The sequence below is a fragment of the Silurus meridionalis genome, chromosome 25, assembly GCF_014805685.1.
Source record: "Silurus meridionalis isolate SWU-2019-XX chromosome 25, ASM1480568v1, whole genome shotgun sequence".
Classification (NCBI taxonomy): Eukaryota; Metazoa; Chordata; class Actinopteri; order Siluriformes; family Siluridae; genus Silurus; species Silurus meridionalis.
In genome coordinates this window covers 10,573,089-10,847,500 of record NC_060908.1, presented here as the reverse complement: position 1 = coordinate 10,847,500, position 274,412 = coordinate 10,573,089, and the positions used below count along the sequence as shown (strand labels likewise).

General features: G+C 37.6%; 7 protein-coding genes and 1 long non-coding RNA gene across 15 annotated transcripts; 3 read left to right on the top strand and 5 right to left on the bottom strand.

Moving 5' to 3' along the window:
• Positions 1–30,968: 30,968 nt before the first annotated feature.
• Positions 30,969–87,998, bottom strand: fcho2 (FCH and mu domain containing endocytic adaptor 2). The gene is made up of 28 exons (XM_046838684.1): positions 87,715–87,998; positions 70,704–70,795; positions 66,318–66,392; positions 64,901–65,042; positions 63,834–63,986; positions 61,997–62,101; positions 61,697–61,795; positions 59,260–59,356; positions 56,608–56,652; positions 55,811–55,880; positions 55,642–55,666; positions 55,366–55,422; positions 55,181–55,250; positions 54,832–54,995; positions 49,739–49,763; positions 48,520–48,564; positions 47,903–47,948; positions 47,685–47,770; positions 43,617–43,732; positions 43,062–43,191; positions 42,777–42,836; positions 42,377–42,488; positions 39,954–40,109; positions 36,405–36,537; positions 36,000–36,199; positions 35,584–35,648; positions 35,142–35,306; positions 30,969–33,308 (listed from the first exon to the last, which is right to left on the bottom strand). The coding sequence occupies exons 1-28, from the start codon at positions 87,745–87,747 to the stop codon at positions 33,286–33,288; spliced, it is 2,589 nt and encodes an 862-aa protein (XP_046694640.1). The 5' UTR covers positions 87,748–87,998; the 3' UTR covers positions 30,969–33,285.
• LOC124378876 lies at positions 87,276–96,492 on the top strand. Its single transcript, XR_006924319.1, has 4 exons — positions 87,276–87,562; positions 89,009–89,040; positions 89,753–89,778; positions 95,704–96,492. It is a non-coding gene; the product is annotated as an uncharacterized LOC124378876 (long non-coding RNA).
• On the bottom strand, positions 94,024–101,529 carry ptcd2 (pentatricopeptide repeat domain 2). Its single transcript, XM_046838683.1, has 10 exons — positions 101,176–101,529; positions 99,765–99,857; positions 98,806–98,935; positions 97,560–97,677; positions 97,293–97,371; positions 96,824–96,915; positions 96,500–96,613; positions 95,382–95,456; positions 95,180–95,293; positions 94,024–94,599 (listed from the first exon to the last, which is right to left on the bottom strand). The coding sequence occupies exons 1-10, from the start codon at positions 101,291–101,293 to the stop codon at positions 94,381–94,383; spliced, it is 1,152 nt and encodes a 383-aa protein (XP_046694639.1). The 5' UTR covers positions 101,294–101,529; the 3' UTR covers positions 94,024–94,380.
• A 7,810-nt stretch (positions 101,530–109,339) lies between these two features.
• On the top strand, positions 109,340–131,416 carry map1b (microtubule-associated protein 1B). Of its 2 annotated transcripts, none has more exons than XM_046838915.1 (7): positions 109,340–110,142; positions 117,922–118,023; positions 119,343–119,425; positions 119,685–119,825; positions 119,934–125,061; positions 129,196–129,300; positions 129,850–129,985. In XM_046838915.1, the coding sequence occupies exons 1-6, from the start codon at positions 109,944–109,946 to the stop codon at positions 129,255–129,257; spliced, it is 5,715 nt and encodes a 1,904-aa protein (XP_046694871.1). In that variant the 5' UTR covers positions 109,340–109,943; the 3' UTR covers positions 129,258–129,300; positions 129,850–129,985. The 2 variants fall into 2 exon arrangements, with proteins under 2 accessions (XP_046694871.1, XP_046694870.1); XM_046838914.1 differs by lacking the exon at positions 129,196–129,300 and adding an exon at positions 130,207–131,416 and having other exon boundaries at positions 109,346–110,142; positions 129,850–130,067.
• Positions 131,417–131,636: 220 nt separating this feature from the next.
• On the bottom strand, positions 131,637–140,940 carry ttc33 (tetratricopeptide repeat domain 33). Of its 3 annotated transcripts, XM_046838916.1 has the most exons (6): positions 139,993–140,084; positions 139,232–139,366; positions 138,417–138,638; positions 136,641–136,722; positions 136,166–136,297; positions 131,637–134,001 (listed from the first exon to the last, which is right to left on the bottom strand). In XM_046838916.1, exons 2-6 carry the CDS (start codon positions 139,258–139,260, stop codon positions 133,666–133,668), a joined length of 801 nt encoding a protein of 266 aa, XP_046694872.1. In that variant the 5' UTR covers positions 139,261–139,366; positions 139,993–140,084; the 3' UTR covers positions 131,637–133,665. The 3 variants fall into 3 exon arrangements, with proteins under 3 accessions (XP_046694872.1, XP_046694873.1, XP_046694874.1); XM_046838917.1 differs by lacking the exons at positions 139,232–139,366; positions 139,993–140,084 and adding an exon at positions 140,836–140,940; XM_046838918.1 differs by lacking the exon at positions 139,232–139,366 and having other exon boundaries at positions 139,993–140,116.
• A 2,361-nt stretch (positions 140,941–143,301) lies between these two features.
• Positions 143,302–170,640, top strand: mvb12ba (multivesicular body subunit 12Ba). 2 transcript variants are annotated; one of them, XM_046839545.1, is made up of 10 exons: positions 143,302–143,431; positions 153,552–153,671; positions 155,812–155,919; positions 160,633–160,729; positions 161,971–162,100; positions 163,922–164,071; positions 166,825–166,916; positions 167,161–167,216; positions 168,739–168,798; positions 169,894–170,640. In XM_046839545.1, the coding sequence occupies exons 2-10, from the start codon at positions 153,561–153,563 to the stop codon at positions 169,978–169,980; spliced, it is 891 nt and encodes a 296-aa protein (XP_046695501.1). In that variant the 5' UTR covers positions 143,302–143,431; positions 153,552–153,560; the 3' UTR covers positions 169,981–170,640. The 2 variants fall into 2 exon arrangements, with proteins under 2 accessions (XP_046695501.1, XP_046695502.1); XM_046839546.1 differs by lacking the exon at positions 143,302–143,431 and adding an exon at positions 143,743–143,768.
• Positions 170,641–180,979: 10,339 nt separating this feature from the next.
• On the bottom strand, positions 180,980–191,556 carry ajm1 (apical junction component 1 homolog). Of its 3 annotated transcripts, none has more exons than XM_046839938.1 (3): positions 191,363–191,556; positions 187,887–187,997; positions 180,980–186,212 (listed from the first exon to the last, which is right to left on the bottom strand). In XM_046839938.1, the coding sequence occupies exon 3, from the start codon at positions 186,162–186,164 to the stop codon at positions 182,934–182,936; it is 3,231 nt and encodes a 1,076-aa protein (XP_046695894.1). In that variant the 5' UTR covers positions 186,165–186,212; positions 187,887–187,997; positions 191,363–191,556; the 3' UTR covers positions 180,980–182,933. The 3 variants fall into 3 exon arrangements, with proteins under 3 accessions (XP_046695894.1, XP_046695892.1, XP_046695893.1); XM_046839936.1 differs by having other exon boundaries at positions 187,938–187,997; XM_046839937.1 differs by lacking the exon at positions 187,887–187,997.
• A 22,125-nt stretch (positions 191,557–213,681) lies between these two features.
• Positions 213,682–239,990, bottom strand: mapkap1 (MAPK associated protein 1). Of its 2 annotated transcripts, XM_046839214.1 has the most exons (13): positions 239,856–239,990; positions 236,832–237,260; positions 229,686–229,775; positions 229,439–229,587; positions 229,093–229,265; positions 226,484–226,660; positions 222,704–222,813; positions 221,240–221,347; positions 220,868–221,008; positions 217,774–217,911; positions 216,426–216,523; positions 215,962–216,080; positions 213,682–215,131 (listed from the first exon to the last, which is right to left on the bottom strand). In XM_046839214.1, exons 2-13 carry the CDS (start codon positions 237,100–237,102, stop codon positions 215,119–215,121), a joined length of 1,587 nt encoding a protein of 528 aa, XP_046695170.1. In that variant the 5' UTR covers positions 237,103–237,260; positions 239,856–239,990; the 3' UTR covers positions 213,682–215,118. The 2 variants fall into 2 exon arrangements, with proteins under 2 accessions (XP_046695170.1, XP_046695171.1); XM_046839215.1 differs by lacking the exons at positions 236,832–237,260; positions 239,856–239,990 and adding an exon at positions 230,117–231,386.
• Between the last annotated feature and the right edge of the window lie 34,422 nt (positions 239,991–274,412).

Sequence of the window (274,412 nt, the reverse complement as noted above, 5' to 3'; positions counted from 1 at the left end):
AAGAACCTTCAAACACTCATAAGTACCAAAGCCCTTTTTTATTAACCTTACAGATTTGCTTTTTATCTTAACCAAAGAGAATAAATAGTAACCAAATGCATGACTAAACAAATTCTAAACTGCAAAAGTAAAACCTTGTCTGAGTTGCAAAAACAAGGCTGCTACATAACTGTGGGGCTTTAGGAGAAAAAACCTGCTTGCAGTCCAAACCTTTCAGTAGTTAAAATCATTTGGTGCATCATGAAATAAAAAATACAACAAAGAACATCCATGACTGTTGAGCAGGTAGAATCCTGTATCAGACATGAATGGAAAAACATTCCCTTCCCAAAACTCTTAAAACTGGGATAGGGGATGCTACATAGTAGTAAACATGGAACCACTTTTTTTAGACATATTGCAGTCATCAAATTCAAAATTACCTTATTTCTCTTTGTTACAAACAATTTCTTTGTTATAAAGACCTTCCAGTGGACGTTGTTCTCCTGGCAGTAGTTATCAAAGCTTGTATGCTACTTTAGGGAGTTCTCTAATCATTTTTAGACATCAGACCCACTACAACAGTGTCTTAAACAAACTTGACAATGATGGTAGAGTTGGATGTGGCCACACATCCAAGGGAGGGAGGGTGAGACATGACTGCCCACCCATACTGATTGTAGTCTGCCGGTCAGGAAGTTGGAGATCCAATGACACTGGCCCAGAATAGGTCCCAAGTCTGCCATTGTGTTAGTGAGTTTGGAAAGAAATTATAGTGTTAAATGTAGAAAACAAAACATTTTTACAAAATTATTGATTGGTACAGCATGCAAACTGTACTAGGATCAGCATGTCAGGTAATAAAGAGGTGATGAAGTCTCTGATTAGTCTTTCAAAGCACTTCATTACCACAGATATCAGGACAACTGGGCAACAGTCATTAAAGCAAAGAGGTTTGGGTTTCTCTGGGATGGGAATTATAATAGATTGTCTGAAGCAGTAATGGATGGTTTGAAGCATTTTTGTGCAAATTCATGGAAGCAATCCTGAGTTACAGCTGTTTGAGTAAATTAGGCACCACCTCAGTAGAAATGATTGGCATGTGGAAGCCATATTGTTTCGAAATGTCGCCACGTATTTAATAATTATTATAATTGATGCATTTTTTTAGTAGTATGACACCAAATTTGAGAATTTAGGTAAATAAATCCTATAAATGCTTTGCAAATGTATTGTTGCATATTATGCAAATGATCAAAAACTAGCCTATAAAACAGGCAGATCTAAATGCTTTATGAGACTTTTTTGTTTGGGAGAAACAAAATTATTAGTGGAAAAAAAAAATTTGTTTGTAGGCCTTGCAGTTCATGAGACAAGGACTAAAAATGAAACACTTGTACTATAGCCCCACCATTTGGCCAACAGGCCCCATCTCACTTTAACATTACTACAGGTTAACTGAACATGCCATATTCCTTGTACATTAGTCAACCTGTGGTGACAGTAGACAATTAGTAGAGTGTCTAGGATGGGATGCCACTAACCAGCATGTGTTATGGGAGTAACAGATATTATAATTGTGTTTGAAGGGTAGTGAGTACTTGTTAAGTGCCTAAAGTGTAACTAACTGTTTACTCCAGCTTGTGCATATCTACCAATAACTTATACTGGACAAATCTTTTTTTTTAACAAAATATTTTTAAACCAACATCGTGGCAACAATTTGTATAACAAAAATACATTAATAAAGTTATTTTTGGCAGTAGTCCTAAAAAGTAGAAAAGATTTTCAGTCCTTTACACAGACAAAATCAAATTGAAAAAGACCTTAATGTAGCAGAAAATTGTCTGCAACAAGCTAAATAAATCTCTTGAGTATACCCAGGCAGGCAGAAGAGGGGGTTGTGAAATTTCAGGCTTGTGATTGCTGAGAGTGATTGGAGGGGTCAGAGGCAAACACAGATTATCCCTTGTAATTTAGGGGTGCTAATCTCTTCCAATTGTGTTGACAGAAATCATTTAATTATACAAAGACATGCATACAAACTTACGATCTGCTCATGACCATGTACAGTGCTAAATTCTAAGATTGTTTCTTAGATTTATTGTAGATTCCAAGATTTCCAAAAGTTTTGCGAATTCAGATTATCTTTGTATGATTGGTAGGTATTTAATGACAATCACCTGTAATTCATCATTTGTATTTGGTAATATCCACAAATCTCCATAAAGGCATACATAAAGGCATAAAGACTCAGAGATAAAAATTACTATGACAATCTATGCCATCAAATGCAATAAAAAAAAATAAACTGTGTTTGAACAGTATAATTCTTAAATAAAAGTTCAGTAACTGATAACAAATATGATAGAAAACCATTCGAGGTTTATAATAATTGTCTTCTTGTGCACACACCTAGGAGCAAATAAGTTAATCGTGAAATCTTTATTGGTGTCCTTCCTGAATCAATCCACCTTTTAATCCCATCATTATGACACCATGGCTATAGAAAGCATAAATATAATAGATATAAATAATATATATATACACTGCCGATCAAAATTAGAGAACAATTTATAAACAATTGAACAATTCTGAAATAATGTCATCTTCACTGCTCAACAGTTGAAGGAGTTTTTGTCCTGTCTATACCATGCTACCAGAACACCTTTTCCACAAAATAACTAAGGCATTAAAAAAAAGCATTATTTTGCAGAAAACACACTGATTAAAATTAGAGAACACTTTCAGATACCTCCCAGTTATTGGTGTTAATCTGGTACCTGGTGCTAATTTCCTTGATTATCTGTCAACCCCTATTTAACTGGCAGCCTAACTTCCAGTTTCACTGACTCTGCAAGATGGTGGGCCGTTCTTAAGTGACTGAAAGAATATTGAATCTTTACACGATCACAAACTCATTCAAGTCCGCCAAGAAGGCTGGTCGTCCTCGGAAGACAAATAAAAGAGAGGACAGGATACTGCGGAGAATCTCAATGAGCAATCGTTTCCACACTGCAGCTGGAATTGCTCACCAGTTCAGCACGGAACAGGGTAAAGAAACTGCAGAAAGACTGAACCCAAAGTGTTTAAAGAAGTCAGTGAAAAGTGGAGGAGGAAGTGTCATGGTTTGGGGCATGTTTTCTGCAGCAGGAGTTGGGCCTCTTCTACAGCTACATGGCAGAGTGAATGGAAATGTTAATCAGAACCTTCTTCAACAATATATGGTTCCTTCCCTGCGTGCATCACCCAATCAGCCCGAAGTGTTCATGCAGGACAACGCTCCATGTCACACAGCAAAACAGGTAAAGCAGTTCCTTGAAACTGAAAACATTGAAATAATGACATGGCCTGCTCAGAGTCCTGATCTCAACCCAATAGAGAACCTCTGGAAAATCCTTGCCAACAAAGTAATGGCCAAGAAACCCACTACGGTCACCAAACTGTGGAGGAGACTGGAAGAAGAGTGGACCAAAATCACACCAGAGCAGTGTGAGAGACTAGTGCTGTCCTGTGGCCGCAGATGTGCTGAAGTCATTCAGAGCAGAGGCCTGTACACTTCCTACTAATTGCTGACTGTTTTAACCTTCAGAAAATTCTGTTGTAATGTTTTTCCATGCTACCATCATTGTTGTTCTCTAATTTTAATCAGTGTGTTTTCTGCAAAATAATGAAAATGCCTTAGTTATTTTGTGGAAAAGGTGTTCTGGTAGCATGGTATAGACAGGACAAAAACTCCTTCAACTGTTGAGCACTGAAGATGACATTATTTCAGAATTGTTCAATTGTTTATAAATTGTTCTCTAATTTTGATTGCCAGTGTGTGTGTATATATATATATATATATATATATATATATATATATATATATATATATATATATATATATATATATATATATTATAGAGATAAATGAAGTATAACAGAGCATTGCATCACAGACAGGAATCTCATTCAACAAGAATTAATGCCATTACTAAAGCAAGAAACCCATATATAGCAAAAGCATATTAATATCATAAAATATTAATATCATAAAATGACCCAGAGTTTCTGTGCATTTTTACTGTGTATTATGGTTTCCATGGGGATTTAAAATTAAGGTAAAATGTGTATTTGTGTAAATTCTCCAGGAAAGAAAACTAAAAAGTATAAATGATTAATAAAAAAGCAGTTTTGAACTGTTTTGGCTGACATTTCCTCACAATGTCCAGCTTTTCTTTGAAAATCAATCTTGTAAATGTCCTTGTAAGTGCATCTGTGAAATTCTTTCCCTCTGTCAGCCATTGTGGAATAAAAAAAACTGTTAGTAAAACTTTTGGAGTTTGTGCAGTTTGCTACAGATGCGGTTTGCGAGCTCTGACTAGCACTCTCTTAGTATCCAAACAAAGGGCATGAAAAATGCCAAATTTCCTCCGACTCCAGCATTAGAGCTCTTGCAGCGGGGCAAGTTGGTGATGACTCAGCAGCATACTCGCAAAGCCAAAGCTAATGCCATTCCTCTCCACTATATGTGTCCAACAGGTTTGCTCTCTTCAATTAAACACCCGCTGAGAAACCTGAAAGAGCTCTGGTTAAAGGAGACTCTATTCTGAGGCATGTGAAATTAGCTAGGCCTTTAGAGGCATCAGCAGCACAGTCAGCTTCGGTTTTTAGAAAAGCATTGGTTCTCTAAGATAGTTTTTTTACACAGGAGCTAATTATATACGCCTATGACAGTCAGAGGTTAATAAGAGTAACATTTTTGAGGTGTGTAAATAAGCGAAGGCAATGTTCTATGCAGTAATATGCTCTGGCCCCACCCAATGCGGCATAGCTTACAGCAGGTTATGGCCGCTGAACTGCTGGATGTCTGAATGGCTTCATAGACAATTGGAGCAATTTTGAGGGCAAGGCTGGCTTGTTAGGGCAGGATGGAATCCATCCCACTCAGGAAGGTGTTGCTCTTATTTCTTGTAGTATAGGTCATAGTCTCAGAATAACACTAGTTAACTACTAGTTACCAACGACCGCCACAGGTATCGTTAGCCAACAGGGTACCAGTGGAAATTGGGCTACTGTTGGCCGAAGGAGAAGAAGGAGAGGAGGAAGATGCCTACAAAGACGGCAGGGAAAGGAGAAGTGGAGGAGAGTGGAGGTTAGGGTGGGCACTTTAAATGTTGGTACTATGACTGGTAAAGGGAGAGAGGTAGCTGATATGATGGAGAGGAGAAAGGTAGATATGTTGTGTATTCAGGAGACCAAGTGGAAAGAAAGTTAAGCCAGGAACATTAGAGGTGGGTTTAAACTGTTCTATTATAGTGTGGCTGGAAAGAGAAATGGTGTAGGTGTGATCCTGAAGGAAGAGTACAGTAAGAGTGTAGTGGAAGTGAAGAGAGTTTCTGATAGGGTGATCGTGAAGCTGGAAGTTGAAGTAGTAATGATAAATGTCACCAGTGCTTATGCTCCACAAGTGGGTTGTGAGATGGAGGAGAAGGAAAAATTCTGGAGTGAGTTGAATGAAGTGGTAGAAGGTGTACCTAGGAATGAAAGACTGGTGTTCAGGGCAGATTTCAATGGGCATGTAGGAAGAGGAATGTGGAAGGGCAGATGGTGGTAGATTTTGCTAAAAGGATGGAAATGGCAGTGGTAAACATTTATTTTAAGAAGAAGGAGGATCATAGGGTGGCGTATAAGAGTGGAGGAAGGTGCACACAGGTAGACAATGTTCTATATAGGAGATGCAACCTTAAGGAGATTGGAGACTGTAAGGTGTTGGCAGGGGACAGTGTAGCTTGACAGCATGACAGCAAGAAGAAGAGGAGGAGTGTAAGGACTGAAAGAAGAATAAGATGGTGGAAAGTGAAGGAGGAAGACTGTAGTGAGAGATTCAGGGAAGAGGTCGGACAGAGGCTCGATGGTGGTGAATAGGTGCTGGATGATTGGGCAACTACTGCAGAAGTGATAAGGGAGACAGCTAGAAAGGTACTTGGTGTGACATCTGGAAATAGAAAGGAAGACAAAGAGATGTGGTGGTGGATGAGGAAGTGCAGGAGAGCATAAGGAGAAAGAGGTTGGCAAAACAGAACTGGGATGGACAACGTGATGAGAAAAATAGACAGGAGTACAATGAGATGCGGCAGCAGGTGAAGAGGGATGTGGCGAAAGACAAGGAAGAGGCATATGAGGAGCTGTATGAGAAGTTGGACACTAAGGAAGGAGAAAAGGATTTGCACTGATTGGCCAGGCAGAGGGACTGAGCTGGGAAGGATGTGCTGCAAGTTAGAGCAATAAGGGGGCAGATGGAAACATGCTGACTAGTGAGAAGAGTGTGTTGAGAAGATGGAGGGAGTATTTTGAGCAGCTGATGAACGAGGAAAATAAAAGGAGAGAGAGAAGTTTAGGTGGTGTGGAGTTGGTGAAGCAGGAAGTGGATAGGCTTAGAAAGGAGGAAGTGAGAGCAGCAATTAAGAGAATGAAAAGTAGAACGTCGGTTGGACCAATTGACATACCGGTGGTATGTCAACCAAAGCATGGAGATGTTTAGGAGAGATGGCAGTGGAGTTTTTAACAAGATTGTTTAACAGGATTTTGGAAGGTGAGAGGATGCCTGAGGAATGGAGAAGGAGTGTGCTGGTACCGATCTTTAACAATAAGGGAGATGTGCAGACCTGCAGTAACTACAGTGGAATTAAGTTGGCCAGTCACACCATGAAGTTATGGGAAAGAGTAGTGGACGCCAGGCTGAGAGAAGAGGTGACCATCTGTGAGCAACAGTATGGTTTTATACTGAGGAAGAGCACCACAGACAATATTTGCTTTGAGAATGTTGATGGAAAAGTATGGAGAAGGTCACAAGAAGTTGCATTGTGAATTTGTGGATTTAGAATAAGCGTATGACAGGGTGCCAAGAGAGGAGTTGTGGTATTGTATGAGGAAGTCAGGTGTGTCAGAGAAGTATCTGAGGGTGGTGCAGGACATGTATGAGGACAGTGTGACAGCAGTGAAGTGTGCAGTAGGAACGACAGACTGGTTCAAGGTGGAGGTTGGACTGCATCAAGGATCGGCTCTGAGCCCTTTCCTGTTTGCAGTGGTGATGGACAGGTTGATGGACAAGGTCAGACAGGAGTCTCCATGGACTATGATGTTTGCGGATGATATTGTTATTTGTGGTGAGAGTAGGGAGTAGGGTGAGAAGAGCCTGGAGAGGTGGAGGTACACGCTGAAGAGAAGGGGAATGAAAGTCAGTAGGAGTAAGACAGAGTACATGTGTGTGAATGAGAGGGAGGGCAGTGGAGGGGTGTGGTTGCAGGGAGAAGAGGTGGAAGAGTTCAGCTACCAGGGGTCAACAGTGCAAAGTAGTGTCTTAGATAAGTGAAGAAAAGAGTGCAGGCAGGGTGGAGTGGGTGGAGATGAGTGGCAGGAGTGATTTGTGATAGAAGGATATCTGCAAGAGTGAAAGAGAAATTTAATAGGACTGTGGTGAGACCTGCTATGTTGTACGGTTTAGAGACAGTGGCATTGAGTAAAAGACATGAAGTGGAGCTGGAGGTAGCAGAGCTGAAGATGTTGAGGTTTTCGTTGGGAGTGATGAGGATGGACAGGATTAGAAACTATTTCATTAGAGGGACAGTGCATGTAGGACGTTTTGGAGACAAAGCAAGGAAAGCGATATTGAGATGGTTTGGACATGTTCAGAGGAGGGGATATGGGGTATATCGGTAGAAGAATGCTGAGGATGGAGCCACCAGGAAGTAGGAAAAGAGGAAGACCAAGGAGGCGGTTTACAGATGTGGTGAGGGAAGACATGCAGGTAGTTGGGTTGAAAGAGGCAGATGTAGAGGACTGTGGGGTATGGAGATGGATGAGCCGCTGTGGCGACCCTTAATGGGAGAAGCCAAAAGAGGAAGAAGAAGAAGAAGAAAAAGAAGAATGCACAGCCAGAACCTCTGATCTAAAGATAGGATTGTTGAATATTAGATCTCTCACATCAAAGCGCTGACTATAAATACAATTATTGCCGACCAGGAGTTTAATGTATTGTGCTTGACAAAAAAAAACGTGGATTAAACCGAACACATATCTAGCATTAAATGAAGCTAGTCTTCCTGGGTATAGTTATATACACCAGCCCCATCTAAATAGCAGAGGAGACTGAGTCTCAGCTATTTATAATAATAATCTGTAGCGTCACAACCCCCAACCCCCCCCACCCCCCCCAAATGTAACACATTTGAAGTTCTTTAGACCAACATAAAATATTTAGTGTCCAAAAGGTGTCCATTAATTATTATTCATAGACCCCCAGGGCCCTACTCAGATTTTCTTGTTGAATTTGAAGATTTCATTACAAATCTAGAACCCACTCCTAGTGGTGACACACTCTTGATGTAATATTAACATTTCAATTCAATATAAAAAATATAGTCATACCCTAACCCTAACCCTAACCCTAGATAATTGGCATATCTCTTAAAATTTTCTTCAGTCATTGCATTATTATTATCAGTCATGTTTTATCAATAATCTTCCGGACCCCGAAGAGCTCGACTGGGCTACTGAATGTCTAGAATCAACATTTCATTGCACTCTAGATGATGTAGCTCCCATTAAAACCAAAATGATCAGGGAGAAAAAAATTGCACCGTGGTATAATTATCATGCACGTACAGCTAGGTCAACGGATAGAGGTGACAGGAGTGGCACTAAGGTGAAGGCTATAAAACCTGATAAAGGTCAGCAAGGTAGACCAGCCCACAGCGTTGCAGTCTTAGAGGGAAAGACCAGAGGACAATGGCTTAGAGGCTGCCACACTCTGAGTCAAGTGAGCTCTGACCCTGAAAGGAGCGGGGACACCAAAAGACTCATAATAGCATCCACAATAGGTCTGCTCAGCGTCTGCTTGTTTGCAGGGAGACGTCCCTTTGAAGGGCCATAGCAGATGAACGAATATATTCAGTGCTCGCACTTACAGTCAGTTATGCTCCTCCTGATCTGGGGCCTGAAAAAAAGGAAGGAAGAATGCCTGGAGCATAACAGGTTGTGAGACGACCAAGGGTACCTTGGGAACTGATGTAGGCTAGAGGAAGGCACTGGTCATGCCTGGAGTAAATTCCAGGAAAGAAGGGGCCACAGAGACAGCATAAAGATCTTATACTCTCTAGAGAGAGGAGATGGCCAAGAGGAACACGGTCTTGACTGTGAGGAACCTCAAAGGCACCTTGGTCAACAGCTCAAATGGAGGCTCCGGCAGGGCCTTTAAGACAATTGCCAAGTCCCACGCAGGCACTTTAGATCATACCGGAGGCTGGGGCCACGGAGAAAACGTTGCGGACACGTAAACATTCAGGGTGGAAGGAGTCAAACCCTTTGGTGAACTGTTCTTGAAGGAATCCTGAGAGGAATCAAGGTGCCTCCCACGTCTAGCTCCTGTAGCAGGTCAGCTTGATAGGCCTGCAGCACAGCCCTGGACCTGCTAAGGCATAAGCCTTGCCTGCCAGCGCCAAGGTAGTTTGAAGGGGCTTGGTGTGAAGTGCCGGCATTTTTAGGGAAGACGCAGCACCCGGGGAGAGATAACTAGCCATCATCTCTTGAACCCGGGGCATCGTCCTGTAACCACAATCTTTAAGTCAAACTATATTAGAATATAGCGACATTTGGGACTGAAGAGGTGGGAAGAATATGGCTTAGCCCAAGACCTGGACACCTCTGTGTGCAGGTCTGGGAAAAAGGCAGACCCCGGCATGGAGGCAGTGACGCGGGTCAGCCAATCTATCTCAAGCTTGGCTATGGCATGGGCTTAGGGATTGTCTTTAAGGGCTCGCAGACCTCCATCCCCCTGGGATGGAAGAGAGGCGGAGGTGAGTGCACTCACTGCAAAGGGAGGAAAATACTGAAAGGCGTGCTTCCTAACCTTGCAATAGATTGCTGGACCTGGCAGGTGAGGAGGGAGAAAGGGACAAGCTCGTCTCCAGACCCTCTGCCAGGTCAATTTGCGAGCCCCAGGACCTCAAATGCCACTTTGCCTCAGTAAAAACGGGGCCAGAACCACGAAAAGCGGGAGCACCCTCCTCAAAGAGTGCTCTCCAAAAGCGGATCGTTTGCAATGACATGCGACATCTTACTCTCCCAGACAAGCGACACACACAGGTTGTGGAACACACAAACGCAGGAAAGAACGCATGGACGAAAGCAATGCCTGTCTAAATTGTAAGTGGTAAATTTACAAAAATGCAAGCGACTAAAAAACTTTCTTTCGGCTTCCCCCATTAGGGGTCGCCATAGCAAATCATATGTTTCATTTGGCACGTGATTTTATGCTGGATGCCCTTCCTAACGCAACCCTCCCCATTTATTCGGGCTTGGGACCAGCACTAAGAGTTGCTGGGGTTGGTTCCCTGACCGGGGATCGAACCTGGGCCGCAGCGGTGAGAGCGCCACATCCTAACCACTAAACCACCAGGGACCCTACAAAAACGAAAGCAACTAAGAAGATTTTATTAGTCGCTTTCATTTACGTAAATTTACCACTTACAATTATGCCAAACACACAGAGCACTTCCTGAACAAACAGAATTTGTGTGAAGTTGTGCTGTTGTGTGCTTTTATAGCTTTCTGGTCATGACGTCACCCCACCGGTGACGCCACGCTTTCCATTGGACTGATTACAATCAGAAAGTGGAAAACGCGAATGCGTTCTCAAAGCATTGTTGACGCAGTTTGAGTACCTGAAGAGTTCTAGATTTCTATTCAGGTAGTAGTGAACCTTTTTAATAATAAAGTTGAAAAAATCCAAACTATTTTATAAATAACCCTGTAGATAGCACTGTAATTATAACAGACAATTACAAAGTTTTACTTTTCATAATCAAAATCATTCAATTATATCTCGATCCCTTTCCTACAAGTTTCTTCAAACAGATAATTCCAGAGGTAATTATACCTGTTTAAAAAATAATAAACTCTTCCATTAGCACTGGTTTTGTACCTAAATCCTTCACACTTTCAGTTATCAACTAATTAAGAAACATGACACTTGACCCTTGTCAGCTGTCCAACATCCAACCTCCAATATCAAACCTCCCCTTTATCTGTGAAATTTTAAAAAAGGTTGTAGCACAGCAGTTACTACTAATAGTATCTACTTAGGAATAAAAACTTTTAAATGTATCAGTCAGGATTTTGGCCTCATCATAGCACAGAGACAGTGTTAGTCAAAGTGGTAAATGACCTGTTATTGGTCTCAGATCAGGGTTTTTTCTACTTGTTTTGATAGACAGTGCAGCTTTTGACACCATTGATCATAATCTCCTTGTTGCTAGACCATTACATGTTGTTTAAATGGAACAGCTCTCTCCTGGCTCAGGATTTATCTGACTGTTCACTATCAGTTTGTTAATGTAAATGGTGAGTTATCCATACTTTCTGAGGTAAGTTTGGTGTTCCAAATTGATCTGTCTTAGGCTCACTGCTTTTCTCTTTATATATGCTGCCTCTGGGTGTCAGCCCGCTTGAGCACTTCAGGTATTACCGCCTCAACCACAGAGGAAACGCCCACTCCCAACCAGCTGCACGGATTTGGTGTATGATTTTCTGGCACTTATAAGGACGCCTGAATCCTCCAGTCAGTGCCAGATTGTCTTAAGGCTTGCCCTGAGCACTCTCCAGCGTATTCTGTTTTGTTTGTTTGTTCTTTTGTTTGTTTCGTTGTCTCTGACCTGAACATTCTGTCCTTCGGTTTCCGGCTCGCGCTGAACGCGCCCGGTTTCCGGTTCGGCTCGGCTCTGCTCTGCTCTGCTCGCGCTGAACGCGCCCGGTTTCCGGTTCGGCTCGGCTCTGCTCTGCTCTGCTCTGCTCTGCTCGCGCTGGGCGTGTTCCGGTTTCCGGCTCGGCTCTGCTCTGCTCGCGCTGAACGCGCTCCGGTTTCGGTTCGGCTCGCGCTGAACGCGCTCTGGTTTCCGGCTCGGAATCCTCACCCTTCGCGCACATCGGCTCTCTGAATCGGCTCTCTGAATCGGCTCTGAATCGGCTCGAATCGGCTCCCGGAATCGACTCCTGAATCGACTCCTGAATCGGCTTCCCGATTCAGCTCTGCACAGCCTTTCTCCCTGCTCCTTTTGCATCTGCCTTGGATCCTATAACCCTAACTTTCTGACAGAACAATCTGGCCAACATGGATCCCGTGGATGTACCTGCCTCTAGCGCCGCTTTAACGGCCTTGGCTCGCCAACAAGCGGCGCAGGAGCAACAAATCCAGAACCTCTCTACTGGCGTGCAGGAAATCATGGGATTTTTGCGCTGCGTTTTGGCGACCGGCTCACCACAGGTGCTTTGCCGCCATCATCATCTGCTGCTCCGGCCCGGCAGGCCCCTGCTCCTCCTATCGCCCCTTCAGCCATGCGTGAGCCTCAGCTCGCGCAGCCAGCCCGGTTTTCGGGCGACCCTGACTCCTGCCGTTCATTTATTATGCAGTGCGACCTGATTTTTAGCATGCAACCCTCTCAATTCGGTACAGAGCGCTCCAAGGTGGCCTACGTCATTTCCCTCCTGTCAGGCCGAGCCCTAAGGTGGGCCACTGCGGAGTGGGAAAGCCGATCACCCAACTGCGGATCGTTCGCGGCTTTTCTGCGGAACTCCGGAAGGTCTTCGCACGCCCACGCCACGCCAAGATGCCGCCCGCTCCTGGTCTCGGCCGCACAGGGCAACGCTCTGTTGCGGAGTACGCGCTGAGTTCGGACCCAGGCCACTGACAGCGGATGGGATCGCATCGCGCTTATGACACTTTCCTCCAGGGCCTCTCCTCTGCTGTTGGGGCGAACTTGCCGCTCGTGATCCACCCGGGATCTGGATTCGCTGATCTCCTGGCTACACGCATCGATCGGCGCATAAGGGAACGCCGCCGGGGCGTGGTTACCCAACTCAGAGCCTAGGTCCTCACAGTCCTTTAACTGCGGCGGTTCCCTCCTCGTGTTTCGGGTTCTGGCACCCGTTCTTTCTCTCCGCCACAGGCCATGGAGATAGGACGCCACCACCTGACCCCGCTGAGAAGGAAAACGTCGGTCTCTAGGTCTTTGCCTCTACTGCGGAGGTAAAGGGCACATGGCGCATCCTGCCCAGTAAAGGCAAGGCTCGTCGGTAATGGAGGGAGCACCCACGAGCCGCGCTTCCCCGCTCCTCCAAACCCACTATCTTGGTCCACCTCCAGGTTGGCCCCGATGGCACGGAGTTGGCTGCCTTCGTCGACTCGGGGCTGATGCCGAGTTCATCAACCTCAAGCTTGCCCAGCAGCTGCTGGTTCCCATGGAGCCCCTGCCTGAAGCTCTGCTGATCAGAGCCCTGGACAGCAGCCTTTTGGGCCGGGCCACGCACCGCACTAGGCCTCTGCTCATGTCAGTGGGGGAACAACATCGGGAGTGGCTTTCCTTCCTGGTCATCTCCTCTCCCCAAGCCCCCATTATGCTCGGGTTCCCTTGGCTTGGAAACACAACCCACGTGTTGATTGGATGACAGGGCGTATTCTTGATTGGGGTGTGCATTGCTTCGGCCACTGTCTTGCTCTTCCTCCACCCAAGCCACTGGTCTATCATGGCCTTGCGCGCGTGTTCAGTAAGGCCTTGGCTACCTCCCTGCCTCCCCACCGGCACTTCGACTGTGCCATCGACCTGCATCCCGGAGCCAGTCCCCCTAGGGGGCGCCTGTATCAGTTATCGGCCCCGGAGAGGACTAGCATGAACCAGTATATCCAGGAGTCTCTGGCAGCAGGGATCATCCGACCATCCTCCTCCCCGGCTGGTGCGGGTTTCTTCTTTGTCGAAAAGAAGGATAAGTCCCTACGCCCATGTATTGACTACCGGGTCTTAATGCGATCACTATCCGGAACCGTTACCCCTTGCCGCTTATGGCCTCGGCGTTCGAACTCCTGCATGGTGCCACGATCTTCACTAAGCTGGATCTACGCAACGCATACCACCTGGTGCGTATCAGGGAGGGGGATGAATGGAAGACCGCCTTCAATACCCCAGCTGGTCATTACGAGTACCTCGTCATGCCGTTCGGCCTAACCAACGCTCCGGCCGTCTTTCAGGCTCTGGTCAACGAGGTCCTCCGTGACATGCTTAATACGTTTGTGTTTGTCTACCTGGATGATATCCTGATCTTCTCCCGTTCCATGGACGAACACATCCGGCAGGTGCGTCAGGTCTTGGAGAGACTTCTCAAGAACGGGCTTTATGTTAAACCTGAGAAATGTGAGTTCCACACCTCACAAACCTCGTTCCTGGGATACCTGCTTTCCGCGGTAATATCCGGATGGACCCTGCCAGGGTCCAGGCTATCCGGGACTGGCCGACCCCACCTCCGCCGCCATTTACAAAGGTTCTTGGGCTTCGCCAATTTTTAGCGCCGCCGTAAGGGCTATAGTTCGGTGGCGGCGCCCCTCCACCTCCTGACGTCTTCCCTCCGCTCGTTCTTCTGGGGCCCTGAGGCTGAGGAGGCTTTTCTGGAGCTTAAGCGGCGATTCACGGAGGCGCCCATCCTCATCTTTCCTGACCCGGCTCGGCAGTTCGTGGTTGAAGTTGACGCCTCCGGTGTGGGGTGGGGCAGTGCTCTCCCAGGTCTGCCCTGAGGATAACCGCCTGCATCCTTGCGCTTTTTTTCCAGGCGCCTTAGCTCCTCTGAACGTAACTACCGGTGGGTGAGAGGAGCTCCTGGCTGTCAAACTGGCCTTGGAGGAATGGCGCCATTGGTTGGAGGTGCGGAGGTCCCTTTCTGGTCTGGACGGATCATCGCAACCTTGAGTACCTCCAATCGGCTAAGCGACTCAACCCCCGACAGGCTAGATGGGGCCTTTTCTTTGGCCGCTTCCGGTTCTCTCTTTCGTACCGGCCTGGGAGCCGGAATGTCAAGCCTGATGCGCTCTCTAGGGTTCATGCCCTGGAGGAGGAGCCATGCCCAGAGACCATCCTTGCCAAGTCTGTGTCGGTCCACACCCTTAGTCTCGCTTTGGAGGAGCGGGTCAAGAATGCCCAAGACAGGGGCCCTGTCCCTGAGGGTTGCCCTACTGGTCTCCTGTTCGTCCCCGAGGGTCTCCGCCTGGAGTTCTTCAGTGGTGTCACAACTCCCTGTTCTTCTGTCACCCGGTCAGCCTCGCACCTTGTCTCTGGTCAAGGCACGCTTCTGGTGGCCTTCTGTAGTAAAGGACACCGGGACTTTGTCGCCTGCCCGACTGTGCCCAACACAAGAACCCTCGTGGCCGCCCCCATGGTCTTCTTCGGCCCCTTCCTATCCCGAAACGCCCGTGGTCGCACATCGCCATGGACTTCGTTACCGGGCTGCCCATTTCCAGTGGCAACACGGTTGTCATGACGGTCATTGATCGATTTTCTAAGATGGGCCACTTCATCGCTCTGCCCAAGCTGCCGTCTGCCAAGGAAACCGCCAAGCTGGCCCTCCAGCACATATTCCGCCTCCATGGTTTCCCCAGAGATATCGTCTCGGACCGCGGACCCCAATTCTCGGCGCAGTTTTGGAGGAGTTCTGCCGCCTCCTGGGCATCTCGACCAGCCTCTCATCTGGGTTTCACCCCAGGCGACGGACAGACCGAGAGGCTCAACCAGGATCTTGAGACCGGTCTCCGTCTCCTTTGCAGTCGGGAACCCTCCTCCTGGTCGGACAAACTTTTATGGATTGAGTATGCCCATAACACTCTTCCCACTGCTGCCACAGGACTTGCGCCCTTCCAGGTGGTCCACGGTTTTCTGCCGGTTTTCTCCAACCAGGAACCCCGGTCCGCCGTTCCTTCTGCCGCCCTTTTCTTTCGTCGCTGCCGTCGAGGCTGGAGGACGGCCCGAGCAGCCCTGCTCAAGAATGGCATAAGGCTTTGCCAGGGGCCAACCGTGGCGGTGCCTAGCCCCGCTACCGTGCCGGGCAACGTGTGTGGCTCTCTACTGGGACCTTCCCTTAAGGCCACCTGTCGGAAGCTCGCCCGCGCTTTATCGGCCCCTTCCCCATTTCCAAGGTTATTAATCCGTGGCCCTCCGGCTCAGGCTCCCCAGGCGCTCGGGTCCACCCTCGTTTCATGTGTCTAGGGTTCGACCCGTTCAGGCCTGCTCCTGGTGCCCTCCGCCAGGCCCCTCCGCCCGCCCGGGTCATTGCTGGGGTCCTGCCTACACCGTCGCCGCCTGCTCCGCTCCCGTCGTCGTGGCCGGGGCCTTCAGTACCTTGTGGATTGGGAGGCTATGGTCCTGAGGAGCGCTCCTGGGTCCCCTCCGCTTTATCCTGGACCCTGACCTGATTGCTGGCTTTCATCGGGCCCACCTGGGCAGCCTGTTGGGCGTCGGGGCCGCCCTGGGCGGGGGTACTGTCAGCCCGCTTGAGCACTTCAGGTATTACCGCCTCAACCACAGAGGAAACGCCCACTCCCAACCAGCTGCACGGATTTGGTGTATGATTTTCTGGCACTTATAAGGACGCCTGAATCCTCCAGTCAGTGCCAGATTGTCTTTAGGCTTGCCCTGAGCACTCTCCAGCGTATTCTGTTTTGTTTGTTTGTTCTTTTGTTTGTTTCGTTGTCTCTGACCTGAACATTCTGTCCTTCGGTTTCGGCTCGCGCTGAACGCGCTCCGGTTTCCGGTTCGGCTCGGCTCTGCTCTGCTCTGCTCGCGCTGAACGCGCTCCGGTTTCCGGTTCGGCTCGGCTCGGCTCGGCTCGGCTCTGCTCTGCTCTGCTCGCGCTGGGCGTGTTCCGGTTCGGCTCGGCTCTGCTCTGCTCGCGCTGAGCAGCGTTTGGTTTCGGCTCGCGCTGAACGCGATCTGGTTTCCGCTCGAATCCTCACCCCTTCGCGCACATCGGCTCTCTGAATCGGCTCTCTGAATCGGCTCCGAATCGGCTCCCGGAATCGACTCCCTGAATCGACTCCCTGAATCGGCTTCCCGATTCAGCTCTGCACAGCCTTTCTCCCCTGCTCCTTTTGCATCTGCCTTGGATCCTATAACCCTAACTTTCTGACACTGGGTGAAATCATACATAAACATGGAATTAGCTTCCATTGCTATGTTGATGATACAAAGCTGTATATTTCAGCAAAGCCAGATGAGAGAGATCAGGACTCAGACACAGAGTCAAGTGTGTTCAAATGGAGGCTGAAAACATATTTATTTAGTCAAGTCTTTTATCAGCAGATTTTACTTAGGTAAAGGAGCGGATCTGGAGGGATCATGGATATAGAGTGTTCTGTGAACTGGAATATTTGTATGCTGTCGTCCCCTCACTCTCACATGTTCATTTATGTTTGTTGACGGTGGTGAGGTGGGTTGTCACTTTTCCCAGAGAGCCTGTGTTACCTTTTGGCTCTCCCTTTTAGTTATGCTGCCATAGCGAGTCCCTAACTGCACAGTGTCCTTAACTTTTATACCACAATTAGGATACCAAAAAATCCATCTCTCTCTCTCTCTCTCTCTCTCTCTCTCTCTCTCTCTCTCTTGCTGATTTGGCCACTTCGTCCAGGCCTGCCTCTGGATCGTGTTTTCTTCAATTGGAGGCCAGTCTGTGCAGCTGGGGATGGTTTTTCATCAACAGCTTGGGATCCATGAAATTCCGGAGTAAGAACAGGGGCTTTGAGGATGGATTTGGACTGTACTTAATGTCAACAGTCTGCTACACTGAATCATGACTACAGGTTGCAATGATCTCCATCACTGTACCCCTCAACATTGTTTATCTGTAATAAATGGACATTCGGTGCAACCCAGATGAGGATGGGTTCCATCCTGAGTCTGGTTCCTTTCAAGATTTCTTCCTTGTGCCATCTTGGGGAGTTTTTCTTCATCAGGGACAAACTTACACTTATAAAGTACAATCTTATTGATTCATTCTTAATACATTATCTGTGTGAAGCTGCTTTGAGACAATGTTCATTGTTAAAAGCGCTATACAAATAAAAATAAATAGAATAGAATTTAATTGAATGGAACTGAATTCCATTCAATAGTGCCTCTTCACATATGGGTCTGCTGTTGAAATTAGAAGTGCTTACTACTATACTGTCAAATGTCTATTTTCTGTGGCTTATTATACCTTATTATATATAGTAAACATGATTCATTATTAGCATGATTTATTTGTTAGAAATTAATAAAGAAACAATCTTGTAGTCTGCCTAATCTTTTTGTCACTCTAATTTGCTGTTAAATATTTTTCATTTGTGATAGAATCAGTACTTTTACAATATAAATTGTATGCCAAAATCATATGGATCTGCAGCCAAGCAGAAACAAAAAGTTCCAGAACACACACCTGAAAACGTGATAAAAATAAAGTGATAGTTAAATGCTTGAACTCTTAACAACTTGAATATTGTATTGTTTGTTTTCTTAATGTTTTCTTTCTTTTTGTTATATTAGAACAATAAAAAAAGGGTAGTCATAAAATAGGCCTGGCCATAATATCTATGAAAAGTAAGGGGAAAAGAAACTAAACAATTTAGGCCACAAAATTCTAATTTTGTAATTAAATTGTTTGACAGGTGATGAAGAAAATCCTTACTATCACTGGGGTAATGAATGTGACTGTTGGGCGCATGATCATCCTTAAATGTTTGTTTTCCTACAATCAATTGCACACTGTAGTGTCTACTAGCTGTTACTGATAGAAATAACATTCTTTTTCAGATATTTTCAATTCATTTGATTCTTTTACACCAAGTAAATACAGAGTCAAAAGAAAGAGTAAACTAGAAAAGTAGTGAAGAGGCTTTCCCACTGCTGGTGACAGGAGAGGTTTCTTTTAAAAACTGAATGCCAATAAAAGCCCTGCCATAAACAGTATAATCTCTTAGCTGAGCCCATTGAAAGCTGGGGCTTTAGGGTTAATTTACCCATCGCTCTGTGTTTGAATCAACTCCAGATTCACATTAAGATGAAAGCCCATCAGTCCTAGGGACGAGCTGCAGCACAGGGCCCAGCGGGCCTCCTCGAAGAGCACAGATTATAGCCTGTTTGTATGGTTGGGACCTCCATCAGGACAGGGAAACTGAAAAGAAAAACAATAATTAGACATAATTGCTTGTGTCCAAACATGGCCATTAAAGTCCCCCCCCTTTTCTCTCCTTTGACCCTTCCCTCAATATCTCTCTCTCTCTCTCTCTCTCTCTCTCTCTCTCTCTCTCTCTCTCTCTCTCTCTCTCTCTCTCTCTCTCTCTCTCGGTAGCATACCAGGTCAAAAGAGAAAAACACAACAGTGTTTTGACAGCTGGGCAGGCAAACATAATTTGTGACAGCTGAAGTGAAACATCTTTAAACACCATGAAAAAGAAAAAGAGGGTGAAAAAGGGGGAGGGCTTAAGTAAGAAAGGGAATAGAAATAATGAACAGAAAAAAAACAAAAGTGAGAGAACTACATTTGGAAAGAGCTCAAATAATTATCCAAGAAAAACTTTATGCATTGTACAAATGAATGAAAGAAAGATACTAGAGAGAAAGAAGTAAAAAAAAAAACGAGGACAAAGAAGACCAAGTAAAGTACATCTTATACCTAAAGTGACTTACTTGAAGAATTTGTGAAATGTAAAGGATTTGCAACTGAACAGTCTGTCTGAATATGGTGTCATGCAATGTTTGACACATTGGGTTAATTTGCTGCGCAGTGGTTGTGCCCTTTGAGCTCTGGGGTCAAACTGAACTTGGAACAAGGAGGCAAAATCATGGAGGCCAATCTCAGCAAGCTGTGTCACAGGTCATCCATGAGATTTTAGGGTATACAGGCCAAAACAAGGACCATATGTGTATAAATACACATTCAAAACCAAAATAACTTCTGAATGTGTGCCTCTCTAACCTTTTTCTAGGCTCTTCGGTGTATGTGTGCATACTGTGTGTGTGTGTGTGTGTGTGTGTGTGTGTGTGTGTGTGTGTGTGTGTATATATATATATATATATATATATATATATATATATATATATATATATATATATATATATGCATTTTATAAAAAAAAAAAGACTTATAATTTTTATAAATATATAAAATCAGTTTTTCTAATAAAATGCACAAGATTAGTTAAACATCAAGATCAAGTGGGTCTACCTGGACTCACACATTATCCAAGGAATAGGGGGACAGAAATGACATCAGGGAAGAAATTGTTGCTGTTTCTCAATCGGATTATAATGGCATTTCCAAACTATTGGGTCAATTGCCATTGTCCATTAAATGCTGCCACAAAAAAATAAAAATAAATAAAACAGCTGCAACATCAACCCAGCATCTCCAGGCCTCTGTAAACACATGCAATGTTTATGCTCATCACAGCACAGGTCTCAGAAAAAGAATGAACAAGTACGGCTTTCATGGAAGTGTGACGAGGAAAAAGCCCCTTCTTTTTAAAAGGAATATTGCAGCAAGTAATAGCTTTGCAAAATTGCATAGTTATCAAAAGAATGCTGTGCTTAAAGAAATGCCTTTAAATATTAATGAACTAAAGCAATGTACTCTAAACTCAAAGACTGAAAAAGTTCAACACAAAAAGTATATATAGATACATATACATACATACATTTTATATATATATATATATATATATATATATATATATATATATATACAGGTATATATAAATGTGTGTGTGTGTGTGTGTGTGTGTGTGTGTGTGTGTGTGTGTATGTATGTATGTTATTAACATATACATATAGTATATGTTATTGTTGTTAAATGTTGTTGTACGTGATATTAAATTGTTGAGTGTGCTTTTTTTTCTCACCTGGTTTCTGAATGTTGATTGGTTTAATTTTTTAAACAAATGAGTACTTTTGCTCAAACTATTGAAATCAGTTGTGTTAATTTTGTTGTCACCTGAGAGAGAGAGAAGAAAGTGAGTGAAAGAAAGAGAGAGAGAGAGAGAGAGAGAGAGAGAGAGAGAGAGAGAGAGGGAGGAAGACTGAGCAGATCAGTGTACCCCCCCCACACATACCTACACTCTGGACCAACCGCAGGCAAAAATAAATAAATAAAAAAACAATTACACAGATGTTAACTAGGCATTGACTGAAGGCTGACTGCTCACACAAAAAAATTTGACAGTGACAGAATTTTTCCCTCATAGGCGATACTAATGCAAACAGCGGAATGATTTTGTCAAAATATCTCCACAGCACCTCATGCTTTTAAGTTTCTTTCCAAAATAAAAAATAAAAAAATAAATAAATTTTATATATATTAGATTTTTATCTTTTTTTTAGTTGTGCATATGGTGCACAAATGAAACAGAGAGATGACATCATATGACACTGTGTAAACAAGTTGGTTAGAGTGATGAGATTTCACTGATTTTAACTTTAATATAAAAGCAGACCCACAGTAAAACAACACATTTTATAATTAGGAACATTAATTAAGTTGCAAGAACACATGTAGGCAGTATACAGTCTTTCAGTATTAATCATACAGAGACAGAAACAGAGACAGAGCTTAATTTTATTTGAACATGTCATTTTTCCAGATATGAACTGAACATCTGCTAATGTCATCCAGCCAGTCATCTGATATTTATTATGACCTTCTCTACTTTATTAAATTCAGAGGCATGATCACTCCATCAGAAGTACAGAATAACCGCAAGATTATTGCCATAAATGTGAAATCACTACCCCACTCGTAAAAGATTTATGAGACAATCATTGTATTTCCTAAGACCTTTTAGATTTTTTGTAGCTTGTTCCATTTTGGTATTGAAATGTAGAAAGTTATTAATTTGAATAATAGAAATGCTTATAGGAATATAAACAAACAGCATATTTAATTTTTATATTAGGCTGTTGAGTTCCTATTTGCAACTCTTATATCTTATATCATATCTTAATCTACATATTGAATAGCTCTAGATGATATAATGATTAATGCATCAGAGCTTTTTATTTTATTTACAGTGCACATCTGGAAGTTCAACCACCTGCTGGAGCTGAGAAAGAACTAATCTTAAAAAAAAAAAAAAGAAAAGAAAAAAATAAAGGAAAGGGAAGCCAACTTCTGCAGTCTGATGTGAACAGATGCTCACCGCAGGGAATAACAGTTCAGTGTGAGTCCAGGGTCTTAAAATAGTCTTGCCATCAGACACACACACACACACACACACACACACACACACACACACACACAAACACCACCCACATGCTAGGTTCTGTCTCTCTATAGTATTAAGGTTACAAATAAATCTGCATATCTGTATGTAAATTCACTTTAATGGTCCACAGCATTTGAGAAATACTGCACTGATCTCACCACTCAAGGGTTTACTGTCAAACATATCACAGTCAAGCTGGCTTGTGTGTCTCACTTCATTCTCACTGCACTCGCATATGTAAGTGATTAGTCTTTCTGGTTATGTGTGTGTGGGTGGTGGTGGGGGGATGTGAGGGTTTAATATGAATGATAAAAAACCACCCATATAGATTAATAAAGTGTTATGTAAAAGTGAATATGACTGCCACTCACTCTCTGGGTGGCACTACCTGACTGGGGTGGGCAACTGTGAACGAAAATAGAATAGCTGGAGTATAATTAGGAATTGATTGATTTCACATGTTTTTCATCAGCAACAAAGCCATCTCCCTCCACTTTACTTGGCTGCAAACAAGGAAACCATTTGCCCCTTCTCTTTCATACCCCTATTTAGAGTTTTGAAGCACTTTGCTTACAAGACCACCAGCAAAGATATCCCGAACTGCTATTTTCCCCATTAATGTTCAGGATTCTGATACACAAATAGAATCCACAAAGATACTGCTTTACAAGCATAATAATATAAGTTTACAGTAAAGTATTACATTAGATAATACCTGTCCAATACAGCGGTGCGTGTAGGTCTTGTAAAACAGCAGTGGGGGTGAACTTTTCTTTTTTGTCTGTCTGTAGTTAGTAGGACATATAATAAGGAACAACCATAACATTGTGCAGATATAAATAACACCAGTTTGCAATGACTTGCTTTGACCTGTGTGAACAACATTTTCTAGGAGCTTTACTTTATAATTCATATTTAATTATTTTAATTAATATAATTAAATCTGCACAGAATTTTATATCTGGTTAAATTCCATTAAAAAATTTATAATTTCATATACTATTCAATTCAATTCAATTCAATTCATTTTTATTTGTATAGCGCTTTTAACAATGAACATTGTCTCAAAGCAGCTTTACACAGATAATGTGGTGATTAAACATAAATATGTTCTTTGTAAGTATGTTTGTCCCTGATGAGCAACTGTGGCAAGGAAAAACTCCCCGAGATGGCATAAGGAAGAAACCTTGAGAGGAACCAGACTCAAGAGGGAACCCATCCTCATCTGGGTTGCACCAAATGTCCATTTGAAGCAGATATACAATGTTGTGGGGTACAGTGATGATGATCAGAAGCAAACTGCACTCCCGAGTCAGTGCAGCAGACCGCCGACACCAACTACAGTCCAATCCGTCCTCAAAGCACCCGTTCTACTCCGGAATTAAGAGACCGTCCCGAGCTGCACAGAAGTGTGAAGATCCAAGGAGGGGAGAGGGGCAGGAACACTGGTCACTGGAGCCTCAGGAGCATGTTTAACTCGACCATATACTACTACTATTATTATTATTATTATTATTATATACTACTATATATTGTAATATAATATTAAGTGCCAAAATAGTGATCTAAGGGGTCCAGGCAGCTAGTTCCTGCAAAAATACATGGACAATAAAGCATCCATAGATGATGCTTGCCAAGTATTGTGACAATATCTTAAAACTTAAAGCCAAAGGTGACTTTGTTTTTAATATAATACATTGATGATCAAATATTCAATTAGAAAATAATAAAATAATACAGCAAAGCAAATTTTAGCTCAAAACACTTTTCGGTTTTGGAGAAAAGGGTGGTTGAACCAAGATATATTCTCTTTAAATGACCACACTAAACAATTTGTACACATTTTAAGAAACTAGGATTAAACATATATCATAAACCTGCTTTGCCTGGTGTATAGAGAGCCAAGGCTGTGTACAAATTAGAAAGTTTTTCATTTTCAGTTTGATACTCTCCTCAATAGTTTAATATTACTTCTTTAAAGATTTAACTAAAAAACTAGTTTGCTAATGTATTTTAAGTATTTTAACATTAAATCTATGACAAACTGACAAAAAATCCTAGCACGGTATATGTTTCAAACTAATCATCCAGAACCATGAATAATGCATGACCCCCAAAGTCCAATTTGAGCGTATTAGATAGTTATAGGTACATACTCAAAACTACAAAGTTTTGTGATGATACTTCAAAGTTAACTCTGTCAAATGCATGCTGAAATCTAAACAACTCGCGGCCATGGTTTTTACATAAACAGGCCATCATCCAGCATACACTTGCAGATTAGCATTGAGATGCTGTTTACCAAGTTCAGCTCAACAAACAGATGTTAGCATTTCCTCCTGCTCAAAACCACGCCACAAACGTTGCATGACTTTAGAATCTTGAACTATATGAATGGTTGAATTTTGTGTGTGTGCAAAAACTCATGAGCAGTTTATGTAGATTTTGCTTTGACTGTGGTGTCCATATTGTTAACAAATATCATTATGTTGTGTCACACATGACAAAATTGTGAAGAAGAAAAAATACTAGAATAACTTTTTCAAAGGTTTTGCACATTATGGATATGAACTAAACGGTTTTTGAGGCATTTCTTGTTCATGAGAACAAAACTGTAGGATTACAGTAATTTAAGTATGTAATATGTAAAAGATCTGAGAGATTTTACTATAGTGTCAACATTTAGCCATTTAGCCTAATTTCTCTTAACTAAGGAGTGGGTACAACATGGGTAAGATCTACCTTCACTGAGGCAATCTATAAGAAAGGGCAGAGCAGACTATTTCTGCTGAGGAGACTAAGGTCTTTTGGAGTGCAGGGAGAGCTACTGAAGACCTTTTTTGACTCTGTTGTGGCCATCTCTACTGCAGATAGGAAGAGACTAGACAAGCTGATCAGGAAGGCCAGCTCAGTCCTGGGGATTCCCCTGGACACTGTACAGGAGGTGGGAGAAAGGAGGATGGTAGCAAAACTATCATCATTACTGCAGAACGCCTCCCACCCCCTGTATGAAACTGTTACCTCGTTGAGCAGCTCCTTCAGTGACAGACTGTTGCATCCTAAGTGTCTGAAGGAGCGATATAGAAGGTCTTTTCTCCCTGCTGCTATTAGACTGTACAATAAAAGCTGCTCCCAGTGAACCATTAACCAAAATACACACTGCTATTACTGTTCAATGGTGTAATAGTTACTGTTTTTACTGTTTTACTATTTAATAATACTACCTGTGTGCAATATCACCTGAAATATGTGCAATATTACCTACAGTACGTGCAATACAACCTGTGTGTAATACAACCTGCAATACGTACTTTCCCTCATCTGTATTTATATATTGTGTTGTGTATATACTTGTAACATTATAGTATGTCTTATTCGTCTATTCTTTTATATATTTGCATTTATTTTTAATTTTTTTCATGCTGCTGTAACAAAGAAATTTCCCTACTGTGGGACGAATAAAGGTTTATCTTATCTTATCTTATCTTATCTTATCTTATCTTATCTTATCTTATCTTATCTTATCTTATCTTTTTTTAGTAGAAGATGAAGAAAAATGTGCTTCTTCTTCTTCTTCTTCTTTCAGCTTCTCCCATTAGGGGTCACCACTGCGGATTATTCGTCTCCATACTACTCTGTCCACTACATCTGCCTCTTTTAACCCAACCACCTGCATGTCTTCCTTCACCACATCCATAAACCTCCTCCTTGGTCTTCCTCTTTTCCTCCCTCCTCCATCCTCAGCATTCTCCTACCGATGTACCCCCCTCCTCTGCACATGTCCAAACCATCTCTCACTTTGTCCCCAAAACGTCCTACATGGGCTGTCCTTCTAATAAACTTGTTTCTAATCCTGTCCATCCTTATCACTCTCAACAAAAACCTCCTGTCTTTCACTCAGTGCCACTGTCTCTAATCCATACAACATCTCAGGTCTTATCACAGTCCTATAAACCTTCCCTTTTACTCTCGCAGATACTCTTCTATCACAAATCACTCCTGCCACTCTTCTCCACCCACTCCACCCTGCCTGCACTCTTTTTTCACTTCTCTAACACACTCTTTATTACTTTGCACTGTTGATCCCTGGTACCTGACCTCCTCCACTTTCTCCACCTCTTCTCCCTGTAACTGCACCACTCCACTGCACTCCCTCTCATTCACACACATGTACTCTGTCTTAATCCTACTGACTTTAATTCCCCTTTTCTGCAGCACGTACCTCCACATCTCCAGGCTTTTCTCCACCTGCTCCCTACTCCCACACCATAAAGAAAAACATGCTTGGCCTTCTAATAATAAATAAGTGAAGAATAAGAACATGAGGATGCACTTTCACCACAGAATGTACAATTAATTATGTAGAATTGAACTCTCCTAAATAGTCTAACAACAAAATTGTGAATAATTTATTATTTATTATTATATTAAGTGGACAGAACTAAATGCTTGAAAAGGTAAATTTTGACAGTTTGAGCAAAGTGATTAATTTAAACGCTTATTTCACTCAACCTACTACTATATTAACACAAGTTTTGTGATAATAGCTTAGTGGGAAATCTGTCAAATTCCTCCTGGCAGCTGCTAGGCTACACACACACACTTTACACTTTATGTGGCGGCCATATTGTTTACAAATAATAAGAATGCCCTGATATATTTTGAGGTTCACACTTAGTCATGAATATTTTTACACCAGAATTATAAAAATAATACAAATTAGGGCCAAATCTTAAGACTAGTTTGCAAAAGTACCAAATAATTTTATGAGGTAAACGATTCTTCAAGCTTAATCTTTTGATGAAAACCCAAATTCCGAATTCAAAATGATTGATTGTGGAACTTGCACTATAGCACCACCATTAGGTACAATTTGGTCATTTCCTTTTTTAAGTAGAAGTTGCAAAACCTGTCAAATGTTATGGCTTAGTCTGAGAGATTAATTTTAGCAAAGGGAAAAAAGAAGAAAAGCTTGTACTCCTTAAAAGAAAAAATCCTAGCAAACATGTCTACACATAAACATACATATATTCAGTGATGCAATATGCTTGTTGAAAGCTAATTGCCTAAAAGTAATCAGACCTTTCATATAATTCAGTGATGATTCAAAATCCAGTTGCACAAAAACAAAGTTCACTAAAGCACAAATGGACTTTGGGGTCCTGATAAAAAGCTACTTACATTTAACTGTGAATCCCATGAACCTGAATAACAAATCACAATGAGCAATTTGAATGAGATTGCTCATTTATGGCTTAATAGGAAATCTATCCAGTCTTCTAACATGCTACAATCCATCATGCTCTTTGAGAACTCTCAAAACAAAGACTTCTAGTAGAAAGGCATACACATAACATATCACATATCATAACCTTACACCTGATCAAACACACATTATTAATTTGTGCTTGATCATATATTATGGACAGCAGCTACGCTAATTCCTCTCTACCCATCTCTGAGCATCCTGAGGTTGCACCAGCTCCACTTGTGTCCCACCTCATCAAGGTTAAAGATTCACAATGTCAACTGACTGTATAAGACTGTAGAAAGGACATTAATCATAATCATCAAAATAATAATCACACATATAGTAGTTTTTATTCTCCAGGGTTTTGTATTGTTTTTAAGATTCATAATCACACTCTTGATATCACCCAAATGAGGAAGGTTTCCCCTTTTGAGTCTGATTTCTCCCAACATTTCTTCCTCATACCATCTAAGTGAGTTATTCCCTGCCATAGTCCCTGCTCATCAGGGATAAATACACATAATTCACTTATATAACACTTTTTGTGTTCTATAATTCTTATGCTTGGTAAAGCTGCTTTGGGACAATGACACTGTGTATTTATGTCCAAAGAGCTATAGAAATTAACTTGAAACTTGTGAAATGGCTGCTAAAATCTGCTATCTGGAGGATAGCAACCATGCATTATTCACTAATTATACCATCATGAACAGTCCACTTACAGATTAGCATATACACTGGTGTAAAAAAGTGTTTGCCCCCTTCCTGATTTCTTTTTTTATTTTTGCATGTTTGTCACACTTTAATGTTGTTTCAGATCATCAAACTAATTAAAATATTAGTAAAAGATAACACAAGTAAACACAACATGCAGTTTTTAATTTAAGGTTTTTATTATTGATGGTGAACTTAATCCAAAGCTACATGGCCCTCTGTGGAAAAATGTTTGCCCCCTAAACCTAATAACTGGTTGGGCCACGCTTAGCAGCAACAACTGCAATCAAGCGTTTGCGATAACTTGCAATGAGTCTGTTACAGTGCTGTGGAGGAATTTTGGTCCACTCATCTATGCAGAATTGTTGTAATTCAGCCACTTTGGAGGGTTTTCGAGCATGAACCGCCTTTTTAAGGTCATGCCACAGCATCTCAATAGAATTCAGGTCAGAACTTTGACTAGGCCACTCCAAAGTCTTCATTTTGTTTTTTTTCAGACATTTAGAGGTGGACTTGCTGGTGTGTAATAGGGATACCGATTGCAGTATTTGTTAAGGTCAAAAAGCTTTATTGTAAAACAAAATGCTATTATGGATAAACATTATTGATTGACAATAGCATATGTCATTATTAGGGATGCACCGAAATGAAAATTCTTGGCCGAAACCCGAAAACCGAAAAAGGAGGAAAGCAAGGCCGAAAACCGAAAACCTAAACACCGAAAGAAATTATGCCAATTATTATTACCATTGCATTTATGTCTATGACTGTGTACTAAACTTACCAAAAATCAAGGCATTTCAATTGCATAAATTAATATTAAAGTTTAAAAGAATAAATCAATTACAAATTATGAAAATATTTATTTATAGCACATTGCAACAATGCACAGGATAAAATTAATTAAAATTTAGTCTTAAATGTTTAACTTAAATGCACTCATGTGTACATTAAATAATAATGTACAGGCCCTCTGGCCTGCTGAAAGGTTGTAAAATTAAATATGTTCTTTAATTAAAACAAAGTGCATTCAGAACAAATGCAACTGCTTAAAGATACAATACAACACTATCACTGGGAAACTTCCTGCCTTTTCAAAAACGTCCACCACAGACGGAGTGCGCATGCTCGGAGGAGTTTTGATTTTCTGTGCCGCGTTCCTCTCATATTCAGCATAGCGATCGGTATGTTTGGATTTCAGGTGATAAATTAAACCCGACGTGGAGAAAGTCTTTGCAGACGCACCCCCTCTTGAAATTTCGGCATTACATGTTTTGCAAATCGCTATCCGTGGGTCTTTCTCAGATATACTGAAATACGTCGACACTGCAGACATGTTGTTTTAGACAAGCACGTGCGGGCCGCGGTTTCTGTTTGCGTCATCACAACAAACTGTTTCGGCCGTGTTTTATCGTGGTCAAAGTCTTTCGGCCGAAAACCGAAAATGCACCTTTGGGCCATTTTTGTCCGAAAATTTTCGGTGGCCGAATATTCGGTGCATCCCTAGTCATTATCTCCAACATGAAAAACTACCTCTGAAACATATGCTTGCCCAAAACTGCCTGTTACATTCTGGCTCCTTCTATACACCTACTGTACCTCGGTACTGTACATGTTTCTTGCTTGTCAAATATCTCATGAATTAAAGATAATCAAGCTGTCCTATACAACTGTAGATCATTGTAAGGTGGTTGATTTAGTGTTCTGATCATTTTTGACATATAGCTTTATGTTGTTCACGTACAGGGGGTGACTGATTTGTAATTGATATATATTTTTATTTTTGTATCTCTATCTGCTCTCAGTGAGGGGGTTTATGAGGCCAATGATGAACAGCATCAGGGATATTGCATCAATGCATGGAGTTTTTCAGTCATTTTTAAAGTGCAAAGTGAAATTTTTAGTCTTAGCTACTAATAAATCGATTTTTGCAAATTAAAAAAGGCAGAGCAAAATTGAAAGGCTTCTTGTGTCACCTCTGACAGTGCAAATGAGCTGGCTGAATCAGCAGGGGCTCATGGCCAGATATTTCAGTGGGGTAGGTGGGATAACAGAGGTTATTACAATCGTATTATGCTTTGAGAAAAAAAATAACAGGGTTCAGGGTTGACAGCTGAGAACATAGATGTCCTGGATACCTCTAGCAGCCTACAGCAAACAGTTTGGAACGACTTCAGATGTGCCTTTGGTTCAAGCAAATACGTTTCTCATTGCAGTGTGAAAGGAACACACAGCTATCATCATTAATCAGCATTGTCAAGTTTCAGCAAAATTTCCAGCCTGTCGTCTATTAAAATGCTTTAAGCAGATTGATATTTGTTAAATGATTGATATACACTCATGAAGGATTTTATTTGGTATATTATAGTAGTTCTGGGTAGAGTCTCTCTGTGTTTTAGCTTTGTTTTTCAGATCAAATGATCTATTCATGTATTTAAACACTTGCTACGAAAAACAAAAAATAATCAGATATGATATTCACCAACTAAATTGTGCACATGAACTATTGTTAGAGGATTACTGCTCTGTCATGGCTCTATATAAGGTCCCTTGTTTCCAATGTCTTATGAATCTTGACCTTCTTGATCTTGGTCCTTCTTTACATCTCACCAAGAAAGTAAAGCAACTTGTTTAAAAAGTAAATTACAATAATCCATGTTCGAATTCTCATTTATGATTTAAAATACGTAAAAAAAAGAGAAAGAAAATAAATCCAACAAAGGACGACAATTCTGTAATAGTTCTTATATTTGTATAGATTTATATATATTACACATTTATTACAGACATTGAAATCATGAGAAAACAAAGTGGTCAATTTGTAAAAATGTTGTGGGGAAAAAAAATAAAATAAATCATTTACACAGATGATTTGATATAACCATGAACATGAGACCAGAAAGAGAAAGTGAAAAGATTTGAGAAGCTCCAAAATGCATTCACACACATTTATCTGACGGCTGTAGAGGCAGCAAGAACCAGCTTGCTAAAACACACAATCCGACATTTTAAGTCATGTAGTTTTACAGGACAGAAAACGTGTCTTACAGTTCAGTTTTGACCCTAAAGTCCACCGGTTAATATCTGCCTCCACACTGAATGCCCAATACCACTTTAATGATTTTCGAATACAATTACATACACCTTAAACATTTTCAATAAAACAGTAAAGATTAGGAATAATAATAAAAAAAACTGTGCCTTGTTACTTCATAAAAAATTATCCCGTGGAAAAAAAAAAAAAAACTAAAACTTTCCTAGAATGTTACACATTTACACATTTACACATTATGATTTTTTTAGTACATATCAAGCAATCCTTTGTATTATTTAAGGCCTTAATCACTCTGATTTATTTTAAGTAGCCCTTAAGACAGTTGACCCTCAGAACAGGCTATAAGGCACAGAGCCATTTAAAAGAAAAAAAAAAGAAAGAAAAAATGTAAGAAAGAAAAACACTGTTTAGCCCCTTTAAAGCACTTTGTATTTGTTAAGCAGTTTTGAATGGTTAGTTACTTAGACATGCAACTGCTTCAATGCTTGTGTCTAAAGTCTGAAGTGATATTAAATTGCTATGTTTTGGTACAAAATAATAAAATTGCTGAAATTTTGGTACTATATTAATAATTAATTATACATTATTTAATGCTACTGTAAAATATTTCTGTATTATTAAAGTAATAGATTCAAAAAAGGATCAACAATGGGAACCGATTCCCATTTTCACTGCAACGTCTCAGTGCCTTTGGGTATATAGGAATATATCGGTCATCTATAAACCGGTCATTTAATAATTCAGAGCAATATGGATCACGCCAAATTACAGCAAATATCCAAAAGATAAAGATGAACATGTTCGGCTGTTTAAAAAGGCATCAGATCGTCAATTCTATATTTTGAGGGCAAGACAACATATACTGTATAGTATATATATATATATATATATATATATATATATATATATATATATATATATATATATATACACAAACACACATATATACACACATATACATATACATATATATACACACACACACACACATACACACTGTATTGTATCTGCTCTGGATGTGTCACATTTAAATCTGGAAGTCTTTACATGCGTCACATTTAAATCTTGATTTTTTTTTTTTTTTTTTAGGATTTGCTACATTTTTTTTTAGAAAGGCAGTAATTTCAAGTTGTCATTTATAAGCATTTTCCCTTCAGGATTCCAGTAAAAAAGTATAAAATAAAACTGGCTCACTTAGAGTAACAAAGATGAGGTTGTTGAGAAAGAAATTGAACAAATCATCGAGTTCGCTTAGAAAATAGGCACTAAGGTCAGGTTTCCAAATTTTTGGTTTCTTTTCTTTTTGTTTTGTTTTTGAAAATGATCACATAACTGACCTGAATTTCTGACATTGAAAAAAAAAAAACTAAATGTAAATTACAAATTTAATAGCTTATACCTTCATTGCACTTTTACTGTGATACAAAAAAAAAAAAACCTGGGGTAAATATGACTTTTTTTGCCACTATGTGTTTAATACATAAAGGCTTTTTGCTGTAAAGTCAAGATAAGGGTTGATCCAGAAAACAATTAGTAATGCTACAAAGATTTTGTCTAAAGCAAGAACTCAGGCCTGTCTTGAACTGGCAGATTTCCGGACAAACTGTAAATGTTCGCATTGTAGGAGGCATTTTTTTGTATCCCTCCTCGCCCCTTATTTTATGTTGTATTTTTTTATAATTTCTTTTTATTAATTTATAATCAAGACATAAAGAAGAATATAAAAATTAAAGGTCATTGTGTACACACATGGCCTTGAAGCTTGTTAGTGCAGATATGCTATTTCCTTTTGCTTTACACTGAATATTTTCTCTATCATATTGCCATGTTAAAAGTTGCCTATACGTGAAAACACAATGTAAAAGTCAAAAATAAATTCTAAATATCAGGTTATTACTTTTTACTTTCTCATTCTTCAGTATTCCGACATTCCTTATTGGTTTTCTTTATTAGTTTTTTTTTAGACAGTGTATGATTCTCAGTGCTACATGAGTAATAAAACGTGTAGTAAAAAGTTTGTTCTTCCCCATTTGGTTGGATGGCAGGATATTCAAAAGCATTGAAGCAACCAGCGTGACACTTCTTTTCTTTTCCATTAAACTCCATATTGATGAGAGAGGATAAAGTAAAATGATAATGAAAAGTAATCCTTTAATTTTTCGATAATTTGATCAGATGTTCCTCTGATATGACGTCTCAGCAATCCGCCATATATCTCCCTGTAACAATCACACACAAACATTTTATTATTCATTGACTTGCCACAACTTTAAAAGTTTATATAAAAAAATGAAATTAAACAGAATATATTTGGATAAACATTACATACACTCGACTCATAGTAACATCTACAGAACTGATATACAGGGAGTGCAGAATTATTAGGCAAATGAGTATTTTGACCACATCATCCTCGTTATGCATGTTGTCTTACTCCAAGCTGTATAGGCTGGAAAGCCTACTACCAATTAAGCATATTAGGTGATGTGCATCTCTGTAATGAGAAGGGGTGTGGTCTAATGACATCAACACCCTATATCAGGTGTGCATAATTATTAGGCAACTTCCTTTCCTTTGGCAAAATGGGTCAAAAGAAGGACTTGACAGGCTCAGAAAAGCCAAAAATAGTGAGATATATTGCAGAGGGATGCAGCAGTCTTAAAATAGCCAAGCTTCTGAAGCGTGATCATCGAACAATCAAGCGTTTCATTCAAAATAGTCAACAGGGTCGCAAGAAGCGTGTGGAAAAACCAAGGCGCAAAATAACTGCCCGTGAACTGAGAAAAGTCAAGCGTGCAGCTGCCAAGATGCCACTTGCCACCAGTTTGGCCATATTTCAGAGCTGCAACATCACTGGGTGCCCAAAAGCACAAGGTGTGCAATACTCAGAGACATGGCCAAGGTAAGAAAGGCAGAAAGTCGACCACCACTGAACAAGACACACAAGCTGAAAGCGTCAAGACTGGGCCAAGAAATATCTCAAGACTGATTTTTCTAAGGTTTTATGGACTGATGAAATGAGAGTGAGTCTTGATGGGCCAGATGGATGGGCCCGTGGCTGGATTGGTAAAGGGCAGAGAGCTCCAGTCCGACTCAGGCGCCAGCAAGGTGGAGGTGGAGTACTGGTTTGGGCTGGTATCATCAAAGATGAGCTTGTGGGGCCTTTTCGGGTTGAGGATGGAGTCAAGCTGAACTCCCAGTCCTACTGCCAGTTTCTGGAAGACACCTTCTTCAAGCAGTGGTACAGGAAGAAGTCTGCATCCTTCAAGAAAAACATGATTTTCATGCAGGACAATGCTCCATCACACACGTCCAAGTACTCCACAGCGTGGCTGGCAAGAAAGGGTATAAAAGAAGAAAATCTAATGATATGGCCTCCTTGTTCACCTGATCTGAACCCCATTGAGAACCTGTGGTCCATCATCAAATGTCGATTTACAAGGAGGAAAACAGTACACCTCTCTGAACAGTGTCTGGGAGGCTGTGGTTGCTGCTGCACGCAATGTTGATGGTGAACAGATCAAAACACTGACAGAATCCATGGATGGCAGGCTTTTGAGTGTCCTTGCAAAGAAAGGTGGCTATATTGGTCACTGATTTGTTTTGTTTGGTTTTGAATGTCAGAAATGTATATTTGTGAATGTTGAGATGTTATATTGGTTTCACTGGTAAAAATAAATAATTGAAATGGGTATGAATTTGTTTTTTGTTAAGTTGCCTAATAATTATGCACAGTAATAGTCACCTGCACACACAGATATCCCCCTAAAATAGCTAAAACTAAAAACTACTTCCAAAAATATTCAGCTTTGATATTAATGAGTTTTTTGTGTTCATTGAGAACATGGTTGTTGTTCAAATTAAATCCTCAAATAAAATTAATCCTCAAAAATACAACTTGCCTAATAATTCTGCACTCCCTGTATTACTGTGTGCATGTACTTACACAGTGATGTGTAATAATATAAAGGGTTAAATAACTGGCAGAGCAATAAGTAAAACTACCTTAAATAATTTTAAATAAAAATTTGGTCTTATAAATGTAGCCTTACCAGAGACTAATCGCTTCTTATTGAGCGAGAGTCGATAACCAGATCCGACCAGTTCCAATTCTACTCCAGAAATTGTGCTACCCTCATTAAAGAACTGAACAGCCAGAGTCGCTGGGATTGAGGGACCATCCGAGAGCTCAAACTTTGCCCTCAGCGAGCCAGAACCTGCCCCACACACAGACGCACACACACGCGCACACAGACATGCACACACACACAAAGATACACACACCACATTATTAGCTAAAAACAATCAAAATTGTCCCCAAAAATCATTATAATTAGAATGAGCTTTTAAAATAAAACAATTTTAAACATTTTATTTCTTAAATGTTTATGGTGCATATATAAAGCAAGCACATTATTCCAAAGCTTCATAAAACACTTTCAAAAATGTTCTTTCAAACTTAAGAAGTTCTTGGTGATTTTTACATGTTCATACCTTCATTTTCAGACTTCTCAGAGATGTCATTCAGCTTCCATAAGGACTTACTTTGGTCTGGATTCCTGGTACCAAAGAAATAAAATATTTTATCTTTAGCTAGTTTAAAATAATAGTTTTGACACTGACATAAACAAATCAAAATGGAATCAAACAGCTCAAAGAAGAGGTGAGAAAATTGTAAATCCCTTCGACATAGTAAGAGAGGTGTAAAATATTCCCCACAAACGATCAGTGTGGATGCAGGTTTTAATTCCAATGAAGCAGAAGCCACACCTGAGTCAAGGTCAACTGACTTAAACAGATGGAATAAGGTGTAACTTCTGTTTAATTAAAACAAAAACCTGCACCCACAGTGGCCTTTTTACAGGTAGGGTTGTAGGATTTGAGAGATTTGGTGCATTCCTGTGCCTTACCAGGTGGCAGTGGGGAGCGAGTGCACGTTGGTGACACCCCCGCTGACAGGAACGAGGACCTGCACGTTACTGAGTGGTCCAGGCGGTTGCATGGCCTCAGGGTTGTAGTGGTAATCCACCCGCAGGTCTGTAGTGCTCTGTGCACACTTCCAGTACACTGCCAGGTTTAGCGGCGTTGACTGAATCCCATTAGAACACACCTAAAAAGGAGATGAATGAACAAGAGATTCTTACAAGTGATAACAAACAGATACCTTTTGTAGCAAATGCTTTCTAAATCATCTTCAGTTAGGAATGATCCTACAATTGAGTGCACTTTGTAGATCATTTCAGAACGGACAACACTTTTTTTCACTTGGATTACACATTACTCATCTAATGCACAACACATGACCCGGTACATACCTGGTACTTGAGGATGTCCACGTTGTAGTAAGAGGATGCCGGATTCTGTTCAAAGGCCTTTCTGAGATATGCAGTCAGTGCAGGCATGTTCATCCAGAAATCTTTAAAGTTTGTGTCATTCTGCGAGGAGTCACTACATAAAACACGCACAACACACATTGACTTATTAGCATTTTAAGGACCTCTAATTAACCTCATTTTTATCCTATACCTAAATATACACTTTAAGAATTTAAACTTTAATATACGCTTTTATATAATCCTGTAAAAGATCCTTTTCAGGTGTGTGCGGCGTTTAACAATGCAACCTACTCACAGCACTTGCTTAGTTAAAATTCCAGCCTGGTCTACATAACGACCAAAGCTCATTAAAAGAGCGTGTGTTGGAGAGAGAATACGGTAAGGTACACTTTATATATACAAAATTGTGCAAGTTTTAGACAGGTGTGAAAAATGCTGTGAAGTAATAATTCTTTCAAATGTAGAAGTGTTAATAAACACTTTGCCTGCAAAACAGCATCCATTCTTCTAGGTACACTTGCACAGTTTTTGAAGGCACTCGGCAGGTACGTTTGTTATAAACATCTTGGAGATCCGACCACAGATCTTCTGTGGATGTAAATTGCCTCAACTCCTTCGGTGTCTTCATGTAACCCCAGACAGACTCGATAATATTGAGACCAGGGCTCTGTGGTGGCCAAAACTATTACTTCCAGGACTCTATATTCTTCTTTACGCTGAATGATATTGGCTGCATGTTTGGAGTCATTGTCCTGCAGAATAAATTTAGGGCCAATTAGATGCTTCCCTGATGTATTCCCTGACCCCTGACTAAATCTTTAACTTTATTTGAAGAAATGCCAAACTTGCAGGAAACCTCCACCATGCTTCACTTTTTTTCTTGCAGACACTCTTTATTGTAACACTTTCCAGCTCTTCAAATTTTGACTTCTCAGTCAAGAGCACCTGCTGTCATTTTTCTGTACCCCAGTTCATACATTTCGGTGAATAGTTGAGTCGATTAGCCTTGTTTCCATGTGGGATGTATAGCTTTTTGGCTGCAAGTCTTTCATGAGGACCACTTCTGGCCAGATCTCTCCAGACAGTAAATGGGTGGACCTTTGTCCACTGGTTTCTGGAAGTTCTTTGCTAATTTCTCTGCAGGACATTTTCCGATGTTGAAGGGAAATAAACATGACTGGTCTTTCATCCGTTGCACATCCTTGGCTGGCTACGGTCCTTAACATGGCAACATTTATTTGTGCTTTTTCAAAACTAACGAACACTTGAAATCTGGAACCCAGTGACATTATGAGACACAGAGTTTTTTTTCCCCCCGTGGTGATTTGTTTGCATGCTTTTAATGCAGCTGTTGTCACTTCCTGCTTGTTTTGGAGGTGATTTGCCTTGAAATGTGTGAATTGCATGCGCAAATGCATTCAAATCAGGTGACTACATTTCATTGCTTTGCTATAAAAAAAGTATTGGGTTTGAATCAAAATATGCATTGGTTTATTGTCCATCAGCAGTGTGAAGTACTGTCCAATACGTTTAGAAGTATTTGGCTAAATCAGAATGATAATAGCCCACAAACAATTCAGAATTCCTGCTGTTGCTTTTGTCAGCACTCGTAAAGTTGATAAACACAAGAGAATCAGTTCGCCCTCACATTCTTTTCTTTTAATCATTCTGGTACAAGTTGATCTCATCTGTCTATAGGGTGTAGAACTGCAGACTGTTTTAGATGTTCTTGACAATCTCCAATGTGGTCTCTTCCTGTTTTTGAGGCTTACCAGTGGTTTACAATGTGTGGTAAACTTTGTATTTACTCTAAGTCTTCTCTTGATTGTATCTTGTTTAACACATATACAACTACCTCTGGAGGGTGTTCTTGATCCAGCCAGATATTGAAAAGGCTTTTTTTTTTTTCTTCAGGAAGGAAAGAATTCTTCTTTGATTCACCACAGTTGTTTTCCATAGTCTTCTGAACTGTTTGATGCTTAAGAAATACCCATTGCTTTTTTACTGTTTAAGAATCAGAAATAGGTTTATTGGCCAAGTGTGTTGGCACACACAAGGAATTTGGTTCCAGCGGTTAGTGACAGCTGAATAAAGTATAAAATTAATCAAATATTTGAATTGGCCATGTCTAATGTTTATTTGTTATTTCTATATGGGCTGGTTTTGATTTTTCAACCTTATAATGGTTTACTTGATGTTCTACATCAGGGGTCTCCAATCTTTTCAGCCCGAGGGCTGCATTAACTAGCAAAGAGCAGTTCGGGGGCCGACTACACACTCGAGGTCCAAATAAAAAAGAATCAAAACATGAATGTTGTTTTTAATTATTTATGTAATATTATTTTATTCAGTTATTATTTAATAACACATTGATACACTACACATGAACACCTGTATTAGTGGGAATGGTGAGATTGTTTCCTGGATACCAGAATAGCAGACTATTCTGTCTTTAGATTTGATGTCCCTGACATCAACAGTGACCTGAGATTATCATCGGAAAAGTTTGTTCTCAAATTGTCCTTCACGTATTTCATTCTTGTGAAATGATGATTAGACCAATGAAATTGCAGAACAGGTTCAGGTGAACCAATGAAGCTCTTTATATTAAATCGCGCTCCCACTGAATCGGGCCGCACCACATCATATATACGGTTGAGGTTCCTCTGACGTTTGACCTGCCGCTCACTCGGACTGTCAACAGGAAATGCGAATCATTCGACACGCTGAAAATAACCGGGCATGAAAAAACACTTCACCTGTGTTCTGAGCTGCACGGCTTTGGGAGAAAACCTTCACCGATGGTGATTTTTAAACGCACGACGATGCCAAAAGATAAACTCTTGAGAGAAATAGTTGTGAAAGGAAGGAGGAAGACAGTGAACAATGACTTTCTTGGTAGGCTACTGTTTAGATACAAGCCGTGTAACAGACACTGTCTTTCGTTAAAGCCTGTGTAGAGTTCATTAGTTTCAATGTAGGAACCTGCGGCTTATAGACAGGTGCGGCGTTTTTATGTTCAAAATAAATATCTTTGTCAAATTCAGTGGGTGCGACTTATATTTGGGTGAGCTTAATAGTCCAGAAATTACGGTAACGCACTACTGCGTGCTGTAAAAACATAACGTCCACATAAGCGGCGGCTGATCTTGGCAGAATTTCCGTAATTTTTTTCTGTAGACAAAAAGGTCTCCATGGACCCCTGTTTGGAGTTTGGAGACCCCTGTTCTACGATGTTAATTGCTAAAAAGTGACTTCTATAATGTTCATCTGATTTGAATGTAAATACCCACAAACAAAATTTGAGACTAGTCAAAAACAGGTCAGTATTTTCCAAATGTTGCTCATATTCATACTGTACATGTTCATATTTCTCCTTCCCCCATCATATATTCATTCTGGTTCCACAGTGGTGCAATGACCATGCGTTCGCCCGATCATCGCTGGATCAAATGTGCTGGGATGAATGTCTGTGACCTCTTATGAATCTATATAAATGAAATAAATAGCACATGCACACAAACACACCTGTGTAGAAGATGCTGGTTTGGTAGTATCTGCTCCAGTTTGCTAGTGTTTCTGAGTTTGAAGCTGAGTACAGCTGGTGAGGGACTGGATGTGAAGATCTTAATGATGCCACAGGGAAAGGAAAGGGTCATGTCTCCTGTGATCTTCACTATGCACCTAAAAAACAAGACAAAACTCAATCCAGGACTGAACTCAAACTGTACTGAATGCTGTTCAATTTAATCTGTTTGGACTCATACCTTTGTGTACAGTATTATAATGGTACATTAGTAAAAGTTTATTGTTTTAGGTAAAAAATTGGTCAAATGATTTCGTTTTAGGTGAACAGGTGCTGACTGATATGCATTTTGCAACACCTTAACAAATAGTAATTACTATTAATGGGATAATTACTATTATCTGCAATAAACACTTAATACAGCTAACAATTTCATAAGTCACTGTGGCAGCAACTCCCATCTGTTAGTGAAAGCATGACAATAGAAAAAGTAGTTATTATAATCACAGCGCTGCCAATGATTGTACTAATAAAATGTCTATTATGTCATTTTTGTTGATATAAGCAAGATTCTGGTAAAAGATTTCTTTCTTTACCCCGCATGTTTAAAAGGACCATGTATGAAGACAGTGATGTTTTTGTATTGTAGATTAACAGTAGTGATTTTCAAACTGCCACTTGTCAGAACAATGCGTAAGCAAGAAAAGAAAAAATAATAAAAAAAAATACAGAATGAACTTAAACTTTAAAATGATGCTGGGGCCAATTTGACAATGCAATAGTCTATATTGTAGGCATAAATTCATACATACATAGAAAATGACATATATAAGCATAGAAAAGGGTCCAGTGGCGGGCGGTCAGGGCCAGCAAGGCCTTCTCTACACTATCAGAAGCACTCACCTACCTTTTCAACCTAAATTCTAATATTTGCTCCATTAAATTGTATTAATTAATTCCCAACAGTTTATTCTTTTAATTTCGTAGCATTTCTCTTGGCTGCACTGTTTCCAGTATGTGTATGTGGATGTTAGATTTTTTGGTCCAATCAGGTTTCAGCCTCTATGTGCTGCCATGTCAATCAATTGCCCCTGAAATTTCCCCACTGTGGGACGAATAAAGGTATATCTTAATCTGCCGAGGGCCTTCAAAGTTTGTTCTGCAGGCCTTTTTACCACTAAGAATATCACCAACGGGTCTGTTTCTTTAACCAATCAGATTTCATATTCGCCTCACAGGGGCAACTGGCTGGTTCAGAATAGCATCAACATTTTTCCGTCCTCTGATTGGTTGGTCAGAGGCAAACCGTTACAGCCTAGTATGACTGGCAAAAAACTTGTCTAGCTCTGCACACATTAATACATCTGAGTTAGACCTTGCTATGACTATGGAGGAAGAGAAATTGATTTGGTCTCAGAATTACTTAAAAATATTTTTTTTCAGAAAAGCTAGACATTGTGAGGAGGTCGGCCAACCCTGAAGCTAGCTAGCTTGTCTCAGCCCGGGAAATGGTTTGTTTGCTACTTCCAGACAAGTGAATACGAGCGATACCCCTGGCTTACAGCCTCTGAGGAGCAGTGCAAATTATGAGTCTGCATCTCTGGTTGTATAATATTTAAATTTTTAATGTTTTTGTCATGTTATTAGACAAATATTGATTCTGAACTGCCCCAGACAATGTAGGTGGCACAGTTGCGGTTGTAGTGTAGAGGTTTGAAGAGTGGTCTTAACTGGGTTTCTTACTTTAGTAAAATCTTATTCACCATCCATATGTGAAATGCTCTCTCTCTCTCTCTCTCTCTCTCTCTCTGTAATGCCACGTGTTGTTATATTGCGTTTTTGAATTGTATTATTGTTTTCTATAATTGACGTGATAGTGGTGGTATTAAGAGGTGGATTAAGTAAACTATTGTGAAGTTTTGGTCATATTGCCAAGTTCTAGTAAAGTATTATGCTACATTTAATAGTTAAAAATGCATAATTATTCAATTGGATGAAAAATAAGTTTAAGACAAGATTATTCTCCAAATACGACTCTTTTTGTAGTTCAGAGAATACTTTCTATATCTATACTGCCTGTAGTTGGTAGACGCTTAATCTTCAGGTCATGGGGATACAGCAACCAAACTGGGCAGCAACATTTACTGCATTGTAAGAAAGGTCTGTAAATCTGCTTTGGTCTTTATTCATGAAAACTCTAAAGATAATAAAGTCCTACTATTTATTAAATCTGAATTGTCTTACAGACACAGGACCTGGACATACTGCATTCAAGGTCTGACTTTATTAAGTAGTACAGGGGAATGAATAAGTATTATTTGAGCTGCAGATACAAGCTATCACAGCCAACCTGTCACACATGTGCTCTTATGCAACACCAGCCTTTTGGTTTTATATGACTTATACCTTTAAAACTAACACTTACTTGCTAGGATCAGCTCCTTTGAAGTAGGCATTGACTGACTCTGTGAAAGCAACAGCTATGGGAAGTGAATCCTGGGATGCTAATGTGACAGGGCTGGGGCCGCGAGATGTTCCTAGGAGCAAGAAAAGATAAATGAATATAAACTTCATAAAATACACATAGAGGAAAAATAACATCACTATAATTCAATATAATGCTCAAACACAAGAAGCATTTAAAACAGCACAAAACAACAACGAAAATACATGAAATTTAGTAGTTAAGACAAAGACCAATTAATTAATACAGGTCACATGGAAGTCGTGATCAATGAGAAGTCAGTAGAATTAGTCTGTAAGTGTATCTGAGGGGAAAAAAAAACAAAACAAAAAAACCACTTTTCCAATTTGCAGCATGTTACCTGCTGGAGTTTCACACCTCTTCTCAAATGTAGGCAGTTTCGCCACAAACACATCATCCTCTTACAGCATCAATGAAAGAGATGAAATTCAAACCAGAAATCAAAAGAAAATTAATGACGAAACCCACAGATGAGTGCAAATGTCGTGATAGGATGTCTACCCAGAGTACTGGGTAAAATTGATGATGAACATTACGTGAGATTGCAGTCTTGAGAATCTCTTCGCCAGTGAGACTTGATGATGAATGTATATTACCCTAGAATGAGTGGGTATGGTTTCCTTACCGATAGTGGGTGTGTTACTTGCACTCAGCGAGGCGTTGGAGCTTAGAGAGGAGGAGCTTTCCGCCCGGGCTAGAGGTGCAGTAGGCTGAGGACTGGAGTTGGTTGCCATAGAAGGGCTGAATGGCCGTGCCTTTAGTGTAAAATAAACAAGTAAACCAATTAATGATCTAAACAAGATACACGGTATAAAGAACACTCATACAGACCAGCTTTCCAAAAACCATAAATGATACAATTATCCACCAACATACTTTATTTATTTACTCAAATATCAAATAAAGATTATGTTTAAAGTTTAGCTTTTTTTTTCTTTTCATAGCTGATATTTAAAGATGATGAAATAACAGCAAATAATCAGATTAAACTAAAAAACAAAGTCAAGTCAAGCGAAGTCAAGAAGCTTTCATTGTCATTTTATCCATATAGATTACGCAGTACACAGTGAAATGAAACAAAGTTCCTCCAGAACCCTGGTGCTACATAAACAACAAAGCTACATAACAGAAAACACAGAACTGAGGACTGGTAAGTGTCCTCGCCACATAAAGTACTCACAATCTCAGTGATGCCAGTCAGTTTGCCAGTAGGCAGTTTGGGACGTGAAGAGGGTCGAGGAGGAGGAATGATTGCTGCTGTGCCCAGAGGGGTTGTGGGTCTGTTGGAGGGAGGAACTGTGTGAAACAAGAGACAAAATAGAGGTTAAAAATCACTGATTTCACAGATGGAGTGGGCTAAAGAACAGGCAATAGGTAGTTCCCAACTTATGGTGGAAATGCGTTACAATGACTTGAAAATATCGTAGGCCGAAAGCCTAGCCTACCCAGGAGTATTAAAGAATGGCGTAGTATACTTTAATATGTTAAAGATGTAACACATTACAGTACATCATATAGCCACACAGAGCAATTTACACTATTATAATGTAAACACTTTACAGTATATATGTTTGTGGCAGCAGTGCGCTGTGCGCTCTGTTTCAGTGTCCAAAGATAGCGATAAAAAGGAGAGAGACAAGAGTTAAACTTGGGCTTTAAAACACTGAAAAAAAATACATGCTCTAATCCAAGACAACTGAACTCTGTTAACCGCTGGCAAAAGTAAGACATCGCTCAAGGCATGGGATTATGGGGACATCCTGGCAGCGTATTATATGTATTATACGCTGTTATCGTAAGATCAAAAAATCGTAAGGTGAACCATCATAACTCGGGAACTACCTGTATTTCTAAACACATTTAAAAACTTAAACATTACAAGAGCATGCAGTCACAACCAATGGCTGTATATAGTTTGGGAAAGGCTGATTTTCTTTGTATTCATGAGCACTGCTTTTCCGCATTGCATTTAGTCCATAAAACTCCATTAAAAGTTAAAGCTGGAAGAGCAAATATTGACTATTATTTGCAGAAAAAGTGACATTTATTCAGCAGCAGATGTCGAAGAACGTTCAACTTTTTTTTCCATACAAGAATATTAAAATCATTTAGTAAAACATCCTGCCAAATCATGGCACTTGAAAAGACTTTCACGTTTTAAACAGTCATGTACTGTATTAACCATGCCCTTTTAATTCTTATCAAATAATTCCTATAAATAGCTGATGGCTATTATTCCAAATAATTCCCTAAATATGTTCCATTCAGTCATTAAGAATTAGCCAGGCTTAAACCTGTACTACAGTCAGCCACTAGAGGATCACTTTTATGAGTTCCTGTTTATATACAGTCACAGGTCACAACTAGCCAGAGAAGCTCGACAAACTAAACTAACCACAACATGCAAACAACCAAAAAAAAAAAAAAGAAAGAAAACCACACAAAAAAACCCAACAGAATACAAAAAATAATATAAGAAATTAAACACTACAATTGTATAAAAATATCATACAATATATTAACAAACTTTGACATAACTGATCATATTTGAAGTATAGATTCATTTAAAGAAATGTATTTTATACAAGAAAATAAATTCACTAATTCTAGCACTAATTTCAGCATTAAAGCCAGACCTAAAACTGACAACAGCAACAAACCCTTATCTCTTCATAATTATAGCAACAAAATCTCTATTCTGAGAATAATTCTGATATAATTTTTAAATCATAATAATATAATTCATTAGATTAATTATAGAATCTATAATTTTATTCAATCCACACTGATAAAACAGGGTCTCAAGAACAGTATTACCACATTTAGTTAAATGCCCCTCAAAAAAGCTGCTTGCTGCTTTAATAATAATAATAATAATAATAATAATAATAATAATAATAATAATAATACAAAAAATTAGGTTCAGGCAATACAACCAATGATGAAAAATATAAAGATAGTAAACATATGCAACATACGCAAACAATTTTAATGCATTAAACATTACAAAAACAAGTTATGCTCTAAAATATACACCTTTTTAAAATCCATGTTAATTGCATCACCCATTCATACAAGGCATTACTTTATGAGTTGAACTGATGGCATGCTTGGGATATTTAGTCTTCTGCATTACCGGCCTGCGTATGGACAGCTGTGGGTGTCATAGCAGGGTCCTCCGTCCAAGAAAGAGCGATCTCCTTCTTCTGACCCTTCTTGCCATTATGCTCTTCTATGCTAATAAAGGGATCTGTAGCTTTACTAGGTTGGGGTTTGGTATGCTGGGAAATGAGCAATGACTCAGATCTTTCCTGGTTAGGCCAGGGCTGCCCACCAGAAGGCACAAACGCTGCCAACTGGTTCTGCATCCAGGAAGAAAGTAGATCGATACCGGTGTGAGCACTGAGTGGAGTATTTTGGGTAGCAGCATCCCCTGGGTTTTTGAGAAGGGTTGGAGGAGTGCTCATGGCTCTGGGTTGAGATGGGGGGATGGGAAGGAAAAGCTCATCTGTGTTTATAGAAGACGAAGGAACAAGCAATGGAGAAAGCAGATTGCAAAGCAAAGACTGCAAGGAAGGTGAGGACATGTATTTAAAGCACATGTATTACACATAATAGACAGTTAACTCTGGGCTATGATTATCAAACCAATTAACAAACTTCAATACTAAGTTGCTCAGCTTAAGCTTTGAAACTGGTCTGGATGATCGGTGTCCTCTCTCTAACTAGCACTTCTGATTTGTCTAAAACAAACCAAGAGCAAATGTATGTGTGGTAATTGTAAGCAAAATATTTACCAATTAATAAATGTTTACAGGATACACACAAAGCAATTTATTGTCAAGGTCAACAGGGTTTGAACTGTTCTACACTTTGAATAGATGCAGAGATGAATAGGTTGAGATAGTTAGTGGTACATGGGAAGAGAGAAAACTATTACAATAAGAAAAACAAGAAGCAGATAAACATGCTGTGCTTCAATCACCTGTCTTTTCTCTGAAATGTTGTTCAATTTTAACATAAGAACTATAAACAGGTGAATCCTTATTTTCCTCTAAAAAACCCTGGCAGTGATATGAGTGGGTAGCCAGCTTCAGATTCAATTCGGCTTTAAACCATTTTTATAGCTTTTTATATTGGACCTTGTCACAAAGGAGCTTAAAAAAACATTCAGGATATTTTTCTTAGATATTACAAGCAAGGGATACACTAATAACTAATTATTCAGCGTTTTCTGTTCCTGTTACTTTTGCTTACCATAATTTTGGGTAGTGTGCCACCAATGATTCCATGTGCTCTATTTTTTATATAACGCATATACTGTAGATGTAAATTTCTGGAAATGAAAGCTAATTTAAAAATAGACCCAGGTGATACAAAATAAAACACAAGAAGAAAAAAAAATCCACAAATACAATCAGAAAATGATTGTAAAATCATTGTAAACAGGGTCTAAGAGATAGTAAAAGCATTTAAACATAATGCAGTGTATAATGGCAGTGCGCCGCTGGGCAGTGTTTTAGTGACTATAGTAACCTGTGCGAATTCTCTAGAGGTAACGGCTGAGAATGGGAAAAAGCCAAAACATTTTCACCAGCAAGGAGACAATATCAATAATGCATGAGGTCAGCATCCAGACCAACATCATGGAGTCGGCAGGAGGGAGGAGGAGAGTAAATAGGGCTATAGGCCAGTGTGCGTGTGCACTGAGGGCAAAAAACAGGCTATTCCTGATACTGTAAAAACATGTGACAACTCTTTTGTGAGGCTCAAGGTATAAATGAATTCATTGCAATGTTTCAGTAGAAATGGAATATTTTAGTAAGACTAGCATATGTTGTTATGAATATCCAATTTCTACATAAATACATGAACAAAGCAAAATGAAAAACACCCCAAGCTTCACCTTTCAGCTTAACATTTACGAGATCATCTTACATGTTGACCTTGAACTGCAAATCCACAGTTTGTTTGACACTCTTACTTAATATTGCACACGCTCGTTCCAAAATCAGATTGTCTAGATGTACTTTTGTGGAATTACGTTATTCGTCTAGAAAACAAATTCTAGATTTTTCTAGGTTCTAGAATTCTTTATAAGGAAAATAACTGCTATGAGGACACAATCATATCACATATAACAAAATCGTTGCATTATATTCACTTCTATCAACATCTTCATTTTTAAACTTGCTGCATAAGTAAATATTTATTATTATTATAGCCAGAAAAACCAGCATGGTGTTACCTGCAGAGGAGGACACAGATGAAGCAGCACCAGAGAAATTGGGGCCAAACGGGTCCAGAGACAACAGATCATTGCTGGTCAGTCTACTAATAAATAGAAAAGGTTGGAGAATAAAATAATAAGAATAATAATAAGAAGAAAATAGCAAACTGCATTAAAAATACACAAAAAAAACCAAAGCAGTTTTTCTGTCCATTGTGAAAGTGATATATTCTTACTCTGTATATGGGGCTTGCTGTGTTCTTGATCTTCCTAATTCATCACCTGAGGGACAGAAGGCACTCTAGTTAATAGTAGCACCAAAAATTGTTGTTTTTTTTCTCCACTTATTACAAGTCTCTTTTAAACCCCTTTCCTGTTTAATCAAACTGTTAGAAGAAACAAATGTTTCATTGAGTAAACTCTTTTGTATTTTGAAGTGTACAATAGGTTTGAGGACCTACTGCAACAAAGTGTGGAATTAAGAAGAAGAACCTCTATTACTTCATTCACTCCATGAAACATTTCTTTCCCAAAGAACCTACCACCTTAAACCCCACAACCACCTTTTTAGTTTTTTTTAATCACCTATTCATGAAATGGATAAAAAAAAAATACAGAACATGAATTAATGATATTATCAAGAAATATTAAGGAAGTTCCCATGTACCAATCAGGATTAGTTACACACGGAGGTTGTCAGTTGTGATCAAGTTTAACCGAAATGGTTAAAAAGAAATAAGTTAAAAAGCTTTGAGCGAAAGGCATTTTCACAAAACATTATTTTTAGTTTTGCTTTTCCATATGCAAGTATGGACTAAATCTTTTTTTTTTATATATATATATATATACTTACATGCATTTGAGTCTAAAGAAGATTGTGTGCTTAGTCTTGTGCTTCCTGATTAGAATAAAAGATTAACAATTTACTTTTAGTGCTAATAAACAAATCTATCTGTCTGTCTGTACCATATGGACAAAAGGTTCTGGACATCTGACCATAAGATTGGTATGTGCTTTCTAAACATCCCATTCCACATCGCATTCCAATTTACTGTAATAATAACCTCCATTCTTCTGGGAGAATGTTCCACTAGATTTTTGAGTGTGCTTGTGGCAGTGGCGGAGGAAGTACACAAACCCTGTACTTGAGTTAAAGTAGAGATACAGTAGGTAAAATATTACTCCAGTAAAAGTGCTCCCTTTCACTCGAGTAAAAGTAGATCTGCCTTAAAATCTATTTAAATATTTACAGTGCTATGATTTATTATGGCTTTAAATGTTCCTATTATCATTTTCTTGCATTCTTTCTTATTCAACTCAGTTGATTATATGAAAAGACTCTAATGTTGCTCTTAGCACACCAATCTATTAATAGAATCATATTAATGAGTCAAACACTGATTGATATCTATTATAATTATCATGAGCCCAAAACCTTCTATTTAACTACTTCAAAAAAGCCACGCAAATAAGGCCATGGGTGCTGTGGCAAGTTCATGTCAGGAGTTTTTTTCTATCCTCCATCATTTATTACTCTGAAAATGTCATGCTTGATGTTGCACTGACGCTGAACTGAATGTTTGTGCACAGGAGCATTGTTATGAACAAAATCTTTATTAACAATATTTTTTGGTTCGTCCCACCAGAACGCATGAATTCAAATGTACCAATAAAGTTAATTAATTTAAAGAACTGCATATCTGTAGTACACTCTTTGTCAGGACTACTTTAGTTCAAACCTAATAAACAGCTAATTGTTACAGTAATGCCACTACAGAAACCTTCACTGGTAAAGAAGTTGTATGACACAGCATACATGCCTATCCACATTCTCAGCATCTTAACAACAACGTAAAACACATAATTCCACAATTAATCTTATTCTTGAGATCAGTGGCTAGACCTTATTTTCTCATTGTATAAGCTGCATTGTCGCTCTGGAAGGCTTGCAAAAGAAATGAAGGTGGTGCCAAGAATACTGAAGGTGAACTCAGAAGGCATATACTTTCTAAAGTCAAGCCTTTAGATGAATCATTGCGGAATGATGAGAAGAAGAATAAAAGAACACTTACTAGACTGGTTTCTTCTCATATAGACCTGGAAATGAAAAGACATTAATTAATATGAGAAAAAAAAACAACAACATGAAAACAACAGAGGATATGACATTGTGTCTCCACATTCTTCTCTTCATAGAAACCGATTTGATCTCAGAAGCTAAGAGCTAAATGGGTTCAATACACAACAATGGAGATACTGACAGAAAAGAGAGAGAGAGAGAGAGAGAGAGAGAGAGAGAGAGAGAGAGAGAGAGAGAGAGAATGAAATGAAGGATGGAAAGGAAAGATTTCCCAAAAAATTCACGTCGGTCTAAAAGGTTGAATGATTCATTGAGAGAGTGAAAGCAATGTTTCTGAGAATAAGGAAAGATGTGAGGCAAGCAGAAGACTTTATTTACAGAATAATTAAATCCTATTATATACTTCATGGAATTTGTTGATTTCCCACCACTATAAATTTCTCTAATGCTTATTATCTCTTATTATCTTCATTCCGAATATATATATTTTTCAAGTATTATACTCTTATCTATTAGATGGTCTATGCGAGTCAGAAAATCCATTCAAGGTAACAAGGAGTTACTCAAACATAGAACAAGCACACTGAACTTTCACATCTATCTGGCTTTTGAGTCATGCTAGTATCCACCACTATCAAGGATGAAGGAAAACAGCAATGGAACAAAGGATATCCAGAACCTGCCAGTCAGACTTGAGCACTGGACCAGAGCATGATAAATAAATAAATAAATAAATAAACAAACAAACAAACAAACAAATAAATAAATAAATAAATGCGGATAAAACTTGGGCTGTAGCCACTGAGCCCCCTTATGACAACATGGTGGAGGAGTTTCAATCTCATAGTGAAGGCACTCAGTGCCACCTACTGGGTTCTGGCCGGACTTCTGTACAAAGTTTTAGTAAACCTTTCTCTGCGTCAATATATAATCATTCAGGAGAGTGCTGCATGCTCATTCCTCTGGACTAAATCCACGAAGCATACAGAGACTCAAAATCAGTGCATCTTCATTTTCAAGAGAGCACTCCATCAGCTCAGAAGCCTCTGTTATTTAGTTTAGCTGTTGGTCTGTTCACAACACATCCTCATCTGATGAACAGAAAGACTTTTGTCTAAGGGTGGATAATCAAGAATCACAATAGATGAAAAAGTTTACATTAAAATGTCCACAAGCAACCCAAACAGATTTATGCTTTGGGCAGAGTTATGCTGTGATGGGAGCAACATACACTAAATGGTCAGTATTATTTTTTCACCTTGCCACTAGACTTTATTATGACTTGCTTTACTGCTCCGAATTACAGTAGTGCTTTAGAGGACAAAGATGAGTGAGCACAATCTTCTTCTTTCAACTACTTGCATGTCTTCCCTCACCACATCCATAAACCTCCTCCTTGGCCTTCCTCTTTTCCTCCTTCCTGGCAGCTCCATCCTCAGCATTCTCCTCCCCTTCTAAACAGCACATACCTCCACCTCTCCAGGCTCTGCTCCACCTGCTCTCTACTCTCACCACAAATCACAATATCATCCACAAACATCGTATTTCATGGAGACTTTCAACCTGTCTATCACCACTGCAAACAGGAAAGGGCTCAGAGCCATACTGTTGCTCACAGATGGTCACCTCTTCTCTCAGCCTGGCTTCCACTACTCTTTCCCATAACTTCATGGTGTGACTGATCAACTTTATTCCCCTGTAGTTACTGCAGGTCTGTACATCACCCTTATTCTTAAAGATCGGTACCAGCACACTCCTTCTCCATTCCTCAGGCATCCTCTCGCCTTCCAAAATTCCAATCTCCTTTAGGTTGTATCTCCTCCACATAATATATAATCCATCTGTGTGCACCTTTCTCCACTCTTATGTCACTCTATGCTCCTCCTTCTTCTTAAAATAAGTGTTCAATGGAGTGAGAACAATCCCAGTACAAAATACTGATTTAGATCTGTTGACAGACTGATCATACTGTAAGTGATCAATAGAAAAGAAATGGCTGGATGGTCACAGAAGCTGATTATATTGTCCCCTTTGGAAAGTAAATTTATCAAACATTTTATATCATTTATATACCTTTACAATATTAATGTCATCGTTTGATTTTCTTATATATATATATATATATATATATATATATATATATATATATATATATATACAGGGAGTGCAGAATTATTAGGCAAGTTGTATTTTTGAGGATTAATTTTATTTGAGGATTTAATTTGAACAACAACCATGTTCTCAATGAACACAAAAAACTCATTAATATCAAAGCTGAATATTTTTGGAAGTAGTTTTAGTTTTAGCTATTTTAGGGGATATCTGTGTGTGCAGGTGACTATTACTGTGCATAATTATTAGGCAACAACAAAAACAAATTCATACCCATTTCAATTATTTATTTTTACCAGTGAAACCAATATAACATCTCAACATTCACAAATATACATTTCTGACATTCAAAAACCAAACAAAAACAAATCAGTGACCAATATAGCCACCTTTCTTTGCAAGGACACTCAAAAGCCTGCCATCCATGGATTCTGTCAGTGTTTTGATCTGTTCACCATCAACATTGCCTGCAGCAGCAACCACAGCCTCCCAGACACTGTTCAGAGGTGTACTGTTTTCCCTCCTTGTAAATCGCACATTTGATGATGGACCACAGGTTCTCAATGGGGTTCAGATCAGGTGAACAAGGAGGCCATATCATTAGATTTTCTTCTTTTATACCCTTTCTTGCCAGCCACGCTGTGGAGTACTTGGGCGTGTGTGATGGAGCATTGTCCTGCATGAAAATCATGTTTTCTTGAAGGATGCAGACTTCTTCCTGTACCACTGCTTGAAGAAGGTGTCTTCCAGAAACTGGCAGTAGGACTGGGAGTTCAGCTTGACTCCATCCTCAACCCGAAAAGGCCCCACAAGCTCATCTTTGATGATACCAGCCCAAACCAGTACTCCACCTCCACCTTGCTGGCGTCTGAGTCGGACTGGAGCTCTCTGCCCTTTACCAATCCAGCCACGGGCCCATCCATCTGGCCCATCAAGACTCACTCTCATTTCATCAGTCCATAAAACCTTAGAAAAATCAGTCTTGAGATATTTCTTGGCCCAGTCTTGACGTTTCAGCTTGTGTGTCTTGTTCAGTGGTGGTCGACTTTCTGCCTTTCTTACCTTGGCCATGTCTCTGAGTATTGCACACCTTGTGCTTTTGGGCACTCAGTGATGTTGCAGCTCTGAAATATGGCCAAACTGGTGGCAAGTGGCATCTTGGCAGCTGCACGCTTGACTTTTCTCAGTTCACGGGCAGTTATTTTGCGCCTTGGTTTTCCACACGCTTCTTGCGACCCTGTTGACTATTTTGAATGAAACGCTTGATTGTTCGATGATCACGCTTCAGAAGCTTGGCTATTTTAAGACTGCTGCATCCCTCTGCAATATATCTCACTATTTTTGACTTTTCTGAGCCTGTCAAGTCCTTCTTTTGACCCATTTTGCCAAAGGAAAGGAAGTTGCCTAATAATTATGCACACCTGATATAGGGTGTTGATGTCATTAGACCACACCCCTTCTCATTACAGAGATGCACATCACCTAATATGCTTAATTGGTAGTAGGCTTTCCAGCCTATACAGCTTGGAGTAAGACAACATGCATAACGAGGATGATGTGGTCAAAATACTCATTTGCCTAATAATTCTGCACTCCCTGTATATATATATATATATATATATATATATATATATATATATATATATATATATATATATATATATATCTCTTAATGAGGTTTTAGCCTTTTAATGCAATATTCACAGGCAAAACCTAAAGCTCAAACCAAGAGCAGACATTTAAGGCTATTCAAGTATTTAATAATTCAATCAAACAGGGCATATTTGGGCAATAAAAAAAAAAAAACATGCCAGTTATGTTTTACTATTTTTGTCTCTTGAAAAACAAAAGGTGCCATGGTGCAAGTTAACACATTTACACGCAAATATAAGGAAATTATAAAATATTTGTATCATATTTGCGTTATGTTCTCGAATGCATATGCCTTATGTATAGCAAAAGCAATAGAACTGGCCTTGCTGTTCCAATACTTGTAGAAGGTTCTGTATTTTGGATGAGTTTTTAACATATTGAGTTAAACAGAAAGTTGTATGACAAGGTGTGACCAGACTCTGAATAAACTATACTAATTCTCCATCTGAAAACTGTTTTGCAAATAAAATTCATCTAGTGTAAAGAATAAGGTTCATCCTTTTACTCTCTGCAAATGACAGAAGTAACTTAATGGTGTAAAAGACAATATCACATTTAGGACGTGAATAAAACCTATAATTTAGGTCAAAAACTAGCAGTTTAGTTCTTCCTGAATACAAAAAGCATGAAGCAGGAGAGGTGACAAAATGTAGCTGTGTTTGTACACCCAGATACATGTGCAGAGGAAACACGCATTACTGCATATGCTATTATAAGGGAGTACTACATAAAAACATAAAAAAATATGAGGAAATTGTGTTTAAATCGTAATAGTCAGATACTGTGTCTTATTTAAATACATTCATATAAAAAAGCTCATGATTTGTGTTGATTGCAATGACAGTGTAACGCTGTCGTCAATGATCTCAAACTAAAACAATTAACACTTGTATTGTTTCATAATCAAGAAAAGCTCTTACAAATGTATACATACTGTATACAGCGTGTGTAAAGGGGGAAACCTCTATTACTCTATTACTTAATAAATGATTTGAAACCACGTCTATAACATCAGGAATTCAATATTTTAGAAGTTTAATTGTAAATGGTGTTTATCAGCTGGTAATATGTGCAGAGAAAATAATGATGTACTGCACTCTATTAGCACAAATGTCAACAGAGAATGGAAAGAGATAAACGAGGGAGAGTGTGAGAGAGAGTGGAACTGAGCACGTTGAATGAAAGCCACTCGTGACATGCTTTTTTGTTGTGGTTAGTCCCTGTAAGTATCTGTTATAATGTTTTTACATGTTCCTGCATTCCTGTATATTAGTGTGCGTGTATGTACAGTATCTATGTATGTATGTACGTGTACATTACCGTAGACGAGGGGGAAAGGGTGATGTTTCCGATAGAAGCCTTCAGCTCATCAATGGTGGCCGAGTGCTGCTGTGTGCCACTGTTTGGGAGCACAGGTTTGATTTCCACATGAAATTTCCTGCGCTCATCTTCTTCGTCTGAATCACTGGATGAAGAATTGTTGTCTTTGGTATGTGAAAGGGAAAATTAAGGAATTGTGTGGGACAAAAATCGGTGCGTTCGTGTATGTCGCCCGCTAATTATGTACAAATATCTTGAAGCATATAAAACATATACCTTTAAATAATCATTATAGCCAAATCAAAATGACTTTGAAACTATGCAACAGATTAATCTGGGAGATGGACACTGATTAAGGATATCATTTTCGTTGAATTCGGTCTGATACAGAAACCCTCTTCATCCACCTGAGGCACATTCTGGGATAAAACAGGGCTGATTAAGTACCACATTAATTATTTTTCTCTACAACACTCATTTAATTTAGTATTATATGTAGTATAGAATGTTTTGTGACATTTGGACACAACTTACAGCATTTTGAAAATCTATGGGTCCATACATATCTGAGGGAGCTCCGTTAGCAGTGTTCTGTGCAAAAGATAAAATGTGAAAATAAATAATTAAATCAATTTAAAAAAAGAAAAAAGTTAAGTACAAAAAAATAATAAATAAATGCGTTAATTAAAAATGTGATTCAACTTATAAACTCCTACATAACAAACAGTGTTCAGCTTAATATAAAAAAATCTACTGTTTACATTTCTAAACAAAGTCCCAAATAAAATAAAAATACAAAGGAATACTCACAGTACTTTCGACTTCTGTAGATTCACTGAGGAAAAAGAAATGATATGGTGAAGGTTTGCATTAATGAAAGCATGTCTAGTGACTCTGTACAGCAAATATTACTCAACACAATACATTATTTAGGGAAGTAAGTGATCACAAAACACAGCACAAAAAAATTAATACTTACGTGGAATCTGTATCCTTGTCTTTTCTTCTCCCAGGAATGGCAAAGGCCTTCCTCCTTTTGGGTTTAGCAGCTAGATACACAAATGTTTGTGATGTCATTTAGTGCAAATTCAAAACATTCTCTGACAAGCAGCAATATACACAAACAGATTGGAGACTAATGAAAGAAAGAAAAAGTGGTTCTGTCATGTATAAGGTGTTTTGTTTGTGTCTCCAAAAGTCCACTAACGTAAGGATCAATGCAAAAGAAAAGTGCAAGACACATGAAAGCTTTCTTGGAGTTTGCAAAAAATAAATAAATCACAATTGTTTATCGTGCATCTGGCACTTGGTTTCCACTGTGCAATTGTACAAATTTCTCCTATTTCCATACATGATTATCGGACTTTAGGACTCCAGCTGCAGTTTGGCCTGGCTGGTAAAACTGCCTCCTCATCCAACATGATCCTTGCAGTCAGATAACTAAGATTCCATTGATTACATGTGATAATCTGGACTGTTTCTACCATAGTTTGGTTAAGTATATTTATATATTGGAAGAATCAATTCTAGCATAAATATCTTTGCTCACAAAAACATTAGTCTAGGTCAAATGTCATCATCCTAAGAATAGAAAGCAAATTATATTTGTCTTTGCATCTGGCTGGTGCTTCAGCTGATTCAACAGAAACAAGCTCAGATTTCTTCATAAAGAATAAGACTAATTCATACATTTCAGTTTTTTTTTCTTCAGTGTGAGATTATGCTAATTACCCACAAAGAGACATTCTCCCAATAACGATTTAAAACGTTGCATACCTTCTGTAGTAACGGATATATTGCATTCCTCAAACTCAATGGGTCCTGCAAACATACACACAAAAAGAAAATATTTAACTGGTTTTGGACTGTAGTTGCCTTTGGCCATGCAGTTCATGCATCTGAATTGTAGAAAATAAAACTCACACAGTTCAGAAATACCCAAAATCATTTAACACTCGATTTAAACCATCACAAATGTATATATAGCTAATAAATATATTCTAACATGCAGAAAAAGTCACATTTAAAATGTATTACTCAAGAAAATATTTTTTTATGCATTATTTAGAAGACTTTTGTCCATAATTTACATTTTATAACAATGCAATTCAATGCATTTCAATTAAGAAACTATGAAATATACTGTAATTTCCGGACTATAAAGCGCACCCATATATAAGCCGCACCCACTGAATTTTACAAATATTTTTATTTAACATAAATATGCCGCACCTGTCTATAAGCCACAGGTGTCTACACTAATCTACTTTACACAGGCTTTAATGAAAGACACGTTACACACGGTGTAACAGGTGAAATATGTTGCGCTTCCTTTAGGAGCAGAGCGGTATTTTGGGAATAGAATGCCAGAAGCGAGCTCTCCCTTCACCCAGACTCAACGCGTTACAACGGCTTGTATCTAAACAGTAGACGTCCAAAAAGTCATTGTTCACTGTCTTCCTCCTTCCTTTCACAACTATTTCTCTCGGGAGTTTATCTTTTGGCATCGTCGTGCGTTTAAAAATCACCCGATGGAAGTTTTTTCTCCCGAAGCCGTGCAGCTCAGAACACAGGTGAGGTGCGTTTTTTTGTTTCCGTTCGGAAATTTCACTGGTCTAATGTTATAGGGTTCAGTTTTTTGGCTTGAAGTTTGTGAAACCGGGAAAAACCCAGAAAAAATTCATAAATTAGCCACTTCGTTGTTTAAGCCGCGGGGTTTAAAATGTGGGAAAAAAGTAGCGGCTTATAGTCCGAAAAATACGGCAAGCACACACACACACACACACACACACACACATATGTGTGTGTGTGTGTGTGTATATACAGTGGAACCTCGGAGCTCGCGAGGGTTAGGGACCAAGACCGGTCGCGAATTCCGAATTTTTGCGACCTTTTGATACGCCCCTTCCAACCCAGTAAAAACCCAGAGAACACTATACGAAATCGATTTAAATGAGTAAATAACACTATTATCACTCCATAACACTTAATTTTTAGACTATTTTAACAATACTTTATGTAAATTAACAGCAATTACAATGCTTAATTAAAAAAAATAAAGTACAGGTACAGTAAAGTATAATAAAAATAGTTTTAAATATATTTACACACACACACACACGTGTGTGTGTGTGTGTGTGTGTGTGTGTGTGTGTGTGTGTATATATATATATATATAAAATATAATACTTTAAGAGTCTAATACATCATTTTACCATGAAATGGTTTTGTTCTGAATAATAAAGAAAAATAAATTAATTAAAATTTAAGTCCAATAAAAAAGCTTTAAATGAGAAAAATGAAAAATATAATAGGCTGGCTTCTGTGACAATGAGTAAATAAGAGGCAGACTGCTATAACATTAAATTTTTTGTGTGTCTGTGTTAAATGTATAAAAAGCTCAATTTTTCAAAATACAAATGGACCTGAAAAATAAATGCCTTTTCTTTGAACCCTGTAAGGCAAAACACAGACTGCAGCTAATATCACACGGACACAGCGTGAACAGTTCAGTAGTTAACGGTTTTCCTTAAATGAGTCCCAAATTTCCAAACTATCAGCAGCAAGACAAACAAAATCATAATTTAAAAAAACATACTACCAATCGAACCAGTGTTTTAACCCCTTGTCCCACCTTTTTTAATCTTCCAATTGTAGAACGAGTTTGTCAATTTTTATTAAACAATACTACAAGTATTTTTATTCTGTATTATTGTTTGACCTCAGACAATGTCTTCAGCCAAGTAACGAGATTTTGGTCAAAGTTTTAATATAAAGTTGAATGACTGCTGCTCAGTGTTCTGTGCACTATGATGTCACAGAGGTAACTTATCATAAATAGTAATCTATTTAAAAAAGTGACTCTCCCTCTAGTGGTAAAGCATGGAAATACAACCAAAGAGGAACGCTTTCCCACAAGGACACATTGAGAATTTTCATCAGGGGATCAGATCAGACATCACTGTGACACATTATACGATGGTTACTTTCAAGTATAGTTTCAATGTGGAGGATAAAATGCACTGTAGTTCTATCTAGAACTATCCTTGGTATTAAATATAATGTAACATCGGAGCTCCAAGACAGACTCAACTTTACATTTTCTTGCTCTCAGTTCATTTAAGTACATACTGTAATATTTTAACTATAGCAGGGCTCATGATAGATTCCCTCAGCTACACTCTATTACCAAAAGTATTGGGTCACCTGGTCATAATCGAGTCAAAAATCAGCATCAAATAAATTGGCAATCAGCTGCCCTAATTTCTAAATATCGGCATCAGCCAGAGAAAAACCCATATCATATTGACCTCCAGATATGATTTGCACAAATTTAAAAATATACAAAATAAAAAAGGTGAACCCTAAAATGTAGATGAAATGCAGACAAATCTGTATCAATATCTGTATATGAGTGAGTATTGTTACCTGGTCTTTCTTTGCCGGTCCCTTTGCTCTCGGCCAGTTTCTGTAATAGACTGTCCACAGACGTGTTCTCCATGTTATTCACAAACTCTTTCTGCACCTTCACAACAGAATAGAGCATAAAAATAAACACAAAATTGGAGCATAGTAAATATTCATGAATTCATCCCAAATTATATTTTTGCCAATGCCACTGATAGGTAAAGGGCACAAATCAGGCGATCAGGTGTCTACATACTTTTGATCATGTAGTTACAGCAAACTGTTAACATCAAACGAACTGCGACGTATACCCTGAATACCATATAGGCATCTGATTCGTATGAAATTGATCAGAACTGATCTTTCCTGTCACCTTAGATTTCTGATATTCACCTTTTTGAGATGTATAAGCAAACTCTGGAACCTTTTAGGACAGATTATTCAATATCTGGGAGAGCCAGGTTATTGGAACGGATAAACTTAAAGTAAAGTACAGAACATTTAACATTAACAACACACACCAAACTGCAGCAAGAACTGGGAACTGATTTGGCCAATCTAAAGCCCCCTGCTTTTTTCAAGAACCACCTCTTGTGTTGTTTTGGTAGTGTGGTTTAGGCCATCGCCTTGCTGCATGATGAAGTTCCAGGACAAGACAGGATGTCTGTGGACTTCTGAATTTATTATTTCTACTGTATGAATTCCTAAAGGAAAATGCACAGTGATTGTGCCAATGCAACAGCCCCAATATTGCTAAGGAGTTGGTTAAAAAGTCAAGATAAGAACAGTTTGCTGATTGGGTAAATACATACAAAAACAGTTGTTTTAGCAGCCAATGGTTGATTTGTCTGTTTAGAGACACAATCATGTAGTAAAAACCTACTCTGAAGTAAATGTATATAAACATATTTTAAATCAATTTGATATTTGGGGCTTTTCAAGGGGGAAATATCTTAAATGGGGTTTCTAGGTTATAACTTATGCTAATACACAACAAAAGTTTAAAACAAGGTCATCTTACATTAGTTTGTTAAATAAGAGATGCAGATAAAACTGTTCTGTCTTTCAGCTTCAGTCAAAATATCTTACTGGGAAAGAAAAAAAAAATCAGTCTAACAAGACAGACAGACAGACAGACAGACAGACAGACAGAAAGTGCGTCTACAATCATGGCACAGAAAGGGCGTAAAAAAAGATGGGCATAAACAATTTGTAAAAAAGGTGCAGAGAAACTTTACAGTTAAATTGTAAAAATGTAAATGTTTATTAATTTGGAAGAAAAGATTAAAGAAAGATTACCATTAGACTTAAAGTACATTTATATATATATATATATATATATATATATATATATATATATATATATAAATAATATAAATATAAAAACTGTGATAAACTTTAACAATACTATATAAATATAAACTATTTTTTAAGTTTTATTATTATTATTATTATTATTATTATTATTATTATTATTACTATTACTACCGTATTTTCCGGACTATTAAGCGCACCCAAATATAAGCCGCACCCACTACATTTGACAAAGATATTTATTTTGAACATAAATACGCCGCACCTGTCTATAAGCCACAGGTGCCTACAATGAAACTAATGAACTTTACACAGGCTTTAACGAAAGACGAAAGTGTCTGTTACATGGCTTGTATCTAAACAGTGGCCTACCAAGTAAGTCATTGTTCACCGGGAAAAACCTCGGAAAAATCCATAAATTAGCCGCTACATTGTTCAAGCCGCGAGGTTTAAAACGCGGGGAAAAAAGTAGCGGCTTATAGTCTGGGAAATACGGTAATATGAATATTGCTGTTATTATTATTATATACCCGGTGTAAATGCACAGTGCAGGTTCCCAAAATAAATAATACTGAATCTGTTTGTGTGTGTGTGTGTGTGTGTGTGTGTGTGTGTGTGTCTCAAGTCAAGTCAAGTTTATTTCTATAGCTCTTTTTACAACAGACATTGTCTCAAAGCAGCTTTACAGAAATCGACAGTCAAGGTGAATGGTGTGCATTTATTCCTGATGAGCAGCCGTGGCAACTGTGGCAAGGAAAAACTCCCTTAGATGTTATGAGGAAGAAACCTTGAGAGGAACCAGACTCAAAAGGGAACCCGATCCTTATTTGGGTGACATCAAGAGTGTGATCATAAATCTTTCAACAATACAGAACACTGGAGAGTGAGAACTAACATGAGCACTGGAGTATACGATTATAAGTGAATGTTCTTTCTACAGTCTTTGGTATAAAAGTAGGAGCTACTGAGCTCAACATTTGTGATCATCACAGATCCAGCAACAGCTTCTCCATGCCAGAGCCTTTAAACACTCCAGGAGGTCCAATGTCAAAACTCCACACATGCAGTGGGATCCAATTGGCACTGGTACGTCTCTTTGTGTGTGTGTGTGTGTGTGTGTGTGTGTGTGTGTGTGTGTACTTACCTCTCCAATCTGTTTGTGTGTGTCCTCAATCAAGTGAGAATATGTCTGGATGATATCCTTCATTTGAAGAATATGGCCTTCTTCAATGTCCTGAAACTTCTGCTTTCACACACACACACACACACACACACACACACACACACACACACACACACACAAAAAACAGGTTGTGAGAGAAGAGAAGAGAAGAGAAGAGAAGAAGAGAAGAGAAGAGAAGAGAAGAGAAGAGAAGAGAAGAGAAGAGAAGAGAAACGAATTCTATTACTGGAGAATAAAACCACATTAAACAATCTTTCATACCTGTGCTGTGTCTGCCATTTTTTGCTCAAATTCAGTCTTTGTACTGGCGTATTTCTCCACGTAGGACTTGTACAGTTCTCTGGCTTTCTTAACCTTCAGTCCAGCCTGACACAACACAAAATATTTTTAATTTCCTGCTAAATACGTGTATGGGTAAAGAAGTGTGGCCATGCACCTTTACATGCAATTGTTTATCATTTATGAAAGTTTATAACCTGTCATATGTTAGCTGCTATGCTAAAGCACCAGAGTGTACAGGTGCATCTCAATAAATTAGAATATCATTAAAAAGTATTTTAGAAATTCAATACAAAAAGTGAAACTTATTATATAGATTCTTCACACACAGACTGATATATTTCAGATGTTTATTTCTTTACATTTTGAGAATTTTTAAAATTATAACTTACATATAATGAAAACCGAAAATTCATTATCTCAGAAAATTAGAATATTGTGAAAAAGTTAAATATTGGAGACTCGTGGTGTCTCACTTTAATCAGCTAAATCCAAACACATGCAAAGGTTTCCTGAGCCTTTAAATTGTGTCTCAGTCTGGTTCAGGCTTCCCCCATGTTCACAATCATGGGGGAAGACTGCTGACTTGACAGTTATCCAGAAGACGATCATTGACACCCTGCACATGGAGGGTAAGACACAAAAGGTCATCGCTAAAGAAGTTGCTGTTCACAGAGTGCTGTATCCAAGCACATTAATGAAAAGTTGAATGGAAGGAAAAAATGTGGTAGAAAAAGGTGAAACGGAGATTCACAAAGAGTGGACTGCAGCTGGAGTCAGTGCTTCAAGAGCCACCATGCACAGACGTATCCATTGGCTACAACTGAAGCATTCATGGTGTCAAGCCACTCCTGAACCAAAGACAACGTCAGAGGTGTCTTGACTGGGCAAAGGACAAAAAGGACTGGACTGTTGCTCAGTGGGCCAAAGTCGTCTTTTCAGATGAAAGGAAAGAAAATTTTGCATTTCATTTGAAATCAAGGTCCCAGAGTCCGGAAGAAGAGAAGAGAGGAGAAGCACAGAATCAAGCACAGAAAGGTGCTTGAGGTCCAGTGTAAAGTTTGCACAGTCAGTGGTGGTTTGGAGATCGTCATGTCATCTGATGGTGTTGGTCCACTGTGTTTTATCAAGTCCAAGGTCAGCAAAGTCGTCTACCAGGAAGTTTAGAGCAATTCATGCTTCTCTCTGCTGACCAGCTTTATGGAAATGCTGATTTTATTTTCCAGCAGGATTTGGCACCTGGCCACACTGCCAAAAGCACCAAAAGTTGGTTAAATGACCATGGTGTTTGTGTGCTTTGCTGGCCAAACTCACCAGACCTGAACTCTGTAGATCTTATTGTCAAGAGGAAAATAAAAAACAAGAGACCAAAAAATGCAAATGAGCCAAAGGTCACAGTCAAAGAAACCTGGGCTTCCATACCACCTCAGCAGTGCCACAGACTGATCACCACCATGCCACGCCGAATTGAGGCAGTAATTAAAGCAAAAGGAGCCCCTACCAAGTATTGAGTACATATACAGTAAATGAAGTTACTTTCCAGAAGGCCAACAATTCACTTTTTTTTTTATTGGTCTTATGAAGTATTCCGATTTTTTTAGATGTGAATTGGTGGGTTTTTGTTAAATGCGAGTCAAATTTATCACAATTATAAAAAGGAATAAAAAGAAAGAGTTGAATGAAATAAACACTTAAAATATCAGTCTGTGTGTGATAAATCTATATAATATACAAGTTTCAGTTTTTGTATTTACTAAAATAAATCAACTTTTTAATGACATTTGAATGTATTGAGATGCACCTGTAAATGTGTGCATACCTTATCAAGATCTCTCTGAGTGGAACCTTCTTTGCGCATACGTTCCTGCTCCAGAGTCTTGCTGTGGTAGTTTTCTTTACTTTTCTGCAATGCCTGAGACACAGTCTGGATGTTCTGCACAGCCTCCAGCGTGGGCGCCACTTCCTCCTTAGTCTGATTTAGAGATTATAAGAACATGGTTTTTAGAGAAAACACCAGTTCAATAAAGATTATTGAATTGCTACAGTAAACATTATTTGCTAAAACAAGCCCAAAACATTATTATAATAGTTAATAATGGTCAAATTATAATAATAGTCTTGGTTTGTATGCATGCACTGATTTACATACAGGGATCATCGAACAGTTTTTTTTTTTTTGTTTTTTTTTTACATTATTAAAAAAATATATATAATTATTATTATAATAATAGATTAAGAGTGTACCTTTGACCTTAAGGGTTAAATGCTTAAAATTAATTTTGACAACAGCACTATGAATATGATCATCCAATTGGAGTAGTGGAATAGACGGTACAATTGTATTGTATTCTATTGTCACAGTATTGCAGCTGTGTGACTACATGAGCTCCATGTCATCTGTATGACACCTGACGTTGACACTAAAACCCAAGCTTTATGGTGCGACACATCCAGGCTTTGCGATTACAGCTTTTAATTACAGGAAATCATTACCCACATCCTTGAATAGCACATGACCGACTTTATTACTGTGACCTTTTCAAAATGCCCAACTGTCACAAGCAAGTAGTACAAAGTAGCTAAAAATGCTACAGTATGTTATACATGGCCACTTTTTTAAAACCTTCCTCCCATTCATCTCTTAAGGAAGGATGACGTTATGCTGATGTTGTCCTTTATAAGTTCTGTCAGCATGTGATCCCACATCTTGCTATAAATGTATGAATGGATGAAAGAATGAATGAGTAGCGACACTGCAGTGAACGATTGTTGACGCCAGATTAAAATACAGAATTTTAAGGGAAGGTATGTGATTAACAAATCGGACTGTTGGTACAATGACAAAATGAATGCAACAGCTGGGGATCGAAGGAGAAAGAACAGTACCTTCTTATGGGCTTTGGTTTGTTCCTCTGCATATTTCTGCACATCCTTGATGAGATCTTGCAATTTGCGCACCAGGTCCATGTGACACAAAGCCAGCTTTTCTGTTGACACTTTAAACACATCCCATACTGGAGCAAATGTCCTGTAGGATAGGTCAGATATTTAAAGTCATCATCATGCAAATCATGACCATGTGAAGAAAGAAGAAAGAAGGAGTCTTTTATTTGTCACATATACACTATATTTCCAAAAGTATTGGGTCACCTGGTCATAAGTGCAGTATGTGATTTTTGCAGCGCATTTCACTTTTAGTCCCAATTTGCTCTTATGATTCCCTCCACTCTTCTGGGAAGATGTTCCACTAGATTTTAAAGTGTGGTTATGGATATTTGTGCTCATCAGCCACAACTGTGTTCAAGTAAATGCAAAATTCTATTATAGCGCCATCTAAAGACGTCCTGTACAATTGAGTGCCTCCAGTTTTCGTGGTAAACGTTTGGAAAAGAACCACATAGAGCAGGAAAAGTCAGGTGACCCAATACTTTTGGAAATATAGCATACAAATTCTTTCTTCACATATTCCAGCATGGTAGAAAACTGGGGTAAGAGCAGGGCTGGGCATGATACAGCAACCCTGGAGCACAGAGGGTTAAGGGCTTTGCTCAAGGGCTCAGCAGTGGCAGCTTGGAGGTGTTGGGACTTGAATTCATGACCTTCCTGAATCCCTGTCCTTAAGCCCAGAGCCTTAGCCATTGAGCTAGCACTTACCTAGGCATTATACATTTATAACAGGTATTACTCATTTATAATGATAAGCTCTTAATGCTCATGTTTAATTTGCTGTGGGGGTGAATCAATTGTTTTTCATGTCCTAATACTAAATTAATAAAATATGTTTTGCCTCTATAATTAACATACCACCACCCCATATCCTATACATGTCCTCACTTTGCTAAATTTTCAAATGTTTTCAGTGTTTCTAAAAGGCACGACACGTTTTGAAGGACCTAGAAAGCTCATATTTATTAAATAGAGAAACAGAGCAACATAAACAGAGACTAGACTTTTTTTATTATTATTACTAGACCCTGTTTTCCCCCTTGTAAATGGCAGACAAATGGACTTAAAAAAAGACTATAGACACAACCACATAGACACAGTTAATATATTTGTCAGAAAAGTTATAAACTGTAAATAAAAATTCTTACTTTGGTCACAGTGTGTCTGCCAATAAAAGCACATTAAACAGATACTAATATTTCAAAGACTAAACAGATACAGATAATGCCACTGTATCACTCTCCCTTTCTCACACACACATATACACACACATATATACACACACACACACACACACACACACACACACACACACACACACACACACACACACACACACACACACCACCATACATACCCCAACTGAGAGAAGTTGCTGGCAGACTTGGCAAGTTTGGTTATTGCTCTGGAGTATGTTTCCTCAATTGTAGCCCTGCAGAGACATCATATTCAGTCAATCCTGGCACATTTATACAATGCTGATTTAAAAATCAACACAAATAGCTGTGGGGAACTGTAAAAGTTTCTCAATACATCTCAAATTGAGCTCTTGCCTGGTGGTAACATCAACACCATTGTTTACACGTGGAAAAGTTAAATAGGATGCAAATGTTAGATAAGTAGTTTAGAGAATTAATTACCGTTTCAGCTCATTTTCCCTGCAATTGTCTGAACACCTACTGCACAATATAAAGCAACACACAGGGGGATGCATTGCAAGGGAAGCCCTGTTCAACATCTAATTTAAAGGTCTTATTTATAAGCTTGTATAATCGCATAAAAGTGATTAAAAACCATCCGTGTCAACCAATCATGTAAAATAAAAACTTTTATAGAACATGTGTTGTGTCAGACTGTCCACTAGGTGGAGCCACAAATCTTAAATGTTTTACAAGGTACAGCAATAAATAAATAAATAAATAAATAAATGCAATATCTAAATATATTCATTAGGAAGAGCTTGCCATTGTTCTCCTGGACAAGAGCTGTCACAATTAGTTAACTGAGAAAAAAATTATACTCAAATTATACTAATTATTATTATTATTATTATTATTATTATTATTATTATTATTATTATTAATCTACACACAAAAATCAATACTGATAAACATTTTTGATTACTTTATTGAAAAAACATAAATCCAAAAGCCTGAATTTATTGAATTTGTAAAAGAACCCTCGCTATTTTACACTAAAGAGATTACAGCATCAAAACGTTTGAGCATTTGGACAGTTTCTCTTCCTGACAAATCCTCTCAGGTGTAAACAGAGAATCTGCAAACATCTGAGAAAAAAAAAACATCCACAAATATATTTTCAAGTTTCTCTACATAAAAAAAATGTACTGTCCTGTCAGTATCTGTACTACTGCAATGTTATGAAGGTCATACTCATTAAAATTTTTTGTTTATGACTGCATACAGACTTCGCTACATTCTAAGAAGGGTTATGGTTAGTCTCCGCATAACTCTGCGTAACTGCTCCTGAGAAGTCTCGAACATCATGATGCTGCCATCGTGATGCTTGCTGTAGGAAATAATCTTAGCTAGCAAACTTTGGTGGGGTCCCCCCCGATGCAGAATTTTTTATGAGAGAGCTTTTTGTCTAAAGGTTAGTAGACAGTCCAGTGTGTGTGTGTGGGATATGCCTCTCACTCAGGCTTGTATCTGTCTAGTTACATTTGATTTTTTGACCACTGTGCCATTTGAGATCGTCAGGTGTGCAGTGGGAAATGATACAAATTCTAATTCTAATAAGAATTTTAGTTACTGGAAATAATTGCCCATTGTTATCGATGCCTATGATGTAATGACTGGCAGATGAATGGAAAAACTTCCTCCACCTCAACGGGTGGCATTTAGTAGCACAATAATGACCTTGTTAATTCATGACAATAGAATTAATTTAGTGCGTGACGGGTAGCGCTGTGGATAAATGTTTGGATAATGGATAAATATTTTAAAAGGAAAAGTGCAAACTCTGACCCCTGCATACAAATTCTGATCCGGGTGAAGGCCCTTGTGTGAGTAATAGTCAAAAGAAAACAAAAACGATGAGCTCGAGGCAATACAGGGACATTTATCTTTCGTTTGGATTTATTTTTAAACAGGATCTGATTCAGTTATGCCTGGTGTGTGTGTGTGTGTGTGTGTGTGTGTGTGTGTGTGTGTGTGTGTTGGTTATCCAACAGTGTCATGGTGCCAAGCAAGCTTAAATGCCATCTCCAAATAAAACACCACTTCAAAACAAGACTATTTTGTGCCTTTGTGAGTGAACACACTAAGAAACAGGCAACTCTAATAAAGAAAAACACAAAGGTGAGAGAGCTCTCCAAGTGATGCTACCTAGTAGCTGAACTCCAAATCATTATAGAGTATTTCACAAAAGTGAGTGCACCCCTTACATTTCAGCAACTATTTTAGTATTAAAAAAAATAAAACTTATATATTTTAGAGTAGTCAATATGCAGCTTGTATAGCTGTACAGATTTACTGTCCTTTAAAAATAACTCAACATACTGCCATTATTCTCTAAATAACTGGCACAAGCTGCACATTGACTCAAATATATCCAAGTTTCATTTCTATAGTATCGTCCCCTTAATAAGATACACTAAAATGGTTGCTGGATTGTGAGGGGTGCACTCACTGTTGTGAGATACTGTATAAACCGTGTTAGGCTACAGTTTTTCTGTAATCATTTTGGTGTGTTGTGAGACTTTTTTTAAATGTAGAAACTTGTGCCATGCCTCAAAAAAGGTTGAAACACAAGACTCTACCATGATGGATTGATTGAGGGGAGTATTTCTCAGATAGCAGGTTCTCCCACTTAACTTGGAAAGCTCTGGTACAGAGGATATCAATGTATTGGTCACTGGACCCTGACAAAGTAGAGGTGGGCAGTATGGCTTTGCTAATCCCTGCAGCCACTTACCCTTCCCAAAGAACAGGAGGATATAAAATCCCAGTACAGACAAGGAGAGTTTAGCTGCTTGGACTATACTAATGCTGGCTTGCATATTTTCTCATCGAATTAGAAGACAGTGACACTCTACCTTCTCCTCTATTCACTGCTATTTCTAAGAAAAAACCCACAGCCCAGTGCTTACCAAACAAGGCCACCTTTTGTTCCTAGTAAATAAGGAGCTATGTTAAGTGGTTGCCTACTGTCAACTATGTGTTTGTGTTTTTCCTGCCTCTACTACAAGGTGCTACACTGGTCATAAACACAGACCCTGACAACATTTTTCATCATGGGTGCAATGCTCCAACACCTGCTTAAATTCAGCAAAAAGTCAAACAGGGGTTGGAATGAGGAATTAAAATCCTCTATCCTTCCCTCCTGCCAGGGTGATAAACTCTTTTAGGCGGTCAGGTGTTATCTGGCTTGAAGGGTGTGTAATTCGCATCCTCTTTCTTCCACCAAAAGCACCATTATTCTTAATCTGGAAGGAACACCTGCTGTCCTACCCCAAAGTATTCTGACATGCTGAAGCTTCACAGTCTCATGTTTGAACAGGGATACTGATAGTGAAGTCCAGATAAGTTTAAGGTCTGAGTGGTCATTGCTGGTTTATTGCTGATTGGTTTATCTGTATTCCTCACAGACTTGCCCATGGTTCCTAACAAGGAAGGGGGGGAGACCACAAAACATTAGCCAATTAATTGGCACCGGTAGTTGATTGCTGGAACTATCGGCTATTGGCCAAAAATCCATATCAATAGTTTCTCTGGCTTGCCTCTAAAAGCCAAATCACTGACACGACGAGTTGCTTGTTTTTACACGTGAGACTGCGCGGTGCCGGGAGAGTGCACGGCGCGCAGAGAGCACTATATTATATGTATTATTTATCATTTATAAACTATACAATTTATGGCAAATTATGTATTAATGACAAATTATGTATTAATTAATATATTCAAAATTGTTTCATTTTGCACATTTTTGAGATTCAGTATTGTTTTTTGTGGGATTTTTATTTTTGTAATAAAGTTCAGTATTATTTTACATGGAATGTTATGTTTCTTTTTCTATTCGGTATCAATTTTAAAAACTATCGCTCGATTAATGTGTTATCGGCAAGTACGTTCCAAACTAGCTCTCGGGATCATGAAAATCCGCTATTGTTCAACCTGATGTGAGTAAAATGATTATCACTGCCTTGAACACTGTTGGTGGCAACTGCATCAAATAGAGGGAGAAAACCAGCAACCAAACCTCATCCTCACCTAATTCCTGATTGAAAACAAGCTTTTCTACTACACACCAAGCATCATGAGCAAGCCTAAGTTCTCCTGGTCTCCACGTCTTGAGTTGAGTCTGGTCTGGTGCCCAGATCTATTTTTATTTTTTTTAACATTGTTCAGACTGCAAAGTTCTAGGGTGAGTTTCTTTTTACTTCATGGCTGATTTTTGATCTGTCATTTATTGTAGTTTGTATACATAATTGCGTGAATTTTAGTTGTCTACTCGATTGAATTTGGCACAAATGGTCTACAGTAATGTTCTAAAGACATCTCAAATATAGCGAGCAAGACGAATCCTAATTTGGAGTCTGAGGGTCTGAATACTCTCCTATATTCTTTTTGAAATAGTTTTTCGAACATTTATTTTAATACAATTGTTTGAGGCATAAATTAAAACAGCTAATTGTTACTGTAATATGCATAAATGTAAGCGCATAACCCATATTTAACTAAACCCTGAAATGGATGGATAAATGGGAGAATGGATGGATTACCTTTCTCTAATGAAGTCTGCAAGTTCCTTGCTGGATATCTGCCCATGTTTCATGTTATGGTATAGGACATCAAACCCATTATTTTTCTCACCCTACAAAATACATAAGAAAACAGGTTTTGTTAATTTAGCCGTAATATAAAAATCTGGTTTCTAAACAAAACAATCCACAAGATTCTCATTTATCAAACCAATGATCATCAAAACTGTTCAAACTGTTAATTTTGTTGCATTTTCAACTAAAAAAAAAAATGTAAAAATGTAAAATCCAGGAAGATATAAATATGTGTACAACAAATAGATATAAAGTCTCTGCCAGATGTGCAGAAGCTGGTGATTATGTACACCAAATAAATATAAAGCTCTGGGCAGTGTAAAAATGTGCAGAAGTGGATGAGCGAATACATTAAAAATTAAATATACATATATATGAAATTAAAGGATGTGTGTAAGTCACAATATGTGTAGAGAATGTGGGATTTATAAATGTACAATATGAAATATGTGCATTGCATGTACAACTGTACAAAAAGGTATAAACAGTGTATAGACAGATAAAAAAATATATAGATAATCCAGAACAGGGGTGGCCAACCCACAGCTCTCGAGCCGCATGTGGCTCTTTGCCTCGTTTCATGCGGCTCTTACGCTCATTTCGAAGTTTGTGTTTGTGGTTTTTTTTATTAATGTGCGTGTTCGTTTCACTTGAGTTCAATACGGTACTTTTAAGACTTAAATGATCTCGCCCCTAATGGGAAACTTTGCGGTATTTTCATCTCATGCACATGCGCATTTGACGAAAATTCCGTACTGAACTCAAGCGAAGCGAACACGCACATAAAAAACACAAACACAAACTTCCATATGCAAATTGTTTACTTAAATTTAAAGTAAACAGTTTGTGTCAAGTTCGATCTTAAAATGGCAGGAAAATATGAAGATGAACACAGGACGTTTTTAACAGAGTGGGAGAGTTTATATAAGTTTCAAATCGCCACACTGTTGAACACAGAATATCAGACATTAACACGGCTATTGAATCACAGTTGCACTCTGACCTGCAATGGCAGAAGTCCCACTAAGCAACATGCATAGTAAAAGAAAAACGCTATTGTAAATTATTATATTTTTGTTTGTGGACTTGGTTGAATTGAGAGTTTGTGTGTGTGCGACAGTGTGTGTGTGTGTGTGTGAGAGAGACAGTGTGTGTGTGTGTGAGAGAGACAGTGTGTGTGTAAGAGAAAGGGATGGGTGATGTTCATGTGTGCCCATGTGTATGATGTGGCTCTTTGCGGTAACACAGTAAAAAATGTGGCTCTTGGTCTCTGACTGGTTGGCCACCCCTGATCTAGAATATACAATGAATTTACAATTATATACAGACATAATTATACAGAGATAAAAAAAACTGATAAAATAGCAGCAAATAAAATAACAGCAAATATCTTTCAGACGGTGACCAACTAAATAAAAATGAACAATCAAAACATTAACATTTATATACTGTAACAACTCGTAAATCATTTGTAGTGCAGTATTTAGAATTCGTTTCAGTAACGTAACTATAGAACACTTTCTATTGCTATATACTTTCTGCAGCTTTTGCATGAAACACTGATTTGTTAGGTTGTTCTAACACAGAGAAAAATAAAAGAACACAAAGAAATTAAATTGCATTAGCTGCACTTTATGAATTATTTTTCCCATTATCTCAAACTTATATTCTACTGGTTTACACTTTTTTTGTTGTTTTCCTTCTGTGCGATTTGTTTGGGACAGCGACGTTTCGGTATCTCTTAAAACAGAAGACTCTGCACAAGGTATATTTGCAGTAATGGTTGGCAGCAGTATACACAACTTCCTTGAAATGGGTGAGATTCACTGCTAATCCAGAAGTGTGTAACTGGATAAGTGAAAGTACATTATCCAGGTATCCACTTAGGCCATGGGCAGGTGTGCACCTAATAGTTAATTCACACCCAAAAATCTAGTTCCTCGTCTCGTTCCTCTCACGGTTTCTTCCTCATGCCATCTCAGGGAGTTTTTCCTTCATCACATTCGCCACCAGCTCGCTCATCAGGGACAAACTTACACTTATAAAGATGTCCATTGTTCAACATGCTATACAAATAAAAATTGAACTGAAAGACATAAAGAGGGTGAGGCAGGTCCCGGGATTGGCTGATGTTGTAGACCATCTTTTTACAACTGGGCTCATTAAGTAGCAAACACAGTGAACAGTGATGTGCTTTTTTCTGACTTTTCTTTCTATTCTGTCCTATAGACTATAGCTATATATGGTTAAACTGACAAAAAAAGCTTCTTGACTTAACCTGACTCGAAAGTGTAAGTTTAGGTTTGAGCTTTCAGCGTAAACTTTAAACTTCTGCCTTAATTTCAAATCCCCCAAAAAATGTAATACATGGGGAATAAAATGCACGAGAATGCATGAAAAACCTGGGGTCATTTTATAAGGTTAATATTGATGCTTCTTCTAGAGATGACGTATGCGGGTGGTGCAGCTGTGGCTACAGTGAAAGGAGACTTGAATTGAATTGTGTTGAATTGTATTAATTGGGTTTCTCGCTTTAATAATGTTGTTTATTCTTACAGTAAGAGATACCTGTCTGTGATGTGGTGTTTTGTTATACTGCGTTTTTGCTATTATAGACCATATGGACAAAAGTATTGGGTCACCTGACCTTTCCTGCCACATGTGGCTCTTCTCCAAACTGTTACCAAAAGGCTGGAGGCACACAATTGTACAGGTTGTACAATAATAAAATGTTGGGCACTGTGAAAAAAGCAAGCTCCATGAAGATACGCTTTACATGGTTTAGAGAGAAAAATCTTGAGTGGCCTGCTTTAGAGCTCTGATCTCATCCCTACTCAACACCTTTGGGATAAATTGGAACACTGACTGCACTACAGGTCTCCTCACCTCACCTACATCAGTACCTGACTTTACTAACACCCTTGTGGCAGATGAATAAAACTGTCCACAAGCACACTCCATAACCTAGTGGAACATCTTCCCAGAAGATTGGAGACAATTATAAGAGCAAATTGGGACTAAATGTGGAATGCGACACCATACATATAGAGTATTGATGATTTCTATAGCCGTGGCCTCATAATGATTTTAGAGGTGGCTTGACTCAGGTAGGACCCCACTGAAGGCCTAGGTGTAAAATGCTCTGCCCGCCACTCAAATAACTGCAGTCCATGGTCAATGGTAGTGAAGATGAACAAGTCATGCAGTACATCAGCCAGATCATTTCAGTGAAGAAGTGTAAATACTGCAAGATAAAAAAAGGTGTGTTTGACCAGGAAGTGCATTCTTTTCACCCTCTGTATCATTTACTGGGACACTCCTTTACTTTCTGCTCCACTGGCTGCAGGAAGTATGCCAATGTGCAGATCACTTGCTGGTATGTCACTTCAGTCATTCTGCTGCTGCTGTCTACTGAAATGTGTTGCTTGGTACTTTCTGTAACTGCAACAACCTGAGAGAGAGAAGGTGGCATAGCAGATGGGAGCTTGCAAAAGACCTTAATGCAGCCCTTGAAGCTGATTTGGGCAAAAGCCACAAGAAAGTGACAGCCACATTTCTGCTGCTTTGCTCTTTTTGTTTGAGTTTCTAAAAAAGGGCGGTTAAAAACAATCAGGTGCACCGAAGCGCTGCTGAGTTTTTCTCCACACTCACAAACACTTGGTTCAGTATTTAGTTTACTTCCTGATTCACACAACTTCTTGACTCAACATTGGCATGGATTTTAGCAGTTTTATAATAGTTTCCTCCGGCATATAAAAATAAAACACTCAAGCTAACAATTTCCAAAATGGATCATTATTCAGCTAAAACATATTTTCCTGTACATAGTTTTTGCAGGAATGCCATCAAAAATGCTATTGTACAATGCAAGATGTCCTCAATGAACACATGCTGTTGTATTTTAGCTACCCTAAAATATATTGGTGCAACTCTACACTGCCACTATATAAAGCTTACCAAAAAAAAACCCTTGTACACAGCTGTAACTATAGTAACATACAGCCACAGTCTCAGACAGATATTGTGAGCATTTCCTCATACTTACGTAGCCAAATGAGTGATTTAAGTGTAAAACTTTGATTAATTTGTTGTCTAATGATGTATTTGAGAATCAGCAGAATAATAAAATTAGAAACAAAAAAAAAAATGTCACAATGTATTTACTCCAACAGCCTCATTATTAATATAGATGTGACACGGATGCATTCGGTTCTTGCATAAAACACTCTATGTCTTTCTGTCAACAAGTATTTTTATTACAACTCATCAAATACATGCAATCTTATAGCACTAGAGATCCATGGTGTACAGTGGACAGAATTCTAGTATTTTAAATCTGTATATAAAATAACTAACAAAGCCATTATTTTAGATCCATTCAGTTTTGCACTGCAAACTATAATTAAATCTTTAACTTGTCAAGGCATGTCACAGTTAATGATTTTATACACCTGTATCCAGCTGCTATTTTTATTTTTGAGGCTGATTAATGGTTTTGCTGTGTTGTTCTCCATCTGTAACATGCTCACTGATCCTGTTTCGAATAGCATTGTATCTGGTTTTATCACATAATTCTCAGTAATGTCTAGAGTTGTTTTTGCTGTTCTTTCTGACCTGTTTTTCTTGATTCCTTTAGCTCTTTTCACTCTGTAGACACAATGATGCCTTTACATTGTCTGTTTACATTCCAAGTCCTCCATAGAGGAGAGAAAGTTTGATCATATTACCCAATTTGCTCTTATAATTGTCCTCTTATAAATATCTATATATATATATATTACACACACACACACACACACACACACACACACACACACACACACACACACACACACACACACACACACACATCCCTGATTTACTGTTTAAACGCTTTACCATTAATTAGTTTGGCTGATTTTCCCGGTCTCTCGCGTATAGCACGATAAACCAAAAAAGTTATAAGGAAATTGTTTTCATGGAGTTTTATGTTGGAATAATGAAATTTATTAATACAAATATAATTTTTCATTATAAAATGAAGTAAATGTTAATACAGTACAATATTGTTTACATAAAATTGCATTTTTGGGGTGGCGTCTGTTTATCGGGGTTTTTCAGAGTTGAGAAGTAATAAAGAACAAATACTTCATTACTGTACTTAAATAGATTTTTCTGGTATCAGTATTTTACTTTTACTAATTTTTACACAAATATCTGTGCTTTCTACTCCTTACATTTTCAAAAATTACTTCAGTTTTAATCTAGTTGGTGACATGATCAATATTTATCTTCTCATTGTGTGCTGTTTTCAGACAATCAACCTGTTTCCTGTCATTGTGTGGCTTTTTCAATCTACCACTGGTTGATCGTTTCCTCCTCATGCACCACAGACATGGTTTTTGAAGTTCACAATGAGCACAGCAGAAGTCAACAAAAATGATGGCTAACATGGATGAGTCAGAGGGAGTTAGTGATGTAAACATGACTGAGATCAGAGACTTTCCTGATCACTTGATCATCATCATCTTTTCTCTGCTTGTGTTCTATATGGTGGATGTTCAGCCTGGATACATTCATTACGTAACAACATTTCAAATTTCAAATATATAAATATATATAAATAAATATTAAAAAAAGGCAAAATCAAAACCTTCAGCGAAATATATGTTAATTCGCGATGTCCTTTCTTTACTCAGAAAAAAAATAAACTTTAACGAAGAATTTTTTTTAATCTCTAAATATCTTTTGCTGATGTGCCAAGTCTCAAATTAGCTTGGCCAGGTGAAAAGCAGAAACAGTGTCCTTTGAGCAAGCTGGACGAGTGCTTTCTGCCATCTGTATCACTGCCTCAATAACCCTTTGGGGTCGACAAACACGCATGTGCCTTCCGTGGCATTTTTCCTGTCTATAAAACAGATAAACAATATGCGATTATGTGGCGATTAATCATTAACTCACTACAATTATGCAATTAATCGCGCTGAAATATTTTAATCGATTGACAGCCCTAATATTAATATGACGTGAGGTCCAGTTACCAGCGTGACACTAAAACAGGTAGTAGTAATGGCTACTTTTTACAAGTACATGTCAGAGCCCAAACTTCTATACTTTAACTAATATAACTAAAATAAAACGTTGTGTGTATATACACACTATAAGTGCAACTTCAGCACTGGATATGGACACTTAATATAATGTGGATAAATGTCTTATTCCCAGAAAACTGAAGTTGTTTGCTTTAGTTACTGTGCTACATTGTGTTGTGGTGGAACCCTTCAAAATGTCATTAACAGGTAACAGTTACTTGTTCAGACGATAGATTTAAAGTACATGGTGTAAATGTATAAAAAGTCGGCAATGGGTGTACAACTAGACACTGAAGAGAAACAGCAGCAGTCCATACAGTCTACACTATAAAAGGAGGGTGAACCTCTGTGCTCTTGGTCAGTATATTGGTGTTGATGAATCTGAGATGTCCCGTGAGATGAGAAGAGCCAGAAACTTGAAGCACTGCACTCTGTTACCACAGAGAAAGACTGAAATATACTCATCATTCCTTTACGTTCCAAAGTATATAATTAGCCTTTAGGGCTTTACAATGTTGAAGAACAAGTCTTCTGTGCACCAGCTCACCACATTCTCACACTCTGCAGTGTAAGCTGATTCATCGCTCTTAGAGATACAATCACCAGTGTGTTATCTGCAATCTTTATGTTGGTGTTAGAGGCAAATGCAAGAACATGGCCATGTGTGAAAAGGGAATAGTAGATAGGGCTCAATATGTGGAAGGCAGATGGGAGCTCAGTCTCACTGCCTGAGGATGATCAAGCAGAAGATCAAGATCCAGTTGCATAGTGATGAAGTGATGTCTAGCAGACCTATTCAAGGTAAAGTATATGCATGTATGTTCACTGCCTCTCCATAGTGAGTCAGAACAGTGTAAAGAGCCAGAGATGGTGTTCTCGGTGAACTTGTTAGTTTTGTAGGCTTTGTCTGGAGAAGTGGGTGTGAGGGTGACGAAAGTAATGTGGGAGAGGACCAATATTACAAAGCACCTTCTAATTGTTGGGCAACCAGAGAATATTAATTTAGGTTGTTCATGTAAGGTTTCTTTGGCACTATGATAGCTGACTGATAAATATTCCTGTAAAGGAGACAGGATGAATATTCCTGTAAATACCTCTCCAAGCAGTCTGGAGTAGTCCTTAAGTGCCTATCCCGAAACACTCTCAAGCCCACAGGTCTGCATTGTGTGTCCCTCTGTAGCACAAGTTGCACCTCATATGCTCGGTGTAAAAACCTGTTTAATTTCTGTGGTTGGATTTCTTGCATTGGTCCCATTGTTGCTGTTTTCTTAACAAGTGAGATGTTGAGCTTACTGAATGATGTGACATCATTCTGGTGGCAGGCAAAGTTTGCTCTGCTAGTCAGTGATAGATCTGACGCCTTGCCACGTGCTCCATGTGTCAGTAGCCAGATTAAAGGAATAAATGTGAGATTTTGTACTTTTTTGTTCATCCAGTTTTCTGGTTTGAAAACATTTTAACTACTGTGGCATGGTCTAAAGATCTAAGGATGTAGAAAAGCACAGTAGCTGTTTACTTTAAACCTGTAGTGAATACAGGTCCCAGTGAGTACATTCCAAACATTAATAGAACTGTGATTTTGGCCATATTTGGATATTCCTTCCTTACTGCAGGTTTTCTTTATTAACCATGTTAAATCTCCTGCTACAATGCAAGTACCATCAGAGTAGGCATTGCGGGCATCAAGAAATTCCTGGTATAAAGAAAAATATCACTTTACTGCAGTCATGCTGGTGAGTCATATTTTATACTACACTAGCAAGTAGCAGTCATTTAGAAATCTCTTTATATTGAGCTTTGTGCATCTCATTAGTGAGTTTTAAGCCACTACGCTTTCTTCAGTGCATGCGATCAGCAACAATACTCAAATAGGAAGCAAACAGTGACTGACTGGAATTAATAGGAACAAATTGTGAAAAGATATATATTTATATTCCCCACAGCATTGCACCACCTCCACCAGCCTGGACTCGAAAGCAGGTTGGGTTAATGGATTCATGCTATTGCCAACAAATTCTAATCCTTCCATCTACACTATATTGGCAAAAGTTTGCAGACACTTTTTGAGCATCGTATTCCATATTTAATCCCAATTTCCTATTATAATTTCCTTCACTCTTCTGGGAAATTGCTCCACTAGATTTTGGAGTGTGCTTGTCGACATTTAAACTATACCAGTCTAGTGCTGCATGATTAACTTTATCGCAGTCGCAGTCAGATTGTGCGATTATATGATGGCAAACGTTGCAATATAGTGAAATAAATAAATGCAGGTGTGGACACACTTTCTGAAACCAGTTAACGCTAACAAAACGAAAGTCTCAGTTTACGCAGTGCACATGTGGCATGTGTGGTCACGTGACTTTCCGGTGTGCAGCGGGGAGACCAGGTGAAGATGGATGGAGCAGACAGACTGGTAGCCAAAAAAACGAAAAAGAACTGTGCAAGATTTGCTGAATTAAAGCTGCTACGTTGCATTATGACAAATCTGTAAAAGATCTCACTGGTTCAGGGTTGGAAGAAAGAGATGACAGGCGATGGTCCAACATACAGAGCTTTCTTTTATTTTTCATTTACTTTTGCCCTGCCGCTTTCCTTCCCTCGTGCCCACACACGTCTCTCCTCGCCGCAAACACGTTACCTGTGCGCACACATCCTATACACGGCATCAGCTCTGCCCAGGATATATATATATATATATATATATATATATATATATATATATATATATATATATATATATATATATATATATATATATGCAGGTATCTATCTATCTATCTAATCTCTCTCTCTCTCTCTCTCTCTCATTCCTACTGTCACCTCCCAGTGCTCTGAACTCCCACCATCCAAATCATTAGCAATCACACATAAAAAAGGTTAAACACATTTAATAATAATGATTGCAAAATTTCCTGAACCCAGCCATTAGGGAGGCACAAGCCAGTGCACTCTTAGTGCCGGTCCCAAGCCCGGATAAATTGGGAGGGCTGCGTTAGGAAGGGCATCCAGCATAAAATGTGCTAAATCAAATATGCGGATCACAAATCTATTTTCATAATGGATCGCTCGAGGCCTGAGTTACCAACAACCGCCACAGGTATCGTTAGCCAAAAGGGTATCGGTGGAAATTGGGCTACTGTTGACCGAAGGGGGAAAATAGAAAGAAGGAAGACGACTACAGAGGCAGCAGGAAATAGAGAAGTGTAGAGGTTCAGGTTGGTACTTTAAATGTTAGTACTATGACTGGTAAAGGGAGAGAGGTAGCTGATATGATGGAGAGAAGAAAGATAGATATGTTGTGTGTTCAGGAGACCAAGTGGAAAGGGAGTAAGGCCAGGAACATTGGAGGTGGGTATAAACTGTTCTTTTTAATGGTGTGGATGGAAAGAGAAATGGTGTAGGGGTGATCCTGAAAGAAGAGTACAGTAAAAGTGTAGTGGAGGTGAAGAGAGTTTCTGATAGGGTGATGAACATGAAGCTGTGCTTATGCTCCACAAGTGTGTTGTGAGATGGAGGAGAAGAAAAAATTCTGGAGTGAGTTAGATGAAGTGGTAGATGGTGTACCTAGGACAAAAAGATTAGTGATTTGGGCAGATTTTAAGGGCATTTAGGTGAAGGGAACAGAGATGTGATGGGTAGATATGGCCTTAAGGAGAGGAATGTTGAAGGGCAGATGGTGTAGATTTAGCTAAAAGGATGGAAATAGCAGTGATAAATACTTATTTTAAGAAGGTGGACTATGCTCTATGTAGGAGATGCAACCTGAAGGAGATAGGAGACTGTAAGATGTTGGCAGGGGACAGTGTAGCTAGACAGCAACGGATGGTGGTCTGTAGGATGGTTTTGGAGGTGAAGGAAAAGAGGAGGAGTGTGAGGACTGAAAGAAGAATAAGATGGTGGAAACTGGAGGAAGACTGTAGTGTGAGATTCAGGGAAGAGGTCAGACAGGGGCTCGGTGGTGGTAAAGAGGTGTTGGATGATTGGGCAACTACTGCAAAAGTGATAAGGGAGACAGTTAGAAAAGTACTTGGTGTGACATCTGGAAATATATAGGAAGACAAAGAGACGTGGTGGTGGATGAGGAAGTGCAGGAGAGCATAAGGAGAAAGAGGTTGGTGAAACAGAATTGGGATCGATAGAGTGATGAGAAAAGAAGGCAAGGAGACAAGGAGATGCAGCAGCAGGTAAAGAGGGATAAGGCAAAAGCGAAGGAAAAGGCAAATATGGAGCTGTAGGAGAAGTTGGAAAAGAAACTACATTGTGTGTTTGTGGATTTAGAGAAAGTGTACAACAGGGTGGAGAGAGGAGTTGTGATATTGTATGAGGAAGTCAGGTGTGTCAGAGAAGTATGTGATGGAGGTGCAGGACATGTATGAGGACAGTGTGACAGCAGTGAAGTGTGCAGTAGGAACGACTGCATCAAGGATCGGCTCTGAGCCCTTTTCTGTTTGCAGTGGTGATGGACAGGTTGATGGATGAGGTCAGACAGGAGTCTCCTTTGACTATGATGTTTGTGGATGATATTGTGATTTGTGGTGAGAGTAGGGAGCAGGTGGAGAAAAGCCTGGAGAGGTGGCGGTACACGCTGGAGAGAAGAGGAATGAAAGTCAGTAGGAGTAAGACAGAGTACATGTGTGTGAATGAGAGGGAGTGCAGTGGAGTGGTGCAGTTACAGGGAGAAGAGGTGGTGAAGGTGGAGGAGTTCAGGTACCAGGGGTCAACAGTGCAAAGTAATGGAGCGTGTGTTAAAAAAAAAATGAAGAAAAGAGTGCAGGCAGGGTGGAGTGGCAGGAGTGAAATCAGGATAGAAGAGTATCTGTAAGAATGAAAGGGAAAGTTTATAGTTATATAAATAAAAATTAAAAAAGAAGCGAAAAAGCAAATGTTTGCACATCTATGACATTTTAGTTTAATATTCAACTCCCTGCCTTTTAGTATAGAAGAGTATCTGCAAGAATGAAAGGGAAGGTTTATAGGACTGTGGTGAGACCTGTGATGTTGTATGGTTTAGAGACAGTGGCATTGAGTAAAAGACAGAAGGTGGAGCTGGAGGTAGCAGAGATGAAGATGCTGAGATTTCTATTGGTAGTGGGACAGCTTATGTAGGAGACAATGAGATGGTTTGGACATGTGCAGAGGTGGGACATGGGGTATATCGGTAGGAGAATGCTGAGGATAGAGCTGTCGGGAAGGATGAAAAGAGGACTAAAAATGTATTTATTTTAAAAACCTTTATAGTTTTACAAATACACATTTCAGCATCATCACTAATCTGTGTGCAATTTTCTTGATAACCAATCAAGTGGAGTCATGATACCATTTATTATATAGCAATCGCATATCGCAATAAAACTTTCTTTCGGCTTCTCTCTTTAGGGGTCGCCACAGCGGATCATCCGTATTCAGGATCCGCATGTTTGATTTGGCACGTTTTTACGCTGGATGCCCTTCCTAACGCAACCCCTTCCCATTTATCCGGGCTTGGGACCAGCACTAAGAGCGCACTGGCTTGTGCAACCCTAATGGCTGGGGTTGGTTTCCTGACCGGGGATCGAACCCGAGCCGCATCGGTGAGATCGCCGCATCCTAACCACTAGACCACCAGGGAATCGCATATCGCAATAATGACCATGATAATCACAACGTGACATTTTTTCCACGAAATCATGCAGCCCTAATCCAGTCTTTAATTGTGACTTGGCTGACAAAAGTAACCCAACGCGGTCACAAATTAAACTCTACAAATGTGTGTAAAAATCCTAGAATAATTACAGAAATACTCAAACCAGAAATAAAGCTACAGTCACAATCCCATTGTATTTTCTTTAACCCATTCTGATGCTCGCTGTGAAAAATGCCACTAGCTGCTGTCTGTATCTGCATGACTTTATGTACTGCAATGCTGCCACACTATTGACTGATTAAACAATTAAATGTTAAGGTATACAAATATTCTGTAAGTGCAAAATAACAAACACTATGGAACAAATTTCCAACTAATGTTTGGTAGTGTAGTATATACAATCTTTTAAGGGAAATTCTGCCTTGAACAACAGAATTTACTATGGTGTTTGTCATAATATGTAGTATTCTGCTGTGTGACACTGAACAACCTGCTGTTTTAATCGAACCAATGATTTTATGTTGTTTCTTTTTATGTAAACATATAATATGCAACATGCAATACAGCAATATGCAGTTCAACCGCTGACTGAGTTACAGAGGACGTCTTCCTATGATGCATTTACGCATAATATTGCTTTAACAAACAAATGTGGCATCACTACTAAGGAGTTGCTTTTAATGGACACTGTAGCAGCGCGGTCATGGTCAAGTGCCAGTGTGTGAATTGAAAGCAGGGGGAATTTGAGGTTTGAAGAAACAGCCACCTGCAGATAGTTGGACTAACAAGTGTTCTGTGTTGTAAAAGGCAGCGGAGGAGATAATGGACGCCATGACAGAGGCAAGGGCCGTGAGATTGAAGCTGAACTGAACAGTTTGTGTGTGTGCGCGCATGTGAGCGTTTATGTGATTAAGATTCAAAACGTGCTAGATAGCGCTCCCAGGAAAAAGAAATAAAGAGCCCATTTAGGTTGTTTCAAGCCTGCCTCGTGTCTCCTGTTCACACACACAGATATCTAACCATCAATGTTCTGAATTGCAATCTCAAAACAAAGGGTCTTCTTCTTCGTCTTTCAGCTTCTCCCATTTGGGGTCGCCACAGGGAATCATCCGTCTCCACACCACCCTGTTTCAAAACAAATACCTGCATGTCTTCCTTCACCACATCCTTAAACCTCCTCCTTGGCCTTCCTCTTTTCCTCCTTCTTGGTGGCTCCATCCTCAGCATTCTCCTACCGATATACCCCATGTCCCTCCTCTGACCAATTGGGTTCTAACAAAATGTACCATGTCCAAGTCGTTTAACACAATTAGATGGAAATGTTCTGATCCATCATGTTATTATTTAATGGCTCAACAGATGAGATTAAAAAATTTTAATTTTATGTTTGGAAAACATTGATAAAAAAATAGAATTTACCTTGCCGTTCCAATACTTTTGGCTAGTGGCCTGTTCTCAAGCCCAATATATTTGTAAAACATATTTGAATATATGAAAATAATTTTAGTCTGCACGCTGTAGAGGTGAAAGCCTACTTCAATTTCTCCTTTTTTAAGTTTTATTTATTGTTCAACAGCTAAGTTTGATCGTACCTGAAGAGATGACCTCTTTAATTATAAATTAGGCCTTCCTAAAAACGACAATGCTATGGACGGCTAAAAATGACTCAGAAGTGAAAAGGCCTTGCAGGTGAAAAAAACAGCAGCCACCCAAACACAAAGAACAAGCATAAATAAATAAATATAAAATGTAAATAAAATCCACGGGCAGCCAATACAACCAACTCAACGAGAGTAAGCAGAGCTGACATATGGGAAAGTATTGAATAGATCAAAATTACATACACTTTATACACCACACAAATTCAAACCCCAAACAGGAAGAATTTATGTTTCCTAAAAAAAGCTGTAAAGTTATAGAATAGATCGCCATTATTAAGTTGATAATAACACAATATAAATTGATAAGTTACATTAAATATTATGGAGCGTCCATGAACCAATTTGGATCCTGTTATCACCTACATTATAGCAGCTATACATAGTCATTCCCTCACCAGTCTGAAACCACAGAGGTCTTTGTCTACTTTTTATTAAAGTATGTACTGTTATGTATAAACAGTTCATAGGCGAGAATATCTGAGAAAGTCACCAGGATTGTTTATAGTCCCTTAATATGACACATATTGTTTTACTCACACAAAGGAATTTATGGGAGTAATTCATGGAAGACTACAACCAAACACCAAGCACCAGAACCATCTACATGTCCCCAACCACCAAGACCAGACCCAGGCAATGGAAGAGTTACTACCGGGTCTCAAAAAAGCCCCCTTTAAGAGCTACAATCCGAACTATCTTGATATCTTGAGTCTTGATGCACAAAAGAATGGAGACCCCTGCCTCAGATATATACTATTTCTGAGACTGGACAACAATAAAAGGCTGGGAGTTGAACCTTCTTTTTATTCTTCTTTCAGCTTCTCCCATTAGGGGTCGCCACAGCAGAATCATCCGTATCTATACCCCCCCGTCCTCTAAATCTGCCTCTTTCAACCCAACTACCTGCATGTCTTCCCTCACCACAGCCATAAAACTCCTCTTTGGTCAACTTATTTTCCTTCTTCCTGGTAGCTCCATCCTCAGCATTCTCCTACCAATATACCCCATGTCCCTCCTCTGCACACCTCCAAACCATCTCAATCTCGTCTCCCTCACCTTGTCTCCAAAACGTCCTACATGTGCTGTCCCACTAATAAACTAATTTCTAATCCTGTCCATCATCATCACTCCCAACGAAAATCTCAACATCTTCAGCTCTGCTACCTCCAGCTCCACCTCCTGTCTTACTCAATGCCACTGTCTCTAAACCAAACATCATTGCAGGTCTCACCACAGTCCTATAAACTTTCCCTTTCACTCTTGCAGATACTCTTCTATACTAAAAGGCAGGGAGTTGAATATTAAACTAAAATGTCATAGATGTGCAAACATTTGCTTTTTCGCCTTAACACACATCTCAAGCCTCTAAAAAAAAAATCTGAAAGTCTCTGGTCACACATGGCACACATGATATAACATTAGCTAGCTTAATCCTGTTATTCACATAAATATGTTGGTTATCTACTGCACAATTAATTTAAAATCTAATATCACGCAATTGATCAATGGTTTAATTTTAAATCACCAACAACTGATTAAAAATATGAACAATTGGGGCAAAACAATCTTTTTTTTTTTTCGCAAAGTAGCAGGCACCACATCCACGAAGCACGACACTGAATATGACTTACACGGAGGTCAAAAAGTCAAAAGGAAATGTCTTACAGCATGATGCATGTGTCTGTGGGGAACAGGGAAATGTGGTTTCTCGAACACACTCGTTTGTTGTGGTATGTATGTTGGCTTGTCTCAAATCAAAAGTACTTGCCTGCTTACAATCCTTCAGATTGCCATCAATGTCTCGGGAAATATTGCTGTTCCATAGTGGATTCAACTGTTCAGCACAATTCATTATACATATCATTTATTGTTTATTATGTTATTGCACTACACAAATAGCCCTATACTACATCATTAGCCCTAAATGGATTATTATTTAAATTGGAATAAAGAAAAGTAGAGGAAAATGGAAAAGAAGAAATAATAGAGAGAAAAAAAAGATTGATTTAAAAAAAAAAAAGAGTCTCTAATAATCAAGAGTTATACATGCAAAGAGTAGACAAAATCAAAAAAGCTAATAAATATACAGTATATATAAACACTTTTCTAGCCATACATATTTCTTCCATGAACTTTTACCAGGATAGATCTGGAAGCAGTGGTATGAAATTGTCCATTTACTTAAAATGGGAGGCCTAAACCTCTTCCAGCATGATAAGATAACGCTGACCGAACCCCAGGCCTTCTCACCTCACCTACATCGGTATCTGACTTTACGAACACCCTTGTGGATGAATGAGCGCAAATCTCCACAAGCACACACCAAAATCTAGCAGAACATCATCTCATAGATGTACAAAAGATCCACTGCTTGCTTAACAGTTACATTTATATCAAGTAGATGTGTATGAGAGGGAGAGAGGAGAGATGTACAGAACTGCGAGCTGTGGGAACTTGTACGAGTGTGTGTCCTGCATTGCAAACACACAGCCGATCACCGCATCATAACCTCCACTGTCCCACTGATTCCTTTTGAGACAAAGAGCGTATTGACTCCGTTACATCTCGCGAATGCTCGTCAGTCTCCCACCTCACTGTCTCTCCACTGTTTCTCATCATTTTATACATTAACAACAGAATTAACTCATACTCCAGCAATTAAGGAATCAAAACAGTGGAAACATTATCTACAAAAAAGGGGAGTGCGCGCACACACACACACACACACACAGCTACTTGATAGTGCACAAATGTATTCTTTTTGCCGGTTTTGAAACTTTTGCATCACAGTTCCTAGAAAGCATACATGTTTCTGAGCACAAACAACACAAAAGCGAGGAAGAGAAGAAATGGGAGATCAACACTACACTTTTCCTCGAGAACCAGACTCTGGTGAAATATATCCCGAGATCACAAATAGTGATTATTCTGACGCTGCACCTTTGCACTATCGAGGTGAAGGCGATGCGCCTCCATGATCAGATTCTATAGTTATATGTACAGTAGCGTCTTCTGTGAATCAACTCACAGCCTTATAGACACATTAGACCACATTATGTTTATGTTTCGAAACTGGAAAGTAAATAAACTCATATCATTAGGAAAAGTAAGTCATTCAATATTTCCATATGAATCTTCTATACAATGCCTGTTCCTTCATTTTAACTTCATTACCGAAAGACTGACTAAAGGGAGGGCGGGAAAAAGAGAACACCGGTGTGACGAACAGCGACGACACCCAATGAGCTTCCAGATCTAACCATTAACGTGCTACGTCATTCATAGGTAGCCAATGATTTTGCAGGAAGGTGGATTCCGTTTGGTTGGTCAGGTTTGTCCGAGTTCACCGAGGCCCAATCCCTGGTGTCGCGAAACGACATTTGCTGACTAAAGTAACACGGGGACCGGGGCATCGGCGCTCACGTTTCCCTCGCCCATGTTTTACCGGTAAGCTTTATTACACCGAGGTAAAAAACTGAACAAAAAACAAAAAATCAGCGTAAGCAATCAGGCTTTAGGGGCGATTTATAAAAAGGACTTGAACCGAACAACTGACATTCAGCACGACTAATGGAAACATATAACACAAACATACATACCCAGAAATTTTCCAGGAAATACGGCGTTATCATCTTGGCTGTGTTTCTCCTCCGAGGCGGTTCTTTTTCTTTTTTGTAATTTCTCTGTCAATTAGAGCACTCGATCCACCGCCCTCCCCTGATTTTGGATGTTTTGGAGCGCTTTTTCGTTCCCCCTTCCTCTGTTTCTTTCCTTCCTTCGGTCTGAAAACTCCACTTCCCCCTCCCGGGTTCACTTGGCTCCTCTATAGTCTCTAGGTTGGTGTAGTCCATTATTAAAAGGAGGATAGCGCCCCCAGTGGCCGCATGTAGAATCGCCACACTCTCCAACGTAACATTAACAATGTCTTCCAGTTACACTGGTGTTCCTCAGGTAAAAAAAATATTATAAAATAGTTAAATATTATACTACAGAATATTGCTAAATACCTTAAATGTTCTTCAGTAATAAGACAAACAGGATGCATTGTTTCAGTCTGAAGTTAATTTTGGATCTTTAACTCTGGTAAAGGTGACGTTCCTGATGATTTCTAATACATGACATGTCCTAAAGCACTCAGAAGATCCACCAGTGTCAGGCTAAAAAAAACGAAATGCATATCCCTAACTACATTATTATTACAACGGAAATCTACAAAACTTCTATTTCCTGCTTGATCCCCACTGTGCGGGTGTGTCCAGTCATTTTATGATTGACGACTGTGTAATAAAGAGTGTAGGATTGACAGACTGGCACTTCTGCAGAGAATTTGTTGGTTTTTATTGTGCAGATATTCTAGCGGTGACGTAGCTGCATTTTTTGCACCGTCCAAGTTTTATCATCTTAAATTGTGTCTACTCTCAGTTAGGATAGCTTTTATGTAAATTAGTTTTAAGATTATCTGAGCCAAATTTGGTAAAGATTGAAAAAATAAAATCATGGTTGGTGAAAAAAACATTGGTATGGTGAAAAGTTACCTGACAAATAAATATGATCAAGCAAATAGTTTCAGTCACAAGCCTGGGTAGTCGTTCTTACACTACACTGTATGTTAATACAGATTAATTCTAGAATAATTCAAGAATGTGACCATAGACTGTAGTGACTATAGTCTATGGTCACATTCTTGAATTATTCTAGAATTATAAAATTACATTTTATTACCAGATTACACTGGATTTTAAAGTGTAAACCTTTGGCTTTAACAAAAATATCACATTTAGGAAATACAGCCATTATTATACACAGTCCCTCCAGTTCACAGGCTCCAAAGAAATTGGACAAACTAAAAATTATGAATCTAATCTGCTCGTTTGTGTGTTTTTCCGCTTTCAGTTCTGCCTTTCCGTAAGAGAATTGCTGCCCAGGTGGGTTTCCGTCAGGTGATTTGAATCAGAAACTCAAGTAACTCTTTTGTTATAAGACCATCCCGACACTTTTTCATCACTTTTGAATCTTAGTAGAAAGTCACTAGTACTCAGTTCTATCACCAACTGTACATGCTCATGTCATGGCACTGCCTCCATGTGTGTCAAATGATGACATATGCTTTCGATCTTTTCCTTCTCCATTTTTATTTTTTCCACTAATTTACACAAATTCCAGTCTTACCTGTCCAATAAATTCTGTCTCAAAATTGGGCAGACATTTTTTAAATAGATGCTTTACATCATAATTGTTTAATGTGGTCTTCCAGGCATGTTGGTGTCGCTGAGCTCAACACTGCAATCCTTTATTTTAAGAATGTACCCATTACCTCTCCTACATTTAAAAAAAAAATTATTGAAGCTGAAAGTCTACAAATCAAACACATCTGGACTGATTTATTTCAAATACATTTTTTGGTGGAATAGAGACACAAAATGTAGAAAAGTGTGTCACAGCCCAAATGATTGCTTGTAACATATGTCTCATCATCTTAGTTTTTCTGACTGCTTTCTGACTGAAATGGAGAAAGGAACTACATGCATGAACAGCAGATAGGAAAATTATCTTTATCCTTCTCTAGTGCACTATATGTTCATTTGCTTTTTTTAATTGCATGTCCCCATTCTGAATTCTACATTTTCCTGTTTCCAGACAGAAAAACTCTCACAGACCAACTGGTGAGAAAGTTATTTTCATACCTTCTTTTTGTGGATGGCAGTGCATTTATTGGGTATACAGGGAAAGCCCCATGGATTTACAAAGTAATTACACTAAAACAGGACAATGTGTCACTATAATCTGAAGATACTTAGAAAGTGTGTCTATACAACTTGTATAAACATGTGTAAATGTAGCACGAGAATGAGAATTGTAGACAGGAAAGTATCCCACTTATCTTTTTAAACATCTTTACAATCCTTTGGAGATTCGTAATTACCAGGAAAATATCAGGATTTCCTAAATCACAGTCATAACAAAGACCAGGAAAATCATTGCATTGCATTTTATGCAGACTATTTACAAAATTGGTTAATAGCCAAGATGATAATTATATATAGAATTGAAAAAAAAAATTATATTATTTATTGAAAGGGAAAAAAAAGGTGGTATTTAGTACTCTACTGCTGTTACTATGTTTAGAGCAAATGTGAATCCAAATAGATAAGAAAATGCTCTGTAGTGGCAAAGTGTCGGTCATTTTGTGCTGGCCGCGCATGCGCAATTTGCCTAATTCGTCACGTGAAAACCGTAGTAGCGCTCATGTTAGCGTGTGTGTGTGTGTGTGTGTGTGTGAGATTCCGATTCATCTCAGTGACTCTTAATTTCATTCACTAGAAAGATCCGTTTCAGATTTGTTCACTGATTAAGTGACCCTGTCCGTGAACGAACAGTAGGTGGCGCCAGTGTTTGTCTTCTCTAGACATTACTGGCTCCCCTCAATATAATAATTTAAAAGCAACGTTTTAAGACGTGGATTATGATTATTATTATTATTATTATTATTATCTAATTAAATTGATAAATTATTATGAAATTATTTATTTTATCATATCCAAATAGAGAAAGGCAGACGAAATTATTTTCAAGAAAGACATTTTGGTAATTACAGGCTAGAGGATACCCATGAATGTAGTTTTCAATGCTACAATGATTTTAAAATAGCAATCTGTATTTATTATTTATTTTTTAATATATATTTGTGTGTAACGATGAACAACAATAGGCCCATCTTATTGCGACACACTTTACAAATGCACAGTTCCACCCTGTTTTGCTTCTTGTTGGCCTCGCCAAGCCACTATCAGTGTGTCAACAGATCCTTGATCTTTCACCTAGTTTATCCTTTTTTTTTTCCAATACAACTATTACCAGTTTTTCCATTCACAAATATCAAGTAGCTGTTTGTGGTAGATCTACTGATTTTGAGCAGCTGCAACTCCACACTCTAATGCAGTCTGCAAAAAAGCAGGGAAAAGCCACATGTTTTACACAGGAAGTCAGTACATGGAAGTGAATAAGAGCAACACAACCATGAGAGTGTTGATCCTGGTGATATGGCTTGGTGGTACCTGGTTTAGTCAGACCCTCATCAGATGTCTTGAGCGTTTCTAGTTTCGTGTCATCAGTGCTGCACATTGATTATACCAGAATTTCATGGGCAAGTTTCTTGTAATCTACTCAGATGCCTCCTTTATGCTTGTAAGCTTTTGTGTGCTGAATGTGCTGAAGGAGGTACTGATGATATTTCAATTGATTTTTATTTGTATTGTGCTTTAAACAATAGCTAATGTCTCAATGCAGATTTACAGAGATAATGATCCCTAAAGAGCAAGCCAGTGGAAACAACAGCAATGACAGACTCCCTAAAATGATACAAGGAAGAAACCTTGAGAGGAACCAGACTCAAAAGGAAACTCATCCTCATCTGGGTGACATCGAATGTCCATTTATTTTAGTCTAATCATTGTTGAGGTTTTCGTTGGGAGTGACGATGATGGACAGGATTAGAAACTAGTTTATAAGAGGGACAGCGCATGTAGGACGTTTTGGAGACAAGGTGAGGGAGGCGAGATTGAGATGGTTTGGACATGTGCAGAGGAGGGACATGGGGTATATCGGTAGAAGAATGAAGAGGATGGAGACACCAGGAAGAAGGAAAAGAGAAAGACCAAAGAGGAGGTTTATGGATGTGGTGAGGGAAGAAATGCAGGTATTCGGGTTAAAAGAGGCAGATGTAGCGGACGGGGGGGTATGGATACGGATGATCTGCTGTGGCGACCCCTAATGGGAGAAGCCGAAAGAAGAAGAAGAAGAAGATTGTTAAGGTGTGCTGTTCAGTCACGGGCACTTAAATGCAAAACTGTTCATGCAAACTGCAGTCCTAACCATTGTTGCAGACTTTATAATAATTACAGTCCACATATTACTGGATTCTACTTTGGTGTTTCTGAAATTATATATTTTATTTATTTAAATATAAATATTAGAAAACATTAGATGTTTGCAGTTTATATTTTTGGGTTTTCTTTTTTAACCAAATGATAGCAAAAATCAACTACTCCAGACCGCTTGAGGATGTGTAATCAGTAGGAGTCGAAACATGATAGTGACTGGATGTTTTGGTCTTTGGCAGACATGTTTACAGCTCACACTGAATATGACGGCATGGCTGCTGTCAGAAGAGCAACAACTTTGCCCACTGACACAAAACTCTAGGCCATACCCTCAGTCTAAGCAGCAAGTGTTGTAACTCTACCACCTACTGGTCAAAAGTCACAATAGCACACTAAACATACTTACATCTAACGATTTTATCATCAAATTTGGTTCACATAATCTTGAGGTCATCTGAATTCGGACAAATTACAAAGTAAACCTAAAAATAGTTTTGGATGCCTCTTAAAAGGTTAGTTTGGCTTTTTGGAGTTAAAACTATACTATAGCCAGCCACTAGAGGGCCTCAGAGACATTTTAGGTTCACTAATAACCACTGATACAAGTCCACTCATATGTACAGTGAATGGACACATCCGACCAGAAATGCTTAGCAAAGCAGAATATGCAAATTAACAAAATCTAAATAAAAGGATAATACGAAATAAATGTTGAAAGAAATCAAAGCAATTGTATTATGAACAAATGCAACATAACATGATTATAAAAGCATCCATGATTTAAAAATACAATTTGATTCATTTAACTAATCAGTTACTGAGTTTTTGCTCTCGTACATTCATCAGCCAATTACAGGTAAACACTCCGTCCCTAATCCAAGCTTAACAGTAGAAACATTAGAAATGGTCTGTTGCTACTTATTCCATACTTGGTGGTATTATTATTCTGCAGCATCATCCTGCGTATGGCCGGTGTGAGGGTCATGGTACTGTCCTCCATCCTAGAAAAGGGTGCTTTCCTTCTTCTGTCTAATGCTAATAAAGGGATCTGTAGCTTTGATGGGTGGGGGTTTGAGTCAGATATTTCCTAAATAGGCTGGCTTAACCCACCAAAAGGAACAAAAGCCAGTAACAGGTTTGGGAAGGAAGTGGATTGATACCAGTTTGAACACTGAGTGAAGTATTTAGTGCAGCAGCATCCTCCGAGTTTCCTCAGTCCACCAGAGGAGACAATTCACTTTCTAAAAATATAAAACCGAATATATTAAGATTGCTCAGTTCTAGTTTAGAAGTTTCCCTGGATGTGGGTTTGTTTACTCTTATTGCCTGAAATGATGGAGAAATAAAGAGATAAAAAGGTTGATAGAAAAATTGAAACATGGACAGACTATGAGAATAAAACATAAGGCAATAAACATGCTGCACTGAAATCTTAATTTTCTCAATGTAACCAAATATAAAACAAAATGACCGAAAAATATGCAGTCCCATTTAAAAGTAAAATAATAAATTGTGCTGAAATATGGAAATGTGGCTGCAGTCTTTCCTGTTTCAAAACAACCGCAAAACATTAAGCGTCCACCTCCATGTTTGACTGTGGGTGTGAGACAGTCTGCTTACATCTGCTCTTCTGTTTTCAGTCTCACATCATTTCGGTTAGAGACAAAAATAAATCAAAACTTGGACTTTACGTGTCCACATCATTTTCTCTCTCATTCACAGTCCAATTCTTGTGTTTTTGCCTTTTAATTACTGTGCTATAAATATCAGGAAATGAAAGCAGAAATTATAATTTATTTGTCTATTTGTTTATTTGTATTCTGAACTCAAACCCGTCTTTAAAAAACTGTCCCAATTCCAATCAAACCAGATTGCGATTTCTAGATCCATGGTTTTGCTATTATAGATCATTGTCAGTTGATGCTAAATTTTAATAATAAAAAATTCATGGTGCAAAAAAGTGAAAGTGAAACCAACTAAATATGATGAATAATTCTTTAAAACAAACATGTCACAATTCAGATGATCTTTAATTTTATTGCATTTATTGTTTTTAAATGTAAGGAAAACAATTTCAATACATCAATGCACTTTAACAAATGCAGCCTATGAATAAGGGAAAAATATCTTGACAGAAACCATACTCTCAATTTGAGAATTAATTTTCTCCTCACAATTCTCACAGTATACAAACTGCAAGAAACCGTTAATTCGAACACCAACAACTTGATGTTTTTAGGACACTGAATAGATCACATACATCACATGTACAGATGCACCAGTATGCACTACTCCTTGTTTATTAACGTCAGCAGTGGCCATTGTGTGTGTGTGTGTGTGTGTGTGTGTGTGTGTGTGTGTGTGTGTGTGTGTGTGTGTGTGTCTTCACTCTGACAGCAGTGGTCTCAGAGTCCTTCGGCTGCTGGTCCTTCTGTTCCCCTCCTTCAGAAAAGACAAAAGCTTCCTTTTCCCTGTAGGAGTTCGGTACAGCAAGTGCTCCAGTTTTTGTGGGTTCACTTGACCTGCATCCTTAAGCTTCTTAAACAGACGCTCGACTTGCACACTCCATGGCCCATTTTTACTTCTCTCTCTCAGCACATCAACCTGAAATAAAGTGACAGTTATGATTGGTTTTCATTATAGTTATGAGCCACTGATTCTTAGGAAAGTTAGAAGGGTAATGGATAACCACAAACTCTAACAATTACAGTCGACCCCCGATAATTGGCGGTCCGGAAAATTTGCGCGTTCTCATTTGGAACCTAACTAACAGCAAGGTGCGGATTATCTTAAAATTCGCGGGAATCTGCAGTGGGACCGAATGTTGAGGAAAGTTGGGAAAAACATTTTAAACTGTGTTTTCACAAACATTTTTTAAAAACACATTATTGCATTAAAGTGACCATGTCTAGATGAATTCACTAAGGTACCATAGGGCTGCATCCAAAATTCACGGATTTTCAGAACTCGCAGGAGTCCAGGGGACCGCTGTACAATAGATTCAACTCATGTCTACATTGCTGAAGCTCCATTTTAATAGAAATGCTAAACAGGCACAGAAAGTACCAGAGAGATCACTGGTAATGTATTTGTTCCTGCTTATACATTGCAAATATTCCTGGTGCCAATACTTTATTCTTTTGGTTTTATTTTGTTAACAATTAATTCATTAATTTAGTCTCACCACTTCCTGGCAGAAGTCTGGCTTCTTTACTAACTGTAAACTGTCAGAGAGCAGAGCCGCTGTGAGGATGGAGACTGCGTCATTCATTGATCCTGCCTTGGCCAACAGAAGAACCTGGAAAACAGTTGACATCAGAATGTATAAGAACAGTTTGCATTGGTTTCTCTTATTCCTTACATAGAGCACATGCAAACAGACTTACTCTCAGGTTTTGGCACAGTCTGCTTTCTGTATTCATGATCTGAGAGTAGATACTCTGCGCTCGCTTAACGTCATCCTGAAAGATGAACAATCAATAAGATTTTACCCTCCATGGAAAGGCAGGAACAAAACATTAAATTAATGGTGGTGGCAATAATTTATTGTGTGTAACATCATTCACTACCTGAACATATTAATATTCTCTTATTCAAAGATTGAATGTGTGCCTTTACATAGAACTAAGACTGTAACCATTCCTCAAGTAACTCGAGTAATTTAATTACAAAAATTCATTGTTTAGTCCATGTAACTGTTTCCCGCAGACCATTATTACTGACGCACCACCAGATAAACTCTGAAGCGCTCTGGACAGCTAACACAGAAGAATGAAAAAAAAAAGGAGGAAGAGGGAGAAAACGGCGAGGAAAAGAATCGGACCAAAGAAAACGCCCGAAAGTTTTCAAAGTTTGGGATCATTTTTAACTAAAAGAAAACACCGTACAATGCGGATACCGTTCAGTCATTTGAAGTTGATGTTTATATGTTTATTCATATACAGTGCTTTTAAAAAGTCCCTCCTCAGCGGCTGTGTAGAGCAGGTAGTGGAGCACGTTTTTAAAGCCGGCGATAAAAACACTGATTTAATTTTCCGGAGACGAGAAACCACATTACGATACTGTGCGAGATTTAATAAATAAATATCAGTAAGAATAATGATGAGTTTCATTAAACAAATATTTTCCCATAACTTACCACAGTGGAGGGACTTTTTAAACGGAACTGCATTTGTATTTTGATGTAATTGGCAATTAAATGCACTAAATGGGTTTAGTTTTCAGATTCTTGTGTGCAATTTAGCAATAAAAATTTACATTTTTCGAAAAAGAAAAACATTGCTTATTCGTTTTAAAAGACACGTCTGTTATCTCCTCTCTCTTATTTAGTATTGCTCTTTAATAAAGAAAAAAGTACTTTTACGATTACTCGATTAATCGTTGGATACTCCATTACTATTATTAAAATAATTGATAGCAGCAGCTCTAAATAGAATATGAGCTCTACAAACAGGACGTGTGGTTAAAAAAGGTACCACAGTTGATTAAACTGCAAAAGACGTACCTGCGTGAGGGCAAAGGCAACTGCAATGCAATAAGCATGTCTAGGAATAAAGCTGGCTTTGGCCTGACCTTCTTCCAGCAGGGCCAAGCAGATCTGGTATGACCTGGGGGTGTTCTATATGTTAAAGCATACAGGACATTAGAGATTAATCTACATGTTTACTATGATGATGATGCACTATGCATGGCACAATGTGTTGCTTTTTTTTTTTTTTACATTAACTTCAATTAAAATCTAAATATATACATTAAAAACCATGTAAACATTTCCTCCTCCATCACAATATATTTTCAGCCTAAATGCATGACAAAACAGTTTTCGTACTAGCTTGTAGCAGGTAGCAAATGCCAATGTAAAGGTATCCTTGTTGAAAGCAACACCTTGGGCCTTCATCTCCCCAAACAGCTCCAACGCACCTGCACGGACACATTTACATTACTACTGGGAGAGTGATTACAGCATGCTTTTGGGGTTAAAGAAAAAAAAAAAAAAAAAGCTGCTGTGATACTGATTCAGTACCTCACAGGACATGAAGCATTTGTGGAATGGGATTGATTCCCAGCATGATACTATTAGTATCAAGCTAATAACAGTGCTGTATCTTGTGGATAAGAAAAAGAAAGGTATATGTGCTGGTCTGATAGTTTTGGTATCCATGAGTAAATTTAGGATAGCTGAGGGAACAGATTTCTTAAATACAATATAAAACAAATATATGGTTTTGCCCCAAATTGACTATTCTTATGAATTTTATGATGTATTTGAAGTACACTGGTTTCATTGCAACTCTTACCTTCAAAGTGTCCTTTACTGAAGAGCAGGTCTAGGGCCAGATTAAAGGATGTACAGTCTGGAAAGAATCCTTTCAGCCTCTTAAAGAAAAGAACACCAAAAGAAAATTGACCTACAAATAAGCCTTAATAACAAAGCAACAGCATAAGAATTGCACCTGATATAATTTACCATGTCAGTATTTAGATAGAAAACTCTGCAAATATAAAAAAACAGATGATGTGTCTATGGAAACCACATAGCAGTATATCATCGGTTTGTATATTACCTTATCAGTTAGTGTATTGAGTGCTAAATCTGCCAGGCCGAGTTCGTAACACAGCCTCATAAACACAGGTCCAAATCTGAACTCTCCAAATGCCATATTAACATTTTCCGCATGGTACCTGCACAGAGAAATTACAACAAAACTGACATTTATATGTTCAGATATAAAATACTATTAAAGAACAATATTTTTCAATATTTATTTGTCATGTAAAATTTTAAAAGAACAAATCTTAGGACATGATAAAAATGCTTAGGATCATAAGCATAAATTGGTATAAGAAATTTAAGTTGAGGGCACGGCACTGCCAGGACTGTACAATTAAACTGTCAAATAATAATGAGTATTGAGCAGAAGAAGAGCTGCAAGCAGCATTTTACACGACCGAGCCACCAGACTCGGTGAGCTGCACATTCGTAGTCACTGTACAGCTGTTACCTAAGCAATCACAGGAAAGTTGAGCCATAACTTGAGATGCAAACGGATTCAAGAGGGAATTTTCTCCAGGGGGTTCACATGTGATGTGTTCGTTATAACCAATAACAATAGTGAAGTTGTAGAAGGAACAGTCTAGATTAACAATTTTGCAGCAGGGTGTAATGATGCGAGTTAAAATCTGGTGAAGATTGGACCAAATTGTAAAAAAATAAAATAAATAGCAACAATGTGGTTAGATGTAAAGCATTTTTAGCATGTTATTGTTACTTTTGACCAATAGGGGCACTAGACAGACATTTGTTGCAAAGCCTCAGGGCCCGGTTCCTAAGATTCCTACCAAGTGTTATGTCAGTGTAAAGTTGTTGCTGAGATGCAGCTCCACTTTCCATTGGGTGGCTTCTCTGTAAGATTTCTTGTGCCATTATGTCAACCAGATTGAATATTATATTATGCAAATTAGAAAAAGTAACATCATTGTGGAAAATAATTGCCAATGGCCATGTTGAATTTTGCTTCACTGATTTTTTTACATATGCCTTACCTTTTTATTTTTTAATCCATATAAATGGATGCAGTAATGAACCATTATTTAACCCATTAAGTTTATCATAGAGTAATAGCTACTGACCAAAGTTCATGCATCTAAGCAGCCAATCATTAAATAATTATAATAAGCAGAAAAGAAGAATTTTGATCTCTACCAACTCAAGCTCATAAAAGTATTGGAATGGTAATGGCAAATATTTTCTTTCATCATTAATGAGAAAACTTGAAAGATCCAAAATGAAAGGTTCCTGTAACTACCTACCTGTAGATCGCATTTCTAGCCAAAACCATATCCTCAGGTGTTTGACAGAGAAGGAGAAGCAGCTTCAGTTCATCCTTCAGGATCAATTGATTAGTTTCTATTTTCTGATTCAATGTATTAAAGAAATGCCCTGAAAGATTAGAGAGAGAAAATAAGAATGATTTAGACCATTTTCTATGTTATATTTAATAAACTAAACACCACCACCTCCCAATAGATTTGTTATGAAGGACAAATGGATTTACATGCAGGTTCTCAAGTGTTTCTATTTACTGTCTAATAGGCTTATGCTAAAGAACAATATTTTCACCATAAATAAAAACTTTCTTTCGGCTTCTCCCATTAGGGGTCGCCACAGCGGATCATCCGTATTCGTGATCCGCATGTTCGATTTAGCATGTTTTACGCTGGATGCACTTCCTAACGCAACCCTCCCCATTTATCCGGGCTTGGGACCAGGCACTAAGAGTGCACTGGCTTGTGCAACCCTAATGACTGGGGTTGGTTCCCTGACCGGGAATCATGCATAGCAGTGCTACAATAATACTGTGCAAGTTGGCATTTAAAAACATAAAAGTTTTTTGTTAAAACCAAATATTTGTTATGACCATCTTCACAAATTTATCAAGGTAAAATAATATATAATATATAAGTTCATGTAAAAATTGGCAAGTAAATAATAAAGAAAATACTGACCTATTTTATATATACCAATTTTTATCAAGTCAAACAGTTTCTTCCACTTTACAACACATTACTGCAAAATCACTTATTGTACAAATTAACCATCCAGTTCAGTTCATGCAGTTCCCAAATACACTGTAATATTCTTCATATTATTTGGTGTTACTTACAATCAAAACTATTGGCATTATTTTAAAATCGATAAATCTCAATCAGGAGAAAAACACTAATCAATAACACACAAGCCAACTGGCTACGGTACGTAAATGACCAACCTTTTGATCCAGATAATTGTCGGGCCACAGCAAGTTTCGTCTTCTGAAAATCTTCCAGCCTCACCACATCCTCTGACAATAGATAACGCCTGGCTGTAACCACAAATATTGAGCCATGTGTAAACAATGTTTGACCAACCTCAAACCTCTGGCTTTCCAAATAATAAAAGTCCACGAGTTGAAACGATTAACGGTGTTCTTAAATCCTGATGTTACAGTGTGCTGAATGGTCACAGCTATAGCAAGCTTCCTAAACGTTCCTAAATGTTTTTAGTAAGCTTGATAAATGTACAAACCATAATTAGTTCCACATAAATCCAACTTTGCTCAATGGTCAACGTTTTTGGAGTAATATACAACTTAAAGCAATAAGGTCACGTGACACAGACCTGAGAAATTATAATGGTATCCTTAACAATGAAATTGGATCAACTGGCCAAAAGAAATCTAAGCTACTCGTCAATAACATTCACTCGGGTTACATCACACAGCATCATTTAGAACATTCAGAACAAGTGATTGTTGTGCGAGTTAAAAAATAAGATTTTGTTAAACAAAAATGGTGTATCATACTTGTCACATGTATATGACAGCACAGTGAAATTGTATATTCTTTGGATATCCCAGCGATATTAGGAAGCTGAGGTCAGTGTCAGACATGATAGTGTCCCGGGAGCACAGAGGGTTAAGGGCCTTGCTCAAGGGCCCAAGAGTGGCAGCTTGGCAATGCAATGGCTTGAACCCCTGACCAGTAACTTAACCACTGAATCACCACTGCCCTAAGTAAGTTTTAAGTCTTGCCAACACGGGCTTAAATGTAATGATAAATTAGGACACCTAAGCAATTTATAGAAGTATGATTTCATTGCACTCGTGAAAAATAAACAGTATTTTACCATTGGTTTTAAAAATGGGCTCAAAACACATGTTCTAGATGGCAAACTCCAGACCCAAGTCTCCTGTCAATTCTGTGCTTATTTGTCCATAACAATTTTAATCGCCTATGTACGATATTATTATGATTATTATTATTAGCATTATTAAAATTATACCTTACCAGGAAAGGTCGCGTTTACCAAAGCCACCCCTGTATAAACACCACAGGGAGCAGCATGTGTGTAGGGATGGCTCAGAGATTTCCTATGGCTTTCCTATGAAACCAGGCTTGTGCAAGGTTTCTGAAAGATTTCAATTCCTTTATATTATTAGAGGGAATTGCTCCAAAATACAATGTGGAGAGAAACACAAAGCAAACCAGAAAACGTTGCCTTTTTCCCCACTTACTGTTGGATGCTTCTCCAACGCTACTTTTCTTCACTTTTTTTTTTTTCAAACCGACTGATTATTTTTGACACGAGGGACCAAAAACCAAATGTGTTCAGACTAAAGTTGACAAATAATCAGAACGCACCTTCAACTCTGCATGTAAACCAGTTAAATTTCACTGGCGCATGTAATACTGTTAACCTTGTTGAATTACATTGACGGAGTACAAACGGAACACAGCAACTCAATCCGCGCAGCGCCATCTTTGGTCCTGGGTTATACCAAAACGAGTCGTAGAGCAGCAGTCTATTCACGGCAAGTGCCTGCTTATATATTGAAATTTGTCGTGTCTTTAATGTGTGTACGTTTTAAAATGTGTAATTACAAATCGTTCCTATCATTCGACAAATAAATTATGTTAACTATACTGAGAGATTCTTTTTACATTTTACTAAAGCAAAACTCCCCCCGTTTTTGGCGCCATATAAGATCTCCCAAATAAATGTTTCGCTCTAAGGCACGTGCAGCAGAAGTCCGCCCCTTTAAGGTGACCGTGTAGCTGCACAGAGAACACTCGCTTGCTCACCTGCTTTGGTTCCGGAATTTCTCATTCATTTACTCTATTGCTTTGAGAAATACAGTATTATTAAATATAACATTTGAAGCTTTAACCAAACCAACCAGCTACCATCATGTCCTTACTACTTACCTAGGAGTTTTGACTGGTTCAAGAGAAGGATTGAAAAAAAACACTTAAAGCCTATGAGAGAATGCCAAACAAAATGTTAATCAATTGTATTTGATGTAATTTATTTCTTACGAATACACTTTTCTAATTTATACAGTTATACTACATAACTGAGCAGGTGATGATAAAGGGCCTTGCTCTGGGGCCCAACAGTGGCAGCTTAATGGTGCTGGGATTTGAACTCACAACCTTCTGATCAGAGGGCCACAAACTTAACCACTAGATTGGTTACCACTAATTTACTTAAAATTAATGAAATTGTTCTTTTGCATTGCATACCTAATTTCTATAAATGCAAACTTCTATTTTGTGAGATAACAAGAAATTTGTTATTTAACAAGATTCTGGTAGGTGAGAGAAAATGTGACATTATGGTTCCATGATGAGGAAGCACACTATAAACGTAATATTTGCTTTGAGAATATTGATGGAGAAGTATAGAGAAGGTCAGAAGGAGTTGCATTGTGTGTTTGTTGATCTAGAGAAAGCGCACAAGAGAATAGTTGTGATATTGTATGAGGAAGTAAGAGGTGGCAGAAATGTATGTGAGGGTGGTGCAGGACATGAGGAAAGCAGTGAAGTGTGCAGTAGGAACTAAAGAATGGTTCGAGGTGGAGGTTGGACTGCATCAAGGATCGGTTCTGAGCCTTTTTCTGTTTGCAGTGGTGATGGACAGGTTGATGGATGAGGTCAGGCAGGAGTCTCCATGGATTATGGTGTTTGCGTATGATATTGTTATTTGTGGTGAAAGTAGGGAGCAGGTGGATAAGAGCCTTCAGGTGTGAAGGTACACGCTGGAGAGAAAGGTAATAAAAGTCAGTAGGAGTAAAACAGAGTACATGTGTGTGAATGAGAGGGAGGGCAGTGGAGTGGTGTGGCAGTGGAGAATGTGTTAGAGAAGTGAAGTAAAGAGTGCAGGCAAGGTGGAGTGGGTGAAGAAGAGTGGCATGAGTGGTTTTTGATAGAAAGATTTGCAAGAGTGAAAGGGAAAGTTTATAGGACTGTGGTGAAACCTGTGATGGTGTAGGACATTTTGCAGACAAAGTAAGAGAGATGTGATTGAGATGGTTTGCACATGTGCAGAGGAGGGACATGGGGTGCTGACATGCTGATGGTGGAGCTACCAGCCGGGAGGAAAGGAGAAAGGCCAAGGAGGAGGGTTTTTGGATGTGGTGAGGGAAAACCTGCAAGTAGTTAATTTTAAATAGGCAGATGTAGAGGACAGCGTGGTATGGAGACAGATGATACTACTCCTAACTGGAGCAGCCGAAAGAAGAAGAAGAACTAGAAATAGATGATTCAGTGATTTCCTGAACATGTCTGAATTCAGTACACTTGAATGAAGCATGTTTGTTTTTAAAAGAGCTCCATTTCTGGATCTGTAAAATGCTTTTTAATCTGCTGTATTTTTTCTAAAATTATTATAATAGGATTTCTTTAAAACTGACATTGAAATGCCTGCGAGCTGTGAGATCTGGGTGAAAAATTGTTAATGCCTTCCTAAAAATCAACAGATTTGAAAGGAATGCAGGAATGAAAATTATAAAAGAAAAATTAAAAATAAACATAGCACTAAAATGTTGAATAAACGTGGGTGGAATAATATGTGGTTTAACTCAAACATAATGGTACCAGGTCATTAAACTGGACCTTATAAGTTTAAACAGGATGATTTGGGCTGTGGTCAGACTCTAATGAAAAACCTTTGCTTGAACTCCGAATGACAGTGTTGATGAGAGAATCTGAAGAGGTCATGGGCAGGTCAGTCTGAGTGAAGGCATCCACCATAGTCACATCAGAGAGGATGTGGTAGAGCAAAGAGAGAGTCCTCCTAGTTCTGTGTCCTGAAAGGAAGGCTGGAAACAACTCAGGGTTTGGGGAAGGTATGCTAGGAGACCTTTTATATGCTAAACGAGTGCTGACAACAGAATTACATTTTTGATAATTTGCGAATAGGATTTGTTAGCACAAAGTATGGCATAGTCATTGATGAGTTGCAAACACAATTTGTTAGCTGAGAAACAGGATACAGGTGTATTTTTATAGACAAAAGAAAAGAAAATACAGGGGAAGCATTGGAGACATCAAGTATATATATATATATATATATATATATATATATATATATATATATATATATATATATAGAGCATGGATCATTCTGGGATGTCTCGAAGAACTGATCTCCGACTGATTGCCATTTTGTGCAATAAACTCTATTTTTGCTTTTCACATTTACTGAGTGTGTGAGTTTTGAAACATTTTGCCTTTGTGTTTTATCACTTGCCTGTTATGATTTGTTATTGTTTTTACCTGCCACTAATCTTGTCTGCCCTTTAAGTTGAATTTTTATTTTCTTTTCCCCATCACTGTATATATTCCTGCTGTCAGGAACCCTATGGTAAAGTTATCCACTGACAAAAATGACCTTGCAACCACCTAACACCACCCCACAGCCCCTGTAGTGACATCAATATACACATAAATCTCTCCTGAGACACACACACACACACACACACACACACACACACACACACACACACAAATGTAGACAGCCCCATGTAAAGATGCACACTGCAACATACTATATTCTTATGCTGTTCAGTTAATCATATGTAATGTTTTAAAATCTTTTCTTTACTTGCTTGTTGGTTACATGTGGTAATTTTTAATACAATTAATACAAACATTGTTAGTTTTATGTCCCATACCTGATTCCAACCTGAAATTATACAAATCTGAATTCTTATCTCTACAAATTCAGTTTCAATTTCTACTTATCGCTACAATTTTAGTGATGTCCTTTGGGGAAAATGAGCATACAGGTGAGAGAATATAATCTTAGTACAGAGGCTCTAATGCATGGTTGTCTCTTGAGGGTGGAAAAAAGCTTTCCTTTACTCTTAACCTCTTTGGAGGAACTCAAACTCCCAGGAAATTAGATTAACTGTAAAACCATGTTAAATAAACTATGTACAGCTTTTATCACACAACTGTTCTTTAGATTTACACAGATTTATAAATACAAAAACTGGGTCAATATAATTGGTAGCACCATACTAGTTATTTTAGATGCCTGCTGAAGCTAATTGGTGGAAGGTGGCCATGGGTTTTTATGTTGTTCAGCAGTGATTGAAAAACCTAGATAATTAGCACATTGTTATATATATATATAACAATATATATATATATATATATATATATATATATATATATATATATATATATATATATATATATATATATATATATATATATACAGGAGTGCAGAATTATTAGGCAAATGAGTATTTTGACCACATCATCCTCGTTATGCATGTTGTCTTACTCCAAGCTGTATAGGCTGGAAAGCCTACTACCAATTAAGCATATTAGGTGATGTGCATCTCTGTAATGAGAAGGGTGTGGTCTAATGACATCAACACCCTATATCAGGTGTGCATAATTATTAGGCAACTTCCTTTCCTTTGGCAAAATGGGTCAAAAGAAGGACTTGACAGGCTCAGAAAAGTCAAAAATAGTGAGATATATTGCAGAGGATGCAGCAGTCTTAAAATAGCCAAGCTTCTGAGCGTGATCATCGAACAATCAAGCGTTTCATTCAAAATAGTCGACAGGGTCGCAAGAAGCGTGTGGAAAAACCAAGGCGCAAAATAACTGCCCGTGAACTGAGAAAAGTCAAGCGTGCAGCTGCCAAGATGCCACTTGCCACCAGTTTGGCCATATTTCAGAGCTGCAACATCACTGGGTGCCCAAAAGCACAAGGTGTGCAATACTCAGAGACATGGCCAAGGTAAGAAAGGCAGAAAGTCGACCACCACTGAACAAGACACACAAGCTGAAACGTCAAGACTGGGCCAAGAAATATCTCAAGACTGATTTTCTAAGGTTTTATGGACTGATGAAATGAGAGTGAGTCTTGATGGGCCAGATGGATGGGCCCGTGGCTGGATTGGTAAAGGGCAGAGAGCTCCAGTCCGACTCAGGCGCCAGCAAGGTGGAGGTGGAGTACTGGTTTGGGCTGGTATCATCAAAGATGAGCTTGTGGGGCCTTTTCGGGTTGAGGATGGAGTCAAGCTGAACTCCCAGTCCTACTGCCAGTTTCTGGAAGACACCTTCTTCAAGCAGTGGTACAGGAAGAAGTCTGCATCCTTCAAGAAAAACATGATTTTCATGCAGGACAATGCTCCATCACACACGTCCAAGTACTCCACAGCGTGGCTGGCAAGAAAGGGTATAAAGAAGAAAATCTAATGATATGGCCTCCTTGTTCACCTGATCTGAACCCCATTGAGAACCTGTGGTCCATCATCAAATGTGCGATTTACAAGGAGGAAAACAGTACACCTCTCTGATAATTTGCGAATAGGATTTGTTAGCACAAAGTATGGCATAGTCATTGATGAGTTGCAAACACAATTTGTTAGCTGAGAAACAGGATACAGGTGTATTTTTATAGACAAAAGAAAAGAAAATACAGGGAAGCATTGGAGACATCAAGTATATATATATATATATATATATATATATATATATATATATATATATATATATATATATATATATATATAGAGCATGGATCATTCTGGGATGTCTCAAGAACTGATCTCCGACTGATTGCCATTTTGTGCAATAAACTCTATTTTTGCTTTTCACATTTACTGAGTGTGTGAGTTTTGAAACATTTTGCCTTTGTGTTTTATCACTTGCCTGTTATGATTTGTTATTGTTTTTACCTGCCACTAATCTTGTCTGCCCTTTAAGTTGAATTTTTATTTTCTTTTCCCCATCACTGTATATATTCCTGCTGTCAGGAACCCTATGGTAAAGTTATCCACTGACAATAAATGACCTTGCAACCACCTAACACCACCCCACAGCCCCTGTAGTGACATCAATATACACATAAATCTCTCCTGAGACACACACACACACACACACACACACACACACACACACACACACACACACACAAATGTAGACAGCCCCATGTAAAGATGCACACTGCAACATACTATATTCTTATGCTGTTCAGTTAATCATATGTAATGTTTTAAAATCTTTTCTTTACTTGCTTGTTGGTTACATGTGGTAATTTTTAATACAATTAATACAAACATTGTTAGTTTTATGTCCCATACCTGATTCCAACCTGAAATTATACAAATCTGAATTCTTATCTCTACAAATTCAGTTTCAATTTCTACTTATCGCTACAATTTTAGTGATGTCCTTTGGGGAAAATGAGCATACAGGTGAGAGAATATAATCTTAGTACAGAGGCTCTAATGCATGGTTGTCTCTTGAGGGTGGAAAAAAGCTTTCCTTTACTCTTAACCTCTTTGGAGGAACTCAAACTCCCAGGAAATTAGATTAACTGTAAAACCATGTTAAATAAACTATGTACAGCTTTTATCACACAACTGTTCTTTAGATTTACACAGATTTATAAATACAAAAACTGGGTCAATATAATTGGTAGCACCATACTAGTTATTTTAGATGCCTGCTGAAGCTAATTGGTGGAAGGTGGCCATGGGTTTTATGTTGTTCAGCAGTGATTGAAAAACCTAGATAATTAGCACATTGTTATATATATATATATATATATATATATATATATATATATATATATATATATATATATATATATATATATATATATATATATATATATATATATATATATATATATATAATATATATATATATATATATATATATATATATATATATATATATATATATATATATATATATATATATATATATATATATATATAACAATGTGCTAATTATCTAGGTTTTACATATACTTTTACATATACTTACATACCAAATACATACCAAATTATTTTGACTATAAAGCGCAATTATTTCAAATATCCTAAAATCAATAGATCGATAGAACAATATAATTCATATTCAAATAGAAAATAGAAAAATCTATTTGACCTAAGAATCAATACTCCTGAGAGTAAATTAGGCTCTGTATCATTTGAATTGGTTGAAATGTGGCAACAAATTATTAATTCACATTTATTTGTATAGCACTTTTTTACAACGGCCTTAATTTAATATATATATGTTAGATCCTATATGTGTATTCTTTATGAGTGAGCCAGTGGCTGTGGCAAGGAAAAATTTCCTGGGATAGTATGAGGAAGCTTGAGTGGGACCAGACACAAAACAGAACCCACCCTCATCTAAGTGACACCTAAAATCAATTCATTATAGTTTTTTCATTTTTGAAGTGTGCTGCTCAGTGACAGGACGCTTAAATGCAGGAATGTTCATGCAAATTGTAGTCCTAACCATTGACTGCTTATAATTAATTACAATCTGAATCCATCTTCATAGTTCTCAAGTTGCTCAGTAACGTTGTTGGTCCATGACTGTTCATGTGGAACCATCCTAAGCTGCAAAGAGTGGTCTTTAACTGAAGAGAACTCCATCCAGAGGTAGGAAATTGAGATGAATCAGGCAGATCTGAAGAGAAAAACGAGACAGGATCACTGCCCACTTTTAACAAGACAAATGATTGAGATGTAGTTTGGCACCAAAACTGTAAGAATAGGACAAAAATCCTGGATAAGTTTTCAAAAGTAATATTTTTATATTATGCTACTAAATAAATGTTTAGTGATATTAACTGTAACAGTAGTAGATTTAGTATTAGGTACTACTACTACTACTACTACTACTACTAGTAGTAATAATAATAATAATAATAATAATAATAATAATAATAATAACTATTTTAGTATTGATAGTATTAGTATTACTAGTATTAGTATTATTATTAGTACTATTATTTTATTAGAACATTTTCATTTTGTAAAGTTTGTATTATTTAAAATAGAGTCATGAATTTTTGCAGAATCATTCCTCTGATACAGGAAGAGTAGGGCATGCATTTGGAAGAGATTCGCAATTAATAGCCCCCCGAATAGCAGTACAGAGGTACTGCCAGTTTTTCTCTAAAGGAATACACTTACATTTTTTATTGATTTTTATCTTTATTCAGATACATAATACAATAAACATTGTATTGCTCCACTAATGGAAACCCTGTTACTCAGCTGGCCTACTAGCAACAAAGCCACCATTGCAACCAGTGCAACCAGCCAATTTTCCTCAGCAACCGACCAGTTACAAATTAACAACCATCATACTGACATCATAGGGAGTAAAAACAGAAGATTTAGGGATGGATTTGGACTGTGGTTAATGTCAACAGTCTGCTACACTGAATCAGGACTACAGTTTGCTTCTGATCATCATCACTGCACACCTCAACATTGTTTATCTGTAATAAAAAGACATTCGGTGCAACCCAGATGAGAATGGGTTCCCTCCTGAGTCTGGTTCCTCTCAAGGGTTCTTCCTTATGCCATCTCGGGGAGTTTTTCTTTGCCACAGTCGCCACCGACTCAATCATCAGGGACAAACTTACACTTATAAAGAACATATTAATTTTTATCACCACATTATCTGTGTAAAGCTGCTTTGAGATAATGTTCATTGTTAAAAGTGCTATACAAATAAAAATTAATTTAATTGAATCAAATCGAATACTGAATCCTTCTAACAACATTAGAAAAACCATCATATTGAATCCTTCTAACAACATAACAATCATCTAGGATACAGATGCTTATCCTCCATTACAGCCTCCATCACAGCCAACTAGCAACCAGCTGGTTTAGAAGACCATCGTTTTAAACTTTAAACATGTCTTAATGGTTTTAATATTTTAACTTTTACATATTTCAAAAACATGTAGCCTGTTTACATTGACATCTTTAAATCTCGAAACATTTTTAAATCCTCTATTTTAACATTTTAAAACGATTTTTGGTTCTTCATCATTTTTAATGTGCCATCACAGTTCACATGTACTTTTGCTTTTTTGAGTTGAGAAAAACAGAAAATTTCGGTATCCTGTTAGATTTGCTGATTCAGTTTCTGTTTTGGACACACACACACGCACACGCACACACACACGCACACACACGCAGCCTGGTAGTATAAAGGGGTGGTGCTCTTGTCGTCCCGTCGCTGCTGTTCCCCTGCTCTCTCCGAGCAGAGAGTGTGTGTGTGTTGTGGTGTGGGGTGTGTTGTGTTGTGGGGTGTGTGAGAGAGTGTGTGAGTGTGGATAGAGAATGGCGACGCTCGTGGAAGCGACAGAAAGCGCCGAATCATTCCTCAGCGCCAGCAGCCTCCGAGACGCAGGCGGCATCATGGCATCGCCCACGGACTTCGCGCATTACTTCGACGACGGCAGATATTATCTTCTAGTGGTCCTCGGAGAACTGATCACCACCGAGCATCTGAAATGTGCTGTTTCAGACATTGAAAAAGGTAAGCACAATCATCACTGCACACAAAAACACACTACAGGAGTTTACTGTGCGCCACCAAATCATATCTCCATGTCTTCATGTCTCCACCTGCTTTGACCTTTCAGGTGTTTATTATATTACTGCTTATTAAGCGTTTTATTAATGATGTGCTTCTTTAATACATGACTTCACATGAGCAGGTATCACTGATGTCTAGTTGGAAAGTGTAAGATGATGCCTGCTCGCACCTGCCCCACCCTGTTCTCAGCACCATTTTACTGCACTGAAACCCTGTGATATATTTATTTATTTATTATTAAATGGTTTCGTGATTTTTATATATATATATATATATATATATATATATATATATATATATATATATATATATATATATATATATTTATATAGATGATCGTAAATACACTGCCAAATAAAGAGCGGTCTTTTGTTCTATTTTGCTCAAAAGACACAGGGCGTTTTTCTTCTTCTTTTTTTTTGCGCAATGGTCCATAATTTAATTATTATCCCTTTATTCTTTTATTCATGTCACTTTTTTTTTTGGAGTAAATGAAGGTGATGCTTTTTTTCTTATATACTGTAGAAGCAACCATCACCGCGCACAATATAACAAAAAATAAGCTATTCCTTTATAATACTGATAATATATAATATAGCGTAACCTAAAACAGACCTATAAGTGCTGGTTGTGTTTCCAGCGAAACAGTGTCTCGTTGTGAAAGTCGCTCTGAACATTACATCTCTCTAAGTTGGAGGTTGAAGGCGTCTTCTGCCTGCACGCGCCGCGCATCTCTGGCTATTCTCCAGCATCAGCGTGTAGGCGCGGCTTGAGCCGCACTGCGGTCCCTACGGAAGCCCATTGAGCTCCTTCTCGTTCCGAAAAATAAATAGAGGCGTTTCGCTCCCTGAAAACTGACCTCCAGAAACATTCATGTGATCATAGTTACGCTGGCAGGGCAATAACAAAACGCATTATGCATCCAAATGAAAGCTCTTTGCACCTAATATAGCATACAGAAGGAGAATTAACGTTAGTAAAAATAAATCCTATTATTATTATTATTATTATTATTATTATTATTATTATTATTATTATAGTGCATTTGCTTACCCAAGTTCTAATGATCAAGATGCGTTTATCCATTTCCTTTGTTTCCATTCACTGACACAACAGTTACTATCCCACAGTACAATACAAATGGCCTTCATGGCACAATTATACATTGAATCTTATTGAGAATGTACAGTTTCTTTATTTTTTTCCTCCTAAATTCACAAATGGCTATATCACTGCTATACAACTACAGTGTAGTAAAGTTTGTAGTAAAACTACTGGTTTTAGTCGTTTGTAGTTATTTAAATAGAAGAACTCTTAGAAAATATTATATATTATATGCTTATGACAGTAAACAGTAAAACAGTAAAAATGTAAGGTGGTTGATGTGATTGTTAATGTTACAGTTAATGGTATTGTTCTATTCTAGTGACTTAGTTTAGAGCAAGACTGCTAAAGAGACTATTTTTGTGGTTATTGCTCAAATGGCCATTTGTTTCAAAATTATACTGTATCAATCACTTATTCATGTACCTGCTGAATAAGTAAAAACAAAATTGAGTTTTATGTATTTTGCATTATATATTATATGCATATGTATATTATTTGCCATTGGGTGTGGCTCCACAAAACATACTACTATTACTTTAAAACTAAAAATAACCCCTACCCTAAAATGAAATAATACTTTTAAATAAGAACTACAGTATTACATTCCCTTAAAAGTAATCTATTTAATCAGCTTCAATTACACTGAAACAATGTTCTTTATTGCAAACCAATATGCTTTTAAAATCAAATAGTCACTGTGAGAATTAAATTTAATACATTTTTATTTCTATAGCACTTTTTACAAGTGGCCTTTTACATTGTTTTAAAGCAGCCTTACACACACAAAGCAGTAATAAATGTATTGCCTATAAGTTTGTTCTCTATAATTGTTTATCCTTGATGAGCGAGCCTGTGGCAACTGCGCAAGGAAAATCCATCCTCATTTGGGTGGCACCGAATGTCTATTCATTGTAGTTACATTGTTGAGGTGTGTAGTAATAGGTGCGTACACGCAGATTTATTCATGCAAACTGTCCTGAGCCACTGGAGTACAGTGCATCCGGAAAGTATTCACAGTGCTTCACTTGTTACACATTTTATATTACAACCTTATTAAAAAATAGAATAAATTAATTATTTTCCTCAAAATACTGCAAACAATAATCGATAATGACAAAGTGAAAAAAGTGTGTTTTTTTTATTTATCTTTGCAAATTTATACAAAGTAAAAATGGAAAAAATCACATGTACTCACAGCCTTTGCCATGACACTCAAAATTGGTGCCTCCTTGAGATGTTTCTACAACCTGTCCACCTGTAGTAAATCCAGTTGATTGGACATTATTTGGAAAGGCACACGCATGTCTATATAAGATCCCACAGTCAACAGTTCATTTCAGAGCACAAACCAAGCCATGAAGTCCAATGAATTGTCTGTAGACCTCTGAGACAGGATTGTATCGAGGCACAAAGCTGGGGAAGTTTACAGAATAATTTACGCAGCATTGGAGGTTTTGATGAGCAAAGTGGCCTCCATCATCCGTAAATAGAAGAAGCTGGAACCACCAGGACTCTTCCTAGAGCGGGCCACCAAGCCAAACTGAGTGATCGGGGGAGAAGCGCCTTAGCCAGGGAGGTGGACAAGAACCCTATGGTCATTTTGAAAAAGTTTGAGCATTACTCAGTGGAGAGAGGAGAACCTTCCAGAAGAACAACCATCTCTGCAGCACTCCACCAATCAGGCCTGTATGATAAAGTGGCCAGACGGAAGTCACTCCTCAGTTAAAGGCACATGATAGCCTGCTTTCAATTGGCCAAAAAGCACCTGAAGGACTCTTAGACAATGAGAAACAAAGATTGAACTCTTTGGCCACCGCTCATCACCTGCCTAGTACCATCTTTACAGTGAAGCATGGTGGTGGCAGCATCATACTGTAGGGATGAATTTTAGCAGCAGGAACTGGGAGACTAGTCAGGATCGAGGGAAATATGGATGCAGCAATGCACAGACACACCCTTGATGAAAACCTGTTCCAGAGCGCTCTGGACCTCAGACTGGGGCGACGGTCCATCTTCCAACAGGACAACGACCCTAAGCACACAGCCAAGATAACAAAGGAATGGCTACAGGATGACTCTGAATGTCCTTGAGTGGCCCAGCCAGAGCCCAGACTTGGAGCCAATTGAACATCTCTGGAGAGACCTGAAAATGGTTGTGCACCGACGCTCCCCATCCAACCTGATGGAGCTTGAGAGGTTCTGCAAAGAAGAATGGGAGAAACTGCCCAAAAATAGTGTGCCAAGCTTGTAACATTATACTCAATAAGACTTGAGGCTGTAATTGATGCCAAAGTTGTTTCAAATTGGTGTCAAAGTATTGAGCAAAGGCTGTGAACATTAATGTACATGTGATTTTTATTTATTTATACGTTTTTATTACATTTGCAAAGATTTCCAAAAGTTTTTGGGTTGCTCAGCAGCTTCATGGATCTTTAAGCTGTAGATGTGGAATGATCCCCAGCTACACAAATTGGTCTCAATTGAGGAGGACTCCATCCAAAGGTCCTGCTAAAAGGTTTATCTACCATGTGAACGATGTGAAGACTTGAGTACTTGAGTGGAGACATTCATTGCAATTGCAGCCATAAGACTATTGAGGGAAGAACATTCACAGTCATTTTTACTGTTTCTATGTGGTGCCATCATTTGTAGCAGAGAATGATTTTCAGGTGACAGAACTCCAAGCAGAAGTAGGGCACAAGGATGGATCAGGATGGTTTGGAAAGCAGAATGACTGGTGTCTCAGGTGTAGCACTTGTATTAGAGTACTAGAGAAAACTGGAGGGAGGGATACATATTAGGAACCTATGCTTTCCTAAGAACGGAAGATGCCCTACTATGTCCATCACCCTGGTTAAGGTTATACAAAAAAATTAGTACTGCTTGAGCTCCTAAAGACCTACAGTATCTAATTTCAAGTGCCTTAAGATGTATCCTATAATAGAGCTCTTTCAGGCTTCTAAAGAGAGCAATCCTGTTTTATATGTGAAGTAGAGAGTGGTGCCCCCATGGCTGAGCCATAGTGTTAGCTTTGCCTTTTGTGATTATGCCAAGCTATCATCAATTTACTCTGTAAGGGATTTAATACAAAATTTGAATGATTAATATCTCTGTCTGAGTCATCCAGACTATGCCTCTCTTACTCTTGCTAACAATATCACATGTCTGGATCTGGGTTTCCAACAAAAACGTTGTAAAACTTTTCCCAAACAAATATCGAGCTCTTGGTCTCATCACAAAAAAAAACCCCAACCAGATCTTTACTCTTGAGCTAAGATGACTTTTACTTCCAAGTTTATTTAAATTTCAGTCACAGTACTCTGTAACTCTGAGTGTCTGTTGGCCTCACTGTGATTTCCTCAGTAGACATTATCCTGTTTTTGTACATAGTTTTGAGAGACAGCTTTAGGTAGTGGTTTGTCTGATGTGATGCAGCTTCCAGTTTCTCAGTTTTGATCTAACAGTGTTTAATGGGATGTCCATCGATCCATAGGATGCAATCTTAAATGTAATTTTTTTAACACGCTATTCCTAAGTTATGAAATTCCATTAGCTTTTCTTTCACTTTTAATGCATAGCATTCATTTACATTCTGCTGTTTTTCTCCAGAAAACTGATGTATTTTTTTTATAGTGAAAGCTAATTTTAAGTCAGTTTTCCCCTTCATCTGAAGCTTGCAGAACCTGAGGGCATGAACACTTTTGCAATCAGCATTGTTGATTTTTTTATAATTTGCTGGTTTTCATTTATTTTTCATTTGATATTCAGACAAATCTGATTTCAAATGCCAGGGGGTTTAATGTTTTTGCTAGCTATTGTATGTTATACCTCCTTATTTTATTAAAGTTTGAAACTATTTCAGAATTTTCCCTACGGTAGTTTTTTTTCCATATAATTTAAGTTACAGCATGTGCACTGAGCAACCAACTCAAGATTCCCATTGGGGTATTTGTACAATCAGGGGCGGGCCATGCAATTGGTACCTGGGTCTTCAGTGGGGACTTACCCAACTTAATAAACCTATTAATATCACCACTATCAAGTCACAATTATAGAAAACATTAATACTATAGAAAAATGCAATATAACAACGTGTGGCATTACAGAAAGAGAGAGGCATTTCACATATGGAAGATGAATACCATTTTACTAAAGCAAGAAACCCAGTTCCAACTCCAAACCTCTGTACTACAACCGCAACTCTGCCACCCACATCATCTGGAGCAATTCAGAATCAATATTTGTCTAATAACCTGACAAAAACATTAAAAATGTAAATAAAACACAACCTATTTACCAGAGATGCATACTCATAATTTGCACCGTTCCTCAGAGGCTGTAAGCCAGGGGTACCGCTCGTATTCATTGGTCTGGAAGTGGAGAGCAAACCATGCTTCTAGATGTTCAACTGTCTGGATCAAGCTGATTCAAGCTGGATCGTTCTTCTACGCAGCCATGATGTTGTAATTGATGCAGTATGTGGTCTGGCATTGTCATGTTGGAAAATGCAAGGTCTTCCCTAAAAGAGACAACGTCTTTATGGAAGCATATGTTGTTTTGGAACTTGGATATACCTTTCAGCATTGATGGTGCCTTTCCAGATGTGTAAGCTGCCAATGCCACATGCAGTCATGCAACCCCATACCATCAGAGATGCAGGCTTCTGAACTGAGCGCTGATAACAACTTGGGTTGTCCTTATCCTCTTTAGCCCGGATGCCATGGCGTCCAGTTTTCTAAAAAGAAATTTAAAATTTGATTTGTCTGACCACAGAACAGTTTTCCACTTTGCCACAGTACATTTTAAATGAGCTTTGGCCCAGAGAAAACGCCTGCGCTTCTGGATTATGTTTAGATATGGCTTCTTTTTTGACCTATAGTTTTAGCTGGTACGGGCGAATGGCACGGTGGATTGTGTTCACCGACAATGTTTTCTGGAAGTATTCCTGAGCCCATGTTGTGATTTCCATTACAGTAGCATTCCTGTATGTGATGCAGTGCTGTCTAAGGGCCCAAAGATCACGGGCATCCAGTATGGTTTTCCGGCCTTGACCCTTACGCACAGAGATTGTTCCAGATTCTCTGAATCTTTGGATGATATTATGCACTGTAGATGATGATAACTTCAAACTCTTTGCAATTTTTCTCTGAGAAACTCCTTTCTGATATTGCTCCACTATTTTTTGCCGCAGCATTGGGGGAATTGGTGATCCTCTGCCCATCTTGACTTCTGTCACTGCCACTCTAAGAGGCTCTAACCAATCACAGGACGAAAAAATGTTGACGCTATTCTGGGCCAACTAGCTGGCCCTGTGAGGCGAATATGAAATCTGATTGGTTAAAGAAACAAAGCTATTTCTTAAGAAGACTAAGGTAAAAAGGCCAGCAGTACTTGACTTTGAAGGCCCTGGGCAGATTAGATTGACATGACAGCACATAGCGACTGATTGGACAAAAAAATCTAACATACACATACATGTACTGGAAGCAGTGGAGCCACGAAATCAAAAGAATAAACTGTTGGGAATAAATTAATACAATGTCTTGGAACATATTTTAGAATTTAGGTTGTAAATGTAGGTCAGTGCTTCTGATAGTGTTTAGGCCAGTAGAAAAGGCTTTGCTGGCCCTGACCGCCTGCCACTGTGTACAATTTGAACATTTTCAGGGAGGTTTTAGCTATTTTACAGAGAACAGCCCTGCAGCATCTCCTTTTCGCTGCATTCATAGCATTACCATTACCATAGTATTAGCATTGTTCATTCTACACACATTTACGTGGCTAAACTTTCGCTTAGACATGGTGGCACCAAAAATGGTAAATAGGAAGCCAGAGGCAGAAGATTTCCAATGTGTTAGTGTTTGTAATGAATCATTAGCTGTATTTAAGGAGCTGAGGATAATATTGACACATGAAACCAAACACTCTTTTAAGTGGCATACTGCTTCTGTGCTACAACAGAAAGTGAAATGCCTGTCAGCCAGCTTGCAAGATCAACAAGACCATTTTTTCTGCCAGCCAGTGGCTAGCCATTACACGGCTCAATTTATACCCTATCATGAAAAATACTTTATAGTCTCTCATGAAAGTCTCTAAATGTGCCACAATAGATGCAAATGTAATATTGCACACTCGCAAAAAATTTAGTCGTTGAGTTAATCAAAATAATTTTTCAAGCAAACTACAGTAGCAAGTGTTTGTTTTAAATCTCAACGACACATGCATCTGATTTGACTGTAATTTCGGGCCAAGGTTCAAGATTAATTCTCCCATTGTAATTATTACCTGAGGAGAAAAATCTGCAGAATTCTCATCTTTATGAGTAACTGTAAACAAAATTTACCAGTCAGGTTACCAACCATTTTTCTCTGATTTGTATTACTATAGTCTGCAGCCCAATTCTTTTCTATTTTCATCCATTTGTTTTCGAACAGAAAATGCTTGAACATGCCAAACAACGTTAAGATAATAGATTATCATCATGACCATTACTGTTTAACTACAATTGCATGATATACACTTATATAATGTTTAATGGAGAGTCTAAAACTAATATCTGATTAGACATGTTTAACGTGTCAAGTATCTTTCTGTTTTATTCTTCTTTCACAGGAATTCGTTCATGGGACACAAATCTCATCAACTGCAACTTGGACCAGGAGCTAAAGCTTTTTGTGTCACGACACTCAGCAAGGTTTTCTTCTGATGTGCAAGGTATGTTGTGTTGATTGTTTTGTGCCTTTTTATAAAGCAACTAGTGAATTGTAGTAGTTGATTGCATTCCTTTAAAAAACAACAGTCAAGCAAACATGCAAACTAAAATTCCCAAACTAAAATTTCTGCAATTCTGCAATAAATTGTGGAATTAATTTTGCCCATGTTAACTCAAGAGACTTATTTAGACTTTATGTTTATCCTAACTCAATTCTGACTACTAATGGAGCTGTATAATGTGGAACAGTTTCTTTCTTTATGCAACACATATCTTTTGAGTATTGGAGGCTTTTAAATATGATGCTCATATTTAAAATGCATCAGATTATGACTTGTCTTTCTGCTCGTGTTCAGTGAGCATTTTTTATTGTTCTAAAGTGCATCCTCTCACAGCTCACCGGAAAACCATCTAAATACTGAAAACCTTTATATACAGTCCAATATGATTGATCTGAATCTTCAGAGTAGTGTGGATCATGAAACTGTTACTGTATAGTATTTTTGTGTCCTAATCTAAGCAAACCAAATAAAACCAAGGAGTCTGTATGACTAAAATGGTGGAGATAAGTTGCCATTAATAGACACTGATGATGTAGGCTGAGCATTTAAAATTGGTATCCATTTTATACATATAAACATTTTTCCCCTCTATTGTAAAAATGCAACCTACATGTTAATGTAAAATAAATATGAAAAAAGAAGAATAATCTTAAGGAAAATTATTAAAGATTTAAAAATGTACAATAAACTGGTTGAATATTTCGTTTGTGGCATTTAGAAGACAAATGTAAATGTTCAACCAGTTTACTGTACATTTTGAATTTTGAATTATTTTCTAATTCTTAGTTTAAGCACCTTTTAGATTTTATCACAGCATTCAGTCTTTGTGGGTAAGAGTCAATCAATCTGACAGATCTTGACCTAATAATATTTTGCCATTCTTCTTTGCAAAAGCATTCAAACACTCTGGCAGGGCATCTTCTGTGAAGAGCGCTCGTTATGTATGTATGTATGTATGTATGTATGTTTATATAGTAAGTTTATATGATCAACATATTTGTGCACAAAGACTGACATAAAGCTTTCAGTAAACAGGGTGCTATAATCCTGAGAGAAATTATTGAGCCAAATTATTTTGATATAAAATTAATACAAGAATTTGTTAGATAAAACCAAAATGCATTTTTGACCTTCTGTTTAAAAAGAAGAAATTTTAAAAGCTGCATATTCTACCAATTTTAGCAAAATCTGTTACCTGAATGTGACTTATTTAAACAACCTTAACTAAAGATTCACTTTCACCTCTGTCTTCTATACAGGACAGAAAGTTTTGCATCACAAAAGCAGCATACTGGAGACAGTTGTTCTGATCAACCCCTCAGATGAAGCTCTTAGCACTGAGGTAATTCTTAATCTCTCTCTCTCTCTCTCTCACTCTTTCTCTCTCTCTCTCTCTCTCTCTCTCTCTCTCTCTCTCTCTCTCTCTCTCAGAACTATAATAATATTAAGTATCATGTAAAATGATATAATTAAAGACGTTAACAAGTTAGGATGAATGTGTTATTAATGTTATTAACTTTTACTTATGACATATTAGATTTGACTTCTAAATATAATCTCTAGAGAACTAATGCTGCAGATAAAACTGTGTCTGTTTCCAGGTTCGTTTGATGATATCAGATGTAGCCCGGCACAAGCTACTTGTTCTGGCTGGACAATCTTTGGAAAACACTGGCGAGCTAATTCTTCAGTCGGGTTCCTTCTCTTTTTTCAACTTTATTGACATTTTCACAGACCAAGAGGTGAGAACAATTAATGGAAGCATACATTTGGCCAGGCAAACAACTTAGTAAGTGAAATCAAGAAAAATTTAAAGCTCTGCCTTAAAGCGATCTTTTTTTTTTCTTCAGATTGGCGAGCTTTTAAGCACCATACATCCAGCTAACAAAGCAAAACTAACGGTTTATTGCCCTAAACATGGGGACTGGAAAAATTCCAACCTTGATAAACACAGCCTACAGGACTTCATTAATATTCATCTAAACTCTGTGTTCATACTTCCAGAAATGGAGGGTCTCTCAGAGTTCACTGAATACCTCTCAGAATCAGTGGAAATTCTATCTCCTTTTGATATGCTTGAACCCCCCAGTTCTGGAGGGTTCCTAAAGTTATCTAAGCCCTGTTGTTACATTTTTCCTGGAGGCAAAGGTGATTCAGCACTTTTTGCAGTTAACGGTTTCAACATGCTTGTAAATGGTGGATCTGACAGGAAATCATGTTTTTGGAAGTTGGTCCGCCATTTAGACAGAATAGATTCCATCCTTTTGACACACATTGGCGATGATAGTCTTCCAGGTATCAATAGCATGCTGCAGCGAAAGACTGCTGAACTGGAGGAGGAACAGTCCAAGGAATCGACAGCCAACAGTGAATGGATGAAGAACATGATCTCGCCTGACATTGGTGTTGTGTTCTTAAACCTGCCTCCAACTCTTGAGAGTTTTGAACAAAATCACAGGGTACGAAGAAATATTGAAGAAGCAACACTCACTCTGCAATATCTCAGTAAGCTCTCTTTGAAGCCAACACCCCTGCAAAGGAATATAGGAAATACAATTGAGCCTATTATTCTATTCCAAAAAATGGGTGTTGGAAAGTTGGAAATGTATGTTCTTAATCCGGCAAAAAACAGCAAGGAGCTGCAGTATTTTATGAAGCAGTGGACCGGCACTGAGAAAGACAAGTCTTCAGTTCTATTACAAAATGGAAATAAATCAGAGCTTCCAATCTCATATTTGTCCTCAATCTCCTCACTGATTGTGTGGCATCCTTCAAACCAATCAGAGAAAATAGTGCGTGTTCTATTTCCAGGTAATGCCACACAAAATAGCATATTTGAAGGGCTCGAGAAACTTAAACACTTGGATTTTTTAAAGCATCCTGTTGTCACTGAAAAGGAGCTGTCTTCAAACATGGAGCCAACAATCAAGCAAGCAAAGGTGAAGCAAGAGAGCAAGGACAGTCCAAAATCACTGTCAAAAGCATCACCAATCAAAGGCATCCAAAAATTGTCCAAAGAAGATGTTTCTGAAAAGGCAGAAAATAATTCAGGAACTCTGGATTCATCACTCAAGACAAAGAAGAAAGAAAAACCTCTTCCCAAACCTGCCAAAATTATGGGAAAAGAGGTAAAAATGGAACAAAAATCATTAACTGACTCCCCAGAAAAACAAAAAGCCAATATAAAAACAACAATTACCCCCAAAACAAGCAAGGAGACAAAGAAAGTAGTGAAAAAGACTGAGACTGTTAAAAAAGAAGAAAGCACTGAGAAAAGAAAAGGTCGGACTTTCACACCCCAAAATGATGAAAAGGCCACAATTGAGAAATTGAAGAAAGAGGAGATTAGGAAACAAGGCAAAAAGAAGGATATTAGGAAAGGCTCTCCCATGAAGGAGAGCAGAAAAGAAGAAAAGAAGGAAATTAGAAAGGATGAAAAAGATGTCAAAGCAGACTCTAAGAAACCTGCAAACTTAAAGAATAATTCTCACAAAAGTGATGTGAAAAAGCCTATCCCAAAACTAAAGGCACCAATACAAGCAAAAACACCAGGCAGCCCTGCAAAACCTAAAGAAAAAACCCTTAGCAAATCTTCTAAAAAAGATGCAGAAAAACCAAAGGCAGTTGCTGCAGCTGCTGTTTCAGAGAAGACTCTGTCTATCGACACCACCATAGATAAACACGATATAGAGGATGAAATATCCATAATGTCCTCTCCAGAAGACCTGACTAAAGATTTTGAAGCTCTTAAAGCAGAAGACATATGTGAATATGATGAAAGTCTTTCTCAGAACAAAATACAGACTTCTGAACAAGGTGTAACAATTCAGCATGAAGAAGTCAAGGCCTTAGCAGAATATATTGAAGATAATCTAACTATAGAAACCAATCTAACTGTAGAACCTGATGTGGAATGTGTGGAGATGCAACCAATGGAAAAAACAAATGTTCAACAAATCCAAATTGAAAAGTTTGAAGATGATGACCCTGGTTTTAAAGAATCATCTGATGTAGGACATGAAGAAAAGGGACTTGCAGAAAATGAAGATGATCAAGAACAGCATATGAATACTCAGCTTGAAGATGATGAAATACAGGTGAAGGATTATAAGAGGGAAAGTTGTGAAACAGAGTACAGAGTACCTGAAAAGCAGAATATAGAAGTGCATAGTCCTATACAACTTCCTGCTTCTGTTTCACCAGCAGTTTCTATTCATGATGAAACTCTACCAGGAGGGTCAGAATGTGAGATTGTCTCAGATGATGATAATCAGGATGAGCCACCAGAAGAATACACTACATCTGTCCATACACAGTCTACAATTGAGATTTCTAGTATACCAACTCCTATAGATGAAATGTTAACACCGAGAGATGTTATGAGTGATGAGACAGCAAATGATGAACCTGAGTATCCTCCTGGTATTTCAGGGGTCTGTGATAGAAATATATATTTTAAAGACACTTCTGAGTTAAATCATTCAAAGAGTGATGACACAGAGGGTTATCATTATCATGCATCTGCCTCCACAATTTCACCACCATCTTCATTGGAAGAAGATAAATCTTGTAAGGCATTCTACGGTAAACATAGTGATGAATTTTTCCTTGACACAGGGAGTCTGAATTCTACAACGCACACTTTGCCACTTGTACAGTCACCTTCTGAAGTCGCTGATGCCAGCATTGATCACATTAATAACGATATATCACCACTAGTCAAGCCTGGCACTATACTTACACTGTCATCAGGACATGTGGATTCTACTCATAGTCCAGAAGATAAAACTCTAAAAGGAACTTCATCTCCACAGTCCCCAGGGCATACACCTTACTATGAATCTCCAGTTGAAGAGACAGCAGAAGCTGCATCACATGAAGTCATTAACAAGCATAGCCCTATTATTGTTGAAGTAACAAGTGACACAGAGAATACTACCAGAGAGGCTAGTCCTATAGATCAAGCTAGAGATTTCCCCATATCACTAACTGGAATAGTTTTAACCTCAGAATGTAGTGCATCTGTTAGTGAAAGTACATCAACGAACGTAGGAAAGTCACAGTTTGATGATCGGCTTAATGATCAGATTAAATTTTATGACAAAAATGCATGTGTTGATACATGTGTTAGTTCATCTTCATTACCTCACACAAAAACAGAGTCTTTCTCGGATTCAATTCATTTTTCTCCATTCAAGGAGAGTAAAATGTCCATATCCGAAGGAACCACATCAGAGAAGTCAGATACTCCTGATGATGAGGTTGTTCATGAAGATACTTTCTCTCATATTGCATCGGCATCAACGGCATCACTCGCAACAAGCTCTTTACCAGAGCCCACAACAGATGATGTCTCCCCATCATTACATGCTGAGGTGGGTTCCCCTCATTCCACAGAAGTAGATGACTCTCTGTCTGTTTCTGTTGTGCAGACTCCAACAACTATGCATGAAACTGATGTTTCTCCAACTAAAGAAGAAAGCCCTCGACCAATGTCCATTTCTCCCGATTTTTCACCCAAAATGGCTACAGCTAAACCAAGGATCCTTCAGCAGGACACAAGCTCTCCTGGACATCCAGCAAAGTCATTAGAGATTAGCCAGGAATATCATTCTTTTGCCCTCGATTTCAGTAAGCAATCCCCAGAGCATTCAGTAGCAGGAGGAGCACAGCATGCAGTCACTGAAAATGGCCCAACAGAGGTTGACTACAGCCCGTCAGAGGGTTCTGAATTCAGACCTGGAGGAGCAGGTAATAAAGCAGCATTGCTTTTTGAAGAGCTTGAAACCTCTCAAGCTGCCTCTGCTTCACCATCTACACCATCTGTTGCAACACCTTCTCACATTGGTCCTAGGGAAATTTCTCCTAATGAAGATATTCAATCAGAAGTAGTGACACCAAAAATATCTCCACAAAACCAATCACCCGTGTCCTCTGACTCTTCTATAGTTCTGGTTGGTACCAGCAACTCATATGGACTGGATAAATGTAAAATAAGTCCCACCTTATTTTGCAATGAGGATAGTTTTTTTAAGGCAGAGAATACCAGCCAGAATAATACTGGTTTTCTACCAGAGACTGTTTCACCTTCACCCTCTACAGTATTATCTGACTATTTTGATCAAGAGAAGCCTGATTTAAATACATTTAGAGAAGGATGTAGTCCTGTTTCTGAGTCTAATCCATTCCATTCTCCTGAGTCTGTTAATCTAGTTGAGTCAAACTCCTCCTCACACATTAAAGAAGCAGGACTGCAGTCTGCTGACTGTAGCACCAGCGGCTCTAAAGATCAAGACAGTTTAAAAAAAAGTCTCTCTCCACAATCAAGGTCAAACGTAGACTTATGTTTGGTGGCCTCATGTGAATACAGACATCCAAAGACAGAGCTTTCCCCATCTTTTGTAAATCCCAACCCTCTGGAGTACTTGAATGAGGACAATCCGTTGCAAGAGAAAAAGCCACTCCAATATAGTGGAGAACCACCACCAAGTGGAGGAAAGCAACAGAGCAAGCAGTGTGAAGAAACCCCTCCAACATCTATTAGTGAATCTGTTCCCTCTCAAACAGATTCTGATGTTCCTCCTGGAACTGAAGAGTGTCCATCTATAACTGCAGAGGCAAATATTGATTCAGAAGATGACTCAGAAACTCTACCAACAGACAGGACACTAACTTCTCATTATCCAGAAAGTACTACTGTCTCATCAAGAGACTTTGCTCCACCACCACCCTTTCCAGATGTCTGCATGGTGGATCCAGAAGCTTCAAAAGACAATCAACTCAGCGAGTCTGGAAAAGATAAGGGAGAGAAGCAAAAAAAGAAAAAGTCTGTTAACAAAATGAAGCCATCTTCACCAGGTAAAAAACATGAACTGTCAAAAACAAATGTGGTCAAAGAGTCCAGAAATGCTTCAATAGAGGAAAAGGATGCAAAAAATGCAACTAATACATCTGCATCAAGGGGTGTGAAAACAACAGGTAAGCCTCATTTTATAGTTTATTTAGGAAAGTTTTGTAAATCCATTGAGATTTTCAATATGTTTACATTGGTCTAGCATGTTTTAAGTAAAAATATATATTAAAATATTGTTATAGACTGACATAAAAAAGTTAAGCTGCTACTAGTCCTTATTCAGACTGCCCATTGGTCCTATTAATTAACTATCTTTTGTGTCATTTATGTTTAAAAAGCAAACACATTATACTCTTTTAGTTGCTTACATGTTGCAGAGAACTGCAAGGAGAAATTCAGCTCACTGCATGCTGTGCCATAAAACTTTTAAATTCGATAAAATTAAAGCAAATTAATTGTATATGCAGAGCAAGATGCACACGTGCACATGTTAAATCTAGCCAGTTTGCGCTTGCCCTTTTGCTAACCCAGCAAATAAACTTAATAAACATTGTGCGAATGTGTGGGTTTACTGTGGGGCAATTTAGGCAGGACAAACCAACATTAATTCAACATGTGCTCTCTGTGGCTAAGCCCACGTGAGGCCCACAGCAGTTTTTTAAGCCCTTGGAGTGTTTTTATTGGGTAACCTAACTTTGGGTTTGCCAACAGAATATCCATATTGGGCCCTCAAAGGCCTGCTGTTGGCTGTGTTTGGGCAAACACACGTTAGAGCCCTTATGGAATTATGTGGATTTCCATTGCCCTCACTGCCCCACAGTAAACCCACACATTCCTACAGTGGGCCAGCACAGACATGTTTGGTGAAACGCCACCTATCTCGTCTATATTCCCTCTGATCATCAACCACTGCTTAAATATTAGTACCAGAAAACTGTTTTCTGTTCTGGCACCTAGGTGGTTGAACTTCCACTTGACGTCCAAAGCCACTAGCAGTCTTCAAATGATGTCTTACTTTTTCCAGCAGTACCTAAATTAACACTTAAAAGTAAATGAATTGAAAAATACAACTAATAAATCTAAGTACAAGTTATAAGTACTAGTTATAAAAATACAACTAATAGAATTGTTTCCCAACAGATTTTTAGACAAATGGCCGTCCGTGTTCTAAAAGCCTGTAGCATATTTATTTATTGACTTCAAATCACTTTTTTTACTCTGGATAAAGGTGTCTGCCAAATGTCAAAGATGTAAAAGTAATCATTGTGTGAAAAGGAAGCGATAGCTCAGTGGTTGGGGTTGTTTCTGATAAAAAGGCCCACACTCAGCCCACACTTTGGGCTGACCACACCTTGTGTGTTTGTTTTTTTGTTTGTTTGTCATCGTCGTCGTTACAGTTTGGTTTGGGCTTTACCAGCATGAAATGCGGGGAATGGAGTGGACCACACAAAGCTAAGAGTGGTCTGTGGGCATGTTGTGTGCCCATAGTGGGTCCTACTGGGGGCTACTTCTACTTTTACTTAATGTGGGCAGCTCATACTCAGCTCATACTACCTGGGCCAAATATTGGGGGCTGAGATGTGCCCCGCACTTGACAACAGTAAAGGGGTTCACAATCGTGTGCCTGCATGGGCCAAAAAGGGGCATGTTTGCTCGCCATTACCAGAAAGTACATTCCTAGGTTCCATCAGCAGCAGCAGCAGCAGCCTTAGCAGCATCTGACATCTGATTCATTTGTGGTTTAATGAAACTCTATGAGAAAAGGTAATTTACTGTTTAAGAGCAGTGACAAACTACCGCTTGTACAGATCTAAGAAAGGAATTAATGATGTTTTTAAAGCAATGTTGCCATTAAAGGGGAGCTTAATGTTAACAATATCTTTAACATTTGTAGTCATGTTTGATGACAACCTCAATCAAATTTCAAAACTCCAAAAAAATGATGCTCATTGTTACTGCAAGAATAATCACATTCAAACACAGCATTATGGTTTGCAGTTTATGGGCCATATAACTGCTCAGAACTTATTTCAGCACTTCAAAGTAAGTTGATTGTTTATTTCCACTCCAATTAATATTTCCTAGACAAAATACATTTTAATTAATTGCTAATTTTTTAAGTTTATGTAAAATGTAGTTGTTTAAGTGGACTTTTGATTAACCTTAAACCTAGGCTTTATTTTCCGTTGTGCATTCTGAAAACTTGAGCATGAATAGACTCAGGGTGAACTGGATAATCCTCTTCAACAGGAAAAGCAAGAACAATTTGGTATAATTTAAGAGCAGGGTTTCTTATACAAACGAGTCATATGTATACAGTAGGTAGGCAACATCTTGTGAGCAAGATTGCTGTTTTAACCAAATGGCTACAGGTAGGAGGTGGTCACACAGATAATCACAGCTTTGCTTATATTCAGTACGAAAACATGATTTCTAAACAAGAAAATTATTATTAAGTGACATTTTAGACAAAACATGACTAATATTTTTAGCCTGACTGACAGTCAGGGCTTCATAATTGCTAGAGCATGCTTTTCCTACCTAATGAGTAGACTGAAACTATTGTATAATGCAATAAGTAGTTGCATAGTTGTAGTTGTTGGATTTTTCTTAGATTAATATAAAATAATAAAAAACTTTTTTTAACTGTTAATGTCTGATTTAGTTTGCAGAGTGTTTTATTTGTCTATTTTGGTATATTAAAGCTGCAATTTTCATGTGCCAAACAAAAACTTGGTTGCCACTACCAGACACTTGATTGCACCACATTAAAGACATTGAAAGCTGATTTATTAACAGGGTCTGTGCTAGCAAGATTTTGCATGTATTATTTCTTATATGGTGTTTGGTGCAAACTAGATGTCCATGTCTGTGCAAATAGATTGCCATTAATTTACTAGACAAGTCACTTTTGGAATAGAAAATTGGAATCTGCTTGTATCCCTTAAACAATCCTTTAAATAATAACCTTATTGGATGGTTGGAGAGTGCCTGGTCAGTACGCAAATAGTGGAGATTACGATGAAGAGATTTGCATACGTCGTCTTTCCAAGTACCAGTGGCCTAGATGGTCAAGGGTAGCTCTCTCTTGCAAAATTCTTAAATATTAGACCCATTATTTAAATAACAATAATATTATTGCAATAGCGCTGTTACTCCTGAAGTTTCCATTCTCAAGTGCAAGTAATGCTGTTAAAAAGGCCATACTGGTTATAATTCACTTATCCTTCTTTAAGATTCACTGAGGTAATGCATCACCTGGTGTTTCAGACTTAATATAAATAAAGATATTAATTAATCAGCTTGATAAACATATGACTTTAAAATGGGGTGATTAAAGAGCAGTACAAAGTTCATATCACTGCCTATACAAAATCATCCTTGATTTATTCTAATCACAGTTCTTTTAAGACTGAAATCTGTGACACTATTGAAAATTAAATATTTACTCCGAATGTGATCAACATGAATTGGTAATGCTATTATGCTTAAGTTCCAACTGCAATGTAATATATTAAGTACATTTTTACACCTTATGTCTTTATTTTGTGTACCATTCACATATTCATTTATACTGAAGTGTGCCTTTACTAAAATCAAATTATGTATTTGCAAAGACTTCATTAAACGTTTTTTCCTCCCATAAACCCTCCTATAAACTATTTTAACTTTTATTGAGAAAGTCCAACTTTTATTCCAAAGCTTAAATCTCTCTATAATAATATATAGATTTACATTTTAATATACATTTAATTATACTATTGATGAAACATCAATAGTAGGCTAACATACGGCTACAGTATATATTAAATGTTCTCACACCTGTATCTGCTTCTGAACATACTATTATAGGTCCTGTTGCTGTTTAAATAAAGCCCATCTTTCTGAGAAGGCTCTCCACTATAATTTAAAGTATGCCTGTGGAGATTTGCCCCTTCAAATTACAAAATACCACCCATATATCTACTTATTCCAAGTTGGCTGGAAAGGTTTTTACGGGTTTGTATGCACAGCTTCCAGCCAATCAGAATCAAGTATTGAAACGAGTTAGCTTTTTTTTTTTTTTAAGTTGGTTTCTTTTTGTTTTTTTCTTTAACTTTTAGTGTTGACTCCTTATATTAAAGTTGTTTATTTTTAAGTTGCTTTTTTATTTGTTTAAATAAAACTTTATTTAAAGGTTTTATTTAAAGTTGAGTATTATCATTTATTATTTCTTTTTTTAAGTTGACTGTTTTTATTTAAGTTGTCCTTTTTTTTAGGTTCTTTGTCATTCTGGGTCACCGTACACAACCCCATCGATGTCACTCCTCTTGGATTGTAGCCATCAGTGAAAGGCACCTGAAAGCTGCAGGGCAACAAGAAGGGTGACATTGCTGTTTCTACATTCAGCTGACCCACTGGATGATTACTTTCTTTAAATTCCAGAACTCCAGCTAATTTTTACTAGAATTTGTTGAACATCCGCTGGGCATCTCTCAATAGCAAAGGAAGTTGTTGAAACAATTTAGGCCACATTTACACAACCATGGAATACTGGAAGTGCTCACAGAGTGTGTGAGGGGATGTGGGTGGGGCATGAGTACTGTTTGGTTTCATGCTTTTCCATCTTTGGTCCGTGCAGGGCTTCTTCACAGCCACAGTAACCTTTCTTGGAACTTTAGATATGGTGTGCATGCATTTCTGCTCAGCAAGGTTGTAAAGAAGGGGTATTTGAGTTATAATAGCTTTCCAGCCAGCTTGAACCAGTCTGGTCATTCTTCTCTGATTTCTCATAACTCCAATGCAGTGTACTTATTCTTCCAAATCATTATAACGTTAACTGCTATCTCAATAATGTTTTGAAGAATGTGTGTACTGTGTTTATGACTATATGTGCTATATGTGTGCAATGTTTTCTATTATTTATTTTTCAGGAAACAGTGGATTGTCAATGAAATGTCCTCCAATGTATATGGACCTAGTTTATATCCCTAATCACTGCAGTGCCAAAAACGTTGATTCAGAGTTCTTTAAGCGAGTCCGGTCCTCATATTATGTGGTCAGTGGCAATAATCAGGCAGAGCAGGAGCCTAGCAGAGCAGTGTTAGATGCTCTGTTAGAGGGAAAGGCTCAATGGGAAAATAACATGCAGGTTTGACATTGCATTCTGTTCATTAAATTCATAAAACATTTAACTGAACTGTAAATTGTAAAGTAATGCATGCAGTATGCACATATTGGTGGTAAAGAAAATATCAATCTAAAATAATACATATATTTCTGTGCTCTAGGCCACACTTATTCCCACCCATGACACTGATGTTATGAGGGAGTGGTATCAGGAAACCCATGAGAAGCAGCAAGACTTGAATATCATGGTTCTGGCCAGCAGCAGCACTGTCGTTATGCAAGACGAATCCTTCTCTGCATGCAAGATAGAGCTGTGATTATGAATATTCTTTTCACCCCATATGGAACAGAATGCCACAAAGAGCTGAACAACACATCTAAACAGATAAATAATTCGGTTTTCACTAAAATTATGTGCACTTAATAAACTGAATAGAAAGCTTATTAAAGTGAAATGTATTCAAGTTTCTTTTGTGGGAAATGCGTAGGTCTTAGAAGTCATTATCAATATCTAAATGTCAATATCTAATAGTGTAATTTTAGTATATATACACGCACATGCAGAATTTATTTCAATTGCCTTAATAGCTGAATGTACCACACATGATGCACTTGTTTGAGATAGTTAGCAATGTAAAAGTGAATATGTTGAATTTAGCTGTGAAGTTGAGCCTTAATTGACTGGAAAACCGACAGAGAAAAAACAGGTCACTGAAGAACTTAACAGTGCTTAAATATCGAGGGCATACTGAAACATGAGGCCTATGACATTTTATTTTAAATTGCTTTTTTGTTGTTGTTGTTGTTGTTGTTGTTGTTCAAAGGTACTTAAAATGTTTAGAAATCATGAGTGAGTATGAATTATTATTTTACATACCCTGTGTGCAAAGTATGTATTCAAAATTTCTGTCTGCACTGATATCCACCATAAAGAAAAAAAATAACTAGATACAGTAACTCATGTATAATTGCTTAGCAACAGTTAACTGACATCAACCTAGTGATTGCACTGTTAGAGAGAGAGAGCGAGAGAGAAGCTTGAGAATGGTGTGTTCTAGCCCCCATTTAAATGAGATTACAGAAATTACAGATTTGCTTTTTTGTGACAATTGTTCAATATTAACTCTGTGAAATGCCTGATAAAATTAGCCGATTCATCATCAAAATTGAATTCAGTTAGCACAGAGAAATCTTACCCTGCTTAGACTTACAGTTTTGAAGCAACAGTTATCTGATCTTATCTTCGCCCTCTATACCTGAGCAAACTTTGAGAAATTGTCTTAATCTTCTTTTGTATATGCCTTTCAAGCTTTTTTTTGCAAATCTGTACAAAAAAACCCCATTGTTTGATTAAATTATGCTCTGCTTCTCTTTTGGCATGTGATTGGCCATATTGTTTACAAATCTCATTATTATTGAGGATTACATTCTGAATAGTTTAAGTTTGTGAAAATAGCACAAAATTCATGAAAGTTAGTAGAAACCTCACTAGCTAAAATGTTACATAAATAGTTACAGTGGACAGATACTAAGCATTAAGAGCCTATCATCACTGTAGAAAACTAAAGTAGAACAAAAACGCATTAAATGATTTCGTTTAAATGCATTTTTAGTTTATTGATTGATTGGTTGTTCTCTTCCATTCACTTCACATCAGTTCATAGTCATGGCACAAGCTTTGGAGAAAAATGGGATTATGATTATATCCATTATATAAGATATCCATTCAATACAAGCACAGATGTAGAAATGCACATTAGCTTGTATTGCTTATTTTGTTTATTTTGATCATGTCACATTCACACTTTCCTGCACATTAATGCATTTATTTTATCAGGCAATAACATGGCAGCAACACAAAGTAAAAGCAAGTCAGGAGTTATTATCAAAATGATAGACATTTTTTTCTCTTTCAAATTCCCTGAAATCTCCATGTGCTTATAAGTTTGCATTATAAACAGATCATTTCTTTCTCCACACTTTTGCTAAAACTTTTGTTGTATGTATCTATGTATTACTTTGTGTTCCAAACTAGGATGCATATTGTGGCATGGCCTATTCATATTACTCACAATACTTGAAATATTCTTGTGGATTGTAATATTTTTACCTGTTTTTGGGTTATTTTCTAACATTTTCACAATGTTTTTGTTATCAACTGCAGTGATTTTTTTGCCCAACTTGTTCAATGTTTGGTTGTAAGTAGACCGAATTTTTTTTTTTTATTCCAAGACATTTTAAATTGTTGGCTATACCCAAAGCTTGTGCCATGATTTTAAAAGAATTGGCATTTTTTTTCTCCCAGGGACAACAATCTGGTTTACATTTCAGTTTAACAACAAATAAGGTCTTCACATGTGAAACCAAGATCTTGAACCAAACATTTACATTCTGAGCTATTAATTGTTTGAAAAATCAATTCAACATGGTATGCAACACCAAATGTATGTCAGTCATGTGAACATATAACTGCCACACATAGCCTGTTACCATATTTTCTTATCCAGTATACATATAGCCGGTTCATCACTGTTCCTTCCTTGAACTACTTTTGATACATTACATACTGACCACTGCAGAGCGGGAACATCCCACAAGAGCCGCAGTTTTGGAGATGCCCTGTCCCAGTCGTCCAGCCATCACAATTTGTCCCTTGTCAAATTCGCTCAAATCCTTATGACTGCCCATTTTTCCTGCTTCTAACACATCAACTTTGAGGACAAAATGTTCACTTGCCGCCTAATATTTCCCACTTACTAACTAGGTGCCATGATGGAGATAATCAGTGTTATTCACAGACAGGTCATAATGTTATAATGTCATAATGTTATGCCTGATCAATGTAAAATACGTCTAGTTTCAAACACAGCATTAGTTATGACCTAATTAAAACTAAGGTTTATAATCAAGTTGTGTAAAACACCTGCCAAGACAAGTGTCAGCCAGCTGATAGATTTAGTTAATGCTAGCAGTGCAGGTACAGTAGCTACCTAATCTACACAGTTCAATGACTAATTTAGCTAGCATGTTTCATCATTACAATATTTAGTTTTTATTAGGGATTTTGAGATAAAATTATTCTGATCAGTGAAACAGTGAAATTCTAAAAGTAATTTTGTCTATCCATTTTTTGTTTTATTTTTTGGTTTTATGATACAAATGATCCTCTGTGAGATAAAGACTAAATGTGTGTGTGTGTGTGTGTGTGTGTGTGTGTGTGTGTGTGTGTGTGTGTGTGTGTGTGTGTGCGTGTATAATAAACATGCCTAATAAAGGTAAGAAGAGCTGATGTTAGCAATGCAGTATTTAGTTTGTTTAAATTGAACCCTGCTGCATTTTTCCACATGATATAGTTCATTTGAGCAGGTGAGAGCGTAGCAATTGCACCGAGGTGCGAGCTAAAATAGTCCAAGACGCAGTAGCAAAGTTATTAGCAAATAGCAAAATTACAGGAAGTGAACCAAACATGACATGTTTTTAGGGACAGCTTTGTGAATATGAGCTGTTTAACTGAGCTCCAAGTCACAGACCTTTCAGACTATTGATCCAGTCTGTACACTCATTTACTCCCAAGATAAAGTGCATCATTCTCAAAATATTAAACATAATTTAATGTGACCTCATATGATTTTTGCTTTAACCAAAGCATTTGAGTCAGATTTCCTGACCTCACTTTCATTGGCAACACTTTTTACATCCACAATAACATTCTTCTTGAACTCTTCACCTCTTTTCTGCCGCTCTGCTATGGCTGTGCATGCAGCTATGACCTCATCACTCTCAAAGTCTTCATAATCTTGTTGCAGCTCTGGGATTTCCTCACTAAGATGTTGTGCGGTTTCCTGCTGCACAGCACGTTTCTCTTCCCGCAGATGCAGAGCCCATCTTAAATCTTCCTCCCACAGCATGCGCTCTATTGGGTGCAGGTGCAGTGCCACCTGGAAAGAGCGTATAGCCTGAAAGAAAAACAAACGTATAGCTGACACTCCTTCGTATGAAAAGACGTACGTTCAGTTGAAGGTAACTTTGTGCAAACAAAGTTGTGATCACATTGGTGTTTTAACATTGTAGGCACATGATAGAAGTAAGACTCCCTCATAACCTTTATCTTAATTAAGATGTGAGCATAATGAAGTATAAATTGTTTAAAGATGTGTATGAAATGATCAAAACATTTGTTAAAGACTGAGCCGATTCATAATTGGTCAACAATGGCAAAGACCAGGAGTTCATACAGTTCCCTGGCAAATGTTTGGAAACACCTAGGCAATAACCATTTTTGAGAGACAAAAAAATGTACCATGACCAAAAAATTATAAATGGTCAGATGTTAAACTTTATTTTCATTGGAAAATGTCCCCTAGCATGAATAACAGCTTTACACACTCTTGGCATCCGGTTAGTTAATTTCTCCAAACATTGAGTTAAAATACTTTGCTATGCTTCTGAATATATGATTTGTCACTGTCTTGTTGTGGGATGAAGTTGGTTGTAATTAGCCGCAGTCCATATGGAACTGCATGGTGTTGACGTATGTAATGGTAGCCATGTTGGTTCATTATTCCTTTCACCTGGAATAAGTCACCAAACTTTCCTGCTCCAAAACAACCCCAAAGATTAAGCTTCCACCTCCATGTTTGACTGTGGGTGTGAAGCAGTAAGGTAACATCATCTCTCCTGTCCTGTCTTTTGATTAAGTTCTTCTGTTTGAGCCACAAATGTCAAATTTGGACTCATCTGTCCACAGAAATTTTACCCACTCATTTCTTGTCTAACTCTATGTTTTTGCCCTTTTTTCTAGTTTGTTACATATAAAAAAAGGTCTCAAAAACAATTTGACAGGCACTCTATATAAAGAAATGATGCATAATGTTAGTCAGGAGAGCTATTTATACCATTTCACTGACAACACTCTACACTCACAGTGACATTCTTCTTTATCTCTTGTATCTCTTCAGCAGTTTAATAGAGTAAAGAATATTGAAAACTTTTGTTTTCAAACGTCAAAAGCTCAGCACAGTGTTAACTGAGTGCAAAGATGAATAAAAATACATTAAAAATTTAATGAATAAAATAATAAAGTTAAATGAAAATTTACTGGTACACACAACTCTAATTATATGTGTTTGGGATTTAAGGGTGTTTGCTTTTAAAAATGTAGTACATCTAGCTTACGTAATAGAAATACACAAACCTCTATTCAAATAGATTGTGGCATTGTGTCTATATTTCTTTCTCAAAGTCTTCTTCAAATGGTGAATGGTGAAACATTCACACCTGCCTCATAGAGGTTGTTGGTGATGTCACTGATATGTTTTGGGGTATTTTCCTTACAGCTTTCACAATGTTTTTGTTATCAACTGTTTATCAAAAAAAAAAAAAAAAAAAAAAAGAGGACTGGAATTGAGATCCAGAATTGAGATGGAATTGAGAGTTTATAAGTCTTCACAGTTGTTATAGCAAAGTTGAAAAATGTTTCTGTGCAATTTCAATACTAGTCTAGTACATGTCTAGTTCCTAAGAATCAGAATTTAATTTTTTTATGACCACGCCCACAACTCAGCATATCTCTGGGGCCTGTAAAGTTTCACTCGAGTACATGTAAATGAGGTGTAACTGATTAAATTATTTATTCATGAATTAATTAAAATACTTTTTACATTGTTTGCCAGTTGATGGCTATAGTGTTTATAAATATTTAACTTCCATTTACAGTTATTGTGGGGAAAAGCCTACCTGAGCTATTTGACACCAAATTTTGACAACAGAAGAAAAGCCTAAGATTAATTTTCAACAGAATTTTGCTCATAATGTTCAAAGCACAAATTCTGAGTGAACAGATGCAGTTCTAAACAAGTCGTTGGGTTCAGGGGAAAACAGTAAGTCTCAATGCTTCACAGTGCTTGAGATATTAGGCTAAATTGTAAAGGCTGGAGAATACAACAGAATGGCAGAAAAGTTTCATGTAGCACATGCACGACCTTCCAAAAGCTTCTCGTTCATTTTTTTTAAGAGAGTGCTTCCATCCTTTATGACATTGTGTTTCAAATAATACTTGCATGGATCACAATAGATTCACTGTAATAGAAAACAGATTGTCGTGTTTTTTTCTTTACTTACCAGCTCTATCTCACCCAGGTTTAATTGGGCACGGCCTAAAGTCTGCCATGCCTCCCACCACGTAGGGCGAAGTTTGACTGCCATCTCTGCTGACTGCACTGCAGGAAAGACCTCCTGAAGAATGGTCAGCACCTTGAGTACCACAGGTCAAATGATAAAAAGATCATGTCTCGCAAATCTGTAGCTGCAAATTTCATATTTTATTTATATAATCATATAATTATAGTGCTTGCAAAGTGATTCGATTTTATGCATCTTACAACTTTAGTTTGTTTGAATTCTTGCTCACGCATTTTAATGACACACGGCAATAAAAAAGAAAGACAGAATGAAGGAGTAGCTGTTTGTACTATTATGCAGCTGTTTGAAAGATTTCCACTGACACCCCAAAACAAACTGCAAGCTCTTTATCTTAATCCTGACCTCAGCTAAACAAACTAAATATTGAAAGAATGTGTTTGAAACTGAATCCTACCTGTGATTTCATCTCATATAGGACAGCTTCTTCTGGAGTCAGCTGAATGGCCTCATCCCATTTCCTCACTGCTTCCCAATGTCTAGAGGAAACCATATTTTCATCAGTTTATTTCTGAACTTCATCACCACATGGCGTGTTGGGTGGGGAAATGATAATCAACTCTAAACTACAACATGTGTATAGGGCCAAGACATTGTATGCAAATACAACTCACAAAACCAAAAATAATATACTGGTGTGTCTCGTTTGTATAAATCCTGTTCTCTCTAGGAGTTTTGGATGGAGACCTAGTCTGGCCTGAACCTACCTGTTAGGACATGGCTGTTTACATGCCACTCTGAAACATGCCGTTTTCATTTCCTGCAGTATCCCTTATAGTCTCAGAACAAACTTATGTAATTGTGACAATCCAGGACAGGGGCCTGGGACCAACAAGCTAAAACTACTGTAATGTGGCAGACTGTGACTGTGCCTCAAGTCAAGTCAAGAAGCTTTTATCGCCATTTTAAATATATAGCTGACGCAGTACACAGTAAAATGAGACAATGTTCCTCCAGAACAACATAAAGCTACATAACACAACAGAGCTGCATAACAGAACACAGAGTTAAGGACTAAAGTAATTTGTCCTCGCTGATTTACACATGTAAAATATACATTTGTGATCTATAAAGCTGCTTTGGGACAATGTCCATTGTTAAAAATGCTATACAAATAAAACAGAATTGTAGTGTTTAAAAATGTAGAAATACTCAGAAGGTTTGTTTCAGTAACCTAATCAACATAAAATTACATCATACTCTCTGTACAAACAGTACCTTCGATCTGACTAGAACTGCAAAATATTAAATCTCCTACATCTCTAAAGTGCGTGTTGTTTATAGAACTAATAGAATGTATTAATTATAGTAGACTCTAATATTATAATAATTATTCTGTATAATCTGCAGGACCTGCCTAAAACAGCGACGTGTCCATTCAGTGGTCATACGCTTAATTTAATGCTAATATTCAGATTAAGTATAGTCACACTTCTACAAACTGAAGATATCCTTATTACCTCATTAAATGTGTCTTAGACATAATATGCACTTTGCCACACTAGATTTGAAATTAAACATTCAGCATCAGCTACTGCATAGTTTGATCAATAATCTCTCAGGAAAGACAAAAGATTGTTCCTTGCAGTTACAATAGTTTATTTTGTATAAATATGTATGTACATAAGGGATTTTTTGTGTGATTTTGCATTTACATTTTTTATCTTTATTTCTATAGCGCTTTTCACAACAGACATTGTCTCAAAGTAGACAAGCATTGTCTGTGTTATCTTTAGATAGCAGAGTACTGAAACTGAAATTTCTGTTGCACTAATAGGAGTCTAATGGATACACTTGCATTGACAAAGAAGAGATAGGACAATCACCAAAAATAAAAAAGGTGGACTTTACTTCTAACTTTAGAAACAAGGTACTGTATGTATACAAACATGGTGGCTAAAAAAAAAAATCACTGGTAAATTTGAAGTGTTTAAAAAAACCAACAACACTGAGACACAGGTAGAATGTCTCTACCAGGTTAAAACATGATCAATTATCCAAATAATATCTGGTCATCTGCATGAAAGAAAAGAGCATACCTCTACAAAAATATTTATTAAGTATTTGTGCAAATCTGAATTTAATTTACATTCATATATCCAAAAAAAACTATTATTTTATTTTATATTTGGGTAATTAACTCAGTTAAAGCAGTTGCATTAGAATAACATACCTGCTTTGCTCAGCCAGCTGTTCTCCCTCATCCTTTAGTCTCTTACTCTTGGTAGTACAGTCATCCAGCAGTATCTCTCGCCTGCGTTTGATTGCATGCAGCCAATCAACTTCTTCCAGCTCCACGTGATCCTCCACCTTTACCGACTGTGACTCGAACTGCTGCACTGCTGCCTTAGAAACCTTCTCCCCGATCTTCCTATTCCAGCTAAATGAAGTCATCCTGCCAAAAATAACAAGCCTTGCTTTTAGTCTTAGAAGAACAAAACCCAAAGTGAAAAATGTGTATAATGAACTTGAACTGTTTAAGCTCTGGACAGAGAGGCTGGATAAGCATTCTAACATCATACGCTTATTTTTATAAGCAATATATTCAATTCAATATGAAACAAAGTGCAAATACTGAAATTCTACATAAATATCCATGAACATTTTAAATAAACACAGACAGGTGGAGAAAATAATAATAATTGTCTTGTTATAATGGCACCCATCAAGGGGTGGGATATTTTAAGCATTGTGTGAACGGTTCATTCAGATGTTGATGTGTTGCTGGCAAGAAAAATAGGCAAGCATAAGGATCTGAGTGACACTGACAAGGCTAAATTGTAGTCAGAGCTTCTCCAAAACCGCAGATCTTCTTACCAGTATGAAGTGGTTACTGTTTTGTAGTCCAAGGAAGGACAACTGATGACCCAAAGCTCACTGATGTGTTAGCATAAATCGCAAAATATTTTTTTGTGCTGGTTACAACAAAAAATGGTATCAAAACACACTGCATCACAGTTTGCTGTTAATGAATCATGTTTTCCTTACAGCAGGTGGATGGCTGAGTGCACGTGCATCGCTTTCCTGGGTACGAGATGGCACCAGGGTGCACTATGATAAGAAGGCAACCTTGCAGATGCAGTGTGATCCTCTGGGCAAAGCTCTGCTAAGAAACCTTTGGTCCTGGCATTCATGTGAATCAGGGGCGTAGCCATCATTTCAAAAGTGGGGGGGACGAAATGTCTAGTGTTACCTGTTTGTTTTTTTCATTTTACCCTTGTGTAATTGACAGGTTTTTTTTTTAATCAGCTTTATATGCTTTATGATTAAAATGATTATAAAACAGAAAGAAAGAAAGAAAGAAAGAAAGAAAGAAAGAAAGAAAGAAAGAAAGAAAGAAAGAAAGAAAGACAACAGCTTGCCACTGGGACAGGACCCTTAAAAGGACATCTTTGTGCCTTATTTATCCCAAAAATATATAGTTGTACATTAAGGTACACATTGGTACTTTAAGGTAGTAATGTGTACCTTTTTGAGTATAAAGTACAAACATGTTCTTATAATGGTATTAAGAGTATATTGTTTACGTATTTCAAATTGTATTTTGTTATTGCACAGTACGTGGCACACAGTAATGGATACTTGCACATTTAAATAATACTTCATTTTGTTCTATTCTACAGTCTATGTTTCAGGAATAAAACAAGTAAATCAAAACAAACTATTGAAAGAAAATATGTATTGAACTCAACTGACAAACATGTCAAGACCCGATATCAATTATACAATAAGATGCATATGCAACTTACACTGCTTGACTTTTTTGTAAAAAAGGAGTGAAGCGGTTTTTGCTGCTTTGAGCTCATCGCAACCGAATGTTGGATCGCGGATGCGACTCGAGCTACAGTACTAGGGCGCGTGATGATGACGTGACAAGTGAGTGACTGATTGCCATGGATACGTGAACGTCATGTATAGACTATCTTGTCTCTTTAAACTTTAAATCAATCTGCATTTATATACATTGCTCCATTAAAACCTCAACATGTCGTGAACACACACACACACACACACTCTCCACTAAAAAAGTGAGGGGGACGAATTTGTCCCCAGTGTAATCTACGCCCCTGATGTGGATCTTACTTTCAAACATACAACCTACTTCACAATCAGTGCACGTTGGAGGTCCTTTAGCTCCATGTTGTGCATTAAAAATGTATAATGCCTACATTCCACATTTCTACATTCTACATTTATTAATGAATTTTATTATAGAAGTGATCTAAGCTCTTAAGGTCATGCAGGTGGATTTTATGTAAAACGTAAAGAACTAAATACCTATTACATAATAAAGGCACAATTCTTAAATAAATAATAAAAGTCAAATAAAGTGCAATAAAAATGTGGGTTCTCATTAAGATCTTCTCTTTACAGGTGAGGTACATTCACTGCTTTTAGATTATTTAAGAGGATTATTGTCAGCTCCCAGTGAGTAACGTGTCCTTTTAAAAACTACAACCATTGTTACGGTCACATGATCTTACGTCAATTTAATCGCTAGTTAAAATATTACAACTACGCATAATAAATCTAACATCTTACCATGTAGAATGTACAATCTAACAATTTACAATGCACTCCTGCATACTCACGTTACTGCTGGAGTTCCTACTGTAGCTCATTCCGCATGAGACCTGAACCCGGAAGTATATTTGCAGGAGCAGGAAAGACAGGATGTTCGGGGGGTGTTGTTGTTGTTTTGTTTTTTCCTTTCAGTTTAAAAACCTTTAAACAACAAACAGGCATTGATATTCCACTCTTAAAAACATTGAACAATAAGTCAGAACAGCAAATATATATATATATATATATATATATATATATATATATATATATATATATATATATATATATATATATATATATATATATTTATTTATTTATTATTCTAGTTTCTCGTGTAGAATCTCATGTGGTAGTTTATAGAGTAGTTAATATACTTTTACATGCAGTGTGTGTTTTATTTTAGTCTTAATAATATAATATATTAAATCTTACTGATTTTTTTGCTTTTCAAAGATAACAGCATTACATTAAAAATGCACATAGCAAACAAGGGAAACATCAATCAGAAAGAAAAAACATGAGACCATTAAGACATGTGTTATAGTTATTTTTTTTATTAGAAATAATAATAATAATAATAATAATAATAATAATAATAATAATACATGTAAAGAGACTTGTGTTAACACCAAGCAGGAAGGACATCAGCAATGACGATAGAAAAGCAACTGTTGCTGCCCCTCAATCTAGGAAGGGTTATAAGACCATTTCCACACAACTCAAGTCATCATTCTAGAGTGAGGAATGTAATTCATGGTTCATGGTGGAAGTCTAAGCAAATTAAGCCTAAGGTCAGACCATTCTCAGCAAAATTGCAAAAAAAAAAACCCCAAAAAACAAAACAACAACAATTAAAAATAAAGTACAATTAAAAAAAGACTGAACAGGTTTGACTGAAAAGGTGGCCAGGAGAATGCCTCTTTTCCCTAAAAAGCACATGGCAGCACAACTTCGGTTTGCAAAGTGAGACTAAAGTGAAATGTTAGTTTATTTGTCTGACAGCTAAAGCTTGGCTGATATTTTTTTATGAAACAGGACAATGTTTTTAAGTACACCAGCAAATCTACAATAGAATGACTGAAAAAGAGCAGAATCAAACTTTTAAATTTGCCCAGTCAAAGTCTAGACCTCAACTCGACTGAAATGCTGTGACAGGACCTTGAGAGAGCGGTGCATAAACAAATGGCCTTTATGTGGTGCATAAACAAAATTCTCTATGAACTAGATAGAGCCAAAATTCCTTTGCAATGATGTGAAAGATGGAAGAAGTCATACAGAACACAATCACTTCAAGTTATTGCTAATAAAAGTGGCTCTTCAAGCTAATTAATTATAGTGTGCATAATGTTTCACACATGGCTTATTCATTTTGGCTTTATTTTGGTAAAATAATGAATGACATTAATGACAATTAATAACTGCCTGAGATGCATCCCGTCAAATGCTGGCATCTGGGGATGTCTGGATTGGTCCTAAAGCACTGATACTTTAAGACTGGTGTTGTATGAAGAGAACTGATTCTCAAGTCAAGTCAAGTCAAGTCAAGTCAAGTCAAGAGGCTTTTATTGTCATTTCTACTATACACAGTTGTACACAGTACACAGTAAAAACGAGACAACGTTCCTCCGGAACCCTGGTGCTACACTAAACAATACCATAAAGCTACAACACAACACATGCTACATAAAGTGCATCAAGTGCAACCTAGTGCAAACACCGCAGACAAAAAACAGTACAGTACAGACAGACAGACAACACAAGACAAGGCAAGACACAAAACCAAGATAGTGTCGGCCAGTAAACCTACTGTATACTTGGTTATACAGTGCTGTGAACTGTAAAAACTATACCCGGGAGTGAATATAAGAACACAATGTAGTGCAAAAATACAGCAGCAGTCAAGATGTGCAGAAGACAGCATGTAAACAGTGTAGTATAATATAACAAAGTCGAAGGTGCAAAAAAGCATGTAAACATGTAAACAATATTTTAGTAAAAAAATAGCATTTTTCTTTAACAATTGAATTTAATATGACTTAACTTGAATCAGAACTATCTCTTCTGCTGCTGTGTCTCTGTTTATCATACAACATTGTACAAACAGAAGTCATCGCTCTGTCTCTTGGTCATACATCATGTGATTGCTGAACTTTTGTGAGTCAATCTGTCAAAGACAAAACAAACTGCAAGAGAAGAAACGTCAGCATTCTTTTATTCATTTATATGCATTGCATTTGGGGGATGTCCTTACAGTTCTACAGCTGTGAATAATGCAATTTGTCTGAATAATATTTTTAAAAAATACACAAAAATAGAAATCCAGTCCGTTGTAGTCTATTTACTATCAATAATCATGGTTTTCAAAAAACAGTATCGTTATTGCTATCGGTATCGGCGCAAAAAAAGAAAAAAACCGGTATCGCCCACCCCTACTGGCACCACGCGATTTTTGTTTTGTAACCGGTAGATGGCGATATGCACAACCATTATACAAAACTCCCAAGGAAGAAGAAGAACAAGATAACGGCATGAAATAAGGAAGAAGGGAGCAAGAAGAAGAAGACGAAGCGGATTTAGCAGTGTAAACCGAACTGTTCGAAACGGATTGTTGACCTTAACTGGGTAAGATGAGGATGTTATCAGTTAGTTAATCAGCTGCTGCATTATCTAAAGCTCATGTGTTCTCAAGCGCTTCTCTCCGCTTAGGCCTCAAACTCAGCCGAAGCTCTCGAGCAGCTCCAGCTGCTGTACCCTGGATACAAGAGAGGCATCTTAGAGGAGACACAGGCGCATGTTCCCGAGAGTAACAGTAGATAATCCAGAGGGCAGTTAGGCATAAATAAGCTCATAACAATAGTTTTGAAAGATCTGTGCACTTGTGACTGTAATGATCATTTATTAGTCAATCATAAAGCCAAAATACACATACAGCAAGTCAGTTACTCGCAATCAGTATAAAGTAAGTGCTCACATCTTGGAGAAAAGTGAAGGTTCAGCATCACTCTGGTCTCCTGTAAAACCTTCCAGCAAACTGGTTAAAACAATATTTACGACATATAGACTAATCAAATAAAAACTCATTCTATTGTTAAAAGCCAATTGAACTAGAAATAAAATAGGTTGATTACATTCTATAATTGTTTTTTTTTTGTTGCAGATAAAACTTTTATTAAACCGTAACCCGTAATCGCCTTCAGGAGAATAGTGGTGTTTTGCTCACCAGCTACCCTTCAGAAATCCTAATGCACTTGAGAGATGCTGAACATTTAAATCTCTGTGTAAGACTTTGTCTATACGTGTCTACATGTGAGTTGAAATCGAGTCTGGATGAATTTCCGCTGTGTTGCAGACCCTCATCGCTTCACATTGCATAGTTTGTGGACTTTAGTTGAAGACAAGTGTCCCTGTTGTAGTTTCAGCATTTTTCTTTCGTTGGATATGAAAGAAAAATTGTGTATTGATTATTATGTGATCTATGTAAAATCTGCCTCGCAAACACGTTGCTATAGAGTTCTCTAAGAAAAATGCTGAAACTACAACAGGGACACTTGTCTTCAACTAAAGTCCACAAACTATGCAATGTGAAGTGATGAGGGTCTGCAACAGAGCGGAAATTCATCCAGACTCGATTTCAACTCGCATGTAGACACGTATAGACAAAGTGGCATCGTAACCGTTTAATACTTTCTTGTTTCCTCAATCAATTCAGGATTTTTTTCTGTGGCGTTTTTTTCTTTTGAAAACAGTCCTAATAAGTTTATCCCTAATGAGTGAGCTGGTGGTGACAGTGGCAAGAAAAAAGTGCCTGAGATGGTATCAACCTTGAGAGGAACCATAATCAAATCTGGGTTATACAGAATGTTGATTTATTATAGTTTTAACATTGTTGAGTTTATCAACTGTTCACTAATGGAGACTTGAGTGTAAAACTGCACACGTTGATTCTAGTCATTCTAGCAGATTGTTCCTCATGGATCTTGAGTTTAACTCTCCACTTAGATCTTTAGACTGGGTTTTGGAACCATCCTCAGGTGCAGCGAGTGGTCTCGCTCCATTCGGCAGGTCTGGAAAGAGGAAAAGGACATGATCACTCGATAGAGAGAGATAGAATAAAGGGTGTGAGAGGGAAAGAGAGAAACGTTTTATTAGGAATCGTTAGTGTATAATAATCGTTAAGGGCAATGTGCAGTATGATTAGAGTGCAGGTAGGGACTTTGGCACGGATTAGACTCTGAATGACTCATGAGACAATGCAGCGACTAAAGAACGCCAAAAAGGGTCACACATTTTAATTGCGAATTTGATTTTGATTGTACATTTTTATGTACTTGATGAATTTGATTTAAAAACATTCATTACTTGTCTTTAGTGCATTTTCTTGTTTTCATTTACTAAATATTATATTACATTAATATGAATATAGGCTCTCAAAGTAACAACAGGTTCTGATTGTGTCTGGGTTGTAAATGTTTTTTGACACATTGCGTATTATAATAGAAATCAGTTATTGATATCCGGGTGTGTCGAATTATAAATGACATCATAAATGCAATCAACCTAATACATTAGTCATCATAACACTAGTACAGCTAACAGGGGATCGATAAACCTGCTATAAAAAGCTTAATAGTAGGGTTTGGTAATATATTGAAAATTATCAATGTTATTACAGTAATGTTTTTGCAGATGTAAAATTGGAGAATATTAAATAATGATATTGTTATTTGTGGCGAGAGTAGAGAGCAGGTTGAGAAGAGCCTGGAGAGGTGGAGATATGCACTGGAGAGAAGGGGAATAAAAGTCAGTAGGAGTAAGACAGAGTACACGTGTGTGAACGAGAGGGAGGACAGTGGAGTGGTGTGGTTACAGGGAGAAGAGGTGGAGAAGGTGGAGGAGGTCAGGTACCTGGGGTCAACAGTGCAAAGTAATGGAGTGTGTGTTAGAGAAGTGAAGAAAAGAGTGCAGGCAGGGTGGAGTGGGTGGAGAAGAGTGATAGCAGGAGTGATTTGTGATAGAAGAGTATCTGCAAGAGTGAAGAGGAAAGTTTATAGGACTGTGGTGAGACCTGAGATGTTGTATGGTTTAGAGACAGTGGCATTGAGTAAAAGACAGGAGGTGGAGCTGGAGGTAGCAGAGCTGAAGATGTTGAGGTTTTCGTTGGGAGTGATGACGATGGACAGAATTAGAAATTTGTTTATTAGAGGGACAGCGCATGTAGGACGTTACGGAGACAAGGTGAGGGAGGCGAGATTGAGATGGTTTGGACATGTGCAGAGGAGGGACATGGGGTATACCGGTAGGAGAATGCTGAGGATGGAGCCACCTGGAAGGAGGAAAAGAGGAAGACCAAGGAGGAGGTTTATAGATGTGGAGAGGGAAGACATTCTGGTAGTTGGGTTGAAAGATGCAGATGTAGCGGACAGGGGGTTTGGAGACGGATGATCCGCTGTGGCGTCCCAAACCCCAAAGAAGAAGAATTAGATTAAATCTATATCTGTACTACATAATTGGTCAAAATAATTTTCACCTTAAATGCTACAGATCCTGTCAAAAGTTTGGAAACACTTTTATTGTTTTTCTTCATTTTTTATTATGTTTATATGCAATAAACTTGGTAATTTACCAGTATGACGATTTACTTTGAGCAAACAAATAGATAAATGTACAGATGTTAAACTTTATTTTTATAGAAAAATTCTCAGCATGTATAATAGCTTCACACACTCATGGTGTCCAGAAAGTTCTTGTAAAACTTGCCAAAGGTGTTCGTTTCTAGTTGGATATTTTTTTCTGACCTTGCGATCCAGTTCACTCAGAACAGTTCAGTGCGGTGACTGGGCAGGCCATTCCTTGATTGAAAACACCCCAGCTGACAGTTTGCTCTCTAAATCAAGCTTAAACAGAGTTTGGACGAATGCTTCGGGTCATTGTCTTGTATGGTGAAGTTGCTTTCGATTGGTGTTGAAGTATGGAATGGTAGCCATGTTGGTTCACTTTTTCTTTCACCGAAAATAAGTCTCCAATCTTCCCTCTTCCAAAACCCTCCATGTTTGACTGTGGGTCTGAGATTATCAGATAACATAATCTCTCCTGTTCTCTGTGTTACATCAGTTATTCTTTTAGAGCCAAAAATGTTACATCTGGACTTATCTGGCCACAGATCATTTTTCCAGTCATTCACTGTTCAATTCTTCTGTGCTTTTCGCTTGTAAACTAACTTGTTCCATATAAACAAAAAGAAAAATTTAAGGTGCCTGGCAAAGTGCAAGGCAAGAAATATAAACAATCGGGTGTTTCCCAACTTTTGTAAACAAGGTTTTTTCTAAAGGCACTGAATATCCTACAGCAGCTGCATTACCCCGAAAACTGTACTTTTATTAATAAATAACACCTACAATATGTACGAATGCACATATTGATCAGTATTGCAATTAAATTAATAATCAGTGTATGTACAAGCACACAGAACTTTTAAATTTTGTTTAAAAAAACAAAAAAACAAAACATGTTTTGAATGTGTATGACCCTTTTGGGTTTCCATAGCAGCTGCTATGACCCGTATATTTGAGTGTTTGATAATAAGACTAAGGAACGCCGGGGGTCTGGCAAGACTGCAGTTAAAGTCTCTAGCGTCTTTCTAATGCATAAAAAATAACAGCTACAAATATACACGTATCAACTTTCACGCTTGATAAATTCCAAAATGGAATTGAAAGTAAAAATGATGGACATGCGGTCATTACCGGTGTCAGTTATTAATGAGCATATACCGTCATTTCCGGACTATAAAGCGCACCCATATATAAGCCGCACCCACTGAATTTTACAAATATTTTTATTTTGAACATAAATAAGCCGCACCTGTCTATAAGCCACAGGTGTCTACACTGAAACTAATTTACTTTACACAGGCTTTAACGAAAGACACGTTACACACGGTGTAACGGGTGAAATATGTTGCGCTTCCTTTAGGAGCATAGCGGTATTTTGGGAATAGCCTGCCACTGCATTTTTTCCGGTATTGTGTGTAAGACTGAAGATTATGTGCTTATTATTTTCTGATGCTGATTTCTAAGTTTCTTTGACTAACCCTTAATGCTGTTGCCAAGAAAAATAAAAAAGCACGAGTTTTGGAAACCTGTCTGTGCTTATATGATTTCTGTTGCAACTGGAGTTAGTGAGCTCTCCCTTTACCCAGACTCAACGCGTTACAACGGCTTGTATCTAAACAGTAGACGACCAAAAAGTCATTGTTCACTGTCTTCCTCCTTCCTTTCACAACTATTTCTCTCGGGAGTTTATCTTTTGTCATCGGCGTGCGTTTAAAAATCACCCGATGGAAGTTTTTTCTCCCGAAGCCGTGCAGCTCAGAACACAGGTGAGGTGCGTTTTTTCGTTTCCGTTCGGAAATTGAATTGGTCTAATGTTATGGGGTTCAGTTTTTTGGTTTGAAATTTGTGCATTTTCGGTTTTCGGCTGAAAGACTTTGATCACCGAAAAAACACGGCCGAAACAGTTTGTTGTGATGACGCAAACAGAATCCGTGGCCCGCACGTGCTTGTCAGTGTGGACGTATTTCAGTATATCTGAGAAAGACCCACGGATAGCGATTTGCAAAACATGTAATCGCGAAATTTCAAGATGGGGTGCGTCTGCAAAGACTTTCTCCACGTCGGGTTTAATTTATCACCTGAAATCCAAACATCCCGATCGCTATGCTGAATATGAGAGAAACGCGGCACAGAAAAGCAAAACCTCTCCGAGCATGCGCACTCCGTCTGTGGTGAACGTTTTTGAAAAGGCAGGAAGTTTCCCAGTGATAGTGTTGTATTGTATCTTTAAGCAGTTGCACTTGTTCTGAATGCACTTTGTTTTTATGAAAGAACATATTTAATTTTACAACCTTTCAGCAGGCCAGAGGGCCTGTACATTATTATTTAATGTACACATGAGTGCATTTAAGTTAAACATTTAAGACTAAATTTTAATTAATTTTATCCTGTGCATTGTTGCAATGTGCTATAAATAAATATTTTCATAATTTGTAATTTGAAATGCCTTGATTTTAGTAAGGTTAGTACACAGTCATAGCCATAAATGCAATGGTAATAATAATTGGCATAATTTCTTTCGGTGTTTCGGTTTTCGGCCTTGCTTTCCTCTTTTTCGGTTTTCGGTTTCGGCCAAGAATTTTCATTTCGGTGCATCCCTAATAATATTATGTCTTCTGTACATTGTATGTTGTATTTGACTTTAATTTCCTATCACGAGTTATACAGTGTTGATGTACAGAATCAGAATGAATTCATTCATGCACCATTAGGTTTTCAGTTGCTAGAACATTGCATCAGTGTTAGTTTGCATGAAACTGCAATATTATCAAAAGGTTACCTACATTTTATAGTTATATTTAAGTTGATTTGATGTCATAGTGTTGCATTTTCCACATTGAAAAAGCATTTAATAAGTTGTATGTTTAATAATCCCACTCACATGTTACTGAAACCTATTTTTCACATTTTCAGATATTCAGTTTTAAAGCATTAAAATGTTCTGTATTTTAACATGCTTTTTGAGTTCATATCAAAACAGTCACTTTCTTACCTGGCCTGAAACATATGTAATATGTAATAACACAGTAATTATTAGTGATATCATAATGTAAGCAAGCACTCATCATGTAATACACAATGAAGCACACTTTGCAATAGGCTGTGTATTGGTGAATGACAAGTTCAAATATAAAAAAAATGTAACAGCTCAGGGGTCGAACTCATCAGATTTTGATTTTATTGATTTCTTGCCAGTGACCTCGAACTGAAAAGTTAACACTGAATGCTTGTAGGAAAATGGCCAGGAGAAACTTGTATGTGAAAGTTTTACACAGTATGCATTAGTGTTGTCATGATGCCGTGAATATATTTACGATTCTACTACAGCAACTGCAGCAAAGTTCACGGTCCCATGAAATATTGTGTTCATTCCTCATTCAAATCTACAAATGAATCAAATGTAATCAAATATCCATGTGTATAAATAAAATCAGGCAATTTTTATCTTTAAATGAGAATGAATAACAGGTTATTGGAAAAACAGTTCAGTTACAAGCAAGAAACATTTTTGTTTAATATTCAACAGCAATGAAATGTTTTTACTACTATAAAGGTTATTATTTTGCCTATTCAGCAGAACTGATTATAAAATAATTTCATAATTAGCATTTACTATAAAACAGTATTGACTGGTCTTTTAGTAGTGTTTCATTGCTAAATGTGACCTTGCACCTCGCAGGTACACTGGAGAAAGGTTTGGGTATTAAACTATATAATCTGATTTACAATCGTATGTTAAATCTTATCATTTTAACCTTAAAAAAATCCTGTTTCATAAGTTTGCTGGTGTTGGTGTAAGAGTGAGATTAATGTTCTGCTACTGAAGTCATGAATAGGGTCAGGAGAGGTTTGGGTTTGTAAGTAAATAAAAAATAGACATGTATTATACATACAGAAATGTAAAGCAGCCTGTTCTGTGCATGCACTCTTACTCTTATTTGTCTCTTTCAGAACATGGCATACAGCACACACGCCCCATGCATTGAGTTGTAAAAACATGCAATAGTGTTTCAGCAAGTGTGCATGACTGAAACTATCAGCTCTTGATGTCTCGTACTTGTACTGATTAGAATATGTCTAAATAGTTGCAGAAAACCTTTTGTGAAGTCTGTTTTGAATAAGTTTGGGTTCCGAGTGGGTTTCATGTGATGTTACACCTGTTATTTACCCAGGAAAGTTTCATAACTGGTAATTGCATGTTTTTATTCTTTTGCCCTTGTGTGCTGAGGTGGCCGCTGTGCTTTGATCAAACTGTGCTTGTTTACTGAATATTGCATGTAAATCCCACGCAGACCTCTACTTGAAATCTCTGTAGGCATTCACGCCAGATGGGTTTTCCACCACCGATTGGCTTCTCGGTGTCTTCAGACAAAACCACAAAAGCTTTTCACACTCATATTTATATTTAAATTGTATCCAATGGAAGAGACCTTTCCATATATATATATATATATATATATAGCACACACACACACACACACACACACACACACACACACACACATACCCACAGTGGTGCGAAAAAGTTTCCTTCCTGATTTTTTTTTTTTTTGCATTTTTTTCACACAAATGTGCTATCACAATGTTTTAGATCATCAAACTCATTTAAATATTAGTAAAAGATAACACAAGTAAACAAAACAGGCAGTTTTTAAATTAAGGTTTTTATTATTCAGGGAAAACTAAATTCTAAACTACATGACCCTGTGTAAAAAAGTGTTAAAACTGTGGTTTATTACACCTGAGTTCAATTTCTCCTGCCACACCCAGGCCTGATTACTGCCACACCTGTTTGCAATCAAGAAATCTCTTAAATAGGACCTGCCTGACAAAGTGAAGTGGACCAAAAGATCCTCAAAAGCTAGACATCATGCTGAGATCCAAAGAAATTAAGAAACAAATGAGAAAGAAAGTACTTGAGATCCATCAGTCTGGAAAAGGTTATAAAGCCATTTCTAAAGCTTTGGGACTCCAGCAAACCACAGTGAGAGTCATTATTCACAAATGGCTAAAACATGGAACAGTGGAGAACCTTCCCAGGAGTGGCCGGCCATCCAAAATTACAGCGACAACTCATCCAAGAGGTCACAAAAGACCCCACAACAACATCCAAAGAACTGCAGGCCTCACTTGCCTTAGTTAACGTCAGTGTTCATGACTCCACCTTTAGAAAGAGACTGGGCAAAAATGGGCTACGAAAACGAAAACCGCTGCTGAGCAAAAAGAACATAAAGGCTCATCTCAGTTTTGGCAAAAAAAACATCTTGATGATCCCCAAGACTTTTCCCCAAGGAAAATACTCTGTGGACTGATGAGACAAAAGTTTAATTTTTTGGAAGGTGTGTGTCCCATTATGTCTGGTGTGAAAGTAACACCGCATTTCAGAAAAAGAACATCATACCAGCAGTTTTGCTGCTTCAGGACCTGGAAGACTTGCTGTGATAAATGGAACCATGAATTCTGCTGTTTACCCAAAAAGCGAACTTGGGTTCTGCAGCAGGACAATGATCCAAAACACACCAGCAAGTCAAATCAGTTATTAGGTTTAGGGGCAAACACTTTTTTACACAGGGCTATTTTCTATCAATAATAAAAACCTTAATTTAAAAACTGCATGTTGTGTTTACTTGCGTTATCTTTTATTTATATTTCAATTAGTTTGATGATCTGAAACTTTAAAGTGTGGCAAACATGCAAAAAAATAAAAAATCAGGAGACTTTTTTGTGTGACATTTAGATTATTATTATTATAAATAGCTGCGACTTCGCCTCCTCTTCTATTTAGACGGGGCTGGTGTATGTAAGTCTACCCAGGAGGACTCGCTTTATTTAATGCCAGATATTTGTTCGGTTTTTATTCCACGTTTCTGTCAAACACATTACATTAAACTCCTGGTTGGTAATAATTTTGTTTATATTCAGCGCTTTTGACGTGAGAGATTTAATGTTCCACAATCCTATCTATAGATCAGAGCTGCTGGCTGTGCATTCAGTCTTTTATATTTAATGTTAATCAACTTACTTAAACAGACTTTCTGAAAATTTCTACATTTTGGTTTCTCTCAGGAGACAGACACAGTCTCAAATCGATGGACCCTGATTGATGACTCAGTGCAGCTAGCAGACGGTCAGTTTAGCCTGTTTGTTCTCTGGCCTTGGCCCTGGATAGTCACTGGTTAACTAGCACTGTTCTGAGACTATGACCTATACTACAAGAAATTAGAGCATATTACATCATCGCACATTGCCTTCGCTAATTTACACACCTCTATATTGTTACTGTTATATTTTCATATACATTTGCAGCATTTGGCAGACGCCCTTTTCCAGAGCGACTTAGAACTGAGCAGGGGAGGGTTTTAGGACTTTGCTCAAGGGCCCAGCGATGGCAGCTTGGTGGTGGTGGGATTTGAACCTGTGACCTCCTGATCCAAAGTCCAATGCCTTAACAACTAAACTCCCACCTTCTTCCTGTTAGTAAACTCTGACTGTCAAAGGTGTATATAATTATTCATATGAAATTGTTACAGTAACTAACATATAAAATGATTCAGTTGTTGGCATTGAGCCAAACAGGGTATTGGTCAAATCATGGTTAAATGTATTAAATAGTTTTTTATTAAGTTTTCCTCCCTTTTTAGTTTAGGCATACAAGAATAAGAAACAGAATTGTTTTGTAGCAAAGTCATACCTGTGTCAAAGCTGTTTGCATCAAATTCTATTTACAGAAAAGTGTATGTATGTATGCGTAATAAAACTGGAAACAGGTGCTCTCAGGGTACAAGATAGTTCTGTATGTGGATAAGAATCAATACCATGGTACTGCACTGTTCAGTGGAAACAAGCTGTATTTCGCATGGATCAAGGCGAAACTAATTTAAGTACAGTGGACAAATAAAATCTATTTTATATCTGTTTTAGACTTAAACAACGTAAGATTTTTTCTAGACTTTAGAACATTCAGGATGCTCTAGGATTTTATCTGCACTTTGTATGAGTTCTCAGACAAGTCTCTGAAATGCCAACTGTAATATAACTACAATTAAAAAAGAAACCTCTGATAATTTATAAGCACATTTTAAGTGTGAGATCATGTATTGAATGCTTTTTCTTCATCTCTGTGTGCTTAGAATCTACTGATGCCTGAGGTACGGGATTTGTCAGATGCCCTACCTGAGATGCTTATGGACCCCATCACTGGTGTAGGTGTTGTTGCCTCGAAAAACAGAGCACCCACTGGCTATGATGTGGTAAGTGTTTAAGCATAAAATATTTTCCATGCAATTCATCATTTGATGTTTAGTGTTCCACAAGAAAACCTTAGAAGAAAAACTGATAACAGTCAGTCAAATAAAATCTGATCCAGATCTATTGCTGTGATCTCACTTACTGTTTTTGGTAGATTGCCAGATTTGCAAATGTCAAAACTTTTTTTTTTCCTATATAGTCCCCTCCAAAAGTATTAAAAGATCAAGGTCAAATCTTTTGTTTTTGTTATAAACTCAAGATTATTTGATTGTGTGATGATGGATGAGACTTTCAGATTTCATTTCCTAATATTTACATCTAGGGTTAGACCTTTAAATATTCGCTGACATATCCCTTGCTTGCAGTAACTTTATGCTGGCAACCCACTGGCATCAACAAACTTGCCTTCTTTTCTTTCCAGGCTCGTACTAAAGCATCTGTCAGCTATCATTTGTTTTTGTTGTTTCATTTTTGTGTCATTTGTTCAGTCTCCTCTTTCAGAGGTGAAATATATGCTGGAGTCTGGTGACTGACTAAAAATCAGTCAAAGTAGATCTGACCCCAGATTCTATTGTAAATATGATGATCTGTAGTATCAAAAGCCTGGCTCATATCATCGTTCCCGTTCACAGGCATGCATAGCCTCTCTAAGGGAACTGTTGTTGGAGCTTTGTACAAACCATGACACAAATCTACAACTGCTTCAACCAGACAAAGCAAGACTGCGGTAACACAAAGCAGTAGCTTCTATAACATTAATCACCATGTAGTCAGTCAGCAGGGCTTCCTATTACTTTTCTGTTTTTTTTTTTTTTCCCCAGTGTGTGCCTTCTACCTTCTAAATAAACACAAACAACCTAATCTCTAATCTGCTAATGGCTTGCTATGTTCAAGTTTAAATTCAAGTCTAAGGGAATGACAAACAAAGCACACAATCATGGCATACATGCTGTTTCAGCTCGTGTCCTCTACCTTCAGCTTGAACCTGATGCTCTCCCAAAGGCAAAGACCAACAAAACAAAGCACATATTTCAACATTGTAACTTTGCACTTAAACATATGCTGGATTTAAAACCTAAACATTTAAAATTGTTAGCTCAGGCTGCTTTTCATAAGTCAAGACTAGTATAGTCTTTGGCACACACTCTGATTCGTCTCCTAACTAACTGATCTAATTTTTTTTTACTAGACATCAGGTCCAAGACTTTGACAGCATCTGGAAAGACAACTCCACCATTTTTATCACTTTTTTAACAACGGAAAATATGCCACTGCACTAATTAGTTTGCATCTGCAAGTTTACATTTCTAAATTCACATGACAGTAGTGTGATTTGAGTGAGATCAGATTTGGTCAACAAGTCACATCTTGCTTTTTCTGTTCCTCTGTAACATGACTAGCGTGAATGAAAAGAGGCAGGTGAGAGAAGAAAACTATGAGATTATAAAGAGATGCTGAACTGTAAGAAATGACCGGAATGAATGATTGATTTTGTGAATATTTTATTCAGATTTAAACACAGACCTACAGAACAGAGAATCAAAGAAATTAATATGCACACAATGACATTAGATACAATAAAAAAACATTCACTTGAGGTGAATCTCTGCTTTGAGATTTTAAATCCAACATGTGCACTAAAGTCTTCACTACTTCACAATAAATTTTTTTATGTTTATATGAGGTGAAGTGTCACAACAGCAGTGTCAAATACACAATTACACTTTTAATTCTATTTCAGATATTTTATTTCAATATTACTGGCTGGGGTGTAGCACTGCTGTATATTGCTCAGGAACCCATTTATCAGTCTGTAGGTATGAAACAATATGAATTGATTTATATCAATCTCGCTCATTCTCTCTGTGAGACAGACAAACTTGTGAAGACATAAAAACTAAGTGAGAAGTGTTAGTAATCTGCATTATCAATAGCATTTCTGGGTTCCCAGCTCTACATACTGTATATAATAAATGTACTTGGTGGTTAAGATGTTGGACTTCTGCTTGTAAGGTTCTCACCACCACTAAGATGCCAGTGCAAATTAGATAGTTCTCGCTTGATAAAATGGTGTCTGCCGAAAAACCTTAAATGTAAACAGTCCGTCTCTCATTCATTCTCTTTTCTTTTTCTTTCACAAAGGTTGCATATACCACAGATGGAATGGATGCTGACTTATGGAAAGATGGGCTGTTCAAATCCAAAGTGACACGCTACCTTTGCTTCACTAGGGTCTTCTCCAAGGAAAATGTAAGTCATGCACATTTTCTCCTGATTTTAGTTTATGCATATACAGAATTTCGAGGGTTCCACACAAGCCTCTGACATGATGGTTCACATTGTACATAGTTTGTGTCTTTATTTTAATTTCGAATGCTAATTAGAAAAATGGCAATACAAATGTGTACCATCTGTGTCCCTTCGGTAGCGTGTGATAGGCAGATGAAAAATTAATTGGCAAAAAAAACTGACAGATTGCAATTGCCATTTGTTGATTTTGAACCATATTTAGAATAAAATATACAAAAAATAAATAAAACATGAGGCAAAATATCAGTTGCGTTTAGATTTTATCACCTATTATACATTGTTAATAAAAAAAATCCAATTGGAAATATGTTCGTTTTTCAATGCAATTTGTATGTTAAAGATTTGTTTAAAATGTTGCAGTAAACAGTAATAAATGGGACCAAATACCACCCATAATGATGGACAAAGACCAGAAACCACTGGGACATTCTGTTCTTGCTCTAACGGCAGTGTGCTATATTTTTGAAGGCAAAATGTGCTGTTACCTTACTTCCTGTTTTTGGTAGCTTGCCAAAGTTGCAAATTATGCCAAAGCCCAATTCTTTTGTTTCTTTTTATATACTCAAGAAATTGTGCTTGCAAGATGATAGAGGTTTGAAGTTTTTATTTCCTAATATTTACATCTAGGGTTAGGACAACTTAGACCATAGCAATTTGCTGGAAGACCACACAGTGTTTAGGTGAGCAAAACTGTTGGATAGCTATAATGTATTTAATATTTGGTTACATATCCCTTGCTTGCATTAACTGCATTATACTGGCAACTCACTGGCATCATCAAACTGTTGCATTCTTTTTTTTTCCCAGGCTTGTAGCAATGCATCTGTCAGTTATCATTTGTTATCTTATTTCTCCCTTCTGTATCCTCTTACAGAGGTAAAATAGATACCGTATTTTTCGGACTATAAGCCGCTACGTTTTTCCTACACTTTGAACCCCGCGGCTTAAACAACGAAGCGGCTAATTTATGAATTTTTCCTGGGTTTTTTCCGGTTTCATAAACTTCAAGCCAAAAAACTGAGCCCCATAACATTAGACCAACGAAATTTCCGAACGGAAACGAAAAAACGCACCTCACCTGTGTTCTGAGCTGCACGGCTTCGGGAGAAAAAAAGGTTTTTTTTAAACGCACGCCGATGCCAAAAGATAAACTCCCGAGAGAAATAGTTGTGAAAGGAAGGAGGAAGACAGTGAACAATGACTTTCTTGGTCGGCTACTGTTTAGATACAAGCCGTTGTAACGCGTTGAGTCTGGGTGAAGGGAGAGCTCGCTAACTCCAGTTGCAACGGAAATCATATAAGCACAGACGGGTTTCCAAAACTTGTGCTTTTTTATTTTTCTTGGCAACAGCGTTAAGGGTTAGTCAAAGAAACTTAGAAATCAGCATCAAATAATAAGGACATAATCCTCGGTCTCCACACATGCAGTAATACCGACAAAATGCAGTGGCAGGCTATTCCCAAAATACCGCTATGCTCCTAAAGGAAGCGCAACATATTTCACCCGTTACACCGTGTGTAACGTGTCTTTCATTAAAGCCTGTGTAAAGTTAATTAGTTTCAGTGTAGACACCTGTGGCTTATAGACAGGTGCGGCTTATTTATGTTCAAAATATAAATATTTGTAAAATTACAGTGCGGCTTATATATAGGTGCGCTTTATAGTCCGGAAATTACGGTACTCAGCTGGGTTTAGCCTTTCAAAGCATTCCACTACATGTCATGCTCTGTATAAATGTCCAGAGAATCTTGTTTCACAGTCTTAAGGTCTTTCAAATGGGCTTCCATCAGGTTCTTGGTCACCTCTCTTACTAAGGCCCTTCTCCCCCTGGCTCAGTGACCAGCTTTTGGATGAGTACAGTTTGTGCCACATCTCTTCAGTTTGAGAATTATGGAGGCCGCTGTGCTCTTGGGGAATCTTCAGTTCAGCAGCCTTCCCCAGATCTGTGCTTAGCAAAAATCCTGTCTGAGCACTGTACGCTGTTTCTTTAACCTCATGGCTTATTCTTTGCTTTGATATGCATTGACAGCTTTACAGCCCTTTATAGAGAGGTGTGTGCCTTTTCAAATCATTTCCAATCAATAAACTTTTCCATAGTTAGATTTCTGTCAAGGTGTAGAAACATCTCAGCAATGATAAAGAGAAAAACTACTAAGGTTATTTAATTTAATTCAGTTTGTTTGTTCAGTTTAATAGAGGCTGTGTTTATTTATCATGATCACAAGCTTTATCAGGCCTTGCTGCCTGAATAAAAAAAATAAAATAAAAAAAAAGGATTAATTGACTGCTGACTGCACACATATTGTCAAATTCTTATTACTACAATAGAAAAAAAAGGTTTGTAATGATGCTGAAAAGGTAAAAGTAACTCTTTTCTATTGTATGCATGTTAAAACATTCTGTATCCACTAGTTTGTGTTTTTCCAATGATATGCAATGTACACTTTCTTCAACCTTAAATAGCATTTGCTGCTTATGGTTGAATTGTACATATACACCACTAATTTGATAATTGTGATATATGTTGTCAGCTATTAAAGTTTCATTAACTGCCCTGGAAACACTACAGTAACCTACAGTATCGTTTGTGACATTTGGATTTGAATATTGTCAGCAGATCTCTGCCCAAGGTTTACAGGACATCAGGCAGATACTAAAACTGTGACTAATCATCTTAGTTCCTACTTTAGTTGCCAGTGGCTGACTGCATGGTTTGACTATTGAAAGTCCTGGTGCACCAACGTTATGAATTGAGTGTGAAATTAATTTAAAGGAAAATCAGAATTAATTATCATTGATAATATTTTAATCTAGAGCTGTCCCAGAGAATTTGAGAACCTGTTGCTACCTGAATTTTCAGCTTGTCCTCATCTTGCCAGCAGTTCCTCTTCCAGACTTTAGTCCATGTAGAGAGAACTGAAATGCCTGAAGCTGAAACTGTGGCAGATCTTTCAGCATATGTAGTGTGGTTCATCAGTATTATTTATTAGTGGTTCATCAGTCTTTTATCAGCCGGTGCTGATAAAAGTTTTTGTCCAAACCTTGTGTTGTTTCTCGTCATCATTGACCAAACCAGTTTTATTTTTCCTAACAGCCTCAGAAACTCACTCAGTGAATTCCTCTACTGTTTCGCTGTTTCATCATCTCTGGAAAACTGGAAAATACCATTTTCATTTAATTATTGAAGTTTGTTGGAAAATTATTCAGGTTCCTGTTGTCCCACAAATGTTGAGGATCTCTTCTAATTAGCTCCCATTTGAGACTGAAGATCCTTGTCAGTGACTTTAGTCTATTACTGGTTAGTCAGTTTGAGCATTTTATATTTATTCCAGTTCCTTAAGGTGGTAGAATCAGAATTACATGAGAGGTCTACAGAATAATTCTTGCTGCCAGTTTACAGATGCATTAAATTTAATTTAATTATGTATCATTTGATTAAAATATAACAAATAACTTTGTTTGAGGAAGTGGTAGGTTTTAGATCAGCAGACCCTAACCAGATTAAGCATTCTGCTAAATAGGAGACTAAAGAGAGAAACCTGAAACTGAAAGAGGCCTCATTAGAAGCCTGGAAAAGAACCACAAAAAAAGAATTCAACCTATTGGTGATATCATTGGGTTGCCAGCTTAATGCAGGCATTGGAAGCAAATAAAATGCAACCAAATATTAACAAAAATGAATTTGAAGGAAATAAAATCTGACATTTTGGTTCAATCATCTCAAATACATCTATTGATGTGGTTCAGTGTATAGCAAAAAAAAAAAGCCCTTTCTTTGAGTCAAGTTTATTTCTATAGCGCTTTTCACAACAGACATTGTCTGAAAGCAGCTTTACAGAAATCAACAGTCAAGGTGAATGGTGTGCATTTATTCCTGATGAGCAGCCGTGGCAAGGAAAAACTCCCTTAGATGTTATGAGGAAGAAACCTTGAGAGGAACCAGACTCAAAAGGGGAACCCATCCTCATCTGGGTGACATCAAGAGTGTGATCATAAATGTTTCAACAATACAGAACACTGGAGAGTGAGAACTAACATGAGCACTGGAGTATAAGATTATAAGTGATGTTCTTTCTACAGTTTTATACAGTCTTTATGGTTATAAAACCAGTCTGTGAGGACTGTGTTCAATGTTTAATCTAATAAACATTCCAATAATAAAACCCTGTTAAAGTGGCCTCCCTCAGCAACAGGAACTCAGGCTTATCAAATGCTTTTTTAAGATTCACTTTAAAAATCGATAATCAAATTTATACAGAGAAATTGGTACACACAAATTGAATATTCTACATTTTTAAAGGAATTCTGGTAACTTGAATTGTGTTGCGGTGGCAATCAATGTGTCAAAGTGTGGAAAATTTCCACTGTATAGCGTGTGATGTTTAAAAGTTCATATATTTCAAGAAACACAGTGGCATTGTATTGTAAATATGAATATTAGATGCTAACTGCATTTCATTGGCTCTGTACATGTACCTTTCACCATGACAATACAATCTTATTTCATTTAATCTAAATATAGCAGAGATTTTCATCTATTTTAAAACAATGGATTTTTTTAATTTTTTCTTAAATGAAAAGGAACGTGTCCACGGAAATCTAATATTGTAACCACTGTAACTACAGTATGCATTGTGTGCATCTTTCCACAGAGTCATTTAGGAAATGTGCTGGTGGATATGAAGCTGATTGACATTAAAGACACGCTGCCTGTCGGCTTTATCCCAATTCAGGAGACAGTGGACACACGTATGCATCTCTCTTTTTTGTGCTTGTATTCTTTTAGGCAATATAATATTTTTTTCACAAAGCTTGATTTTTTTTTCTTCATACTGTAATGTCTTTTAACATTCTTTAGCAGTTTTATTGTCTATATGCAGTTATTTCTTTGTGTTTATACTTTGACAAAGTAATTGTTCCTCTGTCTACCACATAATATTGGATTTGATATTAAATTAATAAATATAAACTTAATTTCAGACTTCCAGCTTAAAATGTATTGTCTTCCTATTTTAAGGGACAAAAACAGTTATTGATAAGTGTGGGGAAATGAAATGGTAGGAGTGAGGGAAAGTGTAAGAAAGGAAGAGGCCATGTGTGTAAAAAGAGGCGGTTTTGCACAAGAGGAACCAACAAGTGATGAAATGTTTCCCTGTTCAAAATTGTATTAAGGCAATTTGTGACCAGTGTGAAATGTCTTCCATTGAGATAATAAACAAATCTGTTGCCCCTTCAATATTGATAGATTCCTGTTACACTGTGGTATATCATCACACAGTGGAGGTCAGATTGGATGGTGTTGTACATTTCTTGCTCCACATGGCACCCAGGCCTGTTTAAGAGTCATTTATGTTACCAGTGATAGGGAGTATGAAGTTGGGATTCCTTATCAGAGCTTATCAGAGTTTCCTTAAGAGCCGGAAACACCTGCTCAGCTTCACCTGTCCAGCATACTTAGTCAGTAAGGAAATGGGCCGTGTTTAAGCGCCAGAATGTAAATGGAGGGTTAGAGGTAAGGATGAGGCTGTTGTTGAATTTTTTGTTTTGTGTTTTATTAAGTGTTGGTGAGATTAAAAGGGGTCAAAAGAGCTACAGGAGAGAGGGAAGGAGAGAGAGAGAAGTGGAGAGAGAGAGGAGGGGGGGGTTTGTTGCTCTTGTAGTTAGCTCTATTTGCTAGATCATGTATCCTCCTATTAATCATATCTTTTTTTAGACAAAGCTATGCCACAGCAAATCAGTAGGGGGAAAAGCTAGTGGAGAGAGAAGGCAAACAGATTTAGTCCAAAACTTCAGTAAACGTATTTGTTATACTTGTATGTCTTTTTCACTTAATAGTGGTTGCAGGTGATCATGTTTCTTTTTTTAAATGTACTTAAATGTGCAATATAATAAAGCATTAATGAATAATTGAATTAGTTATAACCTGTGCCTTTAACCCTATTGCTACTTTTGTTCCATTATTCTTTCTACTTCAATCTTTGTTTCTTCAGAGGAGCCAGCATTCAGGAAACGGAGGCTGTGTATTAAGTTTATTCCAAGGGACTCCACGGAAGCAGCAATTTGCGACATCCGCATCCTGGGACGCTCTAAACAAGCCCCACCACAGTATACATTCATAGGGTCAGTTGGAATAAAGTGATTATATATATATATATATATATATATATATATATATATATATATATATATATATATATATATATATATATATATATACACACATATATATATATATATATATATATATATATATATATATATATATATATATATATATATATATATATACATATACATACAAGGTTTATTGTTTGATGAGATTAAAACGTATCAGGGAGGCTGCTATGAGACCTATAGAAATGTTAAAGAAGCTACAGGGACATTTGTTTTCTAATTTTGCTGAAATGACATGACATTCTATGGATAAACATATTGGAATAGCTGCCCATTATACCTACATAGATGATAATGAAATCACATTCTGAATGCATATTCATTCATATGGAGTCTGTCCCCCTTTTACAGCTATAACAGCTACCTTGCTTTTGTGAAGGCTTTAAGGAAATTATTACCTGTTCATTTAGTAGAGCAATTGTAACGTCATGAGATGAGAAGGCCTGGCATTCTGTTTCAGTTCACCCCAAAGGTGTTTGATGAGGGTCAGGGATCTGTGCAGGCTTGTCAAGTTCTTCCACATCAAACTCATTCCACCATGTCTTTATGGACCATGGTTCATGCACTATGTCACAGCCATGCTGGAATAGGAAAAGGCCTCCGTGCAAAATGTCTTGGTGTGCTGAAGCATTAAGATTTCTATTCACTGGAAGGATCCCAACCTAGCTCCACACCATTATCTCTCCTCCACCAAATTTTACAGTTGGCAAAATGCTGTCAGTAATTAAACGCCATCAGACTGCCAAACAGAGAAGCTTGATTCGTCTCTCCAGAGTCCAGAGCTTTTCACCACTCTGTCCGATGCACCAGTCAACCATGGATACCCATTTCATTAAGCTCAGGCTGCACAGGTTTTGTACCGATATTAATGCCAGTGGAAATTTGGCACTCTTGAGCTATGGATAAGCAGAGCATTGGTGACGCATTGTGTGCTTCAGCACTCAGTGACCTCACTTTGTGACTGGTGTTTTGCTTTTAACTGAGTTGCTGCTGTTATTAAATGCTTTCATTTTCTGATAATACTACTTCCAATTAATGAGGAGCCTTACATTTTACCCGATAGTCTGCATTTGAGCTTATATTTATTATTTACTGAATATCTAACAGCGATGAAATACTACATAGTAGTAGTAAGTCACACTCTAACTAATTGCACAGCTGCCAATAAGGGACCAAAGTAAAAGCAGATATTGATCCACCTCCCATCCAACTTCTCTGTGTTCATCCTAAATTGTCATTTAATTAAACAGTATTATATGCACAACAGGGGCTGAAGAGCATGGTTTATTACCAACAATAATTTCCCCACCAGGAGGTTCAATAATTAACCCCTGAAGTGCCCACAAACTTCCCCCTAGATAGCAAAGAATTGCAATGTATCAACCATCAGCAAGAAAGCTCAGCAAATCCAATCCACCCCAGGGTACAATTCTACACTGCTGCTACAGAGAGCATCATAACATCTTTATTCACTAACATATGCTATAACATATTGTCTGTTTTTAGGCTCTGTAAATATTAAAACATGCAGATAAATATTTTTAAATGCCAGCAATGTGAAATGCTTCCCTCATGTTTAACGCTATGTAAACATAACTATAGTCAGAGACACCACACACACACATCTGTTAAGTGATATTCATTACATATATCCTAGCTAGGAGAAGAGGGTTGGATGCATAACTGTTCAAATGGGAATGTAAAACATTGCTGTTCATTGTTGGCTGTTATTTTGAGTTCCTAAACTAAGTGAGCATTTTTCCACAGTGAGCTGAACAACATGGGGATCTGGTACCGAATGGGGAAGGTGCCTAGAACTCAAGACTGCTCTCCCACACAAAACAACGCTTCCGGCACTGCTACCACCACCAGTGTACAAACAGTCACCAACTCTACTTCAGTTCCTGTCCTGCCCAAGTATGTGTGCCTGAGCAAATTTTGTTTAGAAATAGAAAAATAGAATAATCATGTTTTAAATCAATGTTTTTGGTGTGAGAAGTCAAGTGCAAAATCATATGTTTTGGAGAAAAGGGGAGGGAGAGGGAGGCAGGCTTGATTAAGATGGTTTGGACATGTGCAGAGGATGGACATAGGGTATATTGGTAGGAGAATGCTGAGGATGGAGCATGCAAGACATGCAGGTGGTTGGGGTGAAAGAGGCAAATGTAGGGGATAATAAAGGGTTATTAAGAAGGATGATCCATTGTAGTGACCCCTAATGGGAGAAGCCAAATGAAGAAAAGTGCAAAATCATGTTTAGATTTAGCATTGGGTAGAGCAGATTCCTGGGTATTTTCTACAGTTGATTTAAAAAAAAAATCAACTGCTTCATAGTAAAGCTTTTTATATTTCTTTAGGTAGGCCATAAAAGAATAGTATTTTAGACAGACACCTTTATGAATATTTGTGATATTGCTTTGTGCCCTTTCTTATAACGTGCATGACGTATTTGTATATTTATATTTTATGTAATACTTTAACACTTGTTGCTTGAGTATTCCACACACACACACACACAACACATACTCACACACTGCTAACAGCATGAAGTCACTGCAGGCTCAGCCAGCTGTGGATAATGGTCATGATTGACATATTTCTAAGCTTGCTCAAAGCTTTGCTGTAAATAAAGTGTAAAGTCCGCTGAGGGAAATGTATCTGGATAATTCTCAAGAGCCAGAGAAAGAGGCAGCAGAAAACCTGTATCCCTTGGTGGCTGTGAAGGAAAGAAAAACTAAAGTGTGCCATGGTATACACAATGTCTAGAAGGATAGTTCAATGTCCAAGAAGAATTGGGGGACATCCATTAATGCCTTGAGGTTGCAGGTTGTGGCATTCATCAAAATGCCCTTCATTGGGAAAAAAAAAATTAAAGAGCAAATGTAATGTTTTTAAAACTTTGCCAGTTCTACTGGTGATTGCCATTGTAGTTTAAAGAACTGGAGCATGTACTAGACACTAGTTACACAAAATAGCTCTCCATGAAACATGACCAAAAATACACAACACCCAGTATGCATCAAAACCTACATATAGCTTTTTAGCATTTATAGCTTATTAGATTGGAAATTCTGTGGCAGCTAACTAATGTGCAACTCTTATTATGGCAAATACATAAGCTCATAAGGAAAAACCTCACCATCCTTTGTTCCGACCAAAATTCATTAGCCTGGTCTTCACTGGTTGTGCTGGTCCCTGAGACAGATGTCTGCTAAAGGTTCTGTGTAAATTACATGAACCAATATAATCTAAAATAAATATAAATGTTTTTTTAGTAGTAGTTTTATGTGATTGTTAGGCTGTTGATAGAGTGTCCTGTGTCACTAAGCATTTTAATCATAGAGAGTTGCTTCGGAACCCAGTCATTAGGGTTGCACAAGCCAGTGTACTTTTTGTGCAGGTCACAGGCCCGGATAAATGGGGAGGGTTGCGTTACGACAAGGTGCCGAGAGAGGAGTTGTGATATTGTATGAGGAGGTCTGGTGTGTCAGAGAAGTATGTGAGGGGTGGTGCAGGACATATATGAGGACAGTGTGACAGCAGTGAAGTGTACAGTAGGAACGACAGACTGGTTCAAGGTGGAGGTTGGACTGCATCAAGGATCGGATCTGAGCCCTTTTTCTGTTTGCGGTGGTGATTGACAGGTTGACGGAGGAGGTCAGACAGGAGTCTCCATGGACTATGATGTTTGCGTATGATATTGTTATTTGTGGTGAAAGTAGGAGCAGGTTGAGTAGAGCCTGGAGGGGTGGAGGTACGCACTGGATAGAAGGGGAATGAAAGTCAGTAGAAGTATGACAGAGTACATGTGTGTGAATGAAAGGGAGCGCAGTGAAGTGGTGCGGTTGCAGGGAAAAGAGAGAAGGAGAAGGTGGAGGAGTTCAGGTACCTGGGGTCAACAGTGCAAAGTAATAAAGAGTGTGTTAGAGAAGTGAAGAAAAGAGTGCAGGCAGGGTGGAGTGGGTGGAGAAGAGTGATAGCAGGAGTGATTTGTGATAGAAGAGTATCTGCAGAGCTGAAGATGTTCAGGTTTTCTTTAGGAGTGATGAGGATGAACAGGATTAGAAATGAGTTTATTAGAGGGACAGCGCATGTAGGACGTTTTGGGGACAAAGTAAGAGAGGTGCGATTGAGATGGGTTGGACATGTGCAGTAGAGGGACATGGGGTATATCGGTAGGAGAATGCTGAGGATGGAGCCACCAGAAAGGAGAAAAAGTGGAAGACCAAGGAGGAGGTTTATGGATGTGGTGAGGGAGGACATGCAGGTAGTTGGTTTGAAAGAGGCAGATGTAGAGGACAGGAGGGTATGGAGACGGATGATCCGCTGTGGCGACCCCTAATGGGAGAAGCCGAAAGAAGAAGAAGAGAGTTGCTAAGAAACAAAGAAAGACAAACAGAAAATGAAAGAAAGAAAGAAAGAAAGAAAGAAAGAAAGAAAGAAAGAAAGAAAGAAAGAAAGAAAACAGAAAATGAAAGAAAGAAAAACAGAAAATGAAAGAAAGAAAAACAGAAAATGAATGAAAGAAAAACAGAAAATGAAAGAGAAGAAATTAATTGATAGGTTTAATTGGGGCAGTAGTGAGTAAAATTAAGAATGAATAAAATGAATAAATTTGTAATAAATTGTGGGCTAGTGTTTAATTATAAGGAAATGATGTGTTATTTCAGACACATATCCATGACCCTACCTGCCAGTTTTAGGAGGAGTACCACTCGACCTGACTACGAACACCAAAGCTCCAACCTATATGCCATCTCGGGTAAAAACTTTCATCATTGTGTACAAAGCACAGGATAGGTACCAATATGAATTAATTGCTTCCTTTAACAATACCTTTACATGTGTTACTAATATGATGCCGCTACTCGGTTGGCGATTAATCTTTTCCCTTTCGATTCTATTTCAAGGTTCTTATACCTCAATAATTCTACTTCAGGATTATATTTTGTTATTTCTTTCATATTTGGATTTGTTTTTTTTTTTCCCACTGTTTTTAATTTTAGCTATGGATGGAGTACCCTTTGTGATCTCTGAGAAGTTTGCATGTGCATCCAGTGATGTAAGTCTGCCTTTTGTCATTATGATTTCTTTGTAATCCTGAAGTAATCTAAAATCTCTGACAATCTCATTTACAGCATTTCGGTTTCGAGATTTAAAAGTGTTTCCGGTTGCCTTCGATTAAATCTTTAAAAAATGATTGTGCAAGATGTCTCAGATTGCAATAGTAGATTGGACGAATAAAGGTCAAACCAAGAGATATTTGTTATTTCTATTTACCTAGACCTGAGACAGATAGGAAAGTTTTGGCTCAGGAGTAGACCTAAATAAAAAAACATCAAATAACTTGGCAAAACTAATATTCTGTTGAATACCTTTCAGTTCGCTCATTCAAAAACATTGACCATCTTTTATTCAAACCATTCTTTTTTTTATTTGGGTGTATTTTCTTTCATGCTGAAAGGTAGTTATATTTCCCTTCAGCTTACCAGCAGGGACCTGAAGATTTTGCATTTGTAGCTTTTTTATGATTATATCCATTTTTATAAAAGCCCAAGTTCTGACTAAAGAAAAGCAGTCCTAAAGCCTCATGCTGCCCACTGGTGTTCTTCTCATGATGTGATTTTGTTTCTGCACCAGACCTTTTGCACTTGTTCTCATTAGTTTAGGTTTGGGATGTTTAGTTGAGATTGGATGTTTCTCAGGAGAAACCACCAGCCTACTCCAAAACCCAGACATGTAAAAAATATATCCGGTTGTCATATACCAAGTGCAATCAGAAATACTGATATTCCTGCGGTTTCTTACTTTTTGCCATTGATTTCTCGGCTTATTTCTCGCCAGGCTCCTTGGTAAGTTTTGGTCTGGTCCTTTTATAAGTTTTGGAGAGTAGTTCTGTTCTTGGTGCTTAATGTAATCCATTCTTTCTTGGTAAAATCGGTGCCACCCTGATGAGGACGGGTTTCCTTTTGACTCTGGATCCTCTCAAGGTTTCCTCCTCTTAACATCTCAGGGAGATTTTTCTTGCCATTGTTGCCACTGTATAGGCACTATTCTATACATTTATATTAATTAATTAATATTAATAATTCATATATTGCCTGGTGGTCTAGTGGCTAGGATTCGGCGCTTATTATTATTTATTTATATTTGTAAAGCTGCTTTGGGACAGTGTCCATTGCTAAAAGCACTATGCAAAAAGCTGAATTGAATTAAACTAAATAATATCCTATAATCTATATAATAATATCCTATATAGTCTATAATGCTCTACAGGCTTAATGCCACTTCCTAGAATGTCTCCTCCAAATACCAAACATAGTAAACGTTAAACTAATAATATTATTATTACACCTTACCTAAAGAGCACCAGCTGTACATTTCTTCCCAGAATATAACTGAAATATTAAAGAACCTGGCTTCAGGATACCCTTTTTAGGCACGTCAATGAGATCAGCATCTCTTTCCATCCAGCCATCCAAAAATTCAATTTATTTACCGCTGCTTCAAGCCTTAACCTTGACAGTATTTATGTTCATTGGTATCTGTTTTATCTTTATCTAATTTCTTGCTCACTTTTACAGCTACAACAGGTTGACTTGATGGGCATAAGGATAAAATCCCTTGCAGAGATTGAAAAAGAGGTGAGTACTGTGGCATATCTATTTCTTGAGCATGACCTAATGATAGCATTGTGGGTGAAAAAAAAATCTAAAAAAAAAAATAATAATAATTTTGATGATACAAGAGTGCTGAATTGAATCAAATTTTTGTGACTGTGTGGGGTACAAGACCGGCTGTTTTGGAGACACTCTGTCCCAGTCATTTAGTCATCGTAATTTGGCCTGATCTACTATAGCACAAATAGGAAAATGTGCTATCAATGATAGGAAGGTGTCAGAATACACTGTGAATTAGAGGTTGACTGGATGGATCGTATAACCGATAACCAATTAAGTTTTTTAAATGAATACTGGATAACCCAATTATAACTATTTATGTAATTTAGTACTGAACTTTATTACAAAAATAAAAATAATAATAAAACACTACTGAATCATGGAAATGTGCTAAATGAAATAAAAATGAATATATTCTTTATTTTAATGAATATTGAGGAAAATAAAAGACATGCCTTCAAACTGAAACTCCAAATAAGTAAAAGGTTAAATTCAAAGTGAATAGAATAAAATAAATAAATAAATAAATAAATAAATAAATAAATAAATAAATAAATAAATAAAAGGCACACCAACAAACAGCATGTAGTGTCAGTGATTCGCCTCTAGAGGCTGCTCTCGTTCTATATAATGGCAGCAGACCTTCTCAGCTGCTCCAGCCACAGAAAAAACCCGGAAAAACCATCGGTATGGATTTTTTCCGTTCCAGCAATCAATTGTCTGTGCCGATTAATCGGCAAAACATGAATCGGTCGACCTTTACTGTGCATTGCATCTTGCTTGCACAGACCAGTCAGGCACCCATGTTGTCCCTTGTGTTTATTTATTCATTGTGTATAAAAATAAAACCTGCTGTTTTGAAAATCAAACACAGGTTTTGTATTTTGCTTGATAACTGATGACTTGATTTGCTTGATAAGCAAGAGTTGTATGGCATGAATCCTACAATAAATGTAATTGCTGATGGCAATTCAGTGTGTTACCTATTAACATATTTATGTTGATAATTTCATTCTCTTCTTCTTTGTGTGTATGTGTGTGTTTTTTCTTCTGTCCCAGTATGAGTATAGCTTTCGTACCGAGCACAGTGCAGCTGCCCGCCTGCCCCCCAGTCCTACCAGGACTTCACTAGGTTCTGAGGCTTAAACACATGGACAAAAGGAATGCCATGAGCTCAAAAGAGTGGCAGGCCCGGAGTGGAAATGAAGTGATGGATTTTGACCTCTTTTGACCTTGAGACTTCCTCAGCATTATCCCTACAGTATTTACTTTAATTTCTTTGTTAGTGGAAATTGTGACTACATTTGTCCAGCATTTCTTGGTGACAGAGGAATAACAAGTGCATAATCTTTCAAATACCATGAACTAACCAAAACCACTACTGAAATACAAAGGGATAACTAAAGAAGGAACTTTTCTGTACTAGCTACAAATCACTACTATACATAATGCATCGTTATCTGTACAGTTAAATGTCTTATCCTCATGCAGAGTTAACTTTTGTGTTAAAAGGTTTAGCATGGAAACTATCAAATAAGATCTTTTGAGTTAAGGTTCAAAAATGCTGAAAAAACGAACTAAATAAAATAGGAGGAGTTATTGTTTTGTTTTGTTTTGTTTTGTTTTGTTTTGTTTTGTTTTGTTTTGTTTTGTTTTGTTATGTTTTGTTTGTTTTTGTTTTGTGGTTGCGAGACCGACTGCCTGATTAGAACAGTTCATCTTTTCTCAGTTCATGTATAATCAGAGCTCTGTGTTTGCCATTGGAAACATAGCCCAATATACTGTACAATAAATGCACTTCTGTGATGTTCGTCTCCGTGTGTGGTTTGGGGGATTGGGGCATGTCGCTCGTGTTTCTGTGCCTTGATTATGGCAGAGGGCAATAGCAAACATTTTTATGTAGAAGCTTTGCTTTTTTTTATGTTAAAGTACACATAATTACATGCATGAGCACTGGTCTACATGCTTCCATGTTTTTCTGCTTGCAGGATTTTTTTTGCTGCATTCTCTCTCTTCCCCTGTCTCTCTCTGTCTCTCTCTGCAGCTCTTTACATAATTCATGGACCAGAAGTCAGTCTTCATTATTGCTAGATCAGGCGATCATGGAGATGCCTTTGAAATTCAACTTTAAATCGAGCATGGCAGAAAAGGCTATCCAACGCTTCAGCCCACGTGAACACAAGCTTTTTTTGGCCGTTATTGAATTACTTTTAGTTTTCTAGCAAAAAAATTTGTTTGTATTTGTCTGTTAGATGCTTTTCAATATTTGTTCGAATCTTGTTTTATCAGTTATGTTTGTGTTTAATGTTGTATGCAAGCAAGATGCAGATTGAGCCAGGATTGACAGGTTAGCAAGTCCATGCACATATCCATCACATTGGAATCTCTATCTGAGAATAGAGTAGATTGTGTTATTTCTTTTTGTGTGTGTTTTTTTTTAGTCGTATCTCACATGAAAATACAGAACAGGATTTAGAAGCCTTTCTTCTGCTTTTTTTGCTTTTATTACCACCTAAATTTTCTCCAATATGCTACATTGATCTGTATTCAAGGTCAAATGTGTATTATAGGTTGGTTAGGTTGGTTGGCTTGTGTGTGTTTTGTAAATAAATTTTGTGTACTCAGTTCCTGTGCCTCTTGATTCACTACATTACATCAATCTACAGTGTTTTTCTAATATGTTGGTCAGCTTGAAAATGAAAAGGCAAAGTGACATTTCCGTTATATTCTAGTAGACTAACGTGAACTGCTTCACCACTCCCTTTCTTCTCTAACCACTCGAGTTTGCACAGACATGTTACACTCTTTAGTCTTGGAATTTTTGGGACAAAATGGAATTGGTTTGAGTCCTACCTGGAGGCTCGAAATGGGACTACATGAATCCACATCTGCTCTATGTAGACTCTCCACTGGTGTCTTCAAAAGCTCTGTACATGATTCTCTTCTGTTCTCCAATAAGTGATCTCTTGGTAAGGTCATATATTAATATGGGTTTAACCACTGCTATGTGCTGTCAAATTTCGAATAGAGTACAAGATTCTGCTTCTCACTTTCAAAGCACTTCATAATCTTGGTGATCTTCATCTGTTTTTCTCACTGTATCTTCTGTTTAGTGAATATGAGTTTTAGGGCATTTAACTGAGCTGCTCCTCATCTTTGAAATTCCCTTCCACAATCAATACAAGTTTGTAAATGTCTGACCACTTTTAAATCATCAAATCTCATCTGTTCAGATTAGCTTTTTCTGATGAATTTTAAAAGTTAAATAGCTGTCTGTTGTTTGATTTTATGATTTCACTCTGCTGTACTGTGTCCATGAGTGTTTTGAAAGGCGCCTTCAAATAAAATGTATTATTAATATTATTGTGTGAATAACACAAGTTTTCTAATGAATAAATCAACTAAAAATCAATCCAGATCAACCTGAAAAAAGTTTTTAAAAAGTTTGAAATCTTTGCAAAAAAATAAAATAAAAATAGATTTGTACATTCAGTGCCACACAGATGAGGACGGGTTTCCTTTTGAGTCTGGTTCCTCTCAAGGTTTCCTCTTGCCAAGTTTTTTCTTGCCAATGTCGCCACTGGCTCGCTCGTTAGGTATGAACTTATAAGCAATAAACGAATAGGCATTGACATAGAAATGAATATTTTATGACCTAATTATATCTGTAAATCAGATTTTTTAACAATGTCCATTGTTGAAAGTTCTATACAAATAGCTAAATTGAATTACTGTGTATCTGGAAAGTTTTCACAGCGTCTCAGTTTTTCCACATTTCGTTATGTTATAGCCTTATTCCAAAAAGAAATATATCAGGTGTGTACGTTTTCCCAGCATCTGCTTAATACTTTGTTAAAGCACCTTTGGCACCAATTACAGCCTCGAGTGTTTTCGAGTATGATGCTACAAGCTTGGCACTCCTATTTTTGGGCAGTTTGTCCCATTCTTCTTTGCAGAACCTTTGAAGTTCTATCAGATTGGATTAGCAACGTTGGTGCACAGCCATTTTCAGATCTCTCCAGAGATGTTCAATCAGGTTCAAGTCTGTGCTCTGGCTCAGTCACTTAAGGACATTCACAGATTCGTCCTTTAGCCATTCCTTTGTTATCTTTGCTGTGTTTTACCATTGTTGTGCTGTTGAAGGATTAACTGTTTCCCCAGTCTGAGGTCCAGAGCGCTCTGTCATCAAGGTTTTCATCAAGGATGTATCTGTACATTGCTGCATTCATCTTTCCCTCGAGCTTGACTAATTTCCATTTTCTTGCCACTGCATACCATCCCCATAGCATGATTCTGCAACCACCACCATGCTTCACTGAAGAGATGGTATTGGCCAGATGATGAGCGGTGCCCTTTGTAATGCTTGCAATATTAATGCAAATAAGGACTCTTGCTGATTTTTTACAATTAGTAGATCACATGTTGTTACTGGTCACCAATAGGGCTCATTAAAACACCATTAAACATTAAGATTCAAATTAGTTTATACAATAATTTCTCTGTTTTGATATTAATGAATAAATGATGGACACAAACTTACTACATAATAACCGCATAGATACTATTCACACTAGCACCTTAGACACCGTCGCCCCCATCCGATTAAAAAAGGTTAGAGACAAAACTAAATTAGACGTTTTTAAGATTGCATACAAAGACAGTATGTCTGGCTACAGACAGGCGCTAAAAGCTGCTAGGGCCGAAAACCTGAGCAAACTCATAGAAAACAAATAAAACAATCATAGGTTCTATTTATTACAGTAGCTAAATTAACAAAAATAAATCTGAAAAGATTTTTCCATCACAGTTTAGTAGTGAGGATTACATTTTTTTTTTTAATTCAATATCAGGAACAAAAGCTCAACAATTACAACTACAATGCTTAGGAGACACAACCCTGATCCAAGGCCATTAGTAGGATGAGGCCTTAATCCTCAAAAATGTCATTAAAATAACAGAGAAATTACACATGAGATTTGAGGATGGATTTGGACTGTACTTAATGTAAACATCTGATGCCACCCAGATGAGGATAGAACAAATTTCATGAAATCATAACTAGCTATTGGTGTGCATGCTACTCAGGTGCTCCTATTCCGAGTTCATTCTGCTACAATACTGAATAAATATCTGTAATGTTTTTCTGTTTCAGCATGGGAGAGGTCTGAGGTGATTTTGCAAGCTATCCTCAGGCACTACTATACTGTATGTCTGGAAGGTGTCCTTTGCAGCTGGGGGTCTGTTGCCTGTGGTTAGTTCTCACACTTCTTTTTCCATACAGTAGGTGTGAGAGCATCGTAAGAACAACAGCACTGAAACAAATCTTACTAAGAGCACTTATATTTACATAAGGGAGAATTGGCATTTAAAATGAACAAATGATGATAAACAAATGTCTTTTCATCTGTAGTACATATATTTGCTATGCAGAGACACTGGTTATAGAAAGTCTTCTTGACCATGTTTAACCTCTAAGCCCACAGTTTTATGGTTACCAAAAAGAAATTAAACTGTGTATATACAATAATGTGAGCAGTGAAAAAAAAGTTTATTTTTCCTTGCTTGTTTTATATTTCCATATTTATTCATTCTCATTTTACACAAAGGTCTCTTCTAAATACTCTTCCATTTAAAGCAGTTAGTACACTTCTCTCTTTTTTTTAATAATTAAGAATAAACAATGTTGGCATTACTGTTGCTATACTTTTCCATGGTGGTTTTACTATGTATCAAAATAAAAATATACTGTAAAATTATAATATATATTTTGTTTTAAATATGTGTCCAAAATAGAAAATAATTACATTTTTAATAGCCAAAGACTTTGACACTTTATATTATAAATGATATATTTAAACAAATGTTCCACCATGCATGCTGTAAGCACACCGCTGTTTTCATGCAATTTCCATCATGCTGTTTATAAAATCAGAGAAGTCACATTTGAATGTAGGCTGGACTGGCGATCACCTCTCAAACAATTTACATCATGCATTACATTAAATGTCTGTCTGGGAAAAATTTATATATATATATATATATATATATATATATATATATATATATATATATATATATATATATATATATGAGGGGTGGGTTTATATGGCTCTAAATAAAATGATCTTTGTTGTTTAGTTGCAGATACTGCTCTAGAAATAAAAAAAAAAAAAACAACACATATTATGTAGTCCAAAACATGACATCACATTTAAACTATTGTAATTTATGTTTATCTTTAAAAACTATAAAGGATGAAATGTTCTAGCATTGTACATTGCTTTGTTTAAAGTTTGAAAATCATAAGATTTGGTCACATGGTAGCAAATTATAGCAGTTGGACTGGTTTTGTCACCCCATGTGAAAAAAAAAAAAAAAAATATATATATATATATATATATATATATATATATATATATATATATATATATATATATATATATAAAAACAAGCACAAAAATGAAGCCTAACATACATGTTTCCACTTGAATGTGTTGTCCCGCATTCTTTGAGGCCTGTCTGCTGAAAGGGCCAGAGCAGATGGTGTTCTCTCTTCACAGTTCTTCTGTGAGGGTCAACCAGAAAAAGTGATTTGAGGTTTCTTCTTTCTTCTATTCATGCTATTCAGACCAGATGTCCTTTATTGCTGAAAATATTTTGTGCATCTGAAATTTTCGATTCACCATGGTAGACAGTAAGTACTTGAAATTCACGTACAGAAGTACAGTGGTCAAGTACAGAAATTCACAGGAATTCATAAGCATTTACATGAAAATAAACAATTAACAAATTGGCCTTGTTGGTCTTAATTAATATGCAAAATATAGAATGGATGGTATTAAAGTTTACTTTAACCAAATTGATCAAAACACTACATATTCAGGTTGAAATGTGCCTACTTGCAAGAACAATAAATTTACTTTTACAAAAAAACAAAAAACAAACAAAAAAAAGGGTTAAAATATCAGCAGAAATTCCAGATCAACAAATTTAATGTGCAGTTCGGGTCAGAAATCTCAGAAGAATCTTTAGCAAACATCCTGTTCTGGGGCATTACAAAACTAGCAACACATTTGGACTATACAAAAGTTATGCACCAAAACACATGGGCTCACCAAAACTCTTAAAAATCACCAGGTCTTTTCCGGTTCAACTGACCATTGTGTGCTTATGATAGGTTTGATTTCTATTTTTGGCTGACAGGATTAGAAACTGATGTGGTTCCATGTGTTGTGCATTCTGAGATGCATATCTGCTTTCCACAATAGAATAGAAAGAAGGTGTAGAGAATAGCAGAAGATAAATAATAATAATAATAATAAAAAATAATCATTCTCCACTAATCAATTCTATCAATAAAGTGTTTCAGCCTGTGGAAGCTCTTCACACATGATCCTTATTTTGTTTTCCACACCATTCTGAGTAAACTCTAGAGACTGGTGTGTGAAAATCCAAGCAGCTCATCAATGTATGAAATACTTAAAACAACCTATTCCACATTTACAGTTACAGAGATCACAATTTTGAAAACTATATTTTTTAATTGTGCTTCTGCCACATGACTAACATGCGGCCATATGTTTCAAGGACCCCTAGTGATAGAAAGTTGTTATATCAGGTAAACTGGCTATGCAGAACTTTTATGACAATGCATATAATTTCAGCATAATTCAAAATAACTGCTCAATCTTCTGCTTGTAAGTTTCAGAGATATGAAATTGTTTTTAGTTTTAGACAAGCTACTCAAAAAAGTACAAATGTACCAATTTGTTTTGTTCTTTTTCATGCAACAGTATCTTTATTTCATCTTATAGCTTTTGCAACGTTTTATGTACTTTTCGAAAAGGATTTTCTAATATTCTTTTTTTTCTCTATATATAGCAATTATGCAAATGAGTGTGGCTTTGCATCAATTTAGAATGTGTGGGGTTTATTAATGTTCATATATGGTAAAATCCTCACAGTTTTATACCAGTTCAGACTTCCACACAATGGTAACATTTTAATCTCACAGATGTCAATGACACAGTGTTTAAATAGCTTGGAGCAGCAAAATGTCATAATAAAGTCCAGCTCTCAATAAATATTCCCTGGCAACCGAAAACTTTCACACACATATGATATTTAAAACACACATATTTCAATGTATCAGGATAAAAATAAATGTAAAACACACAAATGTACTAATTTAATTTTAGTTGGACCACTTAACTCAGCATGCCAATGATAATCATTATTGTTTCAAGATATTTTAAAGTCTAGTTATTGATTACAAGGGCATCATGTTCACAACATGCAATAAAGTCATTTCGCAGTGTCTGAAACAGAAGCATAGGAACACACTATTTAAAGCACAATTATTGGTTTAACCAATGTGATTTTTTTTTTTTTTCACTTTAATTGTTTTCAAGTCTAAAATGGCTCAATATTTTTTATAAAACAATTTTTTAAAAAGAACCATTGTCACCATTGGTAGAGAACATTTTTAGCTTCTAAAAACTGTCTCTACGCATTTTTTTTATTTTCTTTTTTGTTGCATTTTTTAAGTTCCAAGTACATCGCTATCCAATGTCAAGTGCAAAGGTTCAGTAGGACTGGAAAACACCAAATCTATTTATTTACACTATATGGCCAAAAGTACATCACTTACATAACACCCCTTATAATAATGAAGTTCAGGTGATTTAACCACACCTGGTTGCTAACAGGTGCATAAAATGAAATCTCCATAGACAAACACTGGCAGTAGAATGGCAGTTTTCAACTAAAGATCTCAGTAACTTCAAATGTGGCCATGTCATGGGGATCCCTATTATCCAAGAAGAGGTTTGAAGTAGGCCTCCTAGTTCCACTAAAGGGTAATGTACATTTACACCACTTGGCAGATGCCCTTATCCAGCACAACTTACATATATTTTTATTCATACGTCTTGAACAAGTTGAAGGATAAGGCCTTTGCTTAAGGCTCGAGCAATGACAGCTAAGTAGTGCTATATCTCCGAAGGCAATCAGAAGCCTAACATCAAAACTACTTGTTAATGTGGGTAAGTAGCAGTAATTAGCATGTTTTCAACATTGTGGCAGGAGTTTGGGGAATGCCCTTTTCAGTTCAGCATGATAATGATCATGTGAACAAAGTAAAGTAAAAAAAAATCTGATTTCGAACTGAAATGTTGATTTCCAGTCTTGTCCACAATCAGTATCTGACCACATGAATGCATTTTTGACTGAATGGGCACAATGTCCCATAGAACCACTACCAAGAAAATCTTCTAGGAAATCTCCCAGAAAGGTATAGCCTGTTATACTCCCAAGACGAGACCAGCTGCATTTCATGTTCATAGATTCAGAAAAGGATTTTCTAAGAGGCATATAAAGGTATGATATCTGGGTGTCTAACCCAGCCATTAGGGAGGCACAAGCCAGTGCATTCTTAGTGCCGGTCCCAAGCCCGGGTAAATGGGGAGGGTTGCGTTAGGAAGGGCATCCAGCGTAAAACACGTGCCAAATCAAATATGCGGATCACAAATGAGAATTTCATACCGGATCGGTCGAGGCCCGGGTTAACAACGACCGCCACAGGTATCGTTAGCCGACAGGGTACCGGTGGAAATTGGGCTACTGTTGGCCGAAGGAGGAGAAGGAGAGGAGGAAGACGTCTACAGAGACGGCAGGGAAAGGAGCAGTGTAGGAGAGTGGAGGTTCGGGTTGGTACTTTAAATGTTGGTACTATGACGGGTAAAGGGAGAGGTAGCTGATATGATGGAGAGGAGAAAGGTAGATATGTTGTGTGTTCAGGAGACCAAGTGGAAAGGGAGTAAGGCCAGGAACATTGGAGGTGGGTTTAAACTGTTTTATCATGGTGTGGATGGAAGAGAAATGGTGTAGGGGTGATTCTGAAGGAAGAGTACAGTAAGAGTGTAGTGGAGGTGAAGAGAGTTTCTGATAGGGTGATGATCGTGAAGGTGGAAGTTGAAGGGATGATGATAAATGTCATCAGTGCCTATGCTCCACAAGTTGGCTGTGAGATGGAGGAGAAGGAAAGATTCTGGAGTGAATTAGATGAAGTGGTAGATGGTGTACCTAGGAAAGAACGGTTAGTGATTGGGGCGGACTTTAATGGGCATGTGGGTGAAGGGAACAGAGGTGATGAGGAGGTGATGGGTAGGTATGGTTTTAAGGAGAGGAATGTGGAAGGGCAGATGGTGGTAGATTTTGCTAAAAGGATGGAAATGGCAGTGGTGAACACTTATTTTAAAAGAAGGAGGATCATAGGGTGGCGTATAAGAGTGGAGGAAGGTGCACACAGGTGGACTATGTGCTATGCAGGAGATGCAACCTGAAGGAGATTGGCGACTGTAAGGTGTTGGCAGGGGACAGTGTAGCTAGACAGCATAGGATGGTGGTCTGTGGGATGGTTTTGGAGGCGAGGATGAAGAGGAGGAGAGTGAGGACTGAAAGAAGAATAAGATGGTGGAAACTGAAGGAGGAAGAGTGTAGTGTGAGGTTCAGGGAAGAGGTCAGAGAGAGGCTCAGTGGTGTTAAGGAGGTGTTGGATGATTGGGCAACTACTGCAGGAGTGATGAGGAGGCAGCTAGAAAAGTACTTGGTGTGACATCTGGAAATAGAAAGGAAGACAAGGAGACGTGGTGGTGGAATGAGGAAGTGCAGGAGGCATAAGGAGAAAGAGGTTGGCAAAACAGAAGTGGGATAGACAGAGTGATGAGAAAAGTAGGCAGGAGTACAAGGAGATGCGGCAGCAGGTTAAGAGGATGTGGCGAAAGCCAAGGAAAAGGCATATGAGGAGCTGTATGAGAGGTTGGACACTAAGGAAGGAGAAAAGGATTTGTACCGATTGGCCAGGCAGAGGGACCGAGCTGGAAAGGATGTACTGCAAGTTAGAGCAGTAAAGGATGGAGAGGAAATGTGTTGACTAGTGAGGAGAGTGTGTTGAGAAGGTGGAGGAGTATTTTGAGCAGCTGATGAATGAGGAAAATCAGAGAGAGAAGGTTGGATGATGTGGAGATGGTGAAGCAGGATGTAGATAAGATTAGTAAGGAGGAAGTGAGAGCAGCGATTAAGAGGATGAAGAGTGGAAAGTCGGTTGGACCAGATGACATACCGGTGGAAGCGTGGAGATGTTTAGGAGAGATGGCAGTGGGGTTTTGACCAGATTGTTTAACAGGATTTTGGAAGGTGAGAAGATGCCTGAGGAATGGAGAAAGAGTGTGCTGGTACCGATCTTTAAGCATAAAGGAGATGTGCAGACCTGCAGTAACTACAGGGGTATTAAGTTGATCAGTCACACCATGAAGTTATGGGAAAGAGTAGTGGAAGCCAGGCTGAGAGAAGAGGTGACCATCTGTGAGCAACAGTATGGTTTCATGCCGAGGAAGAGCACCACAGATGCCATATTTGCTTTGAGAATGTTGATGGAGAAGTATAGAGAAGGACAGAAGGAATTGCATTGTGTATTTGTGGATTTAGAGAAGGCGTCGACAGGGTGCCAAGAGAGGAGTTGTGGTACTGTATGAGGAAGTCAGGTGTGTCGGAGAAGTATGTAAGGGTGGTGCAGGACATGTATGAGGACAGTGTGACGGCAGTGAAGTGTGCAGTAGGTACGACAGACTGGTTTAGAGTGAAGGTTGGACTGCATCAAGGATCGGCCCTGAGCCCTTTCCTGTTTGCAGTGGTGATGGACAGGTTGACGGACGAGGTCAGACAGGAGTCTCCCTGGACTATGATGTTTGCGGATGATATTGTGATTTGTTGTGAGAGTAGGGAGCAGGTTGAGAAGAGCCTGGAGAGGTGGAGATATGCACTGGAGAAGGGAATGAAACTCAGTAGGAGTAAGACAGAGTACATGTGTGTGAATGAGAGGGAGGGCAGTGGAGTGGTGCGGTTGCAGGAGAAGAGCTTCAGAAGGTGGAGGAATTCAGGTACCTGGGTTCAACAGTATCTTTATTTCATCTTATAGCTTTTGCAACGTTTTATGTACTTTTCGAAAAGGATTTTCTAATATTCTTTTTTTTCTCTATATATAGCAATTATGCAAATGAGTGTGGCTTTGCATCAATTTAGAATGTGTGGGGTTTATTAATGTTCATATATGGTAAAATCCTCACAGTTTTATACCAGTTCAGACTTCCACACAATGGTAACATTTTAATCTCACAGATGTCAATGACACAGTGTTTAAATAGCTTGGAGCAGCAAAATGTCATAATAAAGTCCAGCTCTCAATAAATATTCCCTGGCAACCGAAAACTTTCACACACATATGATATTTAAAACACACATATTTCAATGTATCAGGATAAAAATAAATGTAAAACACACAAATGTACTAATTTAATTTTAGTTGGACCACTTAACTCAGCATGCCAATGATAATCATTATTGTTTCAAGATATTTTAAAGTCTAGTTATTGATTACAAGGGCATCATGTTCACAACATGCAATAAAGTCATTTCGCAGTGTCTGAAACAGAAGCATAGGAACACACTATTTAAAGCACAATTATTGGTTTAACCAATGTGATTTTTTTTTTTTTTCACTTTAATTGTTTTCAAGTCTAAAATGGCTCAATATTTTTTATAAAACAATTTTTTAAAAAGAACCATTGTCACCATTGGTAGAGAACATTTTTAGCTTCTAAAAACTGTCTCTACGCATTTTTTTTATTTTCTTTTTTGTTGCATTTTTTAAGTTCCAAGTACATCGCTATCCAATGTCAAGTGCAAAGGTTCAGTAGGACTGGAAAACACCAAATCTATTTATTTACACTATATGGCCAAAAGTACATCACTTACATAACACCCCTTATAATAATGAAGTTCAGGTGATTTAACCACACCTGGTTGCTAACAGGTGCATAAAATGAAATCTCCATAGACAAACACTGGCAGTAGAATGGCAGTTTTCAACTAAAGATCTCAGTAACTTCAAATGTGGCCATGTCATGGGGATCCCTATTATCCAAGAAGAGGTTTGAAGTAGGCCTCCTAGTTCCACTAAAGGGTAATGTACATTTACACCACTTGGCAGATGCCCTTATCCAGCACAACTTACATATATTTTTATTCATACGCCTTGAACAAGTTGAAGGATAAGGCCTTTGCTTAAGGCTCGAGCAATGACAGCTAAGTAGTGCTATATCTCCGAAGGCAATCAGAAGCCTAACATCAAAACTACTGCTACCACTTGTTAATGTGGGTAAGTAGCAGTAATTAGCATGTTTTCAACATTGTGGCAGGAGTTTGGGGAATGCCCTTTTCAGTTCAGCATGATAATGATCATGTGAACAAAGTAAAGTAAAAAAAAATCTGATTTCGAACTGAAATGTTGATTTCCAGTCTTGTCCACAATCAGTATCTGACCACATGAATGCATTTTTGACTGAATGGGCACAATGTCCCATAGAACCACTACCAAGAAAATCTTCTAGGAAATCTCCCAGAAAGGTATAGCCTGTTATACTCCCAAGACGAGACCAGCTGCATTTCATGTTCATAGATTCAGAAAAGGATTTTCTAAGAGGCATATAAAGGTATGATATCTGGGTGTCTCCATACTTTTGGCCATATAGTTTGTCTGCCTTTTTGTCTCTCTGTTAATTTATTTATCTATCTATAAAGTTATCTATCTAAAGAAGTATTTGATTTTACCACATTGTATTATTTTAATTTGTTTTGGTGGGACTGATTAAACATTGTTAACATTATTTTTCTTTAATTGTACCCAATGACTCAAATAATCATTATATACTAACTGTCCTATGATCAACGCAAGAATCTGAATGAGAATGAATGATTTAGTGACTCTCTGCTGGTACCACGGATTGGTAAGCTGTCATTAACCATTCCGAAAATACTTTTCTAAACCATTATAGCAAAATTTCTATAAATAATTTCTGTTTTCCTCTTTTAACAATATAATACTATGTAATAGATCCATTAATGCATGTTTTTAAATAACAAAATACATATAAACAGTTATAATATACTTGATATATGTATTTTCATCTGTAGTACATAACTATAACAATAAGTAAATAAATAAATATATGTCATTTTATATACCTAAAAGCTGTATATGTTTAAATAATATCATCTAAAAGATGAGGGGTGGCAACCCAATCCAAAGTCCGTGGCTCAGAGGCTGCCATTATCATGCACATGAACTGTTTTCCAGTTCTTTTGTCAATAGGATAAATACTGGTAGGAGTAAACCTTCTGTTGTTCTCCACAAACTCACAGAGTTTCTGATACACATGGGGGTACTCATGGCGGAGGAACACCCCCCGAATTCTTAGCTCCCGTTGAATGTTGATGAAACAAATCTCTCTTGCTTTTCTCCCCTCTTCACCTTCCTTGTCAATGTCAGCTGTACCTGGTGGTGGAGTGAGAATCAAAGTCTCCATTTCACGTTCTTTCCCTTGGACATTTCTTTCTGGGCTGTAAGAAGCTAAAGCAACCTTGGCATACTTCCTAACTGTTGGGGCTTTAACCCTTGGTGGTGATCTCTCAGGCACTTGTTCGCCAACAGCAATGGATACGTTCAAGAGAAAACATTCATTGGGGTCGTATTCCTTACCTGCTTCCTGCAGCTCCTTGCAATAATCTCCAAGGTTATCCATGTAACTATCTAGTTCACGTATAGACAGATATGTTGGTGACATCAGGAGGCTTTCTAGGCCATACTGAAGAAAGTTTGTTGACGATCCTGGGTTTGGAAAGCTCAAAAACAGTACACCTCTTCCTCGGGACAGGTATCCCACTTTGGCTATACGTGAGAAAGCTTTGTGGACCTCTGCAGTTTCTCTGCAATATTTAATTATGTGGCGACATACACTGTTAATCCTGCCATACAAACAGCTCTCCTTGTGAATAACCCAGTCCTCCCTGCGGCAGTTGCGAGAGCAATAGTATGTGTAACAGCTGTGACACGATTTAAAGTAAAGGCAAGCATTAAACAATGTCTCTGTCCGACGGCACTTATTGTTAGAACACATCATTGTTTCATCCTCATCTGGACTCTGGTCAGGGGAGCACTCCTCATTAGTTTGCAGACCATCGCATCTCCCCTCAGTGTCTCTAATGGTGTGAGGATCTATTGTTATGGAGGTTGATGGTTTGTCAAGGGATATGCTACTCTCATATGCTGCCTTTGAATTCCTTCTTCCTGATGTTACTGCCTCTTTATCAATAAGACTTTTGAGTTGATCCATCAAGTCTTCATTGGCCTGTATACTAGTGGGTGGTTTATAATCAATAACCAGGTCAGCTAAAAGCTTGTCAAGTTGTTCTAAACTTTGTTGGAGCGAGGTACTATGATATGGTTTTTCTTTAGTTGGAACGGACCTTGTCTCATGGTAAGAGGCGTCTTCAGCTGGAGCTCTTTTTGAATCAAGCACATCCCAACTGGCTGAGCGTGCCTCTGCCTTATAGCCTTTGCCAGGTTTGATATCATTATCTGTGATAGTGATTTCAGGAGTGACATACCACTGTTTGCTTGAGGTTCCTTTAGTATCAACCGGACTTTTGTCAATCAAAGAATTATCAGATAAAGATAAAGCCGCATAACGTCTAGGTGAACTTGAAAGATTAACAACCACAGGTTTTGGTCTGTCATTTACTGACAAAGTTTGTTTCCTTTGACATAAAAGATTCTCATCACTTTTCCCATGAGACACTGGTTGTTCCCGTGCTACATGAGTTTCAAGGATATTGTCCCAAGATCTTGAGTGAGACCGTGGGTCACTGACTGTTCTTGTTGGCTCCATACACAAGTTACTGTACCAAGGGGTAAGTATGGGCTCTTGTCTAACTTTTGCTAATGTAGCTTGAGGTGTGTATGAAGGATAGGGAGTGGAATAGCCAGACACATCTGAGCCATACAAATCATGTGATTTTGGCTGAACCATGTGTGCATGACGCCTGTCTTCTGTGTAGTATACTTGAGCAGGAATGTAAGTTTCTATTGGAGGTACATAGGGATCACCTACATAGAAAATCCTGGGAGGAACTGTTTGAACTTGATGTGTCCTAGGGTCATCCCCAATTAAGGTTCTTGCAGGGGGTGTCTGTATTATGTACTGTGCTGGCTCAGTATGATAAAGATCTCCTTCTGTGAAATATGGCCTGTCAGGTATGGTATGAACCACATGAGTTTTTTTATCCTGGAAATAATGAACTTTAGGAGAGTAGGCTTGGCTTGGAATGGTAAAATATTCATCCTGATAGTAAGTTCTTTTGGGGGGTGAAGATTCATACTTCCCCAAGTTGTCTGCGTTGGAAAATCTTGTTGGCACATTGGGGGTAGACTTAGCTCTTCTCTCCCTTCCATAGTGTCTTATCTCCCATTGAGAAGGTATCCTTTGTGATGGGGTATTTAATGGCAGCATGTAACTGGTTGGCATACTTTGAGAATACTGGTAGGCAGGTGTATAGTCACCTTTGAAATATTCAGTGGGAGTGGGCGTTCTTGAGGTGGAGACATGGGGGGGTACTGAAAGACTCTGACTGGCACTACTGGTATACCTCTGCGATTGCATGTCTACCCTTGAAATGGATGACTTTTGACTATGCTGCTGCAAAGCTGCTTCATCAGGCTTAATGTCAACTCTACATCTTACATGAGGACTAGTGGCAAGTTTAACAGGCCTTCCCTCATCCAAACTTTCATGCATATAAATAGGGGATTGGCTGATGGCATCAGTCCTCTGGGGTTGCAATTTGATGGGATGCACCTCATTAACGAGAGTACAAGCTGGCCCATAAAATGAATCTTTGCCTGATACTTCTGGTCTCCACTGAGAATGTTTTGGAGACCTTTGAAAATCCTGATTTCTTCTGACCACAGGAGGGGAGCCATCTGTTATTAATGGAACGAAGTTGGTCTGGACTCTTGAAGCACTTCTTGATCTTGTTCTTCTCCTAAGTGCAACTTCACCAGCAATTTCAGCAGTCACAATTTGAGGGGTTACTTGCATGTTATAAAGATCTGGTGATGAAAAACGGTGCATTCTGTGCCTTTTCTGTTGTGCTAAAACATTCCAAGCAACATCTGGGTTGGCTACATATCTGTCAGCCCTTGTAAATGGGTACTCCATTTCGATTGTGTTATATCTGGGCTTGTGTATAGATGCAGTATCAAACATATGAGTGGATTCTATTTGATTGTTCCAGGGCTCTTGAGGTGCACTGATGTATGTGGAATTACATTGTTTACAGGAAGAGTTGAGCTTGATTTGAACAGAGATATAATTCAGTTTAGCATTTTGATACACAGCAGATTCCAGTATGTTGGGTAGATCTGTGAGTGTCATCTTAGTCAATTAGTTTTCCACATCAAATCATTTTCAGGTGAATATACCCTGCAAAATGAGAAAGAAAACAAGACCTATTTTATGCTTTAATAAAAAAGGGCATATAATAATAATACTACAACTACAAATTCACCTTAAACATTGTTATGATTTGATTATGTTATTATTTTCTTAAGGGGTCAAAGCTGAAATCTGGTTTGTGTATTAAACAAACGTTGACTTGATTATACTTATACCTTCTGAAAAAGAGATGGCTGACTACTCCCCAAAGTTAGTACATAGATTTTTTTTTTTTTACCAAGCCTTCACATAACATATTACATAACATATCACATAACATTAACATGTAACTGTTTGAGTAAATGTATCCTTGATTACCGGAGTATTTTGTCACTAATATTATGCTAGGATATATGAAAAGTTCTGGCATGAACCTTTTCCTGGAAATCTGTGGAATATTTAGTACAGACACTAGGAAACATTCTCCTGGTTTGATAGGCAAATGGTACTGCCCTAGACCGCCATTAATTCATTCATTGAACCCCAACCTTGTATAGTGGCAAAATCTCTGGTCAAATCTTATCCAGCCGTCAATCATAACTGCTTTGCCGCTATGTCGTTTTCTAACCTCAGCCACAGAGATGGTCTGCCACATTTTGACCACATGGGATACCATAGCACCAGGCTGGAAACACACCAGCAACCATAACAACCTGGTATACCATAGCAACCGCCTGGGATAACATAGCAACTGCCAGCTAACTACTCTCACAGTTTGAATATACTGAAATGAAACCAATGGCACATTGTTTTGTCTGGTAGTAAATTATATGCTGGTATATAGTTTTTGACGTATAGCTCCATTTTAAATACCAAAATACCCCTCAACGAAAATAAATATTTAAAAAAGTATTTTATGAAGGTTGTGCAAACCATACCAAAGGTGATATAAACATCAAAACTCGAACATTAGGTTCTACTTCGTCTCTCTGCTTACACAAGTGGAATGAGTCTGGGACTTAACTGCTACATTGGAAAATGATGCCGACAGTCTGAGCGTAGGCTATGAAAAAGACAAACCAAGATTGAAATATTCGTCTATTTAATGTGGGGTTTTTTTTTGCAGTCATAAAGCACATGACTATATAACTATCACCAAAAGAAATTAACAGTCCACTGAAATGCATTAAAAATTTAATACTTTTTTAATGAACAATTATGTTCATTAAAATTATGTTCATATTATATAAAACACAATGGTGGCTGATTATTTTTCCTTGATAGTTAAAAGTATTGAGTGAATGAATTTCTCATCATTACAAGTAGTAATCTATATTAATGCAACCAGACAACATAATTTGAAGCATCAGGATACTGTACATTAAAGAAATCTCTCAACACAATATGATTTTTGTGCTGCAGAACACTACTTCAAATGACTCATTTCTGAGAACTGTGCTGAAGAAGTTTGTAAAGAAAAGCTTATGTATATATAGTTTGCTTTCTCTTCTTTATTGGCAGCTGAAAAGGGTACTGCACCTTGTGTCATATACCAGACCATGATGTTCCAATACAACTGAAAAAAAAATGACCTTATGGAAAATTGTTCACTACCAGTGAAATCACCAGTTATTAAACTTTAATTATTACTCAACTTCACTGACATATGATGCAATTAAGTGCCTGAAAAAAAGTGTATTTCCCTCAAATGCAGCAATATACCTGCCACCACATACTGTATTCCTGCCACCTCTCTTGTTACAGCTCACCTACCGACAAAGCCACTCAGTTGATGATGCCATCGCTGTTACTCTTCACACTACACTGACTCATCTGTAAAAGAGAGAAAAAAACCTATGTCAGGATGTTATTCATTGACCATAGCTCAGCTATGCTCTCTATAGAAGCTGAATGGTTTAGGCTGCTTTAATTCCATCTGCAATTGGATACTGGAGTTTTTGACCAACAGACCAAACACAGTATGGACTGACAACAAAAACATTATTCATCCTGACTCTGAGCAGAGGAACTCCACAGGGGTGGTGTTTCACTCGTTTCTCTATTGCTATGTCAAACATAACAGCAATTAGGGACATGTATTTATTTAAAATGTATATCCTGAATCTATGCAATGCTGTTGAAAAGCTGCTTTGTGAGAATGTCAGTTGTAAAATGCTTGATATAAATAAAAGTAACTAAACTGAGCTCACTGTAAACAGTGCACATACTCTCCAAAAATCCAAATCAACAGTTCACACAAGAAATCAGCGAGAAGCTTCTCTGCACTTTCCTGGTCCATGAACACCAGGGAATTTGTACCCACCCGATGCCGAACAAGGGCTCAGCCCATTATTTTGGATGTCTTGCACCCAGCTCATGATCTGTTCTCCTATCTCCTCAGTAAACGCCTCCACATATCAAGGCAAACACGGCTCACCTCAAAAACAGCTTTTTCCTGTAGACCATTTAAAACAGTTGATAAGAACTAATGACTAAATATCTCCATGCCAACACTTCACCACATACATACTTACATACTTACATAATGTATGTCGATACCATATTTAATATTAGATCTCTAATTCACCTACACTCTTCTGGCACGTATACTTAAATATAGATATTTAATACTTTTATATTTTGGTGTATTTTAGGGTCATATGTTGTGTTTATTGTGATTTGAATGTGTATATGGAATATCCTTATAAGTGCAATATCTTCCACAGTGTCACATTTTGACAACACACACTGATCAGCCAGAACATTAAAACTACCAGTCTAAAATAATTCCCCTTTGCACTGACAAAAAAGTTCTGACCCATTGAGGCTGGATTCAGCAAGACCTCTGATGGTATGTACTGGTATCAGTTTTGTTTGTCAAACAAATCTAACAGATGCGTGATCAAATTTAGGTCCAGTTCTGGTGCTCACTTTCTTACCATTGTGGACACTTTAAGTAGTAGACAGGTGCAGCATGGGCACCTGCAGGAATCTTGGCTCACCCCTTTTTACAATGTTGTATGTCTTCAGTTCAATGAGGTTTGAAGGAATTTGTTCGTGCACAGCTGTCTTAAGGTCCTGCCACAGCATTTCATTTGGATTATGATCTGAAGTTTGACTGGACCATTACAACAGCTTCATTCTGTTCTGTTCCAGCTATTGTGTTGTAGATTTGCTGGTGTACTTAGAATCATTGTCCTGTTGCATGACCCAATTTTTGCCAAGCTTTAACTGCTGAACAGATGGCCTCACATTTGACTCCAGAATATTTGGTATACAAAGGGGTTCATGGCCAACACAAGGACTGCAAAGTGCCCAGGTCCTGTGGCTGCAAAAACAAGTCCAAATTCTCACCCTTTCACCACCGTGCTTGACAGTTGGTATGAGGTATTTGTGATAATATGCTGTGTACGCTCTGTAATATGTTTTTTTTGTTTTTTTTGCAATTCCTCTTTGGGTGAATTTGCACGGATGTCCACTCCTAGGAAGATTGGCCATTTCTACACAATTTAAAGCTAATCATTTTACTTGTAAACATTATTCACAAGTAGAATAATGAGCTTTAAATTGTATGGAAATGGCCTTAAAACCCAGAAATTTAAGGAATTTAAGGGTTTTAAGGCCCTTAAAAGCAACATTTGCTTCTCTAAGATCATTGCTGATGTCTTTCATTCTTTAAATTTCGATAACACACCTGAAGGCTCCGGAACAGCAAACTGCTAAAACTTTAATAGAGCTGGTCATTTAATAATGACATTTAATAAGGAACACCTGGCTTACACTTAGTCTCTTAAATCCTATAGAAGCAGCAAGGGTGTGCTTAGTCTTTTTTTACACATGGTTTCTCCATTTCAGCTTGTTTTTGTACAAATAACGGCACTGTGTAGTATGTTGTGTTGTTATATTTACCTACTTCTAACAACTAAAAAGAACCAGATGATTTTTCTTATCTTTATATAGATACATACAACCATAGTATTCAAAGAGGGCGTACTTTTATTTTTATATATACTTTTATATACCCTAATTGTTAAATACATTTGAAAGAAATAACAATAACAATATATAGTGCTGCAGTTGCTTACTTAAACACAGACCTATTAGCAAACTAATTAAAAGCTATGTTTAATTTAAATAAAAAAATTAATTTAAATTTTATTTATCACATACATATACATACAGAGTCTGACATATAGTAAAATGCTTTGTACGACTGTAGAACTTGTGAATTTATCTTGTAATTCAAACATATTTTAATCTGGTCATGAAATATGAATTGTCTGAACAATTGAGGAACAGGATAAAATGTGACCCATGACTGTTTTTTTTTTTTTTTTTTTTAACGCATATCCATGTAATACCCAATGCACCATATGATCGCATTAAAATAACAGTTTTATGTTATACAGGATTTTGACCTGTACATGTATATAGATCATTACTAGTGTAGCAAGTAAAGCACTGCACCATTCATAATCTTACAGCAAATTTGATGTGTCTGGTTTCTCTGTGTAACACTTACACATGCATGTCACCCCACCTTCACAGCCTGGGTCATCATCTCATCTGTGATCAGTTCTCTACCAATTATAGGAGTTTTTTTTTGTATTGCTCGTGGTTGAACCTCTGCACAGGAAATGAAGCATCTGCGCAGGAAATTACGCCTGGTCCTGCAGTTCCACTGCCCTTCTGCTTCAACACATCAGTCATTTCCATGCTTTATCTAGGTTGAACTGGGTAAGTTAAAAAGGAGAGACCAGGCGTGTGAAACACTGCTACAGCATTCTGCGCCATGTGACACGTGACCAATTGCATCACGCATCATTTGCACTAATAAGATGAGCGCACCTCGGGCAAACCTCAGGGAAATGTCGTAATTGAAAAATACATAGAGTCGATGAAGTGTTATTACTACTAAACAGCTCTGTGATGAAACAGGTGATGATAGAAAATTTAGCACATGACTGATACTTCTCACGCCCAAGAAAGCAACATGCACATAAACATGTCCCGGTAGGTTTTGATTTATAGATATCTAATATTTAACCTGCTAAACTGATTTTAAGAAAATGCACCTGGGCATGGTAGAGGACACGATGGAAGACCTGCCATGAACTAAACTCGCAACTAAAATCTCGATTCCTCCGTCATTTGCGAAAGATGAAGCGAGTGCCAGCGCATCACACCGATGATCTTACCGGCGTAATCCAACCGCCATAAGCATCAGGACCAGGATCCACTTCCCGCAAGCAGCACAATGACTCATAAATCCTGGAAGATGTATTTCAGGGAAAGGAAAAAAGTATCGGTCCATCATGTCGTTTTTTAGGCCTAGGATGCTGTGCACTGCACCCGTCGCGCTACTACTGCCTCTCCTCTCAGTGGGATTGGGTTGCCAGTAGTGATGTGTCGGTAGCGAACGAGTCGACTCTTTTTTTTGACTCTTTTTGGTTTGTAATGAGTCTAGAGTCAAATTCTCTTATTTGAAGAGACTTAAAATATATAAAATAGAAAAAAAGCATATACAAATGTATAAAAGATATAAAAGAGACCATATAAAAAAGATGTGAATACAAATTCAGGTGTAAATTATCTGTGTAAATCTGCTTTAAAACAATGTTCATTGTCAAAAGTGCTATACAAATAAAAATTAATTGAATTGAATTGAATATACTGTATGTTCATGTATAAAACTCAGTTGGCAGGCCGTGCATTTCACACCTAGGCCTTCAGTAGTGTCCATCTCTTAATACCATCACACTGCAAGAATGAATGGCATTACTTAAGCAAGAAACCTAATAAACCCAAATAAAAGTCCCCTTTCACAGCTGCACCGCTGCGTAAATAATCTTAATATTAACCTCATAAAAAGAGACAGTTCATGAAAAAGCTTACCAAGTGTTTTGGCCTACCTTTCCAGCTTTTCTTGAAAATCCCATCTTGTAAATTTCCTGGTAATGTATCTGCAACCAAATCAATTTCTTCTCCTCTGTCAGGCATTGTGGAATGAAAAACGTGAAAATGCCAAGATTATTCTATGCCTACTAGATGGCCTCAGTGAGGTGAACTCACAATCTGATTGTTTAAAGGAACAGCTTCATTCTCATTTATTTAATGCAAACATGCATTTCTGAAGGCCTTATTGCAGAGAGATACCTCGCAAAACGTGAAGCGAGAAAGTGTGTGAGATGAGAGAAACTCCAACGTCTACATACAAGCAGCAACGCTCCCAAGACTTTTGGAAATAATTGAATGCATATTTATGGACAAAAATATATTAAAATGTAAGTGAGTGATCCTGATAGAGGCCTTGCTGGTCCTGATAGCCGACCACTGACAAAACTGACCAGTTGAGAACCATATTTGAGGGCGAGTCGGCAAAAGTACACACATCCCTCACAAAAGTACAGATTCTCATGTTTTTAAAGACTCTGGTAAAAGTTGAAGTACTTGACTTTAATTTTCCTTTAAATTAAAATAAAGAAGTTTAAGTAAAAAGTAGTCATTACTACAACCTGTTTTAGTGTCATGCGTGTAACTGGACCTCACATATTATACTATTACATATTAATACAAAATATTTATCATTTTGTTACCTAATGAATGTATTCAGGCTGAACATCCACCATATAGAACACTAGCAGATGATGATGGTGATCAGGAAAGTCTCTGTTCTCAGTCATGTTTACATCACTGACTCTCTTTGTCTTACCCATGTTAATTCTCGTTGCTTTCTGCCCTGCCTGTTGTGAGCTTTGTAAACTAGCCCATGTCTCTGGTGTGTGAGAGCCAGAAAATGCTACACCAGTGGTAGGTTGAAAAAGCCACGCAATGACAAGTAATAGGTTGATGGGCTGAAAATGATGCACAATGAGAAGAAAAAATATCGATCATGTCACCAACTAGATTCAAAATAAAATAACAAACCTCGTTTGATTGATTGTTAAAAGTAGAAAGTACAGATATTTGTGTAAAAAATGTAATGAGTGAAAGTAATAAGTTGTCCGAAAAATAATACTGAACCAGTAAAATCTACTTGAGTCCAGTAACAAAGTATTTGTGCTTAATTACTTCCCATCTCTGGCCCAGTAGATGCAGATTTATGGTGGGGTCGTCCTGAAAAATGTAACAAATTGTTGGAAACCAAGACTAAGCTCAGCCAACATTAAAACATAATATTGGTTAATAATAAAATGAGGATCTAACTAGGATGAGGAAAATGAGGATCAATGACAATCAAAACTGTGTTTAAAGGCAAAAGCCATATACACATGCCAAACAGCAATAAACCAATTAACATAAAAAGGAACGTCAAGAAAACAGAAATATTCGTGAAGGATGTCTGAAGAAACAGTCAGCTGAAAGTAAAAAAAAAATACAGAACTGGTCATTTAAGCTATAAGTATAAATACCTGGATGATGAATTCTGTAGTATAATCCTTTAATATATTAGTATATAATAGGGGATTATTACAATAGTTTTAAGATTTGACTATTAAAAATTAAAATCAATAAAATAGCTTGAACAGTTAATGCACTTTAATTGTAAAGATACGTTTTTATAGGTTTTATTAGCTTTCAAAAGAATTGTATGTTGCTGTCACATATTTGCATGATTGGATATCTGCATGCAGTAGAAGGTGTAAAGGTCTTTCTATTAAAGAGGATGGTAAATCTCTGTTTCTCTCCAGCAGTTATATATTGTATATTTGATTTGCCAGTTCGGCCCAGCTGACATCAGCAATATGTTGCATTCTCCTTTTGTGATGCTTTTACAGACTTTTACCACAACTTCATTAGGCTCTTTTTTGTTCTGAGCAGCTTTTTGATTCAGACTCCAGAGATATTCCCTATGCTGTTAGATTTCTGCTATTAAAGTCTTCTTTGAAAGTGGATTGTAATGCTTTCACCTCTGCCCTAGACAGGTTCATGGTGATTTCACTGACTGTTGCTTTTGTTTTTGTGTTTTCACAGCTTTCATCATGTTTCTGTCATCAAAAACAATATACTGTATACAGTTAAGGAACACTTGCTTATTCATGCAATTATCCAATTAGCCAATCATGCGGCAGCAGTGCAATGCATAAAATTGTGTATACGGTATTTGGGCATAATTGTGCATAGATTCTCATTAACCATCAGACAGTTGAAAAAGTAATTGTTGCTACCAGATTTTTTTTTTTTTAATATTTCTGTTGATTTCTTGTGATTTGTTTGCACACGGCTTCTAAAGGTAGCCTTGTTCATAACATGACAATGAGTTCAATGTTCCTCAGTTGTCTTTCCAATTTTGGTCTTTTTTTTGATGATCTGAATCCAGTACAACACATTTAGGATGTGGTAAAAAGAAAGATACAGAGCAGAAAGAAACCTGCATATTCATCTGGCAAAAGCTACAGTTTAATTAAATCATGCCAATATAGAGCAGATTCTCAAACAAACCTTTTCAACTTCTTGTGGTTGTCTAATGGTATGAAGAACGCAGTGAGAAGGAAGGCCCTAATCTAAAATAATATAATGTTCCTAATACAGTACTTGGTACATGTATATGATACACTCAGTACCCTTTAAATTAAGATTTTTTTGGTTATGATTTTAGCTGAATGTATTCTTAAAGTCAAAATAACTAATAAACACATTACAGAGTTGATTTTCTCCCAATATTATATGGAAATTAATGACAGCTGTAGTAAGATGTCACTGAAGAATAAGCACAAATATACAAGAATGTATTGCTTAAAAATACTGTAGCTTTTTTTTAGTGTTTTATTATTTTTCATTGTGACTCTGTACACCATCACACACATTTGAAATTAAGCAATTAAGATTAAAATTGCAAACTTTCAGCTTTCATTTGCTGAGTGTTTTATTTACTGTTTAGAAAATATAGCATTTGTTAAATAGTACCTCTATTTTCACATACTCAAAAATAATTGACGGTGGTGTGGTGGGTCGTCTCTTATCCTAGAGATCCCTCATGTCTGTGTTACCTTCTGGTTTTTTCTTTTAGTTATGCTGCCATAGCGAGTCTTGCCAAACTGCAAAGTGACACTAACTTTCAAACAACAATAAGGACACATAATAATCCATATCGTTCTCTTCCTGTCACCCTCTTCTCTCTCTTTCTCTCTCTCTCTCTCTCAGTTAAGTTAAACATGCTCCTGAGGTTCCAGTGACCACCGTTCCTGCCCCTCTCCACAGATCTTCCCACTTCATCCAGGTCTGCCTCTGGATAGTGTCCTCTTCAATTGGAGGCCAGTCTGCAGCTGGGGACGGTTTCTCATCAACCCTTTGGGGATCCATGAAATTCCGGAATAAGAAAAGGAGCTTTAAAGATGGATTTGGACTGTAGTTCATGTCAACAGTCTGCTACACTGAATCAGGACTACAGTTTGCATCTGATCACCATCACTGCACACCTCAACATTGTTTATCTGTAATAAATGGACATTCGCTGCAACCCAGATGAGGATGGGTTCCCTCTTGAGTCTGGTTTCTTTCAATGTTTCTTCCTTATGCCATCTCATCTTGCTCATCAGGGACAAACTTACACTTATAAAGAACATCTTATTCATTCTTTATCACCACATATGTGTAAAGATGCTTTAAGACAATGTTAATTTTTAAAAGCGCTATACAAAGAAAAATAAATTGAATTGGACAAACTAGTGTAATTATAAACATTATGATTATTTGTACTACTTGGATGCAATTTCTTTGCATTTAATGATTGCCTAAAGTCTAGAACTCAATAAATCCTGAGTTTGTGGACACCTGACCATACGATTTGTATGTGATTTTTTAAAACCTCATTCCACATTTTTCTGTTTCTAGTTTTCTGTTAGAATACTCTTTGCTCTTCTGGGAAGATGTTTGACTAAATTCTGGAGTGTGCTTGTGAAGATTTGTGCTCATTCAGCCACAAAGGTTTTAGTAAAGTCTGGTGCTGATGCATGTTGCCAAAGACGTACAGATCACCTCTACTCTTCTCTTCTCATACTGAAGAGAAGAGTTCAGTCCTACTTCATACTCTTCTCATACTGATTAATCCTTAAAAGCAAGACTACTCTGGCCCTGAACTGGCCCAAACCTTTTCCAAGATTTGTAATTTGCTAATAATTGCTACAATTTAAGATATATTTCTTTTATTTATTTTTATTATATAAAGTGCAGTTGTATTTTAATAACAGACCTTATCTTGTAAAAAACAATAACTACAAAAAAGACAATTTACAAATTGATAGTGGAGGCAGATGTTCTGGCAGATTATCGCAGAAATAGATGTTGAACTCAATATGGACTAAATGCATACAGTGGGACTATAAAAGACAAAAGCTACAAGTTAAAACACATAGAAACCAAAATTGAAACAATGGCACCAACTAAGTGAAACAGCAAACAGTTGCATGTGTAACGAGTCAGACAGGAGACTTCAGGCCCAGACATTGTTTCACCTGCCTATCTAAAAGGCTGTCCTGGCAAACTGGCCTCCTTCTTCACTCAGATCTTCAACAGGTCACTGGAGCTGTGTGTAGTTCTCTACTGCTTCAAACGCTCCACTATCATTCTGGTCTGTGATCATAAAGTTATTTAAAAGACTGGTCCTGGACTACCTAAAGGACATCATTGGACCTTTGATGGATCCTCTTCAGTTTGTCTACAGAGCAAACAGGTATGTGGATGATGCAGTCAACATTGGACTGCATTATATTTTGCAACATCTTGATAGACCTGAGACCTATATTTCCTAAATATCTTATTTGTAGACTTTTGTAGAGTTTGGCCTTTAATACAATTATTTCTGACCTTCTCTCTCAGCCAAACTGACCCAGATCTCTGTGCCCACCCTAATTTGTCAGTGGATCACCAGTTTCAGTGGATCACCAGCTGACAGACAGGCAGCATATAGTAAAGCTGAGCAAACTCACATCCAGGTCTCACTATCGGCACCGGTGCTCCCCAGGGTAGCAATCTCTCTGTACTGCTCTTCTCCCTGCACACAAATGACTGCAGCCCTAAAAACCTCTTTGTTAAGCTCCTGAACCTCGCGGATGACACTACAGTCATCGGCCTCATCCAGAAAGGAGAAGAGTCTACTACTTTAGATTAAAGAGTAGATTAAAGAGCTGGCTGTCTGGTGCATTCACAACAACCTAGAGCTCAACACGCTTAAAACAGTGAAGATGATCCAGTCCCCCCACTCACCATCATAAACAGCACTGTAACAACAGTGGAGTCATTTAAGTTTCTGGGTACTACCATCTCTCTGGACCTGAAGTGGGACAATCACATTGACTCCATTGCTTAAAAAGACCAGCAGAGGTTGTATTTCTTTGCCAACTAAGGAAATTCAACCTGCAACAGGAGTCTGTCTTGTGTACATCTATAACTGTCTGGTTTGGTTTATCTACCACACCAGACATCAAGAGACTACAGAAGACAGTCAGGACTGCTGAGAGGATTATTGGTGCCCCCCTGCCCAACCTCCAAGATCTTCACTCCATCAGAGTGGAGAAAAGGGCTAAGAAAATCTCTTTGTACCCCACAAACCGAAACAACTCTCTTAAAACTGTAGCCTTCTGGTTGGTGCTAGAGAGCACCGTCCACCAGAACAGCCAGGCACTAAATATTTTTTTCCGCTGGCTATATTTAGCCTGAACAATTAAAATATTCATAACTACATATTTTCCATCAAAACTGACACATTTGTACATAGAATCCAAATTGTACATTTGTAAACTGCATACTTTGAATAACATCTGTACATTATTTTAAACAATATTTCTACTTCTTTATATTGTAAATTATTTAATTGTCTGTTTTACTTATATATTTTTTATATTACGTCTTTACTTCTCCTGCACTGGAAGCTCCTGGAAGCGCCAAGTCAAATTCCTTGTGTGCATGTAAACATACCTGGTAATAAAGATATTTCTGATTCTGATCAGTGAAGTATGTGACCAGTGTGATATGCTGATGTGGGGGTCTAACTAACATTTTTCCTGCTGATAATGGCGATTAAGCCTATAGAGCCATAGAGGTAGTAAACATTCTCCGTATACAGTGGCGAGAAGGGGAGTGAAACACAAACCAAAGCAAGTGGAAGGAGTGATGTCCTCAGCAGGGCAGGAAGCGTAAACAAAGTCCCTAGCTAGTTAAACTAACCACTTACCTGTAAGGCACAGAACATTTAAACATTTAATTTCTTCAAACCTAAATATAAATAAATTCCTGTCTGATAATAGCCACAAAATGAGAATATTGTAAAAACTATTTACAATATTTAAATAACAATGCCATTATCTTTTGCTATACAGTGCATTTTACAGTGGAAAGTATTCACATCGCTTAATTTTTTCGACATTTTCTTATGTTACTGCCTTATTCCAAAATGGATTTAATTCATTATTTTCCTCAAAATTCTACAAACAAAACCCAATAATGACAACATTATATAAGTTTTTTTAGAATCTTTATTATTTTGAAAATTATTCAAAATTTTAAAATAAAAAAATCACATGTACATAAGTGTTCACAGCCTTTGCCATGACACTCAAAATTTAGCTCAGGTGCATCCTGTTTCTAGTGATCATCCTTTAGATGTTTCTACAACTTGATTGGAGTCCACCTGTGGTAAACTCAGGTTAATTGGAGATGATCTGGAAAGGCATACACCTGTCTAAAGTTATATCTAACAGTGCATGTTAGAGCACTAGCCAAGCCATGAAGTCCAAGGAATTGTCCGAGACAGAATTGTATCAAGGCACAGATCTGAGGAGGGGTACAGAAAACTTTCTGCAGCATTGAAGGTTCCAGTGAGCACAGTGGCCTTCATCTTCCGTAAATGGAAGAAATTTGGAACCACCACGACCCTTGAACGATGGTGGCAGCATCTGTGGGGATGGGTTTTAGGAACTGGGGACTAGTCAGGACTGAGGGAAAGATGAATGCAGAAATGCACAGAAACATTCTTGATAAAAATCTCCTCCAGAGTGCTCTGGACCTCAGACTGGGGAGACAGTTCATTTTACAACAGGACAACGACCCAAAACACAGCCAAGATAACAAAGGAGTGACTACAGAATGACTCTGTGATTGTCCTTGAGTGGCCCATCCAACCAGGTGGAGCTTGAGAGGTTCTGCAAAGAGGAATGGGAGAAACTGGCAAAAAATTCTTGTGCCAAGCTTGTAGCATCATGCTCAATAAGACTTGAGGCTGTAACTGGTGCCAAAGGAGCTTTAACAAAGTATTAAACAGAAGCTGTGAATATGTGAATGTGATTTTTTTTCTTTTTAAATTTGTATCAATTTGTATAGATTTCAAACAAACTTTGTTCATGTTGTCTCTATTGTTTGTAGAATTTTAATCAAAAAAATTAATTTAATCAATTTTGGATTAAGGCTGTAACATAAAATGTGTGAAAAGCCCTGTGAAAACTTTTCAGATGCACTGTACATGGAAAATATTTGAGATTAAATACTAAAATAAATACAATAGATACAAAAAGCCTTCATTTCCTGATATTAAAATCTACAAATGTTAAACTTAACTTAAACTTTAAGTTATCTTAACTTAAACCATCCTTTCGTTGGAACGAACCCACTTTCAAGTGATCATAAAGTATTGAAGCGTGATTGACAAGTGTTTTGTGTTGATTGTATAAAACGTATGTAAAACTAACTTCATGATTTAATCCCTGGGTTTTGCCTTTAAATACCACATTTGTTGTTTATAAAAAGGATAAACCAACATGAAGACGAGACAGTCAATGGGAGAAATGCAATCATCATTCATTTTGAAGTTGTGAAAAAAGAGCAACTTGTAATGTCCTGAAAAAGAAAGATAAAACTTTAGAACTAACTACCTGACATCAAACAGCCTGTCCAGGGAAAACAACAACATTTGCCACCTCAACAGGGTAGGAAGTATTAAAATCTATAATAAATCAGAAGGCCAAATTGGAATTTACAAAGAAAAATAATTGGAACAAAATTAAATGAACTGAGATTAACCTTTCCTAAAGTGATGACAGGACCAAAGAAAATGGATCTTTTATGATCCAAAACAAACAAGCTCATCAGTCAAGCGAGCTGAAGGCAGTAAAAAAAGCAACTCATGATGGTAACTGCTGAATTACAGCCTACAAAACATTCTGTCTGCCAGTTTTCAAAGATATGCATCCAGTCTAAAATGTTGGATGAAAGGAAAAAAATCTCAATGTGATGTTCTATGAGATTAGTGCACCTGGGTAGCAGCAAGAACACACTGGAAAAAATCCCATTGTAATTTAAGAACCTCTGTGGATTGGGACAGTAAGAGGTGGTCTCCACAAGGGTCCTGTTTAAGTTGCCTTTTTTTTTTACATTTATTGCTGGCCCCAACCTTTTCCTCTGTAGAATGACTGACAACACCATAGGGGTCACCTCTCATCATGGTTTAAGGAGTTTGAAGTATTAAATTTGCTGCATCCCACTTCTATCTGCTTGCCTGACCTCATAGTTTATTTCCCAAAACTCACCACTGACCTCAAAGGGCCCCTGCCACCTACTGCTAGTAATTTAGAGTTCAAGTTGGATAACAAAACAAGCATGTTATCTCCTGGTGCTGCAAACCCCTGTTATACAACCAGGACTGTCAAACCTGAGCCTTTAGCAAAACCTCTAATAGACCCAATGTGTGGAGTTTTGGTCTTAGGTCAGGGGTGTACTGCCTTTTATTTTTACTACTAAGATTCCATCTCACAGTTTCCCCCTGTGGACATCTAGGATGCTTTCTGGCTTGGGGTCATATAATAACTCGAATGGGGAATTGAAGACATAAATAAAAAAAATTTAAAACGGTATGATAGTGCACATTCAAGCAACAAAAGTATATGCATGTATAAACTGAGCTGCACTCAAACTCTAACATTGTTAAATTGTTAAGTCTGATTGGAGCAGGAATCCACCAAAGCATGGCATATACCACCTTGGACACTCACCTGTATACGATATGTCTTAGTCAAAAAGTGCTGGATTTATTGTTAAGGGGTACGGTCGACCTGCTGCCAAAGTGCCCACTCCAAATTGGTGAGTCCCCGGTTCAGCTACATGTTTTAAATGCTTAAGGAATGCCCATTCTGCTGAGTAAAATCTGGTGCATTGCCACTTAGGGTGGCAGATGAAGTACTCTTTCTTAAGCATGTTCCAGAGCACCTTTCAGTCCTATGCCTGGGCTTTGAGCAGGGCATGAAAACCATATATATATATATATATATATATATATATATATATATATATATATATATATATATATATATAGTGAGGAAAATAAGTATTTGAACACCCTGCTATTTTGCAAGTTCTCCCACTTAGAAATCATGGAGGGGTCTGAAATTGTCCTCGTAGGTGCATGTCCACTGTGAGAGACATAATCTAAAAAAAAAAATCCAGAAATCACAATGTATGATTTTTTAACTATTTATTTGTATGATACAGCTGGAAATAAGTATTTGAACACCTGAGAAAGTCAATGTTAATATTTGGTACAGTAGCCTTTGTTTGCAATTACAGAGGTCAAACGTTTCCTGTAGTTTTTCACCAGGTTTGCACACACTGCAGGAGGGATTTTGGCCCACTCCTCCACACAGATCTTCTCTAGATCAGTCAGGTTTCTGGCCTGAGGTTGAGCTCCCTCCAAAGATTCTTTATTGGGTTTAGGTCTGGAGACTGGCTAGGCCACGCCAGAACCTTGATATGCTTCTTACAGAGTCACTCCTTGGTTATCCTGGCTGTGTGCTTCGGGTCATTGCCATGTTGGAAGACCCAGCCTCGACCCATCTTCAATGCTTTAACTGAGGGAAGGAGGTTGTTCCCCAAAATCTCGCAATACATGGCCCCGGTCATCCTCTCCTTAATACAGTGCAGTCGCCCTGTCCCATGTGCAGAAAAACACCCCCAAAGCATGATGCTACCACCCCCATGCTTCACAGTAAGGATGGTGTTCTTCTCATCATTCTTCTTCCTCCAAACATGTTTAGTGGAATTATGACCCAAAAGTTCTATTTTGGTCTCATCTGACCACATGACTTTCTCCTATGACTCCTCTGGATCATCCAAATGGTCATTGGCAAACTTAAGACGTGCCTGGACATGTGCTGGTTTAAGCAGGGGAACCTTCCATGCCATGCATGACTTCACACCATGACGTCTCAGTGTATTACCAACAGTAACCTTGGAAATGGTGGTCCCAGCTCTTTTCAGGTCATTGACCAGCTCCTCCCGTGTAGTTCTGGGCTGATTTCTCACCTTCCTTAGGATCATTGAGACCCCACGAGGTTAAATCTTGCATGGAGCCCCAGTCCGAGGGAGATTGACAGTCATGTTTAGCTTCTTCCATTTTCTAATGATTGCTCCAACAGTGGACCTTCTTTGGACAGCTCTTTGGTCTTGGCCATGTTAGTAGTTGGATTCTTACTGATTGTATGGGGTGGACAGGTGTCTTTATGCAGCTAACAACCTCAAACAGGTGCATCTAATTTAGGATAATAAATGTAGTGGAGGTGGACATTTTAAAGGCAGACTAACAGGTCTTTGAGGGTCAGAATTCTAGCTGATAGACAGGTGTTCAAATACTTATTTGCAGCTGTATCATACAAATAAATAGTTAAAAAATCATATATTGTGATTTCTGGATTTTTTTTTTTTAGATTATGTCTCTCACAGTGGACATGCACCTATATATATATATATATATATATATATATATATATATATATATATATATATATATATATATATATATACAGTGGTACTCCGCTTAGCGACCTTAATCCGTTCCTTAAAACCAGTCGAAATGCGAAAAGGTCGAAGAGCAAATGTACATGCAATATACAATATACACGCAGTAAATTGTTATATTGACCGCTAAATAACACTTTATTGTTCACAAACCGAAGTTTAATTTATGATAGATGCTCTCTCCATGAAGGCTGAGGCGAGACTGGGAAGATCCTTTCCCTCGCTCCACGTGGGTCGGGGTTAAAAAAAAGGTCGATAAGCAGGCATTTGGTCGTTCAGCGGGCGCACATTTCAGTCGAAAAACTGTTCACTAAGCGAAAAGGTCGATGTCCGAGCTGGTCGATAAGTGGGGTACCACTGTATACATATATACAGTGGGGGGATTCCTGACAGGGGGATTCCTGACATAACTGACGTTAAGTGGCAAATTTGCGCCCCCCTTGTGCTATAAGTGGTACTTATCTCGACCTCGGTTAACTCGCCAACCCTATTAAGTCGACGTTTTTGAAGTGGAACCACCAAATTCTCGCTTTGTCTTAGTATTTTCTAATCGGTTATGTCGATTCTTTTATGTCGCCGAACCCTAATATCTCGAGCACAAGGGGGGGCAAATTTGCCACTTAACGTCGGTTATGTCAGGAATCCCCCTGCCACGCAGAACTGATATCTGACCAAGGCACTAACTACCAGGGTGGACAGAGAGAGTTAAAAGATGCTTTAAAGAATTGCAGCCAAGAACTTCAACGGCATCTTGCCAAACAGAAGATCGAATTCCGATTTAACCCACCTAATGCCCCTCACTTTGGTGGCAGCTGGGAAAGGGAGATCCGATCTCTTAAAAATGCCCTCCGTACAGTAGTAGGTGTGCAAACAGTAACAGAAGAAGTTCTTCAAACAGTACTTATCGAAATTGAAGGAATCCTTAATAGCAAACCTTTAGGTTATGTCTCCTCCAATGTAGCAGATTTAGACCCAATCACCCCAAATCTTCTGCTCATGGGGCGGCTAGACAGCTCTTTACCTCAAGTAATATACCCTGCCGACGAACTCATAGGACGACGTAGATGGAGACAGAGTCAAGTTCTCACTGATCACTTTTGGTGCATTTCCTGGAGCAGATGGACAAGTTAGGTCTGCAGAGGTCAACGTTAAAGGTCGATTATACACACGACCAGTTACCCGACTCATTAATCTACCAGAGATAGCAGTTGAAGACAACACCAAGATCAAATCGGCAGACTTTTAGCTAAGATTTAGAAGCAAATATGCTATGCATATTTGGGGGCGGCAGTGTTAGAAAGGATTCCTATTTAGTTGTAATTCCATGCTTCACCACTAGAGGCAGATATACAGCTTACCAAGCAATGACAAGCTATCTGTGACATCACAGTGCACCGTCCTCCACCAAGAGTATAAAAGACCAGAACACGGAGCTGCTGCAAGCAGTCTGCATCACGCAACCTTTGATTGACTCTTTCTCTTTGACTTATGTCTAACGGGTGAAAGGGCAGCCTCTTCCTCCTGTGAAGAAGGCTCATCCTCTTCATCACTTTCAAATAGCTGTGTGTTAACATCCGAATGGTGAGCGCTAGTAGCTCCCGTAATTGTGTCGATGTCATCAGCATAAGTCCAAGCCAGCACGGGGATCTGAACAGAGCAGACCTCTGTGCCCATGTTGTAACAGTACTGAACATTATTTAAGCCAATGTACCACTTTCCAGGCATTTAGTACAGAGCAGATGATCAAATGGATCAAAGACAACAAGCGTTGTTGGAAATGCGGGCGATCACACTTAGCCAAAGACTGTACCTTAAAGAAGCCCTGTCGTTTATGCAGTGGGAAACATCTTCAAATCCTTCATGAGGTGAACAGCCAACCTCAAAAGGAGAGTACCTGTTTAGTGAGTTCCACGAACAAAACCCTGTATCTAGACAGGCCACAAGGTTCCAAGCGCGTCCTGCTGAAAGTGATTCCTGTTGTATTACAACACAACAATCGAGCCCTGAACACTTATGCAGTACTCGATGACGGATCCGAAAGGACTATGTTACTTCCAGCTGCAGTTAAGAAACTAGGGTTACAAGGACAGAAGGAAGATCTAATATTAAGAACTATTCGACAAGATATGAGGAAACTAAATGGAGCAGCAGTTTCCTTTAGAATACGTTCTATATCAAAGCCCCAAAAGAGTTATTGGATCCAGAATGCCTTTACCTCTGAGCACTTAGGTTTAGCTGAACATTCGTATCCCATTGCAACACTCCAGCAGAGATACCAACATCTAAAGGACATTCCTTTACAGCCCATAGATAAAGTACAACCCTCCTTTTGATAGGAGCAGACCATCCCCACCTTATAACACCTGTTGAGCCTATACGCCTAGGGCCCCCAGGAGGTCCCGCAGCTATTAGAACTAGATTAGGCTGGACACTACAAGGTCCAACGCTTTCTGCAGCAGCAGATACAGCCTCAACAATGCTTACATATCTCTATCACTCCCCAAATGGAAGAACTTTCCCGAAATGTAGAGACTCTGGCAAAGCGATACCATTCCACACAGAAATGAGAAATTAGTCACACGATCAAAGCAGGATCAAATGGCAATAGATTTATTACAAACTAGAACAACTAGAGTGATGGTAGATGGAGTGAATCGTTATGCAACCCCCCTTTTAAGGAAAGCTAATATGCCGCAACTCTGTACAACTAAGGACTCCGTTATGCCCAATTTAAGAAGTATAGAGCGACGGTTGGCAAAGGATCCTGAAAAGGCAGTAGCATATAACGAAGAGATTAAGAAACTAGAGAAGTGCGGCTATGTAGTCAAACTCACACCTGACTCTGTAAACACCGGAGAAGAGTCATGGTTTATTCCACATCATATGGTACAACATAATGGAAAGAATAGAGTAGTGTTCAACTGTTCTTTTGAACATGTAGGCCAGAATCTGAATAATTACCTCCTTGCTGGACCTACACTTAGCCCTTCCCTCTTAGGAGTGCTGTTGCGCTTTAGGGAACATTCTGTAGCAATAAGTGGCGATATTAAGGGTATGTTTCATCAGGTCCGCCTACTGCCTGAGGACAAATCACTCCTTCGCTTTGTATGGCGTGACCTTCAAACCAATAACCTTCCCAGTATTTATGAGTGGCAAGTACTACCCTTTGGCACGGAAGCTACTAGCGCTCACCATTCGGATGTTATCACACAGCTATTTGAAAGTGATGAAGAGGAAGAGCCTTCTTCACATGAGGAAGAGGCTGCCCTTTCACCCGTTAGACATAAGTCAAAGAGAAAGAGCCGATCAAAGAGCCTTAACATGGATAAGATAGTTAGGCAACTGTATGAAAATCAAGTGGCCTTTCAGGAGGAACTCCGAGAACTTAAGGTCCTTGTCAAGGACATACGGAATCTATCCGTAAATCCGCAGGCAGCTCAGCTAGTTCCTCGACCACAGCGGGTCATAGAGACTCCAGTCCCTTTGCCCAGAACTATCTTTAAATCACCCAAGGCAGTGGTGCCAGAGCCTTATACTCCACAACCTAGTCCCCGCAGATCCCAAGTGCCCCCTAGTAAAAGTCCCTTAAAGTCAGAAGTAGATACATATGCCCATCTACATAATCCACAATATCCTCCCTTGACGGGGCGGCTTCAGAGTGCCACATCTCTGGACACGTCTTATAGGGGCCCGCACCCAACAATTCCAGATTTCACCAGTCCTGACCCCAGAGAATTCACTCATATAAAGTTAGCCCTTGATAATATCCTCCCTCCAGATGCAAATGAACTCTTTAAGTATCAGATTCTCTTAGGACATCTCAAATTTAAAGAGGCTCGCCTAATTGCAGACTCATTTCTGAATTCCCCTCAGCCATACACAGACACTATGACTATGCTTAATAGCCAATACGGACTACCTTTCCAGTTAGCCCTAGCTAAGATAGCAGAAGTCATGGATGCCCCTAATGTACAGACAGGAGATACGACTAGTTTCAAATTGTTTGCCCTCGAAATTCAGGCCCTTGTTGGTCTCCTGAACTCATTAGGTCCAAAGGGAGAAAGCGAACTAAGTTGCGCCTCACATGCAGCCCGCTTACTCACTAAGTTACCCCCGGATATGCGTGCCACATTCAAACGACACCTGCCCAATCAAGATTCCTACACTCTACCGGATCTGGCAGAGTGGCTCAGGATTGAATCCCGGTGTCAAGACTCTGCGCAATCGAATCAGGGAAAAGATCAGATAAGTAGAATGTCGCGGCCCAAACCAGGCCCAGGGGCGAAGCATAAACACGCTTCTGTCCTGCATGGAGCTGACCGACCTCCAGAGACGATCACTCGAGTGCCGACGCCCTCGCATCAGTCCAAGCCAGCACGGGGATCTGAACAGAGCAGACCTCTGTGCCCATATTGTAACAGTGCCGAATCCACCAAAGCATGGCATATACCACCTTGGACACTCACCTGTATACGATATGTCTTAGTCAAAAAGTGCTGGATTTATTGTTAAGGGGTACGGTCGACCTGCTGCCAAAGTGCCCACTCCAAATTGGTGAGTCCCCGGTTCAGCTACATGTTTTAAATGCTTAAGGAATGCCCATTCTGCTGAGTAAAATCTGGTGCATTGCCACTTAGGGTGGCAGATGAAGTACTCTTTCTTAAGCATGTTCCAGAGCACCTTTCAGTCCTATGCCTGGGCTTTGAGCAGGGCATGAAAACCATATATATATATATATATATATATATATATATATATATATATATATATATATATATATAGTGAGGAAAATAAGTATTTGAACACCCTGCTATTTTGGCAAGTTCTCCCACTTAGAAATCATGGAGGGGTCTGAAATTGTCCTCGTAGGTGCATGTCCACTGTGAGAGACATAATCTAAAAAAAATCCAGAAATCACAATGTATGATTTTTTAACTATTTATTTGTATGATACAGCTGGAAATAAGTATTTGAACACCTGAGAAAGTCAATGTTAATATTTGGTACAGTAGCCTTTGTTTGCAATTACAGAGGTCAAACGTTTCCTGTAGTTTTTCACCAGGTTTGCACACACTGCAGGAGGGATTTTGGCCCACTCCTCCACACAGATCTTCTCTAGATCAGTCAGGTTTCTGGCCTGAGGTTGAGCTCCCTCCAAAGATTCTTTATTGGGTTTAGGTCTGGAGACTGGCTAGGCCACGCCAGAACCTTGATATGCTTCTTACAGAGTCACTCCTTGGTTATCCTGGCTGTGTGCTTCGGGTCATTGCCATGTTGGAAGACCCAGCCTCGACCCATCTTCAATGCTTTAACTGAGGGAAGGAGGTTGTTCCCCAAAATCTCGCAATACATGGCCCCGGTCATCCTCTCCTTAATACAGTGCAGTCGCCCTGTCCCATGTGCAGAAAAACACCCCCAAAGCATGATGCTACCACCCCCATGCTTCACAGTAAGGATGGTGTTCTTCTCATCATTCTTCTTCCTCCAAACATGTTTAGTGGAATTATGACCCAAAAGTTCTATTTTGGTCTCATCTGACCACATGACTTTCTCCTATGACTCCTCTGGATCATCCAAATGGTCATTGGCAAACTTAAGACGTGCCTGGACATGTGCTGGTTTAAGCAGGGAACCTTCCATGCCATGCATGACTTCACACCATGACGTCTCAGTGTATTACCAACAGTAACCTTGGAAATGGTGGTCCCAGCTCTTTTCAGGTCATTGACCAGCTCCTCCCGTGTAGTTCTGGGCTGATTTCTCACCTTCCTTAGGATCATTGAGACCCCACGAGGTTAAATCTTGCATGGAGCCCCAGTCCGAGGGAGATTGACAGTCATGTTTAGCTTCTTCCATTTTCTAATGATTGCTCCAACAGTGGACCTTCTTTGGACAGCTCTTTGGTCTTGGCCATGTTAGTAGTTGGATTCTTACTGATTGTATGGGGTGGACAGGTGTCTTTATGCAGCTAACAACCTCAAACAGGTGCATCTAATTTAGGATAATAAATGTAGTGGAGGTGGACATTTTAAAGGCAGACTAACAGGTCTTTGAAGGTCAGAATTCTAGCTGATAGACAGGTGTTCAAATACTTATTTGCAGCTGTATCATACAAATAAATAGTTAAAAAATCATATATTGTGATTTCTGGTCGAAGAGCAAATGTACATGCAATATACAATATACACGCAGTAAATTGTTATATTGACCGCTAAATAACACTTTATTGTTCACAAACCGAAGTTTAATTTACGATAGATGCTCTCTCCATGAAGGCTGAGGCGAGACTGGGAAGATCCTTTCCCTCGCTCCACGTGGGTCGGGGTTAAAAAAAAGGTAGATAAGCAGGCATTTGGTCGTTCAGCGGGCGCACATTTCAGTCGAAAAACTGTTCACTAAGCGAAAAGGTCGATGTCCGAGCTGGTCGATAAGTGGGGTACCACTGTATACATATATACAGTGGGGGGATTCCTGACAGGGGGATTCCTGACATAACTGACGTTAAGTGGCAAATTTGCGCCCCCCTTGTGCTATAAGTGGTACTTATCTCGACCTCGGTTAACTCGCCAACCCTATTAAGTCGACGTTTTTGAAGTGGAACCACCAAATTCTCGCTTTGTCTTAGTATTTTCTAATCGGTTATGTCGATTCTTTTATGTCGCCGAACCCTAATATCTCGAGCACAAGAGGGGGCAAATTTGCCACTTAACGTCGGTTATGTCAGGAATCCCCCTGCCACGCCCCCTTTGGCGGCGGCATTCCCCGAAGCACCCTGCTTCTTCTCCCAGGCGTGCCTCGCCCACACGGAGCTCCTCGCAGTCATGCTGATCACACACACCTGACTCTCATTCACTCACTCATCCCATCTCCTATTTAAGCCTCTTTACCTCCACACACTCGTGGTCCGTTATTGTTTGTGCATGATCGTATGTGTTGGTTCATGGCTGTCTGTGTAATCGCGTATACGTATCCCGTTACGTACCCTTCTTCTCGGACTCCGCATTTTCTCAACGGCACCCCGGATTACCCCGATCTTGCTGTTCTCCATGTTCACGCTGTCTGCACCACGTTTATCCGTTCCTGCCCAGCGCTGCGCTTTCCATAGCACGGATCCGTGGATTCTCTACACGAACTGTCTCTGCTTTCACAGAACTTCGTGGACCGCGCTCCCGGAGCGCACTACTGATATTACTGCTTCGCTACAAGTATTGGTGGATTATCTCCTGAGTATTCTCAATAAACTTTGTTTGCGTTTACTTCGGCTTCCGCCTCCTTATCCGCATTACAGGTTTTCTCGATCCGCATGACCAATCAAACAAATCGCGGCAACGATGTTGTGTAAAAAACCTCTAAAAACACGTGCACACACATTCTCATTTATTAACGCACATCATGTACATAAAGAAATTTCAAGCACGTTAATATATTGCCGCCATATTGGTTTTCATTTATCTCGATCATCATCTCGACGCTTTTTGGCGTCCCCCTAGGACATCGACATAACCGGGTTCCACTGTATATGGTATTGCAGCTGCTCTAGGGTGGTGAGAACCTTTTCAATCTTGTCAGTGGTAGCAACTAATAATTCTGGCATAATTTTTTACATTTTCTTTGGCACCCCTTCACTCCCCCCAAAAAATAAAAAATAAAATAAAAACATTTTACAAGGGTAAACACAAGAATAAATACAATAAATGTGCAATGGTGCCCCCACATTTGCCATGCCTTATACACTGCATATAAGGCATGCCTCATTTGTTTCCGGCTTTTTCTTTCCAGAGGCTCTCATCTCTTGTATTTCATGTTTTATTTGAGACACTAGGGTTAGGGCTCCATATAATCTGCATATAAGGCTTTTATTGCTTTCAAAATGATATGCATACATGATTATTTGAATTTGTATGGAGAAGCCTCATTGATGAGGACATTTTACTTATTTTTCAAAGTGGTGCCACAGCTGCAGATGTACACAAATATAGATGTACAGCCTTTATAAACCAAATGCCTTTTACAGTTCTACTGAAGAAAGTAATGCCACAAGGGGGCAATTCCCTTTATCTACAGCCTGAAGATCCTGGGATGGGATAAAATCTGGGTCATATAGAGATATCCAACAATGAAAACAGTGTTTGTGCTTTGTCTCATAGACAGGTCTCAACTGACCTGAAAAGTAATTATTATTTAGGCATTTTTAAACAAATATGGACTGTTGCTCTTTCCTATGCTCCAAAATATATTAAAAGTGTCAAAAAAAACCATAGAAATTTTGTTAAAATGTTCATTTTAATTATCTGGATGCTCCTAGTTAAATATGGAGGCAATGAACTCCTATTAAGACCTGCATCTTGTAGTTAATCTCATACAGTGATAAATCCTTTGAGATGTGTTCTCCCTAATATGTAATGGAAGAAGATGATCATCTGAATTCTGCCAAACCTATACATGACATGACAAATTTCCTTCCCTACCCAGCCCTTAAGTGTCTGAGCAGAATAGAACAATATTTTTCTTTGTGTATATAATAAACAATGTGAAGGGCTATCTTGAGTTTGTATATTTCTTATAAAGCATGTATGGTTTTTGAAATAGGACTGGAGAAAAAGTACAGAAAGAGGCTGTATTTTTTTTTTATTTTTTTTTTATTAAATATGTAAAAAGGCAGCATTTTTCCATAGAGATACCAACACATTTGTTCACATCTGTGCCAATCTGAAGGAAACTCATCAGTATACAGTGAAGTATTAAGAGTTGAAATTGCTTCACCAGTTTCATCCTCATAGTTATAAATGAAAGGAATCTAGCATTATGTTAATAGAGGGAAGATCTAAATTATTTAGGAATGATGGTGAATAGTGGACTCAGCAGGTTTATCTGGATTAATACAAAAGGAATTAAAAATGTAATGTACAATATTAATCAAATACTATCGGAATTCCATTTTTACTGATTATCATATTTTAAGCAGCGTCTTCGTGTTCCCTATTTGTTTGTTAGTCTCAATGCCTTTAGAACTTTTGGGCCCACCTTTTAGTGTCATTGCTTCATGAAGCCTTTACTCTTTGTGTCTCTCTACTTGTCTGTTTTCATGGCCTGGTTTGCCTACTTTGCTCTAAAACATAAACATAATTTAATCGATGAAAAACAGCATTTAGATGACCAGATTATACATATGCAAATATACAAAATCTAGACATTTCAGACAGATATTTCTTTAGCGTTTAATTGTATAAATTTTGTATGTATGTATGTGTATATATATATAAAAATTGGGACAAATGTCTAAAGGTAAAAACGTCCATAAATATTGGGACATCGACACACTTCTAACATTTTTGGCTCTATACACCACCACAATGGATTTGAAATGAAACGAACAAGTTGTGCTTTAACTGCAGACTGTCAGCTTTAATTTGAGGGCATTTACATCCAAATCAGGTGAACAGTGTAGGACTTAAAACAGTTTGCATATGTGCCTCCCACTTGTTAAGGGACCAAAAGTAATGGGCCAATTGGCTTCTCAGCTGTTCCATGGCCAGGTGTGTTATTCCCTCATTATACCAATTACAATGAGCAGATAAAAGGTCCAGAGTTCATTTCAAGTGTGCTATTTGCATTTGGAATCTGTTGCTGTCAACTCTCCAAGATGAGATCCAAAGAGCTGTCACTAACAGTGAAGCAAGCCATCATTAGGCTGAAAAAACAAAAAAAACCATCCGAGAGATAGCAAAAACATTAGGCGTGGCCAAAACAACTGTTTGGAACATTCTTAAAAAGAAGGAACGCACCAGTGAGCTCAGCAACACCAAAAGACCCGGAAGACCACGGAAAACAACTCTGGTGGATGACCAAAGAATTCTTTCCCTGGTGAAGAAAACACCCTTCACAACAGTTGGCAAGACCCAAAGCATACTGCAAAAGCAACCAAAGAGTTTTTTAAGGGAAAAAAGTGGAATGTTATGCAATGGCCAAGTCAATCACCTGACCTGAATCCGATTGAGCATGCATTTCACTTGCTGAAGACAAAACTGAAGGGAAAATGCCCTAAGAACAAGCAGGAACTGAAGACAGTTGCAGTAGAGGCCTGGCAGAGCATCACCAGGGATGAAACCCAGCGTCTGGTGATGTCTGTGTGTTCCAGACTTCAGGCTGTAATTGACTGTAAAGGATTTGCAACCAAGTATTAAAAAAGTGAAAGTTTGATTTATGATTATTATTCTGTCCCATTACTTTTGGTCCCTTAACAAGTGGGAGGCACATATGCAAACTGTTCTAATTCCTACACCGTTCATCTGATTTGGCCCTCAAATTAAAGCTGACAGTCTGCAGTTAAAGCACAACTCAAATCCATTGTGGTGGTGTATAGAGCCGAAAATGTTAGAATTGTGTCGATGTCCCAATATTAATGGACCTGACTGTGTGTGTGTGTGTGTGTGTGTGTGTGTGTGTATATATATATATATATATATATATATATATATATATATATATATATATATATGTGTGTGTGTATATATATATATATATATATATATATATATATATATATATATATATATATATATACACACACACACACATACATACACACACACATATATAATGTGTGTATATATATATATATATATATATATATATATATATATATATATATATATATATATATATATATATATATATATATATATATATAAATTAGGACAAATGATTATAATGCAGGTATAAAAAAACAGAGCAGTGCAGCATTTACAACCATCTTTATTGGGGGAAAAATCTACTTTAAAAAAAAAAAACTGCATCATCATCTTATAATATTTTTAATGCCATATGTCTTATTCAAAAATGTTCACTTGAAAAACAATTATGCAGCACTCCCTCCAGTACAGGAAGGAACTTGAACTTGTTCACTTCTTAGCAGTGCAGCTTCACATCACAAATAAAGGGTGAAAAGCCTCAAGAAGTCAACATAAAATGGCAGAAAACTGAGGTAAAGCATGAGTTCTGGATTTGCAAGTGTGTTCCCTTGTTTGAAACACTGCAGATCGCTAAGCAAAGGAAGTAACATGCATATTTACAAACATATATACATATATATATATATATATATATATATATATATATATATATATATATATATATAAATATATATATAATGTACATTGTTATACAAAAAGAGCATGTTTTACAGTACATTCTCAATTTGCATTAAAATAATCAAGACAACAGTCAACTGATAAAGTGGTAATCACCTGAATACTTTCTTTTGGATGTGTGGACACATGAAAACACAAATCAGAAAGGGGTTGCTTGGAGCAGTTTTTCTTTTTCTTGGATTTACAAAACCATTCTAGAAGCATTTTATTTCCCCTGATAACTGCTAGGGTCAGTGAGAATTCCCTGCATGCCTACAACTTTCAAAGGATTTAAATTGTAATTGTCACATTCACAAACATACACAATACGATGTGCAGAGAAATGCTTTTAAGGTCATCACAGACCAGCCTTTAGAAGCATTTCACTTAACATTTTTTGGGGAAAAAAAATATAATGGCTATGAGGAGGAGCTGCAAAGGCACAGTATTGTACCATGGACTGGGTCTATAGGCCATGATGAGCCAGCTTCTGCTTAAACAAGGCAGATGAACAGGTGGTCTGAGGATCGTATGCCTGTCACCTGATATAAATAGTACTGCAGGGCATGGACCAGCACAGCAAGGAACAGGCCCTGCAGACCCACTTTCGAAAAATGCTATTTGTCAATTGACTGATTCACAAAATTGGGTAAAAAACAAGTAATTATACACAAGGAGATATCTGAGCACAACACGTGCAAGCAGAGATTGTTGTCAGAGCATTCAGTTCTCTTAGTTTCAGACACCCATTGATAAAAAAACAGCTTTGACCTGAGGCTATACAAGGTCTTTATACACGTGGCCCTTAAATTCAGGTGTAAGAAATGTTCACTCATATCTTTCTTATTTAATGCCATATCTTAGCCAAATCATGTTCATATTGCATACACCAGGTCCAATGTGTATAAGGAGTAAACTAAAGAGGAACAATCGCTTCCCCACTGCAGGATAGTGCATTATACTGACACAATCAATATATGCCATCAATAAAGGACTTTGCAGGAAGGTCTTGGCATGTGTGCATACACTCAACAAGATGATTTTCATCACCCTTGGTGGCTAGGAGGGGTAAAAACAGAAAACATATAACAGGAAAATAAATACAAGTAATCATTTATCTGATTTCTGGAACCTGATAAAATGCATAATTAAATGCATAATTTAAATGAAATCGAGTTCAGTTTTACTGTTCAAAGTCACAAGCAAAAAAACCCCACCCTGATTTAAATCACCACATCTTTAATTCAACAGAATGTTTATAAGATTAATTTATATTATAAATATTTTAATAAGAATATATTTTTAATGTGATTTTAAAAGTGGTAGCTATTTATCTTTTTGGGAAAGATATTTGTTTTATTTGTTTTTGCACTTATGCTTTTTTTTCTCTTGATCCTTTGCGCACCTTTATTTATTTGATAACCTTGTATGCAGTGGACCTAACAGACAAACACCAAACCTGGCACAACACACAGCTTCTCTGTCCTTATGCTCTAGTGATAAAGACTGGATGGTGCCGACTCAAAGTGCCCAGTCTTTTTTGTTCTTTCACATATTTGAATGACAGTAGAGAGCATCAGTGCAGATAATGGCTAAATCCAATATGGAGACAGACCCTGAGGAGTTCAACTACTGAGTCTCCTGCTCTCAATGTTCACCTCATAACCTTCATTTTCCTAGCTTCTATTAATTTGCAATCATGTTTCTTCTATTCCTCCCCTTAACATTATTTGTTTCTCCCATCTTTTTATTATGATTGTTTTCACTTCACTCTTCCTGTGGCTACTGTCTCTCACACTATTTGTTTTTTAAAAGGCTTCATTTAAGCATGTTGTTTTTTTCTGTTCTTCTCTTTGCTCAGTTGAAAGACTCATAATTAGAGCTCCTACTGGCTTGATTTCTTGTCCTTTTGAAAGCTGAAGCTGGTCCGTCGGCTGAGTTTGCGCTGCTTCTGTGCAACATAGTCAGCTCTTGAAGTGCTGGCCCGAGACTCAAGGATGTAGTTCACCTGACAGACAGCCAAAAGATCAATTCAATCAAGTTTTATTTTTATAGCACTTTTACCGATGGATATAGTCACAAAGAAGTTTTGCAAAAATAAACAGATTAGGAATATAAATGTTAAGAATCAAAACAGCACAATATTACAATACAATATTCGTTGATAACATTTAGTATTCTGCCATTTTAACCTTAAAAATATAAATAAAGTATATTTACTATGCCACTTAAAAATAATAAATGGTGTTCTATACTGTTTCTCCTTAAGTGCATGAGGGGATATATGAGGGGAAATAAAACTAAATAACACCCCAAAACAATTCATGAAAAATAAATTCGGATGAAACTTTACCTTCAGCACGATCTCATTGATTGTTGCAGCATCGCTTTCAAAGTAAAGAACCTTGTAGTCATGGTTGCTTAGATATGTGAGCTTAAATATTGCATGACCTGCATGAACATCAAAAAATGTTAAATGTGTCGTGTTAATCCATAGCAATTTTCATTCTTATTCAAATATTTATTTTTTTTAAAGCTTTAATCTATTTTCAGTGATCTCTAACAGTAATTGAATAGCAAGGTCAATTATATTGTTTTTTTTACTATAGACTGAAGAATTTAGAATTAGATTTTAACATAGATGTGAGACAACAGTTTAAAAGTAGATTTACTGATATTTACATCTAGATGTATTAAACAACTTGGAACACATGTGGGTGCAGACCATTCTGTTTATGAGTGAGCTAAAGTATCGGAATGGGTAATCGAAGACAATTAAAGTACATAACACAACAACTGGAAGCATATCCCTTGCTTGCAATAACTGCATCAAGCTAGCAACGCATTGGCAATCACCAAACTGCTCTATTCTTTTTTGTAAAGCTTTTCTTGCCTGGTACTCTGACGAGAAATTCATGCATAACAGGATTTAATGATATCACCAATCTAAAACCTTACATTTTTTCCTACCCTAAAGTGCTATATTGTGGAGGCAGTGCGGTTTGCGTCATTGTCTTGCTAGAGAAGTTCCTGCCAAACAGATTGGATGTTTTTCTCAGGAAATTGGCAGACAGTATGTTCCTCTAGACTTCTAAATTCATTTTGTTGCCACGATCATTAGTTACATCATTATTAAAGATTAGTGAGCCTATTTCAGAAGCAGCTTTGAAGGCCATGACACAAGTTCCACCATGCTTGACCAATGAGTTTCCATGCTTTGGATCACGAACACGTCCTTTTGTTCTCCATACGTTGGCTTTTTCATTACTTCAGTTAAGTTAAAATCTTTGATTACAGAACTGATGTAATCATCTCTTTAATTCTTTGTGAATTGAAATGCTGATTTTGATACCCTTAGCCCTGCCATGCGGAGGTTGTTGATGTTACTGAATTGTTGATATGCCCAAGCTGACAATCTAGATGTAATTAAACAAAAGAATTGGCCCTGCATTTTCAATACTTTTGAAGAGGTCACTCATAGGTCACACCAGTAAAAAGTGTGCTTTGTATCAACACTTGCACAAACTGGTTGTACTTTATATCAGCAACCGGTAGAAGATACTGTATAAAAGTTATAAAGTAAGTAAGTAAATAATGTAATTATTAAAATCTATTACAAAATTCCAAATGATGCTCTCTAAAGTCAAATAGTCCCAAAGAGACCGATACATATAAATTACTTCATTAAATGTAGTACTTACTTGGACTCTTCTCCTCCACCAAATCACAGGCACAAAGTAGGTCTGAGTCAATGGAAATGGGCTTCTGTCGTATCCAAAACTTAGTGCTTGCTTTCTGATTGGTTACAGGATCAATCTCCACTTTCTCACCTGATATACCTGAAATAACGAGGGTTAAAGTTGTTTATTTGTAGAATTCGACAATTTAATATAGAATAAAGAATGATTAATCAGAAGAATAAAGTAGTAAGCACATACCTAATAAAATGTATTAATAGAGTATATGGTACACACCTAATTACACTAAATAATTATATATAAATATGACTATATGGTGTAGAATATTTTATGTATGAAATAAAATATAAGACATGTTTCTCAGAAATATAATTAACTACAGGCTGGTGTAATGGTATAAAGTCCAAGCTAGGCTAAGCTAGACTAAACATTCTAAACCAGTGGTTACGTCATTATTTCTCATTATCTCAATATGTCTTTACCTTTGGATTAAAAATTGAACTCGCAGTCTAAGACTGACTCCCCAGGGAGAAATGCAAGATTGATCTACTTTCATTTTAAACTGAAATGCAGTTCTGTTGCAAAATTCATGACACTATGTTCATGAAAAAAAAAAAACACCTCATCGAGGGAAACCAAAAAAAAGTAAACACATTTTGGTGTAAAAATGCTTCTGTCACTTGCCAATGTTCAACATCAGTAGATAACATTAAAGAACCAGCCTCACAAACCAAGTGATGGGAAATTACCACAGCCATTACTGCTGTTTCAATGCCAAGTATGAGAACTATGAATATGCTCAGGGTACACATTGGCAACTTAAAACAAATACCGTAATTTCCGGACTATTAAGCGCACCCAAATATAAGCCGCACCCACTGAATTTTACAAATATTTTTATTTTGAACATAAATAAGCCGCACCTGTCTATAAGCCACAGGTGTCTACACTGAAACTAATGAACTTTACAAAGGCTTTAACGAAAGACAGTGTCTGTTACACGGTGTAACGGGTGAAATATGTTGTGGCTCCTTTAAGAGCAGAGCAGCATTTTGAGAATAAGACCGAGGAATATGTCCTTATTATTTTCTAAAGCTCATTTCTAAGTTTCTTTGACTAACCCTTAACGCTGTTGCCAAGAAAAATAAAAAAGCACGAGTTTTGGAAACCTGTCTGTGCTTATATGATTTCTGTTGCAACTGGAGTTAGCGAGCTCTCCCTTCACCCAGACTCAACGCGTTACAACGGCTTGTATCTAAACAGTAGCCGACCAAGAAAGTCATTGTTCACTGTCTTCCTCCTTCCTTTCACAACTATTTCTCTCTGGAGTTTTTCTTTTGGCATCATCGTGCGTTTAAAAATCACCATTGGTGAAGCTTTTCTCTTGATGCCGTGCAGCTCAGAACACAGGTGAAGTGCGTTTTTTCATGCTCGGTTGTTTTCAGCGTGATGAATGATACGCATTTCCTGTTGACAGTCCAAGTGAGCGGCAGGCCAAACCGCAGAGAAATCGCATCCATATTTATGACGTGGTGCGGCCCGATTCAGTGGGAGCGCGATTTAATATAAAGAGTTTAATTGGTTCACCTTAACCCGTTCAAAAATTTCATTGGTCTAATGTTATGGGGCTCAGTTTTTTTGGATTGAAGTTTGTGAAACTGGGAAAAACCCTGAAAAAATCCATATATTAGCTGCTTCATTGTTTAAGCCGCGGGGTTCAAAGCGTGGGAAAAAAGTAGCGGCTTATAGTCCAAAAAATTTCACAAACCTGAAGAAATTTCTCCTTAAATTCACTCTACTCACAGAATACATGTATTGAAAAGACCTGCACTCCAAAAACACAACCCAATCTAAGCCCTGTTTAAATGCTGGTGTGTTTACTGCTAATGGTGATTGAAATCTTTCAGCATTTGAAAGTATTAAACTAGTAATTAACAGACTAAATATGCTTAGTCTGATGTATTCAACACAAAGTATTTGTAAAGATCGATTTATCCCAGGGAAGTTCTGAAGGTGATCCTGCACTGCTGGCTCTGACAACACTGATCCAATAGATTGATGTCTTCACAGCATCTTTCTCTCTCGGACACATGCTGTTGTCCCAACCTGATTCAAATCATCATCCACAAAACTTGCCAGTTAAAAATGGAGAAAGACCAAGTGGTTTTCTAATCTTCATGTGTCTAGTTTCTGTGAGTATGTGTACACAAATTCATGTTTTTAACTAAAGGAATAAAACCTGATGTGGTTGCCTCTTTTTTTAGCCCATCCACCTCAAGGTTAAAATTTCTGTGGATATTCCTTAAGATAATTAATGATTCAAAATCAGGTCAAATAACTCCCCTCACAGCCTTATCAGTTTTGTACTTAATTTTTGCCCACAGCCAACAAGGGCACATTTACTGTTGCTTGTGGTCTAAAAAAAAAAGTGTGCAAAAAACCCCAGACCTCTGCATATGAGGGGACACTTTGTGTCATACATAAAGGTAAGAGAGAAAACAAAAAGGACAAAGGATGCATCACCCGATCCAACTGGAAACTACTGCAAAACTAAGCCGCAATGTGCTACATAATGGTTTAGAAAATGCAGTTTTCTGGAGAAAACTGGAGGCAGTATGTTGAATCTTTACACCCTTAAAGCTCCAGACACCCCAGGTTTAGTCCTGAGTTCGGGCTACTGTCTTGGAGTTTTCCGAGTTGTGTGGGTTTCCTCCAGGTTCCCTGATTTTCTACCACCTCTAAAATACATGCTAATAAGCTGACAGGGTCAGGATGTACTGTATCTGCATTTCTGTCTTGCACCCAGTGCTACCAGGATAGTCTTAAGATAAACAGTAAACCTAATCTAAATTGCTTAAGATGCTAATGTTGAACAATTCTGTCTATAAAATCTAACTTAACTGCATTTGCATATGTTTAAGATCAAAATCCCAATCACTACATTTGTTGATCTCTATATAGAGTTTTTTGACCAATTGAGTAAAGTGTCCATAATTCTGGAGGGCACACTGTAGCTTTTGATAATAGACCCAAGCTTTAAAACAAGGTTCTGACAAGTCAATTAATATTTGACAGTATTTGCCAGAGTGTAACATACCTAGCTGGACATCAGTAGTGAACCGGAGTTTGTGGATCATGCTTATCTTATAGGATTTGTAGTGGTGACTGCTCAACATATCTTGTACTGTATTGATGTCTATGGGTGGGTCCTCTTCTGAGCTCTCCTCTCCTCTGGAGCCTTATAGGGAAAAACAAAGGCAAGAAGGCGACAGAAAGAGCAAGATATTGTCAAATTGGGACAAAAAATGAAAAATGAATAAGGGGATAGAATAATAGAAAAATGAGTAAAAATGAGTCAGAGCTGCCACCCCTCACAACTAAACAATAAATGAACAATGAGACTGTGAGGGGCGTCTGGATTCAATTGTACTTTTTCTTCTTCCTAGGGTTGTCTACTGTATAAACTTACTGTTCTCTCGTACTAGACAGAACTCAAGTGTGCTTTGGCTCTCCAGTGTACTGTCCAGCTCCACTGCCACATTCGGCTCCATCTGCTTTTCTAAACGATACATTGGCCCTACAACAACAAAATAACATTTTTGTAATTTTATTATTGTGTGTTTAATAAACGGGGAATTGTTTATCTGCCAATAATTCCACAGACATTCCAATAAGCATACTTTCACAGAAATTAACAGTCAGGGCCACATTCATTCTCCATGAGTTTGCAGATTTCATGTCAAATATCAGGCAAAAAAATTCAGATTAGAACATGGAAACCATGTAGATGACAATAACACTATATAAGTTCAGATAAAAAAATAATAAATCCCTCCCTTAGATTTGCTCACTTGCACATTGGGGCCGCATTCATTGAATATATATTCAAAATGTAAATATTCCTGTAAAACTGCTTTGAATTTAATATTTAAATAATAAACTTTTACTTTATATTTCAAAATAAGCGATTCATGGTTCGTTTTAAATTGCATGTTCTTATTCTTATTGCATGAGGGAACAACAATTTCGTTTGCTCAAAACTCTTGTTTTCAACAGGGTATTATATCCTGGGACAGACCCATGTTAATTTCCAGCACTTGTTTGCTCATAAGCAGTGCCTTTAAAAAAAAAGGTTTATTATTGTTCTTTCTGGCTTTCAGCATATTCTTTAGAATTCTTTTCACTGGTGGTTAAACAAGTTTGTCACGTTTCCTTAATGTGCCAGTCTTTCCTTTGCATGTTTTGCCAACAGATGTTTATACCAGTAACTGAACAACTAAACAATTTGTTAGCTGTGTACAATCCAGCAGTTACATACAGTATAACTAATATCGACTTTTTCCTATCTGTTCTCAAACTTGCCGCTGTGTTCCAAACAAAACATTGAGAAAAAGTAGGCTGCAACCCTCCGATATTATAGGGGTGTCTGGGTTCCTGTGAAGGTAAGTGTAAGCTGAACTAGAAAGTGATGTCTAGTTTGTTGCACAAAAGGTTCCTTTTGCATATTAATACACACAAATCAGGGTTGTATAAAATGGACAATGCATTGTAACTTGCGAGTTCTAGATGTACATGTTTTTACAAGAGTGCATGCATAACTATGTAATCTTCTTAGGAAAGTCTTGGCATACAAGCACACAAGGAGGTTTCAAGGAGATTCTCACTGCCCCTGAAAATTAGAGTTACATTGATCTTCAACAAAATCCAATTCGATTTTCATCTTCTCTGTGATTAAAATATAAAGCAGGGGAATAAATCACTCGCTCTATCTGTACAATACAAATCTGTTCATTTCAGTGCTTACATTTTCTTTAATCTTTAATAAATAAGTGGAGAAAGTCACAGATTTGTGCCCTCTCTTAATCTAGTTGAACAAGTTTCAGACTATAATACAATAACTTTTGGTCAAAGCTTAATCAGTGAAAACTCTTACCTGAACCCTTTTGTGAGCCTTTTCTTTTCTTCAGGGCCTTCTGTAGAATCTCTTTCATGGTTACCTTTAAACTGTCCACTGGAATCAGCGAGAAACCATGAGCCGCATTACTAAAAGGTAAAGCATATAAGCTATCAAACACTGAAATACTGAAATATATATTCCTCCAAACCGGATTGGCAGAAGGCACAAAGAGTCAGAAGCCATGAAATGTAATAAAGATTTTCAAAGCTGATTTGTCCTGCAGTGCAGAATGTGCTAATTTCAGGTTGGTGGAGATTTACTCCATATCCTGACCTGCATGTCTCTCCGCTCGAAAATTAGCAGTTTAATGGATGATGTATTACCAGTAAGTGATACATTTGATGAATATGTTCTCACAAATGTAAAATTAACAACAAAATCTGCAGGCAGTTTTTCCTTTAGTGAGAGGACCAGCAACACGACACAGGCATCACGCATTTTACTTGTGTTCAATCTTTTTATCCAGAATGTGAACAAATGATTTCCTCTTTTTATAGCTAACAATACAGTGTTTGCACTCTGGCATAGTGAATTGTCCCAGGAGTGGTGGGTGAAAGATCCAGCTATGCACCACCTAATACTACTCAGCTGCGCTAACTTTAAAGTAGCTGGTTTAGTATTTAGTTTAGAGTTTGTCATTTGAAACATGATGAAAAAGGATGTAGACCGGTGAACACTGAAATAGTAAAATATTTCAAAAGGAAATCGATAATTTGTTTACCAACAATGAGACATTTTAGAGGTTGAGCATGAGAGAAAAAATCAAATATACAGTACAGACAAAAAGTTTGGACACACCTTGTGTGTCCAAACTTTTGGTCTGTACTGTATATATATTATATATACAGTACAGACCAAAAGTTTATATATATTATATATACAGTACAGACCAAAAGTTTATATATATTATATATACAGTACAGACCAAAAGTTTATATTATATATACAGTACAGATCAAAAGTTTGGACACACCTGCTCACTCGAAGAGTTTTCTTTATTTTCATGACTATGAAAATTGTAGAGTCACACTGAAGGCATCAAAACTATGAATTAACACATGTGGAATTATATACATAACAAAAAAGTGAACTGAAAATATTTCATATTGTAGGTCCTTCAAAGTAGGCATCAAGAGAATGCCAAGAGTGTGCAAAGCAGTAATCTAAGCAAAAGGTGGCTACTTTGAAGAACCTACAATATGACATATTTTCAGTTGTTTCACACTTTTTTGTTATGTATATAATTCCACGTGTTAATTCATAGTTTTGATGCCTTCATTTGACTCTACAATTTTCATAGTCATGAAAATAAAGAAAACTCTTTGAATGAGAAGGTGTGTCCAAACTTTTGGTCTGTACTGTATATTGACAGTGGGACATAAAATGAACCAAACCTCTGGGCTTAGAGTTTAAAAAATTGAGGTTTTTTTTATGTTCTGTTGAGATAACTGCATAGATGTATATCCTTCCATTCCCAAAATGAACTGGGACTGCATCATGTAATAATCGGTCTAAAATGTATTGTAAAATCATGCTTGGTACTCTGTGAATTCACAACAATACAGGTTCATTTTCCAAGCATTTAACAAACATACAAAACCCTTATTTCCAAAGAACAGTCCTGGCAGTAGGGTGAATTGAAATTCCTTCCCAGAAAAAACACCAACAAGCACTGGAATAAATGAGCCAGCAACACTGACCTGCTATAAAATATAAAGTATAGAGCATGGGATATCTATTCTCAACTTCAGCTGTGCTTGGGAAAGTCTCCAAAATGCATGACAAAAACATGAGAATTTAATTGCAAAGGACAGTGCACAGTGATCCATGAGGCAGGGTCCACAATCCCAGGATGAGCCGACTCAAATGAGGCTTGTTTGGTGCGATTTCCACTAATATCTCTCCAAACAGTCACATTATTTTTCTCTTTGCAATATAAGTTTTATAGCTTTAGCTAATTGTTTGCAACACAAAGTAAAAAGACTCTCTGTAAGATCCTCCATTAATGCAACTGTTGATTAAAGTGACTTAAAGAACAAGAATCAAGAATCAGAACCAATCCAGGAGATATCAAACGCAAAGTTAAAGCTTTTCTACACACATAGTTTAGCTAGAATTACTTATTTAGAAAATGTTATGCTCAACAGCTGCCTACATGCTTAGTGTATGTTTGTTATTAAGCATCATTGCACTGATAATCTAATTGTCTCAGTATTTTGTACAGCAGATGGCTACAGCAGGGGGCAGGGCTTTCTCTTACAAAGCTCCACAGTTATGGAAGAGACTTCCAATTAGTCTTCGAGACTCAGACAGTGTTTACGTCTAGGTTGGAAGCATATTTGTTTAGTCAAGCCTTTTGGGAACTTTTTTAAAAGAGCACACCTAGAAAATTCACAGAAGAAAAGAGTTTTGGTGAACTGGGTTGTTGCACATACAATTCCCTCCTTTCATATGTTCACTCAGGTTTGTTGATGGTGGTGATGGCTGACTGCTTTAAGTCCCAGAGCTCCCTCAAGTCTGTGTACCTTCTGGCTCTGCCTTTTGTCATAGTGAGTCTTGCCAGAGTTCCTGCTTGCACTTTGCATAAACTGTATATTGTACTTATCATTTACTTGATAATATACATACCTAATAATAAATGTGCTTCTCTCTGTCTCTTCCCCTCCTTTCCCTTAGTCTCTCACTTCCTCAAATGTGGTTACTGGGTTATGGTACCATTTAGACACCACAGAAGCCATAAGCATGGCTATGGACTGGAGCTGATATGTAGCACTCAAGCCTCCGTTAGTGAACATCTAATGTCAGTCTAATAAGGATCTGTTTTCTTTTCTGTCTGGTTCCTTTCAAAAGCTTCTTCGTCACATGTCAGGGAGTTTTTCCTTGCCACCATTGCCACTGGATTGTTCAGAGATACAGTTATATCCTAGATCTATATTTTTGTGTAAAGCTGCTTGTGCCTATACACTATACAAATAATGATAATATAAAGAAAAAATACATGCTCACTAAATGTGCATGTATTTCCCATGAAATCTTTTTTAATTACTGGAATACATAACTTTTTTCTTATTATTAAACATATGATGCAGAGAGAATGAGACTAACTTTTGGAACTGTACTGTGTTATCCTTCAACCAGCTGTAGTTTAGGCTATAATAATAATAATAATAATAATAATAATAATAATAATAATAATAGTCAATTTGAAATGTAATAGTAATAATTTTAACTCACATAGCCTAATAAACTTACAATATACTACAATTCTAACAGACTACTGCAGACTGTGCCCCTGAAACTGTTAATAATAAGGTTTCCCCAAATATTACAACAAAATTGAAGTGAATTGTTTTTTTTAAATAGTAAATTACAAGTCTCATCCATATGCCTTTAAAAGCAAAAGGGAAATTGATTTTACTGGCATATATCTCCAGTATATTCCATTTGATATATATGTAAAGTAGCACAGTAATGCTAACAAATTGCTATACAATTTATTTCATTTGAAAAATCAAACTATTCAGTATGTACATTTCTCTGAATAGAATGTATTCACCTGACAACAATAACCAAATTGAAGTCCTAAGAAAGCATTACTCATGTGTATACTGCTTTAAAGTAGTCTTTTAAGTAGTACAGTGATGCTGCAGATGTTTTTTATTGTCACCAGTAGATGTAGCAAGTTTCATGTATAGATGTTAGTCAAACAAGGTAAAATTCAGTTTCAATGAAAAGAATTGAGTTCAGATAACTCACATTCTGACAAACAGGGACTGCTTGGGGCCTAGGCCTGGTGATGAGTACTTCTCCACTAGAGCAAGTGTGCTGAAACCAAACTTGTGGATAGGCTCATTGGAATCTAGAGGGGGGAAATCAGTATCCACCTCCCCATCATCTTCAGCAATGTGGAGGCAGTAGGTGTTTACATTCTCACTGTAAAAGAAAGGAAAAGTGGTATTTCAGGTCACATTTTAAGGTATATTCTTTGTTTAAAGTGATTACAGTTTAAATTCACTTTAGCTATTTATCATGTTCATTTAAATCAACAGCTCACTGTAGTTCTTTCATTAGTTTGGATATTAATATCCAACTGTTAGTCAGCTCTATACCCAATTTTTTGCCTGTTAGCATTAATGGTCACAAACTTTAAGAATATTTAACGTGGCAGAGCTACTTGCTGTCTGATTACAGGCATATAAGTAATGTGCTAAATCTAAAATGAATGCAACAGCAAGATTAAACATTGTGCATTTTAAACATTGAGGCATTTTTCAAATGTGGCACTTGTATTCAACTCATATCAGAATCAGGGTATCGTTCTGCCTGCTGGGCATGCCATGTGAGCAGTGTGGCCACCATTGAAAAGACTTCTAAGAGCTGGGTGACAAAGGGCACTCAAGGGAAGCTTCCACTCCATGGCCTTTGCTGCTGAAAACATCCTTGTTTATGAAATACTGTAATTTGATGCTAAAATTTATTTGAGCTGAATTTTACTAATGGTTTCACAGTTAAAGACTTGAATAAGAACTCATCTCTGAAAACATATCACATCCCACACTTTGGAAACATCCTCATACCGCTGTATGAAACTTGACCATTCAAGTTTGCTTTAACTCCATATCAACATATAATTTATATCCAAGAAAACCAACTCTGACTCCTTAGTTGTTTAACATGTAGGAGACATATTATTCACAAATCTCAAAAAGTTTTTACTTGGGGTTCACCCTCTCCTGAGTACCTTGACATTTATTTTGTGCAAATTCTAGTAGTTGTTTAAAACAGTTGGCTTCACATATTAGGCAAAAAAAAATAAAAAAAATGGAGTGCATGGATGTAAAGGGTCCAAAATGTATAGTTTTGTAGCTTTCTCTCCTTTTACTGACTCAGGTTTAATCTTTACAAAAGGATCACATGACCATTACCTTGTTATCGCTGCCAGAATAGTTTGAATATCTTAAAAACATTCATAGCATTCAGTTATTTTTCACTAAATAGTATAAAAACTAAATAATACATAGTAAATCATTCTGTGAGAAAACAAATGCCTTGTTGATTAAAAGGGCATTTGAGAATGGGCACAGGAACAAGCTGAAGATTGCCATGTTTGAATTAACCTCAGTCTCTGCTGTGATGTGCAGATGGTAGCATTAGATTTAGGCACCAACAGCATAAATTCACAGACCCAAAGTGCCTTGTGTAAACAGTTCTTGTGGTAATGGTGTAACAGTGTGAGGAAAAGTTTCTTGGCAAACTCTAGGTCAGTTTCTAGCAGTTTAGCATCTTTGGATGCCACAGCCAAAATCAGAATATTGTCACAGACCAGCTGCATCTTATACAGCAAGATAATGTACCATGTCCTGAAGCACAAATGATCTAAATCTGGCTTCACTAACATGCCAGTAAATTGACCTTTCCAGTCATCACATTTAAATTCAATAGTGTTTGTTTGGAATGTTCTAGAAATGGGGCTTGGAAAATGACTGTGCAGCTGCACAATCTGCAGCAAATTTGTAATGCAATCATGTCAACACAAATCATAATATCAAAATAAATGTTTTTAAAAATTATTTTGTAAAATTCATGCCACTGAAGCTGTTCTTAAAGCTAATAGGGGTCCTGTTTTTCTTCTTACCTTGAAAGGCATAAAGAGTTTCTATACCGGTGATCCATTAAAGCTCAGTTCTAAGACTCTTTGCTTTTCCATCTGTAACTGTTCTCTTGTTAAATGCTTTATATGTACACTCCAATTATACTGTAACTATGCTTCATCTGGCAGATATTTACATTTATATTATCTGGCTGATGTCCTTATCCAAAGTAACTTACAATCTAATCTTTGATGGCAGCTTATTACCTTGATTCATAGATGCCAGCTCATCACCCAGCAAGATTTTTTTAACTGGAAATGCATCTTTATTTATCTGTTCAAAGATCCCTGAATGCACCCAGTAATATAAAATACATTGCACAGTTTTGGATAATAAATAATTTTTAACAGGCTGGAATGTAAATATAATACACAATGTGTGTCTCATTTTATAAATTACATTATTCATAATATATACATTATAATAAAGTACAATGTTTTTTAGCATTCCATTGCCTGTATGCTCAACATTCTTTTAAGGAAAATGCACAATAACAAAATATATGAATACACCTGTATTTAAGCTTAAGTCCAATTTGAGTTCAAATACACTAATAAATACAACAATAACACTGATCACATAATTGTCTCAGCTTATAAATTTAGATTTACATTTAGATTACATTAATATTTTCCCAAGTACCAATTTTTTTTGTTATATAAAGTTTTTTCTTTACTAATATTGTAGACTTTTATCTTCATTGTCAGCACTTACTTTAATTTTGGTTCACGACCCTCACTGGTGTATTGCCAGCAAATAAGGCCAATAAGATCATGAACACGAGCATTGGCCATTGTTACCACCGTCATAGGATGCAACTTCTCCTGGGTAGACTGCATTGAGAGGTAGACATCTATTTTTTTGGTTGCTGTTGTACCTACATGGCCCTATAAAACAAAAGGAAAAAAATTACAAATATAACAGTTACTCTACACTTATAGTGTCTATAGCGTTATATCACCGTTAGAAAACAAAATCATCTTCATTGTTTCACAAAATACAAATTTTCAACATAGAATTTTACATTCTTTTAAACAAACAAAAAAAAAATAGTTTCAACCTTGCCATCAAACTTGGAGTACTCATTAAACGGGTTGTTGAGCTGTTGAGGACATTGCTCTAGGCGCAGAGAGAGGGTGGATTTGGTCCCTGTGCTTCGAGGCCTGTCCTTAAAGTCCTTCTTTTCAAAAAGGAAGCTCAAGTCGTCAGCTAAAGAATTTAAAGCAGAAATATTAAATAAGAGGAAACAAAAATGGTCATTCATAACTCTTACAAGAAAATAATCCTGCACATAGGATGAAACGTACCTGACTGAGACGATGTCCTCTCCTTCCATGGAATGTTTTTACACTTGATCTGATTCTGTCGTTCCTTTCTTAGCCTCTCCAGCCTTTGAGCTTTACAGTAAACAGGGATTATTAAGACAAATTGCAACTATAACAAGTTTTTAGCACTGAAACATTTTAAACCTGTAGTTTAAAATGCAAGCTCTAAAAAACAATTGCAAACACTGCACCTTAGAATTAAGTGATGGTTGTAAAGATTTTTAAATGTACACACAGTAAAGGAAAGTATAACTTTTTTTTAAGACAATAAAATAAACCGTAGCAATATATAGGGGTACATAGTGCTATTGTATATAACTTTTGCCAGCACATTCTAACAACATTTATAAAAATTAGATACCTTAAGTACTGAGAACAATTTTACAGTTGCCCAGTTAGCAGTCACTGCTTACCAGTAGGCTTTGGCACCACGAAATTCTCTTCCTTTCCTGTAGACAAACTGCTCAGATCTTTCTCCATAAAAAAACCCAACCCAACAATGTAAAACACTTTCCACCAAATCAACCAGCTCAACCAACCCAAACAACTCAACCAACCCAACACCAGAGCCAAGCCAGTACAAGAAAAACATGGACTTAACAAAACTTTTATACAATATGGATAATAAAGTTTTAGGAATTGATTAGACAAACAATGTGCTCTACAAAATTTAAAAATATATTTAAATATAATTATTCATCAGTGCAAGATGGATACTAAAGGGTGCTTTATACACCATAGAAATCTGTCCATGCCCTTCACACACTGGACATCAACTCGTAACTGAGATCATCACCTTTCTACCCCCACCTCATGACAACACGATGCTTAAAGCTCATTACAAATAATAATAATAATAAAAAAGCATGGGACTGGATTTTGTACATTTTGAAGAAATAGTTTACTACTTTACTACTACATTGAAACCGTATTTATTTATTTGTATTCCACTCATGCAACTAATATTTTGGTTTGCATGTACCAATAATTAATTTTTAACCAAGTAAGTTTGTAGTATTTTCCAAAATATTAACAAATTAATGTTTTATATCACTTTGACCCTGGTCAGGAAAAAGTTGTTACTAAAGTTAAGCGTCCACATAGGCATCCTTTACACTCCCAGGCTCACAGCTGACCATCCATTCCCATCAACATGAAATTTATACATCGATTTATACATACAGCTACATAAAAAATACATTTTCTTCCCCTCATTACAATCCCAATGCACACCTATTTCAGCTATTATCCAAGACCATTTTAAATGATTAAAAAGATTACACTTCAACTGAAAATACCTGTTCAAAAAATACACAGCAATTTGAATTATTCATGCTTGGTGTAACCAGCGGGCAAAACCAGGCTGTGCTGGTCAGTCTGGCGTTATGTCTAACAGGTATTAATAAATTGCATTGCTTTTCTACACTGTTGCATCAGTAACCGTTTTTTTTTTTCTCCATTGCAGTAGCACTTGCCAGATTGGTTGTGTTTTGGCATCTGGTAGGTCAGACCAAGCAGGATTTATCAGCAGGAAATAAATATGTAACAAATTATTGCTTAAATTAAACATTTTATATAGCAAACAAAGAGAAGCAGATTGATACGAACAGTGAAATGGACTGGTGCTGTTATACTAAACATCAGCACAATTTGGATCTTCGCTTGTCCAATTAAACTTATTTTATGCATATACAGTGGTGTGAAAAAGTGTTTGCCCCCTTCCAGATTTCTTTTTTTTTTTTTTTGCATGTTTGTCACACTTTAATGTTTCAGATCATCAAAATAATTTAAATATTACTAAAAGATAACAAGTGAACACAACATGCAGTTTTTAAATGAAGGGTTTTATTATTGAGGGAAAACAAAATCCAAAACTACATGGCCCTGTGTGAAAAAGTGTTTGCCCCTAAACCTAATAACTGGTTTGGCCACCCTTAGAACAAACAACCGCGATCGTTATAAGTTTGCGATAACTTGCAATGAGTCTGTAACAGTGCTGTTGAGGAATTCTGGTCCACTCATCTATGCAGAATTGTGATTCATTGTAATTCAGCCGCATTGGAGTGTTTTCGAGCATGCCACAGCATCTCTATAGGATTCAGGTCAGGACTTTGACTAGGCCACTCCAAAGTCTTCTTTATTTTTTTTCTTCAGACATTCAGAGGTGGACTTGCTGGTGTGTTTTGGATCATTGTCCTGCAGCAGAACCCAAGTTTGCTTCAGCTTGAGGTCACAAACAGATGGCCAGACATTCTCCTTCAGGATTTTTTGGTAAACAGCAGAATTCATGGTTCTATTTATCACAGCAAGTCTTCCAGGTCCTGAAGCCACAAAACAGCCCCAGACCATCACACTACCACCACCATGTTTTACTGTTGGTATGATGTTCTTTTTCTGAAATGTGGTGTTACTTTTACACCAGACGTAATGGGACACACACCTTCCAAAAAGTTAAACTTTTGTCTCGTCAGTCCACAAAGTATTTTCCCAAAAGTCTTGGGGATCATCAAGATGTTTGCTGGCGAAACTGAGATGAGCCTTTATGTTCTTTTTGCTCAGCAGCGTTTTTCGTTTTGGAACTCAGCCATGCAGACCATTTTTGCCCAGTCTCTTTCTCATGGTAGAATCATGAACACTGACCTTAACTGAGGCAAGTGAGGCATGCAGTTCTTTGGATGTTGTTGTGGGGTCTTTTGTGACCTCTTGGATGAGTCGTCGCTGTGCTCTTGGGGTAATTTTGGTCGGCCGGCCACTCCTGGGAAGGTTCTCCACTGTTCCATGTTTTTGCCATTTGTGAATAATTTCTCTCACTGTGGTTTGCTGGAGTCCCAACGCTTTAGAAATGACTTTATAACCTTTTCCAGACTGATAGATCTCAATTACTTTCATTCTCATTTGTTTAATGAATTTCTTTGGATCTCAGCATGATGTCTAGCTTTTGGTCTATTTCACTTTGTCAGGCAGGTCCTATTTAAGAGATTTCTTGATTGTGAACAGGTGTGGCAGTAATCAGGCCTGGGTGTGGCTAAAGAAATTGAACTCAAGTGTGATAAACCACAGTTTTAACACTTTTTCCACACAGTGTCATGTAGTTTTGGATTTTGTTTTTCCTCTATGATAAAAACCTTCATTTAAAAACTAAATTTGTTCACTTGTGTTATCTTTTAATAATATTTAAGTTAGTTTGATGATCTGAAACTTTCAAGTGTGGAAAAAAAAAGAAAGAAATCAGGAAAGGGACAAACACTTTTTCACACCACTGTAAGAGTCTATACGCTGTACATTGTATACAAAGTTTGCCAAAAACAAAGGTGTTTCTTAAAATTGTGATTAAAAGCATATTCCTTGTGTGATATAAACTTGTACTTTGCATCAACAAATAGCCTTTACTGACATAACACCTGATATAAGGTGGGGTCTAAAAGGGTGAGACCACTAGTGAAAATGCTTATATTTTGCATTTCTCCAATTTAAAGTAATCATTTTGATTATTTTTCATTTCAAACTATATTATTCCTGATAATTTTTGTGAAAATAGAATTCTTAGTATCTTAGTATACGTCCCCTTTTATCTTGATCAGTGCTATCAAGCTGTAATCTAGAAATTAATCATGAGGAAAATAAGACCTTCTAAAAAAAAATAAAAAATAAACATTTGTTACATTTAAAGGGGGCTTTAAAAAATTGTGTGGAATCTTGAGTATTAAATATTTACTTTTTTTTCACAGATTTTCAATGTGGTCTCAGACTTATGGACCACACTGGTTATTACCCATGAACCATCAAAACAGATTTACCATTTTGTTCGGCCGGGGGTCTAAACTTTACCAGATGAACCTTGAAAAAAAGGAACTTTTTCCCACTTTGACTATGTTCACTTTAATCCAGATAAAAATGAAAATGTAAAGGTGGTTCTTTTACCCCACAGTACTCAGTGAGGTTATTAAATGCTTGGTCAACATTCTAACAAAGCAGCTCTGCTTCAAAAACCAAATAATTCAGCACCCCAGTCTAATGATTACATTTACATTTAAAAATGAACTACACAAAATTACACAAACTAAATTTGCTGTACCCACTGTCACATTTAGGAAAAGAGATTAGAAATCTGAGACGTGAATGACTGAACTACTAACTTACTTTAGCTAAGGTATCATGAAAATCAAAAAAGCTAACATACTTTACAAACATTGGTTGCCTGGTTATAATATTGCATAGTCTACAGAAAGTGGGTAAAAACTTTCCCATCTATTTTTCTGATGAAATCTCAGAGCAATATATTTCTTTTACAATATTTCTGTTTTACGTTTTTTTTACTGAAAGGAGTGTTTACATCAAATATCAGTCCTGGCTAAATCATATATGTTTTTTAAAAACAATCTCCTATTTATGAAGCTCACATAGAGAAATTCTATCTGTAACCATTGCACAGGGAATCTTACAATTACTGGGGTTACAAAACAATTAAGCGTTTAATGTTTTATTTGTTCCATGTATTTCACCAAAAAGCAAACAATACTAATTTTATTTTTTTAATTTTAATTTTTTTTTAGCAAATCTGTTGGTCCAACTGCTAGAAAAACTGACATTGCAGTTTGCCTCATATCATTTAGCAGCTCGTAATGAGCTAATTTAGGCACCAAATCGAGGCCTATATTGCAAAAACCGCAGAGAACTTCCTGCTGAGGATCTGTGAGAAAGGATTTGGAAGAAAAAACATGACTTGCTACAGAACTGTTAAAGTGGTCAATACTAAATCTTTGGTCAATGTCTGGTCAAAAGATGTCAACATGGGGACAACAGCTTTGAGGTGAGTTGAACAGTTGGAAATTATATTATTAACCATGCCCTTTAAATTACCATGAAAATAATGTATATAAATATAGCAGAATATCAATTGCAACTTACTTGAAACAAAAACAATTTGTGGAGATGCCAGTTTAAATATTGCACTGCCACCAGCCACTAGAGGGCCTGAGGGACATTTTAAGGCTTTTGGGAATTATTTGGTTTTAACACCCGTGTTCAAATCATTCCAGAAACATGTCTTAATTAGCTCAACTTTTTAGTTTTGTTTAGTTTTTATTGTGAAGATAAATACACTCCCACTGTAGATTATCCGATCGTCATTTGCCTCTGCATCTTTGTCTATCTTCTCTGACTTTTTATTGCAGTATAAATCTTTATTTAATGAGTAAAACAGTAAACAGCACTTTTCTAAAATCACACTGCATTCACTCTTTATGCCCCGAGGGCAGAACTGCCAGCTCAGTGCATGTAATATTTGCTGATGGTCTCATAGTCTTTGGCCCATGCTATTGTAATATGTAACATGCTAGCATCCGGTTAACGAGAAGCACTGAGTGTGTCAAGTCTGCAATGATTTCTGTGTCTTTAATGGGGAAGCTTTTTTGATGGATTTAATCCATTCGAAGTTGCTGTCTATACACTAGGGGGTAAAGATTTGCTTGTCTGTATGATAATAAGAATGATACAGAAGGTAGTATGTTGTACCACATGATTGAGTTTTATCTCTGCTTTCCCTTCCCTATTTAAAATGCTAGTCAAGCTAGTTAGCATGTTTATGGAATGAAGAAAATGGCTTTTCAAAAAACAGGATTCAAACAATGGTACAACCGACAATCTCTTGCTGTGGGAGTACTGCTTCTCTCTGCATTTGGACCATGTTTTGTGTGCAGGCACAAGTCCTATCCAGAGTTTCCAGCATGATAATAATGCCAATCGTTTACCACCAAATGTAAAAAAGATTAGGAGAAGAAAAGAGAAGAGTGGTTCCCATGTATGTGTTAGGATTAAGGACTGTTGTTTGCATGTTCCTCTATTCAGGTTTTTGACCTTAAGCTCGTTCTTCTCCTTTGATTTGGCCACTGTATATATTTATGACTGTATAATGTTATTACTAATCATATTGCCATTTAGTTCACTGACAATAGGGGTGAAGTTGCCATTTTTTTGGGAGTGGGTTGCTTTTGTCTCTGTTTTGCCAGAGAGTTTTTTTAGGAATTAAAGAAAGTAAATAGCATTTTTGTTGCTTTTCTTTTAGAGATTAAAGCCCCCTTTCTTTTATAGAGATATTGTTTTCTTCGTATCCCGAGCTGGTTAAACTAGGTTGAAATACCTAATTAATTGTTTACCACTACAGCATCTACAGCAACTAAAATTCTGCAAGTGCTTTCTGATATTCTTTAATGTTGGGCAGTTTTTAAAGCATTTTCTTTGTCTTGGAGCACTGAAACATTCTTAAAAAAAAGCATCAAACACATGCATGAGTTCACATGCAGAGTTCACAAGAGCTAGTGTCACAGAGATTCACAGAACAGAGAGCGCTCCCAAGCAAAGAACAAGCATATTTGCTCTCTTGTACTTCTGGCCACTAAGATAGTGATAATGCTAAGTTTTTGAAGTTCTTATTTTTTTTATATCTTTTCAATAATTACATAATTTATTTATTTACACATTATTTGTATTGTCATAAAAACCTCTTATGCTAAGTTGATGTTACATTTTGTCTTTTTAATTCCTACTACACTACACTACACACAAAAAAGAAAACTTGGAATTGTAGCAATATGTTAGATGGCAGCATGAAAACACAAGTTACACTATGATATCCAATCAAAACACTTTGCTTGGTAGTAGCGAATACAAGATTTAAAAATGCATCTAATGCTACTAGCCAGATTGCAAAAATCCCCTTTTATATGTCAGTCCAGCCAGAACATTTAGGGTCAATTAACCCCTTTATTTTTATCTAATACACAAATTTTTTGTCAGACAAACACTGTCATTGTTAAAATACATTTCTACACATTTATAATTAAGCACTCTGACAAAAGCAAAAGTGTGCTTATACTGTTATTTCGGCACTGCTGTGCTTCGGCCATAGGCAAAAGCCTGCATGGCTACAACACACAATTACAGCTGATACGAAAACTGTTCAGACAAACAGAAATAAATAAAGAAAAAAAAGGAAAAAAAAATTGAGAAAATAAATGAGAGAGACTAAAACAAAAAGAACAAGGGCAAAAAATGCTAGGTATGGAAATGGAAAAGAGAGGAACAAGATAACCGTTTTCATGAACACAAACGTTTTTGAAATTTGCCTACCTGTGTTGGAGCGACGACGGATGCCAAAATCCCAGCTGGATGTGATGTCCACGGACTGAGAGAGGTCGCAAGGCTGCACATCTCCACTAACTATGCCATCCCCTAACAGACCCATCAATCCATTGCCAGCAGACAGCGCACCTAAATAACATTTCTCTAAGTCAACATCATGGTCAATCAGCACCATCTCACACATTCCTGAGTCATCACTGGTCACATGGGACTGTCGGATGTGGGCCAGTATGATGGTGGGATTGTCAAGGAACGCCATTTTCACTGGCACCTCCTGCTACAGCTTTCTTAAACCATCCAACCCTCCTCTTCTTTTCATTCACTTTCATCAGGTTCTGGCACTCAAGCAAGGTCTGATGGTTCTTCCCCAGTTATCAGCTGTTGTTTCCCCCTCAGCAGTGGAGTGTTTGTGGTTACCTGAGGAAATGACCACAATTAAACGTAAGCACATTTAATGTGTTAAACAACATATTAGAGGATAATGTCAGTATAATATATTAAGAGGCACTCACTATGTTATGAACACCCACTTTCAGAACCGACATACTATATACAACATAATGTAATAATATGACGCATAACAAGTACATAACTGCAGTATTCCAGTAAAATGGCCTTATCCTAAGCGATTTGTTCATTTCAACTGCAGATGAAAGATTGCAGGTGACAAGAAAAAACAGCATCTTCCCAAGTCTTAAGGGGTCGGTCACAGTGCACTTTCAACATGCAAAATCTCTTCAGAGGCCTGCTACAAAAATTCAATTCAATTCAATTCATTTTTATTTGTATAGCGCTTTTAACAATGAACATTGTCTCAAAGCAGCTTTACACAGATAATGTGGTGATTAAATGTAAATATGTTCTTTGTAAGTATGTTTGTCCCCGATGACCAACTGTGGCAAGGAAAAACTCCCCGAGATGGCAAAGGAAGAAACCTTGAGAGGAACCAGACTCAAGAGGGAACCCATCCTCATCTGGGTTGCACCAAATGTCCATTAAAAATGGGTGGCAACTGCTGGGAACTCATGAACGGATGTTAAAATGTAGCATCGGTTCCTGGTTTGCAACAACACAAGCCAAGCAGCTTCTTTTCTGATGCTAATTATTTCTCCTTTTACAGCTGTGTGGGATAAAACTGGATTGTGCATCCTCCATCTTGCGCTTCCTAAAGAAGTCATGCTGTGGCACATCGATCATCTATCAGTCACGCTTCTTCATGTGATACGAATTCACAAAAACTTTGGAAAGCAGTGAAATGCAAGACTTCTTGATTAGGGCAGGTCCCAAGTTACATACCTACTCAGCTATTCATATTTTCATGAAATCTTTCAAACAATTTCAACATGCAAATCATACAACTAGACAATTAAAGTAACAGAGTTGAGTTTGATATAGTGAGAGACGGACAATTGTATCTAATATTTGTATATTCAAGCAATCAACTGATGGAGAGAAAGATACAGTACTGACTATCATGTAATTAATCTACCAAATAATTCTCTCTGGATTTATTTATGTAAGAAACTGGAATTATTTAACTATAATTTTGTGGCTCTTACAACACATTTTGCATTTCTGGAAGATTTATTGCAATTACATATTGTGTTTTTTCAAATTCAACTCACAAATTCTTCAAAGTGATCTGTTTTAAAATAAACATCAGCTGCACTGTACACTTTTATATCAAGTTCACAATTATATGCACTATGCGCAACGCTATTCACTACTGGCTGCTTTTAAGGGCAAACCTTCTGCAGATTCCATTTTAAATATCAGTTCAACCACTGTTTTAGCATTTAGGGCTTAATATTTAGGCGATTTCTACACCCCTGTATATGTCACTTGATCTAAATCCAGTTGAAAAGGATTGGGATTAGTTGGACAGGAGAGTGAAGGAAATTTATATAACAATGGAAACACACAGTAAAAATCTAAGAAAATATTAACATTTACATGGATCAGCCTGTAAAAACCTCAGGGTTGACCCTTTTGGTTTCCATTGTTATATAAATTTCCTTTTCAAATGGATTTAGATCAAGGTCCCACTGCACTATCATAAGTTCTGACAAATCTCTGAGGATTTTATCCCGGCATCTAACGGCAGAAAGGGAAATCTGTGCAACCATCAAATAATATTCCTCCTCAGACTTTCACTGACCCAAACCAGTCATGCTGAATGATGTTGCAGGCAAAATAACATTCCCTGGATTACTTATGAAACCAGGCGCAGGTACTGCTACATGCTACAAGCAATGACAAGAACACCAACACAACACAACACAACACACACCTCCCCTTTTATGCTGCTTGTATTGCTGTTGCCTCTCCAGTGCACCTGTAGTCACTTTGGATCACTTTTATTTCCACAATCTCTTCTGCTCCCTAACTAGACAGATTGATCTCTCTCTCTCTCTCTCTCTCTCTCTCTCTCTCTATATATATATATATATATATATATATATATATATATATAAACTGACTTCTTGTTGTTGAAAAATGTCCCTTTTTGGAGCATCCTGTATCCACATATTGACTTCAGATCACTAAAAGAGAATTTGTTGTGGTAACTGATGCTATTGAGGCTGCACTGAGACATGTTTATAATGAGCACCTCTCCTTACTGCAACATTTTTAAAGGCTAATATTACCTGATGTTAATGAGAAAATATAAATGTGAATATTTTGGGACGCTACATAAGCAGCTTATATACTTGTATTTATATATTATACTAATATCTCATGTTTAAAAGCCACAATGGAGTCAGTGTTTGCTTTATATTTACTACTGATCTAATACCGACTCTCACAAGACCGTTTGAAAGCTCATATAGTTCCTCAGTCACAGACACTGTCTTGGTCCTGATGATGATGATGATCTGATGATTGAGTTCAATTGAACGTCTAAGGTGCAGCTGATGCTAGTTAGCTGTGATGCTAGCACACAACAGTCAGTTCGGTCTCCCAGTGTTACTCCACTGCTCTGAAAAGAGTTTCTATATCACCCAAGTTTACCTCATGTATAATCAGCTCAAGTGCTGAAAATCCTGCCAGAAAACCGGCGCTCCTGAAAAAGCGATCACAAATAAAGCCGCTTGTCTTTCAGCGGTACGCCTCAATCGAATTACATGCTTTTACTTCCGGTTTGTTAAGGTTTCGTCAAAATAAAAGTCAAACAACGAAATAAATATTATTATTGATTATTAATGATAAAAAATAAACAATAATAATAATAATATTTATAATAATATTAAGATGAAGAAGAAGAAGAAGAAGAAAGCTCAAATTTGAGGTATTTGAGGTTTTAGGTATATAGTAAAACAACAGAGGGTGACATAACAGGTTAATGACTTTTGATTTGGCCCCCAGTGCTACATATGAGAATAGGGGGAAATCCACTAATACATATGTTCATCTTCATAATTTTAAATATTATGTTTTTTGTTATTTTTTAAGCTGAACAAAATGTGAAATAAACTAAAAGAGAATAGTGAATTTAACCCAATAATATATATATATATATATATATATATATATATATATATATATATATATATATATATATATATACAAGTTCCAAAGAAATTCAAGCTGTCCTGCAGGCTCAGGGAGCATCCGTGTCAGCACAAACTATCCGTCAACATTTAAATTAAATAAAATGCTATAGCAGGAGACCCAGGAGGACCCCACTGCCAAAATGTACTTGAGTAAGCCAAAATCCTTCTTGGAAAATGTCTTGTGGACAGATGAGACCAAGATAGAGCTTTTTGGTAAAGCACATCATTCTACTGTTTACCGAAAATGGAATGAGGCCTACAAAGAAAAGAACACAGTACCTACAGTCAAATATGGTGGAGGTTCAAAGATGTTTTGGGGTTGTTTTGCTGCCTCTGGCACTGGGTGCCTTAAGTGTGTGCAAGGCATCATGAAATCTGAGGATTACCAAAGGATTTTGGGGCGTAGTGTAGGGCCCAGTGTCAGAAAGCTGGGTTTGCGTTAGAGATCTTGGGTCTTCCAGCAGGACAATGACCCCAAACATACTTCAAAAAGCACCCAGAAATGGATGGCAACAAAGCGCTGGAGAGGTCTGAAGTGGCCAGCAATGAGTCCAGATCTAAATCACATTGAACACCTGTGGAGAGATCTTAAAATTGCTGTTGGGAAAAGGCACCCTTCCAATATGAGAGACCTGGAGCAGTTTGCAAAGGAAGAGTGGTCCAAACTTCCGGGTAATAGGTGTAAGAAACTTATTGATGGTTATAGGAGGTGAGTGATTTCAGTTATTTTTTCCAAAGGGTGTGCAACCAAATATTAAGTAAAGGGTGCCAACAATTTTGTCCAGCCCATTTTTGTAGTTTTGTGTGACATTATGTCAAATTTTTTTTTGTTTTGTCTTTTTTTGTTTTGTTCCAATACACGCAAAGGGAATAAACATGTGTATAGCAAAACATTTCTGTGAGGAATACTTGATTTTCTGAAAAATTCCAGGGGTGCCAACAATTTTGGCCATGACTGTATATATATATATATATATATATATATATATATATATATATATATATATATATATATATATATATATATATTAATAAAAGACCAGCTTCATGTTTATAACACTGGTCAGTGATATTGGATGTCCTGCTTATAACATGAATCTGTATTAGTTATTAAACTCTACTGTACTATAGATGGATTTTTCCATGTTTATATTGTACAATTTATACATTTCATTGAACTATAAAGCTTTGAAAGTAAAACTGTTTTAGGTTACAGCAGTGGACTTCTGAATCACTAACTTATGTTTAAATTTTTTCTTTTAATTAAATTATTTACAACAGTCTATTCTCTTTATTTCATAGCGTTTCTCTCAGGTGTGCTAATTCCTTTAGTGTCTGTTTGCATTAGAGTTTCTAATCATATTTCAGCCATCACATCATGTGTTGGCAAAGGTATTTGTCGTGGGGTCTTCAGAATTAACGGCTGACTCCAAGCCCATCTCGCAAGTGTACAATAATGTCAGCAGTTTCATGTCCTTCGATTAGCTGGTCAGAGCACGATCTTGTCAGAGCTCACAAACTGCCCCTGTAGCAAATTGAACAAGTTGAAATATATCCGTGTGGATTTATTAGCTGTTTTTTTCATTCCACAACGGCTTACAGAGAAGAAGTAATTGATTTGGTCACAGATACACTTACAAGGACATTAACAAAACAGACTTTTCAAGAAAAGCTGGACATGATGATGAAAGGTCATCTATGACTGTTCAAAACAGTTTTTCTCCTGTTGGATTTGCACAAATACAAACAATTTGCTTTCATTTGAAATCCCCAGGAAAACTGTAATGCATGGAAAAAAATGCACAGAAATGCACGGAAAACTGGGGTTATTTTATAAGGTTAATATTGATGAGCAAGCTTGCTCATAAGGGAACAATTTGGACATATAATTCTCTGTATAAGTCAGGGGTGTCCAGTATGGCTGGTGCATGGTTGGGTGCAGGTTTTCATTCCAGTCAAGCAAGTCCACATCAAATCTCCCATCTTCCTGTCTAACACTAATGATTCTCAATTCAAATCAATTCAATTCATTTTAATTTGTATAGCGCTTTTAACAATGAACATTGTCTCAAAGCAGCTGTACACAGATAATGTGGTGATTTGGTGAATATGTTCTTTATAAGTAAGTTTATCCCTGATGAACAAGCCTGTGGCGACTGTGGCAAGGAAAAACTCCCAGAGATGGCATAAGGAAGAAACCTTGTGAGGAACCAGACTCAAGAGGGAACCCATCCTCATCTGGGTAGCACAGAATGTCCATTTGTAGCAGATATACAATGTTGCGGGGTACAGTGATGGTGATCAGAAGCGAAATGTAGTCCTGAGTCAATGTAGCAGACTGTTGACATTAACTACAGTCCAGTCCATCCTCAAAGCTCCCGTTCTTACTCCGGAATTTCATGGAACCACCCAAGGCGCTGATGAGAAACCGTCCCAAGCTGCACAGAGTGGCCTCCAGTCGAAGAGAACACTATCCAGAGGCAGGCCTGGACGAAGTGGGAAGATCCACGAACAGGAGAGCAGCAGGAACAGTAGTCACTGGAACCTCAGAAACATGTTTAACTCGACCCTTTATTTGGAACTCCGGCAAGACTCGTTATGCTTTTGCATTTTCTTTACTGTAGAATAGCAGAGTAAATTGTAATATGTTCTACTCTACATATTAAAAAGAGGTGACAACAGATTTCAAATACAAACTACAGAACTTATAAAATTCTAATCCTTTTCCAACATCCAACAACAACAGTAAATGCATAAGTAGTAATTGCATATCACTAAATAATGTCTGGTCAAGAAAATCTAAAAAGAAGCACTTAAATGTGATATCGTGATTTAAGAATCATAAAGTAAACACATTCTCCCATTAGTGGTCACCACAGCGGATCATCTGTCTCAATACCCCTTTGTCCTCTACATCTGCCTCTTTCAACCCAACAACCTGCATGTCTTTCTTCACCACATCCATAAACCGCTTCCTTGGTCTTCCACTTTTCCTCCTTTCTTCCTTTTTCAGCTCTGCTACCTCCAGCTCCACCTCCTGTCTTTTACTCAATGCCACTGTCTAAACAATAAAACATCTCAGGTCTCACCACAGTCCTATAAACTTTCCCTTTCACTCTTACAGATACTCTTCTATCACAAATCACTCCTGACACTCTTCTCCACCCACTCCACCCTCCCTGCACTCTTTTCTTAACTTCTCTAACACACTCTCCATTACTTTGCACTGTTGACCCCAGGTACCTGAACTCCTCCACCTTCTCCACCTCTTCTCCTTGCAATCGCACCACTCCACTGCCCTCCATCTCATTCACACACATGTACTTCTGTTCTACTCCTACTGACTTTCATTCCTTTCCTCTCCAGCACGTACCTCCACCTCTTCAGTCTCTTCTTAACCTGCTTCCTACTCTCACCACAAATAACAATATCATTCACAAACATCATAATCCAGGGAGACTCCTGTCTGACCTTGTCTGCCAACCTGTCCATCACCACTGCAAACAGGAAAGGGCTCAGAGCCAACTCAATACAGTCCAACCTCCACCTTGAACCAGTCTGTCGTTCCTACTGCACACTTCACTGCTGTCACACTGTCCTCATACATGTCCTGCACCACCCTCACATACTTCTCCGACACACCTGACTTCCTCATACAATACCACAGCTACTCTCTTGGCACCCTGTCGTATGCTTTCTCTAAATCCACAAACACACAATGCAATTCCTTCTGACCTTTTCTATACTTCTCCATCAACATTCTTAAAGCAAATACTGCTAAGAGCGGTATTACTCACCTCTTCTCTCAGTCTGGCTTCCACTACTCTTTCCCATAACTTCATGGTGTGACTGATCAACTTTATTCCCCTGTAGTTACTGCAGGTCTGCACATCTCCCTTATTCTTAAAGATCGGTACCAGCACACTCCGTCTCTATTCCTCAGGCATCCTCTCACCTTCCAAAATCTTGTCATCTGGTCCAACTGACTTTCCACTTTTTATCCTAAATTCTTGCTCTCACTTCATCCTTACTAATCCTATCCACTTCCTGCTTCACCAATCCACACCATCCAACCTTCTCTCTCTCATATTTTTTTCGTTCATCAGCTGCTCAAAATACTCCCTCCACCTTCTCAACACACTCTCCTCACTAGTCAACACATTTCCATTTCTATCCTTTATTTTTCTAACTAGCTCGGTCCCTCTGCCTGGCCAATCGGTACAAATCCTTTTCTCCTTCCTTAGTGTCCAACTTCTCATACAGCTCCTCATATGCCTTTTTCTTGGCTTTCGCCACATCCCTCTTTACCTGCTGCCACATCTCCTTGAACTTCTGCCTACTTTTCTCATCACTCTGTCCATCCCAGTTCTGTTTTGCCAACCTCTTTCTCCATATGCTCTTCTGTACTTCCTCATTCCACCACCATGTCTCTTTGTCTTCCTTTCTATTTCCAGAGGTCACACCGAATATCTAGCTGTCTCCCTTATCACTTTTGCAGTAGTTCCCCAATCATCCAACACCTCTTTACCACCGCTGAGCCCCTGTCTGACCTCTTCCCTGAATTTCACACTACAGTCTTCCACCTTCAGTTTCCATCATCTTATACTTCTTTCAGTCTTCCCTCTCCTTCTCTTCTTCTTTACCTCCAAAACCATCCTACAGACCACCATTCGATGCAGCTACACCGTACCCTGCCAACACCTTACAGTCTCCAATCTCCTTCAGGTTGAATCTCCTACATAGAACATAGTCCACCTGTGTGCACCTTCCTTCACTCTTATACGTCACCCTATGATCCTCCTTCTTCTTGAAATAAGTGTTCACCACTGCCATTTCCATCCTTTTAGCAAAATCTACCACCATCTGCCCTTCCACATTCCTCTCCTTAAAGCCATACCTACCATCACCTCCTCATCACCTCTGTTTCCTTCACCTACATGCCCATTGTACCATTGTACCGCCCCAATCACCAATCTTTCATTCCTAGGTACACCTTCTACCACTTCATCTAACTCACTCCAGAATTTTTCCTTCTCCTACATCTCACAACCCACTTGTGGAGCATAGGCATTGATGACATTTATCATCGCCCCTTCAACTTCTAGCTTCATGAACATCACCCTATCAGAATCTCTCTTCACCTCCACTACACTTTTACTGTACTCTTCCTTCAGAATCAGAAAAAAAGCAAGATGACATGGTACATTAAAAAACAAAACATTAATCGATTAAAATGAAAAAAAAATGAAAGAAAATGTACTGCTTACACAACTCTACATTAAATCTTTTCATAAATAGTAAAAAAAAAAACATATGTAATATGTCTGGTCAAGGATAATAAAAAGACAACATATAACACCATCCTCTGATGTTCCTCTTTTGTAATAAACACTTATATATACACGTATAAACACTAGTAGGCAAATACTACATTTAATATTGTTAAAAAAAAATCTATAAAAAAAACCTGCAGAAAGTCTTGCAACAGCACAAATGGCAATTTCAAAGTGCACCCCTCCTCAAGCACTTTTATTGATTCTGCAAAGTGATATATGGCATTAAAAAACAACACACACCAGCCTAAATGGAACAGATGGAAATGTTTTTTTACTAGTCTACTCTGTGAACAGGAGAGCATAACGAAACAGTTTTGAAAACAAAACCTGTAAATACACAACCCAAAATGGCATCTCAATTATTATTTATATAGGTCATAAATGATGTCACAAAAAATCTCTATAAGTGATTGGGAATGAGTATTCTGGCTAATAGAAAATTGGCTTGAGGAATGCCCCCAACTCAATGTTTATTGGCTCTACAATAGACAACAGCATGAAACATACAAATAGCTTGAAGACAAAAAAAAAAGACTAAATGTGAAGTAGCAGCTTTCAGGAAGTACACACAGAAAAATCAAGGAACATGAATGTAGCTAAAAGAGTACAAATGATTTCTCACTTCAGCTGTACCCTATAAGGGTACAGCAATATACCTCTGAATATTGGTACATTTTTGTTTCCTTCTTGTTTGAACCTTTAAAAGAACATTTATGCACCCTTACTGATAGAAAATAACCTTTGTGTCCTGTTTTGGTTTAAAAATACATCCTGATCATACAGCCTGTGCAAGAAACATCAGTAAAATACTATGGAAAAATATCTGGATGTCATTTTAAATCATAGCGGGACACACACACTGTAAAAATTGTCCTGTAAATTAACGGTAAAATACCGGTAGCTGCAGTTGGCAGTAATTTACAGTTAATTGTATCTACTTTACAGCATTTTACTCTAAAATACCACTAAATTAATACTCAAGTTAATTTGCAGAAAATTACTTACATTTTCTCTGGTTGTTGAAGTTGCTGTTGCTTTTTTATTTAAGCAAGAAAAGCCAAAATAAAGTTGAGTTGAATGTGGTTTACTATGTGTCTATTATTAACTAGTCCAATGCACTGATTTCACTTACTGTTTAGTTCCATACTTAAAGTGTGCTATACAGTATTACTAATACACTTAGTGGGACTCAGAGGTGGGAAGTAACGAAGTACAAATACTTTGTTACTGTACTTAAGTAGATTTTTCTGGTATCAGTACTTTACTCCACTATTTATTTTTTGGACAACTTTTTACTTTTACTCATTACATTTTTACACAAATATTTGTACTTTCTACTTCTTACATTTTCAAAACAGCTTCATTACTTTTAGTATTATTTCTTTTCATTGAGCACTGTTTTCAGCCTATCAACACTCCAATGCGAGGCTTTTTCACCATATCACTGGAGTATTATTTCCTGGCTATCAGACGTGGACGTAGGCTAGTGGAGATAACAATGAGCAAGGCAACAAGAGGAATGGTTAATGTGAATTCAGAGGGAGTCGCCGATGTGAAAATAAATAAAATCAAAGACATTCCTCAACACCTATGGCCATATATGAAGGAGATGTTCGAAATTATCAGTGTAAAAAAGTGCTGGCTTTCAAGAATTCGCCATCAAATTCGAGAAAGCACATACAGGTAATCTAATGTTTTATTGTTATATCTTTCTTTTAATGAGCCATTTTAATGTTTAAAGTTTTTTTCCCTTACAATTTTGTTTGTCTTTTATATAAGGGATGCTGCCACATGTTGCTATTTTTTTAAATAGGGATGTTCTTAATGTTCTTAATTTCTGTTAGTATGTAGCAGTAATTTTAAATCTGATGTTTAGTCAGATAGTTTATATATGTTGTAGAACTGCTATACAGGTAAAGTATAAACTATAAACTTCCTGTTTGAACTTCAATAAAATGCACAGGATAACTCAACTTAAATTTGTCATTCCAGCTGTTTTCAAGGACAGCTGGAATAACCCTACAATCTGGGATATGGCCTGCTGATGGCAAATGGAAGATCTTAAGTGGCCTGCTATAGAGCACTGATCTCATTCCTACTGAACACCTTTGGGATGAATTGGAATGTTGACTGCACCCCAGGACTCCTCACCTCACCTACATTAGTACCTGCCTTTTGTAATACCCATGTGGCTGATAAACACAAATATCTATAAACACGCTTCAAAAATCTAGAGGAACATCTTCACAAAAGAGTGGAGGGACTCATAAGAGCAAATTGGGACTAAATGTAGACGATGTGTATACTTTTGCCACCTCTGGTGGAACTTAAGCTCACCCAGGCATCTACAATCAGTGTATGAGTCTCAACATCTGTGACAATCAAAAATAGAAAAGAAAATTCAGCTCAACTCTCAGCATCACAAAATATCTACTGAAAAGCAGTAGTAGACAGTAATAAAGTAAATGTAGTTTGTTACTATACTTAAGTAGATTTTTTGAGTATTTGTTATTTACTGAAGTATTTCCATTTGGGAAGACTTTTACTTTACTACATTTCAAATATTATATTTTTATCTTAACATATAATTAAAAGTTTTATGTTGAAATAATAAAAATTCTATTAATAAAAATATAATTATTAATTATAAAATGAAGTAAAATGTTAATACAGCACAGTACAGAAAGTAAAGAATGAGGTGATGTGTATCTTTAACTTAGACTCTTTTTGGTGTCATAGGACACTTCAACCAATAAACAAGCAGAGAAACTATGCACAGGCTACGTTACTAGAGAACTGTATAATGTACTCACTATAAATGTGAAACCATGTACTGTATTTCTACAAATTTACACACAATTTATCTAACTATATTCTTGCAAATGTTTTCTGTGTGCATTTATAAAAACAAAAAGTGTGTGGGAGGATGATTTATGGCTTAAACAAACAAACAAACAAACAAACAAAAAAAAGCATTTTCAGGATGGCAGCTAAAAACTGTGCTCAACAAACACACAAGTATAGCAACCAAAGAAAAAGCAATTTTAAATGTCATGGTTCAAGAGTCCAATTACAGCAAATACTGATCTCTATTCTGGTGACTTCAAATGAAAGTAGATAATAGTTAATAGTTCCTGAAAGCAAAAACAGCAAAGTGACTTATGGTACTTAAAAAACACTACTGTACGCATGGCTTAAAAAGTATAAAAGACTAAATGGAAGAGTTAAAAATCAAATAAAAAAATAAAACAAATATCAGAATCACTGACACATTTTATGTTAGTTGCACTGCTTCCAAGAGAGATTGGGGTGAAGTAATATTTAATACAAAAATTAAGTAAAATTTACACAATTAAAAATGAGTGCAGGTAGTTTAAAATGTATTCAACAAATGTGAATAAATATATAAATATATATACAGGTGCATCTAAATAAATTAGAATATCATCAACATGTTGATTTATTTTAATAATTCAATACAAAAAGTCAAACTTGTATATTATTTAGCTTCATCACACAAAGACTGATATATTTCAAGTGTTTATTTCTTTTAATTAACCCACCAATTTACTATAAAGAAATGTGAATACTTCATAAGACCAAATAAAAAAAAAATTTTAATGAATTGTTGGCCTTCTGGAAAGTATGTTTATTTACTGTATATGTACTCAATACTTGGTAGGGGCTCCTTTTGCTTTAATTACTGCCTCAATTCAGCGTGGCATGGTGGTGACCGGTCTGTGGCACTGCTGAGGTGGTATGAAAGCCCAGGTTTTTTTGACCGTGACCTTTGGCTCATTTGCATTTTTTGTTCTCTTGTTTCTCATTTTCCTCTTGACAATAAGATCTACAGAGTTCAGGTCTGGTGAGTTTGCTGGTTAGTCAAGCACACCGACACCATGGTCATTTAACCAATTTTTGGTGCTTTTGGCAGTGTGGCCAGGTGCCAAATCCTGCTGGAAAATAAAATCAGCATTTCCATAAAGCTGGTCAGCAGAGGGAAGCATGAAGTGCCCCAAAACTTCCTGGTAGACCGCTGACCTGGGACTTGAAAAAGACAGTAAAAGATTGTAAACATGTTAAGCCTGTACAAATAAATGCTGGATGTTGTTCTGTGATATTTCTGTCATTTAAAAATATCATATTGTAAATTAAGTTGCTTTGGTTTACCTCTAAGGTAGAGATGAAATTAATAGTCATATTTCATTAGAAGGATTCATAGCTTAAAAAAAGATTTATAAAACAAAGAGCCACATGCTTTAGAATTCATGATATTTCTCATGATGCCAAATTGGATGAGAAACCAAATTTCCTCCTGTGTCTTCCATAAATAAGATCTACAAAGTGAGATAGACGTACATATGTAAAATGCATTATTAACCCATTTAAATTGTATTTATTATGGTTTGCTAATCCAACAGACATATGTCTCTATATTCAGCATAAATCTGAAACTTGTGTTTCTGTAGTTCTTTTATGTTGGAGGTGGTATAAAGTTGCACTTACAGTAAACTTAGCATATGATTTGGTGCATAAGAACTCCACATGGTGGCAGCAAGATCATGAAACACCCACTGTCTCACATACATGAAATTATAGTTATTAGGTAGACCAGAGTCACAATCTCAGAGAACTAAGATCATATTATTGGTTTGCTGCTGTTGTTTAATTGAAATAGAATAAAAAAAGTGTTTTATGAGAATAGTTGCCCATGGCCCTTAGTAACCTGGAGGAGCTACGTGAAAAGGCTGCTCATTAATTACAGTTTAGCATTCAATACTACATTCATATAAAGGTCATAACCAAATTAAAGGTCCTAGGTCTGGACAGCCATGTGTCCAACTGATAGATTACAATGGACTAAAAATTAGCATAAAAGAGTTTATAACTGTGCAGCCTCACATCTTCCTCTCTTACCCTCAGCATAGCAGCTCATGACTATGTAGTACAGCACAGCTCAAACAGCATCTTAGAGTTTACCAGCACCACCATTATCCTTATCTTGTATACTTATGAAACAGAGAGCAGGCCAGAGGCCCAGCTGTTTGGTGCTCCGACAGCAATCTCTCCTTGTCAGTAAAAGAAGGAAGGGTTTGTTTTTTGACTATAGGAAGACAGAGGTGAGTAAGCACACCTGTCATCAAATCAGCTGAACAGAGCTGGCAAGTCTTGGCAGCTTTAAATTCATTGGCATCCATATTTAGTGGAGCTACTATAAGAATTTCACTGTGTTGTCATAGATCTGTGCAAATGACAAATTAAAGACTTTAAAATTTTTATCAAAGCTTACCTATATGGTAGATGTACATCCTATACTAAAACTAATACCAATGCCAATGCCTATCAGAGCATAGCAGACAGATCTTTTCAGTTCAACAATATTGCTTGAAGGAAAGTGAGCACAGAGCCAACTTGGGGGTCAAGTTAACAAGACAAGTCAAAAATGACAGCAAGATCCTATTCACCAACATATGAGACAACTACTTTATAATCCATGTGAATATTTATTTAAGAGTTAGAACTTGAATTCTGTCAAATTTCATTTCATTTCATTTCATTTTATTTATTTGACAGGGACAATGCAAACATACATAGTGTCAGAGCAAGCTTGTCACTGAAATGCTGCAGAAAAAGTTTATAGCAAATGCTAATTTTCATTTCCTGTCCCTGGTTGGGCTCTAAACACAATACAATTTACATACTAAACTACTTCAATTTAAACAAATAACATGATATGGACAATTCCTGTCCCTAGTCATACACAATAAAATTTACCCATGAGATTTACCCGTAAAGTTTACATACGCACATATATCATATACAACTCTTACCTACTAGTTAAAAATGAGTGCACCTTTGGTTTGTCTTTAACCAGTTTTTTAGCCTGGAAGTAAACACATTAAAGTCCAATATAGTCTTAATGTCAGATGGTAATGAGTTCCAGAGTTTGGAGCTCTTCACAGAGAAGGTAGTCTGACCAAAACTGGTCCTACAGTATGGGATTTTACAGTCATGATTTGTAACCCCTAGTGACTCGAGTGCTGCTCTGTCTCTCAATAAATGAACTTAGTGGCTCAGGTACTAAATGATTAATGCACTTGAAAATTAATTTAAGAAAGCAAAAATTGCTAAAACTCTCATAATTCATTAAATTTCATTAAATTTGAACTAAATTTGAAATTCATTAAATTTGAACTATAACATGGCAGAATGTGCAGTACAGAAGCCTGATTGTACATTTACAGTTTTTCTCAGTCGCTTTGGAGCATTTCTCGAATCATCCCTAAGATTTGCAATTCAGTAAGCACATTCTCAAAACAATGTGAACAAACAGCACAATACACTCAAAATCCTTAGTACTTCTCTCAAAATTAAGTATTTGTGTCAATGAACATATCATTGTCATCACAATACCAAGTCCTTTTATCATTGTATACGAACAAGAGAGTCAAAATGTTTAGTCATTTTTTTAATATGACAATGCCTTATTTTAGTATTTCCTGATGTAAATTATGTTTTGGATTACAAGTATTGAAAATGCACCAGGCTTAATTGCCAACTATGAAGTTAAACAGCACAAATTTACACATTACTGTATGTGCGATTTTGATTGTAAGAGACTGAACAGGATTCACACTTTTTTTACTAGTGGACTGACTAAAAAATTACAATATAACATCATTGTGATAGAAAATAAAAAGACACAAATTAAAATTCAAAAAGGTAAACATAGGAAACACTTCTTAGGCAGAACTGCACATGCCGCACCATAAAGTGTAATCAGTCTCTACCCCCTGATGTCCCAGTCTGTCGGCCCACAGATTTTCATCCACATCACAACAGATATCATCCCTTGCAATACCATTGTGATGCCATGATTGACAACATGGTCCACAGTAGTGGCTCTAATTTTATCTGAAATATATCTCTGTCTCTGGCCTCTTCTTCCTCTTCCTCTATTTTGCCTCCTTACCCTTCCAGCATGCTTTCTTATTTTTGGGTCTTGACCGTGTTCATTTCCTAGTTGTTTATCCGTTTTTAACTATTGTAAATCTGGTTTGCTCTTTTTATATACACTCGCCAATTACAGTAAAGGTTCACGAGATACAGCCTTGACCTATTTTAGAGAACTAGTTGATTATAGGTTGATCTAAAAGTGAACATGCCCCTTAATTAGTGACATTCAAGTTTCATCTGCACAATTTATCAGGACACATTTACCAAAAAAGTTTAATAGAACTGTGAAGAAGAAGAGCTTGACAAATTTTGACAACTGGTTTAACCATTCTGCATTCATTGACTTATGCAATGAACTGATGCCTAAATGTTTTGAGGGTTAAGACCATTTAGGTGAAACTAGTATAATACATTTTGATCAACATGACATAAACAACTGATAATGTAGGAAAAAGCAGACACTTGTACACAATCGATTGAATGATGTACAAAAGCATTCGCAATTTGATCAAAGCAATGAGAAATGTTCTTATGGAGAGCACAAATGATGTGGAATTTGAACAAGTAGTTTTAAGAATTTCATTTCTGATCTGAGAATTGCTCCAAAGCGACTTAGAAAAACTGTAATTGATATGTTGCCTCAGGTACTTTTGCCTCTTGCCAGTTTTTATGTAGGATTTCAAACAAGAATATTTAATCTACAGTTAGTGGACGAAAAAGAGGAGAATTCAACAAATTGTCAGTAAAATAACTTAAATAATAGTTTACTGATATGTGCCCACAGAAAAACCATCTGTGTATATAGGTATAAATATTGGAGAATCTATAAAGATCCTCAATACTTCATGCCATAAATGCTTAACCTGAATATGTATTTTCAAATGCAAATTCTCTCTTTTTGGCCTTTAGCCAATTGTCATGCTCCTCACGCCTCAGTTGCCCCCACCAGTAAAGAAAGTCCTTGTATGCTCTCTGTAGCCATTCATAGCAGCTGTTGAAGACCTGAAGGCAGACAAAAAATTAAGGATCTCCCCAGTACATGGCAAACATCCAGCTTCTAACACTTTACATCCATGTGTCATCATCTTAAAAAAGAAAACATCTCCACTCATTTTCAGATAGAAATGTCACACTAATGGCACAAAATAGTTCCAACTTGTGCAAATGCCAATGCTAATTTTGAGCTCTGACACACCAGAATGTTGGTTGTGGAAAGCGCACATCATGACAAAGTCTTTTTTCTACAATCTACGTCAACTTAAATCAAGTCTTACAGCTACAAAATTCAAATTGTTTTTGGCCTGCATACAGAGCTTTGTTAATATTCAGCCGGCAGAGAGCTGCTTTCTTTCTTTGTCAGTTACATCGGCTGTCGCTAGATAAGAGTGGACATTGTGTCCTTGAGCACTACACCATGGCACAGAATCTGAAAATGTGTGATTCGTTACACTTCAGAGAACCTAATTCTTCAGGCAAATATGATGCCATAACAAATTTAAAAAAGATCTTTAATGTACTCAAATTCATTCAAAATACCTCCTGAATCAATCTATAATTCTGTGACAGATTTGACTGAGGAGGTTGTGGAAGATTGACTACTGACTTAAAGATAAAGTATAGATAGATAGATAGATAGATAGATAGATAGATAGATAGATAGATAGATAGATAGATAGATAGATAGATAGATAGATAGATAGATAGATAGATAGATAGATAGACTTAGTTAACCCTAGCTTGATGGCAGTGATCATTTTGTTTTTAAAGTTTCTTCTGCTTAAAATAGAATATATTCCAGAAATGTACAATTTTAAAATCAAAATCTTTTCTAAGATTTGTACATTGTTTTAGTTGCTGTGGTCCCAGACTAATGGTCCTCATGGAAGTTGAGGCTACTTAGAAAGCAATTATAAGTCAGACTTAAATGAGTGAGTGAAATGTCTTAATGGTTGCTCTGGGTAATTTAGCTTTTGGACTAAATTAAATATTTAAAACTCATCCACAATGTGAACATTTGAAAAACGCTGAGCTGAGATAATGACAGATAAGAAATACACCCACTAGTGGATTCTGAAAATGAAATTTAACATTAAATAAGCACTTAGGTAAAAGAAAAATACTATAACATTATTACAAGAGAGATGAGAGATAATAATAATAATAATAATAATAATAATAATAATAATAATAATAATAATAATAATAATAATACATGTATATACAAATCTTTTAATCTCTTGCTGTCATGTACAAAAAAAACCCCAAAAAACAATAAATAAAAAAAAAAAGAAATAATAGTCCATCAATCCAACTGTCAGGAGTCAGATATGGATGCAGATGCAGTTGAAGCAAAAGCTGCATTCAGAAAGCCTCCAGCACAAACTCACATGCCATAGAACAAACAACAATGAGGCAATGTGAAAACAGCATAAACAGGGCAAGGCTAATAGCAGAATTGAGGATCTCATCAAAAATCAAAAATCATTACCAGATTTGTTCAATCCAGTACTGCACAGAAGTACAGAGTGTGGTGCACAGTGCATCTTGGGTTCTGCTCTTCCCTCTCTACATGACAGCTGCACCAGGCGATGCAATGCCAAAACTGCCAAACTCATCAAGCACTGCACACACCCTGGTAACTGTCAGTTTATACTCCTGAAATCAGGCAAGTGCCTCAGATAGTCCGATGGGTAAACCTGAGAGGCTCAGGAGAAGTTTATTTTTCTCGGGCTGTAAGACTCCTTAACAGGGACATGTCCAGCATACAAAATCCTTATAAATCAAAGACTATCTTATCACTACATTTTACTGACAATCTGCACACTGCACTTTGCATTGTTACTGCACATAACATAACTGCATATTTTGTACTTTACTTTTTTATTATTAATGCAATTATATATTTTTTTTTATCATTTTAGCACAATTAATTTCTTGTTTTTTATTTAATTATTTGTATGCACAAGATTATGCCATATAAATACAAACACACACCTGTTTCCAATTTGTCATTAAAAAGTATCTCTATGTAATTTTTAGTTTGTCACCACATTTTGTCAAAATTTTTTGCCTTGTTCTTAGTTTTCATGTTTTTTTTCCCCTTAGTGTCTATTCTACATTTACATTTATGCCATTTGTATGGCGTCCTTATTTAGAGCAATTTACAAGTGCTTTGAAGTTCATCTCAATAAATACATTATTTATATGCTTAGGCGTTGATTTTCACAATTGATTGGCATTTTTATTAATAAATTCTGCACTTGAAAAACCACCTCCTCTATGACATGACACAACAAAGGAGTAGGCCAGGTACACAACTAACACATCTACTGCATGCTTTATTATTCACACAAATGATGTATTAACCTTATTAATAACATTATTAATTAATATTTATTAACATAACATTATTGATGCATCCGAGTTTAAAATACACAGCATCAGAAGCAGCTGCATGGATTCCCACCCCTTGGTGCATGTAAAGGTCATCACTGAGCAATGGCACGATGGCAAGCCGTTACTGTCATGTGGAGGCACAGACTGACATTTGTACTTGCAGTCTGGATGTAGTGTAATGCAATAAGATTATAAATACCCCTGAATAACAAATTGGTAGCCATGTTATAAATAAAGAAATGAAGTAAAATGTGTATATTCAATGATATTATTAGAAAACATGCATACTATTATACAAGTACAGTATAAACACTGCTGTCAGGCATTACGTTTTAATAGATAATGTATGCTGTCTATATTTATAATGTTAACACTCATTGTGCCTGTGTAGACACAAAAATGTTTCATAAACTAAGAAACTTGCATTCATCAGAACTAATGCTACCAATTAAAATGGAACATAGTTTCATGGTGGGAACAAGATTTATTACTTGACAGCAGCCTTCTAAATTAGATATACTGACTTTAGTGAAATACCCTTCCCACAATAGACTTTTCCTGGGGATTGCCTGATTAATGTTCTCCCTTTCAGTGCCTCTATAGTAGGGGTGTCCAGAATGTGTTGTAAAGAATGATTGTTATTAGTTGCTATCATTTTCCTCTGGCCTGGTCCTAACATTAGTGCACGTCTACCCGCAGAAATGTTATTCACTGAATGTGTTGTGTTTTGTTTTGTTTTTACACCAAGCAGAGCAGTAGTTAGTATTGTAAAGTATTATACACCAATGGCTCCTGCATATTATATGGCTAATTCCTATCCTCAGTATTGTAATACTTAAATACCTGTATATACATACATACAGTATCTCACAAAAGTAAATACACCCCTCACATTTCAGCAGCAACTTTAGTATATCTTCTCAAGTGGCAATAGTATGTAAATGAAACTAGTATATATGTAAGAGTAGTCAATGTGCAGCGTGTATAGTAGTACAGATTTACTGTCCTTGCCACACATGCTGAACACCATCTGAGCCAAAAAATGTATCTTAGTCTCATCAAACCACAGGACATTGTTCCAGTAATTCATGCTCTTGGACAGGTTGGCTTCAGCAAACTGTTTGCAGGCTTTCTTGTGAGCCAGCTTCAGAAGAGGCTTCCTTCTGGGACAGCGGCCATGCAAACCGACTTGTTGCAGTGGGTGACATATGGTCTGAGCACTGAAAAGCAGACCTTCTGCTTCTGCAAACTCTATAGCAATGCTGCCAGCACTCATGCGTCTGTTTTTTGAAGCAGCTTCTGCACCTGACGCACAGCACAATTACTCAACTTCTTTGATCTACCTGTTCTGAGTGAAATTAAGGTGTTTTTACACAAATCATCAGGACAGCACACTGAACTTTTGGTATGTTTTACATGGACAGTTTAAATTGCCTGATGTGAGCATCATAGCGGATTTTGGTGCCTGATTTAAGAATTGGTACAAAATAAATGTTTAGTGAAGTATTTTTAAAATGTATTGTTTGGTGGAGGTTTATATATATATAGATAGATAGATAGATAGATAGATAGATAGATAGATAGATAGATAGATAGATAGATAGATAGATAGATAGATAGATAGATAGATAGATAGATAGATAGATAGATACAACTTTATTGTCATTGCATTGTACAGGTACACAGCAACGAAATGCAGTTTGGCATCTACCAGAAGTGCAAAATGTAGCAGTTGTGCAAAAGTGCAGATAAATATCTAGCATATTTACAGTGCAGATAACTATCTGGCATATTTACAGCAGTGGTATATATATGAAGTATATACAGTGAATAAATATAAAGGCTATTTCAGTGCAGAGATGTGTGGACATTCAGAAGTACAGTGAATAAATATAAAGGTGTACAGTAATTAAGAAAAATGTGCAGAAATGAAAGGTTACAGATCACAAGATTATGGCATTAAGGAGTAGCAAGCTGAATAAACAGTCTACTATATATAAAAAATATATATATATAAATATATACACATACATTTTATACACAGATGAATGTGAAATGTTGGGCAGAATGTACAGTAATGATAAATATACATACAGATATAAAAAGTGCAGATGTAATGAGGAGTGAAAAGATATAATATGAAGTATGTACATGTATTGTACAGAGGTTATATACAGTCTTTTGTTTATGTTTGTTTTGTAGTGATTTAGCGGTGTAGTGTTGAGTTCAGTAGTGTGATGGTGGATGGAAAAAAGCTGTCCCTGAACCTGCTGGTTCTGGTGCGCAAGTTTCTGTATCTCCTTCGTGATGGAAGGAGGTTAAACAGTTTATGACTGGGATGTGAAGAGTCCTTGATGATGCTGTGAGCTCTGCGCAGACATCTGCTGTGGTGAAGGTGTTCAGTGGCAGGTAGTTGGGTGCCAGTGATGCGTTGGGCGGTTTTGACCACCCTTTGCAGTGCTTTTACGTTCACACACAGTGGAGCCTCCGTACCATACAGTGATGGAGTTGGTCAGGATGCTCTCAATGATGCAGCGGTAGAAGCTCGTTAAAATCCCCGGGGACAGATGAGATTTCTTGAGACTTCTCAAGAAGTACAGGCGTTGTTGTATGTATATATACATACAGTGTTGTGCTCGTTACAAAAAAATAGTAACTAGTTACAGTTACTCGTTACTTCATTTTAAAAGTAACTCAATTACTTTGTTGATTACTTACACCATAAAGTAATGCGTTACTGTTAAAAGTAACTTTTTAGTTACTTTTTTAAAGAACGTTCTTTAATGTTCCCATTAATGCCCTTTTATGAGTTATGGTCTATACAAACATAAAACTGACTTAAACACAAAGTCATTTTTAAACACTATTTTATTTAAGTCAGACCAGCACAAACTGAATATATCACAAGGATTTCTGAAATAAATAACAAAACAAGCTGAATAATATATTCACAATCAAAAACTAAAGTGACTTCTGCTGTTGTGTTGAGCTCTGATACATGTTCCTTTCACAGCTGAAGTATGAAAACTATCAACAATGTAGAACAGAACACCGGGTTAGCTTCTAGCTTCTAGCTCCTCAGGCGTGGAGGTCCTGGAGGAGCTTCAACAGATTGGAGTTGCTGTTTAACGCAGTAGATACGAGCTTCGAACCAGAAAGACACAGCTTACATTTGACTAAAAAAAAATTTTTGTCTTTATGCTCAACTAAAGTGAAATAATGAGCATATTTCCACTTTGAGAAACTCATCTTGGTCTCGCCATTACTGCTGCACAGACCTGAATAAACGGAGACACGCCCACAGTGCGTCTTCTTCGTGTTTACAGAGGATAATACACCAGTCCTACAGTGCAACGCTGCTGTAAGCAAGTTAGGCTGTAGTCTACACTTCAGCCGAAATTAATTCATTTAAAAAAGTAACGGGTAACGCACCATACGGTAACGGTAACAAAGTTACTTTATTTTTAAAAGTAACTCGTTACAGTATTAGTTACTGAAAAAAGTAACTAATTACCGCCCAACACTGTATATATATATATATATATATATATATATATATATATATATATATATATATATATGAGTAAAGAAAGGAAGTCGTAAATAAATGTGCGTGCGGCATAAATCGTGCGTTAATAAAATTAGTGCCATTAAAATGAATTTGAATTTAAGTGTTATTAATGCATTAATTTTGACAGCCCTTTTACCTATGGGTAAAAGCGGGATACTTTATCATGCCTCCTAACAAAGAAGACAAGGTAACATCTGTCTATGAGCTGTGTTTGGCCCTGGGCCCAGACTTTCCACACCACTGCTCAATGGAGCTTTTTGGTGCTGTCTCTTATGAATTAAGCATTTCTTAGGTGGATACAAGGGAAGATCTTCTCCACATAGCAGCTACATAATTCTTCTAATATGTTTAAAAGAAAATGCAATAAATAGCCTGCAATAAATAACTGCAATATTGACAAATATTAATATTATTCCTTACATGATAACAGCTCACAAATAATATACAAAGATAATCTAACAAAAAACTTATTATGCACACAACATACAGTACACTACACATTATTTGCATACATTTAATGTAAATTTGACAAAGTCATTTCAACACAAGTGTGACATGTTAATGAGAAAGCAAATTACATATGTGTTACTGTTTCTATAAGCATGACACTGGCATAAATATAATTGCAGATACATTGTTGCTGCCTACTTTGCTTTGTCCAGCTTCTTGTGAATAAATCATGAGGTATGTCCCAGGGGTCACCTTGCAGGAACAATAACAGTCAGACAGCTTGTATAAATTCCAAATTTATTCAGTCAATAAGTCACAGGTGAATCCTAGCAGACAAAGACCAATGTGTCAATGTAATTGAAGTAATTTCGGAGGAGAATTGGCGCAAGGACTTGTTTTATAGATGCAAGGTCAAGTTGGGGTAAATAAAGTGCTGTTATCTTAATCAAAATGCTTTATTAGACATGACATTGCATGTGGCTAGGAAATTCATAATGTATTTATTCACTCAGATAAAATGAGCAGCGGTATTACAAAGTGAAACATATTCTGCTCATTCTGTCCACAGAGCCTGCAGCCACACAGCAAAGAGCATATCTTAACAACATTTTTAAGGCAAATATTATCAGTCTGTAACAGATATAGTACCTATGCATTTGCATATACTCTTAAAAAATAAAAAAACAGTGGCAGGTGAGTAATCTTAATTATGTCCTGTGAGACATGCAATCCAAGATCATATTCAATATGAACCATTTCTAATTTAAACCCAATTTAGACAGTTTAAATTGGCAGAGGTTCTGTGCATCACCTACCTAAATGTTAATGTTTTCTAAATAGAATGCATCCAATCAGCCCTATGCTTACTTTTTGAGGCTACATAAATAACGTAAATGTGATGTAAATGTGTGGAAGTAGAGACATTTTGACATTAAGAAATTTGCCTTGAATTGGATTTGCATAGCAAAACAATTGATTTCTGCTATAGGAAAGTATATAAACTAACCATCACAACCTTCTATGGCAAAAAATGATTTATTGTGGATCCACTTAAATGATACTTAACTTAAAGAGGTATGGCTGTAATAATGTGAGTCAGATATTTGCTAGCTAGTTAGGTTACTGATCAACTGATAAATGCACATACAAATGGCAAGATATTTTTAACCGCAACATTATTGCTATTGTCACAATCAATAAAATGTAATAAGTCAATGGTATCTCAAACTATTTGCAGCCAGGAAACTCTTTATTAGACAAAAACTCTTCACAGACCCACATTTTTTTTTTAAATAAACATTATCCAACTATGCAAATAATATAAGCTAATCATTTAAATATGTGCAATAATATTCTGCTTTTTTGTCACCATATAACTTTTATTCCAGGGCTGATACTGATACTTATAAGCCTATCAGATTGTATATTGGTTTTGATGTTTTAAACTTATTTATGTGACTGGTCAATTTATGTTGTCACTGCATTGGTACAAACCATAATATAAAACATTTGACTATTTGGTATTGCCGCTGTTGACACAATGCACTCAGTTGGATGATTTGAACCTGGCCTCAAGGGTAAATCTGCCCCCACCCAAAATCTGTAGATCACTGTTAATTAAATGAATGCAATAAAATATTGAATCATGTGTGGCACAATCTAATAATGTGTTAGCTTTTTTACTGCCAACATGGCTACGGTTCCTCTATTTAGTGGATAACCCTAAACTGATGCCTAAGGCTAGGATATGCACAATCTCTCTTCTGGTTTGGTTTATACACATCACCAAGAGTGGTCTGGGGGCAACTGCTCATTTGCTAAAGGGGTTAGGAAGATCATGGATGGCACTCCCCCTTTCACAAAAAAAAGGATTAAATACAAGAATAAATAAACTACATGCAATGGTACTCCCCAATGTCCATTTTTGCATGTTTGAACCATGGTCTCACTTTTCTCTGAATTCTTAATGCAGTTGTGGTGATTAGTTTGGACCATCAAAGATCTTTCTTTCTCTATCATTATGGTGCTCTTTTTTTTACAGCTGTTAGCAATAAGCCATTAACATTTCAGTATATTAGGCCTAAGCAAACTCAGAATATTTGGAATGCTCTGATCTGTTTTAACCTTCATATGATGTAGTACCCATCTTCTCTCTCTCTCTCTCTCTCTCTCTCTCTCTCTCTCTCTCTCTCTCTCTGTCGAGATAAACATGCTACTGAGTTTTCAGTGACCACTGTTCCTGCCCCTCTTCCCGCTGTGGATCTTCCTCATCAACACCTTGGGTGGTTCCATGAAATCCCGGAGTAAAAACAGGAGCTTTGAGGATGGATTTGGACTGTAGTTAATGTCAACAGTCTGCTACAATGACTCAGGACTACAGTTTGCTTCAGATTACCATCACTGTATCCCGCAACATCGTAAATTTGCATTAAATGGACATTCGGTGCAACCCAGATGAGGATGGGTTCCCTCTTGAGTCTGGTTCCTCTCATGGTTTTCTCCTTATGCCATCTCGGGGAGTTTTTCCTTGCCACAGTCGCCACGGGCTTGCTCATCAGGGACAAACTTACTTATAAAGAACATATTATTTTTTTATCACCACATTATCTGTGTAAAGCTGCTTTGAGACAATGTTCGTTGTTAAAAGCGCTATACAAATAAAAATGAATTGAATTAAATATGCTTGTTCTTTTTGGTTCAGTATTTATACTTTTTACTAGGCTGTAAAGTAGGGTTCACCTGGTGTTACCACCTCTAAAGAATCATGGCCATGACATACTTTCTAGTGTGGCTATTTGAGATCATTATTATTATTATTATTATTATTATTATTATTATTATTATTATTATTATTATTAACCCAGCCATTAGAAATTAAGCATTAAGAGGATGAAGAGTGGAAAGTCTGTTGGACCAGATGACATACCGGTAGAAGCATGGAGATGTTTAGGAGAGATGGCAGTGGAGTTTCTAACGAGATTGTTTAACAAGATGCTGGAAGGTGGGAGGATGCCGGAGGAGTGTGCTGGTACCGATCTTTAAGCATAAGGGTGATGTACAGACCTGCAGTAACTACAGGGGAATTAAGTTGATCAGTCACACCATGAAGTTATGGGAAAGAGTAGTGGAAGTCTGAGAGAAGAGGTGACCATCTGTGAGCAACTGTATGGTTTCATGCCGTCGAAGAGCACACGCTGGAGAGAAGTAATGGAGAGTGTGTTAGAAAAGTGAAGAAAAGCATGCAGGCAGGGTGGAGTGGGTGGAGCGTGGCAGAAGTGATTTGTGATAGAAGAGTATCTGCAAGAATGAAAAGGAAAGTTTATAGAACTGTGGTGAGACCTGCAATGTTGTATGGTTTAGAGACAGTGGCATTTGGTAAAATACAGGAGGTGGAGCTGGAGGTAGCAGAGCTGATGATGTTAAGGTTTTCGTTGGGAGTGACGAGGATGGACAAGATTAGAAATGAGTTTATTAAAGGGACGGCGCATGTTGGACGTTTTGGAGACAAGGTGAGGGAGGCGAGATTGAGATGGTTTGGACATTTGCAGAGGAGGGACATGAATTATATTGGTAGGAGAATGCTGAGGATGGAGCCATCAGGAAGGAGGAAAAGAGGAAGGCCAAGGAGGAGGTTCATGTATGTGGTGTGGGAAGACATGCAGGTAGTTGGTGTGAAAGAGGCAGATGTAGAGGACAGGGTGGTATGGAGACGGATGATCCGCTGTGACGACCCCTAATGGGAGCAGCCGAAAGAAGAAGATTATTATTATTATTATTATTATTATTATTATTATTATTATTATTATTATTACTTTACAAGTTAGAAAGTTAGTCATCCTAATTGCTATTATCACTGTAAAAAATGTTTGTATGTTTTAACAGTGAAAGAATGCAAAAAGTAAAAACCTATAAATTTAGAACATGAAATTACATTAACATGTTTATTTAACAGTTAAATACTGTTAATGTAAATACAAGTAAACATAATATGTTTGCATTATTCCTTTGTAAAAACCTTAAGGCTTAAGCTTTAAGTCTACATTAGTTTACTAGTATAGTCAATTTGACAGAGTGAATGAAAACAAATTAGTGAATTCAGACACTGTTAAACACCTGCTGCAAACAAGTTGAAGGAAAGAACAAGAAACAAAACTAGAACTGACATACAGTTACAGCCTTAGACAAAATCAACTGAATTAAAACAGGATAATTAAACCTTAAAAACAGCATTACCAGCTTCATTTATCACTTTGACTTTATTTCTGTCAAATTTCTACAAAAAATACTTTGAGACTTAAGAGGTTTATATTTGATAGAAAATGTTTAATTCGACTATTTTGGAGATCAGTGGTTGCTTTTGTTTGGCTCTTGACTATTGACTCATTAACATTAGTTATTTTCTGGATGTTGTAACTGTGTTTGTACAGCATTAATTTGTAATTTAGGGTTTTGGTTAACTACTGATGGTGATATAAGCACAATTTGACCTTATCATTATAAAAACATTTTATGCACAAAATCTTTACAGTTATTTAAACCATTCAGACACATTCAGACAACAAGAATCAGCACATGAAGCTCAAGAATGGTGATCATTAAAAAATGTCCATGCCACAATGCATGCTGGGTACCAAAATAATTCAAAACTCCCAGCAAGCATTGCAACATGAATAAAAAATGAAAACACTTATAATTGTCTTTGTTTGCTTTTATTTTGAGGTTGTTTGATTTGTTTTGATTTCTTACTAGACTATTTCATTGGGCTCAGAGAGTTTTTTCTTTATTTTAAATGCAAAAAAATTATATAAAAAAAAAATCAAGGTTTTAGAACCCAAGTAACGCAAACACTGATCTCCATTATGGTGACTTTAAATTAAAGTTCACCGATAATCTTAGTTAGACCTTTTGTACACATATGACAGAAATAAAGTAACACTGGTTAGTAATAAGTGAAGCTGATAATGCTTTTTTGGGGGTTTAATAATCCTCAGGCTGGTCAATAAAGTGGCCTATCGGCTTGACCTGCCTCCTCGGTATCGCATCCATCCGACCTTTCACGTGTCCCTCTTGAAACCCTTCACACCCCCTATCACAGAGCACCCTGGAGTCCCCATAGATCCTCCTTCCCCAGAGATGCTGGACCAGCTGTCGGTGTACTCTGTCCAGGAGGTTCTGAATTCATGACGTAGGGGTGCCACCCTGGAATACCTTGTGGACTGGGAGGGGAACGGACCTGAGAAACGATCTTGGGTTGCCAGACGGGACGTGTTGGATCCAGCGCTCCTGGAGGAGTTTAATGCCAACCACCCCAACTGCCCCGCACCTCAGGGCCGCGGGCGCCCCAGGCGCCAAGTTAGGGCATCGAGAGCTGCCCCTAGAGGAGGGGGTAATGTCAGTGAACCACCAGCCACACCATCCACCCTGCATTCAGCGCAATCGCAGCACCTCACCTTTATACTAAATCACTTTCACCTGTCTCCAATCTACGCTCTCCTATATAAGGCCCCCGTTCTCACGCACTCACCGTCTGATCTACAGTTCATAATAGCAATCATCCCCAGACTTCCCCTGTTTTGGATTATACCCATTTTCTGGTTTGTACTTCTACCTAAGCTTCTGTCTGTCTACTACGGCAAATAAAATGTACTGACTGTATTCTGGTCTCTGACTTTTGATCTGAGCATGACAGTGTGCATGTGTAGAATGCAAGTCTTGAGCACACCCTGGATATCTCTCCCAGGTGAAGCTCGACTTTTTTATAGTCTTGTAACCCTAGCTGAGAATTGTTAAACAAAGATTGTGCTTTCCTAAAAACGTGTTAAGTTTGTTAGTGTTAATAAAGTTGTGATTTGAGTTGGAGCACTTGTGGGTTTTTTTTGTGGCGCAATTACACCAACAAATCTGATTGACATTTTGGCCTGGATAACATTATTTCCCTGGATATCGCTCCTATTATCATGTAGTCAAGGGTTGTGATTTTAAATGACATATGTATATATATATATATATATATATATATATATATATATATATATATATATATATATATATATATATATATATATATATATATATATATATGTATATATATATATATATATATATATGTATATATATATATATATATATATATATATATATATATATATATATATATATATATATATATATATATATATATATATATAAAATGATAAAAATATAGCCACCTGAAGTCTGAAGAGGCTTTTTTCCAAGGTCCCTGTGATAACTCTGATATGGTGTAGTAGCAAGTTGTTTGCTATTTCTGAATTCATCTTGTGTCATTGCTTTTTAGAACAGCATTTGTCAGAATGAATCTGTGTGCCAGTATCGTCTGTGTTAATCAGTAAGTGAAATATCTGCAGGTGTTGATACATGCAGTCTAAAGGATTTGTCTTTCCTGCTTTGTAGATGACCCTGAATGTAAGTTTTGTCTTGTGTTGCAGCTTTTACTGAGTGGACAAGTGCAGAATCAATAGCATGGAAATTTGCATTAATAGTTTAATAAACAAACTGAGATATTGCTACAATGGGAATACTTAATGTGACACTAAAAATGTATATTACATTACATTACACTTATCTGCACCAGTCATACACTGCATCCCACCTTCATAGATGCCTAGCATTAGTATGTATGATATGAATGTAGAAAACAGGTGGCCATTTGGGAATCTTTTCTTGCATGGTGAGAACAGCTACTATAGACAGTCATAAGTAAGGTAGGTATTAATGACTATATGGCCCGTTTGTTATATACAGTAGAAAAATGCATAACCAGCAGTTATACAATTGAACAGTTTGTACTATAAGGAATTTAGAGTGCCTTTCCACTTGGTGAGAGTGGTTCAGTAATATCTATGAATTACAATTTTCGATAATTTTCCAAAAAGATTTTTTAGTAATCTTCTACTAAAAACTTGCATTCTCAAGTCAAGTCAAAAAGCTTTTGTTGTCATTTCAATTATACATAGATGACACATTATACAGCAAAATAAAACAACGTTCCTCCTGAACCCTGGTGCTACATACAACAGCAATCACAGGAAACTAAGGACTAGTAAGTGTCCTCGCCATATATAGTGCATCGTGTGCAACCTGGTGCAAACAGTGCAAAGACAACACAAAACAGTGCAAGACAACACAAGACAAGTGCAATACAATACAGGACAGACAAATACACAAAACATAAAATAGTGCCACCAGTAAACCTGTTATATATTACACACTGTGGTGTGTAGGAAATGTAAAGTGAACTGTAGCAAAAAAATGTAAACAAAATATTGTGCAAAAGAGCAATAGCAGCAATCCAGAAAATGGCATTTAAACAGTTTATGGTAATGAAGTGATATAATGTGAGTGGTACCGAAGACATGGATGTGTGAAGTGAGTATGAGTGTGTGTTGAGTCCGGGTTGTACAGATCACACAGATTAGTTCAGTTCTGTGTTGAGAAGCCTGATGGCTTGAGGGAAGAAACTGTTACACAGTCTGGATGTGACGGCCCGAATGCTTCGGAACCGCTTCCCTGATGGCAGAAGGGTAAAGATTGTGTGTGAGGGGTGTGTGGTTTGTGCCAATGCTGTTGGCTTTGCGGATGCAGCCTGTGGTGTAAATGTCCATGATAGAGGGGAGAGAGACTCTGATGATCTTCTCAGCCTTCCTCACTATCCTCTGTAGGGTCTTGCAATCCGAAACAATTCAGTTCCCAAACCAGGCAGTGATGCAGCTGCTCAAGATGCTCTTAATGGTCCCTCTGTAGAACGTGGTCAGGACAGGGGGGAGGGAGATGGGCTTTCCTCAGCCCTCTCAGGAAGTAGAGACGCTGCTGGCCTTTCTTGGTGTGCTCTCCTGAAGTCAACAACCAGGCTGTTGACCGTTGTACCTCCTCTCTGTATGCTGACTCATCGTTCTTGCTGATAAATCCCACCACGGTCGTGTCATCGGTGAACTTGATGATGTGATTTTAGCTGTGCTTTGCTAAACAGTCGTAAGTCAACAGAGTGAACAGTGGTGCCCCAGTGCTCAGTGTGGTGGTGCTGGAGATGCTGTTTCCGATCCGGACTGACTGAGGTCTCCCAGTCAGGAAGTCCAGGATCCAGTTACAGATGGCGGAGTTCAGGCCCAGTAAGCTCAGATTCTTAATCAGGTGCTGAGGGATGATTGTTTTGAATGCTGAGCTGAAGTATATGAACAGCATTCGTACATAAGAGTCCTTGATGTCTAGGTGGGTGAAGGCCAGATGAAGGTTCGTGGAGATGGCATCATCCGTGGAGCAGTTTGGACGATACGTAAACTGCATGGGGTCCAATGAGGGTGGAAGCTAAATCTTGACATGCTTCATGACAAGCCTCTCGAAGCACTTCATCACAATGAGTGTGAGCGTGACGGAACGATAGTCATTGAGGCAGGAGACAGTAGACTTCTTCAGCATGGGAATGATTGTCGTTGTCTTGAGGCATGTTGGAACAATGTCAGGGGGATGTTGCTGAGGAAGATGTTGAAGATGTCAGTGAAGACATCCGCTAGCTGTTGCAAACATTCCTTGAGCACTCTGCCAGGAATGTTGTCTGGTGCAGCAGACTTCTGTGGGTTAACTCTGCATAGAGTCTGCATAGAGTTTTCCTCACTCCAGCGTTAGACCGAGCACCTGGTCACTGGAAGGAGCGGTGGTCTTCCTCGCCACCATGTTGTTCTGCTTAAATCATACCGAATTATTGGGTTTTATTATAATTGGTTATGGTTATATAAAAAAAATAATATTTTTTTATGGCAAGCAGGATTCAATGTTTAATCAAAGTGGATGCCATGCTAAAAAAAGTTTCTGAAATAATTTATTTTGCTTGCATTTGTGCTGGGTAAATAGCTGATACTATATGCTGCTTACCAATGAACCATTTGCATAAGTTATATATTCTGAATATATAAAAATAATTCCATGGTTGATTTCTTGCCTTGTGGTCAAAATGTCACTGACAAGAATTTCAACTTGTGTCAGTTACATTATAAAATGCCCACATCATGAGAGACAGCAGTGTGTTTCTTGCAAAGAAAATTTCCTTTTAGATTGCAGGAGTCTAAAGCAAACACAATGGCAGAATTATAATAACTCCTCAGAACTTAGATGAGTGATTAGCAAACAGTAAGCATCAAAATAATTATTCGGTTTTTGTGATTTGTATAGAGGCTGCTTTCTTATGACATGGGAGAGGATTGTCTATAATGGGGCACAGTTTTTCATTTGACCTCTGGACTGGGCGAGTAATAACTTGAGCACAGACTGACAATTATATTTAGATGTTTACAGAACAACTCATGAGATTAACCATGCTCCACAATTTCATATAATGTTTTTTGATAGCCTTTTGTGTCTGAACACCTACGGTACTTGAGGAATATCTTTCATTGGTGGCTGTGGGAGAGATATCAGGTGACATGATTCAAAAAGAAATGATCGATAATATATAATAATGTGGTGTTACCTCGAGAGAAGGGAAGATAAGTGATGAAGTTGAGATTGATGTGTAACCATAAATGCCGTGTGATAGGCATCGGTTCGAAAAAACCTAAAAGGGGCTTTGACAAATTGTCAAATATATAGAGAGATATAGAACATAATTGCTTTTCCATTAACCCCTTTGTTCACTAAATGCCAAGATACCAGAACTAAGTGAGATGTGGACCCAGCGGGTAATGTTTAATGCATGAGGTGAGTTAAATATTTCTTTTGCAGAGTCTATTCTTGTGCTCTCAGATTTTCTTCCATGATCTCCCAGTTGACAGAGGCTGCAGTGAATGACTCAGGCAGAATAGATTCAGGGGAATTTAGGTGACACACACAGTCCCTCCAAAAATATCGGAACAACTTTTAATTTAGATATTTACTAAGAATTTCAGCTTAACCCATTTCAGCATACATTTCAGATAAGACTAAGAATTCCCCAAAATATAAAAAACTGACAGTTACTGTGGTAAAAGTGGAATATCAGTGAGTCACTGGTTTGATGCAGCTATTGTAAGCAAGGGATATGCAACCAAATATGAAGTGTTTTTTTCATTCAATTTACTTTTAGATCTGTTACATTTTAAAATATTATATATTTTCTATTTGGTTTGCCACCAAATGTGCCAATTTCTAAGCTCTGTCAGACACTGAGTATATTAAGAAATGAAAGCTGGAATTCTGCTCCATCATCATATGGTCATCTTTTGATCCCAAACCCAAAAAGAATTGATCTTGTTGTTCAAACACTTTTTTGAAGGACTGTATTTTCAAGTGCTGTTACTGAAAATTGTTCAATAAAGTCATTTCGTTTCATTTATCAATCAAACTTCACAAAACATTTTACTGTCATTTGACAATATATTCACATTCCTGATCATTTGATGTAGCCATTAAAATCCTTAACCATAAATGTTGCGTAATATTTTAAAGGTATCCTTATCTTAATGGCTAAATCCATCAAGCTAACAGAACACCATGACTAAATGTCCTTTTAAATATAAGCCCAACATTTTTAAGGTAGCCCAAGTAAGACCTTGACACGTAGTCAATTTCCAAGATTATATACATTTTCAATTAAATAAAAAATGTTCAGCCTAATATGTGTGCTGTGAACTTTACCAATCCCACCTGCAGTCCAGCTGCTGTGGCCAGAATGTATACACCAAATTCCGTGCTTAGTGTCAGGCATTGTCTATCCAGTTGCTAAAAGGTAGAAATTGGATGTCATGAAAAGATTCGGGCTATAGGTAGGTGACTGGGGTCTGGTGGCAGAGATTAGACAAGCTTCCTAGGGTCTAGTGACAGGACAGAGACAGGCTTGTTGGGGTCAGGGGCCTGGAACAATGTGTGGAAGCCGATGTGTTGGGTTTCCGCACATTTTCTTCCACACACACCTTTTACGTCTTGTAAACTGGACCTTTTATTGGGACACAGCCTCTGGCATTAACAGGTCATAAGTGATCCCATTATAGGCCTCTAACATTGTTGTTTACCTCTAGCAGGAACTTGGCTTGAGAGGCTGCCTTGTTGCCTCCAGTAGGAACTCTTTAGGGTAGTCCACCCTGTTGGCCTCAGGCTGAAGTTTATCATGAAAGTCTTCATCTCTGTACAGAAGAAAGGAAACAGACGAGCAGGTTCATCCATTAGACTGGTCCTCCCCAATTATTTTAGATTGGGTTTAAACTAAGCACACATATCTTCAAATTCAGCTACAGTGCCAATGCCTTAGGTTCCTGTGGTGACCAGCAGTTCTGCTTACTGGGCTTGTTCTGCAGCAGGGAGCTCCCTAGAAACACTAAAAACAACAGCCATATGGATGCATGAAGATCCATTGTAAAAAGGGCAATCTTTTCTAATGTGTCCAATTTGCAGGTGAATTATTCTGTAATTTCAGGAAAGAGGCAGGAGATATAACTTTAAGTTTTATTTAGAGAACAGGTGGATAAATAAAAAACATGAGGCAGAAGCATTACCATCGAAAAAGCAATAGGTCAGGTAATGAACAAACAACATTAATGAAGCAAATAAAAAGTGTCAATCAGAAAAATATGTATCATTATTTGAAAGTTCACATGGGCCAATTGACATAAGTCTGTGGTATTTTCTGTAATGAACTTGGTTACTTATTTTACTTTTGTCTCTTATGAACTAGCATTGTGATTTGTAAAGCTTCTTTTTTTTGTTTGTGATGTGTGTGTGTGTGTGTGTGTGTGTATATATAATTTTTTTCTTTTACCTTTCATTTAACAACTGCTCAAACGTGTTGTAAAGCACCTTCATTTTGCTTAACCACTGAATCCTGAAATTAGAAAAGAAAGTGACTATTTGAAGTCTCCAATCTCAGCTGTTACACATGGCCCTAAGTACCTGTGTCTGGGTATTACCCCTTGAGGCTTGTTGAGAGCTATATTCTATATAGCTCTATATATACTCCCTGTTGAGAGCAGATCCTCTTTAGGTGGCATAGTCAGGTATTAAGAGCATGACACTGTAAAGCAGCCAAACATTAGAGTGAAAGGTCCCTTTGAATATATACATACAGCATTACATGATATAATTTCAAATAATAGGAAATTCTGCTTAATTTGTATTTTACTGTAGCAATTAGAGATGTTTAAAGTGAATGAATAACGTAACTCTTTTGTGTATTTGTGTTTAACGTGGGATTTTACAAGGGCTTGCTGTTTTCATGTGGGTCAAATTTGGATGATGATTTTTACACACCTAAGACAAAGTCAAAATGACGACAGGATCATATAAATATTGGCTAGAGGATTCTAGTTTTTGATTGAGAAATATTAGCCAATTCTTTAGAGGTCTTTTAGCTGTTAAAATAAGATCATTGTATGTTCTGGGAATTTATTATACATGCTGAGTAAAGACAGTGAACACATGACCATTCTATATTTTTTATCAGAATCCAACAAATGGCATTAGCTTAACGACACCTCATAAAATGCAACTTATCCTTAAGATTTTCCTAAAGTATCTTATAAGCACAGTGAACTAGATTTAATTGGATTTTGAGATGGTAAATTGATTTGGATTATTACTATTTCTAAAGAGAACTGTCTCTGTCACACCATGCACAAGTAGATCAGGATGTACCAGGTTCCTCAAAGTGGGTTAATGGAAGTTAAGTGAAACAGGAACAATCATTCATGATACAGCTGATGTGATCCTTAACCTGACTATGATATCCCTCAGGGATGCTGAGTGAGTTATTGCAATGTGTCAAACCTTTGTAATTACATCTAAACAGTTAGGGTTTTCTCCAGAGCTAATGACAGAAAAACAAAGCAGACAGTAAACAAGGAGACGCAAGGACACACTGTTACAGCACAAATAAAAAAGACCACACAATCATGCTGACCTGTGGCATGCTGACATCTTTCTTACATTTCAGAAGCCTGATTAATTGCATACCACCTGACCTCTGTGACTAATGTTGTCATATTTGTGGTAACTAAAGAATATAAAGCAAGACCAAAAAATATTAAAATATTGCATTTGTAAATACATTTTCTCATGTTTTCTCCTTTCTGGTATGGTGTACATTTTAATTATGTGATATTGACTGCAGACACAATGTCTAACACATTATGTCACCTATTTTCCTAGGGTTTTCATGTACTCATCATACCAAAGAAAACTTAGTGATATTCAAATGTGACCTGAATGACCTTGAAAAACTCTTAATTGAAATACCCTTAGGATATGCAGGCATTTGGAACATGAATATATGTATTTTTCATATGCCATCTTGATTTCAGAAAATGACTGATTGCAGCAGCAATTTATTTGCATGATGTTGCACAGTCCTTTTCCCCTTGGCAAAGATTAGTTGGCTTTGTTGATTGTTCTGACTTCTGTGCATTTGCTACCATACAATCTCAAAACATCTCACCTACATAAGAATCCTTAATAAACTGTTTTTCACTTATTGTCCACTTTATTATGAACACTTGTTCACCTGCACATTAATACAATTATCCATTTAGCCAATTAGTGCAATGCATACAATAATGCAAATACATTTAAAAATCTACAGCTTATATTCACAATATACAAGTATTTTTAAAATGTTCATTAATATTTTCTTACTTTGACAATGTCATAGTTGTTGGTCCCTGGCAGGATATTTGAGAAGCTTCTGATCCCTTCTGATGTTCCCAAAAGTCTTAAAATATTACACAGTACTGTGTAAGCATTGTGCAAAAAAAACCCAACATCCACTGAGTTGCAATTCTTTAGGGCAGAAAAAACATCTAACGCATGAACACAGGTTCAGCAACCAGACAGTAAAAAAACAACAAAAACACTGGTGACTGTATAGCTTGCCTTCATTTTCAATTTGCTGGAATTTTGCTTTCAAAAGGTTTGAGCCAGAATTGTACAGATCAGAAGCTTCTAATTGTTTTACAGTCTGTCGTCCTTCATTCTGTAACTTAATAAAGATCTTAGTGCACATGGCATCTTAATGGCTTGTACAAAAAAAGGGGGATAAGTTAATGTAATTTTGCACTCAATAGAATTCTTCTGAAAGTCACCGAATGTCACTGCTTACATTGACACATCTGTTTTAATACAGCATTATGTGTCAAAATTACAAGACTGGCATGTATGAAAATGAAACCTACAATCTATTCTAAATGCTCATTGCTGAAAGAGTCAAGTCAAGTCAAATCAAGTTTATTTGTATAGCGCTTTTCACAACAGACATTGTCTCAAAGCAGCTTTACACAAATCAACAGTGATGGTAAATGGTGTGAATTTGTCC

Excerpts from the sequence above, each read along its gene's own strand:
- map1b (XM_046838914.1), top strand. The coding sequence starts at position 109,944 with ATGGCGACGCTCGTGGAAGCGACAGAAAGCGCCGAATCATTCCTCAGC. Across the intron at positions 118,024-119,342 it reads GTTTTCTTCTGATGTGCAAG|GACAGAAAGTTTTGCATCAC; the intron begins GTATGTTGTGTT and ends TCTTCTATACAG. Across the intron at positions 119,426-119,684 it reads ATGAAGCTCTTAGCACTGAG|GTTCGTTTGATGATATCAGA; the intron begins GTAATTCTTAAT and ends GTCTGTTTCCAG.
- ajm1 (XM_046839938.1), bottom strand. The coding sequence starts at position 186,164 with ATGACACTCACAGATCTACCCAACATACTGGAATCTGCTGTGTATCAA.
- mapkap1 (XM_046839214.1), bottom strand. The coding sequence starts at position 237,102 with ATGGCGTTCCTTGACAATCCCACCATCATACTGGCCCACATCCGACAG. Across the intron at positions 229,266-229,438 it reads ACTCCAAGTTTGATGGCAAG|GGCCATGTAGGTACAACAGC; the intron begins GTTGAAACTATT and ends TTTGTTTTATAG. Across the intron at positions 216,524-217,773 it reads GGTGGAGGAGAAGAGTCCAA|GTCATGCAATATTTAAGCTC; the intron begins GTAAGTACTACA and ends ATGTTCATGCAG.
- mvb12ba (XM_046839545.1), top strand. The coding sequence starts at position 153,561 with ATGCCTGAGGTACGGGATTTGTCAGATGCCCTACCTGAGATGCTTATG. Across the intron at positions 164,072-166,824 it reads TCAGTTCCTGTCCTGCCCAA|ACACATATCCATGACCCTAC; the intron begins GTATGTGTGCCT and ends GTGTTATTTCAG. Across the intron at positions 168,799-169,893 it reads TTGCAGAGATTGAAAAAGAG|TATGAGTATAGCTTTCGTAC; the intron begins GTGAGTACTGTG and ends CTTCTGTCCCAG.
- ptcd2 (XM_046838683.1), bottom strand. The coding sequence starts at position 101,293 with ATGGCGCTGCGCGGATTGAGTTGCTGTGTTCCGTTTGTACTCCGTCAA. Across the intron at positions 99,858-101,175 it reads GTTTACATGCAGAGTTGAAG|CCAGGCGTTATCTATTGTCA; the intron begins GTGCGTTCTGAT and ends TTGTGGTTACAG. Across the intron at positions 96,614-96,823 it reads TTGCTACCTGCTACAAGCTA|AACACCCCCAGGTCATACCA; the intron begins GTACGAAAACTG and ends TTTAACATATAG.
- ttc33 (XM_046838916.1), bottom strand. The coding sequence starts at position 139,260 with ATGCACGTGCACTCAGCCATCCACCTGCT. Across the intron at positions 136,298-136,640 it reads TATATGAGATGAAATCACAG|GTGCTGACCATTCTTCAGGA; the intron begins GTAGGATTCAGT and ends GTGGTACTCAAG. Across the intron at positions 134,002-136,165 it reads ACCTGGGTGAGATAGAGCTG|GCTATACGCTCTTTCCAGGT; the intron begins GTAAGTAAAGAA and ends TTTTTCTTTCAG.
- fcho2 (XM_046838684.1), bottom strand. The coding sequence starts at position 87,747 with ATGATAACGCCGTATTTCCTGGAAAATTTCTGG. Across the intron at positions 36,200-36,404 it reads TGGACATCCTCAAGTACCAG|GTGTGTTCTAATGGGATTCA; the intron begins GTATGTACCGGG and ends TCTCCTTTTTAG. Across the intron at positions 33,309-35,141 it reads TAAGAAGCGATTAGTCTCTG|GGAGATATATGGCGGATTGC; the intron begins GTAAGGCTACAT and ends TGATTGTTACAG.